The sequence below is a fragment of the Lutra lutra genome, chromosome 8, assembly GCF_902655055.1.
Source record: "Lutra lutra chromosome 8, mLutLut1.2, whole genome shotgun sequence".
NCBI lineage: Eukaryota > Metazoa > Chordata > Mammalia > Carnivora > Mustelidae > Lutra > Lutra lutra.
In genome coordinates, this window is record NC_062285.1 from 77,256,431 (window position 1) to 77,544,788 (window position 288,358).

General features: G+C 40.4%; 6 protein-coding genes across 18 annotated transcripts; 4 read left to right on the top strand and 2 right to left on the bottom strand.

Annotated features, from left to right (window-relative positions):
• The first annotated feature begins 46,476 nt into the window (after positions 1-46,476).
• On the top strand, positions 46,477-141,816 carry PPFIBP1 (PPFIA binding protein 1). 9 transcript variants are annotated; one of them, XM_047740366.1, is made up of 30 exons: positions 46,477-46,506; positions 85,032-85,130; positions 89,074-89,279; positions 98,659-98,745; positions 99,672-99,785; positions 100,725-100,856; positions 105,650-105,742; positions 106,065-106,157; positions 107,501-107,615; positions 109,460-109,492; positions 110,818-110,879; positions 114,029-114,104; positions 118,051-118,205; positions 120,583-120,698; positions 121,644-121,700; positions 123,004-123,064; positions 123,422-123,451; positions 125,317-125,488; positions 125,971-126,003; positions 128,151-128,301; positions 128,589-128,717; positions 130,219-130,369; positions 131,271-131,382; positions 131,530-131,618; positions 135,658-135,780; positions 136,449-136,625; positions 137,199-137,387; positions 138,708-138,887; positions 139,591-139,656; positions 139,943-141,816. In XM_047740366.1, exons 2-30 carry the CDS (start codon positions 85,067-85,069, stop codon positions 140,027-140,029), a joined length of 3,153 nt encoding a protein of 1,050 aa, XP_047596322.1. In that variant the 5' UTR covers positions 46,477-46,506; positions 85,032-85,066; the 3' UTR covers positions 140,030-141,816. The 9 variants fall into 9 exon arrangements, with proteins under 9 accessions (XP_047596322.1, XP_047596325.1, XP_047596323.1 ...); XM_047740369.1 differs by lacking the exon at positions 125,971-126,003 and having other exon boundaries at positions 114,029-114,113; positions 136,500-136,625; XM_047740367.1 differs by lacking the exon at positions 109,460-109,492 and having other exon boundaries at positions 114,029-114,113.
• Positions 48,202-50,879, bottom strand: C8H12orf71 (chromosome 8 C12orf71 homolog). 3 transcript variants are annotated; one of them, XM_047740383.1, is made up of 3 exons: positions 50,857-50,879; positions 49,203-49,890; positions 48,202-48,612 (listed from the first exon to the last, which is right to left on the bottom strand). In XM_047740383.1, exons 2-3 carry the CDS (start codon positions 49,845-49,847, stop codon positions 48,298-48,300), a joined length of 960 nt encoding a protein of 319 aa, XP_047596339.1. In that variant the 5' UTR covers positions 49,848-49,890; positions 50,857-50,879; the 3' UTR covers positions 48,202-48,297. The 3 variants fall into 3 exon arrangements, with proteins under 3 accessions (XP_047596339.1, XP_047596338.1, XP_047596337.1); XM_047740382.1 differs by lacking the exon at positions 50,857-50,879 and adding an exon at positions 50,351-50,847; XM_047740381.1 differs by lacking the exon at positions 50,857-50,879 and having other exon boundaries at positions 49,203-50,847.
• Positions 141,817-141,965: 149 nt separating the features above from the next.
• Positions 141,966-143,441, top strand: REP15 (RAB15 effector protein). The gene has a single exon (XM_047740384.1). It carries the CDS (start codon positions 142,517-142,519, stop codon positions 143,225-143,227), a length of 711 nt encoding a protein of 236 aa, XP_047596340.1. The 5' UTR covers positions 141,966-142,516; the 3' UTR covers positions 143,228-143,441.
• A 5,915-nt stretch (positions 143,442-149,356) lies between these two features.
• MRPS35 (mitochondrial ribosomal protein S35) lies at positions 149,357-194,469 on the top strand. 2 transcript variants are annotated; one of them, XM_047740379.1, is made up of 8 exons: positions 149,357-149,510; positions 153,411-153,457; positions 155,049-155,216; positions 157,973-158,033; positions 166,443-166,582; positions 173,147-173,256; positions 175,792-175,861; positions 194,189-194,469. In XM_047740379.1, exons 1-8 carry the CDS (start codon positions 149,399-149,401, stop codon positions 194,456-194,458), a joined length of 978 nt encoding a protein of 325 aa, XP_047596335.1. In that variant the 5' UTR covers positions 149,357-149,398; the 3' UTR covers positions 194,459-194,469. The 2 variants fall into 2 exon arrangements, with proteins under 2 accessions (XP_047596335.1, XP_047596336.1); XM_047740380.1 differs by having other exon boundaries at positions 149,495-149,619.
• Positions 194,470-204,597: 10,128 nt separating this feature from the next.
• MANSC4 (MANSC domain containing 4) lies at positions 204,598-212,594 on the bottom strand. 2 transcript variants are annotated; one of them, XM_047740377.1, is made up of 4 exons: positions 212,087-212,594; positions 209,179-209,313; positions 206,298-206,508; positions 206,010-206,148 (listed from the first exon to the last, which is right to left on the bottom strand). In XM_047740377.1, exons 1-4 carry the CDS (start codon positions 212,313-212,315, stop codon positions 206,130-206,132), a joined length of 594 nt encoding a protein of 197 aa, XP_047596333.1. In that variant the 5' UTR covers positions 212,316-212,594; the 3' UTR covers positions 206,010-206,129. The 2 variants fall into 2 exon arrangements, with proteins under 2 accessions (XP_047596332.1, XP_047596333.1); XM_047740376.1 differs by having other exon boundaries at positions 204,598-206,508.
• A 6,895-nt stretch (positions 212,595-219,489) lies between these two features.
• On the top strand, positions 219,490-239,613 carry KLHL42 (kelch like family member 42). Its single transcript, XM_047740375.1, has 3 exons — positions 219,490-220,496; positions 230,642-230,835; positions 234,163-239,613. The coding sequence occupies exons 1-3, from the start codon at positions 219,625-219,627 to the stop codon at positions 234,612-234,614; spliced, it is 1,518 nt and encodes a 505-aa protein (XP_047596331.1). The 5' UTR covers positions 219,490-219,624; the 3' UTR covers positions 234,615-239,613.
• The last annotated feature ends 48,745 nt before the right edge of the window (positions 239,614-288,358 follow it).

Sequence of the window (288,358 nt, forward strand, 5' to 3'; positions counted from 1 at the left end):
TTTCTGTGGAGGAAATCATAAATCAGCATTGAAGGCAAAAGATATTTTAATCCAGTTCTTCTCCCTTTCTCTAAGGACTAATAATGGCTTGGTTACCATATAGCACTACAAAGACAGAATTAAAGCTTTTCACCGGTTGGCAAGCTTGTATTTTCATTGATTCAGATCATTTTTAAGAAATGATATTTTGGGGGGCAAAGCCCCTGTTTTATGTTAATTGTCCTGATCTTTATCTCCTTTCCTGACCCCTCTGTATTTATTCCTTTAAGCATTTTGAGCACCATTTTGCATAAGATTGTGAATAACTTAAAAAATAGCTTTATGCAAAAAAAAAAAATAGCCTTATGCTTGAAAGAGGCTCCTCATTGGGAGAAAAAAAATTGTCCATGTTAAACTTATATTTAGTACTAGGGAGCCTGGCTGGCTCAGTCAGTGGAGCATGTGACTCCTGATCTTGAGATCATGAGTTTGAGCCTCACGTTGGGTGTAGAGATTACTGAGATAAATAACACTTAAAAATAAATAAACTTACATTTAGTGTTTAAAACTTAAATTACGAAACTTAAGTTGAATCCTAAGTAATGAATACAGCATATTTTGCAATTAGCAATTAGCCTAATAAAAACTGCTTCCTGAGTACATCTGCTGCTTTTGGGGTAAAGTATTTTTTGGCATAGTATCATGCTGGTTTTGAGTCATTTGTTGTGATTGATAGGCTAGTTTCTGTTGGAGAAATCAAAGGTCCAGTACAGGTTTTTAATTTCCTACATGCCTAACAGGTTTCTGACCTACAGATGGCTAATACGGACATTTTCACGGCCATCTGGGAGTGACAAAGAGCATTAACAATCATTTCTGTATTGTAATGAAAGACCTAAATACTGAAAGGAATATTGTACGAGACTTCAATCTTTAGCCGTATTTCCATTCTCTGCCAATGGTAACATTTGTTATCACAGAGTAAAAAACCAGTTTTGGAATATCCCCAAACAAACTTCGCTGGCAATACCTAGAACACTGGTACCAGACTAGTTGACGTGGGCTTCGCTTGCATTCCTAGTTTCACAGATTTTGTGAAAGGTTTGGATTAGGTTAGGCTTATAGGAATTAGGAATTCAAAATGAAGTCTTCTGTTGATTGTTTCTTCCTCCCAAGACCTGAATGTGTCCACATTAGAATTGTCATTTACTGAAGGAACAGGAAAATTCTATTCTGTCCAGATATGTGTTGTTTTGGAAGAGTTTTCTTCTTGCCTGCTGCTTTTAGGCAAATGCCACCCTAACACCTGGCACTGACCGGGAGAGAGCAAGTCATAGAATTACTAATAAGCCATCTAACCTCTCTGCTTTAGATTTCAAGCTGGTTACTTCTTGGACTTGTTGGATTGTTGGAGGCTAATAAATTAATCTGTGTGGGCCTGCATTTCTAAGAAAAGTGAGTATTTTACATTTCCTCTGGCATGTATATTTGGAGGGAGAGGGTAAGAGAGGGGTTAAAAGTCTTAAAATCTCAACGGCCCCTTTTAGATCACATCCCCCTTCCCCCAAAACTCAACTTTGTCCAGGTGTTTACTGATTTCACCAAGTGGCTTGGATTTTGTTTAATCTTAGTATCTGAAATTGTGTCAAGTCATGTTATTTGATAATCCTCCATGACTAATTTCATATGTATTTTTAGGAAAAAGAAAAAGGAGCCTGCTTTATATAGCTCATAGCTTAAGTTATTTTCAAATTAAGGAAGGAAAATGTTTTCTCCTCTTGCTGAGCTTTTTGTAAGTCAAACTAAAGTTTTGAGGAGTAAAATCATGGTTACAATACTTCTACAGGTAAGGGAATATAAGGAAATACAAATGGAATCATCTAAAAAATCAAAATGTGAAAATGGTTACTAAGTACCTAAAAAGTCTGCAGAACGATACTTGACATAGGTTTTTCCGTGGGTATATTTGCTACTTGCAAGAGCTCTTTCTTTTGAATACATGTTATTTTTATGATTAGGGCAGTTCACAGAAAGTTTCCAACACTGTAGGCATATTACATTTTGTCTAAGTGCTAAATGCTCCCCTATAGGTTTTATATGAAAAATGAGTAGTGAAAATTTATTGGAGAAAAACCTGGAGTTACTGGAATGTGAACTGCCTTCTTCTATTTCCAAGTGCTCAAGAAAGTTCTCTCTCCTTATAGATTTCCAAACAGGTTCTCTAATTTTGTTGGTTTTCTGATAATCTCGTGTGCCGAGAATTACTCAATTGTTTAAAAAAATCCCATTTTATATTGAAGCTCTATTCCTTTATTTCCTGGAATCAGTGTTTCACATAACATGGCCTTACCATGCTCCATATGACTTTGGGTATTTGTATACAATTTATACATTCATGGGATTTTTGTAATGCATTGGGCATATTTGAGTGAAGTCGGCTCTTGAAATACTTTGGAATAAAATTATTAGGCATTTTATATTTTACAAATGCTTGACTGGCATGTGAACATACTCTGTTTCTCATAGATTTGTCTTTTCCCTTAACACTTTCAGATGTTTCCAAGATTATTTGGTGTTTAGAACCAGTGACGGGGGTTTTTTAATGAATAGGGCTACTTCCAGTAATTAGATCATACAACCAAGTATTGGGAGTGTTTATTTTCATTTTCTCTCTATCCTTCCCAGAATGGGAGCAGTACAGAAAAGTGGGAATAAATGTAATTATGCAGAATATTTGCATGTTATGTCTTCCATACTATCCTGTGTAGGTCAAGTATGATCTTACTCACTTTTTGAGGGTGGGTGGGGAAAATCATTTGCATATATACTCTCCGCCCTGCTTCCCACCTCCACACAAAAACACCACACACAAACACAAACATGCTGCTTACACTTGAGTAAGACCTATAAAATGTGTATGTTTCATCTTTTGCAAACCCTAAGTGTAAAGGAGCCACGTATAAAGTATACTGTGTGGCCGGAGAGTTAGGAAGCTGTGTGATTGTAAAATCTTATTAGCATCCCCAGAGTTAATAAGGTTAAGCTGATTATTTTCTAAACTTGCCATTAACCTATTTTGCGGGATATAACTCATAGCCAGAATAATTTTTAAGCATCTACAGGTATGTATGAAATTCTTATTCATGCTAAATACTAATAACAGTTTGTATTAACTTAGTTTTTTTTTTAATTAAAAACACTTTTTAACTCTAAGATTTTCTCATGATTCCTAAGGTTTGAGGAATGTGATGGTTCAAGGGGGAAAAAAAAGCCAACCCAATAACACAGTACCAGAACTCTCTGTTATTTTAAATTGGATCATAGGGACACCTATGGTATTTGAAAACCTAATTATGGTTCTACCTTCCAGCATAATTATAAGCTCCTTTCCTCCCAGACATGAAAATTAAATGGTGAAATTTCTACGCACATACACAGAGCCGATGTGGAACAAACCCTGCCATTTTCCTACACGAAAAATAAGTGTAACTGGGCCAAGTTGACATTCGCTAGAGAGGACGCTTGGGCCAGAAGATGGTAAAGTTGTTTATTCCTCCTCCTCAGAAAACAAGACACAAAAATTGTTCTTTAAACTAGAATGTCGAATGAAAGTGGCTGAGGCTTCCCTTAATGATAAAGTCTGTGTAATAGTCTTCTCTGCTGAGAGAATGTATGTTGACATGGTAGGTAAATATTACACACGGAGAGTTCTAGGTATTTGAATGTTTTTAAAATACATAGTCAGAAGTTCGTTCTTGTGTAAAACATATTATTTTTTTTTAATCTTTGAAAACCAAGAGTTTCCCCTTTGTTTCACAAGCAGCTATCGGCCTATATTTTAAGTTCAAATTATTGGCTGTCTTAGATCATGACAGAAGAGGAAGAAGAGGTTTAAGGGAATAAAAAGGTTTGAGAGATGAGTTCGGTGAACCTCAGGGATGAATTAAATGCGAAGCTAGGGGGCGCCTGGGTGGCTCAGTGGTTAAGCCTCTGCCTTCCACTCAGGTCATGATCCCAGGGTCCTGGAATCGAGCCCCGCATCGGGCTCTCTGCTCAGCGGGGAGCCTGCTTCCTCCTCTCTCTCTGCCTGCTTCTCTGCCCACTTGTGATCTCTGTCTGTCAAATAAATAATAAAAAATCTTAAAAAAAAAAATGCGAAGCTAGTCTGTTTGTTTTGGTGGTTTGGATTTGGTGTTCTTTGCTGCCAAATGGATCCTTTCAGTTTGGGTTTTGGTAGTTAGACTGGTTTCTCCTTGAGAGTGACTTGCGGAGAGGAGGTAAAAAGCAAGCAGCCCAGATTACCACGTGAGCCGCACCCAATTCGTGCTACGGTGACTCGCTCATATTAGCTGTTGCTTAAAGCAGATTTGGTTGGACTGTGCTTGGAGGTAATGTGAACAGAGACCACTCTGGCTGGGGTGGGGGTCACTGTTATTAGGAGCTGAGCTGAGTACTGAGTCTTTTACTTAGATCCAACCAGCCAGATGAGGTGGGCATGAGTACCTCCCCTGAAGTGAAATATATGGAGGTTGGCAGCCATTAGGCAACTTGAATGTGCACAAAATCAAGAACTAAATCCAGCCTTCCTGATCCAGAGCCAGACAACCTAACCATTTGTCCCAAGAGAACAACCTTAGGGTCACTTTGGTGCACTTAAAAACCAACTTGATACCTAATGCAACGTACCTTTTCTTGTAAAATAATAAGTAAAACTGGGAAATGGAAATTTATAATCACCTCATCAGGAAGAAGTATTTTCCTAGATTTGGTGTTGTGAACTTTAGTTCGTTTATGGATAAACAGTGCCATTTTTCTCTTATGCAGAACTCTGATGCCTTTTCATCTCCCCCAGAGTCTTCCTGGTGACACTAAAACTCCCACATTGTCCCCTTCCACGCCCAGCTTCTCTAACTTCACTGACTTCTCCTCCTCCTCCTCTTCCCCACCTTGTTTATTTTGCTGCAGCAGCAGTGGCCTCCCTTCTGTTCCTTTAATTCTGCAACTCCACTCCTGCCCCAGGGCATTTGCACTTTAAGTACCTTCTGCTTGGACTGCTTTTCCCCAGAGAATTGCATGTCTCCTTCATTTTTTTCAGGACTGTGTTCTGACAGCACTACGTCAACAAAGCTTTCCCTGACCAGCCTATATAAAGTAACATCCCTCCTTTCTGAGCTCCCTCTTTCCTGACTCTGCTTCATTCCCTCCATGGTGTTATCACTATCTCTTATATATTCACTTGTTTGTTTATTTGCTGTTAGGCAGGGACTTTGTTTTGTTTATTGCTTTATGCCCAGCAACTAGATAAGTGTCTGCTACCTAGCAGGTGCTTCTTAAATATTTGTTTAGTAAAATAAGTGAAAGCATGTGTGTGTGAGCATGTACACACTCCTGACATACACGTATATGCACATTCTTCAACATGCCATTTTGCCGCCTGCTCAGTGTTAAGACTTGTATCCCATGATATGCCTATTTTGTAATTTTTAAATTTTTAAATTAATAAAATTAAGTTTTAAGTTAATGTTTTTTTTTTTTTAAAGATTTTATTTATTTGTCAGAGAGAGAGCGAGCAAGCACAGGCAGACAGAATGGCAGGCAGAGGGAGAAGCAGGCTCCTGCTGAGCAAGGAGCCCGATGCGGGACTCGATCCCAGGACGCTGGAATCATGACCTGAGCTGAAGGCAGCCGCTTAACCAACTGAGCCACCCAGGCGTCCCTTAAGTTAATGTTTTAAACCTCAGTTTGTCCTTGTAGTGGTGGTTGGGTTTGATTTTATGTTGTCCTTCACCTTTCATTCACAGAATCAATTAGTTGCTAAGTCCTGTTGGATTTCCTTCTCTTCTGCTTTAAGCATCATTATTCCTTAGTCCCATCTCTACCAACAAAGCCACTCTTTTTCTAAAGGCATAATTGTGCCCTGCTTTCAGAAATATCGAAAGAAATGGGCTTTTTAAGATTGTCAAAACCAGATATCCTTCTGATTCTCCTACTTCGAGCTCTTGTGGTCTCAGGCAAGTTAACTTCTGAGCCATAGTTTTGTTGATTATAAAGGTGGTTTTAATATTTATTCAGCAGAGTTCTTTGCAGGTTTGATCAAAATAACTCCCGTAATAGCAGTGTCAGTTCATTATCAGACTCTGAAAAATCCAGGGAGATTGGAATCCTTGGCTCAGTTTATTTTTCCATCTTAGAATAGAAATGGATGTGGCAGGCATCATTCTAAAGATTCCCGCCCCCCATGCCTGTCTTCTGGTTGTTCAGTCAAACATTAATCTAGGTACTGTTCTGAAGGAGCTTTGCAGATGGAATTAAGGTCAGTAATGAGCTGACCTTAAGACAGAGAGGGTATGGGCGCCTGGGTGGCTCAGTGGGTTAAGCCTCTGCCTTTAGCTCGGGTCATGATCCCAGAGTCTTGGGATTGAGCCCCATATCAGGCTCTCTGCTCAGCGGGGAGTCTGCCTCCCCCCGCCCTGCCTGCTTCTCTGCCTACTTGTGATCTCTCTCTCTGTGTCAAATAAATAAATAAAATATTTAAAAAAAAAAAAAAAGGGTTGCCTTGATTATCTAGGTGGGCCTGAGGTAAGTAACTAACGGGCCTTTAAAAGCCGAAGATTGAGTCAGAGAGATGGGGCAGAGAGGGAGGCCATGGAGGGAGGAGAGGCCCAGGGGACACAGAGAGACTAGAACATGAGGGGAACTCACTCACCATTGCTGACTTTGAAGGAGGCTGCAAGCCACGTGGTCTCTAGACCGGCCCCCAGTCCACAGCCAGCGAGGGAATGTGGACCCCAATCTTAGAGCCACTTGGGATTAATGCTGCCAGCAATCCAAATGAACTCCTCTCCAGAGGTTCCAGAAAGGAACATAGCCCTGCCACATGTTGATTGCTGTCTGTGAAGCCTGGAGCAGGGACCCAGCTGTGCCCAGACTCTTGACCCAATGAAACTGTGAGATAACAGTGGTATTTTAGGCAGCCAAGTCTGTGGTCATCTATTGTGGCAGCAACAGAAAACTAATCCAGGGAGTTTGAGAAATAAGACCAATATTGGAAGGGCGTTTGGGCTTAGCTGCTGGAAAGACATTTAACAACCTTCAGCTGATTCTGAATGATCATTGCCTTAGAGGGCATTCTCCTTTCCAGGGCTTTATCTGCTGGCAGGACTGGAAAACTTCCATGAATAAGTGAACACATCAGCACTGGAGATAGAGGGACACTTACGCAGTCTAGTAGTCTAACTACTTGGTCGACAGCATTTTCATCTCTGCACTTCCCCTTGATAAATATATAATAAGTTCTTGGATTCAAGTTTATCTTCTACACTTGATGTCTACTTTTTCAGGAAAGAAGTTCAGCTTCTGGCTGAAATCTAGAAAGTTGAGTTTAGGAATATTCCTGGAGATCTTCTGGAATCCCAGGGTTAGAAATACTTTTTTTTTTTTTTAAAGATTTTGTTTTTAAGGAATCTCTACACCCTACATGTGGCTCAAGCTTAGAGCCTTGAGAGCTAGAGTTGGATACACTGAGCCAGACGGGGCCCCAAGGAACGCCTTTATTAGATGTCTTTCTTTCCTGCCCATCACCTTTCTTTGTCCATCCCCAGTATTTTCAGTCACTTCATGGGAGTTGAGTTTGGTCTATAAGAAGAGAAACTTGCATGTTGTGGATAGCTGGGATGGTCTGGCTTCCCTCACCAGGTCAGGGGCCCTGGCAGCCCTCAGCACACACAATTTCCATTCAGCCTTCAATAGAGTAATTCATTTGTTCATGCTGGGCCTTTGGGGGCAGATCTTGAATATTCAGGTCTGTACCTATGATACCTTTGTTGTTTTTGTTGTTGTTGTTGTTTTAAAGATTTTATTTATTTATTCATGAGAGCCAGAGAGGGAGGGAGGCAGAGGGAGAAGCAGGCTGCCTGCAGAGCAGGGAGCCTAATGCAGGGCTTGATTCCAGGACCCAGGAATCTGACAGGACCCGGGAATCTGACGTAAGCTGAAGATTAACTGACTTAACCGACTGAGCCACCTGGGTGCCTCATACCTTTGGCTTTTTAATAGTCTACATGCAAAATGGTTTTTTTTTTTTTAATTTTATTTTATTTTCTATATTTTTTTATTTTTTATTTTTTATAAACATATATTTTTATCCCCAGGGGTACAGGTCTGTGAATCACCAGGTTTACACACATGCAAAATGTTTTTACAGATGCTAACTTCATCCATGTAATACTGATTTCTGTTAGCTTTATTTTTTTGAACTTAATTCTTTTTTTTTTTTTAAAAGATTTTATTTATTTATTTGACAGAGAGAGATCACAAGCAGGCAGAGAGGCAGGCAGAGAGAGAGGAGGAAGCAGGCTCCCTGCTGAACAGAGAGCACGACGCGGGGCTCGATCCCAGAACCCCGAGATCATGACCTGAGCCGAAGGCAGCGGCTTAACCCACTGAGCCACCCAGGCGCCCCTTGAACTTAATTCTTAAAAATCTTAAGTCATCAAAGCAGTCTGTGACAGCTCATCGTGACATTCACATAGTACCGTAGTATTTAAAAATGAAAATCTCAGTGCGCCTGGGTGGCTCAGTCGTTAAGGCTCTGCCTTCAGCTCAGGTCATGATCCCAGGGTCCTGGGATCGAGCCCTACATTGGGCTCCCTGCTTCTCAGGAAGTCTGCTTCTCCCCCTCGCGCTCCCCCTGCTTATGGTCCCTCTCTTGATGTGTCTCTCTCTGTCAAATAAATAAATAAATAAATAAATAAATAAAGACTTTTTAAAAAAAAATGAAAATCTCTTTTCCCTCACTCCTTTCTCATTTCTTTTTTTATTTTATTTTATTTTTTATAAACATATAATATATTTTTATCCCCAGGGGTACAGGTCTGTGAATCACCAGGTTTACACACTTCGCAGCACTCACCATAGCACATACCCTCCCCAGTGTCCATAATCCCACCCCCCTCCCAACCCCCCTACCCCCATCAACCCTCCGTTTGTTTTGTGAGATTAAGAGTCACTTATGGTTTGTCTCCCTCCCAATTCCATCTTGTTTCATTTACTCTTCTCCTACCCCCTTAACCCCCCATGTTGCATCTCCTATCCCTCATATCAGGGAGATCATATGATAGTTGTCTTTCTCCGATTGACTTATTTCGCTAAGCATGATACCCTCTAGTTCCATCCACGTCGTCGCAAATGGCAAGATTTCATTTCTTTTGATGGCTGCATAGTATTCCATTGTGTATATATACCACGTCTTCTTTAGCCATTCGTCTGTTGATGGACATCTAGGTTCTTTCCATAGTTTGGCTATTGTAGACATTGCTGCTATAAACACTCGGGTGCACGTGCCCCTTCGGGTCACTACGTTTGTATGTTTAGGGTAAATACCCAGCAGTGCAATTGCTGGGTCATAGGGTAGTTCTATTTTCAACATTTTGAGGAAACTCCATGCTGTTTTCCAGAGTGGTTGCACCAGCTTGCATTCCCACCAACAGTGTAGGAGGGTTCCCCTTTCTCCGCATCCTCGCCAGCATCTGTCATTTCCTGACTTGTTCATTTTAGCCATTCTGACTGGTGTGAGGTGATATCTCATGGTGGTTTTGATTTGTATTTCCCTGATGCCGAGGGATATGGAGCACTTTTTCATGTGTCTGTTGGCCATCTGGATGTCTTCTTTGCAAAATTGTCTGTTCATGTCTTCTGCCCATTTCTTGATTGGATTATTTGTTCTTTGGGTGTTGTTTGCTAAGTTCTTTATAGATTTTGGACACTAGCCCTTTATCTGATATGTCATTTGCAAATATCTTCTCCCATTCTGTCAGTTGTCTTTTGGTTTTGTTCACTGTTTCCTTTGCTGTGCAAAAGCTTTTGATCTTGATAAAATCCCAAAAGTTCATTTTTGCCCTTGCTTCCCTTGCTTTTGGCGATGTTCCTAGGAAGATGTTGCTGCGGCTGAGGTCGAAGAGGTTGTTGCCTGTGTTCTCCTCAAGGATTTTGATGGATTCCTTTCTCACATTGAGGTCCTTCATCCATTTTGAGTCTATTTTCGTGTGTGGTGTAAGGAAATGATCCAATTTCATTTTTCTGCATGTGGCTGTCCAATTTTCCCAACACCATTTGTTGAAGAGGCTGTCTTTTTTCCATTGGACATTCTTTCCTGCTTTGTCGAAGATTAGTTGACCATAGAGTTGAGGGTCTATTTCTGGGCTCGCTATTCTGTTCCATTGATCGATGTGTCTGTTTTTGTGCCAGTACCATACTGTCTTGATGATGACAGCTTTGTAATAGAGCTTGAAGTCCGGAATTGTGATGCCACCAACTTTGGCTTTCTTTTTCAATATTGCTTTGGCTATTTGAGGTCTTTTCTGGTTCCATATAAATTTTAGGATTATTTGTTCCATTTCTTTGAAAAAAATGGATGGTACTTTGATAGGAATTGCATTAAATGTGTAGATTGCTTTAGGTAGCATAGACATTTTCACAATATTTATTCTTCCAATCCAGGAGCATGGAACATTTTTCCATTTCTTTGTGTCTTCCTCAATTTCTTTCATGAGTACTTTATAGTTTTCTGTCTATAGATTCTTAGTCTCTTTGGTTAGGTTTATTCCTAGGTATCTTATAGTTTTGGGTGCAATTGTAAATGGGATGGACTTCTTAATTTCTCTTTCTTCTGTCTTGTTGTTGGTGTAGAGAAATGCAACTGATTTCTGTGCATTGATTTTATATCCTGACACTTGACTGAATTCCTGTACAAGTTCTAGCAGTTTTGGAGTGGAGTCTTTTGGGTTTTCCACATATAGTATCATATCATCTGCAAAGAGTGATAGTTTGACTTCTTCTTTGCCGATTTGGATGCCTTTAATTTCCTTTTGTTGTCTGATTGCTGAGGCTAGGACTTCTAGTACTATGTTGAATAGCAGTGGTGATAACGGACATCCCTGCCGTGTTCCTGACCTTAGCGGAAAAGCTTTCAGTTTTTCTCCATTGAGAATGACATTTGCGGTGTGTTTGTCATAGATGGCTTTGATAATATTGAGGTATGTGCCCTCTATCCCTACACTTTGAAGAGTTTTGATCAGGAAGGGATGCTGTACTTTGTCAAATGCTTTTTCAGCATCTATGGAGTGTATCATATGGTTCTTGTTCTTTCTTTTATTAATGTGTTGTATCACATTGATTGATTTGCGGATGTTGAACCAGCCTTGCAGCCCTGGAATAAATCCCACTTGGTCGTGGTGAATAATCCTTTTAATGTACTGTTGAATCCTATTGGCTAGTATTTTGGCGAGAATTTTTGCATCTGTGTTCATCAAGGATATTGGTCTGTAGTTCTCTTTTTTGATGGGATCCTTGTCTGGTTTTGGGATCAAGGTGATGCTGGCCTCATCAAATGAGTTTGGAAGTTTTCCTTCCATTTCTATTTTTTGGAACAGTTTCAGGAGAATAGGAATTAGTTCTTCTTTAAATGTTTGGTAGAATTCCCCTGGGAAGCCATCTGGCCCTGGGCTTTTGTTTGTTTGGAGATTTTTTTTTTTTTTAAGATTTTTTTTTAAAAATTTATTTGACAGAGAGAGATCACAAGTAGACAGAGAGGCAGGCAGAGAGAGAGAGAGAGAGGGAAGCAGGCTCCCCGCCGAGCAGAGAGCCCGATGCGGGACTCGATCCCAGGACCCCGAGATCATGACCTGAGCCGAAGGCAGCGGCTTAACCCACTGAGCCACCCAGGCGCCCCTGTTTGGAGATTTTTGATGACTCTTTCAATCTCCTTACTGCTTATGGGTCTGTTGAGGCTTTCTATTTCTTCCTGGTTCAGTTGTGGTAGTTTATATGTCTCTAGGAATGCATCCATTTCTTCCAGATTGTCAAATTTGTTGGCGTAGAGTTGCTCATAGTATGTTCTTATAATTGTCTGTATTTCTTTGGTGTTCGTTGTGATCTCTCCTCTTTCATTCATGATTTTATTTATTTGGGTCCTCTCTCTTTTCTTTTTGAGAAGTCTGGCCAGGGGTTTATCAATCTTATTAATTCTTTCAAAGAACCAGCTCCTAGTTTCGTTGATTTGTTCTATTGTTTTTTTGGTTTCTATTTCATTGATTTCTGCTCTGATCTTTATGATTTCTCTTCTCCTGCTGGGTTTAGGGTTTCTTTCCTGTTCTTTCTCCAGCTCCTTTAGGTGTAGGGTTAGGTTGTGTACCTGAGACCTTTCTTGTTTCTTGAGAAAGGCTTGTACTGCTATATATTTTCCTCTCAGGACTGCCTTTGTTGTGTCCCACAGATTTTGAACCGTTGTGTTTTTATTATCATTTGTTTCCATGAATTTTTTCAATTCTTCTTTAATTTCCTGGTTGACCCATTCATTCTTTAGAAGGATGCTGTTTAGTCTCCATGTATTTGGGTTCTTTCCAAATTTCCTCTTGTGATTGAGTTCTAGCTTCAGAGCATTGTGGTCTGAAAATATGCAGGGAATGATTCCAATCTTTTGATAACGGTTGAGACCTGATTTAGGACCAAGAATGTGATCTATTCTGGAGAATGTTCCATGTGCACTAGAGAAGAATGTGTATTCTGTTGCTTTGGGATGAAAAGTTCTGAATATATCTGTGATGTCCATCTGGTCCAGTGTGTCATTTAAGGCCTTGATTTCCTTGTTGATCTTTTGCTTGGATGATCTGTCCATTTCAGTGAGGGGAGTGTTAAAGTCCCCTACTATTATTGTATTATTGTCGATATGTTTCTTTCCTTTCTCATTTCTAATGGTCTGTAATAAACATGGATTAGAAATGGTTTGACTATCCTCCCAGACATGACAGTGGTCATACACACATAGGCATATCCAGAAATTTTTGTTGGCTTATGAAAATGCTTTCATACTGATTTTGGGGGAGGGGGCAGCTTCCTTTTTTTCCTCCCCTCTCGAATGTTTTATAAGGACAACATAGTGGTTCACTGGGTGGATGTACTCTATATTTAACTGGCTTCCAATTAACTCACTACCTCTAAAATGTTGCAGTGGGCATCTAGGTACATAGATTGTCTCTTGTAGTCTTATAGGTGGAGTTGCTAGGCAACATGGTACCTATATTTAAATGTTGATAGATGCTGAACTGTCACTCAGTGAAGTGTATCAGTTTGCACTCCCTCCTGTGATTTAGTGGATTTTCTCAATGACACCCAGGAAACTTACAAGTAACTGGTTGCAAGGAGAGGAACTGGGTGTCTGGGGCACGGGGAAGGGAAGGAGAGTTAATTTTGAGAACAGTTCCTCTGCACCTTTTCAGTTTTGTGCCCTGTGCTTGTGTTGTCTCTCCGAGAGAACAACAGCAACAACCCTTTGAGACTTCCCATTTTCCCACACCTTTGCAAATATTGTGTTGTAGGCTTTGTGGTACGTGAAATAAAGGGACTCCTTTTGATTTACATTTCTTTATTCTTAAAAGCTTGCTTTAGCTCCATTTTATTCAAGTTTAAAATTTTTAAAAAAAATTGCAAATGCATTCTTGCTGTAAAGGAAGTCACCCAAGCACTGAAGATGAAGCTTTAAGTTCCCCCTTCATCTCTCTGTCATGGGACCACCAGCCCTTACTGTTCTGAGAGCGGCCAGGCTACCAGTCTGGGTGTAACCATGTGGAATTATTCTCTGCGTTTGACATGTTGTTTTGTGTGTATGTGTGTTTCTTTTAAACACAAAGGGACTTAGGGCCTATGCAGACCCCAGAGGTTCAGGCACCGGGCAAGCAGGTCATGAATGCTGGTTTTCTTCCTTTCCTTTTTACAGGCATTTGCTGTGTGAGACACTGAGAATTTGCTAAACTTTGAACTTTTGATCTCCTTCCTTCTTTAAAACTTGAGATAATGTATACAGTCCTCTGCATATAAGAACAAAGACGGAATGTACTTTTAATCTTCCAAATCATAACTAAGGATATTTGAAGGGAAGTCAAGTGTGTAGTTTAAAAATGGCCTTCCTCAACATTTACATGGCTCATTGCACAAAAATATAATCCTCTGAACCCGCTCTGATTGATGAAGTCTGGTCATGTTTCCCTGGTTTTGTTTTTGTTTTTTTCTTTCCATTAAAAAAAAATCTTTTCCAGTTTATTTCTAGGAGTTGAATAGCAGGGAGATGAAGAAACACTAATGGTCAAATTTTTGTGGGGCTAACTTTTCCCTTTTGTACTAATTCTCCTTGCTTTTGCTTTCTCCCCAAGTCTCTCAGCTCTTACACTTAGCCTCTGACGTGTGTCTGTCCTCTAATGTTTTTATACAGGTCTCTCCCTCTTCCTCATCTGCTCTTGGCTCCTGGGATGCCTCATCTTCACTCTCCCAGGCCACCAGCACCTTCCGTCTCCTCACTGAGGCCCGCCCAGCACCCTAGAACCTCCTCTTCCTGTCTCCCGCCATGACTGCCCTGTGACCTCTGCTTCGAGGCTGTAGGGCACTGCCGGGCCAAGCAACAAATCACCCTCCATCAGACTCACAGATAACAATCCGTTGATTATTCATCTCCTGCTGACTTCCTAACCATTTCCTTCCATGACTATTACAGTATTTTTTCAGTTTCCAAGTCTCAGTCTGTAGTCCCCACTTACTCTCTAAGGATGACATCACAGCAGCATTTTATTGAAAAGATCTGGGTCAGGTCACCAACTCCACTGCCAGGAGGAGCCATTGAAGTCACCACAGTGAGTGTGGCCACAGGCGGGGACCGTGGCCGGCTGCAGGGTGCCAGGCACGCCTCAGGTGGAGGCAGCAGCCGTGGTTGGTTGTCCTCTGGAGGCTTGGGCCTGGTGTTGCCATTCTTCTGTTTCCTCCAGAAAAATCAAATCTCTGGTTTTCTAGGTGAAATCTCTACAAGCTCAAATCACGTTTTTTGAAACTCTGTGTAGGCCAATGAAACAGATCTGACAGCTAGTCATCTTTAGTTTTTAAGCTTTGCCTTCTTTTTTTACCCTAGTGTTTTCATAGGCCACCATTTCTTTGTCTCCAGGGTCACCTCTTTTCTTTCTTGCCTGGGGTGTTCACTTGTTTCTTTCCCTTTTATTTGCATAAAAATATTCAGACCTTCCTTTCCTTAAAAAAAAAAAATGGATACAGTAGGGCCCACTTATCCACCGGGCATGCATTCCAAGACCTCCTGTGGATGCCTGAAGCCACAATAGTACTGAACCCCGTGTATAGGATGTTTTCTATATGCATACATACCTATAGTTACAGTTTAACTTATAAGTTAGGCACAGTAAGAGATTAACAATCATAGCTAATAATTCAAGTTCTTGGGTGGCTCATTCGGTCAAGTGTCTGACCCATAATTTGAGCTCAGGTCAGGATCTCAGGGTCATGAGTCTGAGTTGAGCCCTGAGCCCTGGGTCTGAGTCAGGCTCTGTGCTCACAGGGGTTCTGTTGGAGATTCTCTCTGTCCCTCTCTGCCCCTCCCTGCACTGATCCTGAGCACTCTTTCTAAAAAAGAATAATAACTACTAATTAAACAGGACAATTAGGACAATATGCTGTAATAAAAGTTACATGACTGCAGTCTCAAAGTATCTTATTATACTGTGTTCACCCTTCCTGGGATGATGTGAGATGATAAAACGCCTGTGTGATGAGAGGAAGTGAACTGAATGACCCATGCTTCGTGACGTAGTGTCAGTCTGCCGTTGACTTTTTTTTTTTTTTAAGATTTTATTTATTTATTTGACCGAGAGAGATCACAAACAGGCAGAGAGGCAGGCAGAGAGACAGGAGGAAGCAGGCTCCCTGCTGAGCAGAGAGCCCGCTGTGGGACTCGATCCCAGGACTCCGAGATCATGACCTGAGCCGAAGGCAGCGGCTCAACCCACTGAGCCACCCAGGTGCCCTGCCGTTGACTTTCTGATCATATGTCAGGAGGAGGCTCGCCGCCTGCTTCTGGACCACCGCTGACCAGTGGTAACTGATACCACGGAACGTGAAATAGTGGCTAAGGGGGAACTTCTGTATGCAACTCTTTTTTCAGTGCTCCTGCCTAGATCCCCTCTTTTCTTTATTTTTTATATGGAGTTATTAAATAAGGGGTCTACATTTATCGCCTTTACTTCTTCCCTCATTTCTTTAAGCTCTGCAATCTGTCTTTTGTCTTCATGACTCCTGGGAAGCTCTTCCATACTTTGGATCCTATGATTTGTCCTGCCCTGAAGAGTCTTCTCTGAACACGACTTCTCCATCTGTCGCACTCGCTGGATCCTACACATACTACATCTCCAAGATTCTCTTCCTGGCCCTCTCTCCACACTCCTCTGTTGGTGATGGTGGCCCGCTGTGTGTGTGTGCTGCTGGGACGTCAGAGTCCACATACTCAGATGGGATTCATTGTGTCACCTCTCTTCCAACCCTAGCTTTTTGAACTGACTTACAATTTTGTTAATGGTGCCACTATTTTTTCCAGACCTTTAGGCTCCAAACTCTGGAGCTGACTTTGAGTTCTCTTTCACTTCTGTCATTTCAGTCACCAAGTCATACGCCCTCCATCCACAATATAGCTGGTATTCATAGCTTGCTTTCTTCCGGACTTGACTCAGAGGTCCTTGACTTCTGAATTAGGAAACAGGTGGTCCCCTTGTCTCCCTTCACCTCCGTGCGTCCATATTAATTTATAGGAAACCACGGCTCTGACTGTGCCACTCACTGGCTCAGAAATCCTCAAAACCTCTCAGTTAATCACAGAATCTAGTCCAGCCTCCTTATTGCTCCCTACTCATCAGGGGCCCTTAGGTTCTAGCCCCACTGAATCGTTCTAGCCTCTTTTCTCCTTGTCCCTTCATGCATCCTACACTTGAGCCAGAGCTACTGCCTTTCCCTAACTCCCCCCACACTTCAGCCCCCCTGCTCCAGTTTCCTTTGTCTGAAATTCGCTTTTTGTTTCTCTCAACCCTTTCTCTGGCATGTTGAAATCCTACACGTTGTTCAGTCTTTCATCTTAGCTCTTATCTCCTTCTTAAACAGCTCCCCTGTCGTGACACTTATCATTATGTTATATTACAGCATAGATCATTAATAAACCTCTCTTCTCTCCTAATGGACTGCAGATTTTTTTCCAGAAACTGTGCCCTGTTACTAATTTTTCACCCCCACCCCCCAGCATGTGGCGCTGTGGTGGGCAATAAATACATATTTTAAATGAAAACCCTTGGGGTAGCTGGGTGGCTCAGTTGGTTAAATATCTTAGGCTCAGGTCATGATTTTGGGGTCCTGGGATCGAGCCCCATATCTGGTTCCCCACATGGCGGGGAGTCTGCTTCTCCCTCTCCTTCTGTTCCTCCCCACTGCTTGTGCTCTCTCTTTCAAATAAAATATTTAAAAAAAAAAATCTCAGGTTATTAATAATTAAAACGTAAGAGGGGAGAAATCCAACGGTTTTAAGTTCCAGCAGATTAGAATTCATGAAGTTGCTGCTGTTAAATGCCAGGTTTGGCACATGGTTTTCCTCAGTCTAAGGAAAAAAAAATCTGTCTCTCACTTGAATGCTTTTTAAACAACCAAGAAGGTTAGATCTGTGACTATTCAAGGACAGCCGATTCTCCTGCTGTTTGCAAAATATGGATGACATATTATCACACAGCAGGGGTAGTTTTTGTTCTGAAGTGCCATGATAGACAAAAATTGTCAAGAGCACAACTAAAGCAAAAAGTCTTCAGGGTAAAAGTCAATTTAGAGTTGTCACTTAGTGGGGGAAGAGAGGAGGTGGTACCTCAATGTTGAGCTTTAGTTTTGAGAGAGAGAAAGTTTCACTTTTAATTAGGGATAACAATTTAAAAACAGTAACAATGACAACTTTTTTTTTTTTTTTAGAACACTTACTGTGTGTCAAGCCCTTTTTCTGAATTTATCCTGCTGAATTCTCATACAGTAGGTGTAGAGTATGTTATGTTCATTTTATTGTGAAGGACCCTGAAGCACAGAGAAGTTAAAGATGGTGATTGAAGACCACACAGCATGGGGCCCCTGGGTGTTTTTGTTCAGCGCACTGTGGGATATCTTTATCTATCAACAAGGGGCAGGAAAAAAAATTAGCCACCTGAATTTTAAAGGTGAACTAAAACATGTTAAATTGTACCTGCCAATGCAGCCAGACTATGGGGTACTCTGCAGGACAAATAACCCGGTTTCTTCTACCTAGTAATTTGCAGGAGAAAGAAGAGAAATGAAGGGGAAAATGTATAGATTAAAAAATTCTTTTAAAAAAAATTTTAAAAAGTATTTCATTTGAGAGAGAGAGTGAAAGAGCACAAGCGGGGGAGGGGGCAGAGATAGAGGGAGAAGCATCAGGGAGCCCGATGCGGGGCTCCATCCCAGGACTCTGGGATCACGACCTGAGCTGAAGGCAGATGTTAAAGCAACTGAGCCACCCAGGTGCCCCAGATTAAAAAATTCTTAACTACCAGCCAACCACAGTGGTAAACCCTGATGAGATCCTAATGCAAAAAAAATGGTTTTTTAAAATATGACTTTTCATAAAATATTACTTTTATAAGATCTTTGGAAATGTGATCATCAATTGGCTGCAAATGGGATGGTATTGAAATAGAAATTCCTCTTCCTAATGGTAAGAATTAGTACTAATTTTAGGATAGTCTTAGAGTTATGTTATCTTTTAGATGTACACTGAAATATTCATGGAAGAAATGGTATTGTTTTCGGGACTTGCTTCAAGGTGATACGGGGGTATCAGTGGGAGAGAATACAGATGGAACAAGATTGGCCTAAGGATTGATTATTGGAGCTGGTGATGGGTGGATGGCATTCATTGTGTTAATCCACTTATGTTTATATACCTTTAAAATTATCTGTAATTGGGGCGCCTGGGTGGCTCAGTGGGTTAAAGCCTCTGCTTTCGGCTCAGGTCATGATCCTAGGGTCCTGGGATCGAGCCCCGCATCGGGCTCTCTGCTCGGCAGGGAGCCTGCTTCCTCCTCTCTCTCTCTGCCTGCATCTCTGTCAAATAAATAAATAAAATCTTTAAAAAAAATAAATAAAATTATCTGTAATAAAAACTTCTGGGGAAAAAAGCTGGTACATTCAACTTGTGGCATTACTTTTAAGTCCGAGGGGGTTGTTTAGCCTGCTTGAGGTTTCATCCTGGCTCAGGATATAGACCAAGGAGATACGATCAGGAACTGAGCCCCAAGATCAAGTTTATATCCTTTATCATTATGGAGAAATTCCACATTATAAAAAATTTTAAGGGCATTGGAAACAGTAAAATATGCCTTCAGTCTAGCTTTTATTTCCCCTTAGAAGAAGACATTGAACAGATCCATAGTTTTGTCAAAACGTCAAAGCCTGTCTTTATATCCTGACGGAGGGCTGCTAGGGTCTGATGAGAAAGAGGAATCATCAGTGTTGGCCAGGCAGTTAAGCAAATGTAGCAAGAGTAGCATCAGAAGTTACTTCTTCATGTTTTCTGGGTCTGAGGTAGGTTTTGTTCTTAATCTCAGAAAGCACTTTTATGTTCTTTGTATTAGTTGACTCTATAAAATCAAGATCGATAGTGGAAAAGTCCTTTTTCTAGGAATGACATGATGCATTGTGTATGACCACTTAATCGTAACTTCTTCTCTCCTTTCTGTAGGATATAAGCCTGCTGATACTGTGCCTTTCTTTACCAAGATCATCTTAGATGTGTAAGGGTGAGGAATGGTAGCAGAGTGTTTTGCTTTGGAAGCAGATGTGTTGCCCAGATGTTCTGACATCACTGATGGCGTGTACACATGACTGGTCCCTTAGCCTTGTAGCCTTTGCCTTGCAGGCATCAGCATGCCACAATTCCTCAGCCTCCTCATTCCGCCCTCTCCTGGGCCTTCTCCCATCTCCAAGACTCTTCCTTCCTTCCCAGTCTTCTTTAATGGCTTTGTTCCCACAACCTGTTCTGTTAATTCTGATGCCCTTCTCATCCACCTTCAGGCATGCTTCCCCAGTGCGCTTACCAAAACTTAGCTTGTCGGTGACCACTTGTAAACAGATGAAGCTCAGCCATGAATGAGCCCGGGCTCTTCCCTGAACTTTCCAGACCTGTTTTCCCAATTACCTTTTATGCATTCACCCTGTGGTTCCAGGGCCTTGTGATCTCAATGGATCAGAGTTTAATTATCATCGCAGCCCACTCCCCTCAACCCCCACCACGCTAGCACTTTGGTTTGTGTTCTCTTCTGAATCCCCTGTCGCCGCAAGTCAGAAACTGTGGCATCATCATTGACTTCGGCTCCTCCATGACTGATAAGTGTCCTAGATGCTTTCTTCTCCCTCCCTTGTCTGCTGAGTTCAAGCCTTCAGGAACCATAGCTACACCATTGCTCCTAATTCATCCCCTGACATTGCCTCCAGGAAGAGCTTTTTGAAATGCAAATGTAATTGTTTTCTGTTCTAAAGCCTTCTGCAATATTCTAAACTCTAAACTTCTGAGCAGGGTGTCGCTAATCATTAAGTTTGTAATCATCTCCTTCAGTATACATATATGTATTATAAATAACATACACATTTATTGCACTAATGTATTACATATTGTAAACACAAAAGTAGGGATTAAAAGGACATAAAAGTAATGTTTTAAAAATAATTTTATATTCATTAATATTCAGTCCTTTAATTTTGGGAATTTTTTTCTGAGTCATTGATAATTTCAGTGCAAATAATATGATTGCATTTGCTTCCTTCTAAAAATCGATTTCCATTTTGTGATACACTAATTTTAAGCTCTGTGTTGAAGTACGGTTTTCTTACATACTTTTTTTTTTTTCGGTTGTTATCATCGAAAAAGTTAGTCTGTCTTCAGAAAATGCAGATCCAAATGGGAGACATGCAGTGTTCCCTGCTTGTTTGTTTTTATTCACCAGCTGCACAAAGGTTCCGTTGACATCAGCCAGTAAATTGTAATCTAGCATAGTATTCAGAGTGGCTAAGAACAGACCTTCCATGGTTCTGTTTCCTAGATTAGACTCTTGTCTTGTTTACTTACTAGATTGGATAATTTGCTTAATCTGTGTCTCGGTTTCTGTCTCTATGAAGTGAGATGATTATCACAGTCTCTTCATCAGGGATGGTGGTGCAGATTGAGGGATTAGCAAATAGCGCTGATCAGTGCTGATCCATAAGCAGCGCGCCCTCAATAAATGGTAGCGGTTATTTTCCTCTTTGGGAAGCTCAGTCATTTCTTTAAGAAAGAGTGGGAACACGCTGCATTTTCCTACTTTTAATAGGACTTCAAAAACGAAGACTCTTAATTTTGTAAATTTTAAGGCAGATTAGAAAATTCTGTGTCGACATTTTTAGAGAGTACAGATGGGATGGGTTTTACGGATGTGATATTATTTGGGGAAAGATGAACATAATGATGGAAGTATTTTCGAACTTCTGTTTTCAAAATGTTTCTTTTAGGAACCTTTTTCACTGTGACAGTGTCATCTGTACTTCAGAGGAATGAGGGCTGCTGTACGGTTGTGCAGTGTGGACAAGCAGAGGTGTCAGATTCACGAGTGTGTGCTCTCTCGTACTTACACAACTGCTGTTCTCATCCAGCTGTGGTTCCTGTAAACCACTTGTCCATTTCACGGGGGTCATTTGGTTCAGGTGTAATGATATCATCCATCCATCTGCTTACGAGGGCACATGTAGACTGTAATACTTCGCAGTCATTGGAAGGACACAGGAACGGAGGGTGCCTCATGGCAATGGAGCTCCCAGGCTGCCTTCAGAGACTCCTTTCATGTGACTGGCTGCCATCTGGACTGAGAGAGGGTGTCACTGGCAATCTATTCATGAAATACTAGTAAAATTTGGTTTTCCTTCCTTCTTTAGAAATAGGAAGTTTATGGTATTATTTACCATGCAATAGAAAGAGCTGGCATGGCTGACCGACCACGTCTTCTGGTCCAACTGCTGGTCCACTCTGCTTTTGAATTCACTGCTCCTCAGTCTAGAAGCCTTTCTTCCCTACTCCCACACATTTCTCCTCATCTCAGTTATTGCTGTGTGCAGGTCTGTATATTTCATATAGGGATGGGGTATAGATATTTTGAATTCTGTTGTTTTCACTTAGAAGTGTATCAGACTATTTTGTTTCTCCATGGTCTTCAGTGTGACAGTCTGGATGGTTTCCTAATTTTGTTGCTTTGACATGCCAAGATGAATTAAACCATTCCGCATTCCTCTAACAGTGGATATTCAAATATTTCCGGTTAGTTACTGTTATTTAGGATTCGTCATGAACACCTTTTTGCATATTATTTTTTGCTTTAGGCACATTATTTATTGCAGATAAATTCTTTGGAGGAATTACTCTTACTCTAATAAAGCCTAAATGCTTTCCTAAAAGATTCATACGAAATTTAGTGCTGCTAACAATGGAATACCAGCAATTTCACTACAACACGGAAACTGTATTAGGGATTTTCGTTTTGGTATGTGTGAAATGGTAATTCAGGGCTGCTAAATATGCATTTTTTGTTACCATTGCAAATACAGTTTTCCCCATGTTTTTATTTGTTTGGTTCTTCTGTGAGACTGGGGTTTGGATTTATTTTTCTTAAAAGTATAAACACTTTGGGGCACCTAGGTGGCACAGTTGGTTGAGTGTCCGACTCTTGGTTTCCACTCCAGTCATGGTGTTGTTGGGGTGGTGGGATCGAGCCCCACCTGCTTTGGGCTCCATACTCAGCAGGGAATCTTCTTGACATTCTCTCTCTCCCTCCCCTCTCCCACCACTCATGCACACATGCATGTGTACTCTCTGAAATAAATCTTTCAAAAAGTATAAATACTTAAAGTTTGTACTTTACATAGTACATAATAATCATTTCCTTTATTCAACATGGAGTTTCTATTAACGTCTCTAATAAAAAGATGGCTATAATATTATTTGGCCCATTTGCTGGATGGGCACCTTGGGTTAAGTAACTTGATCATATAGCCAAAAATTTATGGACTTGGAATATTAAAACCCAGGCTTATCTGTTCCACATTTTATACCCTTAGTCATCGTGCTCTGCTCCTTTTGGCAAAATAATCTTTACTGTAAAATTATGAAGTATAGAAAAGCAAAAAGGAAAATAAAACCACATTCATCTGGAATTCTGCCCTACAAAGAATACCACTGGGAGCATGCTGGAGTATGACTGCCTATCTCAGAGAAAGGCAGGAGACCTGGCACAGACCTGGGAGTGAGAGAGGGGTGAATGTGTGTATACCTCTTCCTTCATCCCTGATAGACTGCTCTCGGCTCAGTGATCAAGAAGAAAGTGTCCAAAACCAGAGACTTTTTACCTTATTATGTATATATTTACAAAAAGGGATCAATTAATAGATCATGAATGTCCTTCTGTGTTATTATCCATTGGTACTCACCTTGGCAACCTTGGCCTGCTTAATAATCTGTCTAAGGAATGGACTTCAGTGGTACTATTGTTAGACATTTTGATTGTTTACATTTTTTTCTTACAAGTAACATTGTGAAAATTATATACATAAATCATGTGCTTATTTGTCCAGTTATTTATTTTAGCTTAGTTAGTATGGAGTGCCAGGTCAGAGGCTATTAGATTTTTAGGGCTTTTGATGATCATTGCCAGGGCCATTCTACCCTCCAAGAAAGCGTCTTCCCATTTGGCCTGTTAAAGTAAGAAAAGAGAGGCAAGGAGGAGAGAGAGGGAATTTTTTTTTTTTTTCATAATTCCTTAAAATTCACTACCTTAATTCTTAGGAAATAAGTCAGTCAGCCCACATGTATTTCTTAAACACACATGATGGAGAGATCATGGTTCTAGTCTGACAGTGAAAATAAATTTCTTTGTGGGACAGTTTAAGGGAAAGTGTTTTTGCTGTTCTGCTGGGTCAGCAATGACAGAGTTCATCAAAAGCCAACCCACTTTCCAGAGCTATGGTGAGCTCTGTGGGGTATGTTGGTTCACAGAGTTCGTTTGCCATGATAAAGTGTTATATGCCAATGGACTGAAGTCATGGTTTGTAGTGAAACAGTTACTATACAAATTTCACATTAGTTCAGAATGCTTTTTCAGAGTGCTTGTGGGATCAGAGTGGTTTGGCTTCATATTTTTTGAGTGACATTTGCAATAACACATTAGCCAATGATATAGGTGGAAGGTCTTGGTTCTACTAGATTTCTTGGGTATGAAAGCCAGGTTTTAGGGCTGGTGCAATTGTTTCTCCTACACTTTCAATAGGGATGGAACATACTTCAGAACAATTACAGAATATTTTTCCATCTGACATAAATGAGTGTAGTCAGCCATCTCCAATTTCTACAAAACTATGCCTGTGCTCCAAGAAATGTGTAAATAACAGGAATGTCTGCTCTAAAGTTCTTGCCCCAAATTTAATTAAAAACAACTGTTTAAAATACATTCTTAGGTAAATTTTACATTGTAGCTCATAATACTTGTTATTTTCAGGATAGCCCATGAAGTATTTGCCACAAAGGAAATTGGTGTGTTAGGAAACTGAGCCATGTTCATTCCCTCCCCCCACCCCACTGTCCCATGTCGCACACAACTGTGCATGTTTATTTTTACATAAAACTTCCCAGCAAGCCTTAAACATTTCAATCAACTCAGTCAAAACTTTCAAAGAATAACAACTTTTAAATCCTCAAATTGCTTAGAATCTTTGAATTAGAATCTTTCTCTGGGAAATAATTTGCCAGCGTTGGCAAAGAAAGCTGTGCATGAAAACGTTAAAAAAAAAAAGGCAAGCCATTACTAAACACTACAAATGTGATTGTGAGGCAACATGTTAATTTAAAGCCATGTGGGCTTTATTTGATGTAATATGTCAGTAGACATTGCAAATACTAAGATTTTGGAACCTTGAGGGAAATTTGATTTTGGCTAAGAAATTGGGTTCACTGAGGACTTTGGGACATCAGAGATTATAAGATTATCCTTTCAGCTAGTATTTACCTCATGGTACTTGGTATTGTGAGAACACCATACACCCTACATTGAACCCTCTTAAAGCATAAGAGATGAATTCCAAGCCATTTGTCCAACCTCAGATTTGCAAATATACTATAACATGTAATTTCTTCAATTCTCTAATGTGTATTTTTTTGGCTGAGAGCCTTCCCTTTCTTGTACTGTTTAACTTGATCTTTACTTCTATCATTAGCCCTAGCTGTGAGCTTTTTTCTGACCATCCCAGGGAGAAACAAGTTTTAAGTCTGTTCATAGGAGTTCCTGGATGGGCAGAACACGAAGCCGTATAGGAACACCGATGTTTTTGGTTGTCTGGGCCCCATGTAACTCGCCAGACAGCCCACGCATATAATTTAAATTGTTTCTCAGCTCAGCTAGCACTACTTGTCAGGGACCTTGAACCTAAAATTTGCGAGTGCCAAGGGTCTATTTGAAAGAATCTATTCTTTGATAACAAAGTCTTATTGAGGAGGCAAAGCATACTTCTGGAATATTTTAAACAGTGAAAATCAATATGTGGTTAAATGCCCAAATGAATGAAGAGGTCGAAACACTAAATCTTGTTGGCAGTAAGAGAAGGGGAAGACTCCATAGGGACATAACACGGAAGGTTTAATTATGTGAGCAAGATATGAGGATGGGATACAAATATGGTTTGGTCATGGTCAGGCAGCAACCTAACTTACTTGATCATCACTCCTACACCAGTCAGAGGGAGCCAGGATTTTGGACTCAGGCCTATCTGGCTCTGGAATGTGTGATGTAAACCTTTATCCCATATGGTTACCCTTCCGACTTTATAAACTCAACCAGTCTGTGAGCCTCCCCCTTCCTTCAAGGTCCAACTCAGTGATAGCCTCTCTCTAAAGTCTTTTTAGATCTGTAATCTCCGTCCTGTAGTACTTTCACATCTTTAATTATACAACTTTATTTAGTCTTTTGTATACCTCTTTCCCCTGAGGGATTGTGAGGATCCAATCCTCACAGGAAGTACAAATTATATCCCATATTGAGCGCAGTGATTTGGCCTATACACTGGATGTGGTGTTGGGAGTAGAAAAAATGGAGTACAGAATGAGTATGGTTCAGAGGCAGGAGTAGAGGTGATGTGTGAAAGAGAAATAGGCTGTCCTTGTTACATGAAAGACCAAAAATAAAGGAGGTAGGAGTGGAAAAGAAGCAAAGGCATAAGATCAGGAAGGCCTTAAATGTCAAAGTCAAGAATTTGGACTTGACTCTGCAGACATTACAAGTCAATGAAAGACTAGCTTGACTGAAAAGAAGATTAAGACCATCTCTATCTAAATGGGAAGTTGGTGATGAGTAACTTAACAGTATATTTTCCCCTTATTATTATTTGGGTTGTATAAACTTGTCTTTCAGTCCAAAAGAGTACTGGGTCACATTTAGGTGACACATTTCCTCCAGACATCCTGGAGAACTTCAGGAAGTGGCGGGGATGATTCAGCAGGGGATGTCTTCCTGAACCATGCAGAGATTGGTATTTGGATAGAGTTATTCTTGCCAGGCTGTGAAGAAGTCTTTCCATAATTTATGTGGATGTTTGCTCAGCCTTTTCCCAGATGGAAACCAGGCTGAGGATAAGACTAGATGGGAACAAATTCGGAAGATTTGGGGTCCCTGGTAAGTCTTTATCCTGAAGACTTTCTGAAGATTCTGAAGTGGCCTTAGCTTACCAAGGGAAAGATAGACGGTGGTTAGTTAGTTTAGTTCTCTGATTACTTTGGTAAAAACTGGAATATTGTGGACTTTTATGTTCCTCATACCTCAGGGTAAGCTCTAATTTTAGAATCAGAGGAGTCTTGCAAGTCTGTGGAAGTCCATTTATATTCTTATTTTAGGTACTTTATCTTAAGCTATGCAGAGGTATGCTTTACTACCTCTACTTAACATTTCTAGCCTACAAACCTTTTGAGATTTCTTTTTATTATCTGTAACTTTTTAAAAATTGAAAGTATTATCAGTATAGCACAGAGATTAATAATACCAGCTCTGGACCCAGATTGCCTGAGTTCTGATCCTGATCTTCCCACTTATTAGCAGTGTGACCTTGGGCAAGTTATTTAACCACTGTGCCTCAGTTTCTTTATCGGTAATATGGGGATAATCATTTACTTTCCTTACTGCATTTTTGCCAGAATTAAATGAATGCATTGTTCATTTATTTGAAGTAGAACTATTAGAATAGTTCCTGGTACATAAGTTTCCAACAAATATTATCTATTATTGTATTACAAATGAGAAAATTAAAGCAGCCACAGGTTAAGTGATTTAGGTAGTTGTCCAACAAGATGACTAAGCCGGGATTAGTGTGTATTTCAACATTTAGTCAACTGTGAGTGTATTTAACCAGTCAGCTGTGCTATACTGACATAGAGACCAGAGGTCAGGAAACTTTTTCTTAAAGGGACAGATCGTTAATAAATATTTTTTACTTTGCAAGACTTAGACTCTCTTCTGCAGCTACTCAGTTCTCATTGTGTTCTGTAAAAGCAGCTATGGACAGTATGTAAATGAATAGGTACTGGGTTCCAATAAAACTTTGTTTATAAAAACAGGTTGCTGTTTTTTTGTGTGTGGGTGTTTTTTTTTTTTTTTTTTTTCCTCCCAGACCTCTGCTTCAGATACTTAAGCTATACCTTCATAGAGACTTTGGATTCAATTTAGGTTTATTTATTTATTTATTTATTTATTTGCGAGAGAGTGAGCCAGTGTGCATGCACAAGCATCCCAGCATATGACTGGGGAGTTGAGGGGGCAGAGGAGAAGCAGACTCCCTGCTGAGCTGGGAGCTGAATGTGAGGCTTGATTCCAGGACCCCAGGATCAAGACTTGAGCCGAAGGCAGATGCCCAACTGACTGAGCTCCTCAGGCACTCCTGGATTCCATTTAAGGTATGAAACAGGTATTATTACAATAAAAAATAACTTCACCTCTAAAGGAGTATGTCTAACATGTTATTCTGACTTGTGATGGTCATGCTTTAGAAGATCGAAGTAATTTAGAAAATAAGCAGTAGTAATGTGTTTTCCCATCTCAAAGGGATATACTGAAGTCACTTAATGGTTTGGAGGATTATTCTTAGAATTTGAAATCTGATTTGGGCAAGATGCTAAGGGTTGTTTTATTAAATAAACACACATACAGGGGCGCCTGGGTGTCTCAGTGGGTTAAGCCTCTGCCTTCTGTTCAGGTCATGATCTCAGGGTCCTGGGATTGAGCCCAGCATTGAGCTCCCTCCTCCGCGGGGAGTCTGCTTCTCCTGCTCCCTCTGCTCTTCCCGTCACTTGTGCTCTTTGGCTCTCTATCTCCCTGTCAAATAATTAAAATCTTTAAAAAAATAATAAGTAAACATAAACACAGACTTTTTTGTTGTAGTTGTTCATTTTTGTGTAGGAAAAATGTATGAGTCGAGTAACAGGCTATTTGTAATTATCCTTGCCATTGCACAACAGGTTTTTCTGCTAGGAATGTTGTTTGCATGGGTTTGAATTTTTTTGTGGCTTACTTCTCAGTTTAATAAAGTGTTCTTTTTAAATTAAACTTGTCAGCGAACCTTTTTGTGAGTGGCTGTGTTAGTTCCTATTTATAGCTTACGTCTGTTTCTGAGGAAATGACTAAAGTCGCTTGCATTCGATCAAAACTGTGTGACAAAGGACATCTTTGACTTACTTAAACAAGGCTTATGATGGAAACTCAAAAAATCTAATGGTTCATGTTTATAAGTGTTTTTATGTATTCAGTCTTGGTTGGGCCAAATAATCAGAGCTCTGTGCTAAGGGAGGGACTGAAAATACTCAGTGCTTCCCAATTGAATGGATTCCTCTAGAGCAAGTTCAGGCAACACTTTCTTACAAGTCTTTAACATTTTTTTTATTGCACATGTTTAGAATTGGGTTTTATGGAATAAAATATATGGAACATATTTTTTATTCTCTTTAAAGCACTCCACTGATTTTCTCTATCCTCGTCTGTATCCTATAGGCCCTTGTTTGTATTTAGATGTGTGACCTCTAAACCTTGCACATGTAGTTTCTAGCAAGGAGGCTGATGGGGATTGGGAAGGGGCCTGGGGATGTAACTGACTCACAGAAATGTGCTGTGTCTTGCTCTTGCGGAGGTCCCTATTTCCCCACCTCTGGAATATCCTCAGGCTCTCCCCATCTCAGTGCTGTCCCCTCACTGTTGGTCCCTTACTCCTGGCAATGTCTGTGTCCTTCCTCCTGCTGTTTGCTCCAGGGCAGGAGAAGGGGGCACAGGCCAGGCTCAGGCCTACTCAGACCCAGGTTGACCTGTGCTCTGGGACCCCAGCTAGAACTCAGATCCCCCACAAAGGCCCTGCTAGAAATGGTGGTTGGATTTTGCTGTGATTATTGTTCCAGATCAGTTATGTTACAAACTCATGGGAATTTTCTGTTAATGTAATTGTTAATTTCAACCCTTTTATGAGCACTCAAGGAAACCACTTCTCCAGCCAAATCTTGGATCTCAATGTAACACAGACAAGAGTGAAATTGTGTTGGCTGTCCCATATCACTCACTCCGGCCTCCATTCTCAGAAGCACCTACGGAGTAGGGTTCCTGCACACTCACTTTGAAAACTGTTGATGAATATAACTGTTTATTTTTGGAGCACGCATTAGTCTTAAAATTGGGCTTGCCTATGTATACATGATTAATTGCTAAAAGTTCACCTGGATTGGTGTGCCTGTATGGGTTATATATGAAGCCAGCTTTAGGGGCGACCAAATGGACAGGTGCTTACCTGAGTTGAGAGATTTAAGACAGCCTTTATCCCCCATTCATGCCTGAAATTCTATTGTCAGTAATGCATTTTATTTCTGTGTTAAGCAGCTGCCTCTTTTGAAGCTCTTTTTCAAATGAAAATATCCCCAGGAAAGCTATCCATTAAGCCTTTTGAACCTTAGTGCTGATCCTATTTCTTCCCTACTTAAACATCTGGGGTCACTGACTCCTCAGAAGGATAGATAGAAGAAGCAAGGAGCCACACTGCTCCTTCATAATTTGGTCTGGGACTGGCTCTGACTCTGTGTACATTTGATAACCCCATATGAGGTTATCTGTAGTACTTAACTGGGAGATACTTGCTTTCTTATTTAGATGGAGGTATTATGAGGTATTTGAATAGTGAGCACCTCAAAAGGAACTTCTATTCCTAAATTTTCCTTTACTTCCAAAATATATTTTATTACTGTAATGGTGAGTATGTACATGCCATACATACAGTACTGGGATTTTTTTTTTTCGTGAGTATGTTATTTACAAGAAGTAAGGAAATTAAGTCTAGTCGCAAGTCTAGAACACGGGGTGTATATGTTTCTACCATATTGTCTGCATATTGATTTTTTTTAATTGATTGACTTTCCCTTTTTTAATTTCTTTCTTTCTTTCTTTCTTTCTTTCTTTCTTTCTTTCTTTCTTTCTTTCTTTCTTTCTTTCTTTCTTTCTTTTGACCTTAACAACTAAATATAGTAAAATTGTGGTTCGTTTATGTACTTGACAAACATTCATAGAGTGTCTAACATGGTGCAGGTACTTTGTGCTATAAAAAGGAATGCTGGTGGTTTTCTCCTGAAACTCAGGCTTCAAGGAATATTTGAGGTTGCCTAGCAACTGGGAACTAAGGAAGAAAGAGAAGAAGGGAGTGCTGGGGTGGAGGGGTGGAGAAGAAAGGAGGAAGAAGGAAAGAAGGATAACTAGAAGGAAGTTAGTTAAATCTATTGGTCCTTAACACATTTTCTTGTTTTTATTTTTTTATTTTTAAATATTAAAGATTTTATTTATTCATTTGAGAGAAAAGAGGGGGGAAAAGAGAGCACAAGCAGGGGAGCAGCAGGCAGAGGGATGGGGAGAAGCAGACTCCCTGCTGAGCCCTAGGGAGGAATCAATCCCAGGACTCAGGGATCATGACCTGAGCCCAAGGCAAGTGCTTAACTGACTGAGCCATGCAGACATCCCACATTTTTTTGTTTTTGATTACACGTGTTACCTTGTTAGATGCTCTTCGTTGCTTATAGAATAATTTATCATCTGTCAGCTTTTTTTTTTTCCCCTGGTATGCTCTAATTTGAGATTAGTTTTAATTTTTTTTTTATAGTTGTTTCTTCCCAGTATAAAAGAATTTTATGGACCGGTTGGCCAATAAGTACATGGGAGGTTTGAAGAGCTGAAGGAAAAAAATCCATCTTAGACTCGCTTTTTAAAATGTGAGTAAACTCTCTACTCTCCGTGGTTTATTTCTGACATCTTTAAAGCCTGAATATAGAAAGGTAATTTCTGTATCTTCAGTGTGTAAATTTTTCCCCAGTAGAAAGTTACTTGACTATGTTGGTTGACTCATGAAGTCTATGAGAACTGATGACCCATCCCCCTCTTGAAAAGTTTTTTAATTCTTAAAGTGCTGTGACTAACATGGATGATTGTAGAATTTTGACATGGTGTGGCAGTCTGTGAGCAAATCTGTTTGGCACCAAGAATGGAAATACAGACCAGGTAGCCCAAGAACAGTACTACCCTCTTCTCAAATCCTTTGTTGCCTTTTGTCCTGCAGACCATTTTAGTGCCACATCGAAGCTAGTGAGAATTGGGTCAACCCGTTAATGACCCTATAGGCTTAGAAAAATGATATGTTTTCACATAAGCTTATTTACTCCCTTCCTCCCTGGTATTCTTGTTCAGTAATAATAATAACACCTAACTATTTCTTGAGCATCTGCTAAGTGACAAGTACTTGACTCATTCAAGTCAATCAGTATTCAACACATACTTTTTCTGCTTGCGATGTGCCAGACCCTACTCTGACACCTTGTGTTATTGTCATGGCAACCTTGCAAGGGACAAGTTAATATTTTCAGGAATATACATGAGGATATTGAAGTTCAGAGAAAGGTAGGGAGAATGCTAATGGTCACACAACTGGTAAGTGGCAAAACCTAGAGTGTGAACAAGGCGCTGACTTTTTCTGACTGGCCATATCTTAAGTGGTGTTTAAAATGCTCTTCCTGGCCCTGCTTTGGTAGGAGCCTAGAGACTTCTGGGTTTTATTCTTAATAGAAATATGATCCTAATTCTTCTAAACCTTGGCCATAGTCACAACAAGGAAGGAAATTGGAGAAACATCCTCCCACATTTGAGAGAGAGCTTTGGTGCTTGGATGGGGAATTAAAAGATGCAATGTCCAGTCCCAGCCCTTCCATGGATTTCCTGTGTGTCCTTGCGATAATTTAACATACACGGGAAACAATTACTTTTATTTATGCCAACTGAGGAGAGCAGACCAGATATTCTCTGAGGTCTCTTTCAGTCAGCTTTTTATGGAAATATGGAGGAAAGCACACAAATCATAAGTGGATAACTTGATGGAATAATTGTCACAAAGTGAGTACACCTTTGTAACAGCACGCAGGTGAATGGAAAGTTGCCAGCACCCCCAGTGTCCTTGGAAATAACTGATTAATTCATTTTGCCTGTTTAAAAAGTTCATGTGACTAGAATCATGTCCTATATATTCTTTTGTGCTTGGTGAATTTTTCTTATATTTGTGAAATTTATCTCCAATATTTATAGTTTTTCCACCATTCTCCTCGCTTTCACGATATTCAGTTATATATCTGTTTTATAGTTGCTGGACATTTCGGTGGTTATCCAGTTTGGATGAATAACAGATAATGCTTCAGTGAATATTTTCGTGCCTGTCTTCTGGTGATGACTGTATTTTGTTTGTTCGGGGACTACTCAGTAATTTAGACTCTGCTGATCTGGGGAAGGATATTGGACTAAATGAATATCTTTGAAATCAGACACGCTGATTTTAGGTGATTTGTCTGCCTCAGCCTGACAGTCTGAGTGTGCTAGTCAGGAGCAGATGAAGATGTTTTGGCAGATTGCTCTTGAGGGTGTGGCCAGGTGGGACCTTGCCTGCTCTGTGTGTGGTGTGGGAAGGCTTGCAGTGTGGGAAGGTTTGCTCCCTGACAGCAAGGGCTCTGCTTGGATTCAGGAAGGGGTTACAGAGAGGAAGAGAAACTAAATCCAGAAGTGATAGACATCTGGGCTACCCTAGAAATCCTTAGGATATCTTGTCAGCCAGATCAAGAGCTTGGAAAGCTGACAACGCAGGGGAACGATCTCTGCTGTGAGACCTAAAGAGTCTGAAGAGATGAATAAAGAAATAAATACTGATCCAGGCGGGGAGGCTGAATCTCAGAAGGAGCTCTCAAAGCATTTTCTGAACAAATTTATTCTGATTTTGTCAAATTTCTTTTTAAGTCTAATTTTCTTTTAAGGAAGCTTGGAAAAACCAGTCCCTAACGTATGAATCTTGAGCTAAGATGGACTTAATCGGTAGAATTACCAAACTGGGGGAGAAAAAAATATTTTCAAACAGATATGAGGAGTGGGCCTGGGGGCCTTGCTGTGTGACCATTCTTTGTGGACGTCACAGCTCCCTCACCTTCTTTTCCCACGATCTCTCTGGATTAGCTACTCATCTCTAAAGAAGGGATATTAACATGCTGATCTGATAGGTTTGCTGGGACAGTTTGCTGCAGAGTATCGGCCGTGTGCTTTTGGGTGTGTTGCATGGGCGCTAAAATAATAGTCCTTATTCTTACTGTTTTTCCGAATCTTATTATGGATGTTGCTGGTTTGACTCTGCATCTGATTCTTTATAGGACTTTTCAGGTAATTCTTTTTAAAATATAAGACTAGTTTCTTTTTTAAGTATGGTGAAAACTAATAAATATTTTCCTACTTGCCTCGCCTTAAACTGAAATCTGAGGGAAGATGAAGCATTTGTCCATGTGTTCTTGGCAGGTCCCTCCCCAGGGTGAGTCAGTGAAGACACTTTTGGTTGTTGAAACTGCTTTACATGGTTAGTTCAAGAAGAGGCCAGTGGAGCTGAGAGTCAGGGGGAAGTCGGGTCATTTTGCACAAAGGAAAAATCATAATTTTGTTTGGGAAGAATTGACTCTCAATTCTTGCCAGATATTTTGCAAACAAGTGTTTTTATTTACTAGAGGGCTTTGGTGGGAGGCTCTGTGGGTGATTTACTTCTTTTTTTAAAGATTTTATTTATTTTATTTGAGAGAGAGAGAGATTGAGAGAACGAGTGGGAGGAGGGGCAGAGGGAGAAACCCTCTGCTCTGATGCCTCAATGTGGGGCTCAATCCTAGGACCCCGGGATCATGACGTGAGCCTACGACAGATGCTTAACTGACTGAGCCAGTCAGAAGACCTCTGTGGGTGATTTACCACACACCACCACACCCAGGCTAGGGGACACATCCTGACTGGTTGGGGTTGGCAAATCTTTTCACCTGTTAGTGATTCTGAACTAGCAATTGGGACATATGATCTAGATTAAGCTCAGTTTTGCCCTTGGATAGATTTTTTTTTTTTTTTTAAGATTTTATTTATTTATTTGACAGACAGAGATCACAAGCAGGCAGAGAGGCAGGCAGAGAGAGAGAGAGGGAAGCAGGCTCCCTGCTGAGCAGAGAGCCCGATGTGGGACTCGATCCCAGGACCCTGAGATCATGACCTGAGCCGAAGGCAGCGGCTTAACCCACTGAGCCACCCAGGCGCCCCAACCCTTGGATAGATTTTGATCAAACAAGTCAGTAATCTAGTGTTTTGAAAAGAAAACTTTTAGAGTGACTTGAGCAAAGAGAACATTTTACCCGAGACCCTGAAATTCTAGTTCCGACTTTTCTACTAACTAGCTATTGCCTTTCCTCTGTATCGTTTACCCTGGGCCTCAGTTCCTTTGTCTGTCAAATCAGGAAGCTGATTTAGATTGGCATTTTGAGGCAGAGCGGGGTTCTGTGAATTCTCTAAACATAATACTTACTTTTGAGTGTGTTTGTGTTTTTCTAAATGCTAATAGATTCTTTCACCGATTCATCCCAAGACAGAAGTTCCTTTGACTGCAGATTTTGGTACTTAGGAAGGTGGGCGAAGGAGTGTTTTCAAAATATGACCTAGGTTCACAAACTAGTTAATGTCCAGAGCAGATAAAAAATTAAATGACTGGAGCCTTGGGGCGCCTGGGTGGCTCAGTGGGTTAAGCCGCTGCCTTCGGCTCAGGTCATGATCCCAGGTCCTGGGTTCGAGCCCCACATCGGGCTTTCTGCTCAGCGGGGAGCCTGCTTCCTCCTCTCCCTCTGCCTGCCTCTCTGCCTACTTGGAATTTCTCTCTGTCAAATAAATAAATAAAATCTTAAAAAAAAAAATGACTGGAGTCTTGTGACTGATATAAGGCTATATTGAGTGTATCTAGTTTTATTTTCACACCAACATTTGCTTTAATGGTCTTTAATACACATGCTCTGTTCATTAAAGGGTGTGTATATTTATATATAAGCTACATAAATAAATGTAGCCAATTATAAATAATTGGCCTAGCTGGATTACGAAAGCTGTACTTGGCCTTCTCTTCTATCTCTGTTTAAATTCTCAGTTCCCCCATGACACAGTTGGGAGTGTCCCACCCCCCTAAAACTGGATTTGTTTTGTTGTTCTAGACATTTACTAATTGTCATAGAAATGACATTGGATTAATAAAATGAGAATAAATACCAAATCGTGTTATTAATTATTACTTTTAAGTTCTGACCTTTGTCCTCTTATACCCAAGTATAAGAGGATGAAGGAGGACATATAGGGAAAACTTAAACTAAAAACTTCAGTACTTCCAGTCATTTAGATGTTCTGATAACTGGCAAACAGAAGAAATATCATTTGCCTCAGAGCAGAGGCAACCCCCTGGTCTCCATTGTTTTCATGGTTCTTGAGATCACAGGTGGCAATGGCAAAAGCTGTCTGGTTCTACCCCTTTGGAGGCTGAGTGGCCCCAGACACAAGAATGAGGTGGGGCTTCTGCTCTGGTTTGGGTGGGGTCTTCTCTTCTTCAGGATAAGGAAGGCCGTGGGACTGTCTGTGTCATCAGGCAGGCATGCTTCTGTAATCTCTCCACCTTGTCATATAGTGGGATTTTTTGGATTTTGTTTGTTTGTTCTAGATTTTATTTACTTATTTGAGAGAGGGAGAGCACAAGCAGGGGGAGGGATAGAAGCAGAAGGAGAAGTGGACTTCCCACTGAGCAGGGAGCTGATGTGGGACTCGATCCCAGGATCCTGGGATCATGACCTGAGCTGAAGGCAGGCACTTAACTGACTGAGCCACTTGGGTACCCTCATGTAGTGGTTTTTGAGCAGGCCGCTGAGATAATGGTGTCCCAAAGAAAAGCAACCCCCATAGCTCTGTTCCTTTGGGCCCTCTTTGTCCATACCCTGGTAGTATTTTTCACCTTAATTATCATAGGGCGGTTGAAGTTTTCTATGTCCTCACTGCCTTTTGTGGACCAAACATTCGCTATTCTAGGTAAATTCCTACTATGGATTCTCAAGGTGCTGCTGGGGGTTGGTGATCTAACTGGAATCGTGTCACATATTGTTATGTCTTGAACTTTATTGGTTCATTATAACTTGAGGCAATATGTAAATGAATTTCTTTCCATTATGAAAGTCACAAAAGATTTTTATTTCCATTTGTCCCCCTCTAGTCCTCTCTCCCTCTTCTACCGAGTATCTAGGATCTCCTTTACAATCAAAGGGAGGTGTGGTTGGGCTTTTAGAACTCTGCCTTTAAGCAGCTGCTTCCTTTGTGTGCGAGGGTGTGGATGGAGTTTGAGGGCTGCTTGAGCTCTTTGGGACAAAGCACAGCCGTCTTTTTATTCTCAGTTGCTTTGTTTTCTCCCCACCCCTTAGGAAATTGGCAGTCAGTGACTTTGATTTTTTTTTTCTCTTTGATACAGATATGCAAGGCTGCAACTGTAGACAGAAAGGAAATGTTTACACATTTAGCAAATAAATAATCAAAATATGTGGAGGGTGTGTGCGCACACAGGCCTTGGCTCTATAACGGGACAGGTGATGTGTTTTTCTTTCAAGTGCTCTGCATTTATGTATTTAATTAGAAGCACTTAGCACTTCTGATGATACTGATGCATATAGTCTCAGCAGTTTTTTTTTTTTTAAAGATTTTATTTATTTATTTGACAGAGATCACAAGTAGGCAGGCAGAGAGAGAGGAAGAAGCAGACTCCCTGCCAAGCAGGGAGCCCGACGCAGGGCTCAATCCCAGGACCCTGAGATCATGACCTGAGCTGAAGGCGCTGAGCCACCCAGGCGCCCCAAGTCTCAGCAGTTTTTTAAGAAGGAAGAGGGTCCAAGGGAACTTTGGCTCTCATGTAGTGGATCTGTGGGTTAATATGACATTTTTTGAAAAGCATGGTTCTGGCCCCAGAATTTCAATCAGCCAAGGCTCTCTATGGCTTAGGGAGCAAGGATGTGGGAGAAGGGATTTCAGTAATTCTTAAATCTATTATTTAGCAGTAGCTCAAGGCTTTGTGCATCATAATCAAAGAAATGAGGTTGTGTCCCCAGGTGTGTTTTGTGTTCCTTGAATATCAAGATGCTTCCCTCTGCTTGAGAAGGCACAGCCCAGAGCTTGTTCAATTAAGAGGAGACTTAAATTAGGAGTGCGTTCATTTACAGCCATTGTAGCAGGACCCATTAGTCTTTAGGCAAAAAGAAAAAATGCTATCTCTTGAGAAATGATGGTAGCTTTCAGAGCTCGAAATAGCCTCAGCAGCTTCCTGTGACCATTGCCTTGAACTGAGGTCAATCCCTCGCCAGTGAGGGACTTGTCAGTACCGTGCATTAATTGTATTTGTCTTCTGTGTTTTAGTTGTATTTTAAAACGCAAATTGTCACTGTACCACCAGCTTTTCCTGTTTTTCTGTTTTTTTTTACTTTGTTCCTTACCTTTGTGATAGTAGTTCTGTGCTTGATTTTAGATACATAGGCTATTTGATACTATGATATTAAGAGATTTTAGAAGAAAAGGTCATCAGCTGTCTTTCTGGGCTATTCTGGGCATTTTGTACTATATTTATTTTGGGTCCAGCTTTTCCTGCCCTTGATTTCTGATTAGCTGTTCCTCCCCCTTGCCTTGGCCTCTCATCTTGCTTGGAAGCTTTTCAATAGGTCTGAACTTGGATGACTGTTTTGTTTGACAAATAAACACGATGTCAACCTTGGGAGGGAGGGAGACCCAGGATGGAACTCTTCGTGAATGCTTCTGGTTCTAATGCATGGGATTTCTGGAGCCAGGACACCAGCTTCCAATATATCAGTGTCCAGAAGTTGTTTCCTGCTTGAGGGGGTTAGCTTTTACAGAGGGAAACATGAATCCTGGGGCATTTGCACAAGTTTTGGATGATGTATGGGATTTATATTGTCTTGCAGTTTATAAACTTTTAGAAATTAAAGAATGGATTATTTGGTTCTTCATAGTCGAAATGGGTCCTGAGTGAGGTCTGGCACATAACAGCCCTTTCTGAAGCCGCATATCCCAGAGGGAATCTCCTATGTTGTTGGGATAGTGAGAAACACAAGCATCAAGCGGGAAGCAAATGGCCTTCAAGGAGTATCAGACCTTCCAACTAAGACTAGTTGCAGCAGAAAACAGTGACCTCCAAAACACCTGTTTACGTTGACCCACAGCACCCCCTGGCCTGTTGGCCCTTTCTCTGGCCTCCCCTTTTTAGCCAGCCAATACAGCAGCGAGCACTTCCCTGGGAGTCTGAGTGACTCTGGAGGGGCAGAAAAATGCTCACTCATTCTACTGGAGGGTTGTGGGATTCAGAAAGTGTTTTCTGGTTCTTCCCTTTGTGGCCCTCCGGAATCCTCAGAAGGGGGAGCTGAGGAAAATCACGTACTACAGATGGTTGGTTGTACTCTTTACCTGATAGATATAGTCAGTTCTCATTTGTAGCAGTCACCGCAGGTGCTGAATTAGTGAATGCTGAGCCATTGGCCCCAGGGCATGTGTAAGTTTTAGGTTCCTGTCAGTCTCTGTCACAACATTTTCTCGGTTGATGAGTACATAACTTTGTTTCTTTTTTGCTGTTGTTTTAAAGATTTTATTAATTTGAGAGAGAGTCAGATCATGAACATGGAGTTGGAGTAAAGTGAGAAGCAGACTCGCCTCTGAGCAGGGAGCCCAATATGGGACTCAGTCCCAAGACCCTAGGATCATGACTAGAGCTGAAGGCAGACCCTTAACCGACTGATTCACCCTGGTGCCCTGCATGGCCTTGTTTCTGTTTTCTGTTTTAAGGCACCTTATTTAATATTGTTGATTTATTAGCATTGAACTCACAATCAATTGCACTCTAACTCATCCCTGAACAGAGCTTTTTTTAAAAAAAAAATATTTTATTTATTTACATATTTGACAGAGAGAGAGAGAGAGAGAGAGAACAAGTAGGCAGAGACATAAGCAGAGAGGTGGGGGGGAAGCAGGCTCCCCGTGGAGCAGAGAGCCAGATGCAGGGCTTGATCCCAGGACTCTGAGATCATGACCTGAGATGAAGGCAGAGGCTTTAACTCACTGAGCCACCCAGGCGCCCCCCATCCCTGAACAGAGCTTATCTAACATACCCATTTTTCTCTGCAAGGCATGTCACAGCCCTCTTGCGCTTAGCCCTGTGCCCTAGAAACACGTGTTTATAGTACGAGTGCTGATCTGAAACTAGAAGGCAGAGCATTGCCTTGTTCCCCTTCAGCTGGGACTATGCTCAGAGGCAACTCACATTTTTTGCTGTGCTATGCATGCCCATGAGTGTCCGTGAGAACACTGCTTGTATTGATTTTGGGGTTACAAATGAATTTTAGAGGGGGGGCACATCCACAGGTACCTTTTGTGTAAGATAAGCAAAGTAATCCCAATTATTGTGGCAGCAACCCTTTTCAGTTCAGTGCTGTAGTTCACGTACCAAGCCAGTCATTTAAGGTAAAAATGAATTCTGAGTTTGTATTGTGACCATTATCCAGAACACGTCTTTATTTATTTATTTATTTTTAAATATTTTATTTATTTATTTGAGAGCGAGAGAGAGACAGTGAGAGAGAGCATGAGCGAGGAGAAGGTCAGAGGGAGAAGCAGACTCCCCGTGGAGCCTGGAGCCCGATGTGGGACTCGATCCCGGGACTCCAGAATCACGACCCGAGCTGAAGGCAGTCGCCCAACCAACTGAGCCACCCAGGCGCCCCAGAACACGTCTTTAAACAGCCTTGTGTAAGATGAAGACCATTACAGACAGCTTGCCCTGTTAGTCACTCCTGTTTTTGAACGGATGACAACGCTTCTGCCAGGCTTTGAACACCTGAAGGAAAGGAGCAAGGTCTTGTGTATCCCCATGTCCTTGACATGAAATGATAATAGCCAGACATAGCGGAACAGCGACTAGAGGGAGCAGCGACTAGAATGAATGAACGAACGAATGGAAGAGCAAGAAGAAGTTACCTTGGTAATGCATGGAACCTACTTCAGGTCACCTGAGGAGTCTGATGCATCTTTTCAGCTTAGATGATTGCCTGTCTCCTACATTTATTAAATTAACTCATGTATATACTTACTAATTGTCAGAGAAAGTAGTGTAGCAGGAGGGTGTTGCGGCTGGCCTGCGAGAGGAACAGCAGGACCCCAATCATACTGAGAAAACTACATAAGGGCTAAAACTGCATTTTAGTCCTTCTCCATCTCACCACATAGCCTGGCTAGCTGTTTCTTTTTTTTTTTTTTTCTCCTCTTATTCCTGCTGCCAGCTTCCCTCTTTGGTCCCACTGCTGTGCTGCTGTGATCAGAAACCTTTCTGGATTTAATCATCTCAATAGCTTGCTTCAAAATTCCATTCTCCCTGGAAGATACAGTTCAAAACTCCTTCGTGATCTGGCTTCCATCCCGGCACTTCAGACTTCTCTGTCTCTTACCTCCCTGTGCTCAAGCAAAACTACACTTTACACTGTTTGCTATGTTTAGGACTTCTGGCTTTTGCTTAGGCTCTTCCCTTTGCCAGTGTTGTCTGTTTCTTCTCCCAGATCGTCCCCTGTGCTGTGTCTGGCAAGATGTCCGTCCCCCCCCAACAATTATGAGCCCTTCAAGGGAAGTGTCTTTCTAACTATCTTGGTGCACAGCCTCTAGGATGTTATGTTCAGTAAATGTATTTGAATGGGTGAAGGAATCTGAACATTATCTGGAGGATTTGGAAATAGGAAGACTTTAGAAAAGACATTTTCAAGTTAAAAAAAAGAGGATAGAATATCAATTTCTACTCAAATAGAAAAATGTGACTGTTCTTTTGTTGACTAGCTTTGTCTGTTGTACAAAACTGAGCTTTTCCACTCAGGAAACATCTACACTACGCCACGCTTGGTGGCCCCCAATATAAATATCCAGGGACTAGACTTAATTAAAGTAGAAGCTAGTTAAATTTTATATGAGAGGAAATGACATGCAATTTCAGATATTATCTGTTTCAATTCTTTCCTGTAGATTAACCATTCATTTCACCAAATATTTATCATGGAGCTACCATGTCCAAGAAACTGGGCCAGGGACTTTGGAGCATGAAAAGAAAAGATAAGCAGAACACAGGGACTTTTGTCTAGCGGGAGACATGGCAGCACATTTCTGTAAAACACGATAAAACATGCACTTATTACAGGGAGTGCTATGGTAGCACAAAGGAAGGTGAGATTATTTCTAGTCTGCTCGCTCCTGCAGAAGAGCTCGAGTTTAACATGAACCTTGAAAGGGTGCATTTAGGAGTAGGTAGGTAGCAGGGTAGACTAACATGGTTGGGGCAGTTGTGAAGAGAGGGGACAGTATAAGCAAAGGTACGGAGGCAGAAAAGTACAGGGGAATAAGTACCTCAAGGAACATGAGGGGCGAGTGCAGAGCATTATAAAATAAGACTGGAAAAGTACATTGGGATCTGAATTTAGAGCGATTTAATGACAGTTTGCTTGGACATAATTCTATAGGCATAAGGAGCTGTGGCAGATTTTTAACAGGAAGATTTTAAAAAGGAAATATGTGACAGCAACTAGCAGCAGCTAAAATTTGTAAGCACATATTGTGTGCCAGGCACTCTTTCTAAATCCTTACCACAACACTGTGAGGTTAGTACTACTAGGATCATATTTTGTAGATAAAATGGAAGGCCCAGAGACGTTAAGTAACTTCCCTGCATCCACAGCAAATAAGAGGTAGGCCTGGGACTTGAAGCCAGAAAGTTTTGTTGAGAACTTTGGGTTTTGAACCTGGGTTTGAACAGTAGTCTTCAAGGAGTCTCTGAACTTTCTGAATTATTTGCAAAGTGTTAATATATGTGAATGTGTAAATTTGTTTAAGAAAAAAAATGTATAACTTTAATCCTGTAAGAGGAATTTACCAAAAACAGTTAGTAAGGACTCTAGAAGCACTGTTTTGCTCTCACAAGTTCCCCAGTATATTTAGCCCCTTCTAGGTGACCGTATGCATATGCTGCTTCTTAGGGTTAAAAAGCAAAACACTCTTGGACTGCTGGAAATAAAAGGAAATGTTGAAAACAGTCTGCAAGAATTAGTACTATAAAGTGGCAGGTTGTTCCTTGATTTGGGAAAAACAGAAAATGTCCAAGAAGGTCTTTTTTGAAGGTAAACTTGAGGTCTCCAGGCTACTTGGAACTTGTGATAACTCAAATGAGAAAAGAGCCTAGCTCACCATTTGGCAAAAATTAGTCTTTTAAATTTCAACAAAAGCTCCTAATAAATAAATAAACTCCTAAAATCTGAAAGTTTCTAAAAAATTCTTATATGCTGGTCTGCTTTCAACTGGATCAACTTTTTACAGTTAGAGGGACTTGTGGGATGGATGTTTATTAACCCAGGAGACTGAAAATTCCTTGCAGCCTGTGGTGAATCCAAAGGCAGGTGCTAATATGAATGATTGAATCCAGATTAGAGAATTGCCTGGCCTATATCATTTGAGAAATCAATGCCTAAGTTCTGTTTAAAGATTGTAATGCTTTAAATATGTACATCTTTAACATACTATTTTCACACAAGTATAGCAAATGTAATGTTTTATTTTCATAACAATCTTCTAGATTCCTATCTATTGAGGTTTTTCTTAACATTTTTCCCATCTTTGTTGCTCATTTTCTATTTTATATATTTTTTCTAGTCTGTTTGAAAGTAAGTTACCAATACCGTGATGCTTCACTCTTAATTTCCTAAGAACAAAGGACATTTTTTTACATAGCCATAATATTCTTATTATAATAACGTGATTTAATATAATAGTAATATTATTATAATAACCTAAGATACAGATATAAGATATAGATATAATGACCTAAGATACAGTCCATATTCATATTTATCTATCTATTAAGAAATTTTTTTTATCATCGTTTTGAGAATTTGGTGAATGACTCAGTGAAGGATTATGAATAGCAATTGGTCATCATGTCTCTTTGGTCTCCTTTGTGAATTGTCTGTTCTCCCTGACTTTTTTGTTCTCTTCTATTTGGTATTTCATGGTGTTAAATTTTGAAAAGTCTAAGATGGTTGTCTAGAATTGTCTAGAAGAATTTCTTATATTCTGGATTCATTTGACTGTTGGATTCATCATGATCCAATTCAGGGTAAACACAACAGTGGTAGCAACAGAAGATACGTAATGTTGGTTAGGCTGAATCAAATCGTTTGGTTAAGCTGGCCTTCACCAGTTCTCTCCATTGTGAAGGTACCTAATCCCCCTGATAACTAATGCGTAGTCTGCTGGGTAGTTCCCCGAGACTATGTGCATGTCTTGTTCCCTAACAGCCATTCACACAATGGTTTTGGCATTCAATTTTTTTAAGTTGTTATTTAGATTCTAGTTAACATACAGTGGAATATGTGTTTCAGGTGTACAGTGTAGTGATTTAGCACTTCCGTATAACCCTTGAGCTCTTCACAGCAAGTGGGTTAGCATTCTTTTTGGATTCTTATGTGTGTCTGTGGTTATCGTGGTGGTTGTGATAGGGTGCTAACTGAATTTGTGGTCACTTTACTGGCGAAGAATTCTCCTTTTCATCGTCATGCCTGTTTGGGGAGAAATCTAGGCCCCAAAGACAGAGGGCTGTTGAGGTGATGAAAGGGAAACATGGAAACAACTCTCCAAGCCTGTATTGACAATGAACTTGTCTGGTGTTTACCTTTGTGAGTGGGTGCATGGGGAAGTTCTATGAGGAGAGGGAGATTTGTATTTAAAATAATAAATCTTCATCGACACAGATGAGGACAAATGAAGTTAAATCACCATTCTGATTTCTTCTAGACCAAGAGAATTCAGTAATAATGAGAGGAATTTTCATTAAACAGCCACAGTCTGAATGTGTGCCCTCCCATTTGAAAAGGCCTCAGAAATATTTCTTTGGGAAGCATATTCGACTGAAATCCAAAGGGCATCAAGACTATGGAATTCCTTTGAACGGTGGAATAGTAAACAAATTGTTTGGTAGGGGGATTTCTTGGTCTAGGTTTATAATCCTTTTGGGAGTTTATCTTAAGGCTTTTGTATCCACCCGACCCATGACTGGCTCACTCAGTGATTCCGGTGTTATCTGATGAGGATCTCATTTCACTTTTGAAAGCAGGGTGTTGTTCTCTTTGATGGGGGATGAGGGAGTGAGGGGGTAGGGGGAAAAGCTTGACTCCTGGCGATGCAGTATAAAGCCTACTCATGCATCTTGCAATTAGAGAGTACATTGCTTGCCGTAGACCTCCTTCCACTTGAAACTCATGATGCAAAGACTTATTTTTGAGGCACTTCGCTATCCTTCCTGCTGAAACAAAACCATTCTTAACTCTTGGGGTAAAAACCCTACCAGGCGTTCTTAGGAATTCATTTATAATTTGTTTCATTTTTCCTTTCATTGTTTGATAAGAGGATTTCGGAGGCTGTTTTTGTAACTAGATAGACCTAGACCTGTGTATCCTCTGGAGCCATGAAATTTCAACATTATGTTAAGTCTGAAGGAAATGATTTTGTTTTGCTGGTACGGCGCACATACTTTTTTCTCTCATTGGGATCCTACTGAGTAAGAAATTGACATGGGGTGGGCAATAAAATTTGTGTTAGTCTGTCCTGTGTGTGGAGAAAGCTGAATGCTCTCTATGTATGCTTGGTAAGTTTTCACCGCATTCTGGCTCATTATGACATTATTGATTCTAGAATATGAGTATCTAAGGTAACACTTGTCTAGTGCAACTAGCTGAGCTTTGTGGGTTTCAAGGTTGAGCAGTTCACTTGAAGGAGTTGTTTTAGTTTTGGATATTAAGATAATGGGAATCCCAAAATGTTTTGGTTAATTCGGCAATTCTTAGTTCTGGCAAGTGCAGTCATTCGAAGCTTAAGGTCACAGCAAAGGTAGGACCTTCCAGGGACCACTTCCATTTTGCTCTCAGTCCTTTTGATGTATAATGGGCCTCCTCTAACCCCAGCCCCACGTGTGTGACAAAAAGTGGAGAACCTGGTTGTAGTTTAGCATGTGGCTAATAGCCTCATAGCATATTTGACACCATAATGAATGAGGAGATATTGAAAAATTTCCTGTTCTTAAGCACTTTGACTTGCTTTCTGAGATGTAGCATGATAACCCCAATGAATATTTCAAATTCTAATTCTTACAAAGAACATTTGTTGTATAGGCTTGTAAAATACATTGAATTTTAGAGATAAACCTCATACCTGTCAAGCAGGTTTATATAACACTGAAAAGTAAGCACAAATATGTAAGCAATCTTGCTAATGAACAGGGCGTCTAATTCACCGGGGGCAGTCTTTCCAAGTAGCTCATTTCAGTTGAGTTTTTCTTAGAGCTTGACTTAATTACTAGAGAAAGAGTTAAAATAACAGAGTTCTGGTTACTAATGCCGTGAAAGTAGGAGATGTCATCTTTTAGACAGATCATCCTTTTAGCCTAAAGCAACACTAAGGCTCCTTGTATATTTGTTGATGGACATTCCAGATTAGTCCCTAACCTCCCCTGGTGTTAGGTTTCTCATTCTGTGGGTCACCACCTCTCTTGACCTTCCATGGATTTCTGTTCACTTCCTGTCTATGCCCTTTCCATCCCCATACCTGCTCTTAACTCTGTTCGCCCTAACTTTTAACTTAAAGAATAGCAACTCTAAGCTGTTGTATTTCACTTAAAAAAAAAAAACAAAAAAACTATATAGGAAAAAGTTGAAAGAAATAAGATATATTCAAATCATTTTAAAAGTTTTATAGAGACAGACTGCTCTGTACCAGACACTGTGTTAGGATCCTCTGATAAAAAGGAACTAAAAGTTAGTCCGTAGGTAAAGTAGTTATGTAAAGAGAGCTGAAAAGTACAAGTCACAGGGGGAGGTGGGGGGTGGCAGGATGGGGGCCTGGGGGGTGGCTTGGAAGGATGTGGTCAACTTAAGCCAGAAGGATCATTCTTGGCCTCATAGTAACTCGAGAGTTTGGAGTCTTTAAGGACGAATTCCCTAGGCAGTGGGCGCACTTGAAAAGGCAGTGGGGGGAATTCTTCAGGAATGGAGAAAGTAATTCCTGTGTTTTGTGTGTTGGTCCTTAGGAAAAACACGAGTCTCCTTTGCGGAATGTGGTGAGTATGGATTGAAAGAAGCTCTGGAAAGGGCAAGGCTTTGTGATTGCTACTAGATGTGGTGGCTACGGTGCAGTTGGGGAAGGAGGGGCCTGGGCTGGATCTGGAAAGAAGGGACCAAAACTCCTGAACAGTTGTGGTAATGGGACTCAAAGTCTGTGCGAAGTCAAAGAGAAGTGAAGGTGGGGGAGGGCGTTGGAGGGAGCCAGTCAAGGGGAAATGCTCTCAGAGAGTTGGATAAAGTGAGGAGTCTGCCTGTGAAGAAGCTCAGGACGTGACCATGAGTGTATTGCTAAGAAAGCCCTGTTGTTTGATGTCTTCCCTCCCATCGTACTGTCTGTCATTCTTCGGGCAATATCGTCCCCACTGTCTCTCACATGTAACCAGTCAGGACTGCACACTTAACGCCACACCAGTTTATCCAGCAGCTTCAAGTCCTCCACCTTAAACTAACTCAAGCAACCTCAGACATGAAACTTTTAACAATTCACCTCCTCATGTTGAATTATTTTTTAGTAATCAGTGTGTACCTCATACAAACTGTTATCACCTGTAAGCTGTTCTGGTTGTTATGTTTACATGGCTTTCTCTCTTGATCAATGAGCCACCTGAGCCCCAAGGATTGAGTGTCTGTTTTTGTAATTTAGAAGAGTATCTGGAACTTCTTTGTGCTAAATATTTGTGGAAGGAAGGAATAAAGAGAAGAGGAAAGGAGAAAAGGGAATTAAAGTTGAGGAAAGAGAGGAATTTGAGACCAAAGACTCTGATGCTTTAGGCACCTGAACTCTGCAGATCAAAAGCTGAAGGAAGGCTCTTGGGTAAGCCTGTGGGTGGTGGTTAAGGAGGATGGTAGTGGTCGTGGGGAGGGGAGTTGATATCAGTAAGAGGGAGAGGTCAGGGCAAAAGGGTGAGAGGTGAGTACAGTCTTCCTTAAAGAAGCTGAAATTTAGAGGGAAGTTTGCCATTTGTAAAGGAATTTCAGAAGACACAGTGGGGAATGGACTGGGAGAGGACTTGCTTGAGTCAAGATCTGCAGAAACCTGTAACTTTGGGTAAATATTGCTTCTGTGTGGGAAATACTTCAATGTGAATTACTCTTAAACTCTCCCTTTGGGATGTCCCTTGGATCTGGTTTTCTGGGGAGATCCTCTGGAGAAGCCATAGCAGCAGCAACAACGAAATTATCATTATCTCATTCGTTCTCCAGCAATCCTGTGAGGTTCGTATTATTATCTTCCCCGTCTTCTGAATGAGGAGGGTTAAACTTGGAGTGGTTAAGTAGCATTCCCAATCCTCACATTCCTCCCGAGTGAGCCACTCATTCTAGCCAATGCAGCACACACTAGAACCAGTCAAGTCTCCTGGGAACATCGGATCTACCGTCTGAACTCCTGAAACGCTGCCAAATGAAATCTGCTTCCTGAGTGACTCAGTATCTCGGCCACTTGTTCGAGCCATAGAAGTTCAACCAAAACCACACTACCATCTTGGGAATCTGTTGGGTTATACTACTGCCTTCTGAAAATGGGCATTTGGGTTAATATTAAGATAAAAATGTATAGAGTAAAATACAGTAAGAAGGGAGGAGGAGGAGAGCAAGAATGCTTTTAAATTAGGAAGGCTAATACTACTTAAAATTCGCAGAGAATGTATTTCAGACTTCCAGACAACATACAGACTTTCAGCCCGAGTCAAGATGGTGGGCTGGAAGAGGAAGACATGACTATATAAGAGTATGTGTTATATTTATTAGAAAACAATTAACTCATGGGGATTGTAGAATGGGGGCTATCAAAAGGTTAAAAAATCTGGCGATAGAGGGTGTCCTAATTCGAGGGAATCTTGAGGTTGGATTCTCTTGCTTCTGTGAGAGAGTCTTTTTTTTCGTGCCAACTTATGAGGGCTCTCAGTGGCCTTCTTGCGGTGTGGTCTCCTGAGAAGTGAGGAGAGGACTTGCTGCCTTAGCCAGCGGAAGACCCACCTGAAGTTCACACAGGAGAGGGCCCGTGTCCTGGAATGAGTGTCCTCCTTCTCCGGCTGACCTGATGAGACTGAGGAGGTCTCTGTAGTGCTTGTCATTTGGCTGGCAGTTGTCTGGCTTATCATCTGCCAAGAAAATGAAGGAGTTAAATATGCAAATCCTGGATAACAATCTGGCTAATATTTACCACTTATAGAATTCAAATCATTCTATCAAAAATAATCCAACTGTAGGGGTGCCTGGGTGGCTCAGTGGGTTAAAGCCTCTGCCTTCTGCTTAGGTCATGATCCCAGGGTCCTGGGATCAAGCCCTGCATCGGGCTCTCTGCTCAGCAGAGAGCTCTCTCAGCTCTCTCTCTCTGCCTCCTCTCTGCCTCCTCGTGATCTCTGTCAAATAAATTAAAAATCTTAAAAAAAAAAATCCAACTGTAAATGCAAAATTTTAATACTTCAACACACATGGGGCGGGTGCAGTATCATAACTTTTCTTAACTTCCCTATCCTCTCTTCTCCTTCAGTGCTCCTCAGTATTTTCCCTTCAGCTCCACCCTGACCCCTTTCCTTGCTTTCTCCCTCACTCTCCTGCCACGTCAGACACTGAGGGAGGCTGACCTTGGTTCAGAGCAGGGAATAATGCTCCATGCATCATTTCAAACTGCCCCCCCCCAGCAACCAGGTCCATCTCCTTTTTGCCTGTGAGGCATCTCTCTGCTCACCTCAGCAAGTTCATGTTCCCGAAGTCTTGGTGGAATCTGTGGAAACTGGATGATGCCTTCATGCTGGCAGGCGTGGGACAAGTGCTGACAAGTATCATGTTCTTGATGACTGACCTGAGCTATATCTAGAGGGGGGCTGCCAAACAACTGGGAATCTTCCTCCTGGGCAGATCCAGGGAATGCAGAGTCATCATCTTCGTCATCTTTCTGATTTTCTAGAAATGTCTCAAGCTTTTGTACAAGACTGTCCAGTTTACTGAGAGTCAGTTGTCTGTTCTCTTCAAGATACTTGTTGATCCACTGATTGCTTCCAGTTGGGTCCCAACTAGCTACGGAGCCTGAATTGTTAGAGCCCACATCAACATCCCAGGCCAGGGTGATGCTGAGTTTGCAGAACTGCTTTGGGTCGTCCCGAATCTGGTCTTGTCTCCTCAGGAGTCTGCCTGTACTCTCTGTCCTCCATGTCCCTTGGATCGGAGGGACAAGGATTGGAAGACCCTTGGGAGACTTGTCTTCCCAGGAGATGGTGTTTTCGTAGGAGAAGGTGTCCTCCGAGGGGAAATAACCCACAGAGAGGCTCAGGTTTGATTGCGAGCTGCAGTCTGTGCTGTCCGATCGGTCGCTGCTGCAGGTTGAGTGTGCCATGGAGTTCAGGGACTCATTCTCAGGTCTCCCTCAACTCAGGAATCTTCAAAAGAAAGAAAAAACTTGGTGGGATTGCAGAGAAGAGGGAAGTCACAGTATTTAAGCAGTAATGTTATTCATTCCTTTTTCTGCTTGTTACTATGCCATTCTGGTAGAAGTTCATCCAATTTTTGTATTCTTTGAGGAAGGACAAAAAAAGCCACCCTCCTCCCCTGAAAAAATGCCTTTCTTTGTGTGACAAGCCTCTCAGCTAATCCTCTCCACCTGCTACTGCTTGTCATCTGTCTTGCTGCAGTTGAAACAACTTGCGTTGCAAAAGGAAAAAATGATCATCGCTCAGAATTTGAAAAATACAGAAAAGTATGCAGATGAAATTAAATACGCTTATGATCCTACTGTCTAGAGATATGGATAACCATCCCTGGAAAGATTTTGGTGGATTTCTTTTTCTTTATATGTACATATGTGTGTACCCGTGTATTTGTACATATACATACACATACCTGCATATGTGTGGGTGTCACATCAGCTGTTGGAGATCACTCTCTTTTATGGCATACCCTGCAGTAAACCTGTATATGGCTATTTAGTCATTTTTAATGACTTTCTGATTGATGACCATTAAGTGGTTGTTACTGTTTTAATAAGTCTTGAGTAAACCCCCTTATCAATAAATCCTTGTGTCTCCCTCTCTCTCTATATATATATCTGTGGGTTTGATGGATCAAAGATCACGGATAAATTGGAGTTGGTATCAAATTGCTTTCCAGAAAGGTTATAGCCATTTAGATGCCCATCCTCCCACCATCTGTTGGCATTTTTTAGTGTAGCTTTTTCTGTGATGCTCCAGTAGGTGTGTGGGGGTGGAAGAAATACACACACACACACACACAGACACACAGACAAACACAGTCACGCCCTGCTCTGGTGGCTGCCCACATGAAAAAGGCACTGCCAGCTCCTGGGCCATAAACTGGGGATGTTAGAAATCCTTCAGATCCTGACTTGCAGTGACTAGAAGTCCAACTGCCAGAGGTCTGTGTTCTGGGACTGTTGGTTACTATGGCAACACAAGGACCCAAGTTGGAGTCAGAAATATGGGAAGAGAAAAAAAGGGATAGAAAGCCACAAGAGCTATCCCCTTGCTCCCCCCTATTCTGTGCTCATCCTGTCTGGGTCTGAAGAGGATCCCTCTTGAGGGCAGAAGAGTAAATGTGATGGCGGTTCCTTCCCTCCTGTCACGTGGGTGTGGAAGATGGCTCATGCCTTAAGGGAGTGTAGAGCCTATTTGGTGAGACAGACATAAATAGTCTGTTATAGGACAGAACGGTAAGTGCAACAACAGGACTTAAAAAATAATGTGGGAGAACAAAAGGAGGTTCCTCAGGCAGCCAGGGTGAGATTGGGGTGGGGATATCAGGAAAGGCCTCCTGGAGGAGATTACGTCTGATCTGAGTATTTATGAGGAAGTAGAAGTTTGTGAAGTAAAAAGGCTCAGGAGGAAGCATCTGGGTGGTTCATTTGGTTAAGCATCTGACTATCTTGATTTTTGGCTCAGGTTGTGAGATCAAGCCCTGTGTAGGGCTCTGCGCTGAGTGTGGAGCCTGCTTAAGATTCTCTCTCCCACTCCCCTCTCCCCCTGCTTGTGCTCTTTCTCTCTCTCTCTTAAAAAGGTGATAGAAGGGTTGGGGGAGAGGGCCTTTCCAACAGAGGGGACAGCTTGAGCAAGGACACCCAGGTGAAAAACAGCTGATTGTGTGGGGAGATCAAGCTTGATGAGGTAAACTGAGATCAGGGAGATCACGAAAGGGTTTCCACTCCTGTTAGGGAGCTTGGACTTTTATCTTGTAAGACGGTACTCAGGATAGTGGTATTCATTTATAAGGCAGTCTTCCAGGCAATTCAAAATATATTTAAATACTTGGCACGATTAAAACAAAACTTACAATGGGCTTGGCAGCATGGATGTTACTGGTGGACATCTATGAGAATGGAATCAGTAGGTTTGCGTGGGGTTGAGAAATGAATGAGAGGAAAGGAAGTGAGAACAGTGAATACAGACTATACTTTAGAAATATCTGAATAAGAAAGTAAGAGGAGGAAGCTGAGTTAAGGTTAGTTTCTGCACCCAATCCCCAAATAAAAAAGGGTCAAGGAATCAGTATGGAGGGAGAGTTTCAAAATATAAGAGATTGGCTGCTGCTTTTGAAGAGTGTAAGGGTGGGACTCATGGCATGGTTAGAGGGACAGGCTTGTTATACCCTGATACTGGAAGGAAGAAAGTGAAGATGGATATAGAGAAATTTGTAAGAATGCAGTGCTGAGGACCTCCCTTTTCTTCTTCGAGTTTCCCAGCTAGGCTTTTGTCTTATTGCAAGGTTAAGCTTGCATTTTACACCAATTCTGTTAACTGAATCTTTGTCCAGTTCTGTTGAATGGCTCCAGTAACATAAGGTGTCTTGGTTCTTCTAGAACCAAGCCCTCCCACTTCCCAGACTGCTCTTCCCTTAACCACTGTTGTGAACCCTTCCCTTTCTAATGGCATCATGAAATTATTTGGGAACTGGTCAGATCATAGCCCCACAGTGATCCAATCTGGTCACTCTGCCTTCACTGCTGTACTGTTCTCAGTGGGTAAACCATAGGTGAAGGTAGTAAATCTTTCATTGTTTCAAAATTCTTGTTTCCAAATGTGCAATTCTGAGGATAAATGTGGGTCATGTAGGATCAAGGGCTCTCAGCTGCATAGACTAAACCAAAAAAACTTTTCTATAACAAAATTATCCTGACAAACTAGCAACCTCCAGTGAGGCTGTACAATTCTGCTTTTTGGTCAGTTCAGTGATTTCCAGGAAGGGACTAGGGCACCTACTCAGTTTCTTAGAGATAAAGCCCATGTGTAGTTTGAACAAGTATATTCTTAAAATAACATTGTTTAGATTTGCTTTTGGTCCATTTTGTGAAAATGTCAAGTTTTAAATAGCATTAAGAGAAACCATAAGGTTTTTATATTTATCAAAAAAGAGGCATGAATTTAAACACACACACACACACACTAGAAAAAAGCCAAAAAATACAAGTCTGACTTAAAAGAACCTCAACTCATTGGAATCTATCAATTACTTAAGATCCTTTCTAAATATTTTTCTTCTTTATTTCCATTTAACAAAATTACATTTTTTAAAAAATTTTTATTTATTTATTAGAGAGTGAGAGAGAGCTTGTGTGCACGCTTAAGAGCAGGGGAAGGGTCAGAGGGAGAAGCAGACTCCCCGCAGAACAGGGAACCTGACACAGGGGCTCTGGGGGCTCAATACCAGGACCCCGAGATCACCATCTGGGTCTAAGGCAGTCGCTCAACCCACTGAGCCACCCAAGTGCCCCTAATGAGATTACATTTAAAGCCTGCTGTGCTTCAGGTTTTTTACTATGGCGCAGGTTTAAATTTTAGGTTCTGCTAAATAAGACTTTTTAGGCAACTCTGTTTCAGGCGATGGAGTTGGGGAAAAAAACCATATCTTCTACCCAACAGCTGGCAAGTGATCACAACTCTCATGAGTGACTGGGGACCTAGATTAATCCCACTGGGGCATGGAATCAGGACCTACAGTCTCCCTAGCATTTATTGAGCATTTACTACATGCCAGGTCCTGTGTGTGTGGCATAGGCACACAGGCATTTTCTGTGCGCATGTCTAATCTTCACAGCAAACCAATCGGCTGAGTATCGTTATTTGTTCGTTTTATAGTTGAAGGAACAAAGGCATGAGCAGTTATATAACTTGCTGACATTCCAAGATCATAAACCCTAGAACTTGGAATTCAACATAGGATGTCTGGGTCTAAAGCCCCTACTCCTACCCTCTCCATGCTCTTGTCTCTCAGGGGCTGACTGCCTCCCTTCTCCCTAGAAGATCCCTAGGAGAGTTGACCCAGCCCAAAAGCAAACCCATGTTCCACTGTTTCTTTGAAAGAAGCCACTTTGAGTGGAGCTGTGTGTTCTAAGAGACAGCAGAAGGTGTGTGGTACATGGGAATGGCCCAGAACAATGGTGTCCTCATTTGGGGTGGACAAAAGACTTAAAATGGGTGTCTACCTTCCTCTTTGGCATAATGAGACCTAAATCACTCTGCTCTGGCTTTTTATAAAAATCCCTGTGACTGCCTTCCAGAGCACTGGGAACCTAGAAAAGCATTTGTGAGTAGCTTTCTTTCCTTGAAGGTGAGGGAAAAGCTGTGGTACCGTTACCCATGGAAATGGAATGCTTTGAACTAAATATAAACATGTAAGTTGGAAAAAAATTATTTCCGAGCCTAAACCACCACCATTTAGAGTGGTCCTGAAGATAAAAAGTTACAAATGGGGGAAGCCTCAGAAAAGACTTGAAAGTTTATTTATTTATATACTGTTCTCTCTCTCCATATTTTTATATATATACAAGTGCAGTTGACACTTGAACGACACAGGGGTTAATGTATTGAGTGCCCCCGCCACAGTTGCAAATCTGAGCATAACTTATGACTCCTCAAAACTTAAATACTAATTGCCTTAGGAGCTATTACATTGTATTGGGAGAAGAAATCCATGTATAAGTTCAAAGCCATGTTGTTCAAGGGTCAGCTATGTGTGCATAAACATATATATTTCATTTGAACATACAACTCCAATAGTGAAGTCTTTGAAACTCACGTTCTCTCTTGTCCCAGAAAAATAGGGCATTGTTTGATATATATAGATTTCATTCCACTATCTTATTTCTAAAGAAGCAATGACCTAGAACCTCTCTAGGATGCCATACTGAGCAGTGTAGTTCATTCAAAAAGATGACTCAGCTTTCACCTGGAATAAGAGATAAGAAATAAGGGATTTTTGGTTCTTATTAGCTTGTGTTAATGTTGATCAAGCTTCTCTTTAGTCACAGTTAATCTGAATATAAGCTGGCTCATCATCACCTTTTCTCTTGAAGTAAAATCATAATAAAACCTCTGAGATTTTTTGAATTTTTTAATTTTTAAAAAAGATTTTATTTATTTGAGAGCCAAAGGGAGGTGGGGGAGAGTGAGAGCAGACTCCTCACTGAGCAGGGAATCCCAATACAGGGCTAGATCCCAGGACCGTGGGATCACGAACTGAGCCGAAGGCAGATGCTTAAGTGACTGAGCCACCCAGGCGCTCCGAAAATTTTTTTAAATGATAGTATGTCATGAATCTACAATGTTTTGGGCCTGAAGCTAGTGATAATGATAACTTTAAAAATTGGAACACTTCCTAAAATCCACTTGGCTTAATGGGATTTGGAACCTAAATATGCAGGAAGTTTTAATTTGGAAGTTAAGCTACTGTTAGGGTTAATTTTGTATATTGTCTTCACTGAACCACAGGGTACCCAGATATTTGGTTAATTATTTTTCTGGGCCTGTTTGTGGAGGTGTTTCTAAATGAGATTAACATCTGAATGGGTAGACTGGGGAAGGCAAATAGCTTTCCCCAGGGTGGGTAGTCTTCACCCTACTCTTTTAAAGTCCTGACTAGAACAAAAAACTGAGTGAGGAAGAATTTGTTGTAACTGTCTTTGAGTGATGACATTGGTCTTCCCTTGCCTTTGGACTCAGACTGGAATTGATTCTTTCAGTTCCCCTGGTGTTCTCAGGCCTCTGGCCTTGGACTGAAACTATACCACTGGCTCCCCAGCTTTCAGGTGGTAGATCTTGGGCTTTTCAGTCTCCATAAATGGATAAGCCAATTCTTGATAATAAACCTGTGTGTGTATGTGTGTGTGTGTGTGTGTGTGTGTGTGTACACATACATATATACATATATTTACTATTGGTTCTGTCTCTCTGGAGAACCCAGTCTAACATCGCTGCTTATTTTTTTATCTTTTGAATTTATGAACTATTTTAACAATACAAAAATTATCACAAACACTGTCATATGATGAACTAGGTACTCAGCATCATTTCTGTGGTAGTCTTGCCCATAGACATAATCACAGCCCGAGAATGAGACAGTGTCAGACAAACCCCTGTTGTGAACCATTCAATGAAATAACTGACAAGTGTCAAGGTCATAAAAGACAAGGAAAGGCTGCAAAACTGTCAAAGACTACAGAACACCAAGGAGAAATAACAATTATAAATGTACTGAGGGGGGCATCTGGGTGGTACAGTTGGTTAAGGGTCTGACTCCTGGTTTCAGCTCAGGTCCTGATCTCAAGTTGTGAGGTCCAGCCACCTGGAGACCTGTGGGCTCTGTACTCAGTGGGGAGTCTGCTTGAGATTCTCTCTCTCCCTCTGCCCCTCTCCACTCCAAAGTAAATACATTTTTTTTTTAAAAGTACTGAGGGATTCTGGGTAGCATCCAAGAATAGGTAAAGAACAGTAATGGAAAAAAAAAAAGAACAGTAATGGAAAAAGTAGAGTGATTTCAACATGTTCTTTATTTTAGTTAATAGTTTTACAATAGTATTATATTGAAGTTCATTTCCTGATCTCAAGATGTTGATATTAGAGGGAGTGGGTGGAGGAATGTGTGGATACTGTGTTTGCAACTTCTCTCTAAGTGTAAAATATGGTCAAAAATAAACATTTTTAAGAGAATACATAAAAATATAGTAAATAATGTAAGAAACACCTATATACTTAAAACTCATTTTGGTCAAGTCTTAACATTTTGCCATGTTTAACTTTTTAATTTATTTTATAATTTTATTTATTTGAGAGAGAGAGAGAGTACAAGCTGGGGGAGAGACAGAGAGAGAGGGAGAAGCAGGCTCCCCGCTGAGCAGGGAGCCCGACATGGGGCTCAATCCCAGGACTCTGGTATCATGACCTGAGCCGAAGGCAGATGTTTAATGGACTGAGCCACCCAGGCACCCCTAATTTTTTAAAAAGAAACAAAACGTAAAACCCTTTGTATTCCTCCCTTTTCCCTCCTATCCCACTTCTCCCATGGTCACTTGCTTGAATTTGATGTTTATTTACCTTAGACATCTTTTACTATCATCTTTACATGTTAATATGTTGCTTAATTTTTGGAGACAGAAACCAATGTAAATATGAATTTAACTTCAATACTACTGAACTGTACACTAAAACATGGTTAAGATGGTAAATTTTATGATGTGTGTATTTTAACACAGACACACACACACACATGATAAGGGGGGGACCCAGAGTAAGTAGACTATAAGAGATGTTCTTTAGAAAATGGTAAGTCCCCTTATTCCTATAGCTTGTTTTGTTTTATAAGAATTATTGTGGCATAATCAAATCAAATTCTTGGCTGAAATATTTAGTGTCAATTTTTGGGGGCGTGGGGAGAGGACACTGTACAGTTTCCTACGCTCTAGTTATAGGTTTATTCCCAAACAAACCTTATCGAAGCTCATGGACCTCATTAAAGGAGAATGGTGTTTTGGTGTAAAGCAAAGTTAAATGTTATGAAGCCTTTACCAATGCTACATACTCTGCTAGGGGCTTTCACAGGCTTGTTCATCTGCCCGAGTTGTGTATTTTTATCCCAATCTTAACTTCTGGTGCAGTTGAGATTACCCAGATCTGCCTTCAGAGTCCAGAGGCCCTCTGGAGGTGGGCTGCTGAGAACTAGCCTCAGCCGGTCATACACCGTGGGCTGATACAGCTAGTGGACAATCGCAGTAGATGAGAGCTGTAGGTCTCCCATGTGCAAGTATTTAATAGCAAGCAGGCACAAAATCTGCACCCAGCCTTCTTTCGTAAGCTCCATAACTATGCTGTCCGACAGAGTAGCTACCAGGCACAGGAGGCCATTCAAATTCAAATTAAATTAATAATTTGGTTCTTCAGTCACACCAGCCAAATTTCCAGTGCTCTGTGACTGCCTGTACCTAGTGGCTAGCTTATCACAGGGCAGACAAACATTTCCCGCATTGCAGCAGAGTTCTGTTGGACAGAGCTACCCTAAAAGGTCTTTTAACGCTGTGTCCTTTTGTGTATTTGAGTAGCACTCCAAACAAAACGTTTCCTTAAAGGCAGGTGGGACAATAGTCTAGAATCAGGATTTGGCTTTTCTGTCAGGATCAGGTGAGAATATTTCTTCCAGAGCATCTAGAAAGACGACTGGTGCTAGTCTTCGGCAAGGGCACCATTTTGAAAGGTTTGGACAGCTGGGTTGGATAGGTTCTTATTCCCACTTCAGCATAAACAGAATATATCTGTACGATACAGGCCATGGTGAACACCATTTCATTGATGAAAACTCGTTTGTGGCCGCCGTTATACTAAGCAGCAACCGTCTTGTGTTCAGTAGATAATTGACTCGATTTTCTGTTTACACGAGTTTTTTTTTTTTCTTTCTTTTCTTTACTTTTTTTTTTTTTTTTTCTTAAAGAAAGGTAGATAGGTGGAGATGTTGGGGAAGGAACAGAAGGAGAGAGATTCCTAAACAAGCTCCACACCCAGTGCAGAGCCCAACACGGGGCTCGATCTCAAGACTCTGAGATTATAACCTGAGCCAAAATCAAGAGTTGGATGCTTAACCGACTGAGCCACCCAGGCACCCCTACATGAGCTTTTGATTAGTCATTCAAATGCTAACTGCCCCAGAGTATAGGTTAAAAATAATAATCCCTTTGTGTCACAAGTGCCTAGGTTGAAGTATTTTGAAAAATAGCAGGCACAGTAACAGTCTGTGTTTCTTCTGTCATTCAGTCCTTCCAACAGCCCTTCTTAAACACATTGCTGATATTAACCTCGTTTGGGGCTGGCTTTAATTTCCCAGGGGCCTGTGGCCAGACTTTTGCATGATGGAGATAGTTGCTTCTTTATTTAAGTGAGAACTAAATGAGAATTATTTATGCAGTTACCAGACAGGCATATAGCCTGTCTTGTTTTATCTCCTAATGTCAGGAGATATTATAAAATATACTTATTTTAGGCCAAGACTGGTAGTGCCTCACACAACACCAAATGTGGGGAATCCACAGTCTTCTCCTAGCTCTCTGTTAAAATACTCCCTCTACTCTTCCGGTTTTTATCAATTTAACAACTAGGTGCCTACCAATTGAGTGCCTGTCAAATTCCAGGTCACTTCTAGCAACAGCAAATCCATTTTTAACTTGGCTCTGCATCATCTACAAAATAGAGATAATAATGCTTTTCTTGTAGAGTTTTGGTAATGATTAGAGATTATATATGTGGAATGCATGCTAAATGGTTTATTTTTATTTCACAGTTAAGGAAATTGAAACTACTTCCTGTTTCATTGGCACTGCTTCTCTGGAGAAAATGTTTTTATTTTAAAATTTCAAACATAGGGCGCACCTGGGTGGCTCAGTGGGTTAAGCCTATACCTTTTCGGCTCGGGTCATGGTCTCGGAGTCCTAGGATGGAACCCAACATCAGCAGGGAGCCTGCTTCTCCCCCGCCCCCCCCCCCCCCCCCCCCCCCCCGCCTGCCTCTCTACCTACTTATAATCTCTCTGTCAAATAAAAATCTTAAAAATTTTTTTTTTTCAAATGTAGGGGTTCCTGGGTGACGCAGTTGATTAAGCGTCCAAATCTTGGTTTTGGCTCAGGTCATAATCTTAGGATTGTGGAGACTGGGCCCCAAGTCTGGTGCCACTCGCTCAGTGAGGAGTGTGCTTGTCCCTCTCCCTCCCCTTCTGTGCCTACCCTCACTGCTCATGTGTGCTCTCTCTCTAAAATAAAATCTTTAGAAAGAAATTTAAGCATAGACTTATTTCCAGCTCTGATTGTGTATCAGAATCATGTGTGCACTTAATAATTATACTGGTGTTTGTATGATTATCTGACCATCTCCTTCCCCTGGGCTGGAGTTGCCACAAGAGAAAGGTGGATCCTTGTGGTTGTCAAGCAGTGTCTCTGTCCACCAGCTTGGTGCCTGGTCTATGAGCCTCTCCAGGATTCTGACGGTCCTAAGGGACCACCACAGTTCTCATCCTTTCTCAGTGTTTCACGTGGGCACTGCACTGGAGACTTTCCATTTCTAGTCCATTTTCCAGTCAGGGTGGAAATGCCTGGAAGGGATCCTTTTGTGGCTAAGCAGAGACCTGGCAAAATGAATCCCATCCAATCTGGACCTTTAGTTTTTGCTTTGCCATTAATCTGAATTGGCAGATGGTTCTCTTGGTGGAGAGAGTTTTTCACAAGAAATCTATGGGGTGGAGGATGGGGAGAATGTAGACTCTGCAGGTGCTTTTAGTTATCTCAGAGGAAACAAGAAACTTCAGAGCCTAGTTGGCATTTTACTACGGTTCCCTAAAAGACTCGTAATAAAATGCTCAAAATGCAAAGATTTTGTTCTGGTTCTCTGGGGTGTTGCAAAGGGAGGGGGCGGGGGACGGTCCAAATGAGGTATAGAAATCTAGGGAGATGTGCTCAAGGTTGATAATCCAGAAGGACCCCGAGAGTTCAGAGGTAGACTAGCATGCAGCTCCCAAACTTACCCGATGGGAGAAAATATGCATAGGAGGTGGCCTACACTGTTTTCCTTAAATTCTGGGAAATCAGAAAGATGGTATGTCGTAACTGGAGGATGAATAAAGAGTAAATGTGGATAGAAGCAGAAGATGCGTATACCTATTGTAAACAACGATTAACTTCATTTTAATTAGAAGGGACTTAGAAGAAAAGCAGAATGTGAATAGGTGAGCCTAGCTAGGGTGACGGCTGGGGAGATATGTAACTTGGATGTCTTGCTGCCTCTGGCCATTATCGTCAGTCATCACAGAGCTCCCACTGTAGGCATTGCCCGTGGGCCAGAGCTTCCTGTCCTCCTCCCCCTCTTACCTGTAAATGCTTTTACTTGTCTGTCCAACCTTTTCTTAGCACAGATAAAACTTTCTCTCCACTTCCCTAAAGCTAAATAAAATTAAACTACAGTAGGTTCCCCACCTCTGGCTCAGATATCCCTTGGCATCTTTGAGTAGAGCTGTTGTGTGTTTGCACAGTGGTCTCCATTCAATTATGAACCACTTGCGCGTTCCTCCTTTGGAAGGCAGTTTGTTTCCCACAATGGTGGTGGTCCTTTCAGCATTGGAACTGGTTAATGAAAATGACATTGGTTAATGAAAACTATAAGAAATGATCAGGCCAGGCATTTCCAGATCTTTTTTTTTTTTTTAAGATTTTATTTATTTATTTGACAGACAGAGATCACAAGTAGGCAGAGAGGCAGGCAGAGAGAGAGAGAGAGGAAGGGAAACAGGCTCCCTGCTGAGCAGAGAGCCCGACGTGGGGCTCCATCCCAGGGCCCTGGGACCATGACCTGAGCTGAAGGCAGAGGCCTTAACCCACTGAGCCACCCAGGCGCCTCTCCAGATCTTTTAAAGTTAAAAAAGGACTATTTTTAGAATAATACAAGATGATTATGGAAAATTAGAAGATAGAAGACAAAAAGAGGATATATTTTTTTAGAGACAACCAAAAGAAAAACTTCAGGGTTATAAATCAGATCAGTGGTTGCCAGGAGCTGGGAGTGGAGAAATGATATCTATTGCAAAGGGAGGAGAGGGTGCTCTTTGTGGGCTGGAAATTATCTCTGAAGCATGGTCTAATAAAAATGTACCTTGAGCCACAAATGCAAGTCAGTAACTTTTAATTTTCTATAGTAACTTAATTTTCTAAGAGGCACAGCAAAAAAGGAAAAAGAAACAGGTAAAATTAATTTTATTGTGTTAATATTTAACCCACTATATGTAAAGTATAATTTCACTATAAATTAATGAGATCTTTTGCTTTTTTTTTTTTTAACCAAGTCTTTGAAGTCTGGTGTGTATTTTATACCTACAGTACCTCTAATTTGGGGGGGAGCCACTCTTCAAGGGCTCAGTAGCTGCATGTGGCAACTTGGATGGGCAACACAGTTCACTGTTTTGGTGGTGGTCACACAACTGTGTACATTCATCAAAAATCATCCAATTGTATGCCTAAAAAGGGTGACTTTTCTGCATATAAGTTGTACCTCGATTAAAAAAACAGACATTTTCCTGCTAGGCAGAATGAACCATGCAAGTTCTTTTCATGAGCATCTATTAAAATTACTCTCTTAAAATGAATCTCAGAAATAGAATTTGGCAACTTTTAAAAAATAAAAGTGAAGAGCATACATCAGAACCACCCAAGGCAAGTACTTCTCATAGATTTCAGATGTGTATGTGTGTATGTGCCAGTTCTTCCATGACAAAGTTTAGAAGAGTGAAAATTTAATTAGACAGTGCTGCAGTTTTTAAAAACAGATTTGCATGTGTTTGACAAGATCAACATGAGCACAGATTGTTTTGAGAAAGACCCTGGATGCTAATTCTAGGAAAGAGCTTGTTGTTTTCCCTTCTGTTTCATAGCTACTTCTCTTGCAGTGGTATTAAAAACTGCTTGTCTCCGGACACAGTTCTGCTCCTCTTATATAACATGCTTTGTAGTAACTATTTTGATTCTGGATCTGTCTGCAGGCGTTTTTAGGGTGTGTGTGGGGGTTGGGGTGGAGCTCATGTACCCGCTTGAGAGGAGGACGTTGTGGGGCAGTGGGTTGGGCGGGGGGGAGCAAGTTTTATGTTCATAACTATAGCCAGGAAATATTTTTGGCCGTGCGACAATGTGTCAGTAGTTATAAATAATTTCATTTGCTATTTGGCAGCTATATTGGTGTTTTCTTTTTGCACCTAAAATTCCCTATTTCAATTTTGTCGAAGCTAATGTAAACATTCACAATTTAGAGTTGAGTAAGTCCAAGAGAAATACGTGAAAAGGGTATCTTCTAAATGACTGTGTAAAGCTCCGATATCTGATCTGAAAAAGATAAAAGATAAAATTCATTAGGTCTGAAAAGCAAATTCTGTACCTGTAGGCTGGGGAAGACACACTGATAGCATACAGAGAGCACCAAGTGTGATGTTGCTTTAAAACTCAAAATCTGCAGAATGCATTTAGGACGTGGACCATGGGTCAGGAACCAAATAAGCTCTTCTCATTTTGTTTCAGTTTAGTTCAGTGTCCTGTGCTCAGGAAGCTGTTCATTTAAGTCTGTAGTTCTCAAGATAGCGGTTCCTCTACAGCAGGACTGAGCAAACTTCGGTGTGTGTTGAAAATGTGTAGCATAGTATATCCTGAAACACTACATTGGAAACTAATGAGGTACTCCACGGTGATTAGCATAACATAATTAAAAAAAAAAAAAAAGAAAAGAAAATGCCTAGCCCTTGCCCAGAAATTTCTAGTTTAAGAGACTAGAAACAGAGCTCAGTGTCTGTACTCTTGCATTGTCCTTCCAGTAGACTCCACCTCGAGACACACTGATTTAGACCAGCTGCTAGACTTTCAGTAGGTTTTCTCTGTATATTAGAGACTGGCGACCCCAAATAAAAGGCAGGTCCCTGTTGGGGACGTGCTGTAGCTCCCAGCACAAGGCAGTGTTCTGGGGGTGCAGCCAGTATGGAATGAGGGAACTCGGAGCAGGAGGGCGGGGCCACCATCAGTTGACTCAATGACATTGGCAGGATTCAGATTGGAGGAGATGAAGCTGGGTGTCCAGACACCTTGAAGGAGATAGCATGGCAGTCAAATGAGGAATGTCGTCACCTGGGGAAGGAGCTTTACCTAGACAGAGACTGCAGTTTTGGAGTTGGGAGGAAATTTTAACAGGAAAAAATGGATTATGGGCATTAGGAAGCAGTCGTGAAGGAAATGTGATTGATAGTTGTCCATGGTTCCTAAACTTGGGTGTGCATTAGAATCACCCAGAGGACTTGTTAAAGCTCTGAGTGCTGGGTTCCACCTTCACAATTTCTGAATCAGTAGGTCTGGGGTAGGGCCCGATAGTTTTAATTTCTCACAGCTTTCCAAGTTCTGCTCATGCTGCTTCCTCTGGGGAACCATGCCCTGAAACTCACTGCTCTTAATGAATTTGGTAACTTAATCTATCAACAACTCATTGGTGAGAATTGGAACACATTATGGGGGCAAGATGGAGGACAGGTTGGTGGTCACAGAGTTTTGTTGACCTAGAACTTCTACCAGGTAGGCTATCTTTTCTTCTGTTTCTTTTGAGATTTATTTACTCTCAGAGCAGCTGGTCCAACCAGAAATACTCTAGACATAGGGCCAAGTATGCAGTCATGGGGAATAATTTGAGAAGTATAGTCATATTCTGAGTATGGCCAGAGTGCTTCTAAACTCTGATTAAAATTGTGTTTCTCAGATTTTATTAAAAAAAAAAAAAAAAGGAAGTATGATATATCATACTTTAGTACCAGTGTTTACTAGAAGACATAGTAGCCCTCTGTCTTATGGAAGTCTCGACTCTTAAGACTGAACTCATAAGCTTGATCCCTCAGACTTGCTTCTCCTCCAGTGCTCTTTGCTAACAGCTTCATCGTCTGCCCAGTTTTTCATGGCCCAGGCTGGAAATCATCCTGGACATCATTCCTTCTCTCTCTCTCATTTTCAGCCCTGCATCCAGTCATTCACAAAGTCCTGGTGATTCCATCTCCCAGTGTGTACACCCCATTGGGATCACTTTGTCTGTCAACCAACTCTCACCTGTACCTTGCACATTCTCTCTCGCTCCCTTCTGATTCATTGTCTACATGGGAGCCAGAGAGAACTTTGTAGAAACACAGATCACATCAGGTCACCCCTATGGCTGAGACCCTTCAATGACCTTTCTCTGTATTTAGGATAATCTTTAAATTGTCAGAATGGCCATCGTCAACATCTCTAGCCTCATTTTGAGTCACACCCTCCTTGTTCTGTAAACTCCAGTCCTACTGACTATTTCACATTCTGAACTAAACATGTTTAAAATCATTGCCCTTTGCTGAGGTGACTGTGGACCTATATCCCTAGGGTAACCACAGAGAAGAATGTGAATATGGCCCTAGTCTTGAGAGAGCTTTTGTGCAATTAGAAAATGGTGGCCCCGCAGGCAGATACAGCCTCTGGGCTCGAACAGACCAGATTTCAGCCTCCACTTACTAGGGCACGGCACCCTGTGCAGATCACAACCTGCACAGTCAGAACAGTGACCCTGACTCAAGATGTCAGTTGGTTTGCCTCCAAATTAAAATAGGTCTGTATGTCCTATTTAGGAGCCGAGTCCTGGACATCATCTGGAAATCCCTAAAAGCATTATGATATAGTAATGATTGCAAACATGAGGACGCTTTTACCAGGAAAGCTATAGAAATTATTCTTTGCATGATTAGGATAACTTATCCTAGTATGTATGCGTCTTCCCAAGCTGGTGTGGCTCTCTCTGTGCTTGTTCATAGCTGTGTCTCATCGTTGAAGATCAGGAGTGATTTACAATCTAGAATGTCTCTGTCTGCTAGCCGGAGAAGCACAGCATTCTTCCATATGGCATGTTTGCTCTTGTGAAAATGACTTGAAGTATTTGAGACCTGGCAGGAGAAGAAATGGGAGGGGACCTCGTTCTTGCTAGGCGTGAGTCACCTCATAAACATTTAAACTGAACATTTTATTAAGCAGTTCATCGTTGGCACAGAACGACTCATCAAACCTAGATCACTTTGATGTACATGTTAGATATCCACATGTCGTCTGCCAGGATCCTAGCATAAATCTCTCTTTGAGCAAACACGGAATAAATATCATTATGATAATTTTGCCTTTGATTTGAGGGCAGTTTGTTTCTTTTCTTCAAATTTGGTGTTGAATTTTTTTTTTCTTATCTTGTCGTTTTTCAGAATTATGGAAGTACCTAAGTATTATCGGGGCGGGGGAAGGCTGTAAAGGAAAGCATGAAAGACAACCACATATATTCAGTACCTTGTCATTTTCGAACATTGATGGGCTCTCGGTAGGAATAAAATTTGAATCTGGGAGCAAATAATTGCTCTGTAAATATTTGTTATGGTATTGAAATTGCAAATATGCTGTATCTAATCGAATTAGCTTATCACGTTCATTACTGGGTCATAAAGGCAGTTGATGACTGTTGTCAATTAAAAGACTAGAACATGGCCAGCCCATTGTTGCTCAGAAGACTCGTTCTTCAAGGTAGAGCTGCAGCTGGATTTTCCAGGCTGGTCGTGCTCTAAACTCCACCTCAGAGGGTGCCCTGTGCCTTTGTGATCGTGGGTCATCTCATCCCCGGCAGTTGGCCAACCTGCTGCTCCTACCACCCAGCTCCTCTTGTTAGGCCTCAGCCCCCCATAATCGTTTGCTAGGGCTGCCAAACACGGTACGATAAACGAGGTGGCTTGAACAACAGAAATCTATTCTCTCACAGTTCTGGAGGCTGAAAATCCAAAATCAAAGCGTTGGCAAACTTGGAGCCTCCTGAGGGCTGTGAGGGAAGGCGCTGTTCCAAGCTTCTCTCCTTGGCTGGTAGACAGCCGTCTTCTTATGTTTTCATATCATCTTCTGTCCCTGCATGTCTCTGTGTTCAAATATCCCCTTTTTTTTAATTGGGATACTAGACCTCTTGGAATAGGACCCGATCTAATGATCCCATTTTAACTTGATTATTTCTGTAAAGACCTTATCTCTGAATGAGGTTGCGTCCTGTGGTCCTGGGGGTTAGGGCTTCAACATAGGAGTTTTGGGCGAGACACATTTCAACCCATCACACCACCTATAGTTAAGCCTCCGTATAAATTGGCCTCAGAAATCTAGCTGTACTTACTGTGGAATCTCCTAGAAATCACCAAAAGAAACCTGTAAACAGCTGAATTTTAGTTCCTCTTTTTCCAGTCCAGCAGAGTGCCTTAATGTGGATGGCAGTGGTTCTGTAGTACATGGTGCTCTCCCTTCCATTCATTTCATGAGTCACTGGATCGAAGTGTTAGGTAAAGGAAACGACAGCAGCATTTTTAGCAAGGGGGCTTCAGCCGCTGCCTTTCTGTCAGATTCCGTGACCTATAAAATGCCCCACCCATTCCTTCTGAGGATCTAAGACAGAACACGTTGATGCGTAGTGTGTTTTTCCTTGACGCCTGTTTTAATTACACCATCTTTGCATATCCTTTAGTTTCCACATAAGCCTGGTTTGGCTGCGTAGTTTTGACACTCACAACTCTCCAGTGCTTTGGATTGACTGTTTATTCTGAGAGCTTGCAGCTGAATTTTCTGGCAAGTCGTTGTGATACTATCTAGTGATTCCTTCAGAGATGGAGGTTTTTGAGCTGAAGGATGTCTTCCTTTTCTCCTCTGGGCCTTTCCCACTTTCTGGAAGATCAAGGCATCTGCCAGGCCTCTGTCTCTGCAGGCACCCAGCCCCTGTCATGTTTGTTTACCCCATCTGTATTTTTAGGTTTTCCCCATTACCCGTTCCCAAGCGTGTCTTGTTAGTGTGACTGTTGTATACCTTCTTAGGCTTCTGGGCATGGAGTCATAACCCATACTTCATTTCTCCTGGCTTAAGAGACCAGGATGGATGGGAACTTGTCTCCCCTTTTTACTAAATGAGGTAGATCTTGTATCCCTGCAAGTCTGTTCTAAAACACCTGCAGTCTGTTGGTAAAACTCCATGTCCGGCAGCAAACAGTTTGGGGCTGGTTGGATACTGCATGGCATCATTGGTATCCATACTTCTGTAAGCCAGTAGTAGTGTGGCAGCCCCTAAGGTCAGAAGTCCTTTCTGACTATGTGAAAGGCTCTAGTAATCTTCACTATTAAGATGAAATAAAAAATTACTTTTTTTAAAGGACTAATTGATTTATTTTAGAGAGTGAGCAAGCACGGGGTGGGTGGAGTTGGGGCGGGAGAGGGAGAGGGAATCTTCAGCAGCATCCCCACTGAGTGTGGAGCCTGACATAGGGACATGGGGCTTGATCTCACTACCCTGAGATCATGACCTGAGTCAAAAGCAAGAGTCGGATGCTTAACCAGCTAAGCCACTCAGGTGCCCTAAGGTGAAGTAGAAAATTACAAAAATTTTTCTAAATCCTAATACATATATTTCCCTGAGATAAAAGGTCAGTTCTCTCTTTTTTTCCTTTCTATAGCCAGTGGTCCTTTTTTCCTTCCTGTGCTCCCACCAGAGTGAATAACTTCTGAACTGGGAGTTTCTCACAGGTGAAAGTCCTTGGTCAGCTTAGGGATTGCTGCTGTGTTTTCACAAGTCTCTCTTTTTTTTTTTTTTTTTTTTTTTTTACAAGTCTCTTTGAGAAAGGCACCTCTTCAGGGAATTCTCATGTGGAATTGGAACAAACATACACGTCTTTACTCCACCTGACCTCTTGATGTTTAAAAAAAAAAAAAAAAAGATTTAATGAATGAGAGTCATTTTCTCTGCCATCCTCATGAGGGATGGGTTTCTTGGCTGAAACTGGTTTTTTTTGCCTCTTGCTACCCAACCCCCATGCCATGAGCCACATGTTTAACTGAACAAGAAACAGTAAATACATCAACCCTCTCAGCTAGCCTTTGAAATGGTGATTTCTATTCTAGAAGTTTGTCTGTGACTGGTTTCTTTTTCTTCATGGAGCCTGGAGCCAATGTCATACCCAAGCAAAGGAAGGCCTAGAACCTCATCTTTCCAGAGGCAACCATGTACCTTGAGAAGCAGTCCTAGATTTGGATCATTCCAGTGCCAAGAACCAGAACCTCTTTGTGGCTATAGTTGGTTGCTTCCTGATCACCATGCCTGGCCTCCCATTGGAGGAAATCCTAGAGACTCCCATGAAGCCCCAGAGAGGAGCCCTAACTTCCCAGCGTCTGCCTGGTAACCTGATGGTTCTGGCGTTTGACCTCTTCAGAGAAGACAAGCCTAGGGGATCCCCCAATGAATTCCAGTTTCCCAGTGGACTAAAATACTCTCTCCAGGGACAAGGATGTTTTAAATATTTCACCTAGAGATCTGTAGTATCAGGTAGTAGTCCTTTTGGCCCTTGGCATCAGTCCTCTGGGCTACTTTTCCACTTTGGCTTATAGACTAACCTCACTCCACAAGTCTAACGCATTTCAAGCAGCCACCGAGGTTTTATTTCTCTTTCTATTCCCTCCTAAGATATTTTCACAGAGATTTATCTCTGGCATCTACTTCCTAACCTCCTTTTGCTTCTTGACTACACTCTGGGGACCCCAGCAAGTCAAGAAAAACTCAGGAAACTCTGAATGGTGACAGTCCCGTACAAATGAGAGTCTGGGGTTATGTCAGTGGTTGATTCTGCATTAGCTATTAGCGAGCTTCTCTCTTTTTCCCGTCAGAGTCCTCAGCCACTAATGTTCCAGTTGTTGCAGTTGGGCAAGCATTTAATAAAAGTTATTTTCTGCTTTCTTTTCTCTTCATTTCTTTTTTTCTTTTAAAGATTTTTATTTGTTTATTTGACAGACAGAGATCACAATTAGGCACAGGGACAGGTAGAGAGAGGGGGCGGGAAGCAAGCTCTCTGTCGAGCAGAGAGCCCAATGTGAGGCTCGATCCCAGGATCCTGGGATGATGACCTGAGCTGAAGGCAGAGGCTTAACCCACTGAGCCACCCAGGTGCCCCCATTCTTCTTTTTCTTCCCTATTTTCCTCTTTCCTCCCTCCTTTTCATTTTTCCTTCCCTTTTTACACTCTTATTTCCATGGTTTTTAAGCATAATGTGTAAGGTAGGAGATTTTCTCCTGGGGTGGGGGGTCTGTCATGAGAAAATATTTATGGAACCAGTGAAAGGTGCTAAGCTCTTCATAAAGATCAGGTCAGCAGAAGGGGCATACACAAGAGGTTCTCAGCGGATACCTGCCAGGGGCAGAAATCGTAGTTACATAGGCACTATTTATTGGATCTTTAAAATACAGGAGGCCCATGCACAAGGCACATTACACACATCTTGGCAAATCATTTTCTAAATTGTGCAAACTCGAAGAGCTCTTGCTTTACACTGAAAAGATCCCAGGCCTGTGCCCTCGTGGTGGAAATTAAGGGAGAACATGGGACTTCTGTCACCTTTGGCAGTGGTAGGATTCTTTTATTTCATGAAATAAATGAGACCACCAGGGATGGTGTTTGTTTTTTGTTTGTTTTTTTTTTAATCCCCTCAGTTTAGTTGCATTGTACCCATATTCTACGGAATCTCACTTATACTCTGATAAAAGGCGATTTTTCTGTCTTTGTTTTCAGCCTTTTTTATTTTTTACTGAGGTATAATTGACCACAACATTATATTAGTTTGAGGTATACAACATGATAGTTCAGTATTTGTATGTATTGTGAAATGATCATTTTTTAGCAACTTTCCAGTATGCAATACAGTATTATTAACTATGGTCATCATGCTGTCCATTGCATTTCCATGACTTACTTATTTTGTAACTGGAAGTTTGTACCTTTTGACCCATTTTGAGAGCGCACCCCTCAACTCCTTGCCTGTGGCAACCACCAGTCTGTTCTCTGTATCTTCGAGCTTGGTTTTTGTTTTGTTTTGTTTTGTTTTTCACTTATCCCACGTATAAGTGAGATCATATGATATTTGTCTTTCTCTGTCTGACTTATTTCACTTAGCATGATACCCTCAAGGTATAGATACACCATGCTTTCTTTAGCCATTGACCTGTTAACAGACACTTAGGTAGTTTCCTTGTCTTGGCCATTGCAAATAATGCTGCAGTGAATATGGCTATGTGTGTGTGTGTGTATTTTTGAGTTAATAGTTTCAGTTTCTTTGGATAGATACACAGAAATGGGGTTGCGGGATCATATGCAGTTGTTTTTCATTTTTTTAGGACCCTCCCTACTATTTTCCATAGTGGCAGCTCTAATTTACATTCAAAGCAAAGGCGCATGAGGGTTTCTTTTTTCTCCACATTTTTGTCAGAATTGGCTATTTCTTGTCTTTTTGACTGTAGTTATTCTGACAGGTGTAAGGTGGTATCTCTTTGTGGTTTTGATTTGCATTTCCTTGATGATCAGGGATGTTGAGCTGCTTTTCATGTACCTGTTGGCCATCTGTATGTCTTCTCTGGAAAAATTTTTGGCCATTTCTAAAATCAGATTTTTTTTTTCCTTTTTGCTATTCAGCTGTATGACTTTATGTATTTTGGATATTAACCTCTTATCAGATACATGATTTGCGAATATTTTCTCCACTTCTCTAGGTTACCTTTCCTGTGTGGGAGCTTTTTGGTTTGATGTAGTCCCACTAGTTTAATTTTGCTTTTATTGCCGGGGGGATTTTTAAAAAAATTATGAGATGAGTAGACGGCAGCCAAACTGGAATGGGGAGAGGGTGAAGCAGTAGGTAGGGACCATTCATTTCAAGGATGTAATCATGAAGAGTCAAGGCTAGGTCTGTAACTTATGAAGAGCAGAGGGAAGGATTTGGGAATTTTTCAAGTGTTGGTTTTGGTTAGGATTTTTAGGTCCAGAAGATTTTCAACATTTTATTGACTGAGCACAAGGGAATAGGTGAATGGAAGAGATTGAAGATAGGAAGGAGGCAGTAGTTGTTTAAAAGGCTGGGATAAGATCAATAAAGGTGGCAAGTTTTCTCTCTCTTTTTGTAAAGACCAAGTATATTGTTTCTTTGCCTTGTTTTTAAACTCAAGCAAGCATCGTATTCCCCCAGTCATTTAGAATGTTCAAGTTTGGGTTTGCCAGTTGAAAATAAGACAGACGCTAGAGAAAAAGGCTCTGTCTCTGGCAGGTGGGCTCACTTAACCAGGTCTGTGAGGTGGACTCTCTTGTTCATGTGTGTTCACGTAAATGACGATGCCTCGGTGGCTGTGATAGTTCCTGGCACGTGGTGGGGATGTGATAAATATTCTTTCAATAAACATCTGTCTGTATGAATGAATGTATGAGTTTATCCATCTGATTTTGAAGCAGTAGCTCTACCTGACATAGTAAAATATGAAAAATCCTGATTATATTGGTCATTTGGTAGCATTGTCCTAGTCCTTCGATGTATAGCTCTTTCTCTCTTGATGGGTATGCGTTGCCAGAACTTTTAATAAAGTGAAAAGAAAATCTGCGTTGATGATCTAGGACACAGAAGTGCCGAGCAAGTCCATTACTGTACCCTTCTTTCCCAGTGCGGTTCCCTACAGCATGTGTGGTGGTGACTCATGAATAATTTTGTGTTGATGGGTATAAATGGTTGTTCACTTATTTATCAAATCTTTACTTGAGCACTGTGTCCTGAGCTAAGTTTGGTAGAAATGATTAAGAGTGGTAGCTTAGTTCTTGAAAAGCACAGTCAAGTAGTGATAACATTCCATGGACTTAAGTGAGCCCGCCTGCCAAATATAGCATCTAGTAAGATAACCCTGTGGTTCCATATGGTAGTTGGTAGTCAAGGTTTAAAAAAAACAAAAACAAAAAAGTGCTGTGGGAGTGTTTGATGCCATGATCGTGGATTTTGCTTGGGTAATCCGCCGTGACCTACAGCTTTCATGTACAAGATCCAGGTGTTTTATTAGGCTTTAGTGTAAAGGACAGCGGGTGATGACTCTCCGTGGGTGATGATTTTGTAGTTCTTGCTTCCTTCTCCTTTGGCGATAGTGGAACTACTTGTCATGTTCAGGGTTGGGAGTGGGCAGGTTAGACACCTCTAAATAGGCACTCCATCCTTCTACAGAGTAGGCCACAGCGCTTGAGTCTGTCCTTTTTCCCGAACACCGTTATTAAATTGTGGTAGTTTTCTAAAGATTTTATTTATTTATTTGACAGAGATCACAAGTAGACAGAGAGGTAAGCAGAGAGAGAGAGGAGGAAGCAGGCTCCCTGCCAAGCAGAGAGCCCTATGCGGGACTCGATCCCAGGACCCTGAGATCATGACCTGAGCCGAAGGCAGAGGCTTTAACCCACTGAGCCACCCAGGCGTCCCCAAGACTTGTGCATTTTATTCTGCGTAAATTCAACCCCCTCTTCCCCCTCCTTCCCTCTCTCAAATACAGACTAAATGAAGCTCTCCCTCCTCCTGGCCTTTGTACATTTCTACACCTTGTTTGTTTCTACGTGGAAGCTCTTCCCTGTACTGTACATTCATGTGACTTTTCCCCTCACCTGTACCAGGCTTTGACCAGTATCACTTTTATCATCGGGGTCTTCCCTGATTATTACATTTTAAAATTGTGACTCCCTGCCATTCGCTTTCTGCACAAAGAGCCATCACAGTGTATGATTACGAGCATGGGCTCTGGAATCAGGCTCTCTGGCTCCAAATCCTTTTTCTAGCTCTATGACTTGGGTGCTCTTTCTATGGCTCAGTTTTATCACTTATAAAATGGTAAGTATTGTGTCGATAGGGTTATTGAGAGGATTTGATAGATTAGTGCATGAAGAGCACTTAAAACAGTGCCTGGTACATAGTAAGTTAATGTTAACTTAATTCTCTTTCCTTGCTTTGTTTTTCCCATATGTCATGTACTATACATTTAAACTGTGTTTAACTGTGTTTAAACTGGTTTCTTGCCGTCAGAGGAACAACTTTTCTTCTACTCGTTTTTCTTTTTCTTTACTACTATATCCTCATCACTTAATTATGCCTGATATATAATAGGTACTTAAATATTCAATCGGTGGGTGAATGAGCAAATGGGAGAGGGTTCTGTGGACTTCCAGGAGGCCATGGGGTGGATTGGGCAGCGGTTGGCGCACTTTTTCTGCATAGGGTCAGATGGGAGATACTTTAGGTTTTGTGAGTTACAACTACTCAGATCTGCTGCTAGTCAAGAAAGCAGCACAGATGATACATAAACGAAGGAGTGTGACTCTAATGAGACTTTATTGACAAAAACAGGTAGGGGGCCAGAGTTGGCTTATGGGCTGCCATTTCCCAGCTCTTGGGTTGGGAAATAATTCTTCATCTTGCTTTCCTGACTCTCTTTACACTGCCTCTAAGACATCTCCCACTGCAGCAATTAGTGCTGCAGTGGGTCTTACAGAACTGAAATCGAAGTAGTTTGCAAAGCACTGTATTACCCATTAATACTCAGTCTTCATTAACTGTACAAAATTTCCATAGGTCTTTTTAATATTTTCATAGTGAATAATGATATTAAGAATATATTTTGTACTTTCAACGGTGTCATTTCAGGTCTCTGGTTTTAATTTTTTTTTTCCTCCAGCAGCCGAGGACATATATCTGTACCGTTGATAATGGCCAGAAGCATATATGCTATTAGTCAACAAGTGGACATTCCACTTACTAAACAGCCAGTGCTATGACTAACTCCTCATCGAAACAGAAACCAACAGAAATTATCCACTACACAGTTTAGTTTTTAAAATTATGCTAGAGTCTTATTTTTCCACAAAACTGTTGCCTGGCCCATAATTTTTTTACCACTCTTCCCAATCAATTTGGTATGCTGGCAGGATCCTTCCATTTTTAAGTACAGTACAATGTTAGCCATGTTGTATGAGTGACAGACTATGACATGTTAGCATGAACCGCATAGACTTTATTGCTATAATGAAAACACAGTGGATCGGAAATTATGTGTTTTGCTGCTGTGATCCATTGTAACTAGACATTTAAGTTGAAATATATGACTGCCATTGATAGAAACTTTATGTAAGCAAATGTTTCTTATTTCACTTCTTCTGACTTTAATCATATGTCATTGTCAGCGCTAACGGTTTTCCACTTGCTGTTTAACTATTTTCACCATGGGACATGTGTGCAGAGAGAACCTGAACCATACTCCCCAGGTGTTAGGGTTCTCCTGCCTCCTGTGTTGTCTCCTCTCTGTCTGTGATCCACGGCTGCAGCCTCCAGTCAAAGTGCCGTGTTCACACTCCCAAGACACCTGCTCCCAGTATCCTCCAGATTGGTGCTTTCTCCAGCCACCTCTGGTAAAGGACGAGGTTTTTTTTTCCTGCCTTGTTTCCAGTTCATCATGGATTGATTCTTTCTGTAAAATCCAATTTTTAAAAATTGGGCAGGCCAGCAACATGATCATTAATTGGATATCATGATAAGACCAAGATACTATCAAATTTTCTGAATAATTTCTATACTTCACTCATAGTAGACCAGTAATAGTGAACCAGTTCACAGACCATATTTTATTTATTTTGTTTTTTTTAAATTGTTTTTATTTTTAAAGTTTTTGTTTATTTGAGAGAGACAGAGGGAGAGAAAGAGCGGTGGGGAGGGTCAGAGGGAGAGAGAGAAAACTATAGAGAGAGATGAGACTCCCCACTGAACAGGAAGCCCGACCTGGGACCTGGGGCTCTATCCCAGAACCCAGAGACCACCACCTGAGCTGAAGGCAGATGCTCAGCTGACTGAGCCACCTAGGCATCCCCACAGACCACATTTTAAGCCACACTACTTTAGAGCAATGTTTCTCAAATGGATTGACCTAGTGTGGGAACACTTTCTTGGGGTGCCTGGGTGGCTCAGTTGGTTAACGTCTACCTTTGGCTCAGGTCATGATCCCAGGGTCCTGGGATCGACTCCCAGGTCAGGTTCCTTGCTCAGCATGGAGGCTGCTTCTCCCTCTGCCCCTCTCCAGCTTGTGCGCTCCCTCTCTCTCTCTCTCCCTCTCCCCTTCTCTCAGATAAATAAAAAATCTTTTAAAAAATATACTTTCTCACATCATGATGCAATACATATGCATGCTCCCCCCACCTCCCCACCACATTGAAACCTCAGGAATGTCAGCTACCTAAGGGCAGAGGTATTTTTCTTCTTTTTCCTTGTCTTTTTCAATGTTCTGTCTCCCATACCTGGCACGTGGTAGGCCTTCAGTCACTATTTATTGCATGTAGATGTGTGTGTATATGTACCTGAATTAAAAGTTTCACAAAACAGTTCTTAACCTTCTCGTCCGCGAGACTCTTTGATATTTTTGTTTTGTTCAAATACACGTTGCCTTGCAGTCTGCTAAATTTATTTCACTGCCTCCTGATAGTGGGGTCATGACCCCCAGCTGATCAAATACTCCTTTAGAGGGTGCGTATAGAAGACGACTTGTCCTTTCCCTTCCTTTTCCCTTCCTTTTAGAGCTTTGAGTAGCTGGGACCCACCCCGCCCTCTGTAGGCCACAGTCTGGGTGTTAGAGATTACAGAACTGCTGACCTCTTACCAGCTCGAGCTAGGTTGGTAGACCTGGCAGGAAATTAGGAGATGCAGGAGTCCCCAGGTTTCTAAGAGCTAAAAAGAAGAGATGGGTGGGAGTTAGGGTTAGAGTACATGGAAAAATCAGAAGTTAAAACCTGCTCAAGACCCCCAATACTCCTCCATTCTATTGGGAACTAAGTTTGCAAACTCCTATAAATAACATCATCACAATGGATTTGCTTCACCTGCATTTTGAAGAGTGTGAAAATTTATTTTGTAAGATTGTAGGTGATAGCAACAGTCTCTTTCATCCCAAGTTATCTTAAAAGTCAGGGTGAAGAGACCAGTTTTTGACATAGGCAGCTGAGAAGAAGGTCACAATATTCTATATGAATATGTTTATATATTCTATATATAAAGAATATATATAGGAATCTGGGAGCTAGAATCCTTCTGACAAAGGTGTGCCTGTTTGAGGAGCCCCTGAAACACAGCCGTGCTGCGAGCATGCTGCTACCCCATGAGATAACGGAGAATGCGGACGTCACAAGTCTCCATTGTCATGGAGCTCACAGCTTAGTCAAGGAGACACATACTACAAAATTAGGGCTCTCCTGGACTCAGGCCCAGGGCACTCTAAGAGAGGGGCAAGAAGGCTGGGCAGCAAGGATGCCTGAGCTGAGTCTTGAAAGTAAGTGTCCCGGCTAGGGGATGAGGTCACTGGGTGATGGGCATTAAGGAGGGCACTTGATGGAATGAGCTCTGGGTGTTATTTGCAACTGTTGAACATGTTCTGCCTCTGAAACTAATAATATACTATATGTTAATTAAATTTAGATAAAATTATTTTTGTAAAAAAGGAAGTGTCCCAGGGCATCTGAGGGTGGTCCAGACAGAGAAGGAGCAGCTCTCATGACCACACAGAGGAAAGAGAGCAGGTGCATGCTCAGGGAAGGATTTGTCGTACGGCAAGACAGGCAGGGATGGGTCCCTTGGAGGTAGTAGTTAAGTTGGGTAGAAGCTCATGAGAAGGGGCAAGGTTGGTGATGCTGGTCAGGGCTGACTGGCTGTCTGATAAATCCCTATTGAGAACAACATGGGTTTGGGGCTCAAATCTTACTTCTTGAGTGACCTTGGACAAATTCGTAACTTTTTGCAGTCATAATACCTAATAATAATAGATAAGGAGAAATGGGACATTCTTTCACTTTCTTACAAGATCTTCAGATTGACTGATACTTAATACAGTCCGTTTTTCAAATAGAAGCAGCATTCTTTTATTCAAGAAGTAAAGGATCTTGGCTTATTGTAGGCACATTTTTATCAATTCCGTTAAGGTTATCATTCCTAAATACTAATAGCATTGAGCTGAGAAACTCATTTCCTTTTATCCTGTCCTGTTTTCCCTGGCTGTTTCATTTATCTGAGTACTTGCCAACTTTGCCCCACCATCTTTTGTGGGGCCTCATTTTAGTGAGCAAGATAAGTAACTTTCACTAAGGTGCAGTCATTAATACTTCCTCTTTTATGCTCTGCCTTACAAATTCTCTCTCCGTGAGAGGCTGTTTCTGACTGTGTGTTTTTGGTTTTGCAGGTGGTTAAAATAAGTATTTTCTTATTGGCTTTGTAAATATTTGGTGAGCCTTCGTTGTGCTTGAGGTCATGATAGAAAAATAGAATATCTAAGACAACATACCAGGTTCAAGGGTGTTTGAAAATCCTACTGTCTAAAGATACGGATGAAGGAATTTAAATATTTGATTATGGAAAATCTCAAATATATAAAAGTGTACAAAGAATAGTCTAATGTTACCACACATACTTATCACCCACCTTCAACAATGATCAAATCGTGGCTAATCTTGTTTCATCTATATCGTTACTCTTATTCCCTTCCCCTTTATTGTCTTAAAGCAAATTACAGATGTATCATCTTATCAGGGAATATTTTGCTAACAATCTCTAAAAAAAAAAAAGAACTCTTAAAAATAACTATTATAACTTAAAAATTAAAATAATTCCCTAATATCATCAAATAGACAGTGTTCAAACTTTCAATTATATCATCAATATTGCACCTACTTTATAGTTTGACAGATTTTAAAATGTATGTTGTAACATCAGGTATCACCCCTGCTGCCAATAGCCTGGTCTCTCCTGTTTTCACCCACTTCCCGTGCACCTTGACCTCCCACTTCTTACCATGTTGCCTTTTCAAGTGATTCTGAATTAATTTTCTAGGGATGTTAGAGCGGATTGGAGATGAAAAGGATTTGAACTAATAGAGTAGAGAGGAGAAAGTATGTGATGACAGATACATAGCAGAGAACCAGAAAGCAGGGAGCATTGCGTCAGAATCAGAAAATGTTGTGGACATACGGACTTAGTAGTTGAAGTTTAAAGGGAAAGAGTTTTCCGGTTGAAACCTGAATTGCTTTTTCAGAGCTGTTATTTTGGGACCAAAAGAAGCAGTGACTGGGGGAGAGGAGTCCTTGTTTACCTTGGTAACCAGTTCCAACCTCATCTTGGGTGGGGCTTGTTGTCCTAAAAGGAAAGATGGCCTCTTATGCTCTAGCACAGTGATTGAGTGCACAGCACGATCATCTGGACAGCTTGTAAAAACCCAGATTGCTGGGCCCTGCCCTAGAGTTTCTCATTCAGTAAGTTTTGGGTGGAGCCCAGGGATTTGCCTGCTAACTTGCTTCCAGGTAATGCTGCTTCTGATCCAGGAGCCACACCTTGAGAACCACTGATAGTTCCAACTCCTCTCCTTTGGTCTTTACATTTTTAAAGTCATGTTATCTTTGCTAAGACTTTATTGCTGCATGCATTGGGAATCAATGAATGTCTTGTGGGGGAGGTTGGGGGGTTGGGTTGATGAGAAGTCTGTGGGTAATTTATGTGAAAATACATTGTTTTCATAATGACCACATAATAATATGGCACTACCAGTCTGGTGGAATGTTTGTAAACATTCTCTCAGATAGAGATATTTCTTCTTTTAAGTGAGTTGTATCTGTCTCTGGGTATGAAATTAGAAGTTCTCTTTCAAACCTAAACATTTTAGTTAAGGAAAGCTGAGAAAGCTAGGACAGATGTCGTTTTTGCCCAGGTTTAGAACAAACTTACTAGTTTTCTTAGTCTTTTTTTTTTTTTCCTTCACAGAGAGACTGGGCAGCTAGCCTGCCCTAAAACATCACTCAGTTAGCAACCCAGGAAAAAACTGTGGTTTTCTGCCAACCATTTAGCTACCACGCCCATTGTTGGAACTTTCCTTAATATTTTATCCTGTTCACATCTACTCTAAATGGGTCCTGACCAAGCTTGAAATGTACCCAAAACATACTTCTATTGGGTCTTTCTTTTTGTCCTTTAATATATAATATATGAATGTTATCCCTAGGAGATTGCTTTTCTAAGACTTCTCTAAACTTAGTTTTACTGAGCCATTGGAATAGGAAACCGCCAGACTGAGGACTCCTGCAAACAGAGCTGATCTCTGTTTAAATTACCCAACAAATAGGGCTTTCTCGAGTTTGAGCTATGACCTTAAACCCAAACCCCACTCGTTTGTTGTGGTAGTTGTATTTTCTGGTACTTTTTCCCTTCAGCAAGTCATTCAAAGAAGTAAATTATTAACCATTTAGAATTCGGAAATGAATTTGCTATTGTATGAGAATTATTGGCTGTTGAAGGTTTAATTTTCTAAATGATTTTGTGTACCCAGAAGACCGAGTTATAATCAGGAGGTTTCTGGGTAAGCAAAAATTAGAACAAAGGGACTTGGATATTCTGAGTCTTTTATTTTGGACCTCAAGTCTATAATTGGTAGTTATTCATTATCCTTGATTTGTAACATCGTTATAAGTCCACACATTTCCTACTTATATTAATCCATTTATGTAGTTTATCTTAAAACTATAATTTCAGTTTTAATTAATAATCTTCATCCCTAATTTTTAAAAAATTTCAGATGAAATATATACATAGTGAAATGCACACATCTGAAGTGTATATAGCTTGATGAGTTTGACAAATGTATAAACTTGTGTAACCAACTACTCAATCAGCATATGGAACAGGAGGTCCCCCAGGATCATTTGCCACTTCCTGCAAGTAACCGTTTCCTATTTTCTATAACTATAGATTGCCTGTTCTTGATTCAGACGAAAGGAATCATATAGTACATCGTTGTTTAAGTCTGGCTTCTTTTGCTCAGCATAATGTTGCATGTGTCAGTAGTTCAGTCTTTTTTAATGTGGAGTAACATTCCTCTCGGTGTATTTGGAGTAATATTGTATTGAGTATGTAAGGATTCCAGGGGAATCTTCCTCTCAGAAATGGTTTTGGGATATAGGAAAATCTTTTTAGAGCATAGGACTTTCTGAAGCCTTTCCATTTTGCCTTTCTATTTTTAAAAATACTTCGATCCAGCCATGAAAGTTGACACAGTTTTATCAACACAGATGCTCGTTAAATTAAGCTGCCTCTGAAGTAACTCAAGCCAATGGGCAAGTCAGAATTTTAGCAAACATGGAAATTCTATTTTAACATTAGTACTTTACCACTTCAGTTTGCTGTTTTTACTCTTCTGTGTAGTCCTTTGAAGTCCATTTGGAATTTATTGAGACTTTGTTACCTTTCGGATGTGGAATATCTTGAGGAATATAACATGTGGACTTGAAAAGTATGTATGTCCTGCATTTGGGTGTTTCCTTATATAAATCAAATTAGATCAGGATGATTGATGCTATTGTTCAAATCTTCTGTGTTATTGCTGATTTTTTTTTCCTACCTTGTATCTGCCTTTGCTCTCCCGAAAGAGGGTTGAAAATGATTGGTGGGACAAAACAAAACTGGAAAAAGGACAGGACCATACACTTAAATCTAACCATATCAAAAATTACATCAAATATAAATGACTTATGTGATTCTCCTTTAATTGTGTTGGATTTTGCCTTGTATATTTGGAAGCTCTGTTATTAGTTGCAAAAACATGTGCAGTTGTTATGACTTCCTGATGAGTTGATCATTGTTATAAACTCTATCTCTTTCTGGTAATACTTCTCAATTGAAAGCCATTTTTCTTATATTGATAAAGCCATGCCTTGGGCTTACTGTGTATATGATATTTCATTTTGCATCCTTTCATTTTCTATTTCTTTATATTTAAATTATAGCTCTATTAACAGCATATTGTTAGTGGGGTTTTTGTTTGTTTGTTTGTTTGTTTTAGCCAGTCTGACAATCTCTGGCTTTTAATAGTGTTCATTCTGTTTATATTTAATATAATTATTTATATGAATTTAAATCTACCATCATGCCATTTGATTTCTGTTTCTCCCATCTCCTCATTGTTCCATTATTGCCTTCTTTTGGATTGAGGATTTTATTAGTATTCCATTTCATTAACCTAATTGGTTTTTTACTAATATCTCTCTGTTTTGTAATCTTAATAGATTGCATTGTATATTCTTAACTTATCACTGTCTACCATGAATTAGTATTAAACATCTTTGTGTATAATGTAAGAGGTTTACCCCTTTCTTCCCTTTGAGCCAATAAGATTTTGATATTCTTCATGATCCTAGCTACTCTCCCTCCCATGGACTGGGAAGTGTCCACAGATAAAAGAGGTATAAAAATGAATCTCACTCATTATAGTTCCCTTTACTCAAGAGCTGAATTCCCTCCAATTTCTACCAGCTTTTGCTCACTCTCTAGTTTCTTCAAAACCGTTTTTTTTTTTTTATCCAGTGCTTTGTATTGCTATTTGTGGGGTAGTTTGTCCAATTAATCTACTTCACCATTATCAGAAGTGGAATTCTCATTTTGTCATGTTTAATAAACTAAGCACTCTTCTGAACCCATTACCTAACTCAAAAACTTGAACAGTAACCTTTATTTAACTATGTAACTCTTCCTCTCAGTCTATCCCCCCCATATCCCTGACTTGAGGTAGACATATCCTGAATTTCATGTTACTATTTCCTCTTTTTTGTTTGTATTTATAGTTTTGTTGAATCTTACATGTATTTCTAAAATATATTTAAATTTATATTGTTTTAACTTCTAAAAGTCTCACTGAATTTATTGGAGACTTATTTTTATTTGCTATTATACTGCATAGATTTATTCACACAACACATATATTGCTTTAGTTAGCTTTGACAACTGTATGTAATTCTGTTGTGTAAATACACCAGTTTATTCATCTCTTGTGTTGGACATTTGGTTTGTATCCACGTTTTTGGCCTTGCAAAGAGTCCTACTATGAACATTTGTGTGTGTTCATGATTACGTACCTTGGAGTAAATATTGTTAGCGTGAAAATGAATATGTTGAAGTTTAGATGACAATGCAAAACTGTTATTCCAAGTGGTTAAGCCATTTTACATTCCCACCGTCATTCTGTAAGAGATTCTGTGAATCCACATCCTCTGTAATACTTGGTAATGTCAGTTTTTTTTCCCCCAGTTGACTAAGTATAAAATGGTATCACATTGTTGTCTAAAATTTCTTGTATTTTTTAAAGATTTTATTTATTTATTAGACAGAGATCACAAGTGGGCAGAGAGGCAGGCAGAGAGAGAGGTGGAAGCAGGCTCCTTGTTGAGCAGAGAGCTCCATGCGGGGCTCGATCCTGGGACCCTGGGATCATGACCTGAGCTGAAGGCAGAGGCTTTAACCTACTGAGCCACCCAGGCGCCCCTAAAATTTTTTGTATTAATGACATTAAGCCTCTAAGTGTTTATTGGCTGGAGATAATTTCTATTATATATCTGTTCATGTCCTCCACCTCTCCCTTTTTAAAATCAGTTTGTAGGAATTCTATCCTTTGACTGCTTCTGAAGCAGACCACCTATACTATTTCTAATTTATTAGAGATCGTAGGCCTTTGAACCCATCATTCTCCCAGACTACCCCATTTAGTTTGCAAACCCTTCTAAACTCTTAACCCCTTTTTCCTGCTCCATTTTTCCCCTTTAGCACCTACCTCGTTTACAGTATTAAATACATTTTTATGGACTGTTTAACTATTATATGCAGGCTGTTACATGATAAGTATAGAGATTGAGATAAGCATCCATAAACATTTATTGCAATTTATTTATTTATTTTCATTTTTCTTTTTTAGAAAGATTTTACTTGTTTATTTATTTGAGAGAGAGAATGAGAGGGCATAACAGCGGGGAGGGTCAATGAGAGAAGCAGACTCCTTGCAGAGCAGGGAGCCGGATGCGGGACTTGATCCTGGGACTCCAGGATCATGACCTGAGCTAAGGGCAGTCGCTTAACCAACTGAGCCACCAGGTGCCCCTACTTATTGCAATTTAATATTGTCATTTATTAAACAAGTGATTGGAAATTTAAAAAAACCACTGGTTCTTCACCACTCTGAAAACCACGGTCTAGGTTTTCAGATCTCTGTGTCAGAGCATTTGAAAGGCTCGTTGAATGGAACAGAGAAGAAATACATAACTATCTGTTGTCTGTGAAAAGTGTTCATGCTGCACACAAATATTGCTAACAAAGATGAATATATGTTTTTTCTAATTCAGTGAGGTGGTGAGAGTTTTTCTAATATGAGCATTACTTTGTTTTATTAGCCATCATTATAGCTGAGCCTGGCTTGAATTTCTTTGTGTTATTTTTATGTTTATCGTAGTATCTGGAGCTCTTGGAAGTGCTACTTTTAAAATGAAAGGGAATGCAAGCCACTTGCTTACATGAAATTCAGGGACTGCATGGTCTTCCGCTTAAATCTCTATGTTCTCAGTTGTCACTGAGTTTTGAGTTTTCATCCTGAACTGTGACTATTAAATTTGCTCCCCACCTCTCTGGACTGTGCAAGTAAATATTTGAGAACTAGCTAAGTTCATAACCTTGCTTTGTTAACTCCTAATTGCTGGGTGACTGCAAACACCTGCCTTGAGTGCTTTTGTGCCATCGTTTTTCCACAAAAACGGTAGTGATACTTTACAACTTCAGAAGTTGAGTAAAGTTCTGAGAAATCTGCAACGAAATCTCTAAAAACTATGAAATCAAAGCAGTGCTTCACGATGATAGGGCATTTTATCAGAATGAATGCAGAGTAGAAAATTGATCCAAGAAGCTGTTTATCAGAACTATAAATATGTTCATAAAAGTAAAGAGGTGAGATCTGGCTGTTTGGAAACAGTGAGCAAAGTTTTCTTTTAAACAGCGTATCCTTTATTTCCCAGACATTTGCTATCCCATAGTATCTGCAAAGTAGCTAGGGCCCTATTTAGGCCTTTTGGGAGAATTCACATGGGTGCTTAGTCTGGTATTTGAAGTGCATTAATTAATATTGGAAATCACATAGTCTTGACTTGCTCATAATTAAATTTTTTGCAAGAATAATTCCAATATATTTAACAGGTGAAAGAGTGAGTAGATTATGCCATAATTTCAGCATATGCCTATTTTTCAGATAAGATGAGATAAACAAAAATTTAATATGTATCGTAGTGGAAGTCAGACAGACCTAGGTTAAAACCTGGTCTTTACTATATGTTTATTTGCTGTGTTTCTATACAAAAATCAACAAACATCGTTGATATCACCTATCTAATGGAGACAAATGTATCCATTTTATTGGGTTGTTGTCATGATTAGGGCTTATGAATAATTTGTGTCTATGTATAAGGACCACTATAGACACTTGTACATGGTAGTTGTTGTCGTATTACAAAATACCAGTGGTTGTATGTGTGTGTTCAGTGTGTTTGCTAGTAAACCCTTTTGACAAGTCCTGTGGTAAATCCATCTACAGAAAACAAAACAAAACAGAAACAGAAACAAAGGCAAACTGAAAGAGCAGAAATTGGGTGGGGCTGGTGCAGGAAGAAAGAAATCTCCTCTACTGAGCATTCCTCATGGCCCTCAGGAAGTTTCCACAGCCATCCCACAGAGGCCTCCAGTTCTGGAGAGGGCATCATGGAAACCGTTCTACTGGACTTTCAACACCTTGCATGCAAGAACTGAAACTCATTTTATTAACTAGTGGAGTGTGTGGTCTTGCAGTACGGTAGACGGTCTGCCACAGCGTGTTAAGTGACTGAGGTAATTCAGCTCCGCCAGTTCAGAAAATTTCTCTCCCTAGCTGACGTCTAAGTGGGGTTGTAATTTGGCCTTGAGCTGTCACACCTGCTGGGAAGCATGTGTCATTTAAAAGGATATAATGGTAACATCATTGTTTTTTCAGATCTAGGTTGGAATTTGCCCTTGACAAATAACAAAATGATGAGTGACGCAAGTGACATGTTGGCTGCAGCGTTGGAGCAGATGGATGGGATTATAGCAGGTAATCTGCGTCCTCTGAAAGATGGAATCATGACATTTACTCTGCGCTTTTGGCTTTTTCATTGCAACTCTTTTATTACCTTTTCCACTTTATTTTCATTTATTGGTTGCCTTTAGATTCCCTGTGGTTTTACCTTGGCCCCTCTTCTCCATTTTATACCAGTATTATTCTCAAACTTTGTTTGAAAATGTCGAATTCCATTTCCATCCTGTGGTTCTGACTCAAGGAGAAAGAAAGTACATCTCGGGCAACCCTCTCGCGTTCCCTTCCTCCTCGGGAGCTTTGTACTATCTGTACTTTACTGTACTCCCAATAAACCTTGCTTTGCTGCCCACCAAAAAAAAAAAAAGAAAGAAAGAAAGTACATCTCATGGGATTTCGGTGCAGGTAGTAGCTGCAGGTCACACTTTGAGAGATACTGCTCTACCTAGGATCCATGGATATTCTGATCTATTCCCTTGAATTCGACATTTATTTTGCCACCAGTAACTCTCATTTCTTTTTTTTTTTTTTTAAGATTTTTATTTATTTATTTGACAGAGAGAGATCACAGGTAGGCGGAGAGGCAGGCAGAGAGAGAGAGGGAAGCAGGCTTCTCGCTGAGCAGAGAGCCCGATGTGGGACTCGATCCCAGGACCCTGAGATCATGACCTGAGCCGAAGGCAGCGGCTTAACCCACTGAGCCATCCAGGTGCCCCAGTAACTCTCATTTCTATTTGCTTTCTCAATTCTCTGCTCAGCTTTGGGTATCTAACTGCCAATCAGATACCTCCTTTGAAATAGCCTATATGCATATCCGTGTCATCACAGAAAGCTTTGAGCTCATTTTCTTTTCTCAGAAGCCTCTCGAGTAGTCTTTATCTTATCTAGTTTCATAATCGTCCATCCACACAGTTTTCTACATAGAAATTTAAGTCACACTAGACCTTTGTCCCTCATAGCCCCTGCTTAGTCAAGTTCTGTCACTTCTATCTCCCTTCAAATTCAGCTATTCCAGGCGCCTGGCTGGAATATTCCAGGCTCAGTGGGTTAAGCCTCTGCCTTCGGCTCAGGTCATGATCTCAGGGTCCTGGGATCAAGTCCCGCATCAGGCTCTCTGCTCCGAGAGGAGCCTGCTTCCTCCTCTCTCTCTCTCTGCCTGCCTCTCTGCCTACTTGTGATCTCTGTCTGTCAAATAAATAAGTAAAATTTTAAATTCAGCTATTCCTTTTTTTTTTTTTTTTTTTTTTTTTAAATTGAGAGAAGGAACACAAGCAGGGGAGTGGGAGAGGGAGAAACAGGCTTCCCGCTCAGCAGGGAGCCCGATGTGGGGCTTGATCCCAGGACTCTGGGATCATGACCTGAGCCAAAGGCAAACGCTTAATGACTGAGCCACCCACGTGCCCTTAGCCATTCCTTTTTTTCTCCTCTGAAATCTGTCCTGTCTGTGCTCTGCCTTGCTTTGTCCTGGCAACCCTCTCCCTTGATGTTCTTGACACTCTTGCTTTCCTGCTCTGGTTCCTCATTCCCTAGACCACCAGAATTTTCTTTTTGAAACACAAATCTGGTCGTATTCCTCCCTTGTTATGAATCTTGAGTGATTCTCTGTTATGGGAGTAGAGCAAAAACAGTGTAGATCATGACCTGCTTGTTTTCTCATCATGACCAGAGGGACCGACCAGGAGGTAAATCCTTTCAGGTCCTTGTGCTCTCCTAGGGGTAGTGGCTCCTTAAGGTCTCATGTCACATTCTGTGTTTTGTCACGGGAGAAGTACCTTTATGTATTTAGGAGCCCATGGTCATGAAGAAAGGGTTGAAGGGGCCAGTGGGTGGGGTTGTCATCCATCTGATGGTCAGGGTCGAGATGCGGGTGGCCTCTACTGCTCCTCCATTCTAGCTACCCAGCCCCTGTTGCTTATCTTTTCTGGTCATAAATTTGACCCTACTCTGTTTCAGTGGTTTGAAGAAACCACAGGTGTTCTTCCCCTGAGGGCCATGGCAAGTCAAAGTTTGGCCTCCTTTGTTCTACTTGTATATCCCGAGACCAGATTTTAATTTGACCTCCTTTGTAGATTAGAACACATCTTGTGTACTGTGTTTAGTTCTTGGAATATCCGTTTCAAAGAGGTTATTGGTAAAACTTAAAAGAGGAGGTAACCGTGAAGGCGAAGAATTTAACAACTTCATCTGGTAAGGAAGGAACTGGTTAAGTGTAACCTGGGAAAGTATATTCTTGCTCAGGGCATGATAGATACTTTCACACAGTTGAAGGACTATTACGTGGAAAAGAGATTGGACTTACTGTATCACAGTTTCGGAAAATATAACCAGAGCCAGATCCTAGGCTGTTATCAGAGGTTATAACTTCAAACTCTTAGTGGAACTCCGTAGTCAAGACAAGTGGTGTTTCTGGACAGTAGTTGAGGACTGACGTTTTACATACTCTACTAGATGAGTATATTTGTTCCTTAGCCCTGCCAGGGCTTCAGGACCAACATTAGAGTTATTCAGAAAATCAAGACTTCCTGGGTCCCAGCTCACACTGACGCAGTCAGTAGCTTTGTGGGTAGGACCTGGCTTTATGTTCTCAGATTACTTTCAGTAGCTCTCCACCTAAGGTAGACGGAGATGTGACTGCAAATATTTGAGGAGTTTTTCTAAATACGCATTTCTCCCCTATCCCTCACCTTGTTTTGTGATGGAGACTTAGGAGTGGAAGGTTATTGTGGGTACATCTGTTGTGAATAGTATTATCAAGTGATTGTAGTGCTTAAAACTACTGGAATAGGACAATGGCCTGTTTTGTTTTTAAAATGCTCTACTATTCCTCCCTTTCCCTGACATACTCTCCTCAATTTCTATTTTTCTGGATTTTCCTCTCAGCCTTACATGGTTCCTGAGAGGAAGGTCATGGGAAGCATTTACCATTGGGCCTGGCATATCAGTGGTTACCATTATTACAGTTTGGCAGATTTTGGTCCTCATCATTTGGTCCAGTTCTAAGGAAGGTCAGTGGAACGGACTAACCAAAAGAAAATGCCTCTCCCTATGGTTGGAATTGAACAAGCTCTGTGGCAACTGGAGAGAGAATTTACACATGTGTTTGCACTTTTCTTCCCTTTATAAGACTCTCAGATTAATGAGGTGGTAGTCAAAATATCATAATTATTGACACTTAAAGTTAGTACATATAATTAATATGTATATTTGATAGACCAGAAAATAAAAATCAAAGAGATGAAGAGGTATATATGAGTGGTTTCTGAGCAGGTAATGGGTTAGTTATGTACATTCAAGTCATAAAACGCTTTCCCTTATAAGTAATAGGGAAAGAAGGGCTTAAAACTATTTTTTAAAGCTGATATTAGCAAGAGTGTTTGATGCGAGGCTGCAAACAAAATCATGGGAGAAAATGTTAACACAGACACACACTAGTGTACATACACAAATGTATACATGTAATTCATTGAAATTCTCCAAAGATTAAATTCTGGTAAATTAACCGGGAGCCGGTCCTGTTACTCTTGACATTATACTATGCAGTTTCCACCAAATTGTCCAACTTCTTTGCAGGGAATTTCTCAAAATCTTATGGTACCTAAATTTATATTTTTGGGAGTACTTGGCTCTATCCACACTGATCTGCTACCTTCTTGGCCCTTATTTCCATGAGGTCAGCACATCTTTCACCAAAGTCCATTCATTATATTCTTACCGTAATACACAGTTGACGTCCCTGTTAGGTATTTGGTGATTGATATTTGCCATCAATTATATGGATTTTATTTTTACACCGAATCACTATGACTTGGAGAGATTCGCATGACTGCTTTATTTTCTTTTCCTTTTTGCTTGTTTTGATTATTCCTTGCTGTGACTGGACTTGCTTGCCACCTCAGCTTTTGGACATTATGTAATATAAACCCTGTTGCTCTCTCTGTGATTTTTTGTTTTTTTAACCTAGGTTCTAAGGCCCTGGAATATTCCAATGGGATTTTTGATTGCCAGTCTCCCACTTCCCCGTTCATGGGAAGCCTGCGAGCTCTGCACCTTGTGGAAGACCTGCGTGGATTGTTGGAGATGATGGACACAGATGAGAAGGAAGGTTTGAGATGCCAGATCCCAGATTCAACAGCAGAAACACTCGTCGAATGGCTTCAGAGTCAAATGGTAGATAATCCTGCACTCTGAATCTCTTGTGGCTTATTCCAAAATTGAGAACATAGAGTAACTGATTAGAGCAACAACAACAAAAAAGTACAGGGCAGCAGGTTCACTGTGATTTTTATCCCTTAATGCATCCCAGTTCCCTTTAAGGATAATGTTAGTGTACATTTCATGGGCTCCCGCCCATCACCTGATTTTGCCTCTAAAGGTGGACTAGCTTTCTTGGATGACCTGCTGTGGCCTAGAACAAATAGTCCTGTAAAGGAAAGAACCTTGTACGTAATAGATGCTTTCTTAGTACTATTGGAAAATTTACTGTAAAAGGACCAAGAGCAATTCAGATAGGAAGCAGAGTGAATAGAACCTCCAAAGGCAGCGAGGCGGAGGTCTGCAGTATCTGATAGGAAGTGCCATCTAGTGATCTGCGGGGGTCATGTCAGTTCTAGGGTGTGAGGGAAGCTGTAGAATTGGGCTTCCAATGGCGTTCTTCTTCCTGGAACAGCGAAGCCCCTTTCTAGGCATCCTGTCTCAAAAATGGATGGTGTGGCGGATCTGCCCTTTCCCTGAACACATTGGTAAATACCATGGTTTTAATACATTTGGAACAAATAAAATCTAAAGAATGCCACCAAAAATATTGAGAGAAGGAGACAGAAAAAGTGTTCTTTCTGTAATACGAGTAATGCCACTGAACTATATGCTTAAGAAAGGTAAAAGTGACAAATTTTCTGTGTGTATTTTACCACCACCAAAAATGAGAACATTAATACTGTGATAAAATTGATGGTTGGATTGTATCTTGGCATTTCCCAATGCAGGTGCTGGAGACAGCAGACCTGAATTTTGATTTTGGGGCTGTTTCTTAGAAGCTTGCATGATTTGGGGGAAATTTTTTAAGCTGTTTGTCTCATTTCCTCGTTTGTGAAATGGGGACAACAGCTTCTGCCGCACAGGATTGTGAGTCCCGGGAGCTAATTTATGAGTGCTTGTCAGTGAGCCTGGTAGAAGAGTCAAAAATATAATACTGAAGAGATTGTAGAGAATGGAGGGAATACTACGGGATCCATTTGCAAAGAGGGAAAGAAAGTGTTGGCTCCAATTCCGTGTTACTCCTACCTGATTCACTTTTTTACAAGAGTACATTTTTCAGACTATGGAGAAGCTTTTACAATATTTTAGAAACTTATTACCAGTTACATAATTAAGATTTCATTTATGTTTAATGATAGCCATCTTGGGAGTCCATGTCCTTAAGACTGATACCAATCTTCTCGTTAATGCCACTGGGCATTTACAGTTCTAATTACTTTGTCTGGGCCAGGAGACCCCCTGGTTTCCTGTCGGGTGTCGCGTCTTCCTACTGATTTCTGCTGCCTGTGTCATTCTTTCATATGATCAGAAGCTGGTTGAGAAGAAAGAAAATAGTCACATTAATAGTTTGTTACTTGTGAGGGGATATTAAATCACTAAGAATGAATTTGTTTGAATAAAGTAGCTCTAGCTGTAGCCTTCTAAACACTGACAAGTTTAAGACTCCGAAGTTCCTCTCCTGTGGTTAAAACAAACAAACAAACAAACAAACAAAAACCCAAATCTGTTGAGTATGCCGTATTTGGTCAAGTACTGAGATAGAAGTATTATCCTGTTAATAGAGATATTAATGATGGAGAATTACATGCTTTATCAAGCTCTAAGTTCAAGAGGGCAAACAGAAAATATGTCAAATTATTTGAGCCAAGCAAGCAGTTTCTGTTTGCTTTAGGTCTAACTCCATGAGTTGCTTAGAACATTCATACTATGCTTTTCCCAATAGATGACGTTGAGGATCATGACCTTGATCAGGGCATAAAATCCCACAAGTGTCCAGTTACTTAGCAACTTTAATATGAGGCATTCGCAAAATCAGCAGAAATGACAAAAGTGCAGTTTTCAGCAAAGTGAGTGGAACTGTGATGATAGAAATCCAAATCGGCATCGTGGCCGATAAAGTGAAGTGTGCCTCACTGGCTTCTGACCTGATAAGTCACAATACATTTCCATCTTATTCCTACATTTAAAAAATAGGCCCTATTAATTGCAAATGTGTCTTTTAAAAAAGTTTTTAGAACAAGTTTCATAAAAATAAAAATACTCATAACTTCAGACTTGGGGCACATTCTCTCTAGTCCCTGACTCTCCGCCACATGACCCATTCCAGGCCCACCGTCCCCAGAACCCCCCCGCTGCTCTCTGCCCAGCTTCCCTTTTCATGTGTGTCTCCAGGGAATGTTTGTTCCAGCTTTGGCAAACAAGGCCCATCTTAAGATTGGGTCACAGGGTCACAGATCATCTGAGTTCGGCAGTCTCTCACTGAGACATCCTAGCTCACTTGAAAGCTGCCTTCCCCCTTCTGGTACCAGGCTTCTGGTAAACTCCCATGAAAAGTGTCCACAGATGCAGGGCAACAAATGGAGCGAGTCAGCAGAATTCTTGGGAGAAGCCAGCACAGTGTGATAAGTGAGAGATGAGCTTTATCATGAAATCCCCAGCAACTAATGTTTGTGAGGACTGAATGGAAAGAGATGTGTCTGTTCTTTCATGAAAGTGAGTCAGGAAGGGCCAAGGGGCAGGAAAAATAAGGATAGCATTTTTTTCTTGATCTCGTGTTCCCCTTCTCTTGCTATATGTCCATCCTGTCACATTGCTGGCTTTCAGGAAATATTGCATAAGTGAATGAATAGTGGATGGGCACATGAATATCGGAAGCTACTCAAATAGGAGCTGGGTCTTAGCTTCTAGGGCTCTTTTAGTTCATCCTTCTGGATCTCAGAGGGCTTTGGAGTATCCCTGCAACCAGGATAGTGTAGTCTCAACATGTCCCCTTCTCCCCCCTGCAGAAGCTTCAGGGAACATGGTGGTGGGCATGAAAATGAGGTGAGGAAGGGCCAGAACGTGTCTCCCCTGCTCAAGTAAGGTGTCTGAAAGAACCTTTTAGGGGACACTAAAGACATCTGTCAAACTCTGCCCTGGCCACGGAGGCATGGACAAGGAGCTGTGCCTGCATCAACTGTGTCACGGGCTAGCCACTAGAGCTTGGCCACAAAGACCCAGATCCCTCCAGGGACGCTCCCTCAAGATATTTCTAATGAGACCGGCAGATGAAAGCACTTGGCACCTGCTGCTCTTACAGGCATTTGAGATGGAGTTCCATTTTTGCAGTAGGGCATCCTAGAAGTCGGCCTGCTACTGGGGTCCTTCTCACCCCCCGACCAAACACTTGTTTCTTGCTCCCGTTGGCTATTGAGTGAAGGAGATGTGTTCTGTTTCTGGAAAACAAGCACCAAGAAAAATTACAACCCAGAAATAAAAGCCATATTTCTGATTTTGACCACCTGCTCTCTTGACTTGGAAAGTACAGGAGGTACTCAGGCTTATCCTGAGCTTCGGGCTTCGATGCACTTTCTGGCGACACTGAATAAACAGGCATCTTTTCTAGGAGAGGGTCACCAGTGGGCTTTTTGGGTGTGACGCTGTGTATGTGAGATGGATTTCTCCCTTTGGATTTCTTTTTGAGCAGACCTGATGAGATTTTGGAAGAAATAGACAGCTTCCTGAAAGGGTTGTCCGTATTGCCTTGGTATCGTATTTATTTTTTAGAGTCATAACAGAAATTTCGGAGGAGACAATAAATGGGGTGTTTCAAGATTGATGGAGGCAGACCTGCTAGTACATAGCGTCATCAGCCAATCAGTGGGGACACTCCAGTGGGGACGCTCCAGTGGCTCCCAGTGGCAGTGGTGTTGCCCTGAGATCATTATGCACGGCACAAGGTGAGAGCCTCACCGCCCTGATTCCATCACATTTAGTGAGAGGACAGGGGAGCGGAGTATTGCCGCCTGGTGGCCTGACTTCCAGTGCTCTTGACCATCACGTTCATTTATTCTTTGGACAATAGCGTATGAGATTCCTTCTTGTGCTGTTAGGCCCCGGTGAAATGTGACTGTGGTGTTCGTGGCCTTCCTGTCTTTCTCCGTTTCTCCTCCTACTCCAGTGTCTGGTAGAGAGCAGGCAAACGAATGTCTGCACACAGCGGTAGAGAGGTAGTGCTGGTTAGGGTGCACAAGGCCCTGGTGTGAGAAGGTTCTTTGAGTGGCTGGAGATAAATTTAACCAAAGGAGGTTTAGAGGGCCACGCCTTCCTTTTTTTACCTTGATACAGAATTTTGAAAAATGTCATCATGAAATAAAATACTGGATGGCAGTTTTTAAAACTAATTTAAAAAATAAGTGTATTGAGGGGCGCCTGAGTGGCTCAGTGGGTTAAGCCTCTGCCTTCGGCTCAGGTCAAGATCTCAGGGTCCTGGGATCAAGCCCCACATCGGGCTCTCTGCACAGCGGGGAGCCTGCTTCCTCCTCTCTCTCTGCCCGCCTCTCTGCCTACTTGTGATCTCTCTCTCTCTGTCAAATAAATAAAATCTTTTAAAAAAAATAAGTGTATTGACTTTGGTGGAGACTATGTGTATCTGTGTATGTGTGTGTGTGCGTGTTTGTGTGTGTGTTATAGCAGCAGTCCAACTGTTTCTTAACGTTTGTTGTCCTTATAAAATGGAACTGATTTTCTTTTCCACGTTGTCATTTAACTACTCAGCACTCTGATTTGGGAATGTTCTATTCAAACTGAGTTCTGTGTTACAACAGAAGTTAAGTGTAATTGTGGCAAATCGCTGCTTGCTTGTTGGTTTGGGATTTAGACAGGACAGCAGAGCTCTGGAAAGAAGAACAAAGCAAAATGAAGCTGGGGAGAGAGGGGAGTCAACTGGAGACCAATGCAAACCAACAGAACTAAGAAAATTAAAGGAAAATATAGCACGATGCTTTAAGTAAAAATAACGGGCGAAACGTTCCTGCCTACCCTGAAGTAGTAACCATTGATACTGTTGTGTGATGGGTACTTAAGGTCTCTACTTTCAGATACAAATGAAATTTTGTATAATAAAACAGTTTTTGAAAGGGAGGCATGGGAGGCAAGATGCTAACATTTATTACATCTTTATACTTGATCATTAAAAGGAAAATAATATAAATAGCTTCTATCTAGATGACTGTGGGTGAGGTATATTGTGCCTTTAACATTATATGGAGCATCTGCCACGTGAATTCAGGCAACTCATATTCCCAGGGGTGGTTGCTGGCTAACTTTTGGATTCTATAATTCTGTAAGGAATAGAGCCGTTTAGACATTTTACCCGTATTGTGCCAGGAAAATCTGGCAAACACCATGAGTTCCTTAATTAAAGTATCACTGTTGCATTCGAGCTGGATCCCTTGCCTTGCTTTTCCCTCCCGAGTGTCCCATACCCTCCTCCACACACACTGTTAGTTGGCTACTATACTATTGAAATTCCCAAGCCGATGCTGATTTTGACTTAAACTTTCAGTTGCATCGAATGTGGTCAGTATGGGGTTGCATCATGAGTGAAAGTGTGAAGAGTTATTTTGAAGGCATCTCTGGGATTTTGAGTAAAGTAATTTGAGCTGGTGTTCAGTGCTTTGGATGTCACATCGACTCGAGAGTTGATACTCAATGTGTTTTTAATTCTATGCTCATGATTTTATAAGAATCTTGGGAGAATCAAAAGAAATGTAAGATAGTTTTGCCTTGAGGGACCGTTAAGGAGAATAAGTGACCAACTCTCGTAAGGTCACGAGGAAGCCATCCATGGCAGAATATGGTGAAAAGCTAAGTGGTGAAGGACAAGACAAGACAGAGAAGGGAAACCAGTGTAGGGGGAGAAGAGAGTATGGCATAAGGTAAGAAGGAGGAGGTGAGAACTGGCTAAGAAAAATGAATCTGTAGAGGCAGAAAGGAATGATGGGTGAGTATAGTGGTAGACACACAGCCTTGGAGTAGATGTTGGAGTGGCCAGTGGAAGAAAGTTCACTAGGAGGAAGAAATTGAGAATGGTATGGGTAGAGGTGGTAATTGTAAGTCTCAGGGAAGCAGGACATTAAGGATCCAAAGGTTATGTGGAATAATGAGCTTTGAGCAGGAAGTAAGACTCACTTCCCCCAAGATGGCAGAAGAAAGGGAAGATGTCGGAGGCCATATATACTCTGCTTTGGAGAAGATAGTATATAAGGGAGTTCATGCAAGATAGTCTCGAGTATAGTCCATTAAAAAGGCTCTGAAAACACCTCCTAAACATGGTAGCAAGAGGGAGTACAGGCTTCGGGTCAACCACGGAGTGAGAAGTGAGAGGGCCAACTTGCAACCAAGTGTTCATTCATCCTGTATTCATCTGATGGTTATTGAACACCTATCACTTGTTATTCATTCCACAGTCATTTGGTTCAAACTCACTGTGTGCCAGATGTAAAGGCAAACCTACTCACAAAGAAGGCAGTTTGTTGGAAGAGGGGAACATATATGTAGCCAAGTCTAACCTCATCTGTTCAGTGTGATGCCTGCCACGATGAGGGTTCATCTGGAATCTCTAACTGGCATATGAGTGAACAGGTAACTCAAGGAACACTTAACAGGCCAAGCCTGGGTTGAGCTGGACTTTACAGAGTGAGGAAAGATGAGGAAAGGGTGGGAAATACGGCCCATGCCAAAGGAATAGAATTCGAGAGTGCATGCCACATCTGGGGAGGTTTTGAGTGGTCTGGTTGGTAAAGCTTGGGAGTTGGAGGAAAAATAGAGGTGGTAAGGAATTTGCCTAATGGAATTTACCTCTTGCTAGCATTCTTAAGTCAAAGGTAACAGAATTGGCAGAAATATAAATAAATGTGTGAAGAGACTAGACTTTTACCTGCTTGACTAGGTCAATGCACTCCTTTAAAAGTATTTAACTACTCCATTGGTGATTCTTAACTTTGGCTTTGTTTTGCTGTGGTGACCTGTGGTCTTTTAAAAAAAGAACTCCTCAAGCATTATGAGCTCTCGTAAATATCACTAGTCTTGAGAAGTGTGAGTATCCTCATTGTGAGTTAATTTTTAGTATTTTGATTTTAAGATCGTTTTGTGATACTGATTTTGGAACATCTGATTTCCATTTCAAATGCAGTAGCTTCGTGAAACCCTTCTAGAACTTGCTATAGCAACATTTCTAATCTTTTCATCAGAAGAAATAACTTTTGCTTTTTATCCTCAGTGAACAGAAACCTTTTTTTTTCTACCTCATGAAATGTATCTGTTTATAAAAGTACATGGGGTTTTAAAAGCAGATGCCTGCTAACATTCATCATCAGAATGAGGAATTCAAAGCTGTAGAAAGCCAGTCTGAGTGCTGCTTCAGATTGAGAACGTGTATCATACATCGTGGCTCTGTTCCAAAAAACTGTCCTTAAGAAATTATATAAATTTCATTTTCATGGTAGTCCCGGGGGTTGGAAGTCTTTCAGGCCACAACTTGTAATTGTATTTGGATACTTCAGTTTACAATATAAACAGAATTATGCAATGGTTATAGGGCAGGTATGTGGTCAAGCTGATGTTAAAAAACTTTATCCACTCTAAATACATGTTGCAGCCTTCCTCAATTAGCTTCTGATTCTTTTGTGGCCTCATGGGAAATGTATCCAGTGCATCTAAGTTTTTAGAAGCAACATCCTGCAATTTCTTTTTTTGTTAGCATGTGCATGCACGTGTGTGTGTGCGCGTGCACGCGCGCTCAACACATGCCTTTTATTACTCCCAGAATTTATATGGGAAACTGCATTATTTGGAAAGGTAGTATGAATACCAGTTAATTCTGGAAAATAATAGATGTCACATCTGCTGTGTCCTTGGGCGATAAGGTTGAGTTTGTGTTTCTCTGGTTTAAACCTGAAGTTATTTGCTTTTTTTTTTTTTTTTTTTTGATGATTTTATTTATTTCAGAGAGAGAAAACATGAGAGAGAGCATGCACAGGGAGGAGAGGGAGAAGCAGACTCCCTGCTGAGCAGGGAGCCTGATGTAGGACTCCATCCCAGGACCCTGGGATCATGACCTGAGCCGAAGGCAGATGCTTAACCGACTGAGCCAGCCAGGCGCCCCTGAAGTTACTTGCTTTCTTGATTGACCTCTGGATGGCCCTGTCTAACCAATTTGAGCTCCAGTGGCTTTTATTTCTGTTGGAGTTGAATGAGGAATCAGGAAATTCTATTGGGATTACCTGTCATATGATTATGAGCTATATACATGAGATAACAAGGGACATATCAGATACACTGCTGTATTTCAAAATGATGTTTTTATGTTGTCTGCTCTCCGTGAGCCTTTTTGTGTGTCTCCTTAATGACTTTTATATATGAGACAGCCGAGAAACAAATGTGACTCGCTTTCCCAATCGGTGTTTCCTTCGGCATTTACATATGCACGGACTTGTCCGAATCTGATAAAAAACGTGCGGGGCTGGAGGGAGGTGAAGAGAGCAAGCACGAGTCTAAGCAGAGCCCCAGGCCAGTGCTGTGCTTGCAGGATGATACATGTTTCCAGGCTCAGCAGGAGCTCGGCATAACGTAACAGACTTGGGCAAAGTCACGAAGAATGAAGTCAGGATGGGAGCTAATAAAGTTCCTGGTAAAGTGTGGATGGCGACGGCTGGGAGAAGTCGTTGTGGACTGCTTTTCCTAAGCTTTCAGGGGAAGGAAGAAAGGCTTCAAAGCTAAAGGGAAGGCTTGTCCTGAGATTTGGTCCTGAGTAGCAGGGAGGAAGCTGATGTGAGCCGCCCCCATAGCCTCGTCTGTAAAGACAGGCATTTGCAGTTCTGGGTTTGCAACTTGGGAGGAGAGGGGAGGCACGTAAGGGCAGCCCAGGACATTCTCAGTGCCCCCACCCAGAATTAGTAGCACAGATCCTTCAGGTGGCATAAGGAATTTCTGCCTGACCACACACTTGCGAAACTTTGCATGACCCAGCTATGCGTCCCTGCGAGCGACTGTTAGTAACCCCTGTTCCTTTTAGGTCATGATTTTTCTGCTTGATGGGAACTTGTCTGGTTTGGTGATAACATGCCTACCATGCCCATTTTACCTATTTTGAGGCAAATGGACCAAGTTTAAGTCTTGTGTTTTCTGCCAATGGCTGTAGCAGCTAGCTGAATTCTATTCAGGTTCCTTGGATTAAGAATGTATGCCATTTTATTTGCCCACAGTCGTTTCAGTTTTTTTTTTTTTTTTTAAAGATTTTGTTTATTTAGTTGACAGAGAGAGATCACAAGCAGGCAGAGAGGCAGGCAGAGAGAGAGGAGGAAGCAGGCCCCCTGCTGAGCAGAGAGCCCGATGTGGGGCTCGATCCCAGGACCCTGAGATCATGACTTGAGCTGAAGGCAGAGGCTTAACCCACTGAGCCACCCAGGCGCCCCAGTCGTTTCAGTTTTAAAGAGAGTCAAGCCTTACACATACTCCTTCATCTTTTCAGACAAACGGACACCTGCCCGGAAATGGAGAGGTGTATCAAGAAAGGCTAGCACGTTTAGAAAATGATAAAGAATCTCTCGTTCTTCAGGCAAGTGATTTTTAACAATGCTATTCTTCCTCCACAACATATTTACAAAGACCATTTTAAATTGGGATGGCATATTCAGATGTTTGGGAGCCGGATTGCTGATAGAAATAAGTATGTACACACAATAGGGAGTGGTGAGGACTGTGGCAGCACAAAGGTGTGCCTCCCCAGTCTAGAGTGAGCAGCCTCGGCTCCTCTGACAGCCACAGTGTCATCTAAGCTGACTTTCTGATCTGATCTGTCATCTTAGTTGATCTGGTGTTTTTAATTTATAGCATAAATTGTAATTTTATACTACAGATTTTCATAAATCTGAATGTTTTTGAATCTGAATCTATTTAATTTTCAATTTTAAAAATGATCCCGTGAGCTGAACAGAACAGAAGTGAGTAGTGGAGTCTGGTTTAGTGGCTAAATTGGAGTTTTCTTCTTCTTAATGTTTTAAATGCATGACAAACATTTTTATTTTGGTATTTTGAGCTAAGTAAATTGCAGTGTATTTACGGGATTGGTGATAGTGGGGAAAAACTCATGTGTAGTCCTTGACAGCTTCTCTTTGAAACATAACTCCATTTCCTCTCTTAATCTCTAATACTACCTCCCACTCCCATTCCAACCTCCCCAAAAATGATGATCTATGCACATACCCTCTCGCATAAAATGGTTGAAATGATGTTAACCTATAACTACAAGGTATTGCATATCCCCAATCAGCCCTAACCTCCTTAAAAATTGGGAGTCCGCAGGTCAAGAAGCATCACTTAAATAGGATTGTAAAGGACTGCTGTCTTATTGACAGTTTTTTTTTTTCCTTACAACAAATGGGTAGTGACATCATTCCAGTTTTTGTTCTATTTAGAGAAATAAAGTTTGCAATGGGACCCAAATCCTTCCTAATCTATTGAAGTATTTTGCTCTAAATACAGGTAAGTGTGTTAACAGACCAGGTGGAGGCTCAGGGGGAGAAGATTCGAGATTTGGAATTTTGTCTTGAGGAGCACCGGGAGAAGCTAAACGCCACAGAGGAAATGCTGCAGCAGGTATGTTCAGAAGCCTTCACTGAGGTGGGGTTTTCTTGCTCACCTATTTGAAGTTCTGCACTTGTATGTTGTGTCCCCTTGGATGCAGCATTGAAGTTCATGATTCACCGAGACTGGCATATTTTAAGCAAAAACCTAGGGTAACAGGGTCTCAAAACACATGCATACAATAGAAAGTGTTCATGTAATTAGAATCTGGAGTAAAATATTGATAGGCTTATAGGTAGTTTTAATGTTCTTCTTTAAATTTGCATATGGTTTCCTAATCCCCAGATATGAGCATATATTTTATGATTAAGAAAAAAGATACGTACCGTATGTGACTTTTACTGGGGAAAAAAAAAACAAACCCAAACTTGTAATACACACACACACACACACACACACACACACACACACACACAAACACACACACAGTGCTTGTAGACGAGAGCACCTATAATATAGCAGGTAGGGTACGTACTGGAAGGAGACTGTTTCAGTTTGAGTCATTGCTCTGCCACATCCTTGCTGTATGACCTTTGGCAGGTTTTCAGCCTCTCTGTTCCTCACCTTCCTCATTTGTTGAACAAGGATAATTCATGAGTTATCTTTAGTAGGAGTTTCTACTTTAGAAGGTTGTTTTGAGGATCGAACCATATCAGAACAGTGCCTGACACAGAGCGACCCTGTCAGCATCAGTGTTCTCATCAGGCTTTGACACATTTAAGATTTCTGCGTATCTAGAGCATGTACGTCTCCCCAGGAAGCAAGTGCACACTTAGTTCTGCTCAATGAAGTTTCACAGAAGCAGATAATTTTTTCAAATTTTATCTGTTCAGTGACTAATCTTTACCACATTCCCGACTTGATAGTTACTGCTTTGCAGGGGTAAGACACAATCATATGTGGTGATTTGTAATAAAACAAGTTTTAAGTGTATCTCTTAAATTCCAATAGGAGCTTCTGAGTAGGACATCCTTAGAAACTCAGAAGTTGGATCTGATGGCTGAAATATCTAACTTGAAGCTTAAACTGACCGCTGTGGAGAAGGATAGATTGGATTATGAAGATAGGTTCAGAGACACGGAGGTAAGTGATACCCTCCTCTTTACATACATATGTGTGTGCATGTGTATATGTCATACACATATTTCCAGAGCAAGTTGAAATTGCTTGTAGGCATGAGGGGGAGGTAGTTAATTACTACATGTTCTCGTTCATCCGTGCTCCTTCTTAGGAATAATCTTTAATTACATTGGCTTTTTTTACATTGACTTTTTAATCACTAAATGCTCATGGCAATATTTGTTGTGAGACTTTTTGTTGTTGTTCATAACCTTTTTTTTTTTTTTAAAGATTTTATATATTTATTTGACAGACAGAGATCACAAGTAGGCAGAGAGGCAGGCAGAGAGAGAGAGGAGAGAAGCAGGCTCCCCGCTGAGCAGAGAGCCCGATGCGGGGCTCGATCCCAGGACGCCGGGATCATGACCCAAGCCGAAGGCAGAGGCTTTAACCCACTGAGCCACCCAGGCGCCCCTTCATAACCTTTTTTTAAATTGTGAGACTTTTGATATGAAATTTTAACCTTTCATTAGTCTTTAGAAAGAACTTTTCACTTTGTGACATTTGGAGCTTCTCTCTGTTCATCTGCCTCTCTGTCCTCCTGTCCATCCATAGTGGTTTTCTTCATTATGGAAATAATGGGTTTAAGTGTATCACTTTACTAATAGCCATTTTTAAGTTGTACTGATTATTTTCTATATAATAAGTAAGTTTGAAAATACGTACAGAGAACATGCTTTTATTATATAATCATAAAAATCAGATTTTTAGAGTTTATTTAGTTTGGCCTTCTACTTTTGGTCTCTTCCACACATAAATCATACCAATTAAATAAAGCTTGCTATACTTTTGTGAAATTTGGGATAGGTTCTACAACTTGAAGTACCCATTTTTGTGGTTAAACATGTTTTGTTCTTTGGACTGTTTTATTGTTAATCTGGGTCTTTTATTTGCTTATTATTTGTTGCTGGGAAAAGAGATAATATCCGTTTGAAATCTGTTTATTTGGAAAAAATTTGAAGATCCGCAGGACTCCCTTATCTCCCAGGGACATCTCTTCCTTTCTCTCTCTCTCGTTTCCTCGGTTGGAGTATGGAAAGTTGTCATACTGCATTAGAAACTGGGTCCCAAGAAGCGGAGAGGAGAAGAACTCATTTAAGTATTCTTCCCCCTCTGTTTTCTTTGCACACATTTCTTTGAAGCCAACTCTATACCATCATGATAATGGGGTACCTTAGGTATGTTACCCACTGTGGGCAAGTCCCGTATAGACTGGCTTTAGTGAGATGTACTCCATTGCTATTTTCCAAATTAAATTTTCTGCCAAAATGGAACTGTAATGGAAAGTCTTGGCGTTATGTGTTACTTCCTCAACAGCAAAAGGAAATCCCCAACTTAGTTCATGTTTAATCTTCTAAAGTTCTTTGTCAGTCACCTATATGAGCATGTTCCTCACTTGATTGAGGCTGGGGCTCTTAGAACAGAACTGAGAAAGTCACCCAGTTTCTCTAAAATTGTCCCTTTTGTGCTTTCTTGAAAAAATCCGTTTGGATATTTTCCTCTATTTCCTCTCTGTCGTTCCCTGACTCCACGCTTGCTGCATAACATGACAGAGTTCAGTCAACAGATGGACGGTGTGCCATAGAGGTTACTCTGGTGCAGGGAAAGAAGTTGCAGTGTTCTGGTCAGGAGTTGGCCCTTTCCCTTGTGTCCATAAAGTTGAGGGGGAGTCAACCTGCACGACTGGTTAATTTGGATCTGGGATATTAACCAAGCATTGGGACTAAATAGAAGTGGATGTGTTAGGATTTTTTTGTAAGACTCCAGAGCAATAGTCACATCTCTTGAGTTTGTCTGCATTTAAAAAAAAAAGATTTTATTTAGTTGAGAGAAAAAGAGCATGTGAGCAGGAGGAGGGGCAGAGGGAGAAGGTGAGGGAGAATCTCAAGAGACACTGTGCTGAGCGAGGAGCCTGTCGTGGGGCTCGATTCCATAACCCTGAGCCAAAGATCAAGTCAGAGATGTAAGCGACTGAGCCCCCCAGGTGCCCTGTCTGCATTTTTTTAATAAAACTTTTTCCCCTGGTGCTTCCTTCCTTCATTCATGCATTTTCAATCATAAGCAAAGTGATCCTGTCATCAAACTTTCTGTAAACTCAATCCTTGATAATTTTCTAATATATTCAACACTATTGGTAAAATACCACATGCATATCTAGAGATTATAAGCTATAATCTGATCAACCTCATTACATATGACAATAAATAAAATAGTCCTCAAAATTAAAACCGAATTGAATGTGCTCTTTCCTATTATTGTTCCCTTAATAAAATGTTTGGGGGGTGCCTGGCTGGCTCAGTCAGTAGAGCGTGCAACTCTTGTTTTCAGGGTCATGAGTTTAAGCCCCATATTGGGTCTGGAGCCTCCTTTAAAAACAAACAAAAGTTTCCCTGGCTGTTTCATGAATCCAAAATTCCTTAACTTTGTCTTAGAATTTTAGATTATTTGGAGATTAATTTCTAAGAAAATATTGGAGTGGGGAAGAAATATAGGCACTTCTGAAAGATTAAGGGTAAAAGTCTTGAAATCCTGTAATTTTGAAGACTTGCCTGGAATGGCTGATAGGAGATGCTTAACACTATTCAACAGTGCCCCCTTCTGGTAAGAGTACAGATGCCAGAAATTGCGTTTCTGTGGAGCCTGAAGAGTTACTCGGAGAGGGAAAAGGGACTAGTAACTGGGATTTTCTTTTCATAAAGAACTGAATTGGAAATAATTTGAATTCCATTATTTTAAAGTCTTATATTAAGGAGCTATTTCCAGATTTTCCAGCTTGAGTGACTATGGAAAAACAGGACTTCTTTCAGGTTGGAGATTTACATTCATACTTACAGTGTTGCCAGAAGGGAAATTTGGGTAGGGTTTGTTTGTTTGTTTGTTTGTTTGTTTGTTTGTTTGTTTGTTTTTTAATAGAAAAATTATCTCAATTTATAATTCTGTTTTCTTCAGTTACTTCTTTTTGCAAGTTGTCACTGTTTCTAAAAGAAGTGGTAAAATAAGACAATACCAAATAGGAATTCAAAGCGGCTAACCATGAAAAAGTGGCAAGATATATATTAAAAAGACCAGGAGATGAAGGAAGGTCACTAAGAATTCTAGTATGCAAGAATGATTAATAAATGGGAGATAAATAAATGGTAGAAACTGACTTTTTCCTAAGACTTGAATTCTGAACCTGTAGATAAAGAATCACAACTAAAATGTTATTAAATGATGTCAAACAGTTCCTGACCTCATTCGTGAAAGGAGAAAATAGCTGATCCCTTACTGAGGTACTGTATTAATAAACAATTGTCCTATGGGCACCTGGGTGGTCCTGTCAGTTAAGCCTCTGACTCGGATTTTGGCTCAGGTCAGAATCTCATTGAGCCTTGCCTAGGACTCCATGCTCAGTGGGAGTCTGCTTGTAACGTCTCTCCTTCTTGCCCTCTCTCTTTAGAAAAAAAAGAAAAAGAAAAAATAATTATAATAATAACTAATGAGTAATTATTATATAGTACTGTTAAGTAATTTAGGAAAGGCATCCCTTTCTCCATATGTGAATCATTACTCATAGAAGTTTAGTAAGAAAGTTTTATTTCTTATGGTATTGTTTCTTTTTTATGGCATTTTTGTATAATTCTGTTATCTGTTTATTTGTGGCTCAAGAGTAGAGGACTTGTAAAATGAGGAATAAAAACATGTTAACCATTGGTGGGGTCTTGATGGTTTGTAATAAAAAAAGAAATCCTTTCCACAGTATTTGAAGTTGTTATTGTGTGGCATTCTGATTCCCTTTTCCTACCGTCTGGGCTCTAGACAAAAATATGTTACTGTTTCTTAGAACACTTAGACAAGTTTTACAAGCAAATTAGTTTTTGTTTTTTTGTTTTGTTTTGTTTTTTAATGTGAAAGAGAAAAGCATCTGGCTATATTTGTATTATGAAAACCTTAGGATTATTTTCTTTTTCCTGTTCCGATTGTAACATTCATGTTATGACAATGTATTTGTAAATTACAGGGCCCTCACCCACCCTCAAGTTGAGAATCCTTGGTTTAAAAGGTTTACATTTCAAAAAAACAATAAAAGGATTTAAATTCCATTCCATTCTCCCAGACTGGGTTGATGAACAATCTATATTTTTGTTAGACAAAGGAAGAAATTGTAAAAATGTTTTTATAAATAAAAAGGCCCTAAAAGTAATGGCTTTACTAAAGAAAATTTTTCTAGTTAATTTTTAAAGTCGGAATCTATATGGTGATTTTTAGTCCAGAAATAGCTGATGATTGATGTATGCGATTAGCTACCTTTGTTAATCAAAATTGAAAGTCACCTTTTAACTCTTAAGCATAGGAGACAAACTGAGGGCTGCTGGAGGGGTGGTGGGTGGGGGGAGGGGGTAACAGGGGGATGGGCGTTAAGGAGAGCTCCTGATGTGATGAGCCTGGATGTTATATAAGACTAATGAATCACTGACCTCTACCTCTGAAACTAATGATACATTATATGTTAATTATTGGAATTTAAATTTTAAAGAATTACCTTTGATTTCCATAATCTCATGATTGTAGGCCAGATGCATGGAGAATTTAAAATAGTGTTTTAACTAGAAAGATGCTTTGGGTCTCAGGGAGATACATTTATTTCCATTTGTCTGATCCAATTCATACAACCCGAACCCAGGGGCTTGTTGACTTTAGGTTTCCAAGCTGCTATTTTGGCCTACATAGGTGTGTTGCTGCTTTCCTAATGTGTTTCATTGTTCCTTCTTTGACAGGGGCTAATGCAAGAGATCAATGATTTGAGGTTAAGAGTCAGTGAAATGGACAATGAAAGACTTCAGTATGAAAAAAAGCTGAAATCAACCAAGGTAAGTTTTCTCAAGGGTAAAAATTTGTAAACAGCCTGACTCACTTATCTATGATCCGTAATACAAGTTCTCAACTCAATAGATGATAAAGAAGGTATCTTACAAGTGAATGAAATTTCCCCCCAAGCTGGAGACTTTCTTGAATTTGAACACCACTATTCTGAATTTTTAAAAATTGGGGCTTTAACTAATCTAGTGAAACATAACCTGTTATTTCTGTTAGTTAACCTAACCTCCTTTATAAACCGATACTATTTTCTTGGATATTTAGGCTTGTCTTTTTCTATCTGTGGTTTCTTTCACACCTCTGTCTCTCTACCAGTCTTTAATGGCCAAACTTTCTAGCATGAAAATCAAGGTGGGTCAGATGCAGTATGAAAAGCAGCGGATGGAACAAAAATGGGAGTCACTGAAGGTGTAGTAGACTTTGGGTAATGGGGTCCTGGGCCTGTTTGCTTTCTGGCTTGCGCTGTTTTGCCTTGATAGTGTTTTTAGTAGCATGTGCATTCATCGTGTGTGTGTTATCTGTTTTTTTAAAAATACATTTAAAAAAGCTGATGGAAGGGACAGTGAGATCCCTGATGTTGTTTTCAGAAACATATGAAATAATTAATGAAAAATAATTAATGGGCAAAATAAAAATATTCATTTAGAAATTTGATCTCACCCTCTTAGAGTACCTGAGATCCAAGCTTGGTAAAATAGTTGTAAAAATGCACCTGGAAAAAGATATCCATTTTGCATCAGACTGCTTCTTCCTTTGGGACTTTCTTACAGGTTAACTATATCGTGACTGTGAGTTGAAATTACTGCTGTAAAGAAGCTTTTTGCCAGTGCTACTGAAAATTCCTTGTACTTGGGATCCGTGCCTATCATAAGTAAAAAGTATAGGGCCAGCTTTCTTGCTTCTTTGGAGATCTTCTCATAGTACTAAACACAATACCTACATTAAGAGACTGAAAATAAAATGTTTTTATCAGTTATAAAAATACACTTATTACCACTGCATAGCTTTATTTTCTGTGCTAAAATACAGCCAGCAAAATTTCAGTTTGCTAAAGCTAATTCTTCACCAAAATTAAACTGAAAATTTAACATTAGTAAATAGAATATTGGACTTGGAATCTTTAATAGCTACATAGTAAAAAAGAAGGGGGGGGATTTAAAATCTGTTAAATCTTTTTTCCATTGTTTTGGGAGACTCTTTCCTTTTATTTTGGTGATGAAGATGAATTAGTCCCATGATTTGGCTAACATTGTTCATCACTTGCTACCTTACCCATCAATTAAGCTCTGGCTTGTTCATGTTCAGGGAACATGAATGCCATCTTGAAATACTAAATAAATCTCAGTCAAGTCTTGATGTATATTTTCCAATTTGCATTTTATTTTGCTTTTATGACACTCGGGGTCTAATTTGATTATCATCCTTGATTAACTGGGGGAGATTTTTTTTGTTGTTTAACATAAGCTTTAAAACTTAGGGCTACTCAGGTCCTAATTACACTTTAAAGCATTTTGTTTTAATTTGGTCACACAGAAACTTGAAACACTTATACCAGAATTATTAGACATTGACCTTCATTAATTGTCTTGCTTCCTGCTTCCACTGTCTGGTTTCTGAAGTCTGCATCTAGATTCCTATCGTTTTTTTGTTTCATTCCCAAAAACTCATTATTGACTTAAGAGTTAACATGCTCCCTGAATATTCTCCTTTAGTCATAATCCACTGTTGTAAAATGAGCTTATCATTTGTAGGACGAACTGGCATCTTTAAAAGAACAGCTGGAAGAGAAGGAATCTGAAGTAAAAAGGCTACAGGAAAAATTGGTGTGCAAGATGAAAGGAGAAGGGGTGGAAATTCTCGATCGAGGTGGGTACATACATTTGACAATTGTTCTCTTACTTTGTTAGAAACCTCCCTGTGCAGCCCTCCCTTACTCCCCACGCCTGCAAAAGAACCCTGTGTCAGTGGTGAGTCCTTTCAGGGAAAGGAGAAGGGTAGCGGAAACCAGCTGAGGCCAGGACAGCAGGGCCTCCTCCGAAACTCTTCCCTGTGCCTGGGGATCTAGTAGCTTCCTCTTCAGCAGCTGGAGGAGGGCAACTCTGTACTTCATGCGGTGTTTATTTTAGATTACTAAGTTGTAAATTCTGCCGAGACAGTTCTTGTTCAGGTGGCAGTACAAGGAAGTGACAGAAAGCATTAAAAGGGAACATTATCATGTCCCAGGATTATCTCCCTCTGAACTGAACTTGAAACAGCACAAACTAAGAGATTTAGAAACCATTCCTACCCTTTTGAGAGAAGAGAGGAAAGGACTTTGCATCTTTGGAAGATCAATGAAAATTTCTTATCATGGATTGAGCCCTCGACCTGCTAGAAAGCAAAAATAATCCTCTTTTTTGAAAACGTGTGTGAATTTATCAAAAATTTTTCTCATAACTGAGGAAGTTTGTCTTGAATATTGTATGGACTGTCATTTTTAATACACGTTATATGTGATAGAAAATAACTTGAATGAAATGTGTTTTTTATGTTATATTTGGAAATATAAATGCACAGAACACCTGACAACACTGGGTTTGATTTAACCTTTCTTTGCTATTATAAATCACTGTGGCATGCAAGCTACCAAATCAACTTCTGACTCTTGAAACTAAAAATTCCATTGAGTGTAGCTTTAGTACATTTTTATGTGAGCATTAGTAACCTCACTGTCTGAATAATGAAGGGCTTCAGTTAGGTTACCTATAATGTCTTTCTTGGTTCTGGAATACCCTGGCTTTATATCCCTGTAGTTGCAGTTCCCTATGGATCAGAAAGCTCAACTCATCAACCATTGAAGGATTTTTCCCCCCTTGTATATTTTGGCATATAATAGAATTCTGGCATTGTCTTTTTTTGTTTTTTAAGGAAGCTCTCCACTCAACATGGGGTTGGAACTCATCACCCCGAGATCAAAAATTACATACTATACTGACCGAACCAGCCAGGCATCCCTAGAATTATGTAGTCTTTAAAGGACGTTCACAGATAGGTCATGCCTTTAGGGTTTTAAGAATAAAATGGAATCATGTTGTGGGCTAGAGGACGTGTTGGAGTAGTGGTGCCCAAAGACGGACACTGATCTATGAACTGCTTATCGCCGACGTACAGCCCGATGAATACAAGGGTCGGGAGCAATGTTTAGAAACTTCATAGCAATCTGATGTTGGCATAAGATCTCACTGCGTGATCAGTGGATTCATCTCATTGAACGGGAGATAGACTATGTCAGAGTCATGGAATTTGAGTGGTGAGGTCCATGTGTCATAAGCCAAGTGCTGGGCACATTCAGGAAAGCCATGTGCTGACCTGTAATGGAAATGTTACAACCAAACATCACTAATGGTGTTTTCACCCCGTAGAGTATAAGGACTGCTTGTATTCCACAGACCTAACTTTAATATACCAGGAAATCAGGGTTCACAGAGAAGAAGTGACAGAGGTAGGATCTCAAATCTAGGTCTTTGGATGAATTATATTTTCTTTCTAACCTTACACAGAGCATCATGCATTGCAGTACCATTCCTAAAGCCACAAAATAGTGTTTAATATTCAGTTTTTATAGGGTTAGTTTCTTTATCTTAGGCAAAAGACTAAATAATAGTACTTTTAAAATATTTATTGTTGTAATGTATATACTAACTTCCAATTCGATGGGTTTTCCTGCACAGATGAAAATTTTAAAAAGAAGCTCAAAGACAAAAGTAAGGTTTTTGGTGTATTCCCATCAGCCTTTACATTCACCAAAAGTACTACTTGGACTGTTCTTTGCATGTGTTTTAAAAACATTTCTCTCACCAAAGATGTGAAGTTGCTTCATCGATAAGCTCTCCATTTCTTCAGAGTGCACAAAATAGAGGGTAAATAAACAGTAAAAACAAGGAGTAAAAGGTCATTTTGCTGATTTTTTTTTTTTTTTTCCCTGACTCAACCCTTTTGCTCCACAGGGTACAGCAGAACACCCAGAGTAGCAGAGGTGAGGAAGAATTTTCTTTGTAGTTCAGGAGACAGAGTGTCAGAGGAGAAAATTACTTTTCAATGTTTTGTAGCCCACTTCTTCCCTGAGATCTACATTAGGAACTAAACATACCCTGTTGGTGTTAGGCAAGAGATTGTACCCAGGCTGATTAACAGAACCCAGATTATCTAATGCATCATCGAGATAAATCATTAATTAATAGGCTCTTTCCTCCAGATGTTGAATTCTTATGTCCAGAGAATTGGGCATCCAAAAAAAAAAAAAAATTTCTACAGAATATACCTTCATATTGAAAATGTTGCATCAGCGATGAATGATGCATTTTAAAACTTACCTTAAGTAGTAGTTTGTGTTTTTTTCTCAGAAGCAGGTAACCTTAGCTTAGTTTTTTTTCTGCTTGAATTTTTTAAATTTGTGATTTTGTTTTAGGTTGACATTTCATCTTAAAATATTGGTTCTTTTATTATTAAAGTAATGTGCTTTTGTATTTGACTGTCAAATTTTAAGGAAAATCACATTTACCTTTTAAAATAGTGTCGGAAATGATGTTTATAGATGAAGCAAAGTACTTATCCTTCTGTATGGAACCTACAACCAACTTCATAGCATGACTGCTATAGATGCCACATTCCATCAGGCTCTTGCCATTCATGTCTCCATCTTGGTTAAAACTGAGTATCCTGTCCTCTGTTTATGTCATCATGTACACCGTCCATCGCTTTCACCCACTGCTTTCTAGGTTTCCTTTTTTTTTTTAATTGAAAAACTGTGTTTTCGTGGTTGTAGCACTGAAATTTCACCTTCCGTGTTCTCGTGAGGATTTTGTTGTTGCTTCGAGAGAGGGTAGTTAGCTCTCACCCTTATTGTTTGCTTTCTGGAGTGATGACTATTCAGGCTACATGGAAGGTGTTCATTTTTCAGATTTTCCCCAAAAGAGGTTATAGACGGTAAACATTTCATTAAAACATTTCAGTCTGAAGAGTCAGCCCCTTGTTATTGTCACACACGTTAACAAAACTGACTTCTGACATGTTCTTGTGATATTTTCAGATATTGAAGTGCAAAAAATGAAAAAGGCTGTGGAATCTTTGATGGCAGCAAATGAAGAAAAGGTATCTAGATGAAATTAAAGTATTTATATGGGTGTGTACCATTTTGATCATTCCATGTGTTTTCTTGAGATATGTCAGGTTGGAAGAACCCTACACACTACTGACATTGAGGGACAACCGTTCTCCCTTTCTACCCTCATGTGCCTGCTGTCGGTGATGGCAGTTGTCATTGTGACTGTGTGGGTAGAGCGGTGACTGGCAGCACTGGGTCCACTGAGATCTCTCTCCCCCACCTCCCTGTGAATCTGGAAAAATGTTCAAGCCCTCAGATCATTTCTTTATATTCAGGTGGGAAATGAGAGAAAGGATACAGTCCACAGTGCATCCTTTCTGGGCTAGCATGAACTCTAAAAGGGGTGGCCCATGACCGCTGTTAGCTTCCTGATGAGGTTAATTTTCTTCATATCATTTTCTTCACACTCCTGGATTCTTTCACATGAGGGATTGTCTCTGTTCTCCTGAGAGGTGAGATACGAGAACAGAGGCATCAGCACCATGAAATAAAAAATGGCCCTAGGCTGTCTTTTAGCTTTGTTGGCCAAATTCCAGGGACTCCAGAGTCTTCTTTCCTATTGCTTCCCTGATTTCATTCTGCTTAGAGCAGGGAAACAGTGTCCTCTAAAGCAAGGTGTTTCTTCATTTCTTCATGGCCTACCTGATCAGCCATATATCCAGCGGACAGCAACAGTCGGGCTCAGCTCCCATCATCAGAACTACTCTTACCTCATGTTACTCAATGAATAGAACAAGGAGGCATTTTCTCAAGAAAAGAGTCATTTCAAGGAAGTAAAAAAAACAAGCAACTGCCAAAGAATTTTGCCTTGATCTTTTTGTCTCATCTTGTTTCTTTCTCTAATTCTTGTGTTCTCTGTTTTACTCTATATTTTTGCCTTTCATTCTCTTTATTTGCTCTTTATTAGGAAATAAACTCATTGCCCTCCCCACCCACCTATATATAGGTTTCTTTTTGCTAGTCTTTCCCACTATGGAATAAAAAGGAAAGAAAGTCATTAGCAAGGGGCCCATGTAGTTTTAACTTTTTTTTTTTTTTTTTAAGATTTTATTTATTTGAGAGAAAAACAGTGAACAGGGAGCTTGATATGGGGCTTGATCCCAGGACTCTGGGATCACTACCTGAGCCAAAGGTAGATGCATAACTGACTGAGTCCCCTAGGTGCCCCCATAGCTTTTACTTTTAAAAAAGTAATCACAAATTCATTTAGTCTTAATTTCTCTCTCTCAAAAAGCATCAATAACAAACAAATCTCCCAGTGTTGACTGAGGGCTTACTAGCATTCAAACTGCTTTAGGAGTACCAACGCTGACATAAGTTTTTAGTAGTTCCAGAAGGCTTCAAAGAGGTCGCATTTGAGCAAAATCTGAGGAAAGGCAACAGTTGTTCATCAGGAAAATGAAAGCTTCTAAGGAGAGTATTTACAAACCAAACATGTCTCAAAAGCCCAGGCTTGGAACAGCCCAGTGCATGTTGGGAAAGTTCAGAATGAGATAAGGGAGAGGGGTATATGAAGCTGACATTTACACAGGTTGACAGGATTTTTTAAAAAAATTTTTTGGATTTGAGGGCTCCTGGGTGGCTCAGTTGGTTAATGACCTGCCTTCGGTCAGGTCATGATCACAGGGTCCTGGGATTGAGCCCCACATCAGGCTCCCTGTGGGAGCCTGCTCCCTCTCCCTCTGCCCCTTCCTCCTGCTTGTTCTCTCTCACTCTCACCCTCTTTTTGTCTCGAATAAGTAAAATCTTTGAAGTTTTTTTTTTTTTTTTTTTTTTTTTTTTTTGGATTTTCTAGTTTCTAGTTTGAGTAATGAGGTGAATGATAGTGCCCTCAAAGAGTTAAGGGAATCTAAGCTCAAGTACCAGGGGCAAATAATGAGCTTAATTTTAGAGACATTCACTTTGATGTGCTCATGGGACTTTTAAAAGGAGATTTCTCATAGAAAGTTGGAAAATGAATCTAAATTTGGGGGTTAATGTATAATTATAGATTGGGTAGGGAATGAACCCAATCAATTTTTGGAAAAGTACAGAATTGTAGATTTTCGGGGACTAAGCTGTAGTTGATATGTAAGTTAGCTTTTGCTCCATGACAAATCACATTTATTATTTCTCATACTTCTGATGGTTGGTTAGGGGGTTCTCCTGGTCTGGGCTGGCTTTGTTGATCTCTGCAGTTAGCTGGTGGGTGGGATGGGGCTGGATGGTCTAGGCTGGTGTGACTCACATGTCTAGTGATTAACACCCTTGCATAGGCTGGGCCCATCTTGGATATCTCTTTTCCAAATGATCTCTCGTCTTCCATTAGACTAGTCTGTGCTAATTCACATAGTGAAGGTTCCCTGGAGCAGAGAGAGAGGGCAAACCCTAACCACATTTGTTGATATCTCTTTGGCCAAAGCAAGTCACATGGCCAGGCCCAAAACCAGTGAGGGAAGAGCTAGGGAACCCATTTTTTTAGAATCCACCAGAGTGGGGGTAAAGGACAAAATCTTAAAGCACTAACATTTTATAGACTGGGCTGGGTAGATAGTGGGGATAGTGGAAGTAGAATATCTATCTGGTCGAGGAATTAAGAAATCAAAATAGAAGAAAGAGTGGAAAGAAAAGTGAAGGAGAAAGAAGGAGGAAAGAATGGGGTCAGTCAAGTATCAGAGGTCAAATTAGAAAAAGGATGAAAAGTTCTCTTATTTTTAGTAAATATGAAGTCTCTGATGACTAATTGGTACAACTTTGGCTGAGTGTTTTGAGAAGAGAAAGGCCAGATTGTAATTGATGACCTCAGGTAAAGACGACAAGTGTAGATCTTTCTTTCAAGACATGCCCATAAGTTGGAGAGGAGAATAATTAAAGTTGATTTTTTTTCTTGTTTTGTTTTTGTTTTGTATCTTATTACCTTGTTTTGTTTTTGTTTTTTAAAGATGGCAGCTGAAGGATAGGATCTCTAAATTTAGAGGTACTTTTTCTCTATCTCTGATGTACGTAGGAAAACTATTTTAGATATTACCAGTTTTACTAAAGTTTAGAAATATTCCTTGAATAATGTAAATAATTCATGTCTCCCTATTCTTTGTGTTGCAATTGCTTTTACTGTTTAAAGTCATAGTTTAAAGATGACAATTTATTTTATTAATAGGATCGGAAAATAGAAGATCTTCGACAGTGCCTGAACAGGTACAAGAAAATGCAAGATACAGTGATACTGACCCAAGGTAAAAAAGGTAGTGTAGCTCTATAGATTTTTCTACTTTACTTGATTTTAAGTGGCTATGAACTTTAACATTTGGTTTCATTTTTCTGGAATATCCATTATTGCAAAATAGTTCATTTGTTCATTCATTCAACAGTATCATTAGGAAACAATATCACACACTTTCTTGGTCAGTAGGCCAAAGAGAATACTGTGGACTGGTTGGTCAAGGAGAACCTCTGTGTGGAGTTCATCAGATAGCATTCTAGACAGAACAGTGTGTTCTAGAGCCTGTGGGGAGGGGCATCTGGGTGGCTCAGTGGGTTAAGCGTCTGCCTTCAGCACAGGTCATGATCCCAGGGTCCTAGGATCGAGTTCTGCATTGGGCTCCCTGATCAGCAAACAGTCTGCTTCTCCCTCTACCCTTCCCTCCTGCTTATGCTTTCTATCTCTCTCTCTCTCAAAAATAAATAAGTAAAATCTTTTTTTTTTTTTTTAAGAGCCTATGGGGGAAATGGGCTTGGTGTATTTAAGAAGTAAAAAGACCATTGTGACTGACTGGAAGGTAGTGATCAGGTAGAGAATGAGAGGAGATGAGCCGAGCGGATAGAAGTTAGCGTTGGCCAGGTCAGGCAATGTGAGGCATTCAGCTCTGTGAGCCCAGAGGGATCCACTGAAGGGTTTTTACAAGTCTGGGGCATCTTCGTAACAAATGGTCCATACTGGGAGGAGGGAGCAGTATCGGAAGGAAGGGACGCCAGTCAAGAGGCTCTCGCAGGATTCCAAATGGAATGTTAATAATGGTACTGATTAGAAACATATTTTGGTGTTCGAACTAACACAGTGGTGTGATGAATTAGATGAGAGTGAAGAAGAGGAAAGAATCAAGAAAGATTGACATTTTTGACTAAAGCGACCAGGTGGGTGATTTTACCAAGGTAGCGAAGCCTGGTGAGGGCGCACTGAAATGATTAAGGGGGATTGTGTTCAGCTTTGAATGTGTTAAGTTAAAACATAAAATAAAATAAAACCAAAACCGTAAGACATCTAAGTAAAAATAGTCACGCTTTGATGGGGATTAAGGAGTGCACTTGTTGGGATGAGCACAGGGTGATGTTTGGAAGTGCTGAATTACTATATTGTATGCCTGAAAGTAGTATTACACTGTATGTTAATTAGAACTAAAAGCTTAATAAAATAGTTATGCCTTTTGATGTGGTATTATTTTATCTGTGCATGGTCTAGTTGGCCATCCTCAAATGTGGAAAATCTCTGGGGGTCATTTAAAACAAAACTGTTAAGAACTTTGAAAGTTTTCTTGTTCATTAGCAATGTAAGGTGGGCTATTTGCTTTAAAAGTAAACATGAGTAATAAATTTTTTCAGAGATACTTGTGAAATACTCAGATTTTGGAATTTCAATTTCGAGGAGTTCAAAAAGAAAGAAAATCCTACTTCAGACGAGGATTTCTGAGGGGGAAAAATGGATCTTCATCTTATTTTTCACAGGACTTAGTGTATGTTAAAATTTTGTAAATACCCAAATGAGCAAGCAAATGAACCTCTGTCAGTGTTCTTACAGCGATTCTCATCACTCGCCTTTTCTCTGCCTTCAAGAGAGTGTCTCTTTTTAGACAATATTGCAAATTAACAAGTGATTGATTTTTACGTAGTCATAACATTTAAAACAGTATTTGATTTTATAGAATCTCAATACTGTAGTTTTTATATTTAAAAATCAAGGGAAAACATTAATTTCTATAATTATGAAACAAAATCAAGAAAAGGGGTAAATATTCTTCATAATTGCACTGACGTGATCATTTTTGTCAGTTTCATGTTTTGTTTTTTTGTTTTTGTTTTGTTTAATCTGGTTTTGTTTTAAAATAGACTCCATGACCAGCATGGAGCCCAACATAGGGCTTAAACTCACGACCTGGAGATCAAGACGTGAGCGGAGATTGAGTCTGACGTTTGGGGCGCCTGGGTGGCTCAGTTTGTTAAGTGTCCAACTCTTGGTTTCAGCTCAGCTCATGATTTTATGGGTCGTGATATCAGGCCTTACCTCGGCTCTGCACTCAGCTGGAGGCTACTTGAAGATTCTTTCCCTCTGTCCCTCCCCTGGCCTGTGTGTTCATGTGCATGCTCTCTCTCTCTCTCTCTCTCAAATAAATAAATAAAGCTTAAAAAAAAAAAAAAAAGAGACACTTAACCAACTGAGATACCCAGGCGCCCCTCGTGTATTTTTTTTTTTCATCTTTTTTAATGCATATAAAATGTGTAGCAAGGGCGCCTGGGTGGCTCAGTGGGTTGAGCCACTGCCTTCGGCTCAGGTCATGATCTCGGGGTCCTGGGATCGAGTCCCGCATTGGGCTCTCTGCTCCGCAGGGAGCCTGCTTCTTCCTCTCTCTCTGCCTACTTGTGATCTCTGTCTGTCAAATAAATAAATAAAATTTAAAAAAAAAATGTGTAGCAAAAAGAGGTTGTTTTTCGTTTTCTTTTCCAAAGTTAGTTGTATTATTTTACATTGCCAACAGCAATGTATCAGAGTTATAATTGGTGAACACACTTGCCAACACTTGGTGTGGTATTTGAAACTTAACAATCCTGTACATTTGATATGATTTTGATTTAATTGGTTTAATGTTTAAGTATTCTCATCACAGTCCCTCAGATGAAAACTATTGGACATCTTATCATGTACTTACTGACATTTGTATATTAAAAAGAGGTAGTTTTTAACCACCATTGAAAATTATGTCCTGTTCTTGGGGCGCCTGGGTGGCTCAGTGGGTTAAGCCGCTGCCTTCGGCTCAGGTCATGATCTCGGGGTCCTGGGATCGAGTCCCGTGTCGGGCTCTCTGCTCAGCAGGGAGACTGCTTCCCTCTCTCTCTCTCTCTCTCTCTGCCTGCCTCTCTATTTGTGATTTCTCTCTGTCAAATAAATAAACTCTTTAAAAAAAAAAAAGAAAAGAAAATTATGTCCTGTTCTAATGAAGAGTTTATAAACAGTGATTTCTAACTAGTATTTGTATTTACTTAGTCCTTAGAGAATGCCAATAATACCTACATTTTAATGAAATTAGAATAAATGCCTAATAAAAATCTAAGAAGGTAAGTCTAGTTAACAGCTTTAAATGAGTTTATGATTTGCCATTTTGTACTATTCAGAGAATAGTGTTTTAAGCATCATTTTTTGGTTTTAAAAAAGAATATCTGACACAGTTGTTCAGCACCTAATCCTTTTCATCGCTGGCGATGGAGGTGTAGTTCTCAAAGTTGGCTGCTTTGCTGGGTGTGTAGTTGCATTTGTCCGTAAGGCTATTCTTTCTTCTTTAAAATAAATGGCACAGAAGGATCATCTTAAGGAATCAGAAGATTGCCTATTTTTTTTTTCTTTATATGTGTGTGGTTTTTGTTTTGTTTTGTTTTAAGAACACAGAAATGATGTGGTGAGTGCTGTGAAATGTGTAAACCTGGCGATTCACAGACCTGTACCTCTGGGGATAAAAATACATTATTTGTTTATAAAAAAAATTAAAAAATTAAAAAAATAAGAACACAGAAATGATGAATGATGAATATTGATTTTCTCATGGTGACTGTGTTACTGTTCAGAATTAGTTTGTTGTACCACTGATATTCTCCCGCTTGGTTGTTTCTGAACTGAAATTTGCAAAGCCCCAAATTCTGAAACAAAATTAGGGAAGGTTGTTGGACTAAATTAACTTCTGATTTCAAGGCTGTGAGTCCGTGGTAGTAGCTATTGTAGTAGCTATTAATACCACCCTCGGGCTTCAGGTGCTCATAGTTTAACATGTCTCCTAGAGGCCCTCTTGTTATTTTTCTAAGGATTTCAGAGGAAACTCGCTTTTGATTTTTGAGGATGAGAAAAATTTTTATATTCAGTTGGTATTCCTCCAAAAATGAAATGTAAATGAAAAGCTGCTATTCTCCTCCTTTTCCTAGACCAAGATGGCGACTTTGACGGTCTGCTCACTTCTGGTTCCATCTCCACTTTGCTGGATGCACAGGGTTTTAGTGACCTGGAGAAAAGTCTATCATCTACACCAGTCATGGGCTCTCCCAGTCGTGACCCATTTAACACAAGTGTTCCAGAAGAGGTATTTACAGACTCTCAACATTATCTTTGTAGTGAAGAGACTGTGTCATTGAAGGTTAAAATGCTGTTGACAGCATGAAAGATATGGGATCTTTTCTCAGTGTGGCTACTGACAGAGTCTTAGCAATTTTCATGTCAAAACTCAGTCTCGTAGGACTTTATTTGAAAGATTAGTTTTCCCCCCCTCTTTAATAAATAAATACCTTGGGCAATGTCAAAATTGCTTAAATAATTCAGGAAGAACATGGGAGAAAGATGCCATCCTAAATAGATTACAATCTACACAATAATAATCTTTATTAGTAAAGAACAAATAGGGAATAAATGAAGAGGGATAAAGTGAGATTATATAAAGAGGTTGGTTTTAGTCACTTTCAGTGGTGCCTCTGAAAAATTCTGGACTAAAATCTTCCCTGACTTCTTTAGACTTGGAAAAAAGCAGCTGGACAGGAATACTTAGTCTCTTTTTTTTTTTTTTTTTTTTTTTTTTTTTTAATTTTTTTTTTTTGGAATACTTAGTCTTGAACTCATTTACTTTTCTTTCACATCAGACTGGTGCCAAAATCTGTTTCCATTATCTATTGCAAACCACCCCAAAAATTTGTGGCTTGAATGACAGCACTTGTTTTGCTAACAAATGTGTGATGTGGGTAAAGCTCCGCAGGAACATTTCTTCTTCACTCCATTGGGCAATAGTTGGAATGGCGTGAAGGCTGGAGGCTTGAGTCATCTGAAGGCTACGCATTTGTATATCTCATGGTTGGTGCTACTGTTGGCCAGGACCTCAGCTGAGGCACTAGCTGGAAATACCTGTGACTGCCTGGCTTTCTCCTAGCATAGCGTTTAGATCCTAAGGATGAGCATCCCGATAAGAGGACTGGGCATATTTATATCATCTTTTATGCTATGACTCAGAAATCCTGTGGCATCTCTTCTCCTGTAGTCACAGGCCCACACACATTCACAGAGAGGAAACAAAGACCCTACCTCTTGATGGACAGGTAATAATATCACATTTGAGAAGAACACATGGGATGGCATATACCCCTACAACCATATTCGACTAGTACAACTGCCCTCCACTCTCTGGTTACAATCATTTATATCCCTCCCTCATGCAAAATGTCCTCATCCCCTCGTCAAAGACCTCTTGGTCTTATTCCAGTCAGGCTTCCGCATCCCAAGACCTTGTCATCCAGACCTGGTCAAGATGTAGGTGCAGCTGCTCAGGTTTGGCTTCTTGAGTAGCGCTCCATTCCATTTAAAGAACCAGGAAATTCAAGGTCAAGCCATTTGTCCCCTACACACCTGACATACGGTGGTGGAATGGGCATAGTAACTACTAGGCATTCCCATTCAAGAAGAGGGAACGTGGACATGGAAGACCATGTATCATTAGTCGGTAGCAGTTCCCAAATCCAGCCAGGCTCGTGTGGCCAGTTCCTTGACAGGGCCCAGACCTTTGGGCTCTTGGTTGTTCCTTGGGAGTCATCTTTCCATTTCCAGGAGAAAGAACCTGTAATTGCAGATGAGTTGTTTTCTGCAAAAGTATCTATACGGGTCCAGGGCCTTCTGCCTTCTACTATCTCTGTCCCTCTTGGTCTAATTTGGTATAATATTTTATTCATTTGGGATTTCTTATATATCAGTTTATAATCCACTCCATCAGGTAAAGGATATCCACAGTTATCTTCACCATAAGACTTTCTCTATCTTAAGTTTTCTGTATGGCTGCCATGGAATATCCCTCTATTTTTAGAGTTGTCGAACTTTTTGAAGGTTTCAATGAGACAGCGGTACCTTAAGTCTTCCTGAGGTCTTAACCTAGGCACACCTGTGGCTTCCTGACAGCACCTCCCTCTTTGCCATAGAACTTTTAATTTTAGTGCAGTGTACTGTCTAGAGAAACTGGGAATGGGAAAAATTGTTTTTGTTGTTGTTGTTTTTGTTTTTTTTGTTTTTTTTTTTAAGATTTTTATTTATTTATCTGAGAGAGATCACAAGTAGGCAGAGAGGCAGGCAGAGAGAGAGGGAAGCAGGCTCCTCGCAGAGCAGAGAGCCCGACGTGGGGCTCGATCCCAGGACCCCGAGATCATGACCCAAGCCGAAGGCAGAGGCCTTAACCCACTGAGCCACCCAGGCGCCCCTGTTGTTTTTGTTTTTTAACTAAACAGCCTTGGCTACCTTTTCCAATTCCCCTTTTGGTCGTCTTTCCTTTAACATTTTACTGTTTGCAGTGAGAAAAAAAACCAAGTGGCATCTTTTCTTATATGATAATATAATATAATATAATATAATATAATCTTATAATCATATGATAATTGACTCTCTGCTTGACTTATTTCGTGGATTTTTGACTTTCTCTAATTACATTACAGTTCCACACCAGCATCTTGCAAGTTTCAATCCCTTCATTACTGCCAACATCTAAGGGCTTGGAAACGTCTGAAAGAGCAAAATTGCCTCCTCAACCAGAGACTTCATTCGAAGAAAGGTATGTCATTTATGACCCAACATTGCTATATAAATGTTCAGCAGAGTAGATCAAGCAAACACAAGAGTGCATTGCAATTTATTTACAGACACAGGTTTTACTGTGAGAGGCAAGAAACTGTAAGGCATGTGCCAGGGAACCAGTGTAAATCAATCACTACAGTCAGTTCTGGATTATTGAAATAAAGGGTGTGAAGCAAGAAGTCCTAGGACAAGAGTCCAGGGACGTGTGGTGTTCAGGTTAGAGAGAGATTTTAGGGGACTCGTTTTATGTCCTAAGTCATGGGGGTTCACCAGTGGGTATGGTCATGTGGCCCAGGCTGTTCGGAAGAAGGATTTGGGACAGGGATACAGTAGTTTCTCCATTAACAAGTAGAATTTTGAGGGAGCATGTTCTCAATTACTTAACCTATAATGAGACCAAATAAAAGAAAATATAATAGAATATTTTAGGGGCACCTGGGTGGCTCAGTGGGTTAAGCCTCTGCCTTTGGCTCAGGTCATGATCCCAGGGTCCTGGGATCGAGCCCTACATCAGACTCTCTGCTCGGCCGGGAGGCTGCTTCCTCCTCTCTCTCTGCCTGCTTCTCTGCCTACTTGTGATCTCTCTGTCAGATAAATAAATAAAATATTTTTTAACAAAAGAAAATATAGTAGAATATTTTAAAAGAGAGGGGCAGCTGGGAGTCCTCAGTAAGTTCAGCAGCTGACTCTTGATCTCAGCTGAGGTCTTGATCTCAGGGTTGTGGGTTCAAGCCCCATGCTGGGCATGGAGCCTGTGTTTAAAAAACAAAAAACAAAAAGCAAGACTATTTTAAAAGAGAAATAGCTTCCCTAGCACAATTTTTTGTTTTTTTGACAGTTCTGCTTACTTAGAATATATATGGTCTTTTACTTGTGAAGCACACAGATTCCTTTTTTTTTTTCCTTTTCTTTCTTCTTTTAGTGATGGAAAAATAATCCTTGGTGCTTCTGTTGAAACCCAGCCGTGCGATAGTCTTTCGTAAGTCACGTTCTTGAATGTGGAAAATGTCATTGATACCTGGGAGAGAGGAAGCTTCTGACACACTCACAGTGACCACTGTGAGAAGCAGATGACTGAGGCCTGAATACATTAATGCAGGTGTGGTGGTTGGATGTCGGGGGAAGGGGAGGTTGTGAGTTAACAAAGAGATACTTGCTCATTGACCATTATCCGTTATCTCGTGCCAAGTGTTTGCACGGCTTTAGCCTTCCTTCATCAGTTTTCATGTGAAGTGCAGTGCTTTGAATTTCAGGTTTGCACTGGCTTGCATTTTGACCCTAGCAGAAAAGAGTCACAGAGAATGATGTAATGGCTGGAAAGGCTACAGTAGTTTTTTGCATTCTCCATGTAGTAAACTGGTCCATCATCTATGTTTATCCAAGTTCAAGTCTGAATTAGGAAAATCTATTTCCAGAGCAGTATTCAAAGATGAGATCTTCTCTTTTCTCACCATTATCTTTTACTTTATTTGGTACTGGACATGTCTAGTAACTTATGTACACATGAGTACATGAGAATTGCCTTTTAAAAGTTTGTGTATATATGTTATTCTGCTTCTTAGAGCTTTTTCTCTCTCTAAACTGGTTACCTATTCCTGCCTTCCATTTTTGAAAAGACCAGCCCTGTACACTTGAATGCTAGTTATGTGAAAGGGAAAAAAATCTCTGGATGTTTACAGTGTCACTTCGCCTTTGCAAGGATAGCAAACAAATTATTATGGGCAGCCAGAGGGATTTTTCTTGTATGCCTCAATCAGAACTGTAAAATGAACTACTTGGCCAGATTCAGAAAATAGATTCCTTTGTGAATTGAAAAGTAACACTTCTGTCCTTTATTTTAATTACAAAGATTATATGTAAATAGTATGTGAGTATTTTAGAAGTTCCCTGGTATATTAACTAAAATTTAAATAAAAATAAAAAATAAAAAAGTTCCTGGTCTATATGTATACATAAAAGGATACACCACTGGTCCATGGAAAAATGCTGGTTTATTTTCAAGTGTTGACATCACAAGGACAGTCTAAGTGTTTTTCCAGCTATTCTGACATGTGTGGGACATTTAGAGTTATTGGCAGGACAGTTAACCACCTCTGCTTTTAAAAGAACTCAATGTTATAATTTAGTAAAGCACATAAGTGACTGCCTGAATCCGGGTTTTCTTTTATGACCAGGATTCAACCCACACACAGTTTTAGTTTCTTTCCAAGATATTCTCCTAAGAAACAGTGGCACCAGAGCCACTTATTATTAATCCTAATTACTATTATTGTTATTTTTAGAACTTCAAGTCTGCAAAAGTCCAGCAGCCTGGGCAATCTGAAGAAAGAGTCATCAGATGGGGTTGGTTCTGTGTTGTTTCTCTGTCTGTTACCCTGAGACGCAAATATTTAGGGATCCTCACATTTTCCCATTTTGCAAATAAAACTCTCAAGAAGAGCTTGAGGTTTCTCTAATGCAGATTTATTAGATACCACAATTAATGGTAAATGTTAAGAAGGATGAATATGAACGTTTGAAACTAGTGTATACAATCAAAACTGAAGACTTTAATTAGCCATTTTTGGAAATAAATGGAACTGAGATTGTGTAGCTTAGAAGTAGATGTAAGTTTATTTTAATTTCTAGAATTGTATGTAACAGATTGTGAATATATGAAGCCATTCCTGTAACAATCTAAAATATTGTTGTTTTGAACAGGAAAAGGAGTCTGTTCAGAAGCCTCCAGAGGTAATTTTTATGGCCAGATTACAATGGAAAAATGTTTGTGATGTCTGATACATGTGATTGCTTAAATGTCTCCAAAAAACCCAAACTCAGAACCTCCAAACCATGTTATATGAAAGAAGCCAGACACGAAAGATCAGATAGTACACGATTCCATTTATGTGAAGTATGCAGAATAGGTAAATCCATAGAGACAGAACACAGCTTGGCGGTTGCCAGAGATGAAGAGGGAGGAGTGGAGAGAAACTGCTTCCTGGATGAGGGATTTTATTTAGAATGATGGAAATGTTTGGGAGCTAGGTGGAGGTGGCAGTTGCATAACACCGTGAGTTTACTAAATGTCCCCGAATTGTTCAATTTAAGATAGTTACTTTTTACGTTTCACCTCAATAAACTGTTGGGGGGGACAAAAACCAGACAGACAAAACCCCAGACTCTCAGGCTATTGATGTTCTTAATGATCATATTTGGGCTTCCTATGACCTCATAAAAAGTCCTTAGGTCACCCGTCTGAGAACAGCTGTTTATTTAATATAACCACTGTGTATACAGCAAACATTTTGGTGTTCTGTTTTTTTGTCTTTTTTTTTTTTTCTTTTTTAAAGACCTCATCAACAAGGGCTCTGGTTCTTCTTTCCTCTAATTTTCAATCATTAACTCTGTAAAGGCTACATTCTGGTAGACAGGCCACTCCCAGATGTACTCCCTTGACTGTTGGCTCTGAATGCCTTGAGTTGTAATGTAGGTGTCCCTGATCAGGCACAGACTGTGCACACAGCTGTAATTACAGGCATCCTTTGTCCTTTTTTGTCTTGCCAATTCAGTAAATGATTAAATGATTTTGACATCTGTGGTGAGACATAGGTAATAGTTGCACTAAACTGTGGCATCTATAAACTTGTAGTTACGATGAGCAATAAATTTGGAGGATAAAATAACCACCTTCAAAGCTTGTGTCCCCTCTCCCCTTTCTCCACCTCTGCAAAAACAGAAACAGAGGGCAGGAGATGTTAGAGGAATGAGAGCATGCAAATCAAAGCATCTTTGGATCCTACTAAAATAATATGATAGATCACGTTACTGTAACTGCTAATTCAAATAACGAGAAAGCTAAAAAATCAACAGTACTTAGATGTATAACTTACAGTTAAGGTTCGTGATAAAGACCTTGACATGTTAGAGACAGCCAAAGAGTCTTCTGAATTGATGAAGAAAAATTTAATTATAACAAGTTTAGTTTTGGTGTTAAGTGTATCTGAGCATGTCATAGTGTTTGAAAATTGGTGATCCGTGTCAGGTAACTGGCAGGCAAGATAATGAATATGTCTCAGAACACCCTTTCAAAAACAAAATGTTTAACGGTCACTGGTTGTGTCCTCATTTGACTAGTAATTCCTTGAGAAGAATATTTAAAATAACTGGAGTAGAATCACTTTCTGCTGCTGGTATAGAAGCTTGGGGATAACGCCTACTTTGCACGGTGATTATATTACGCTGGGCTTCTGAAGCAGTTACGGTACAAAGACTGCGAACAGCATTGTAGCCCAGTCCATGTCATTGGGGGGAATGAGGCAAATAAAATTAAAATAAAGCTTGAGAATTTCTATATCCTAAATATTTTATATCCGAAGCATGCAGGTTATAGGTCAGTGACGAACATATTTTTGTTGCTGCTCTTGCTTCCTAAGTAGCTTTCAGAACTGACTTTCTAAATTGTAATATGGTGCTTGGTGTTCATAATCAACTTGTCAGTTCCGTGATTCTTTTAAATAAAATCACATGTGTAACAGATCAGGCGTTGTGCCTGGCATGTACTCCTAATTGTGCACAGCCATGCCGTGTTCCATTTATTATTACTTGTCTTTTAGGATAAGGCTCCGGTAGAAAGCAGCCCGTTCAGGAGCCTCCCTCCGAAAGCTCCGGGGCATGACGCATCTGTGGACGACAACCCCTTTGGGACTCGGAAAGCCAGATCGTCCTTTGGGCGTGGCTTTTTTAAAATAAAAAGTAACAAGAGGACAGCAAGTGCACCAAACTTGGGTGCGTATGGCCAGCGTGCCTTTGCTTTAATTCACTCAGAACGAGGACAAGGTCAATCTCCTCCCTTCCCCGGTTCATCGATCTGTGCGTTTCTCTTTCCCAGAAATGAAGGTGAATGAGCTGGGGGAAAAGTTTGCAAGAAACTGCCCCCATGGGTTTAATTTGGTGGTAAAGAAAGCTCTATGCAGGCTGTCACCCTGCTCTCCTTGTTGGAGCATAAATGTAGAGGAAAGACCAAAACCCTTGACATTCTCTGACTTCATTGTAAACAGCTTCTCATCTGTTTCAAAAGTGGACCAATTAACCCCATATTGTTCCTGCTAATGGAGTCTGCGATGTTGGAAGCACAGCGCGGTGCTTGCCTTTCCTCCCCCTGTGTGTATTTTGTGAGTAGGACTTTGAGCTGTGTTTCATTTTGTCATTCTCCTGTGTTCTCTCCATTGGGCTGCGTGTGATTGTGTGCGTTGTTGGGATATCTGAAGATCGTAAACGAAGTGCCAGTGCACCCACCCTAGGTATCGTACCCCTGCATGCCAGCCTTCGCCAGTGCTGTCCTCCAGGCTGAGCTAATCCTTGCTCTTGGCATCTGCGATCTCTAGGAGCAAGATGGCAATGATCAGAAAATGTTGTCCTCGACTCCAGAGAGTTCCTTCCGCCTGCTGCTAAAGTGGACTCTCTGGAGAGCCTTTGCTTCCCAACCTACGTGCTGTTTTAACCCCTGCTAATGACACCTTGCAAGGAGCTCTGGGAGGACCCAGAAGCGCACGGCACCCTCAGAATCCAGGGCAGGACTCTCCTGCCTCGTACCTTCCAGCTTTCTCACCCTTCCAGTGCATCCTGTCTCACACTAACTCCCAGGTCCTGGCAGTCCCTTCTCCATTTCTCCATTATCCCCAGAGAGCAAAGTTTTCAGCCAAATCGAGAAGTCTGTAGAAGACATTGCAAATGATTGCTTTAGACTGAGTTTTCTTAAGGGAACTTTCTTCTGACATTCATTGCTTTGAAGATGGAGGTGGTGTTTAGTGACACAGGAGGAAGCTTTCTGGGATATCCAAGGAGCCTCCCCCAAAGTGATTTTAGGAGAGGGGAAACTCTGTTCTCCTTTTTAAAAGTGTGGGGCACAGGAGGGAGGAAACATCCTCAAAACAAAACATGAAAACAGGATGCTTTTAGAATGAGGGTGAGTTAGGCAACATTTTCTGGTACACCCATACCCATGATGACTTTGGGGTTTGGATGGAAAGGTTCCTTTGGATTTTCCCTGAGATACCCATACACCAACTCATGTGGGTCAGCACAGGTGACTTCTCTCCCTTTGCGGTCTTACATTTCTAGAAGACACATGGGATAAATAAAATCCAGACAACATTTTCAAATGTTTTTGCATCTTTCTTAGAAGAAATACATTGTTAATGCTAAGAGCCCAGTGCTGCTTATTATAACCTATAATCACAGCTGTGCTTCGTAGAAAAGTCAACCTCTGCGACTTTTATATCTTGCTGAAACACCATTTCTGTGATTTTTGTACAACTTTTTCTTTCCCGAAAAAGTGTGGTCTCACACTGAGGAAACAGTACCGCTTGTGTTTGTTAGTGGGGGATCATGCCTTAAGGGACAGGTAAAAGAATTAAGAAATAGAGAATGCTGGGAGATCTGGGCGCAGCAAATTTGGATGTTACTCTTCAAGGCAGAATCAACAGACACTGATTTTTATATCAAAAGAAAAATTTGTGCATATCCAGTACATTCTTTTCTCAGTAGGACATAGCAAATTATAAATAGGAATAACTCTCTTGAAAAAAAACTGCCAGCGCTTGGTGACTAGGATCTGATGTAAATGCCAAAGGAGAGGAGGGAGTGAAAAGAAAATGCCAAAGAGTGTGAACGGGAGTAACAGGAAGAATATTAATTAGTATCAAGGGAATATTAAATAAGAAAATCTAAGAGAATTCTTCTGAGAATTGGATGGATTTGTTGAGTCTAAGATGTTCCTGGCACAGCAAATTGGGAATATCCATAAACATTCAGATCCTGAGTCTGGGGGGAGAGATTAGGACCAGAGATTGTGATACTGGCTGCTTATGAATGAGGGAAGCCGTCATTTAGTGCCAGGCACGGAGTGGGTGAACTTGTTCAGAGATCCTGCTGGCAGGAGCCTAGAACAGAATCTCGGAGTGGAAGAAGAAGAGAAAACAGGTCCTATAGCAGAGAAGAAACGATCAGATGACAGATCTGGGAGATTGTCCTAACAAGATGAAGGAGATGATGATTTTGAAGAATGTGGGAAGAATGTCAACAGTACCAAGTGCTACGGAAAAATCGAGATTAATTTCATTATGTACTCAGATCACTTAAAGAAAGAATGTGGCAATCCTATCCCACCTTTGAACTTCAAAGAGGTAGTAATTTGTGAGTTAATGAATTTAGGCATATCATACATGATATTATACACATCGTTCACTGATACACAGCAGACTGTAGAGCAGGACATACATTTGTGTTCCATCTGTAATATTTGTAGGGTGCTCTTTGTAAATGACTGCTTTACAGACCAACAGAAGAAGAATTTGTTAACAGTTGCTAAAGTCAAGAAGGGTAGCATCTAGTCATGTTCATTCCATACTTTAAAACTCACCAAGTATGTATTCTGTTCTTGGAATAGCTGAAACAGAGAAGGAGACAGCTGAGCACCTAGATCTGGCTGGTGTATCTTCCCAGCCGAAAGATTCGCAGGGAGGCAGTCCCTTCCAGATATCTCCACCATCGCCGGATTCCAAAAAGAAATCCAGAGGTATCATGAAACTCTTTGGAAAGTAAGTAACACAGCAGACAAATGGAGGGGGCTTTGTGTTGTGTGTTGCTCAAATGTAGGAATAAATGGAAGATTGCCTAGAAACAAGTATGCAGTTGTAAGGCTTTGCTGTTCCTTTTATGGAAGGAAGATTGTGATCTGGGATTCGCTAACTCACTGGGTCTCAGTTAAAGTGTAAATCCAGACGTCTCTTCTGACCATTCATAAACAATGTTTCTTATTAATTTTAAAGTCCTAAGGTCTCCTTAGGTCTCTACAAGGCAATGTGATGTTGTTTCTTCTGTTCAGACTTAGGAGAAGTCAGTCAACTACATTCAACCCAGACGACATGTCTGAGCCTGAATTTAAAAGAGGAGGGACAAGGGCAACTGCAGGGCCACGACTGGGTTGGTCTCGAGATTTGGGACAATCTAACAGGTGAGAAAAACTGAACGAATGGACTTTGACATCTCTACCCACATGTCCAGGCTGTGAGCACTTGCAGTGTTAGGATTGTCCCTGGGCTGAGCAGTAGAATCCGTTGCTTACCCTTTTGCCTGGCAGAAGGGTCCGTCATCTTTAGAGCAGTGCAGGTTGGCAGTGTTTGGTGAAAATCATTGCAGAAGATGAGGGCTGCGTGAGCCAGGGGAGGAATCGAAGCTTAAAGTGTCAGCAACATCTATGCAAGAATGATTCTTTGACTTCAGTCTGACTGAGAAAATAGTTACTCCCAAGTACTCTAAAGCATAGCTCTAGAGAGATGGGCTAACATAGCGGTTAAGAGTAGGTTCTAGAGACAGACTGCTTGGATCTGATTGCTGGCTTTGCTGCTTCCTGTAATCTGGGTGAACTTTGAGCAACTACATCCATGCTCTGCGCCGCCATTTCCCATGGTATGAATTAGTCTAATCGTGAAGATTAAATGAGTTAATATGTGTTGAGTATCTGGTAAATAGTAACTGTTCGATGAACGTTATTGACTAATGGATTCTGTGAAAGCACCTACATAAATTCATAAGACACAAATTCTAACAGAATTCCTGAATTTATCAGGACTGTGTAATGCTTTATCTGTTAAGACTCTAGGAACTTTTCCTACATCCTTGCCACAATTGAGGGCTGTTTTGAAATTACTGTACTGACCTACTCAGCATGAGAAGGGTGGCAAACATCTAGCACAAATCATTGACACTAAATCTTTGGAACATGGTCCCTCCTACCCTCACAGAAGACTGAGCACAGGTTTCAACAAGGAGGAAACCCTGGCTTTCTCCAAACACATGAAGGTCTCATTTGCCGTGTGTTTTCTTTATACACAGTAGAGGATCTCCTTGTGCTGTTTTAAAAAAAAAATTTTTTTAAAAAAAGTCTTGTTTATCTACATTTTTTTCCCCCAAAAAGGAACATGATTTCCTTTTCTACTCTGACATGACTTACATGTCAGAGTAGAAAATTTGACACAGAAATTGCTGTGATTACGTTTCCCTGTACTCCGTGATGGCGTGTTGGCTCTCCTCACTGATAACCATTTGGAGAGAAACCATACTTCTGCTACAGTTAGTTCAAGTTAGACTTGATTTCTCTCCATCTAACCTAGTGTTTTCTGTTTGGAGATTCAGTCTTCAAACCATGTTGATTGAAACTAGTACAGTGACTTGACTTGTTGGTTCAACTTGCTTTTCTTCCATATGATATCTTAGTTGCTCAATCATATTGAATCTTCTGTGGTTTCATTTGAAATGAAAGCTGTGGTCCTTTTGAAGTAATTTTCAATGCCAGTACCACCTCCCCCAAACATGGACTGAAAAGTAAGCTTTTCGCGGTCAAATAGGGCATTACTAGGGAATTTCTACATTAATTCAGTATACGTTGGTCAACCTCCAGAAGCCACAGGGCTGGCTTGGAATTGTTCTTCACACAGTTGTTCATTTTCTTATAGCGACTTGGATATGCCATTTGCCAAATGGACCAAGGAGCAGGTTTGCAATTGGCTTGTGGAACAGGGCTTGGGGTCCTACCTGAATTCGGGCAAGCACTGGATTGCATCTGGCCAAACACTTCTGCAGGCTTCTCAGCAAGATCTGGAGAAGGTGACTGCTTCTCTGTTTTGTTTAGACAATGGCTACTGAGAAAGAGAATAAAATGTAGAATTGTTTTATACTCCAGAAAGGGGAGTGGGGGGAGCTAATCAGTACTCTTGAAAAACTTTGTGTTTTCTGCTTCACACTTTTTTTTTTTTTTTTAATTTAATCGCATGGATTTAACAAGAAGGACCTGATCTTAATGATTCCTTATGAAACATGTAAGCCACTGGGCATTTTTTTTTAAGATTTTATTTATTTATTTATTTGACAGACAGAGATCACAAGTAGGCAGAGAGGCAGGCAGAGAGAGAGGAGGAAGCAGGCTCCCTGATGAGCAGAGAGCCCGATTCGGGGCTTGATCCCAGAACCCTGGGATCATGACCTGAGCCGAAGGCAGAGGCTTTAACCCACTGAGCCACCCAGGCGCGCCCCCCACTGGGCATTTTTAATGAGAAATAATTGTATAGACATAATAATAAACCTTAAGCTCGTATTTCTCAGAATCTTTGTGAGGCTTTAGCATTGGCCCAACTTCTCAGTGTAAAGTATGCAATTCAGCTTTACTTTGCAAAAAGGAAAAGGAAAGAGCCCTACATCTTACATCAAATTGTTTAACATATTTCCTAATTGTTTAACCTTTTGTACAGAAAGAGTAGAATTCCAGTCTTGCCGAGGAAGGAGCCTACTTAGGGAATGGAGCATCCCACTAAACTAGTTGCTGTGGTCTTGGCTTTTTAGGGGCCTTTTGTTCAGCAACATTTCACCAACCCGACTTGGTATGCTGACTGAACGGGATTGTCGGGTCTTTAACACTGGCTTCGTTTGGGGAGAACTGGCATCTTTTGCCAGTGGCATCTAGCCCATAGTGACAGGATGGTAAAACCAGTGTTTCTGCTTATTATTTCAGGAACTTGGGATTAAGCATTCACTTCATCGAAAGAAGCTCCAGCTGGCACTGCAAGCCCTGGGGTCTGAAGAAGAAACCAACCATGGAAAGCTGGATTTCAACTGGGTCACTAGTAAGAGGTTTTAAATTCACTCATTCATGAATGAGTAAATGAATGAATGACTGAATGAATGAATAAATGAATGAAGCTGCTTTTTCTTTTGAATCACAAGTACAGGTGTTGCATGGCTTACTAACAACACTGATTTCTCTCCTGTAGGGTGGTTGGATGACATTGGTCTCCCCCAGTACAAGACCCAGTTTGACGAAGGTCGGGTAGATGGTCGAATGCTCCATTACATGACTGTTGTAAGTGATTGGCTCCTGGGAGTTGGGGAAGGGGAGTGTCAAATTGCTTTTCTCTGGAAAGACACAGTGAGCAAAATACATTGTTTTCACAATGATTCCACTAGAGTTTCAGGGTGTTGCCTTAACTTAAGAAGAGCCAGAAGAGTTTCTGTTAAGTTGAAGTCAGAGGATTTGATGATTGCAGTACCGTTGGGAAATTTAAAACTTTGATTTAAGCTGTGTGAAGGCTAATCTAAAGTCAGCTCTCCAGGAAGATGGTTTTATGTATATTCAACAATGTAGACACTGAAGTGCACACTTTGAAGGGGTAAATTTTCGCATAATTTCATATGCGAGTTATATGTCATAAAGATGCTTTGTTTTATTTTAGATTTTATTCATTTATTTGAGAGAGAGAGTGAGATAGAGCACGAGCAGGGAGAGGGTCAGAGAGAGGAGGAGACTCTCACTAAGAAGGGAGCCTGATGTGAGATGGTCCCGGGACTCTGGGATCTTGACCTGAGCCGAAGGCGGCCACTTAACTCACTGAGCCACCAAGGTGCCCCTCTCCTAAAGATGTTTAAAAAATAGAGTGTAGAGTGTCGAAGCCCTGGGAATTTCTGAGTTACACATTCCTATATGCAGTGACTGCTCAGAAGAGACCACCCTTTTGACCTGACATCTAGAGACTCGTCTCCTCTCCTCCCTTCCGCTTTGGAGAATGTTACCCAAAACTTGCCTCCTTTCTCTCTTTAGCCCCGTTCCACTAGGGGAGGAATCGCAGAGGCAAGAAGTAGGGTGAGGTGGACTCTCTCTGATTCCTGCATTACTGTTCTGTATTTTTATCCTTCCATCTAAGAGGTAGAAGGACTTTACAACAGTGAGAGAGATGGTTTCCAGGAGAACTTGTTCTAGATTCCACAGTCCTGTTAGTGCACTGCTGCTTTACATTCTTTTCTTTAAAAGGCCTTTTGTGAGCTACGCTCTGGAACCAACTCCCAGAAGTATCTTCTTTAAGTTTGTTGAAAATTCGGGGCACCTGGGTGGCTCAGTGGGTTAAAGCCTCTGCCTTTAGCCCAGGCCATGATCTCTGGGTCCTGGGATGAGCCCTGCATCAGGCTTTCTGCTTGGCAGGGAGCCTGCTTCCTCCTCTTTCTCTCTGCCTGCCTCCTCCTCTCTCTCTCTGGCTGCCTACTTGTGATCTCTGTCTGTCAAATAAATAAATAAAATCTTTAAAAAAATTTGTCGAAAATTTCAAACAGCTAATTTTTCAATGTCAAATAATTGTGGGGTTCCTTTCATGGGATTCGTTTTCTTCTCTGTCATTGAACCAAAGTCCGTACCTTGGTGGGCACATGGCATAAACCTGCTTGTAATAACACTAGTGTGTGGCACATTGCATGTATACTATGTGCCAGACATTCCTTCAAGCTCCGTACTCCTATGAATACTCCAGTTTCAGCAAGCCTTGAGGTGACATTCTTGTTATCCCCCAGTGTTTAGATGAGGGAATGAGAAACTTGAGAAACGGGGTAGCTCAACCAAGTTTCCACAGCCAGAAAGTAGTCGAAAGTCACAGGGTATTTGAACCTAAGATGTTTCCAGATTCCTCCTCTTAATAGCTCAGCCTGGAACAAATTCAGTAAATACTTGCCTGCCTATCTAGGTAGGTATGCTTCTGCAGGAACGTGAGCAGATTCAGGCTTAAAACCACAAGAAATGTGCATATAAATTTTGTGACTATAGGGCGCCTGGGTGGCTCAGTGGGTTAAGCCACTGCCTTCGGCTCAGGTCATGATCTCAGGGTCCTGAGATCGAGTCCCACATCGGGCTCTCTGATCAGCAGGGAGCCTGCTTCCCTCTCTCTCTCTCTGCCTGCCTCTCTGTCTACTTGTGATCTCTCTCTGTCAAATAAATAAATAAAATCTTTAAAAAAAAAAAATTTTGTGACTATAAAAGAGTAAATCATCTTAGAAAATTTGACCCCAGAAGTTCTGAGTCACAAAAATACCTATTTGAACACAGTATCTTGGGCTGGATCCTGGAATAGAGAAAGGACCTAGTGGGAAAACTGGTGAAATCTGAGTAAAGTCTGTAGTTTTAATTACCATTTTTTATGTTAATTCCTCAGTTTTGATGACTATATCATGGTTATAGAAGGTGTTAACCATTAGGGGAAGCTGAGTGAAGGATATATGGAACTATTATCTCTCTTTGGCAGCTCTTTGGTAAATTAAAACTACCTAAAAGATTTTTTTAGGGGCACCTGGGTGGGTCAGTGGGTTAAGCCCCTGCCTTCGGTTCAGGTCATGATCTCAGGGTCCTGGGATTGAGTCCCGCATCGGGCGCTCTGCTCAGCAGGGAGCTTGCTTCTCCCTCTCTCTCTGTGCCTGCCTCTCTCCTACTTGTGATCTCTTTCTCTGTCAAATAAATAAATAAAATCTTTAAAAAAAAAAAAAAAAAGGCGCCTGGGTGGCTCAGTGGGCTAAGCCTCTGCCTTCGGCTCAGGTCATGATCTCAGGGTCCTGGGATCGAGTCCTGCATCGGGCTCTCTGCTTGGCGGGGAGCCTGCTTCCTCCTCTCTCTCTCTCTCTCTCTGCCTGCCTCTCTGCCTACTTGTGATCTCGCTCTGTCAAATAAATAAATAAAAACCTTAAAAAAAATCTAAAAAAAGTATCTTTTGATTTAAAACAGCCCCTGCTTTTAAAAAAAAATCTCAAGCTGAAATAATTTGCATTGTATTTACATTGTAATCATTATGTATTTAGATTTTTTTTTTTCACGATTTTATTTATTTATTTTTCAGAGTGAGCATAGGCACACAGAGTGGCAGGCAGAGGCAGATGGAGAAGCAGGCTCCCACTGAGCAAGGAGCCTGATGTGGGACTCGATCCCAGGATGCTGGGATCATGAACTGAGCCGAAGGCAGCGGCTTAACCAACTGAGCCACCCAGGCGTCCCTGTATTTAGATTTTTTTAAATCTGAAAAACTTTAATTAGTTGAAACTGACCCACGTGGAAACGTTTTGAATGGGTGTCTCAATCTTAGATTAAAATGTGTTGAATGCCTTCCAACTTACTATAAGGAAGTACCTATAAGAAATTGATCCAGAAAAAAATTCAGGAAATAATTTTGCTCAGTAGCTTTAAGAATTTAAGCTGATTGTCCAATATTTTTATTTAAAAACTATTTCTACAATAGATTATCACCTCCCCCCGCCCCCACCAACTAATGTGTTTATCAGTAAGGTGTGTCTAAAATGGGTATTTTTCTTATTTTATTTTCTGGGTGTGTTTGGAAATAGATTGGTGCTTATCTTGACACTGCCCTCCACATCACCTTCTGAAATAATTTGTTTTGGTGTGTTTGGTATGTTTGAAATGTTCCCAATAACCACACACTGAGGAAAGTTACACCTGGAAGGAATTGATGGTGATACATGTTGCTACTAATAACTTCTTCATGTCTCCTTTCTCTTGAACTCACCAAAACCTTTGCATCGATCAACACAATTTTCCCAAAATTATTCACAGTCTCTGCCGGATAGAGCATAATAATCAAGAACTAGAGATTCCTTGAGGCTTGGGGAATACTATAACAGAGATACTTTTCTGATTTTCCCCCAAATGGTGATGTGCCTTAGTTCAGTAAACCCAGCTCTGCTGTCCTCACTGAGCATCATGTGCTCTTAGCTCTTTGCTTTATCACACCAAATCAAAGTGTGCCCCAGCCGATTCCTTTCAAACTGTGTTCTACGGAGCTGTGGGGTCTCACAATCCTGTTTCAAAGTGTCTGGAAGAGAAACAGGTGAAACTTGGCTTCTGTTGATACAACATTAATTTTGTTGTTGTTGTTTTTAATTTGGGGTCCTGGAGAACAGGAAAAAAATGTTCTGTCACCAAATAAAGGGTTTGAAAATACAAGCGCTGGAGGCCTGTTGGTAGAGGGCTTTCCTAGTTTTACTTGTGTTTTCTGAAATTTCCCTGAGAATGTCCTTCTGCTCTAGGCCAGCTCAGTGACCTCCTCTTTTTGTTCTTTTTTTTTTTTTTTTTTTTCCAGGATGACTTACTGTCTTTGAAGGTCGTGAGTGTGCTACACCATCTCAGTATCAAAAGGGCTATCCAGGTCCTGAGGATCAATAACTTTGAACCGAACTGTCTCCGGAGGCGGCCGTCTGATGAGGTAGCACCTGAGGTTGAGATTCCCGCTGCATGCGCTCCCCGTGCACGGGACAGCTGTGCGGGCAAAACAGACACACGAGGCTTCATGGGGCCGGCAGGGAAGGCTTCTGTCATCCTCAGAGCCTCAAGTCCAGCCTCATTACCTTCTCGGGCCTTATTTTCCTATATCCGCCTCCATTGTGATGGCTCTACCTGTGATTGTGTTTTAATTTCCCTCCCTCCTTTTCTCGGGTATCTTTTATTTTCCTGTCCCCTTAAGACACAGAGTTAAATATCACTCTAGAGACTTGCTTTCCTAAAGCACTGCTTCATGAGTTTGTGAAAAAAGCTTGGAACACTGGCACGGATGCCTCAAAACAAAATTGAGCTTAGCAAACCCCTTTTCACCTTTTCTGTAAACACTTAGCGGGATGTCGAGTGAATTGTGCTCTAGAAGGCAGACTTTGTAGAAGGTGCAGTTTGAGTGTTTGGGATCCCACAGTCAATAGGCTGAAGCTCCTTTTATTTTGTTTTATTTTACTTTTTTCACAAAAAATAAAATGTTCCAGATTTCATTGTTTATGTATCACACCCAGGGCTCCATGCAATACGTGCCCTCCTTAATACCCACCACCAGGCTCACCCAATCCCCCTCCCCCTCCCCTCCAAAACCCTCCGTTTGTTTCTCAGAGCCCACAGTTTCTCATGACTGAAGCTCCTGGTGGTTGTTTGTTCTCACAGAATAGCGTCACCCCATCCGAAGTTCAGCAGTGGACCAATCACCGGGTGATGGAGTGGCTGCGCTCTGTGGACTTGGCAGAATATGCCCCCAATCTCAGAGGCAGTGGTGTCCATGGTGGGCTCATGGTAAAACTCTCTTTTAATTGAAAAACGGACTTCTTCTCATTTTGTTTCCATCAGTCGAATAAGTTAGGACGTTATCAATTTGCTTGTCATAATCCTAGCATCATCAAACTGAACCCTCCTGTAACCATTTCTAGGGAGTCTTTACTTTCCGAGTATTTTTCCCCATATTTTTATTTGTATCATATAGGGCTAGATCAGATTTCAATCCATTTCTTATTCATTGTCTCTTATGTGACATCTGGCCACTGGTTCTCATGGGATCCTGTTTTGAAACACCTGCCACATCCAGATTTTATTTCTGCACAGTGATGTAAGGAGTTGCCTTCCAAAGGCTCCACTTCGGGGAGCTACAAGCCCTAACTTTGGAATGCATGGATGTCGGGAACGGCTCTACTTCTCACTAGCTTAGGCAAAATAAAGATATATAGCTCAAAGATCTAAGTCCACGCTCTGTCTCTCTGGGCTGTTGCGGGATCATTGGTGATGACTAAATGAAGGAGCTTTGACAATTACAAAGAGCAGGGCAGACATGTATGATACACAGTGCCTTAAACGACTGTAATTTTTTTATAGGTTCTAGAACCTCGTTTTAATGTAGAAACAATGGCTCAGTTATTGAACATCCCACCAAGTAAGACCCTCTTGCGAAGACATTTGGCCACTCATTTCAACCTTCTGATCGGGGCTGAGGCCCAGCACCAAAAGCGTGATGCCATGGAGTTACCAGATTATGTACTCCTGACAGCCACGGCCAAAGTGAAGGTTGGTTCAGGCTTCTGTCTTCTAATAACTGGTTAAAGCAAAAACTAAAGCTGGGGCTTGGTTTTGACCCGACTGTCCCATTTTCTGGAGTTTACTGAGTCTTGTGGATGTGTTAATGGTCTGTGCATCTTTAAGAGTAATTAAGAAAATGCATCTTTGCAAGTGTCTTTCTGGGGGATCCTTTGCTCACGTTGTTTATTAAGAGTCAACAGTGATGAAGAGGATGACGTTGGCGTGCAGTCAATGTATTGCTAATGCAGAGTCCATGACTTGGGCTCAAACACTGATTGCAGTTGTTCTATGGATAAATCCAGCAGAAGAGGAAGATTTCTCACACAGATTCAACTTGTCTGGCTTGCAATGAACCAATCTTGCAAGTTAGAAAAAGATACTTAAGAAATGATTCAAGGTAGACCAACAGAGAATGGCTGTTTCCAGGTATACCCAGATTCATGGGTCATATCAAATTCAGATTACATTTCTTCTTTTCAATCATTTCTCTGTGAACTCTTCTGAGTCTGTTATCTCAGCCAACTTAATGTGGAGATAGGGTTTATCAGCTGTTCTGCAAATTTGTACCAAGTTCTTTATATACATAGATATTTCTTTCTCTCTCTCTCTCTCTCTCTCTCTCTCTCTTTTACCTCCTCTACCTGCCTGACACTTTCTCATTAGCTCCCTTTCTCTCTTAAAAGATCTGCCAGATTTGAAACTTCTGAAAGACTCTGTTCTATTTAAATTCTCAACATCAGCCTGATCACCATCTGCTGAACAGATAGTCTCAGGGACTATGCAGTGACTAAGATGGAGTTTCTCTTCCAAGTATTATTAGAAATTCTCTCTCCAAACAAGCGAGGATTCCTTTAGCAACCTCAGTTCTATTATGGAAGCATAGCGGGCATACAGGATAATCATAGCTTCCCCCGAAAAGAAAACACAGTTAGGACCATTCTCTTTTCCTGATCTGAGATGGGAAAACCTTGCAAAACTGGATTCATCCCTGAGAAATATCATTGCAGTAAGTCCTGTTTAATCAAAACTAAGGCTCTTGGCATTTTTTTGCTTATCACAGTGACTGCGCAGCTAATTGGGGTGAATAAGGAGAACAAGCTTAATCTTCTGAGATTCATAATCTGGATCATTTATTATATTTGGGCACATCAATCATACACACACAGGGTGCTTTTATTTTTGTCACACCAATTTAATCATCCAGTTGCTTTTCTCTGTAAATGGAGTGAATAATTGAATCATGCATATTCTCAATTCTCTGCCATATGAGTTTTATTAAATCCCTGGATGTTTGCTTTTCTTTTAAAGCCAAGGAAACTTACCTTCAGCAATTTTGGGAATCTGAGAAAGAAGAGACAGGAAGATGGGGAAGAATATGTTTGTCCAATGGAATTGGGACATACATCAGGAAGTACCTCTAAGAAGGGATTTAAACCTGGATTGGACATGCGCCTGTATGACGAAGATGATTTGGACCGGTTGGAGCAGGTAAAGGCAATAGGACATGCCTGTTTTCTTTCAAGTTCCTCCAGCCGTGAAACACTAAATGGAAACTTGATGCACTGTGTCTACTAATCAGTTTTTTTCTCTAATATCTGAAAATAAAGATAATAAGAAAATAGTCAATAGCTTCCCAGTTGCTTGCTATGTCCCAGGCACTATCCTTAGCACTTAACATGTATCAGCTTTCACGGTGACAGTAAAACATACAGAGCCTTGTCATCCTCAGTGTAGGGGGAAGGACACCGAGGCACGGAGAGGCTGAGTAATTCTTACTGAGATAGAAGAGCGGCTCGAAGACCTGGGCTTCCAAGCTGCCAGGCTGGGCTGTTTACTGATGTTATACTGTCTCTGGGTTATGGAAATCTGTGAATTAAGTCAAGTGGAAATACACAGCTCATGTAGTCTTTTCAATGCGAAGTCCTGGATTTGAGTATTGCCCCCTAGTCACCAATCCTTTGATGTCGTCAATATCAGAGCATTAGGCTAGATGTGCCAGTAAAGGGTCGTTTGGGCTCATTCTTAGCTTCTGGTTGCTGTAACGAAAGGAGGTATCCTCAGAAGTGTTCTGTTGCTCCCAGCCTGTTTTGTATCACTTGCATTATTTCTTCTTTGACTTCTGCTCATTTTGCTGTCCTTTCTTTGAAATGATGCAACCGAGTAGGTCACGTGATGGGTGTGTTCTTTACAGATGGAGGATTCAGAAGGTACGGTGAGACAGATAGGGGCGTTCTCCGAAGGCATCAACAATCTAACAGTAAGTCTGTAAAATGAAGTTAAAATGTTTTTCTAAAGGGGCACCTGGCTGGCTCTGTTGGTGGAACGTGCGATTCTTGATCCCTGGGGTTGTGACTTCGAGCCCCGCGTTGGGGGTAGAGATTACTTAAAAATAAAATCTTTAAAAATGAGAAGAAGTTTAAAAAAAAAATGTTATTCTAAAAAGATGTTTAAAATAACCCCAAAGGACTGCATGTTTTAGTGGAGTGTGTGTCGTGCTGAGCTCCTGGCTTCCTGTTTCATGACCCCATCTCCTTGTTTTCCAGCACATGTTAAAGGAGGACGACATGTTTCGGGATTTTGCCGCCCGTTCCCCCAGTGCCAGCATCACTGACGAGGACTCCAATGTTTAATCTGAGCACTTGGACGAGCATGAGGAGCCCCTCGGCTTTCCTCCACCTGATTTCTCAAACAACTCAAAGAATCTAGAACAAGCAGCAGATTATATATGATTGATCATTCCACCTTCTCAGAAGTGGACACAGAGGGCTGGGTTGGGGGGGGGCAGCGTGTGCCTATTCCGAAGACGCCATGAAAAATGAGACACTGGTGAATGAGAGTGTAGTGGTCTGTCCTCTATTTAATGTAAAAATCTGTGATATATTATATTTAAAGTGTTGCATTTAATATGAGTGTTTTACTGTAGCATTTCACGTTCCCATTCAACAGTACACGGGATTTGGGGATCAGGAAGCAGTGCGTGGATGATCTCATCATGTCTGTGTGACAGCACTGTAGCTGTCAGCACAGGACATTACATGCTTTCAAAATCCGTATGTGGAATTTCCTCAAGTGTTCCACGTGCCTGCTAAATGCCAGCGGCCACCTCCACTTGCCTCTTCTTGTCCTATTTTATATATTTTTCTAAATACGTGTATATATTTAGTACATAGAAAACAGAACTTTTATTTTGTGACATACGGGAGACGATGAAAAGCGAATACAGTGCTCCAAACGGTCATATACCAGCTGGTCCTCGAAAGGTTGGGATGATCTCTCCTTTTCCACAACTGAATTTTAATGATATTAAAAATGATGTTAATATTGATCATCCCAACTAAATTAGGATATATGAAATACCCCTTCTCTGATGACACATCACCCAATTAACTGTTGAAGAGTTATAAAAAAGTTTCAGCCTTCATCTTGGATCCTTTAGCCTCAAAAGGAAGAACACCAGGGACATTTGAATACTATTAACTCAAATGCATTCAGAAGTTTCCCCCCAAATTTGTAGAAATTTCTAAAGAAACCAGACCAAAACAAAAACCTTCACAGTATTAAGCTGCTTATTTTCCTTCTTGCTGAGTATCTCATGACATCAAAATACTAAGAATCTACCTATTGTTATTAATTGTATATTTCTCAGGTTATCAGTGGATGGGATTTTGTTAAGCTGAATATGCATCTGAGCATTTCGTCTCAGAGTTCAGTAATGCTGAGGCTGCACAATGAGTTTTAGAATGGCTATATTGTGATGAGAAAATGTAATTCATGTTTTTAGCACAGGGCCCAGATGACATTTATTTTTAAAGGAAACAGCTGTGGCAAAAACTTACTGTGTTTATCATTTTTTTTAGGGGTAGTCGAAAAAATATCCTATTTTTTATTCACTACTACATCACTTCCCATGATAGCCAACATGGTAAAGACACGTTGTCACAAATTGGTGTGGGGAGAGGCAGTTCAGTATGTGCTCGTGGATTTGCTTATAAATTCTATTTGAGTATCAGTGATGTGATCTTGCAAGTTCTTAGCAGGTTACCAAGCTTCTCAACAAGGGCCTGTAATACCAAATTACTGTTTATTTGTGACTAAAATGATCTGATGCTAATAATAATCCTTTACTCTCTACTATTCATTGTCTGGTAACTGTATTGGACTCTTACATATTAGTATTTTTTTTATTGTGAACATATGTCACCATTTGAAAAACAATTTCTTTTTCAAACCTGGTTAAAAAAAAATGTGCCAGAAGACTGTTAGAGATGCCAAATATTCTTTATTCAGGGCAGTGTAACATAACTGATGATACGTGATAAAGTTAAGATTTTTTTTGATGAGATATATTTTATTTACAAAACATTGTGCACTGCTGGTTTTACCATATGAAAAGAAATAAAGTCAGTTGATAATTGTCTCCTGTTTTTATGCTCTGTGACTTTATTTTCCTTTGTGAAGAATACCCAGTAGGCTTTATTTCTGACCTATTAGAACAGTGACACAGATGCTTTATCATTTGCAAACTCCCATAAATTTCATGGGGGAGGATTATAGCATATATTGACAGGTGGAAATTTGAGGGCTCTGAGGAATTTCTGTACAAAAGGAAATAGGCAGCTGGACTGGGTGGGGCATAAGGAATCCTAGCAGAGGGGTTACTAGAAAAGCAAAGGAAAATGACTCACCATCAAAATTGAAGAAGTTCGTTTTAGAAGGAGATGTAGGTTTCTTTAAAGAACTAAATACTGTCTTTAAGTAAAATTTGAAAAGCAGAAACCTATCTTGGAAGAGATTGCCCAATATTAGAAGTGGAGTGAACATCGCTAGAGAAGAACAGATGTTTTGGTGAGAGTTAATCATCTCTAACTTAATAAACCAGTAGGAATGTGTGAATACAACACACCTCGTTGGCAAACAGAGAGACTGGGCATGTTTGTTTAGCTGTGTGTCTATGTGCTCAGCTACGCCACGTCAATGCTGAGTCGGAAAACTGGGACTGCATTACCAGACATGACTTCACTGTAAACACTGTAAAACTTCTACTCTGAAGAAGTCATTCTGCATGAGCTTCATACGTTCGATCTCTGGAGGCAGTATTGATCAGGTGCAGAGGAAATATGGGGCAAAACTCCTCGCAACAGTTGCCTCCGAAGGACAGCAAAGAGGTTTCCAGCGTCTGTGAGGTTGTCAGCGAGGCTATAGTCCATGCAGCTCGGAAAGTGAGGGAGTATCTTGGATTCGAAGATCCTCTGAGCAATCTGTGCCCAGCTTCCAACACTCTGAACGAGATCTTCTTAATCCACTTCATCACTTTCTGCCAAGACAAGGGAGTGGACGAATGGCTCACCACCACCAAGATGACCAAGCACCAAGCTGTACTATTCGGGGCAGACTGGATTTGGACCTTCTGGGGAGCCGACAAACAGATCAGGCTTCAGCTGGCAGTGCAAACTCTGCAGATGTCTTCCCTCCCTCCTGTGGCATCTCAGCCCTGTGACATGTCCCCTCCAGAATCCAGGGCAGAGGGGTCTTCCAGGAAGAGAAGTCGATTTGATAAGCTGGAAGAATTCTGTCACTTGATAGGAGATGATTGTCTAGGCCTGTTTATCATCTTTGGGGTGCCAGGTAAGCCCAAAGACATCAGAGGAGTGGTCCTGGACAGTGTCAATAGTGAGACTGTGCGGGGCCAGCTGCCAGGACGGAAGGCCGTGGCACAGTTTGTCCTGGAAACGGAAGAGTGTGTCTCCATCAGAAACCTGCTGGGGAACTGTCTGAGTAAGAAAGATGGGCTGAGAGAGGTGGGCAAGGTTTATATTAGCATCCTCTGAACTGGATGTGGGCAAAGAGACTGTAAGGCAAAAAGGAAAAAGTATTTTAGCGAGCTCATCCACATGCATCATCCCACCATGGGATTTTTTTTTTTTTCTACCCACCCTCCATTGCAAGAAAATAATCACCTGGATCAAAGCATATAATGTCATGACAACAGAGAGGGAAAAACCCTGCTCATATTGCAGGGAAAATTAATTTATTCAATAATAAAAATGAAAGGAGAGAGGGCGCCTGGGTGGCTCAATTGGTTAAGCGACTGCCTTCAGCTCAGGTCATGATCCTGGAGTCCCGGGATCGAGTCCCACATCAGGCTCCCAGCTCCACGGGGAGTCTGCTTCTCCCTCTGACCTTCTCGCTCATGCTCTCTCTCACTGTCTCTCTCTTCTCTCAAATAAATAAATAAAATGTTTAAAAAAAATGAAAGGAGAGAATAAAGTCAGCCTTGAAGTTTGATTTGCTAAGAAAAAGTCTTTGTTTAATTGTTTAATAAGTCTAGAACTGTAAAGTGTAAAATGTATTTTTACTGCTTGGGTGGAAGGTGGCAGAGTGGGGGATAAGCTGGTCCGTGAGACTACAGAATGGGTTTAATTACATTGACAACACCAGTTTCGATTCAGGACTCCTAAACAGAACCTCATTCCCCTCTCTTCCTATAAGCTCTGCCCTTGATCCCATCTCCTCCCTAGCTGCTTTCTCTGTGCACAGAGACTCTTGGTAGGATTCACTTTGGGACTTGCTTGGAGTGTCCACTTTCCCTATGCGTTAAACACAGTGACCCCTGAGGTGCCTGGGTGGCTCAGATGATTAAGAATCAGCCATCAGCTCAGGTCATGATCTCAGGGTCCTGGAATTGAGACCCACATCAGGCTCCCCGCTTCTGCCTCTCCCTCTACTACTCTGTCTGCTTGTGCTCTCTCACCCGCTCTGTCAAATAAATAAATAAAATATTTAAAATAAACAAACACAGTGACCCCTATAGCAATGCCTCGTAATGATGATTAACATGTATCCACTTATAAAAAGCATCTTTGCTTAAAAGCCTGGGTGGAATTGTAATAGTACTATAAGGGAGGAAAACTAAGTGAAGCAAAAAGTGCTTAAGAATGTAAATGAAAGATTCATTCACATGATTGGTAAATGCCTAGTTTTATGTCAGGAGCTATCCTACACCCTTCCAATCCAGTAGTAAGAAGAACAAAGTCCCTATTCTTGGCGATTTCTCTTTTAATGATGGAATACTGACAATTGACAAATATATGATTATATAAAATGCATCTTAAAAATATATCTGGTGTTATGTGAAAATAAAGCACGGATAAAGGGATAGAGAGTGAAGGAGGTACTACTTTATATGGGATTTAGGTTAAGGAAGACCTCTGAGAAGGGATAATTGACCAGAGATCTGAATGAAAAGGGAGAGCATTAGTACAGATAGATCTGGGAAAGAATGTTCTAGGCTTAGAGTGCTGCAAAGGCAGAGCCTGAAACAGGAGCGGAGTCAATGTGTGTAAAGCAGAGGCGGCCTGTGTGAATGGAGTCCAGGGGGCCCGGGAGAGAGTGATAGGAGTCGAAATTGAAGTACCCAGCAAATAAAACAAGCAAATCACACTTGTGAGGACCCAATTTTATTGTGAGTGATAAAGGGACAGACAGACATGCCTTGATCAGACTTACACTTTAAAAAAAAATCTCACTTGGGCGCCTGGGTGGCTCAGTTGGTTAAGCCACTGCCTTTGGCTCAGGTCATGATCCTGGAGTCCCCGGGTGGAGTCCCGGGTTGGGTTCTCAGCTCTGCAGGGAGTCTGCTTCTCCCTCTGACCTCTTCCCCTCTCATGCTCTCTCTCACTCTCTCTCTCTCTCAGATAAATAAATAAAATCTTAAAAAAAAAAAACAAAAAAACACCGCACTTGATTACTGGGTGGTGACTAGGTTGTAAGGAGGAAAGAGTGAAATCAGAGCCCATGGGAGCAGCTGGGAAGCTGTTACAAGAGTTGAAGGTAAAGCATACAGTGTTTGCTGATGACTGGATGTAGGGATGAAATCTACCACAATTAATGCTGTATTTCCAAACATCTTAAATATTAAGGATGCAAGGGAAGAAATAAAGGCACACACTTTGAATGAGCCTGGAAGCTACCCTGACACCCAATTAATGTTTCCTTGGCATATGCGGACTGTATATCTGTAGTAATGTTGTGTCGAGGAAATTATCAAGAAGGTGGTTAGGGTAGTAAAAACAACATTCAGTTTGAAATCAGATGTGGGTTTGAGTTGAATTACCTTAAGAGCAGAGTCTGGCAACTTAACTCTTCGTTTTCTTATCTGTAAATGGGGATGAGTTCAATTAATTCGAAGGAGATCATGCTTGTGATAACATTTTTTTTTCCAAGATTTTATTTATTTATTTGACAGAGAGAGATCACAAGTAGACAGAGAGGCAGGCAGAGAGAGGGAGAAGCAGACTCCCCAAAGAGCAGGGAGCCTGACACGGGACTTGATCCCAGGACCCTGAGATCATGACCTGAGCCGAAGGCAGAGGCTTAACCCACTGAGCCACCCAGGCGCCCCAGTGATAACATTTTTCCATACTAAATTATAAGCTAACAATAATTTTGGGAACTCTAGTACAAATTGTAAATATTCATGTTCTAAACAACTGGAAGATATAAATCAAAGAGTTACCATGTCTTCTTTTTTTTAGTGAAAATAAAAATGCGAAGCTTTTGCTGATTTAAAAAATACTGTACTTTTTAAAAATCTGCATTCTGCTGTAAAAAAGTATGGAAATACAGGAAGTTAAGCCTTCGGGAGTCTCACCCTCTCTCCATACCCACTCTCTCCAGTTTGCTGGAGAGTTAACATTAAGAATATTGCTTAATTAACAATTCTGCTTAATTAAGAATTTGCTTAATTAAGAAATTTGCATAATTAAGAATTAAGAATTTTGCTATTAACTAAGAAGACGTTTTGAAGAAGTTTTAACTAAAAGTAGCTCTCTGACAGAAAGTCACTGGATTAATCTGGGTTTTAGATATAATAAAACCCCATTATAAAAATACTTAATATTTAAAAATTATTCCACACAGCACTGGCTACATAATTTGCGGGGCCATAATTTGGTAAGAAAGCTGAACAAAAAGTGTTTATTGTAAGTGAGCAACTGCACTTTTAAGAATTCTTCCAACTGAAAAATTATGTAATTCTTAGTGACTCCTAGGTACATGTGTTACTGTTTACACTGACTGAAACATATTATTGCCTGCTGACAGGATTGCAAATGAGTTCTTTTAATTCAGGATGAACCTTATTGTACTTGATGTCTGGGAAAACAGTAAGTATTTTTCCAGCTCCTCTAACTCAGGTCATGTCTGTCCACTAATGTCTTAAGGAGATAGTAAAACAAAAAGAAAACACAGGAAGGCAGGGTGAGGACATGAGTCTCAACTTCCCGCTCAGAAACTGAGAGATCCCTGAATATAAAGTAATTCTGTAAAGACTCATACTTCTTTTGTCCCAAATTTGTATGGTATAGGTCTTGTAATTCACTGTACTAGAACATACAAACTGGAGAGAGCAAAAATCACAGCTCTATTGACCATGAGCTTAATTCAAATGACCACCATTTCTTTCTCTCTTTCTTTCTTCATTTATTTTAAGATTTTATTTATTTATTTAAGAGAGAGAGAGATCACAAGTAGGCAGAGAGGCAGGCAGAGAGAGGTGGGGCGGGGGGGGGGAGCAGGCTCCCTGCTGAGCAGAGAACCCGATGCGGGGACTCAATCCCAGGACCCTGGGATCATGACCTGAGCCAAAGGCAGGTCAACTGAGCCACCCAGGTGCCCCATGACCACCATTTATATTCTGCCTTCTGCAACATAACTACTTAATCACAACAGCCCTGAGGAAGATCTTACGGTTCCATTTTCCATGAAACTGAAGCTCAGAGATGTTAGGCAGATTTTCCCCAGAACACAAAAAAACAGAGCCTGGATTCAAACCCCATACCCATCTGACCAAAAGGCTGTACTTTTAATCTTAAAAACAGAGGAGAGGGTAGCTCACCATGTGAAGACAGAAGCAGGGATTGGAGCCATGTATCTACAAGCTACTGCAAACCATCAGAAGTGCAGAGAGAGGCATAAACAGATTCTCAGAACTTCCAGAAGGAACTGTTAATCTTAAAACCGTCAATTATTTTACCAGCAAAAATGGGTTTACTAGGGATTAGCAGAGACTTGCAGTTCAGGACATGAATGCTACAGCAAAACCATTGCCATTATGGAGAACATAGCAGACGACTGCTTTGTTATAAAGAAGGGAGTTGGGAGGGGCTGTTATGGATGAAAAGTCCTAGGGAGTAAACTGGGAGTTTGAGGCATGCTGCCTTTTCGTTAGCCGAATCGTGACAGTCTCTGACTGGGCTGTGGCTGGGGTAGGAGAACAACTGTCTTCTCCTGCTGGGTTTAGTAAACTGGTATCCACTGGCAAGACTTGCAAGGTACTCTCTGTTCCTGCTGGGGTCTGTACTTGCTGGCTAGTGGTAGGATGCGAGAGCTCCCTCATCTGGCCTCTAGACTTGATTTTAAATGATATTTCTTTTTATTAATTTTCCTTTTATTAATTTTCCCTGCTAACACCTGGATTTGGGGTTTTTCGCATCTAGAACTGGTGAGAGAATAAATGTTACTTTAAGTCACTCAATTTGTGGTACTTTCTTAGGGCAGCCCTAGGAAACTAGTACATTTAACACACTGTACTTCTGCTTTGGAACAATTATGGGATGGTAAAAGGCCAGAAAAGATGAGAATGGTGATTATCACAAATACTTGTCCCTATCTGCCAATTACCCTTCCCCACACCCCAACAATAATGATTGATGTCCATAGCACACAGAATGCGTGCACACACACTACTCTGGGACACCTGCAGCCCCCTGCTCTACTTGGTATGCTTACCAAGAGTCAGTCATGTTAGTTCCCAGTTATTCCTGTTACTGTAATTTTGTACTTTGGTTAAATATTATAGTACCTATTAAAAACAATAGAGAATAATTTTATTAATGGTTGTACATTAATCCATCCTAGGATTGTCAAAATAGGTTTCAATCCAAGATGCCTTGAGGCAGGAAGACCTTGAACTGACCTCCTTTACAGACACACAAATCTATTTATTGAAATAGAGGAGGGTAGGGAAAAAAATCTTATTTTAAAAATGACCATTATTGGGGCGCCTGGGTGGCTCAGTCATTAAGTGTCTGTCTTTCTCTCAGATCATGATCCCAGGGTTTTGGGATTGAGCCTCCAGCCCCGCATGGGGCTCCCTGCTCAGCGGGGAGCCTGATTCTTCTGCTCCCCCTGCTCATGCTCCCCTTGCTCATGCTCCCTCGTGCGCTCTCTCTGTCAAATAAACTTTTTTAAAAAATCTTAAAAAAAAGAAAGAATGACCATTATTTTTGAGGTCCTGATGAGGTCTTTTTGTAATTCTAACCTGATCTACAAAGGAGCTAACGAAATCATTAATAACAGTCACAGCCTATACACACAGGGCGCTCACTGTAGGCTAACAGTTCACCCAGAGCTTTCCCTATATTTACTTGATTAGGATCAACTCAGCCAGAAAAAATGAATGTCAAGTTTTAAACAGAAGTAGTTTGGCTACAGGCCATCCTTTTAACTACTCTCAGATACTGTCTCGCTCTTAGAGTATATCACTTGCACCAGCTCAAGACTTCTTTAAACCATGAAAGTGTGGAAAGGCAGCAATGGCAAAGGAGCAGGGCCCTAAGGTGAACTGCCAGACTCTTGTGTCATCTGAAATCCCAGCCAGATCACATTTGCCCTCTGTAAGCCACATTTTTCCCCATCCCTTACGGTCCTCTTTGGACTCACTGCTTCTTTTTTTTTTTTATTTATCTATCTATTTATCTATTTATTTATTTATTTATTTAAGATTTTGTTACCTTTTTGTTTTCTTTTATTAGTTTTTCCTGTTTGGGGGCTATCTTCTTGCACATTTGACTCCAAGCGGACTTTGCACGCCCGCCTATTTCCTGTTTCTCCACCATAGGGGCGAGGCAAGGCGGGGCGAACCTGCGCAGTAGCGGCCTCCGAGCCGCCTCTTGACTCCCGACTGCGCTTGTCCCATCCGGCTTGCCGTCCTCGCGACCATGGCGGCTGCCGCGCTCTCCGCGTGGCTGACCCTGCAGCCGGGGACCAGGACCCTGCGTGCTTTCTGTACCTCCGTGTCTCCGGCCACCCGCTCCGCGATACCAAGCCCGCGTGAGTGTCTGTCGCATCCCCTCCGGGCTTTGCGGGAGGTGAGAGGGCGGAACACCGAATTCATGCTAGCCGCCGCGGTGGCGGAGTCCGCACCGCCTAGGGGAAGCCGGTACGTCCTTTGCTCCCGGTAGCAAAGCCGCAGGTGTGGGTCTCTTTTCTGTACCCCCGTCATCGGATTTTTAGTCGCCGATTTCTGCTTCTGGATGGGCTAGACGTTGCGAGCTTTCTGCCCCTAGCCCCTTACAGTGACCCGCGCTTTCTGGTCCTCCCTTTGCGCGGCCACTGGCACAGGGTCACGCTAGTTACTGGTGCCGGGTGATGTTTGTTGGGCAGTGTTGAACCATGGGTTTCCTCGAACGTTAAGAGAAGCATACAGCTCTCGTGGGACAAATTGCAGCTCTGAATTCCAGCCCTAGCTAGGCCACCAAATGGGATGACCTTCATTCAACAGACATCATTGAGATGACCTTCATTCAAGACACTTGTTCTTACTTGGAAGAATCTGTGGAAAAGACAGATCTGTTAACGGAGTCACACTATATGCAGTGTGAGGCGCTGTAATGGAAACGTGAATAGAGAGTAACGGGCATTGAGGAAGAGCCCTCCGGAGGGAGTCGGGGAAAGCTATGTCAAAGAGGGGGCGTGTCCAGTCATTTACCAGGTGCTGTCCAAGCTACCTTCTGTACAATCGCTAATCTTTGTATTACCAAGAGTTCAGTCTAGGCCACCATCTCTCACTTCTACAGTAGTTTCTTTACCGGCCCCTGTTTCTGCTCATGCTGTCCTACCTTGAATTCTCACAACTAGAGTGAAGTATTCACACTTGATCTTAGCCAAAAGGCTGAGAAGCGATAGAGTGAAGTATTCAAAAAGCGAATCTTACCTTGCCACTCCCTTGTTCAAAATCATTGCTTTAAGATAGGATAGATTCCTTACCTTGTCAGAGTGGCCCTTTATCGTCTTAATGATTGTGTCTTGTTAGTTTTTTATTCATTCTGTAAATACTTAACTCCTACTGTGTGCTGGGTAGTGTTCTAGATAATGGGATATAGCAAGGTCTCTCACCTCATGAAGTTTATATTGTTTTGGGTAAGTCAGACTATAAACAAAACAATGTCAGTACAGTGTCAGATGGTGATTAGGGCTTTGAAGGAAAATAAGGCAGAGTATTGAAAATGATAGATTGGAGGAGTACTGGCTATAGGGTAGATAAAATTTGGGTAGTCAGGAAAGACCTCCTTGAGGAAGTGACATTTGAGCAGAGCCCATGGTATATACCATGCCAAGATCCGGAGGGAATAGCATTGTTGACATAGGGATCTGCAAATGCAAAGGCCAGGAATTGAGAACAAGCTTAGAGGTGTGATCAAGGAACAGAAAGAAAGTCAATGAGGTAAATGAACATAGGTAAGTGGTAGTCTTAAGATGTCAGAAAGAGGGTGCCTGGGTGGCTCAGTGGGTTGAGCCTCTGCCTTCGGCTTGGGTCATGATCTCAGGGTCCTGGGATTGAGTCCTGCATTGGGCTCTCTGCTGGGCAGGGAGCCTGCTTCCTCTTCTCTCTCTCTGCCTACTTGTGATCTCTGTCTGTCAAATAAATAAATAAAATCTTTAAAAAAAAAAGATGTCAGAAAGATAAGTAATGATCTGATGTAATGATCTGCACGACTTTTAGGATTTTATTATAAGTTTGGGATTATACTGGAGGGTTTGAACATGGAAGTGATATAATTATTTATTTCAGGAGAGGAGGAGCAGAGGGAGAAGGACAAGCCGACTGCTAAGTGTGGAGCCTGACACAGGGATTGATCCCATGACCCTGAGATCATGACCTGAGCCAAAATCAAGAGTCAGATGCTTAACCAGCTGAGCCACGCAGGCGCCCCTGATTTATACTTTTAGAAGATCACTGACCCCTGGGGCACCTGGGTGGTTCAGTCAGTTAAGCATCTGCCTTCTTTGGTTTGTGTCATGATCCTGGGGTCCTGGGATCAAGCCCCGCATCAGGCTCCCTGCTTGGTGGGGAGCCTACTTCTCCCTCTGCCCACTGCTCCCTCTGCTTGGCCGCGCTCTCTCTCTCTGTGTCAGGTAAATAAATAAAATATTTTTAAAAAATCACTGTGAAGAACCAACTTTAGTGGGCTAAAAGTGGAACAGCTAGGAGGACTTACTGATGGATTTGATATGGGGTATAAGAATAAGTCTAGGGAATCAGGTTAGATTCTTATCCTGAGTAATCGGATTATTGGCAGTATCATTTACAGGGATCAGGAAGTCTAGAAGAAGAAAATCAAGAGCTCTCTTAATGATGTATTGTAGTTGAGGTGCTTATTAAATATTTCCAACTTCTTTTCTTAATGTCCTTTCTGTTCTAGTCTTAAATTTCAGCTATCTTGAACTATTTCCATTGATTTTACATTTCCTTTTCTGTGTAGAAACTTTCTCACTTACCTGTTCCCAGAGCTACCTCTTGCTTATCCTTAAGGTTTAGGCTTAAAATCCAGCTCTTCAGGGCAATTCTCTCCAATTAACTGACTAAGTTTTGTCCTCTGCTATATGTTGCCATTAATAGTATGACTATTTATTGAAATCACTTGTTAAATATCTTATTTGACAGACTACATTCTGTGAAAGCAAGGTCTGTGTTTCTTTTGCTCATTGCTGCCTTCTCTGTTTCTGGTATACAGTATCACTCAAATGATTGAGTGAATAAATGAATTACTATCAAGGGATGAATAAAAATTTGTCAGATAAAGAAATGAGATGGGGAGGCAGAAGGGGACAGAAGCCAGACAGGTGGAAGGGATGCACATTCCAGGCAGAGGGGCCAGTAAGTTTGGAGAAAGTCCAAAGGCTCTGGTACTGGAAGTTTAGTTTAGCTGTGGACCTTTTGAAGGGAGATGAAGCTAGAGATAGAAGTGGTTCAGAGTGTGGAGAGTCCTATATGCAATCCTATTGTCACCCTAACTCTTTTCTCGGCTCTAAATGACCTCTAAGGATAATAATAGTACTTACAGTTATTGTGAACAATAAGATTAAGTGAGATAATGAAAAGCATGTAGCACAGTGTCTGGCATGTGAAAGTGCTGAATAATTACAGCACTGTATGCTGTAATGAAGCAGAACATTTAGAGAGACATAAGGTAATATTTTGAAAGGTATATACTGTATGTAAATAATTTACTGCCTTCTATAGTTATATGATTTATTAGGAATGGCCATGATTTTTGTTATTACTGGTATTACTGTAACATTGGCAGTTCTAATATGCAATACAGAAGGAAAACAAAGGGTTTTTTTTTTTTTTTGTGGAACCAGATAATGCCAAATATGAGCAAGTATATTTATAGTTAAAACATTTCCATTCAAATATCTTTAAAGATGTAAAAGTTCTTGTTTCTAACTAGATATTTTAACTTGGGAAAGTGAGTTTGATTATGAACCTTAACATTTATTAAAAATATTTCTTTAGGTGATTAATTCACTATATTATCAGTCACAATACATTTTATATTTAAATAGCTGGACTTTGGGGCACCTGGGTGGCTCAGTGGGTTATGCCTCTGCCTTCGGTTCAGGTCATGATCTCAGGGTCCTGGGATTGAGCCCCACATTGGGCTCTCTGCTCAGCAGGGAGCCTGCTTCCTCCCTCTCTCTCTGCCTGCCTCTCTGCCTACTTGTGATCTTGTCAAATAAATAAATAAAATCTTAAAAAAAAATAATTGGACTTTTCTTAACTATTTCTGACTTTTCATTAAGATGATTTAGTCCCAGCGCTTACAGAAGATGGATTATTGTTTCATTTTCATGAATACCTGAAATAATCTCAGAGTTTTGGGATCATGATCAGTGTTGAACAACTGTACATATTCAGTTCTCTGTAACTACTGTGTTGTCTTTTAGGTACAGCAGACAGAAGACCCAGATATGAAAGACCACTGAGAAGAAAGGTAAAGAACTAATGTACGCTACTGTATATCATCTTCATGATCTCTGAAGTTCTGAAGTGAGGCACATGTTGATGATCAGGCAGAAGAATGCTGCCCGAGAAGGCTTCACAAGGGGATGCATACTTGGTGACTGCCAGAGCCTTGGCTCTAGTCTTTGACTGGTTTTTGTCAGTACCCCAAGAAATGGATCATCTTTGAGAAATAGACTCACATATTCCTGGGAAATAGGGATGTAAACTAGAATATAGAATTATTTTTGATGGTGCTTTTAATAATTATGAAGCCTGGGATGTGTGTATTAATCTCACCAGTTTGGTCTTACCCTGTAGGCAAGTCTATAAAAGAATCCGAATCCTAAGGTCACTTGTTGAGGATGGAGTCAGAACAGAGACAAATTATTAGATGGAAGTTAAATGGTACCAAATTATAATTATCTAGAGTAGTTATTTTCACAGGAATATTACCTTCTTCCAAGGCGTACACTACCCTAGTTTTGGTATTGCATTGTTGGGCATTGCCAGATTTTGCTTCTTTAAACCCTACTTTTATATGCTGGCCATCCCCTTCTAATGAATACAGTTTTTAAAAAAATATGTGTATGTTAATGTGATTGACTAAACTGTCACATAGCTATTCTCTGAAACTAGGAGACATATAATCTCTCATTATATATGTATTCAGTTAGTTTAACGTACTTACTTATTTCCAGGTTCATATTATTTATTTCTCATTTCCTCTATTCCTCAGTTTTCAGTGTCTTCTCCTTTACTGACTTCCATCAATAAAGTTCTGAAAACTATAAACAGTCACCACCTTACACTGGTTCAGCTTATAATTTTTCAACTTTATGGTGGTGAGAAAGCAGTACACATTCAGTAGAAACTGTACTAGGAATTTTGAATTTTGATCATTTCCTAGGCTAGCATTATGCGGTATGAGCTTGCGCGATGCTGGGCAGTGGCAGTTAGGCATAGCCACAGAGTCATGAGGATAAATAACCAATATACTTAACAACCAGTCTGTACCATATAACCATTCTTTTTTTTTTTTTGTAACTTTCAGTACAGTATTCAATAAATTATATGACATATTCAACACTTTATTATAAAATAGGATTTGTTTTAGAAGATTTTGCCCAAATGTAAGCTAATGTAAGTGTTCTGAGCACATTTAAGGCAGGCTAGGCTAAGGTATGCTGTTTGGTAGGTTAGGTGTATTAAAAGCGTTTTTATGGTGTTTTCAATTTAAACAGTGTTCAATAAACCCATTGTAAGTTGAGGAAGATCTGTATTTCAAAATACATTGTTACTCTTCAACAAGATGTAAAAAATTTGCTAACAGTCTAAATCCACAGAAATTTTTAGTGAAGGAAGTGTGCTGTTAAAGGAGATCCTTACCAGAAGCATTGCAGAAACAGTGCAAAAATATTAAGTAGATTTGGTGTTTTTCGTTGGAATAGCAGCAGCTTTATAAGAGGTCAGATTTTACATCAGTTGCAATTCTGCTTGTGTTTCTTTTTTTGTAGCTTTTTTGCTTTAAAATTAAAGATCATATTCATATTTAAAATACTAAACCATTTTGTGTTCTGTAGGCACTACCTCCTAGGACAGAGAAAATGACCGTTGACCAAGATTGGCCTAGTGTTTATCCTGTTGCAGCACCATTTAAACCCTCTGCTGTGCCTCTTCCCATTCGAATGGGCTATCCAGTAAAAAGGGGGGTGCCCCTGGCAAAGGAGGGAAATCTAGAACTATTAAAGGTAAGAGAAATCGCTGATTCATTGGCTAAGACTTATTTCTAAATAAATGCTGGTCCTCTTCCCACTCCTACCCTGCCTTGTACTTGAGGGTTCAGTATGTAGCAGCAGGTATTGTATTTTAGTTTAAAAACTTTTTTTCAGGTAATAATGGATGATATATTCTGATTGTCCATGGTAGAGAAGACTCAAAGAGTCCTGAGCATTTAAGAATATAACCAGTTGGCGGGACGCCTGGGTGGCTCAGTTGGTTGAGGGACTACCTTCGGCTGGGGTCATGATTCCAGCGTCCTGGGATTGAGTCCCACATTGGGCTCCTTGCTCAGCGGGGAGCCTGCTTCTCCCTCTGCCACTCTGTCTGCCTGTGCACTCACTCTCTCTCTCTGAAAAATAAACAAAATCTTAAAAAAAAAAAAAAGATTATAACCAGTTGGTCCCATGGCTTCCTTTCTGGCTTTTTCTTTTCTATTGTATTTTTTCTACCTATATCTTTCGAGTGGAACTCAGAAAAATGAAATAACCTAATTTGAGATTGAGAATTATGACTGAAATTTACTTTTTTTTTTTTGGTAAGATTTTATTTATTTATTTGAGAGAGAGAGGGAGAGGAACCATGCACACAAGAGAACACCAACGGGGAGAGGCAGAGGGTACAGGGCTTGATCCTAAGACCCTGGGATCATGGGGATCATGACCTGAGCCGAACACAGGGGCCTAAACAACTGAGCCACCGAGCTGCCCCTGAAATATACTTTTAAAGATTTTTATTTATTTTTGACACAGAGAGAGAGAGCACAAGTAGGCAGAGAGGCAGGCAGAGACAGAGGGGGAAGCAGGCTCTCTGCTGAGCAGAGAGCCCCCGTTGCAGGGCTTGATCCCAGGACCCTGAGATCATGACCTGAGCCGACGGCAGCAGCTTAACCCACTGAGCCACCCAGGCACCCTTGAAATCTACTTTTAAAAAAGAGATTCTAAAACTTTCTGCCCAGAAAAGTAGAATATCATTTAATATTGTTATAGTCCTTCAACTTCTTTATTTCGTGAAGCAAAATATGTCATATTAAATGCTTCAGTTGGTAGCATCTATAATGATTTATGGACTATAAGCTTTTTAAAAAAGATTTTATTTATTTTTGCGAGAGAGAGAGAGTGAACACGTGGGAGCATGAGCAGGGGGAGGGGAAGAGCAGAAGGAAAAGAAGACTCCCCACTGAGCAGGGAGCCCAATGCAGGGCTCAATCCCAGGATGACCTGAGCCGAACACACACACTTAACCAACTGAGCCACCCAGGTGCCATGAACTATAAGCTTTTTAAAGAAAATATGAATATGTTTTGCCTGAGAAGGCATATCTTAGATGGTTCATGTTATATACAGTAAAATTATCATAAACTGTGTTTTCCACTATATGAGAATCTTTTTCTTCTTTTTTTATTGGAAGTATAGTTAACACACGATTTTACATTAGTTTCAGGTATACAACGTAGTGGTTTCACAAGTCTCTGTGCTATACGGTGCTCACTACAAATGTAGCTACCATCTGTCACCATACAGCACTATTACAATATCATTGACTATATTTTCTATGCTCTACCTTTTGTCCCTATGATTTACTTACTCCATAACTGGAAGCCATTATCTCCCACTCCCCTTCACCCATTTCTCCCGTCCGTCCATGTCCCTTCCCCTCTAGCAATCAGCCACCAGTTTGTTCTCTGAATTTATGGGTCTGTTTCTGCTTTTTGTTTATTTTGTTTTTAGATTCCACATATAAGTGAAATCATATGGTATTATTTGTCTTTTTCTGACTTACTTCACTTAGCATATGTATGCTACTTTTATATGCTACTTTTATATACATAGCATATATATATGTTCAGTATTGAAAAACCGAAAAACAAAAAAAAATTGCTAAAAGATGATGGTTAAAAAATGAGATGGTAACATGGAAAAGGAGTTGACCACTGCTAGAGAGGGTAAATGAAATTTGGAAATCTGAATGTTTCAAGGGATAAAAGAAAACAAACATTGAAGAAACTTATCATTTCTTTAAATGAAAGAAGGGAACTTAGTTTAGGGGTGTCTGGGTAGGACAGTGGTTGAGTGTCTGAATCCTGGTTTTGGGTGAGGTCATGATTTCAAGGTCATGAGATCGAGCCCCACATTGGGCTCCACACTCAATGCGGAGTCTGCTTGAGATTCTCTCTCCCTCTCCCTCTGCCCTTCCCAGCTGTGTGCACACATGTGCACGTTCTCTCTGTCTCAAATAAGTAAATCTTTAAAAAGCAGTTTCTAGAACAGTATGAATCCATTTATGTAAAGTCATACACATGTATCTATTTTTTAAAGAGATGTCTAGAGGGATGTTAACCAAAGTGTTAAGACTGTAGAACCTTGAATAATTTTTATTTCTTTTTGTATTCCAGGGAAATTAGGATGATTAAACAATAATCTGTGTCCTTGAGTGCTTTTAGTTTTATAACTAAAATATGTGTACCTGTAGATTTTTGGCAGGAAGAGTACTATAAAAGCAGCATTTTTTTTTCCCACAGTGGTCCTCGTAAGATACATCATGAATCTATATTTCACAGAATTCATTTATTGAATTCATAACACATGTGACATAGAATTAATATTGTAAAAACTAGATTTTATTTATTACAAGGTTTGTTGTGCTTAGGATTTAGTTTTATGAAAAATTGTTTTTTTATGTTTTTGAGGTAGTAGACGAATTTATCCTTTAAATTTCTCTATTTTAGATCCCCAATTTTCTGCATTTAACTCCTGTAGCAATTAAAAAGCACTGTGAAGCTCTTAAAGGTAAGTGACTATTTCAGTATATGAACTTAACAATAACATTGAACATAAGAATTTCATTTCTAATGATAAAGGGGTCAGTTCATCAAGAAAATATAACATTTGTTTATGCACCTAAATTTATGCATCTTAGTTTATGCACCTAAGATAGGAATACCTAAGTATATAAAGCACATATTAACAGAAGTGAAGGGAGAAACAGATGGCAGTACAGCAATAGGAGACTTCAATATACCATTTCCAACAATAGATGGATCAGTCAGAAAATCATTTAGGAAACACTGGATATAAACTATATGTTAGACCGGATGGGTTTAGCAATGTTTACTGAACGTTGCATCCAAAAGAAGCAGAATACAGATTCTTCTCAAGCACATATGAAACATTCTCCAGAACAGATCATATGTTAGGCCAAAAGACAAGTCTTAACAAATTTTAAAATACTGAAGTTGTATCAGGCACCCATTCTGATCACAGTGGTATAAAACTAGAACTCTATTACAAGAAAAAAACCAGAAAATTCACAGATATATGGGGATTGAACAACATGTCCCCTAAACAACCATTGGTTCAAGGAAAAAATCAAAAGAAAAGTTTAAAAAAATCTTGAAACAAATAAAAATGGAAGCAACATACCAAAACTTACGGGGTACAACAAAAATAGTTCTAAGAGGGGAGTTGATAGCGTACCTTAAGAAAAAAAAATGAGGGGCGCCTGGGTGGCTCAGTGGGTTAAGCCGCTGCCTTCGGCTCAGGTCATGATCTCAGGGTCCTGGGATCGAGTCCCACATCGGGCTCTCTGCTCAGCAAGAAGCCTGCTTCCCTCTCTCTCTCTCTCTGCCTGCCTCTCCATCTACTTGTGATCTCTCTCTGTCAAATAAATAAAAAATCTTTAAAGAAAAAAAAATGATCTCAAATAAACATCTCAGTGTACACCTCAAGGAGCTAGAAAAAGAAGAATTAAGCTCAAAGTTAGTAGAAGGAAGGAAATAACAAAGATTAGAGTGGAAGTGCAGACTAAAAAGGCAAGAGAAAAGATGAATGAAATTAAAACCTGGTTTTTTGGTGAGATAAACAATGTATACAAACCTTTAACTAGGCACATTAGGAAAAAAGAGAGGACTCAAAACTGTAAATGAAAGAGGAGACATTACAGTTGATTCCTCAGAAATATAAAGGATCATAAGGGACTACTATGAACAATTATATGCCAACTAATTTGACAACCTAGACGACATGGATAAATTTCTAGAAATATGCAGCCTACCAGGTTCAAGGGTTCCATGAAGAAATGGGAAATCTGGGGTGCCTGGGTGGCTCAGTTGGTTAAGCATCTGCCTTCCACTCGGGTCATGATCCTGGAGTCCCAGGATCAAGTCCTCTGTCGGGCTCCTGGCTCAGCGGGGAGACTGCTTTGCTCTCCCCCCTCACCCTGCTCTTGTGCTCTCTCACTCTTTCTCAAATAAATAAAGGAAATCTTAAAAAAAAAAAAATCTTAAAAATCTTTACTCTTAAAAAAAAAAGGATATTAATCAATAATCAAGAACCTCCCAACAACCAACAACAAAGAAATCCAAGCTCAGATGGCTTAATAGGCAAATTCTAATCATTTAAAGAGATAGTACCAATATTTCTCAAATTCTTCCAAAAAAGAGGCGCCAAGGTAGCTCAGTCAGTTAAGTATCTGCCTTCCACTCTGATCATGATCCTGGGATCCTGGGATCAAGCTCTGCATTGGGCTCCCTGCTCAGTGGGGAGTCTGCTTATTCCTCTCCCTCTGTTTCTCTTCCTCCCCCACTCGTGCTCTCTCTCTCTCAAATCAATAAATAAAATCTTGTTTAAAAAATAATTCTTCCCAAAAAAGAAGAGGAGAGAGCACTTCCAAACTCATTTTATGATGACAGCATTACCTTGATGACCAAAACCAGACAAGGGTACTACAAGAAAAGTATTACAGCCCAAATTCCTTGATTAACATTGATACAAAAATCTTCAACAAAATATTACTTAATCAAATTCAGCAGTACATTAAAAGGATCATGTCAGATCAAATGGGATTTATTTCAGGGATGCAAGGATGGTCCAACATAAAAATCAGTCAGAGTGATGTATCACATTAACAAAACAAAATTAGAAGAAAACATAGGCAGTAAGCTCCTTGACGTGAGTTTTGGCATTGATTTTTGGATTTGATACCAATAGCAAAGGCAACAAAAGCAAAAATAAACAGGTGGGACTATACCAAACTATAAAGCTATAGCGCAGCAAAGAAAACCATTGACAAAAGGAAAGGGCAATCTACAGAATGGGAGAAAATATTTGCAAACCTCGGGTCAGAGGTTAATATCCAAAATATATAAAGAATTCATACAACTCAATAACAAAAAATCCCAGACAATTCAATTTAAAAATAAATAGAGGATCGGAAGAATTAATATTGTTAAAGTGTTCATACCACCCAAAACAAAGTACAGATTGAATATAATCCCTATCAAATACCAACAGCATTTTTCACAGAACTAGAAGGAAGCATCCTAAAATTTGTATGGACCCACAAAAGTCCCGGAATAACCAAAACAGTTTTGAGAAAGACCAAAGCTGAAGATCTCACAGTCTCAGATTTCAAGATATACTATAAGGTATAGTAATCAAAACAGTATGATATCAGGACAAAAATAGACACATAGATCAATGGAACAGGATAGAGAGCCCAGAAGTAAGCCCAAGCTTATATGGTCAATTCAGCTATGACAAAGGAGGCAAGAATATGCAATGGGGAAAAGACAGTCTCTAATAAATGATGCTGGGAAAATGGGACAGCTGCATGCAAAAGAATGAAACTGGACCACTGGCCTAAGTCACACACAAAAATAAACTCAGAATGGATTAAAGTCATAAATGTGGACCTGAAATCATAAAACTGCTTAAAGAAAACATAGGCATTTCATCGACATTAATCTTAGCACTATTTTTCTTGATATGTCTCCTTGGGAAGGGAAATAAAAGTAAAAATAAACTTGAGACCACCAGAATAAAAAGCTTTTGCACAATGAAGGAAACCATCAACAAAATGAAAAGGCAACCTACTGAATGGGAGAAGGCATTTGCAAGTGATATATCTAATAAGGGGTATATAAAATATATAAGGAACTTAACTCAACACCAAAATATCCCAAATAATTTGATAAAAAAATGGGCAGAGGACCTGAATAGATATCTTTCCAAGGAAGACATACAGATCATCAGTGGACAAGTGAAAAGATGCTCAGTATAACTAATTGTGGAAAGATGAGTGCAAATCGAAACCACAAGGAGCTGTTACCTCTTGCCTGCTAGAAATAGTTATCATCCAGAAGGCAAGGGATACCAAATGTTGGTGAAGATGTAGAAAAAAGGGAAACCCTATTGTACTGATGGCTAGGGATGTAAATTGATATAGCCAGTATGGAATGTAGTAGGGAGGTTCCTTAAAAAATTAGAACTCCCATGTGATCCAGCAATCACACTTCTGGATATATATATATATATTCAAAAGAAAAGGAAACATGGTATTGAAGAGATATCTGTACTCTTCTGTTCACTGCAGCATTATTTACCACAACCAAAAAATGGAAACAACCTAAGTGGGGGGCGCCTGGGTAGCTCAGTCATTAAGCGTCTGCCTTCAGCTCAGGTTATGGTCTTAGGGTCCTGGGACTGAGCACTGCATTGGGCTTCCTGCTCAGTGGGAAGCCTGCTTCTCCCTCTCCCACTTCCTCTGCTTGTGTTCACTGTCTCTCTTTCTGTCAAATAAATAAATTAAAATCTTAAAAAAAAAAGTTGTGTGTGTGTTTGATATTATTTAGTTATGAATAACTAAATCTGTGATATCCTGCCATCTGTGACAACACAGATGGGCCTTGAGGGCATTGTACTAAATGAAATAAGACAGAGAAAGGCAATTGGATTATTATTTCACTTACATGTGAAATTTAAAAAGGCTGAATTCAGAATAGTAGGGGCTGGGTGGGGGAGGGAGATGTTGGTCAAAGAATACAAACTTCCAGTTTTATGATAAGTTCTGGGAATCTAACATACAGAATAGTGATTATAGTTATTAATACTGTGTTCTCTAACTGGAATTTGCTAAGAGAGCAGATCATAAATATTCTTAACACAAAAAGAAATGGTAATTACGTGACACTGTGTTAGTGTTGTGATTGTAATCATGTTGCAACATATATATAAGTGCATCTAGTCAATATATCGTGTACCTTAAACTTACACAATGTTTTAGGTCAACTATATCAATAAAAATGGAAGAACAAAACCTCATTTTTAATGTATTAAATTGCCTTATATTCATTGCTAGTATCTCCTTTTTTTAGAAAAATTTTCAAGTTTTCAGTGAATTGTTAAGATATCAGATCTGCAAGTTCCTTTTTTTTTTTTTTCCCAGACTACTCTGCAAGTGGCTATGAATAATAAATAGAACCAGAAATTATAGTCCTTGTTCAGGTAGGCTAGGGACTTAATTGTTGCATTATAGATAGCACATACATAAAGTGATGGAAGAAAATATTGCGAGTGTTGCCAATAGATAGAAATCAGTCTAATCCAAACTGAAGATAATGTAGAAAGATGCCAAGTCAATAGTTAGTAGAGTCAGTAATGGTATACTTTGCAGAGAGTTATCTTGAAGAAATTGTTTAAAATAAGAATTTCATAGTGATACATAGATGTGGTAACATCAAGTAGCAGAAAAACTGATGATGAAAAGCAGTAGTCTTATTTCTCCTTTCCCCTCAGCCCCTCATTTTAGAAGTGTTTTCTTTTAGTCATTGTTTAGGTCTGATAATTACTTGCTGAGAGTATATTTGCTTATTTTTCCACATAGTCTCTTTTATTTATTTATTTATTTGACAGAGAGAGAGAGATCATAGGTAGGCAAAGAGGCAGGCAGAGAGAGAGGAGAAAGCAGGCTCCCTGCTGAGCAGAGAGCCCGATGTGGGGCTCGACCCCAGGACCCTGAGATCATGACCCGAGCCGAAGGCAGAGGCTTAACCCACTGAGCCACCCAGGTGCCCCACATAGTCTCTTTCTATATAGTATTTATTATATATTCTTTCTCTATATATTTTATATATGTATAGTTATGTTAGTATATATTTTTCGTTATACATATGTAAAATGGAAGTAATCACCAGACCATGATTATATTTCCAGTTCTAAATTTATTGAATTTGAACAATATTTACTGATTCCTAGATATAAACAGAGAGAGCATGCAGAGGGGAGGGAGAGAGGAAGAGGGAAAGAGAATCTGAAGTAGAGGGGCACCTGGGTGGCTCAGTAGGTTAAAGCCTCTGCCTTCCGCTCAGGTCATGATCCCAGGGTTCTGGGATCGAGCCCCACATCAGGCTCTCTGCTCAGCAGGGAGCCTGCTTCCTCCTCTCTCTCTGCCTGCTTCTCTGCCTACTTGTGATCTCTGTCTGTCAAATAAATAAGTTTAAAAAAAAAAAAAAGAATCTGAAGCAGACTCCTTGCTGAGTACAGACCCTCATGGGACTCAGTCTCATGACTCTGAGATCGTGACCTGAGCCAAAACCAAGAGTCGGCTTAACTGACTGCCCCACCCAGATACCCCTCACTCACTTATTCTTTTTCCTTCCTATGTGCACTGAGGTAAAGGCAAAGAATTTTTTTTTCATAGTTTTATGCATGTTTTCATATGTATACATAGACTCATTTTCTCATCTAATTTGCATTGGATTACATACAGAAGGACATTGGAATTGTTTTAGGTTCATAGCTGTTAGCGATTGGTTGTGTAGTTTAATTCAAGAGTTAGTACCTTTGAATGAATTCTTCATGCTAATTAAAAAGGAGATATATAAATGCTCAATACACTTGTTAAGGCTTTTCAGAAAAGAAAATGAACTAAAAACTCTTCACAGGCAGCCTGATAATGCTGGAAGGAGAAATAGTATAGTGATCATGATTATGATAAAATTTGAGCTTTTGGAAGGGCCTTTTATTGAGAAATGTAAGGAAGAAATGTCTTAAAAAGTAGGAAGAATGATTTTACTCTTACATGAGGGAAGAACAGTCTCTCCTATCTTCTTTCATGTATGTGGTCTTTTTGGGATAGTAGAATGCATTTCTATCCTTTTAGTATGTGTCTGTTTTCATTGGTGCCTAGTGATAGACTGTCGCTGATCATTATTCCAGATTTGTTCCTTGTTTGGCACAAACCATGTAGCACTTTTTGATCCTTTGTGAAGCCAGTTAAGGAATGTACTACACTGTGATACATCTCATTTTTTTCCTTTTTTAAACATTATTTTGGAACGTGCATTTATAATCTAGAAATGGGTTTTTAAATGAGGTGCTTCTAAAATACTTCATAATTCTTAAATGAATGGTTTTCATATAGCACATTCAGAAGAGTAGCATTATATTTTAAGTGTTTAAGTGTTTAATCTTTCTTTGATTTTGTCTTTACACTTTTGCCAACTTCTAGATTTAGCTTGTATCTTCCAAATAACTCAAAAGCTTTTAAAATATTTCTTCTCAATTTTCTTTTAAAGTAGGTCAGTTCAGATTTTATATCTGACTTGCAAGTGGAAAATCTGAAGCACAGGAAAGTTAGGTAATTTACCCAAACTTTAATAATCAGTGGTAGAAGTTAAGTAAAAACCAAGGTCTTCCGAAGTCTAGTCTATTGCTCTACCTATCAGATGAATAGGGGTCTATTATGTACTTTCCAGTTGGCTGTATTTTTTAGACATATAATCCAGTAATTTAAAAGTTGTAATTATCATCTGGTTATTGAAATGACTTATTCAAAGTTATAAAAAATAAAAGACTCAGTACAAACCCAAGAACTCATAAAATTCTCCAAACTAGTCTCTTATAAAGTGCTTGGCAGTGTGGCATCTTATAGTGCAGGATATTGGAATTATTCCATGATGGGAATAAAATTTAACTTCAGTAATCATGCTCTTTTCATTTTATTTAAATGTCAGAAATGCGGAGCTACTTCTTTCCCCTCAATGAGAGTGTGAGTATTGCTCTCTTAAGCAGGGTGTTCAGGGAATGGTGTGAGCTATACTTAATTTGTTACCATATATTTAGTTACAGATATTGGAGTCTTTGTGGCATTTTGCTGACTGGTATTAAAGCCTATAAAGGGAGCTAAATATAGTACCTACTATAAGAAAATTGTTAACTATAGGAAATGTTACTGACAAAGTACCTTTCACTGTCCCTTAAATCATCACGTGGAAGAGTTCCCACATATGCCTGTGCTTGTGACCAGCCTCTCCTGCAGTCATGCTTTTTGGAGAAATCACAGACCCCCTGAGGTTTAATAGGTTTGACCTAAGAAACCGATTACTTTTAGGTATTCTTAGAATTAATGAAGATTCTTAGAATGCAGTGAAATTTCCATGGAGGGGAGGCTGATAGTGCCAGAAGTTTTCATCTCAAGCTGAGAGCCCTCTACCACACTAACTTGATAGGAATAGGGCAAAATGAAATCAGCTACCGTCTTACAGAGTCCCTCAGTACAGATAGCTATAGGACATGCCGGGAGCTCTTTTTCTTTTCAGCCCCCTCTCACCTGTGCCCCACCCTTCCACTGGAGGCCTGAGTTTATATCTCTGTGCTGTGGAGATAGATGGTGCACCACATTTTTGTCACAGTGCTTGAAACTTCCCGTTGTGGCCCACTTCTCACAGCCAGTCCCACCTCCCCTCTAGGCTAGTTGTGTTGCCTGAATCTGAGGATAAGTCTGTTCCTCTTTCCATTTAGCTTCATTGGCACAGAAGTCACCTAGAGGAAACATGAGTTACTGTAAGGATCTATTTTAATAATGCCCTAGACTGTACCTGTTCAGTTTGAGGCCCTATTCAGCTCAGTTTCTGAGAGAATGGAGACCATATCTCTCTTCTAAGAGCTCTTTCAGAGCCTCTTTTAGTTCCCCTCAGACCTTTAGTAACTTTCATTTGGGAATGAATTACTATTAACTGTTGCTTTTCTCAAAAATGATTAATACTCTGAGCACTATGAACTGTTTGCTTTTAGTTGGTGAGTGAGGGGGGGATTAAACTGTCCCATAACTAGGTATGTGCAAAGCTATAATAAGCTTCCATCAAGTCATAGCTTCCTTTTAAGCAAGCTTACTGCTCCTCACCAAACCCAAGTTATCTGAGTCATTCATTTAATAACATTCCCTAACTAGGATTCATCTGAGAGGAAAAGGGGTGAAGGATGATGATGTGTTTGTGGTGCAGAAGAAGAGTCTGTTCTTTCATTCCATGTAGCTCGAGAGTCATCTCCCTCAGTAATTTGATTTTGTCTGGTAGCGCACATTGCAACGAGAATGTACTTGGCAAAGCTATACTTGAGATTATTTTTCTTAATTCTCAGATTTCTGCACTGAGTGGCCAGCTGCTCTGGACAGTGATGAAAAATGTGAGAAGCATTTTCCCATTGAAGTGGACACAACTGATTATGTTTCAGCAGGACCATCTATCCGAAACCCCAAAGCACGAGTAGTAACCTTAAGGGTAAGGAATATTTTTTTTAAAATTAAGAATTATTATAAGGGGCACCTGGGTGGCTCAGTGGGTTAAAGCCTCTGCCTTCAGTTCAGGTTATGATCTTAGAGCCCTGGGATTGAGCCCCGCATCAGGCTCTCTGCTCAGCGGGAAGCCTGCTTCCCTTCCTCTCTCTCTGCCTGCCTCTCTGCCTACTTGTGATCTCTGTCTGTCAAATAAATAAATAAAAATCTTAAAAAAAATTATTATAATACATTAATTCAAAATAACATTTTGTATATATAAAACTGATACTGTAGAAAATTTGGAAAACAGTGAAAATTTTAAAGTATTAAATAAAATTGCCTCTAATTCTACCACTTATAAATAACCTTGACTACTAGAGTTCATTTTAGTATATATATAGTCAACCTTTGTGTATGTTAATAGGATGATACTATATTTGATTAGTTATCTGCTCTTTTTTATTTAACAATGTGAATTAAAATTTTTCCAAGGTTATTAAACATTCTTTAATTTTTTTATTGAAGTATAGTTGACATACATTATTATATTAATATCAGGTGTACAACCTAGTGACGATTATATACGTTACAAAATACTCACTATGATAAGTGCAGTTACCATCTGTTAGCATACAAAGTTATCACTCTTTAATATTATTATTTTTTATTTTTAAGTTATCTCCATACCCAATGTGGGGCTTGAACTCAAAACCCCAAGATCAAGAGTCACATGCTCTACTGACTGAGCCAGCCAAGTGCCCCTCTTTAATATATTATTAATGGCTACATAGAATAACATAAATCAGGGTCTTTTCTGTGCTAAGAGAGTGTTTGAGGCTGAACATTGATAAGAGACCAAAATCTGAATATTCGGGCTTTTTGTTTACTCTTTCAGAGATTTCCTAGGAAATAAGTGATAAATAATAGTGGTTTTAATTCCCCTTTTTAAATATCTATACCTTGTTTTTATCTTTTCTTTTTGTCTTTTTCATTAGGTGAAACTTCTAAAATAATGTTTATGTAGTCCTTTATGCTGTTCTATACAATGGATGTGCCTCTGGCTTTTAGCTTCTAAGTATACATTGGTATTCAGTTTGAGATAGTAGCCTCTATTATGTTAACAATGTGTCCTAGTCCTATAACATTTTCTAAATGATCTCCTTTGAATTAATGTAGTAATGAATTATATTGTTATATTTACACTTACTGAAGTGTTCTGAACCCTGATTATTTCATAGTACATCATTCTTTTACTTTACTATGGATCTGCTCTGTTAGCATTTTATTTAGGATCGTTTGTCCTCATCTCATGTTGCTTTGGAGAAACATTAAATCCCTGCCTCTACCCATCAGAGCATGTCACATACTATTGCAGTGTCTTGCTGTAGTAACTTCCAAGTTAGTATTTGAAACCACTGTTTCCTCCCGTAAGAGTCTTGATCCACATGGCATAGCTTTCTCACACAGCAGTCACAGAGCAGTTACCTGATGGGTTTTTGTTTTTTGGTTTTTTTATTTTTTTAACTAAAAAAATTTTAGATTTATGAAAAAGTTTCAAGGATAGTTCACAGAATCCCCCTATATTTCACACCAAATTTCTTATGTTGTTAACATTTTTACTATTGTGGTACATTTATTACAACTGAGCCAATATTGATACATTATTAATTAAAGTTCATACTTTATTCAGATTTTCTTTTTAAAGATTTTATTTCTTTATTTGAGAAACAGCACTCATGAGACAGAACATGAGTTGGGGGGCATGGGAGAGGGAGAGGCAGGCTTGCCGCTGAGCAGGGAGCCCTGTTGACACCAGGCTCTGTCCCAGGACCCTGGGATCTTGCTCTGAGCCAAAAGCAAATGCTTAACAGACTGAGCCACCCAGGTGCCCCTATTCAGATTTCTTTAGGCACCTCTTGACTGTGGTGATTTCTCAGAATTTACTTGTTTTTAGTGACCTTGACAGTTTTGAGAAGTACTAGTTATGTATTTTGTGGAATGTACTTCATTTTAGATTTGTTTGATGTTCTTCTCATGCTTAGACTGGTATGTATTTTGGGGAGGAAAACCTCACCAGTAAAGTGCCATTTCATCACATCATAGCAAGGGTAGAGACTCCTTTTTTTTTTTTTTACACTCAAAAAATTAGTTTTTGTACTCCATGTAGTCTGTATTTTAAATCAGAACAGTCCATGTGTGGGGTGCCTAAGTGACTCAGTCAGGTAAGCGGCTGCCTTTGGCCAGGGTCATGATCACGGGATTCTGGGAGCCTGCTTCTCTCTCTACCCCTCCCTCTGCTCATGTGTGCTCTCTCTCTTCCTCCCTCCCCTTCTCTCTTTCTCTCTTTGTCAAATAAATAAAATCTTTTTTAAAAATGAAAAAGAAAGAGCTCCTGGGTGGCTCAGTGGGTTAAAGCCTCTGCCTTCGGCTCAGGTCATGATCCCAGGGTCCTGGGTTCGAGCCCCATATCGGGCTCTCTGCTCAGCGGGGAGCCTGCTTCCCCCTCTCTGTCTGCCTGTTTCTCTGCCTACTTGTGATCTCTGTCTGTCAAATAAAATATTTTTAAAAAAATGAAAAAGAATATTCCATGTAGACTGCAAAAATATGTTGACAGTCTTGTAACCATTTTTACACTATAAGGTAACAAATAGATAAACTTTAATTTCTAGAAATTTTATCAGAGGTACATCCATGTTTGATTTGTAATTTTCTTTCTTTGATAGATTTTGGTATCAGGATTGTGCCTTCTTTATGAAATAAATTTACAAAGCTTGTCAGTCTTTTTTTTTCCCCTAGAATAGTTTAAATTTCATAGCATTATATTTATATGTTTGGAGAAATTGAAAATATTAAAATCACAAAAGACAATACATGTTTACTGTATAAGTTTTAGAAAATCTAGATAAAAGGGGGAAAAAAGCCTTAAAATTATGGTTGGCCAACATTCCACAGGTTAATATAAATTACCTAGGGAGTAAGGCACCTGACTGGTTCAGTCAGAGGAGCATGTGACTCTTGATCTCAGGGATGTGAGTTTGAGCTCACATTGGGTATAGAGATTACCTAAAAATGTTTTTTAAAATTTTTTTTAAAAGGTACCTAGGGGTAATTAATACCTGATACATTTTTAATAATTTAGTAAATGTTTCCTCTTTTTAATAATAATGATGATCATAACAACCAACTGTTGTCAAGGTCTATGTTAAGTGATTTAAAAAATCTCTGAACTCAGAATCAGGAAATCTAGAATTTTGCCTTACTTTTTGTGGGCCTTAATCTTCAGTACCAGAATAGACATCCGGTTCCCTACTTGTTCTGTTTGTTTATTTTATTTTACATAAATATAATCCGACTGCATTATTTGAAGTATCCCACAAGATACCACTTACCTATCAGGCTACCATCCTCTTTTGTCTCTTTTTTTTAAAAAAAAATTTTTTTTAAAGATTTTATTTATTTATTTATTAGAGAGAGAGAGAGAGATCACAAGTAGGCAGAGAGGCAGGCAGAGAGAGAAGGGGAAGCAGGCTCCCCGCTGAGCAGAGAGCCCGATGTGGGGCTTGATCCCAGGACCCTGAGATCATGACCTGAGCCAAAGGCAGAGGCCCAATCCACTGAGCCACCCAGGCGCCTCCTGTCTCCTTTTTGTCTTATGCCACCATGTGATACCTTCATCACTTCTTTGTGTTCTTTTCCTAACTCACATCTGCCCTTCTTGGGCTCTTTTCACTCTACCCACTGACGGTTGAAGCTCAGTGGTGGTGTCCTGAATGGTGTCATGTAGTTCAAGGGTAAAAGTAGGTAAAACAGTAGGACTAAAGCATGTGCATTCCTGTATGACTTATTTTTTGTTGTTATTTATTTTTTGTGGGGAGAACATGAGAGAGAACCTGAGTTCTCTTCGGGTGTATAGGGAGGGAGGGAGAGAGAATCCCACGCAGTCTTCTTGCCCAGTGCAGAGCCCAGTGTGGGGCTTGATCTCACAACCCCAAGATCATGACCAAAATCAAGAGTCAGATGTTTAACCAGGTGTCGCATGGCATGATTTAAAGTAATATTGTGAAGCCAGTCAAATATTATAAAGTAGTATATTAAGAAATACTCATGGTCCTGGGATCGGGCCCTGCATCGGGCTCTCTGCTCAGTGGGGAGCTTGCTTCCCCCTCTCTCTCTGCCTGCCTGCCTACTTGTGATGTCTCTCACTCTGTCAAATAAATAAATCTTAAAAAAAAAAATACTCAAATTTTTAAATTCAGAGAAAGAAAGATGGTATCATATTTTTCTTGGTAGTCATAAAGGTAGTGCTGAATTAAAAACAATATTTGTGTAGGACTTTTCTTTAAAAATGGCTTTCTTCTATTTATTCTTTTATTCCTGACAAAAATCCTGTGAGTACTTTGTTTTGTAAATGAGGAAACAGTAAGATCCAATGATTTAAGGTCACTTAGCAAATAAAGTAGCAAATCTAGAAATCAAACCCAGGTCTTGTCTTTTGTATATAACTATAGTTCTTTAACTGGCGTACTGTGCTTCTAAATAGAGAAGATATTTCACCCAATTAGATTTATTTCTCAATTTATGCAACTCTTAAATATGGGCATTTGAAAGTACATACATAAAACCATGATCTCCTATGATTTGAAATGTCAGTGTTGTTTTTGGGGATAATGTTAATAGTACAGTATTGATGCTTTAAAATGTAGCAAAAGAAAAGTCCAAGCATTCTTTAGAATTTTGGAAAAAGAATGGTAATGATTGCTGCTCAACTTCAGAGTCAGACTATTAATCTAGGTTAACGACTACAATTTTGCAGTGCCTTTGAGTGCTAGCAGGTGGCGTGAGTGTACCACATAGCTCTAAAATATTTTGAGTTTCCTGGCATAAATGCTGTATAATTTTTGAACATTCAAAGTGTTAATGTGAATGTAAGTTTTAAAGCAGTTACAATAATCAGCATTGGTGCCTTTTTTTTTTTTTACTACTTATATAAAAAGCTAGAACACTTAAATTTTTTAAATTGTAAATTTTTAAATTTATTGTTGAAAATGATTACATTGAAGGGAGTTTTAAAAGGAAAAAAATCATTCCATTCTCTTATTCTAACATAAAAACTATTCTTTGTACTGTTTCTGTATGCATGCATATGTACAAATATGTTAATAATTAGGGGTACATTCATTTCACTATTTCCTTATAAGTAATTCTTATTGTTAATAATCAGAATTATATTCTTTTATCCTTCAAGCTGATAACCTGGTTGTTTTTCCTGCATTTGTTCTTTAAAAGTGTATATTTATTTATTTATTTATTTCCTATATTTTCTTAGTTCAAATAAAAATTCACAGTGCTTAAAAAAAATAATGTATCCTTTCTTTTTTTCATTTATGTGTTCATTCAACAAATACATGTAATATGTTCTTTAAGTGCTAGGCCATCACCAAAAATAGGACTGATACCATTCCTACCCTGGAGAGTTTGCAGTCTAGTGGGAAAAACGGAAAAATAAATAAGCTCTTCTGCTATAATGTCTTGAGGGAAGTGCAGGGTTATTGAAGCTAGAGAGAAGTGGATGGGATTGTAAAATCTTATTGAACCTTTTTTCTCTTCATATAGTTATGGATTTTTCTTATTCTTAATGCCGTCCATGGAAAAACAGTGTGTGGTTTACCTTACTTTATTCTAATATCTAACCTATTTTTCTATGTCAAGTCTAGTCTTCTTTTAGATACCTTCAATTCATGCCATAATTCTCTCCAAATTAAAAACTGTTCATGTAGTCCAGTGTTTCCCAAAATATGTTTTAAGGAAGACTAATTCCGTGAACTGTCCCTTGAAAAATAGAATATGAGGTCAGATAAATTTGGAAATTGATACATAAGAACCCTGCGTCTTGAAATTTCAGAATGCTCATTAGCATATTACCTCTTCTAAGAAATCCTTCTATAAAGAACCCAGCTTAACTCTGTATTATCTGAATGTATTCAACAAAAATAGCCTTTTTAGAGAAATAATTCTTCTTAACAGCCTCTGGGACTAGTATTAACATTTTGAGAAATGTTGAGCTGAATTTCAAATATTTTAATCCTTCTTGAATGCTCTATACCATCTTCCATGAGATACCTGTATCTTTTAAAATAAATACCCCTAAGCAAGTTGCAATGATAAAAGTCTCATAATTGCATGGTGGAAATATCTTAAAGCATTTTTGTTTTATCCAAGTATTCTTATATTCCAGCTTTACTAATACTAATTGAGTTTAATTCTTAGTGCTACTCATAAGCTGTAATATCATTTATTTAAGAGACTTAACAGGAAAGGTGCTAATGCCCAGAACTTTCAACTCAAAACAGTTTGCTCCTCGTCTTTTTTTTTTTCCCCATGAGTAAGATCAGGCTTCATAATGCTTGCTGTTTGCTAAGTCTATATAGACAACGGTACAGGTTGCAAAAGTTTCTTTTTGGTTAGTTTAACGTTAAATAATATTGTTACTGGGTTTTTGGGTTTTCTTTTCACTAAACAAAGTATCTGAAATAATTCTTTTCAAATAACTTTTTCTTGTATTTTTAAGGTTAAACTTTCCAGTTTGAATTTAGATGATCATGCAAAGAAGAAACTCATTAAACTTGTGGGAGAGCGATACTGCAAGACTACAGATGTACTTACCATCAAAACAGACAGGTAAAGAAAAGTTCAGCGGATTGGTCATTGTGTTGCTTTTATTGGTCACTGTGTTGTTTTATTATCTTCCAGTCCTCTGGCAGTCCTTTCCTTAAGAAATGACATTGAAAATCGGGGTATACATAAACAATGAATTCTGATACACTGAAAAGAAATTAAAACAATAAAAAAAAATCGGGGTAGCCTTTTACATCAACATACATTAACGTATTAGGTCAGTGAAGTTGTCCTATTCATGTGTTTATTTATTTATTATTTTTTAAAGATTTTATTTATTTATTTGACAGAGACACAGTGAGAGAGGGAACACAAGCAGGGGGAGTGGAAGAGGGAGAAGCAGGCTTCCCACCAAGCAGGGAGCCCGATGCAGGGCTCCATCCCACGACCCTGGGATCATGACCTGAGCTGAAGGCAGACACTTAACAACTGAGCCACCCAGCCACCTGCAATTCATGTGTTTAATATCTTCATACTAGTCTACTGTTGCTGTCCTCTTTATGGACATGGAGAGGCTTGCCTAACTGCCTAGTTAAATTATTATTGTTATTTTTCAGTCTTGATTCTAATATATCCATGTGTAGAAGACTCAGGGAAGATGTTAGAAGAGAACAAAAGTGTGATTTGCTAGTGATTAAGGTTTAAACCGATTTTTACAAAGTCAAAGATCTTTTAGTTCAAAATTTAAATGATTAAATACGGAAATTTAATTTACCCAGGCAATTTTGTAAATAAGAATTTTAGTGAATTTGCTTCATAAAAACAGTATTGAATTTACCTCATATGAATTTATAAATTATGTTATTTGAGGTGTAGAAGGGTTATTGGTATGTTTTTACAAAAGGGTTATTTTATTTCTGTTTCTGGAAGGCAGGGAAGGGTAGAAGGAAAGGGAGAGAGAGAATCTTAAAGCAGGCTCCATGCCCACCATGGAGCCTACCACGGGGCATGATCTTGTGACCCCAAGATCATGACCTGAGCAAAATCAAGAGTCAGACACTTAACTGAGTGAGCCCCCAGGTGCCCCAGGATTATTTTATTTTTATCTTACCATATTTGGCTGTTTTTGCTTTAGAGAAAAGCAGGTGGGCAGATATCTTCTCTCCCTTCCCATTCTAGTTTCAAAGCTCTTGGAGGAGTCAATATCAATTAAGTTTTATGTCCTCCTTCTTAATGGTGAGAAGAAGTACTATGGCATATATAAATGAAGGCAGTAATGTGGGGGTGGAAAAAACTTGGGAACCCTGGTTTTAGAGTATTATTGTATGGGGGAAAATAGATTTGAAATATATTAGTAATATTCTTTTTTTCTGTCTTTAGAAAATGTAAAATAAGGTTGAGTTTTTAGTTTGTGCAACTTAAAAAATTACTTTTAAAGTAATTTTTAAATATAACTTTTAAAGTTGCTTTTAAAATAACTTTTAAAGTTGCTCTTTGAAATTCTGTAAGTATTTGACAAAGTTTTTCCCTAAGTTTTCAAGTGTTGGGGGGTGTGTGTGTGTGTTTATGGTAGCAATTATTTAGAGAACTATTAAACCTAAATATATAGAATAAGCAGAGTACCGTTAAAGTCACTTGTCATGTGATTTTTTTTTTTAAGATTTTATTTATTTAATTGACAGAAAGAGGAAGAGAGCGAGCACAAGCAGGGGGAGCAGCAGGCAGAGGGAGAAGCAGGTTCCCCGCTGAGCAGAGTCCAACGTGGGGCTCCATCCCAGGACCCTGGGATCATGACCTGCGCCAAAGGCAGATGCTTAACTTACTGAGCCACCCATGGGCTCCTGTCAAATGATGATTTTTATATTTAAAGAAATTGGAATTAATGATTTCTAAAAGCTTAATTTGTTATCTCATATTTATATAGAAGTTTTATCTAATATTAGGTCATTAGTTCCATTTTATTTTATTTTTTTTTTATTTTTTTTTTTTTTTTAAGATTTTATTTATTTATTTGACAGAGAGATCACAAGCAGGCAGAGAGACAGGCAGAGAGAGAGGAGGAAGCAGGCTCCCCGCCGAGCAGAGAGCCCGATGCGGGGCTCGATCCCAGGACCCTGAGATCATGACCCGAGCTGAAGGCAGAGGCTTCAAGCCACTGAGCCACCCAGGCGCCCCATTAGTTCCATTTTAAATACAACAACTTCAATATAGCATTGAATAGTATAGCTCATTTTTTAAAAACTTGGCTCTGGAGAAATCAAGATGAACATTTTGATTAGCCTCTGTCTTTAGTCTATCTCTATTTTTAAAATGAACTCAGTAGATACACTCACACTGTCCAGCAGACTCTTAGCCCCAAGATTGTGAAGGGTACTTGGATTGGACACAGTCATATTAAAAATAGTGTAAAACTATTATCAGATACAAATAACTCCATTAGTGATGAAAACAAAGAGAAATAAAAGGTAGGATATTCCCTGAATATAGAGAATACCTGAATATAAGTTATCCTTTGTATTTAGTGTTTGTATATTTTGCAAATTATTTTATGTACTGAATTTTTAAAATTTTGACTTCTTCTCTCTCTTTCTCTTACAGGTGCCCTTTAAAGAGACAGAATTATGATTATGCACTATATCTGCTAACAGTTTTATACCATGAGTCTTGGGTAAGTGATTGTGTGTGAATGTTTAATAATTTTGTCAGTATAATTTAGATGGTGTTAACATTTCAAAACAGTCCGTGACAAGTACTCAGTTGAGGATTTAATGAACCACTAAACTACAGATGAAATGTTATAAATAACTTCTACTGACATTGAAATTGAGGACCTTGAAATAGATTATGCAGTCCATCTCAGTTCCATCTTATAGAAATCAGATGACCAAGTACTAAATGCCTTTAAAATTCAGAGTTTATGTCTTTGGTTAGAAGATTTGAATTTTTTTTTTCTTTTGTTTGACTTTGGCTGAAAGTTATCAAAGTTATAGAAGGGAGTTCATCTGTATAACTCGAGAATTTAGAATGCATCCTACTGTTCAAATAAACTTCATTACAAAGCCCCAAAACTTTATAGAAATGTATTTTAAATATTTATTAAAATTTTTAGTTAATACATAGCCTTTTGTGTGAACATTTCACTAGTTTACATTGGGGACAATTAAGGGCAATTATTTATTTAATTTTAGTATTAAAAATAGTCTTGTGTCTGGGTTTATTGAGGTTTAATACAGGCATACACATTTATTTATAAGGAAGTTTTTGCTTGAGCATCAGCTTACTAATTTAAAGTTGGTATCTAATATGTTTGGGTAACTCAAAGTTTTAAATATTATTTTTAAAAATTAAAATAATTTTAAATATGCATAAATTAATTTTTTTGCGGCTTGCCTAACAGACATGGGACTCGGTAGTATTTTCTATTAGGAACATTTGAAGGAATGGAGATAGGAGAGTGTTACCCTCTTTAGATGTTTGAAGGACTTCATATTAAAGAAAGGTTAGATTTGTTTTTCATGACTTTTAGGTATACAACAAGGTAAAAGCAATAGAGAAACAGACTTTGTCACTGAGTACAAACTTTCTAAGAGAGTCCTCTAAAGATGGAGTGTGCTACTTTTAATTGGTAGAGAACGTTCCATCCGTTGGCTACTTAATGGGGATATGGTGGTGAAAGGATCACTCTCTTTGGAGAGATAGTTGGATTAGATGCCCTTGGGAATCTTCTGCCATCCCTGAGATGTTGTAATTGAATAAACTCATGGAACCATTCTCCAGACTGCTCACAGCATTCTCTTCATAATAACAGTAAAACTGTAGCACAAGAGCTTAAGTGGAAAATAAAAGAAAAGGAAATTTTGTTGCCAGGTTAGTAAAGAACAAAAAGTAGCTGGTAGCTTTTCTCTTCTTCTGAGGTGTTCTAATTATCATAATTCATCCGGATTTTCTAGTTCCTGGCTTCAGGAGCAACATCATAATAGCAGTTAATCTCTCTTTCCTGTCAGTTGATTTTATAAATGCCTTTGGCTTAATGTAATTAAGTTCTCTTTTGAACCAGCAACATGGCTGAATTAGCTACAGCTCTATGGCTGATCCTGAAAGAGTTAATACCAAACAATAAAAACTGACCAGTTTTGAGTCTCTTTTGCCAGCAGCCTGTAAAATGAATTTGCCCCAAAGGAAATGACAGGCATAAATAAATTCAGTGAAAGTTGACTTACTGGATTCTTTCTGTGGTTCCATGACATAGAATCCAAACAAGTTTGTATTCTGGATTCACACAAGTAGCCTTTGATCTTTAATGCTAATTACTTTGATGCCAGAATAAGTAGCCACATACATCTGTCCTAAACAGATACAATTAAAGAATTTCTGTATTAAACTTGGCTCTTAACCCTTTCTAAATAAGTACCATCAGTGAAGAAGCTTTAAGAGAATGCAGATGAGTCGTGAAATTTTGCAGAGTTGGTGGAACAGAATTTTTATTGAATCGAAGTTCTTTTTTCCTTCACTTTCCTTCCTTTCTGGAAGTCAGACTTGAAATTGATGTTACCAAACTGGTATTTAATCAAATATTTAGAGAACCCCCTTTTAATCCATTTCTTTATTTTTTAACTAGTTTCGGAGTATTTAATACCTAAAAGTAAGCTGCTCTTAATTTTCTGGCTTTTTAACCTTTTTGTGGAGGTTACCTCTAAGTGTTGAGGGGAAAGTAGTTGATTTTATGTAGCACACAGTTCGGAAACTTCTATGAAAACATGTTCATCTAGACTTGAGGATAAAGAAATTACTACTGTATGCTATTCAAACAGTTTAACTTGGGATCAAAGTAGATGTCGAAAAGCATAGATTTCACATACCATAGACTTCAAGCAGTGAGTTAAAGAATGGTTATGGCAGTGCTAGGAGGTGATAAGAGACATGCTTTAGACCATTTATCCTTCCGCAGTTCAAAGAAGGAAAGAGAGTTGTAGAAATTTGTTTCAGTCTTTCAGTATGACAAGTTGTTAGCATAGGAGTGAATTAAGTTTTATCCTTTGGAACCTGATAGACCTGGATTTGAATTCCATTACTTCTTATGTAGCTTTGGCCAGCTAGATGGCCTCCTAGGTTCACTTTTCTTCTAAGCGTTTTTGGGTAGAATTTGCATGAAATGTCTGGCAGGTAGCAGGCTCTCAGTAAATGGTGGCTATTAATATTATTGTTAATACTAAAAAGAAGAAAGATTTATCTTTGGATTTCAAATTCATTTATTCCCATTTAACTTGACAGAGACTTTATATAGGTAATCAGATTTGTGCCCTGTTGTATTTGAATTTTTAGAACAGGTATCCTACTCGGCATTCTGACATGCAGATAATAACAAAACTTCCTAAATTTTAACTTTGTGCCATGATATTCTTTAAAGCTTCCACAAGTAATTTGGTTAAGAAATGATCAGATGAAACATTTTGTAAAATGATTTGCACAAGAGATAGTCACTGGGGGAAGAAAAAAACCCTTACTTTATAGAGATCTGAAATCAAATTCCAAGGATTCTTGAATGATTTTGATATTTAATTACTAATAGTTCCTTTTTTAAATTTGAATTTTCAACTGTCTTATGTGGATTCCATGATAGTCTTATTGCCAGTCAAAAATACATCTAGCTTTGTACTAAATTGGTTCTGGAAAGTCACGTAACAGACTTCTGAGTCGGGTAATTTCACACTCAGTTCATTTTTAAAGAGTTCATTTTTGAAGTAAAGAGTTCATGTTAAAGTAAGAAGTTCAGGGGCAGTGGGGTGGCTCAGTTGGTTAAGTGTCTGTTTTCAGCTCAGGTCATGATCCCAGGATCCTGGGATTGAGCCCTATGTTAGGCTCCCTGCTCTGTGGGGATCCTGCTCCTCCCTTTCTCTCTATCTCAAATAATAAAATTAAAAAAAAAAAGTTCATTTTTAAAGTAGATCTTATCGCAGATATATCTGATGAAAATGGAGAGTCCTTTTGCAGCTCCATCATCACCATTTAATCTCTTTGGTCTGTGAGTTCCTTATGATGCTTGGAATACATGGAATGCATGTACATTTCCAGGTGATAGTAAAGAACTCTTGAATGATGTTTGTAATGTTGTGTACTCTTTCCTGTGTTCAGCAGTGATTTTGTCTTGTGTACCAGGTACAGTGCTAGGTATTGCTCAGACTATGAAAGTGAAAGAGCTCTGCCTTTAGGTACCTTTATTTCTGGAGAGAACCAGTAGTTATAATGTAGTCTGTTTCACTCAGTAATGGAGGTAGGAACACGGTGATGTGAGAGCCACTGATGAGTATTAATTCTCCCTGGAGCCTTCATAAGAACTGGTGACTGCTTCTGGAAGATAAATAGGAAGATGCAGTAAAGCAGTGGGTGAAGGACTCTGCCTTGTGGATGTAGAGGGCCCACAGAAGTTGGGTGTGGCCGGGGTGTAAGGCTGATAGGGTAAGGAGTTGAGACGAGGAAAACAAGTCAGAGCCAGGTTGTGAATATGTTGTATGGCTTATTTACGAGTGTAAAATTGTATCCAGAGGGCAAAATTGAGCCGAGGTAGCATTTTACTAGTTGTTTGAAAAGGTACCCCTTTCACTTTTTTTTTTTTTTAAATATTTTATTTATTTATTTGACAGAGAGAGATCACAAGTAGGCAGAGAGGCAGACAGAGAGAGAGAGAGGAGAAAGCAGGCTCCCTGCCAAGCAGAGAGCCCGATGCGGGACTCGATCCCAGGACCCTGAGATCATGACCTGAGCCGAAGGCAGAGGCTTATTAACCCACTGAGCCACCCAGGCGCCCCTCACTTTTTTAATGTTTATGAAATAGTAAACCATCCGTATAGCAAATGTCAGGTGTGCTTTCATTAAAATGAACTGTTTATTGATTGATGGGTGCATGTTTACTGGTTGCCTATTACTTGCTTGGTGTTGTTGCATATGGGGATTAATATATAAGGAGGAAGACTTTGTCTTTTCCATTGAGGAACACTAGTAGAAACAAGGTTTAGTAGTAAATATTACAAAAGTTTTGTTGTATAGTTTACTATTTAATTTTTAATTTTTTCTACTTATAGTATATCTTTCAAGACTTCAGTTGATACCTGCTTTGAGCCTATTTTTTATGATATAATTGATGTATAATATTATATTTGTTTCAGGTGGTAAAGAGTAATGCTTCCATAACGTATATGTTATGAAATGATCACATTATGTCTAGTTAACATTCATCCACTCATCACTGCATATAGTTACGAATTTTTTTTCTTGTGATGAGAACTTTTGAAATTTACTCTTAGTAACTTTCAAATATACAGTACAGTATTATTAACTATAGTCACCATGGTGTACATGACATCCCCATGATTTGCTTTCTAACTGGAAGTTTGTACCTTTTAACCATCTTCACTCACTTTGCTCAACCCTAGCCTCTGGCAGCCACCAATTTGTTCTGTTTCTGTGCGTTGAGGTTTTTTAGATTCCACACATAAATGAGATCATATGTTATATATCTTTCTCTGACTTTTTTTTTACTTAGCTTAATGCTTCAGGGGCCATTCATGTTGTCACAGATGGCAGGAGTTTCTTTTTTATGGCTGAATAATAGTCCATAGTGTATATGTATATATGCTTGCATACATACACACTTAACTCTTTATCCATTTATCCATCAGTGGACGTGTTGATTGTTTCCATGTCTTGGCTATTGTAAATAATGTTGCAGTGAACTTGAGGGTGCAGGTATTTTTTCAGGTTAATGTTCCTTTTCTTTGGATGTATACCCAGAAGTGGAATTGCTTGATCTTATGATAGTTATATTTTTAATTTCTTGAGGAACTTCTGTACTGTTTTCCACAGTGGCTGTACCAATTTACATTCTCACCAACAGTGCACAGAGTTCTGTTTTCTCCATATCCTTATCAATACTTGTTATTTCTTGTCTTTTTGAGAATAACCATTGTAACAGGTGTGAAGTGTTCTTTCATTGTCTTTCATTGTCCTTTTGATTTGCATTTCACTGATGACTGATGTGGAACATCTTTTCATGTGTCTTTTAGGCCATCTGTATGTCTTTAGAAAAGTGGGTATTCAGATCTTCTCATTTTCAAATTGTTTTTCTGCTTGAGTTGTTATGAGTTCTTCATATATTTTGGATATTAATTCAACAGATGAATTTGAGCCTCTTATTCTTTGCGTAACTCCTACTTCACATAAATAGCAAGTTATATTGTCTCATCTATCTTGGTTAATAGGACCCTTGACCACAGACAGTTGTGCCATGTATGACTGGAAACAGTTGACTGTTTCCCATGTGTGTTTTTGTTATTCCATGTATGTTTTGTCTTTCTGACTAATCATAAGGTCCTCATTAGCATATATCCAACCTTACTGTATTTTGTTCTTCATAGCATCTAGGTCAGTGCTATATAAGAACACTGAATGTTTAATAACAGTTGTCCATTCTTTTAGATTTCCATAGAGTTTTTTTAAGATTTTATTGATTTATTTGACAGGCAGAGATCACAAGTAGGCAGAGAGGCAGGCAGAGAGAGAGAGGAGGAAGCAGGCTCCTTGCGGAGCAGAGAGCCCAATGCAGGGCTTGATCCCAGGACCCTGGGATCATGACCTGAGCCGAAGGCAGAGGCTTTAACCCACTGAGCCACCCAGGTGCCCAATTTCTATAGCCTTTTGAAGTAGAAGTCTTCAAAAGTAAGGTGACAAAGTATCAGACACTCTTTTTAGTAAAAATGTAGCATACTTATTAGATGTTAGCAGTAATTAGCTTACTGGTATAGATTAATGATCTATTAATAAAATTATTAATAATCAGCAATCATAATTGTGCCCAGTTTATAAGAAATATCTTTGCAACAGTTTGAGATACTTAATTTTCACGGATGTATGATTTATGTATAGATTAGGTTTGCTTTTCATTTGATTATGTTTTCTCAAATACTTACAAAGTATTCTTAATTCTTTATTGTTTTGGAAGTTTTCCACAAATGTTTGCTTCTATGAGTTTATTTCCTGATGCTAATTTATATTTGACAATGTTAGTATCCTCTGTATTCTAGAAAAATAATGGCTGCTCTAACAGGGTACATCTCTTCAATGTGAAATGTATTTATGCATAAACTTGTATGTAATCTAATTATGCATAAACTAATATTACAGTGTTTATTAAAGAAAAAAATAACTAAATACATTAATTGGATTCCCATGATGAGTCTGAGCATTTGTAGTAGACCAGAACAATAAAGAGTGCTTACTTGCTACCTTTTCCTTGATTCCAGGCTAATAGCACATCTGGCCTTTATTTAATTTATTTTTATTTTTATTATTGTTATTATTATTTTTAGAGAGGGAGCAGAGAGGAGAGAAAGAATCTTAAGCAGGCTCCAAATCCAGCACCAAGCCACGTGTGGGGCTTGGTATCACAGTCCTGAGATCATGACCTCAGCCAAAATCAAGAATCCGACACTTAACTGACTGAGCCACCTAGGCACCCCTTGGCTTTCGTTTTAAAAGTAATTTTTAGTCTTACTCCAAGAGTCACCTGTGTCTCTTTCTTTTTTACCTCTGCTTTCCAAATGATCACCCTGGATAAAAATAAAAAGGAAACCAAAAAGGGGATGAGGAGTGAGAGAGGAGCTCCATTTTTTTTTTTTTAAGATTTTATTTATTTATTTGACAGAGAGAGATAGTGAGAGATAGAGCATGATGAGCAGGGGAGAGAGGGAGAAGCAGTCTCCCACTGAGCAGGGAGCCCCATGCCGGGCTCCATACCAGGACCCTGGGATCATGACTTGAGCCGAAGGCAGATGCTTATCTGATTGAGCTGCCCAGGTGCTCTGAGGAGCTCCATTTTTAAAAAGTGCTTTAAAATGGTGTCTTTTTTCTGAACACAATAGTGTTTAGTCTGTCCATCCATTTTAAATTAGTACTGACTTTGAAGATCAGGAATCAGATTTATCTGTTACAACCTCTTCGTGATATAAATTGAGAAATCAAGAATTAGAGAGATACATACTTTTTCTCAAGGTTACAGTGTTTGTTAGCTGAGGGACTCGAGACTTGAACTGCAGCTTCAAAGTTCATATTCTTCCCATGGTATCATATTTAGTGTTATTCAACTTTGACTTCCATTGAAACAGATTATGAAATAAGAGATGAAATCAAATCTGCACTTTAGCTGCTAGCTTACTGTGTTCTCAAACTGAACAATTGACACTTGAAAATTTACTTCCAGGGCGCCTGGGTGGCTCAGTTGGTTAAGCTCCTGGATTCAGCTCAGGTTCTGATCCCAGTGTCCTGGGATGGAAAGCCCTCTATTAGGCTCCCTGCTCAGGGGGCAGCCTGCTTTTCCCTCTCCCTCGGCCTCTCCCCCTGCTTGTGCTCTCTCTCTCAAATAAATAATATCTTTTTAAAAAAAGAAAAAAGAAAGAAAATTTATCCCCCTAACCTGTTTTCAGCTAGGGGTTGCATTAGACTCACCTGGGAAGCTTTTTTTAAACTACAGATCCATGAACTCTACATAATTAAAATATCTAGTGGTGAAACTCAGGAAGGTTCCATTTTAAAGTCTCCACAAGGGAGTCTGATGTAAGTTCTGATTGTGAATAATTTCCCCAATCTTTGAGTCTTCTTAATAAAGAAACTAACAGAAGGCTAGTATATCTTTTTTAAGATGATTTTTGTATATGTATCTAGTAGCGGTTGAGTGACTGCCTTCAGCTCAGGTCATGATCCTGGGGGTCCCAGGATTGAGTCCCACATTGGGCTCCCAGCTCCACAGGGAGACTGCTTCTCCCTCTGACTGTCTACCCTCTCATGCTCTCTCTTACTTGCTCTCTCTCTCAAATAAATAAATAAGATCGTTAAAAAAAAAAAAAAAAGAATAAGGGCAAAAAAATTTGTCCGTGATACAGACTTTTTTGACTTGATGTGTTATTAGGCAGTAGGCAGCTGTTCTATATTCTTGGATGATGGTACAATGAAGGTGACACTTCTCTTTGCTGTCAGGGAAAACATCATATTACATCCTTTAAAACTATTTTCTCTTCTTGTTCCCTACCGCTACCACCCTGAGTCTTCATCATCTTTTAACTATAATAGCCTTATTGATTTTCCCATCCCAGTTATCTTCTGGATTTCTGTTAAAGTAATTGTTTCTAAAAAGCAAATTATTGTATCATATTCCTTTATAAAGTCCTTCAGTGAGTGGTTCCCTATTACCCAGGATAAAATCTGAACTACTTAGCCTGTCTGTTCACAACAGTTTGCCACCTCATTACCAGTTCTCAGGAAATATAAGCTATGTATTCTGCATCTCAGCCGTAATGAACATAATGTATTCTTTTATAACTTTACACATGCTGTTCTTTCTGCTTATGATCCCTTTTTCAAATTGATCAGCCTTGCCAATTCATATGAATCTTTTAATATACTTCAGATGTAGCCTGTCCTAGAAGTTATCTGTGCATCCTTTCCCCCTCCTCCTGTTAGCATTCTTCTTATTGCTTCTATGGTAATTGTCCTTATTCATGTCTGACTGACCCTGTTAGACTGTGAGATTCCTGAGGGGAAGGACGTATCTTTCATTTATTGTTGTATTCCCAACCCCGAGTACAATGTCTGGCAAAACAGCATTCAGTAAATTTTTAAAAAACCAATCTGAATTAAATTGAGTTCCTTGACATATTCAGTTAAACATTTGGCCATGGTAACTGAAAGAATTGGCAGTAGTCTTTCTTTTTTTTAGAAAATCTATTATGGATATTTACCTCTTCTTATTTTTTATGATTTTCAAATAACTTGAATTTTTTTCTAATGGTTAAACTGTTTTTTCCTCATGTAGCTCAATGCCTTACTTATAATCATGAGAAGTGGAATATTACTGTGATTCATGTTCTAAGCAAAGGGAGCTGTAAATAAGATGGTAGAAGGTGACAACTTTGTGTGTTCAGTGGAACAGCTATTTCTTTGCCTTCTGTTACATCAGAATACACTGACCAATGCATGGAATGCAGTGTTTTTCTTTGTATTAAATTTATGTTTACAAGAGGACAAAAAGGTGATCGATTCAATTAAATTATTCTTTTGTTCTTTATATTCTTTTTTACAGTGTCTCTGTGTTCCTTGGAATATGTTGTTCTACCACTAAAAACCAGTATGATTTGGCAAATTATTTAATGGGTCTGGGCTTCAGTTTTTGGTCTGTAAAGCAGATAGTAATAGTACTATCTCATAGGGTTGTTGTGGAAGTTAAGTGAATGATTGTATGTATGGTGCTGAGATATGTAGTATGTATTCTAAAGTAAGTATTCTAATAGCTATACTCATCCCATGCTGCTTTCCTCACCTTGGCCTCCATTCAGTTCCGTGAATATACTGAGCTCTTTGCTATCTCCAGGTCTTTGTGGATGCTCTCTGCTGGAATCGCAGTCTTCCATTTGATTGGCTCCTATTCAACTCCAGGTTTCCTACTAGACTGGCAATTGCAGGACAGCACAGTGTGTGCCTGGCAGGGTAGTTGTGCAATAAATATTTATTGAGTTAATGAATAATTGAGGCATTTGTAGAAAGGAGAACAGATCGTGTGGAATGGAAGGTTGCTTCCTCTAGGGTTGTAGTCAGTGCAGGTTCTCTCGTTGTAGGCAGGGAAGAAAAAAGAGAGCCCAGATATATGTATATGTATTATATACACACTCATACAAATTAAATGCTAAAATTATAAATGTTTAGTGGTTGAAGTATTAAAATAGGAGTCTATAGGTTAATCAAACTCTGCCTAAATGGTGATCAATTTAAGCTTAGTGGTATTTTTAATTGCCACCCAGTAATTTGAAGATGACATTATTTATACTTTAAAATTAATACATTGCAGCTACACTTCAAAAGAAGAAACTTTTGGGGCGCCTGGGTGGCTCAGCTGGTTAAGCATCTCCCTTCAGCTCAGGTCATGATCCCGGAGTCCTGGGATCAAGCCCTGCATTGGGTTCCCTGCTCAGCCAGGATTCTGCTTCTCCCCCTGCCCCTTACCCCACACATGCTCTCTATCTCTTTTGCTCTCTCTCTTGCTGTCTTTCAAATAAATAAATAAAATCTTTGGGGGTGCCGTGGAGAGAGACTGGTTGATGGGTACATGAGAGTTTACATAGTGCTATTCTCTTTTGTATGTGTTTGAAATTTTTTGTAATAGACTCCTTTAAATTACAAAAACAAAGTGTATTTAGCCTCATAGAAAATGATTAACTTAGGGGTGCCTGGGTGGTTCAGTCGATTGTTTGTTGGACTCTTGATTTTTGGCTCAGGTCATGATCTCAGGGTCATAGGATTGAGCCCCCAGTTGGGCTCCATGCACAGCACTAAGTTGGCTTGTCCCTCTTCCTCTGCTCCTCCCCCTGCTAGCACGTGCCCTCTCTCTCTCAAAAAAGAAAGAAAGAATTAGAAAAAAAAGAAAAGAAAATAATTAGCTTATAAATTGGATTTTGGTGGCTCAGTGGGTTAAAGCCTCTGCCTTCAGCTTAGGTCATGATCTCAGGGTCCTGGGATTGAGTCCTGCATCAGGCTCCTTGCTTGGCGGGGCGCCTACTTCTCTCTCTGCCTGCCTCTCTGCCTACTTATGATCTCTGTCTGTCAAATAAATAAATAAAATCTTTTTTTAAAATTGGATTTTGTTCCACTACATTATTATTGTATTTGAATAATGAGGAATTTTTTTTTCTGTTTTTTTTTTTTTTTTTTTTTTTTCATCAGCAGATGCCTAATACAAACAAGCATAGGTACCCTTTTTCTAAAATACTTGGATATGAAAACATTCATTTTTAGCCAGGGTACCTAGAGACATCCTGCTTCTCCCAGTACTGCCTAGCACATGGTAGGTTCTCAGGAAATGTTTTTTGAAAGAGTATGCAGGAGCAGTCACAGACCGAAAGGGAGCTTTGTCTGTTGAGCTCTTTCCTTGCGATTTATTTGTTGACGAAATCTTGGGCTCTTGTTTGCTGTGGGCTTTCCCATCATTTGAATTCTGCTGATCGTATCACCATTCTGTAATTTTTTCAGTTGATAGCTGGATCTAGAGCTTCATCGGATTCTATTTTGACTTTTTTAAAACTACTGTGTAATTAGTATTGTGCTCTCCCATCAGGAAGTCTATGGTATCGGATTATTTTTGTGAAATTTAACACTATTAGTTCTTTAAGTTTGAAGTTATAGAAAAATTATGTTTTAGATGGTGAAAATCATTTAAGAAAATTGATCCAGACTAAATTTCCCAAGAGTTGTTATTGCAAACTTAAAAAATAAGTTTTGATTTTTATTTGTATAAGTCATTGTCTTACTTCATTTAGGTTGCTATAACACAATACCACAGACTGGTCTGTTTATAAACAAAAGAAATTTGTTTCTTGTTTTTCTGAATGCTGAGATATCTAAGATCAAAGTATTGGCAGATTGGGTGTCTAGTGAGGGCTCACTTCCTGTTTCATAAACAGCTGTCATCTTGCTGTGTCCTCACATGGCAGAAGGGGCAAGGGCTTTCTCTGGAAGCTCTTTCATAAGGGTGTTAATCTCATTCATGAGGGCTCCACCTCATGACCTACGCATCTCCCAAAGACCCCACTTCCAATGCCACCACTTTGGGAATTCCATTCCAACAAGAATTGAGGGTGGGCAGTGGGGGGCGGGGAGACCCAAGCATTCAGTCTATAAGAAATATGTTAAGAGTTATCCTCCAAAGATTTGTTGGAACTTGTTAAGTAGAATCATTGGGAATCTTGGAGTTATGTCATAAAATATAAAAAGATTTCAGAATCTCATAGTTATAATCCCATAGTACAGATCTGATATATATAACAATGTAGTTTTGTGTTGGTCTGTTTTTGCATTCATTAATACTGACTTCTGCTCTATCTAGACTGTTATTAATCCCATCCAGTAATTTATTAATTTTAGATATTGTGTTTTTCAATTCCAGGTGTTCATTTAATTGCTTTTTCTTTATGGATACCAATTCTGTGTTGAAACTTTTCATTATTCAAGTCATATTGGTTATCTTTTCCTCTTTTTTCTTTAACATATTTTTTCTTAGTTACTATCCTCTGCTAACTTCATTATCTGGATCATCTGGAGTTCTGCTATTGTTTGTTTCCCCTTGGTTATTAATTACATTTTTCTTCTTTTCTTTTTTTTTTTTTAAGATTTTATTTATTTATTTGATAGAGAGAAATCACAAGTAGGCAGAGAGGCAGGCAGAGAGAGAGGAGGAAGCAGGCTCCCTGCTGAGCAGGAAGCCCGATGTGGGGCTTGAACCCAGGACCTGGGATCATGACCTGAGCTGAAGGCAGCGGCTTAACCCACTGAGCCACCCAGGCGCCCCCATTTTTCTTCTTTTCAAATGTTTCAAATGCCTAGGAATTTTCTTGCATGCTAGACATTATGTATAAAAGACTCATAGATGCTCCAGCTGCTGTCATCCATCAGAATGAATTTCCTCTTTTTTTCTCTTAGGCAGAGAGGTTCAGGGATTTATCCTTTTAGTCCAGTCATGATTTAGCTACACCAGGGCTGGGCTGCAGTTTTTTTAAGATTTAGTCCAGCTCTTCCTTAGGCATAGCCTTCAAGGCTTTTGATTGGGAACTTGGTTAATCAACTTCTATATCTGCTGTAGAGTCATTTGTACTCTTCAGAAGTTTTGAGCTTAGCTTTGTAACCTCTGACCTTGAAGCAGAATCTGGCAGATGTTTTAAAAGGGTGATTGGGGTGGGGGACGCCTGAGTGGCTCAGTGGGTTAAAGCCTCTGCCTTCAGCTCAGATCATGATCCCAGGGTCCTAGGATCAAGCCCCAATTCAGGCTCTCTGCTCAGCAGGGAGTCTGCTTCCCCTTCTCTCTCTCTGTCTGCCTCTCTGCCTACTTGTGATCTCTCTCTGTCAAATAAATAAGTAAAATCTTAAAAAAAAAAAAAAGAGTGGTTGTGCATTTAAAACACACTTCCTCCTTCTAGTGGGACTTTGTCTCCTAAACACTCTGAGATTATGGGGGATTTTACTGTGCTTTTTAGAGGTGTGATTCTGATTCCCCAACTTCTCCATAAGTAACCCCAAAACTAAAACCAGTCATGTTTGGGATTCTTCAGTTCCAGTCTGTTTTATAGAGCCCTGTGTAACAGCTCAAATTTCACGTATTTCTCTTTACCTAAGTAGAATCCTGCATGTACCAAGTGCCAGTCTTGTACAGAATTGGAAAATGCCCTCAGGAAAGAAAATGGTTAAGGATTTTCAGAAGGATCCTCCTCACATCCTTGCAGCCTGGAATTCACATTCATCTAGTCATTACTGATTCTGTAACTCTCTGATACCTTTTTTTTTTTTTTTAAGATTGTAAAATTTATTTTAGAGAAAGAGTGAGAGCGGGGGAGGGGCAGAAGGAGAGGGATTCCCAAGTAGACTCCCTGCTGAGGAGGAAGCCCTACTGGGGGCTCCATCCCAGGACCCTAAGATCATGACCTGAGTTGAAATCAAGAGTTGGGTGTTTAACTGACTGAGTCACCCAGGTGCCCCAAGGATTTTATATTTATACCTCTCAGAAATGAAAAATATTCTAACGTGACAAGTATTATGGACAGTATTACTGCTTTTATATCATTGACAAAGATTAAGATGTTTTAGAATAGCTTCCTAATATATCATTTATAGAACAGCATCTCTTTTAGTTAGTTATGTTCTCTCTTCACTGACAAGCTCTATTTGGTTAATACTCATCTGTGAAAACTTATACATTAATGACTAGAAAAGATTTCCCTCAAAAAGTAAATCTATTGATAATAATTAGCTTTTACTTTTCCTGCATGAAAAACAGAGACATTCTAAAGATGTTGTAAAGATATTTTCTTACATTTAACACAGGACTTCAAAAGAATAAATTTTTTTTTCTTGACAAGAATGCTATTTTGTATGCATGTGTGTGTGTCTGTGTTTTCTAATCTACATCTGATTAGACATAAAATGCCTATATCCAAAGGAGACTGCAGGAAAACTGGAGATAACTTAGTAAGAATAGGCAATTAACTGGGAAAATTTAATCAGCAATAGCATTTATCAAGAAGACATGAAGTTACAAGAATCACGAAAAACATTACCTTTATATCAGGGATAAGAAAGTTTCTTTAACTATTTTATCTAAACATTATAAAAATAATGATAGAATTTTGTGAGTGGGAATAATTGCAGAACATTCAAACAATTTGGTATGTGTTTATATTTACACTGAAAGTTTCTATTTATTGTTTGATGGGGGTAGTGATGCCCTTGACATAGAAACACATTTTGTAGGTAGGCTAACAAGGATTTGAATCCCACTCTCTTTCATTCATCTTAATAAGCTATGTTGTTTTTAGTAGCAACATTTATTTGGTGTTTACTCTGAGCCAGTTGCTCTAAGTACATGGATATTCCTTACCTATTTTATTTTATTTTATTTTTATTCCTTACCTCTTTTAATTCACAGAACAGCCCTTGGAATCACTTCTTCTGTAACACAAGTCTGTCACAGTAGTAAGTGATGAAGCTAGGATGTAAACTGAGTTCCGTAACACACCAAAGCCCATATTAAATATTGTGTCATACCACCTCCCTGTGCTATCCTGAGCAAATCACACACATACACACCCTCACTCTTGAAGCCCCGAAGCTTTGGAAATTGCTAGTTTTTTCATAACTTATTTGGTGGCGAAATGAGACTTGAATGGATGAAAAGCATTTATAGCCTTTGTTTATCCCATTTATTGTGACTGCATACACGTTGCTGCAAAAATGGTGATGTATTTGATTTAGGGTGTCCTGTGGTCGATCTCTGGAAATGTTAACAAAATATATGGTGTATGCACTGTATTAATTTCTAAAATGTAAAAAATTGTGAAATCTGAAACATTCCCAGGTGACTGTGGTCCCTATTTAACTTCCATAATACTTAATTTTCTTTCTGTAGAGATGTTAACATCAAACCCAGTAGGTTTTAATAAGAATTATATGAAATAATTAATGTATGTAGGCATTTAAGGTCCGTGGCATATAAGTATTTAATTTACTGGTATTGTTACTATCATTATCTTGGAATTTATATTCAACTGTGCAGAGTTTGGATCCTAAAGTTATTAGAATTGTTGAAAACCTGAGTTTTGTTTAGCTTGCAGCTGAAGCCTAACACTGCTTTGTGTCTGTGTAGTATTAGTAGGAAACTATGCCTTCTACACATTGTAGTCACTTTCACTTACCACTGGCTATTTAACACAGTATGATTTTCTTCTGTAAATGTTTGTTATACCTTAGTGCAGTATTTCCTAACCTTTTTTGTGTCGCTGCACACAGAGTAAAGTCTTTACTGAGATCAGTGAAGGAAGAGGGTGCTTGTGCTCCGCTGCTCCAGGCTCACCTGGCCTCCTGAGGGCCGAGGGAATCAATAGCATGGCACACCTGTAATGCTTTGACAAAGCAGCCTAGAATTGTGTACACCAAACGTAAGCGGAAGATAAATGAAATGATGGAGATTACAATGAATTTACTTTTGTTACCTCTTTAAGTATCTATTTCAGAGTAGGTGAAAAAATCCACATAAACCTAGGTGAAAGTTATAATTTTTTAAATTGTTCATCTCTTAATTGCTTCTCTTAATTGTCTTCTAGCAGTCAAGAATGAAGTAGATTAGGATTTTTTTTTTAAAGTATGAGGTCGATTGACTGTTTTACATAGCGCTTTATATGATTTATTTGTTGGAATCTTAAGGATACTCATTTATAAGTTAGAATTATGTAGAAACTATGACACTGTTTCAGCATTTAAAGCACTTCTAAAAGTAGATAGGAGCAAAGGTACATTTAATTTAGGGCATTTGTTTTTTTTAAGGGGCTGACATTTATTTCTTCCCCAAATATTACAGTAAAAAGTAGGTAGGGTAGGATGATTTTGTCAGTTTTCTTTTTAATGTAAAATTCAGAGTTTGGCTGTTAGAACTTATTTGCAACAGGCTTGTATGCACAGGATACAAGAAGTTGTTTCACATTATTCACCCACCCCGCCCCTTTGCCAAGCCTATGGGGTGAATCACAGCCACATTAAAAAAGGAGTATAGGGTTAATTCTCAACCAGATAGTATGTTTCTAGAACGTTAGTTGATATGTTTTCCTCAGCCATAAATTCAGGATAGGGGAGGTGGGGCAAACAGTATATAGGGAGTTGTGGGTATAGCCCCTCTGGCTAAGGAATTTGAGGGTCAGGGAAACACTCCACATCCTTTTGGTTTATCTTGAAGGAAAGGTTATTTAGTTTGAAGGATTTAAACAGGATTTCTTTTTCTTGTGGTTCTTTGTGGTGGAGGAGACTCTTTCCTGGCCTTCAGTTAACCCAAATGGGGTTAGCTGAGTCCATGGCATATCCAGGGGCCTATTTGCAGTTGGTGGGGCTCCTCTTTACCCTTTGAGGGACGCATTTCCTGTGCTTTTTCTCTTTTCTTTTATTTTTTTGTTTTTTTAAAGATTTTTTAAAAATTGTATTTATTTTACAGAGATCACAGGCAGAGAGGCAGACAGAGAGAGAGAGAGAGGAGGAAGCAGGCTCCCTGCTGAGCAGAGAGCCTGATGCCCCAGGACCCTGAGATCACGACCTGAGCCGAAGGCAGAGGCATTAACCCACTGAGCCACCCAGGCGCCCCTCTTGTCCTTTTTCTCTTTTCATGGACTCTAATAGTGAGGTTGGGGACAGGAGGGAGGCAGAAGTGGAATCCATCTCCTTGGTACTCTCTTAATTCTGAACAGACTTGGAGCTCTGTCTGCTCAAGTTGGGGTCTTTTTCAAGAGGAGTTTTCAGAGATAAAATATTTTTGACAGCCTTACAAATCTGTCTTTCTTTTAATACTTCAGAAATGTTATAATTTGTGGGGTTTACCACCTTCAAAAGTTTTAAGAATATTGGATGATTCTATAATAGCATATAGCTCAGAATATGTTCTGTGTTAGTTTGGAAAGAATGTGGCTGGCATTCAGCACTTCATTGAACCAGGGCTTATTATTTATCAGCTGCGTTCCTTGATTTTTCACAGAATGTTACATCTTCATCTAAATCATAAATCTGAATTATATTGCTATAAAACCTAACAGTGTTCCCTAAGATAGCATAGTAGTAACTTTTGTAAGAAAAAAACATGTTAGTGGGGAGCCTGGGTGGCTCAGTTGTTAAGCGTCTGCCTTCAGCTCAGTTCATGATCCCAGAGTCCTGGGATTGAGCCCCCGTATCGGGCTCCCTGCTCTGAGGGAAGCCTGCTTTTCCCTCTCCCGCTCCCCCCTGCTTCTGTTCCCTCTCTCACTGTGTCTCTCTCTGTCAAATAAATAAATAAAATCTTAAAAAAAAAAAAAAAAGAAAGAAAAGAGAAAACAAGTAGTAACAAAAATTATTTCCCTTAGAGGAACAGAAAATAAAGAAATAACAAAATAAAATTCCAGAATATATGAAGTCATTAGGACTAAAAATCATGTATTACACATGTATTTTATATTTTTTATTTTATTGTAATGATTGGTATTCCTTGTCATCCCCACAGGCATGTTACAAAGATAAATACAGTCTTTTCTCAACTCGTTATTATTAACCTCAGAAATGTGAAGTGTTGATGTGTTAAGAGTTTAGGGATTAGAAAGCTGCAAAAAAATGAGTTTTCTATATCTTTTGGGAAATAGTGTTGCTTTGTGAGTGGAATTTGCAAGCCAGATAAATTCTGTAGAATTAGTGAGTGGTAATGGAGTAGTCACATCATAGACTGTGGGGTCCTGAAACAGTTGGTGCAGGTGGATAGCAGTGCTGTAAGGGAGGGAAATCAAAGTTCACATACAAAGTATCCACAGGGACTCTCCACATTTTGCAGATTCTCTTTCCCTAAAAGAAAAACAAAACTTTGTTTTTAGATCGTATTTCTCAGATTTCAGAACTCATTTTTTCCTTTCAGAAAACTGAAGAATGGGAGAAAGATAAGACTGAAGCAGACATGGAAGAGTATGTATGGAACAATAGCTCCTCTGAAAAAAATATTCTGGAAACACTTCTCCAAATGAAAGCTGCTGAGAAAAATCTGGAAGTAAATAAAGAAGAGCTCCTTGCTACGAAAGAAGTTGAAGAGTACAAAAAGTCTGTTGTTAATCTTAAGAATGAAGGGGACAGTGAAAATACCCTTTCTCAGTACAAAGAATCAGTGAAGAAACTATTAAATCTAATGTGATTTATTTAGAAAAATCTCCTTGATTTAATTTTATGATAGATCTGTAATCATTCTCACTTTATATAAATTTGAAAATGCTAAAAAAAAACCATTGTTACACATTTCAGATTTTTTTTATTAGTTTCAGAGGTAGAGTTTAGTGATTCATCAGTTGCATATAACATACCCAGTGCTCATTCCATCAGTTTCCCTCCTTAATACCCATCCCCCAGTTACCTCATCCCCCCACCCACCTCCCCTTCAGCAACCCTCAGTGTGTTTCCTAGAGTTCAGTGTCTCTTACAGTTTGCCTTCCTGTCAATTTTCATCTTATTTTATTTTTCCTTACCTGCTCCTGTGTTCATCTCTTTTATTTCTTAAATTTCACATATGAATGAAATCATATGGTATTTGTCTTTCTCTGACTTATTTTGCTTAGCATAATATTCTAATTCTATCCACATTGTTGAAAATGATAAGATTTAATTATTTTTGAATAAAAATACTACTGTGTATATGTACCTCATCTTTATCCATTCATTTATCAGTGGACATCTGGATGCTTTCCATATTTTGGCTGTGGTGGACGTTGCTGCTATAAACATTGGGGTGAGATGCCCTTTTGGATCACTGCGTTTATATCTTTGGGGTAAATACCCAGTAATGCAGTTGCTGGTTCATAGGGTTGCTCTGTTTTCAACTTTCTGAGGAACCTCCAAACTGTTTTCCAGAGCGGCTGCACCAGTTTGCATTCCTACTAACAGTGTAAAAGGGTTCCCCTTTCTCCACATCGTCACCAACATCTGTTGTTCCTGACTTGTTAATTTTAGCCATTTTGACTGGTGTGAGGTGGTATCTCATTATGGTTTTGATTTGTATTTCCCTGATGCTGTGTCTGCTAGCCATTTGTATGTCTTCTTTGGGGTAATGTCTGTTGGCATCTTCTGCCCATTTCTTGACTGGATTTTTTGCTTTTGGGGTGTTGAGTTTAATAAGTTTCTTTATAGATTTTGGATACTGGCCCTTTATCTGATAAGCCGTTTGCAAATATATTCTCCCATTCCATAGGTTGCCTTTTAGTTTTGTCAGCTGTTTGCTGTGCAAAAGCTTTTTATCTTGATGAAGTCTCAATAGTACATTTTTGCTTTTGTTTCCCTTGTCTTTGGAGACCTATCTAGCAAGAAGTTGTTGCAGCTGAGGTCAGGTTGCTGCCTATATTTTCTTCTAGGATTTTGACAGGTGTCTATCTCATGTTTAGGTCTTTCATCCATTTTGAGTCCATTTTTGTGATGGTGTAAGGAAATGGTCCAGTTTCATTCTTCTGCATGTGGCTGTCTAATTTTCTCAGCACCATTTGTTGAAGAGACTGTCTTCTTTCCATTGGACATTCTTTCCTACTTTGTTGAAGATTAGTTGACCATAGAGTTGAGGGTCCATATCTGCTCTCTATTCTGTTCCATTGATCTATGTGTCTGTTTTTGTGCCAGTACCATGCTGTCTTGCTGATTACAGCTTTGTAATAGAGCTTGAAGTCCAGAATTGTGATGCCTCCAGCTTTGGTTTAATTTTTTCAGAATTACTTGGGTATTCGGGGTCTTTTCTGGCTTCACACAAATTTTAGAATTATTTGTTCCAGCTTTGTGAAATATCTTGATGGTATTTTGATAGGGATTACATTGAATGTGTAGATTGCTGTAGGTAGCATCGACATTTTAACAATATGTGTTCTTCCAATCCATGAGCATGGAATGTTTTTCCATTTCTTTGTGTCTTCCTCAATTTCTTTCTTAAGTGCTCTATCGTTTTCAGAGTAGAGATCTTTTACCTCTTTGGTTAGGCTTTTTCCTAGGTATCTTCCAGGTTTTGGTGCAATTATAAATGGGATCAATTCCTTGATTTATCTTTCCTTAGCTTCATTGTTAGTATATAGAAATGTAACTACCTTCTGTGCATTTATTTCATATCCTGCAACTTTGCTGGATTCCTCTATCAGTTCTAGTAGTTTTGGGGTAGAGTCTTTTGGGTTTTCTACATAGAATATTATGCCTGTGAAGAGTGAGAGTTCAACTTCTTCCTTGCTTGTTCAGATGCCTTTTTTTCTTTATGTTGTCTGGTTGCTGAAGCTAGGACTTCTAGTGCGGTGTTGAACAATAGTGGTGAGAGTGGACATCCCTGCCGTGTTCCTGACCTTAGGGGAAAAGCTCTCAGTTTTTCCACGTTGAGGATGATACTCGCTGTCGGTTTTTCATATATGGCCTTTGTGATACTGGGGTATGTTTCCTCTATCCATGCACTGCAGAGAGTTTTTATCAAAAAAGGATGCTATACTTTGTCAAATGCTTTTTCTGAATCTATGGAGACGATCAAGGTCCTTGTCCTTTTATTAAAGTGATTTATGACGTTTATTGATTTGTGGATATTGAACCACCCTTGCAGCCCAGGAATAAATCCCACGTGGCTGTAGTGAATAATCCTTTTAATGTACTGTTGGATTCTCTTGGCTAGTATTTTGGTGAGAATTTTTGCATCCATTTTTATCAGGGATGTAGGTCTATAGTTCTCCTTTTTGGTGGGGTCTTTGTCTAATTTGGGGTTTGAGGTGCTGCTGGCCTTATAGAATGAGTTGGGAAGTTTCCCTTCCATTTCTATTTTTTGAAACAGTTTCAGAAGAATGGGTATTAATTCTTCTTTAAATGTTTGGTAGAATTCCCCTGGAAGCCATCCAGCCTTGTGCTCTTGTGTTTTGGGAGATTTTTGATTACTGATTGAATTTCTGTGCTGGTTATGGGTCTATTCAGGTTTTCTGTTCTTCCTGTTCCAGTTTTGGTAGTTTACATGTTCCTAGCACCCATTTTTTTTCCAGATTGCTTGATTTGTTGGCAAACAATTGCTCATAATATTCTCTTATAATTGTTTGTATTTTTTCAGTGTTGGTTGTGTTCTCTCCGTTTTCATTCATGATTCTATTTATTTGGGTCCTTTTCTTTTCTTTTTGATTAGTCTGGCTAGAGGTTTATCGATCTTTTTTTATTTTTCTTAAAAGATTTTATATATTTATTTGACAGAGAGAGACAGCGAGAGAGGGAATACAAGCAGGGGACATGAGAGAGGGAGAAGCAGGCTCTCCGCTTAGCAGGAAACCCAATGCCGGGTTCAGTCCCACGACCCTGGGATCATGACCTTAGCCAAAGGCAGATGGCTAACGACTGAGCCACCCAGGCACTGAGGTTTATCAATCTTACTAATTCAAAGTACCAGCTCCTAGTTTCGTTGATCTGTTCTACTGTTGTTGTGTTTTTTTGTTTTTTTGTTTTTTAATGTCTATTTCATTGATTTCTGCTCTACTCTATTTCTCTTTTCCTGCTAGATTTAGGCTTTATTTGCTGGTCTTTTCCCAGCTCCTTTAGGTCTAAGGTTAGATTGTGTATTTGGGACTTCTCTTGCTTCTTTCTTTCTTTTTCTTTTTTTTTTTAAAGATTTTATTTATTTATTTGACAGAGAGAGAGAGAGAGAGATCACAAGTAGGCAGAGAGGCAGGCAGAGAGAGGGGGAAGCAGACTCCCCACTGAGCAGACAGCCTGATGTGGGGCTCGATCCCAGGACCCTGGGATCATGACCCAAGCCGAAGGCAGAGGCTTTAACCCACTGAGCCACCCAGGCACCCTACTTCTCTTGTTTCTTGAGAAAGGCTTGTATTGCTATATACTTCCCTCTTAGGACCACCTTTGCTGTATCCCAAAGGTTCTGAACTATCCTGTTTTCACATTTGTTTCCATGTATATTTTGAGTTCTTCTCTAATTTCCTGATTGATTCTTTAGTAAGGTGCTCTTTAACCAACATGTATTTGTGTTCCTTCCAATTTTTCTCTTGTGATTGAGTTCAGGTTTTAAAGCACGGTGGTCTAAATATATGCATGGTATGATCTCAGTCTTTCTGTACCAGTTGAGACCTGATTTTTGATGCAGTATGTGATCTATTCTGGAGAATGTTCCATGTACTCTTAAGAAGAATGTGTATTCTGTTACTTTAGATGAAATGCTCTAAATATATCTCTTAAGTCCATCTGGTCTGGTGTGTCATTCAAAGCCCTTGTTTCCTTTTTCATCTGCTTAGATGATCTGTCCATTGCAGTGAGTGGGGTGTTGAAGTCCCCGACTATTATTGTATTATTATCAGTGCGTTTCTTTAATTTTATTAATTGGTTTGTATAATTGGCTGCTCCCAAGTTAAGGGTGTAAATATTTACAGTTGTTAGATCTTCTTGTTGGGTAGACCCTTTGATTATGATATTGTGTCCTTTTTCATCTCTTATTACAGTCTTTGATTTAAAAAGTCTAGTTTAATATGAGGATGGCTACTCCAGCTTTCTTTTGATGTTCATTAGCATGATAAATGGTTCTTCACCCCCTCATGCTCAATCTGGAGGTATCTTTGGGTCTAAAATGAGTCTCTTATAGATAGCATATCAATGGGTCTTGTTTTTTATAAACTCTGATATCCTGTGTCTTTTGATTGGAACATTTAGTCCATTTACATTCAAAGTAATTACATAGGAAGTTGTACCATTGTATTTTCAGTAAAGTCACTGTTTCTGTAGATTGTCACTGTTCCTTTTTGCTGTTTGTTACTTTTGGGTTCTCTTCCCTCAAAGGATCTCCTTTAATATTTCTTACAGGGCTAGTGTAGTAATCAAAAATTCCTTTAGTTTTTGTCTAACCTGGAAACTCTTTATCTCTCCTTCTATTCTGAATGACAGCCTTGCTGGATAAAGTATTCTTGGTTGCATATTTTTCTCATTTGGTACCCTGAATATATCATGCCAGTCCTTACTGGCCTTCCAGGTCTCTGTGGGCAAGTCTGCTGTCAGCTTTATGTTTCTACCGTTGTAGGTTATGGACCTCTTGTCCTAAGCTGCTTTCAGGTTTTTCTCTTTATCTGAAATTTGCAAGCTTCATTATTGTATGTCCAAACACAACTCCAAACTGAGAATAAGGGGCTAGAGAATGATTTATCATTACCTTAATCTTTTTATTGATTTTGAGGGGGTGTCTCTGTCCCTCCTGGATTGAATGCCTATTTCCTTCTCCAGATTAGGGAAGTTCCCAGCTGTAATTTGTTCAAATAAACATTCTGCCCCCCTCCTTCCCTTTCATCTTCTGGGACCCCTATTATATGGATATTATTTTGCTTTATGGAATCACTGATTTCTAGAAGTCTTCCTTCATGATTAGGTAGTTGTCTCTCTTCAGCTTACTTATTTTCCATTATTTTGTCTTCTATATTACTGACTCTTCTCTGCCTCATTTATTGTCACTTTTAGAGCCTCCATTTTTTACCACATCTCAGTAATAGCATTTTTAATTTTGGCATGATTGTATTTTAGTTCTTTTATTTCTACAGTAAGGGATTCTCTAGTATCTTGAATGCTTTTTTCAAGCCCAGCTTGTATCTTTATAATCATTGTTTTAAGTTCTAGTTCAGACATCTTACTTATATCCATATTGATTAACTCCTGTTCTTTCTTTTGTGATTAAGTTTCTCCATCTTGTTATTACGTCCAGAAGAGAAGAAAGAGAGAGTAAAGACGACAATATTTCTAAAAAGTGGCCACTTTTCTCTTTGCAGCATTGCAGCATTTCTTTTATCAGATCTCTGGTTGAAAATGCAAGTGTTCAGAATGATTTGATAACTATCTAGCTGAATTCCAAGGATAAGACAAACATAGGGTCCTTACTACTCCACCATGTTAACTCTAGAAGCCACATCACATTTAAAATATTTTCTCATACTAATGCATCATGGCAATGATTATTCAGCAATTTTCTTTTTTTTAATCATTTTTTTAATCATTTTTTAAAATTTATTTTCAGCATAACAGTATTCATTGTTTTTTTACCACACCCAGTGCTCCATGCAGTCCGTGCCCCCTCTAATACCCACCACCTGGTTCCCCTAACCTCCCACCCCCCTACCTCTTCAAACCCTTCAGATTGTTTTTCAGAGTCCATAGTCTCTCATTGTTCACCTCCCCTTCTAATTTCCCCCAACTGCCTTCTCCTAACTCCCCATGTCCTCCATGCTATTTGTTATGCTCCACAAATAAGTGAAACCATATGATAATTGACTCTCTCTGCTTGACTTATTTCACTCAGCATAATCTCTTCCAGTCCCGTCCATGTTGCTACAAAAGTTGGGTATTCATCCTTTCTGATGGAGGCATACTACTCCATAGTGTATATGGACCACATCTTCCTTATCCATTCGTCCATTGAAGGGCATCTTGGTTCTTTCCACAGTTTGGCAACCGTGGCCATTTATTCAGCAATTTTCTTATTTGTATGGTGTGGCAGTAGAACTGATTAGAAGATCTGTGTGATTCCTTCTGGTTTGAAAGTATTTTAATTTTATTTCTGCCATCACTTTAAATATTCATGTATATACATATGTTGTTCTTTTATCTCCTATTTCTTTCCATACAAATTAGCACTTATTGGTTGCTTTTGAATCCAGATCTTCCTCAACTTATGATGGGGTTATGTCCCAATAAATCCATCTTAAGATGAAAATATTGTAAGTTGAAAATGTATTTAATACACCTAACCTACCAAGCATCATAGCTTAGTTCAGCCTATCTTAAACATGCTCAGAACACTTAACGGTAGCTTACAGTTGGCCAGAATCATCTATCACAGAGCCTACTTTATAATTGTTAAATATCTCATGCAGTTTATTGAATACTGTACTGAAAGTGAAAGAATGGTTTTATGGGTACAAAGTGGTTGTCAGTATATGGGTTGTTTACCCTTATGATCACATGGCTGGATAGGAGCTTTGGCTGCTGCTGCCCACTATCATGAAAATGTATCATCACATATCACTAGTCTGGGAAAAGATCAAAATTCAAAATCTGAAGTATGGTTTCCTCAGTATGTTACTGCTTTCACACCATTGTAAATTCAAAAAATCGTGGGTCATAATAAGTCAGGACCAGCTGTAATGACTTTGGTTATTTAGGAAGCTAAGTCCAGAATCTACTCCCCTAAATATAGTTCAGTGCTTTTTTTTACATAACTACTGTCCACCCAATGCCTTTTCTACAGATGCCAATTCTGATTAGAAACAGGTTCTTGGGGGCACCTGGGTGGCTCAGTGGGTTAAAGCCTCTGCCTTCGGCTCAGGTCATGATCCCAGGGTCCTGGGATCGAGCCCCACATCAGGCTCTCTGCTCCAGCGGGGAGCCTGCTTCCCCCTCTCTCTCTGTCTGCCTCTCTGCCTACTTGTGATCTCTGTCTGTCAAATAAATTAAAAAAAAAAAAGAAAAGAAAAGAAACAGGTTCTTGGAAGTATTTTTCTAATCTGAAAAGGTTGCTCCATTCCTCTCTTCTGGGCTCACTTTATGTTAATTCAACTCTGTTTAGCATCCTCCTTTCTGTTTTCTGGGGCTCACTTCTCCAAGCCAATGCTTGCAGAAAAGTGGAAATGGAGATTAACTGGTATTCATCTCTTTAGATTCCCCAGTTAGAGTTTCTGCAGCTCAGAAAAGAGATGAGGTGTAAGACCTTGAAATTAATTGGAATAAATGACAAAATAAGAACTGTCCTATGAAACATTCCATTCAATTTAACTGTCAATTCAGTATTTTTATCTATTATGTCTTACCACTTCCAAAGTTGTAAGTGGTTAAGTTAATTAAAATAGAGGAATTATTGAGTTTGTTACTTGTCCAAAACTTATTTTGCCTAACAGAATTAGAGAACATAAATGAAAGCCAAAAAGAATGTGAAAACAGTTACCCAAAGGATTTATATGAAATGAAGGTATGATTTAGTATAAGCAAGGCCAAGAATCTGTATGTTATTAAGTATGATAATATGACCTTGATTGCAAAAAGAGAGATACATTGTAATCCACAGCATAGAAATAGAAAATTAGGGCGCCTGGGTGGCTCAGTGTGTTAAGCCGCTGCCTTTGGCTCAGGTCATGATCTCAGGGTCCTGGGATTGAGTCCCGAATCGGGCTCTCTCTTTGTCGGGGGCCTGCTTCCTCCCCCTCCCCACCCCGCCCCCGCCTGCGTCTCTGCCTGCTTGTGATCTCTCTCTCTCTGTCAAATAAATAAATAAAATCTTTTTAAAAAAAATTAAAAATTAAAAAATAGTAAATTAAAAGCACACTTTAAGTGTATTGAAATGTTATATTTCTTAGAGATTCATGGAGTTTAAGGAATTTCAGATGCAGAAACAGTATTGAAGAAGGGAACATTTTGAAAATAGAGGTTGAGGAGAAATCCTTTGGGAACATATAAAGAGATGGTAGGTTAGGGCCATCCATCTTGTAGAAATAATACTATAATAATAGATAAAACAGAGGAGGTAATGTTGTGTAATGAAGAATCTGACCTAGCCCAAAGAGAGGTCTGGCCTTTGCTTGCAGCTTCTAGGAGGAATCTATGTCATACCTCATAGGAGTATCTTTGTTTAGGGTGAGAGCCAGTCACAATGGATTTTAGGGTGGGGATGGCCACACCTGACAGTCTTAGCCATGCCGGCAAAACCACCTGATTTAGAGGAAGGGGCATTAAGTCACCTGGGATCAGTCCACCTGGCAGCTGAGATCAACCACCCAGGTAATCACTCAGTCATACCCCTGCAATAGAGCCTCTATAAAATCTTTGAACTGCTAAAGTTTGGGCAGGTTTCCCTGGCTGGCAGTACTCTGGGCATATTACCATACACTGGTACAGGAAAAGTAACATATCTTGCATCTAGGGGGAGACACCAGAAACTATAACTTTGGAACGCTCTGTGACTTCATTCTATGTGCTTCTTCCCTTGGCTGACTTTAATCCATATCCTTTCCCTGTGATAAACCATAACCATGAGTATAACAGCTTTCCTTGAGTTCTGTGAATTATTCTAGTGAATTACCAAACCTGAGGGTGGTTTTCAGACAGACCTCCCCGCTCCAAATTTATACTTGGTGTCTCACAGAGCACTGTACCCTCTAGCCTTTGCAGTTTGGGTATCTCCAGGCAACTGACCTGAAGATAGGCTGTAGCACTGACACCTAATGGCAAAATCTTAGAGCTGTGAGATTAATACAGAACTGCCTCAGATGGAAAGCAGTTACGATCATTGTAATTTTAGCAATAATTAAACTACTGTTTTTCATTAATTGGATCTTTATCCGTTAATACTATTAATTGAGCCAATATATACAATGAACATCATATTTATCCTTTAACGAGTCTAAGGGATATTTGCTACATTGATAACACATTGACTGCTGACATCAAACTTAAAATTACATAACTCAGAAGTTGCTTAAACACATAGGCAACTAAGAAGTAGGATAAATCTGTTCCCTTAATTGTGACATGCTTTAGTTCTTTCTTTGCATATATCCTTCTCAACAGTGGTAAGTATTTCATAATCCTGGACAGTTACAGACTTTTTAAAAGAGGTCTGGCTAGTTACAATGTTGGGAGGATTTCAGTATCATGGTTACTTTGCAATTGAGTTTAACAATCTTGGCCTTGGTTGTTGACTGGTTGTTGGCCTTGAGAATCTTTTATTGTTTCTTAAGAAAGTTTTAAATTCCATTCAGAAGTTCTCTTTTGGTCCTTGTGGGTTCCAGGAAGGACATGGTTTCTAGGCTTGGCGATTTTTGCTTCCTGGCTGACACTGGTCTGGTTGCATCTACAGTCTAATAAATGTCTTCAATTTATCTGATGGGTCACAGATAGTGGCTGAAGAAGAGGAGTATGAGTTTGGTTTCTTACAAACGTAAATATGTTTTCTCAAATTATGGTCATTTTTATAAAACTACCAATTTTAGGAAATGAGCAAATGCTAAGAAACCCCATGGAAGAAAAACGTTTTTCTAGCAGCCCTGGTTTTTGGGAAACATTTAAAAGCTTGTATATAAAAAATAAAATAAAAACTTGCATATATTTTAAAGAAAAATAATCTTTTAAAAGATTGTACAAATAATTTTTAAAGACTGCTTCCTGAATTATTTATTGAAATGTAACTTTAGGGTAATTTAAGTCTTTATATCCTCCCTATGTAATATGAATAATTTTTTTTCTTAATGCATTGGGAAAGAAATTGATAAAATTTAATATTTAATATTATAACTAGTAAATAAGGGTAAGTTGATGACATTTTTAAAATCAGATTTTTATTTGTGGCTAATATTCCACTGATACAGATTTTTTTATATTTCTTCCTTATATTAAAAAAAGAAACAGACATTTTCCCCCCACAGAGTATCAACACTAGGGAAAGAAACAGAAACACCTCTTAAACCACTGGACAGTTTGTTATTTAACATAAGAGAGAACAGTACTATTTTATTAATCCTATAATAGGGTTTTCTTTTATCTATTCTTCTTGCTTATTGGCTGTCTTTTAGTATCTCTCCTCACATGTAAAAAGAGTTTCAAGGGTTAGATTAAGGGCCTAAAGCTTAAAATCATTGGAGACTTGATTGAATTAAAGTGTCTGCACTTCAGGGTGGGGGTGGGGGTAGATCTCGTGTAAGATTTGGACAGAGCTCAAATACCTACAGCTAATGTTTGCACCTGGGGAAACACTACATACACGTGAGGGCTGTAAACTAAAACTCCCAAGCTTTATTCAAAAGAGATCCACACAAACTCAAAGATTCCAGTACCAGAGTTAAAGGCATGTCATCTTTAAAAAATGAAGATGGTTTAGGATTGAGAAGAATTAATCAATTGAACATCAAAACTAAGTTTTTTTAAAAGGCAGCTTTTGCACATGTGTTAGTAACTGTAATAATAGCGCTTTTCTGTCCAATCCACTAAAAGATTTTATTAACATACATGACAATTATTTGACCTTGACAGGAAACATATGATGTTACGGTGTTTTCCTCTCTGTATCTTTTTTTTCCATGTTTTTTGGAGGCTTTTAATCTAACAGTGATTTCCAGCATAAACTTTTGAATCAGATATCTATTAAATCCTGCCTTCACTAATATTAAGCTATGTGGCTTTAGGGAAGATAGCCTCTCTCTTCTCATTTTCCTCATCTGTAAAATGTGATAATAATACTATAGTCATTTAAAAAAGTATATCTAATTCATAAAATTATATCCATGAGGGAATACATGTATAGCACTTAGAAGCATATCTCTCACACTGCTAAACAAGTGCAGGGGTCAGAATTTTGGAACTTTGGCAAAGGGTAGACAGTTCACAAAATAGAAATGATCAAAGCAGTTAAGTTTATGAAGATTTGGGCCTTTTTTAGAGGTTGGTAAGGGGGGCATCCTGTGCAATTATTCATTTTTTTTAAACAAACAGCCCTTGTCTTACAGAAAACTAAAAAACGATACCCTTGAAAGCTTACAATCTCCTTGTAACTTTTACTCTTAAGAGTTCTTCTTTAGAGTGTTACCTTTTCGACATGCCTGGATCCTGACTTTCTCTGCCCTGGCTTATACTGGCCCTGCTGCTTTCTCCAGCATCCAGACGCCAGGATGATCACACAACAGCAAAGAAAGATGACAGAGGTACAGAGGGCCACCGGAGCCAGCCACATCTTTGAAGTCACAGATGCCCCATCAGGTGTCATGTCTTCATTCTCAGCTGTGTGGTTTCTGCTGTTGGACCCCTTGGTTTTATTTAGTAATTGCTTGCTACTGTTGAGTCGGGATGGAATAGGCCTATGAAAAACTTTTGTGTCTATGGGAACAAAGAAAGGAGAAATAGTCTTGTTATCTGGATTATTGATGAAATCAGTGCTGTGTGACCCCATATTTACCTCTGTGGTAATGGAGTTATTCAGGAAAATGAGTTTTGCCCAAGAATCTGTGGTTAATTCCTTGGAATACCTATTACTGTTTGTGTTGACAACCAAATCTTGATGTGTGGTTGATGACGGCATCTCTGGTGATGGTAGCATTTGGTTTATCACTGTGGTTTGTTGTTCATCTAAATGCGTAGCTTTTAAAATCCTTAGTCTATCCTGTGTATTAGATGAGGAACGGGTATTTAGATATGTGGGACGTGATTGTTCAAAAACCAGCAAATCTGGATCTATACCTGAAAGATAAATAAGGCATCATTCATTTTATTTTTTATTTCAAGGAGAGAATATCAAAGCACAGCTTGGAGAAGTCTTGGGTTTGCCACCAAGTTAGTGAACTAAGCTTAAGTTCAAGTTCTACTATTGCATATTTCTGGAAGTCTTAGAAACATACTGGCTACATTTGAGTTTATCTTAACTTTCAAGAACACTTTTTGTTATAAACAGCTGGCTACATCATGGAGGATTCTTTGTGTCTGCCAGGGCTTCTGGGTAACAATAGCCAATGTCAGTGCAAGAATTGCAAAAAAAACAGTAACCATTTGATATATGTAGCATCTTAACGTTTTTAAAAAGTAAATAATACAGAAGTATATTCAAAATCATGAGCAAAGCCCTCTGTCTCCTCCCTTCCCAGTTCCTGAAGGTATTGACTTTGTCTTCAGTATTTTCTCTCTTGTAAAGGAACTCCTTTCCCTCTGACTTCAGACACAAGCAAATATTGCTCTTCCGTAAAGGGGAGGGGAAAAACTTCTCAACAGCTTTTCAGTTGTCTCTCCTATCAGTTTCTGTCTGTCTCCCTCTCTCCCTCTCAATATAACGATATCCATTTCTTTGTTGTTTGCCTTCTGCCATCTTGTTCCATCCACACTATTCTGTCAGAATTATGCTTCTGAGATAATCAGTAGTTTCCATAATTCCTGGCCACCTCATTGTTTTGACTTCTCTTTTACCCTCAATCCTGCTGGCCATCCTTTCCCTAAAGTTCTCCTCTTGTGACTCCCTGGAACACAGACTCTCTTGGCACTTTATCTCAGATTGCCTGTTTCTCATTTTTTCTTTCTTTAGCTGGTTCTCTCCTTGGCCCAAACTGGTTGTGTGCTTTCCACAATCTTTAGTCTGTTGTCTTCTGCTGAATTTTCCCTTCATCTCAGCCCTTCACCACATACACACACACACACACACACGCACACACACACGCACACACACGAGTATCCTCATCGGCTGTCACCATTATGTCAGTGGCACTGAAATCCACATCACCTGTTATTTCCTCTTTCTCGGTCCCTGGTCTCATTGCTCCTGTGGTCTACTGAAGGTTCCCACCTAGACATCTCATGTCATCACTGAACAGTCCCAAAGCCAAAATCATTTTGTCTGGCTCTCTATCCCTTTCGGTGACCTCACCAATCTTCCATCACCCAAGCTGGAATCTATGTACTGCAGAGCAATCTTTGACTCCTCTCTCTTCTTTTCCTTCATCCAAAAAGTCAGTCCTATGTGGTTCCATCCCAATGTGCCGGTAATCATCCCTCCTCTTCATTGCAGTTATGGTCACCTTCTCCAGATCTAATGCTTCCCTGACTAGATATTCTTATTTGCATCCTGCATATTATTTTCCCAGACTAAAGACAATCACACTCATCACTTTAATGACGACCTTTTCTCACTAAATGCCTTTGCTGGTTCTCTGTTGCTGACAAAGTCAAGCCCAAACACTGCTTTGTCCAAAACACTTTTGTAACCTGGCCTACCCTGTCCTTACCCAGATTTTCATTGCAACCCCGAAAGTGCCCCTCCCCCTTTTTTAAGATTTTATTTATTTATTTGTCAGAGAGAGAGAGAGAGCGAGAGTGAGCACAGGCAGATAGAGTGGCAGGCAGAGGCAGAGGGAGAAGCAGGCTCCCTGCTGAGCAAGGAGCCCGATGTGGGACTCGATCCCAGGACTCTGGGATCATGACCTGAGCCGAAGACAGCTGCTTAACCAACTGAGCCACCCAGGCATCCCCGAAAGTGCCCCTTTTGTAGCCAGATCTGTTTTCTACTCTCCCATCGTGTGATACAGAACTCCTTGTCTTGCCTCTCCCTGGCCTCTTCCATGAAGCTGCCTCTGAATGTAGGTTTCTTTAGTCTCCTCTTCTTTTGAGTGCTTGTACTTGAGGCAGTATCACACATTTTTGTATTCAATTAGGTTCTACACTAATTGTGAGCCTTGTCATATCAACTAGATTGTAAGAAACTCGAGGGCAGAGATACGGCTGCCATCTTCTGCAATTCTGCTCCCGGCCTGAATTAGGTGTTCAGTAAGTAAAATCGATGACGAAATTTATTGCCTTTGTATCTGGATGGCAAAAATCTATTCTTTCACATTTACCAATTTGTACCGTGTATTTGTATACATGGGCAAGGTATGCTTAAATGTGTATTTATCTAAAATAATGATTATCTTGGTTATCTTGGGACCATTGGTAGGCTAATGTATATTAGTAAGTGCATTTCCTTGTCCTTGACATCAATCTTTGTAGAATCCTTGTATACAGTGTCTGTCCATAGACCTCAAAACTACCACTAAGCATTTTCTTTGTTCCTAGTAGTACTCTTAGCCCCTCCAGTAGGAATGCCTTTTTTGGCTTTTGCTGGGGGCTCCTGGAATATAGGTAATGCTTAAGCTCTTCTTCAATCACATACAATTTGTTATCATCTGGAATGAATTCATCATTGCTGAGCATGCCAAACTAAAGCAAATTTATTTGTAGTTTTCTGCCCTGGATGCACAAAACTTTTCCAGATAGAGATCACGGGAAAATAGTGGTTCAGGTTGTTGCCAGCCAGTTTCTAGGTTATACATCTCTATTAGAGCATTACCAACATTCTTCAACATAAATACAAAATGCACAAATCATTACCTTCTGTTACGTTGTATAAAATGGCACTGGTTCCGGGCTCTAATATGCAACTCTCCAGTGTGGGGCAGTGAATATGGAGGCAGTTGACATTGTCATGCATGGGATCATGGTAGAAGACAGCCACGTTACAGGAAACTGAAAGGAAAAGTGCATCTGCAGATGGTTTTGGTTTCTCCCAGCTGGAAGAGCTCTGAGTAGCTTCTATTTCTTCCAAGAACATGGCATTCACACCAGTATATTGCAGGGCTATGTTCAGACATCTCACAGAACATGGTGAACTACAGTAACTGTTTCTATGAATGTGGAAAATGCCCTTTTAAAAGAAACCATCCACTGATTTTCTCTAATCTTTCACACATTCCACTCCACACAGGATTACCTGGAATCATTTTCCAATCCCAGGATTTTATGTTCATGAAAAGTTCAGTTGGCTACAGAAGCCCCGGGGTTATCAGATTTCTAGTTGCAGTGCCCTCTCAGAATGCTAATGCACCGGAGTTCACCAGAAAAAGAAATACGAAAATCAAGTGACAGATGTTGTAACAAAAGAGGGAGTCATGGGAAGGCAAAAATTGCAATTACTGGGAGAGGCCCAGATGGTAGCAAGTCAGCAGGCCAGGTGAACGCTACCCTGACCCTGATTATAGGGGAGCACTAGCCCCATTTGCAAATCACACATCCAACGGAAAGCCTATTCAATGTCTTTTAAAGAGGGAGAGAGTCCACTGACAAGGATGTGGGCATTTGGAATTCTAGTGGGTGGGGGTACATCACTGATGCTATCCCCCTTCTCCTAAATAACTTTGCTCCATAAAATGCATCATGTTATTTCTGGAAACCCTTAAGTCTGATTTGCTGAGTGCCAGTATCCAGTCTGTCCTCCCTAACGTGCAAAACAGACTTTCCTCCTGCTGCAGTGTAGTAGGAACCATGTGCTGGGAAATATCCATTGACCAAAGGTATCAACTTCTTTAATAAAATAAGATTACAGAGGGTTAGCATACAATTACCAGACCTCAGAGTATCCCTAAAGCTGTTGTGGAATTGTGGTTGGCCAAACCTTTGCTGCTTCTGTGTAAGGTTAACTGTGGGGAGCTCTATCCCACCCCTCCCCCATTACCTCTGGACCAGCCAGGAGGATAAAGAAGAGGGCAGAATTCAATGAATAATACATTGCTAATACATTTTAGATTACAAATGCATTCCTTGAAGACTGGACTGTCAAGTTTAAGGGAAAGGATTAAAAAATATTCAAATTTAAACATTTAAATTTTTGATAAGAAAGTAGTTGATGCTGTAAAGAGAACAATTTTAAAAGAAGTTTTATATTCCTCTTCGTGTACGTTTTAGAGTTCCAGCTCTGAACAGGTTAGCTATTGCAGAACTGTGCCTTTTTAAAGTTCTGGCTTCCAGCTAAAACAGACGTGTGTTCGTGCCCTTTCTTCTGGAGGAAGAAAACCACAACTTGGAAGCTACAGAGGCTCTAAAATCATGGAATTCTACTGGATGCTTTCAGTATCCCTGGAAGTCTAGAGGACACAGTTTCCCTGCGATGGACAGTCAGATAAATTGATAACATGGGAAAATGCTGAAAGGTACACCCCCCTGCCGCCCACCTTCCCTTGAGGCTTATGGGAATTATAAGCATCTTTAAGGTGAGAATCTAGATTGGCAACCTTTTCAAAAAAATTTCCCTTTGGGGCTCCTGGGTGCCTCAGTCAGTTAAGCGTCTGCCTTTGGCTCAGCTCATGATCCCAGGGTCTGGGATCAAGCCCTGCATTGGGCCCCCTGCTAAACGGGAAGTCTGTTTCTCCTTTCCTTCTGCTGTTGCCCCTGCTTGTACTCTCTCTCTCTCTCTCTCTCTCTCACACACACACACACACACACACACACTCTCTCTCTCTCTCTCAAACAAATAAATTCTGTAAAAAAAAAAAAAAATTCCCTTTAAAAAATTAATTGCTCTCTTGTGTGCCTGATTAACTTTCTAGGGCTTAGCCTGGGACAGCTTCTCACACTGTGGTCAGTTTACACCCTTGGATAGCCTCAGTCCACATCCCAGAAATCTGCCATGTGTACTTGGATAGGAGGCACTGGCCATTAATAAGTCGGTATCAAACCATGGAAAGAAAGTGTGGAAGAACCAAGAGAATTATTTTAACGTATTGTGTTGCTTTTGCTATTTCTTTCCAAGTAGCTTTAAAAGCTTGGAAAAATGAAAAACAAATGAAAGTAGTCTTTAGACAATTGTAACTGAAATTCTGCAATAATGAAATGTTTTCCTCATTATAAACCTTGATCATATTACAGGGGTGATGCTTAACTCTGATTCTGGATTTCAGACAAAAAAAAATCGGAATATTTAAAATATATATTTCTTTTCTTCCTTTTTGCTGGTTGACATATATCTACCTATGTCCTTCAAAACATCTAAACAATCTAAATTCCTGCTCAATGCAACCCACATTTGCTCAACATAAGCAAGCACATTTCAAAAATTAAAATATTGAGATCACCAAAAGAAGTTTGAAAGGGAAATTATTATTTTTTTGGAAATTATTATATTTTTGAAACCAAATATGCCATTTTTGGGGGGTGTGGAAATATTGGTAGTTAACCCTCGAGGAAATAGTTTCATTTAGCACTTTAGTGAAGAAAAGAAGATTGTGTCACCTGTGGGTTCCATGGCACTCTGGATCATCACCAGATTTGTAAACTGAGCCAGCACTGATCCAAATGGCAAAGTCAGTCTCAATCTCTCTCCTGCCCTCCCCCATCCCCTTGTCTCTCCCTCATCTTCCTAGTCCTGATCATCTGTTCCCTGGAACCTCTGCCTAGAGCTCCTTACTTAGGTCTTCATTTTATAAGTTTCTCCTGATTTTTGCTCAGGCATATCATTGATACTTACCATCCTTCCTAAGGCAGCAGCTCCTGCTGCATTTCTGGCCGGTACTTTCAGAATAATACTTCAGGAACTGAGCTCCCAGCTTCTGAGACTCCTCCAGGTCAATCAGAAGACCTGGAAAGCGACGGATCCAACAGTCTCTGTAAAAAATGGTGGGTGAGCAGAGAGAGTCTGAGGTCCGCCCCATGCTCAGCAGCAGCACCAAGGCTATTTCCACCACTGCCAGGTGCATTTCTGTGGTAGGAAGATCAGACAAGAAGTCTGAGTTCCGGACAGAAGCCGAAGCTGACCATCGGGGTTGAGGACAGGTTCTGGAACTTCGAAGCTGTTGCTAAGGGACTCTCCTAGAGAGTCACCTTCTAGAAAAGTGAAGCCATTCTTTGACTGCATATTGATTTTTCTTTTGTTTCTTCCCAGCTGAGCTTTAGGTGAACATTTGACTTTCTGATGTTAATTCTGAACATTTTCCAGGCCATTTTGATACTCTGTCCCTTACCCTTTTGAAGATGTGGATCCTGTGAATAGTCACAGACACCTCTTACTAAGTAAATATAAAGACAAGTGGAAATCCTAGCCCAGAGTCTTTCTGAGGAAAACAATAATTTAGTCACTTGACGTCAGATAAAGGAAGGATCCATTACACCAGAAACAAGACATTGTTTGTAAGAGGACTGTTGTATGGTTTTAAAGAAACCTGTGACTGCAGACTTTTTATTTATTTATTTATTTTTTTAAAGATTTTATTTATTTATTTGGCAGAGAGAGAGAGAAATCACAAGTAGGCAGAGAGCCAGGCAGAGAGAGAGGAGGAAGCAGGCTCCCCGCCGAGCAGAGAGTCTGATGCGGGGCTCCATCCCAGGATTCTGGGATCATGATCCGAGCGGAAGGCAGAGGCTAACCCACTGAGCCACCCAGGTGCCCCGACTGCAGACTTCTTAAAAAAAATTTTCCCCCTATGGATTTAAGTTCTGGTATTTACATTCACCAGAAAACCAGTTTGTGCCCTGTTTCAAATTTTTTGTTTTTACTAACAAAATAAGAACAACAAAACCTTGAAAGTAAATGAAAACTGAAAATGAAAAAAAAATTAATTTTGCAGTGATTTTGAAAACATTGAATGTGGATATGTGGATCCTGGTCACTTCTTGGAGCTAGGCATTCCCCACCCCCACAAAGGTCAACCACAGGCTTTCTTTAAAAAGAGAAAATGAAACATTACAGTGAAAATTGTGAAGAAGTTCAAAAAGCGGTGGGGGTGGTGGCACCTGGGTGGCTCAATCATTAAGCATATGTCTTCCTCTTGGTTCATGATCCCGATGTCCTGGGATTGAGCCCCCATTGGGCTCCCTGCTCAGCGGGAAGCCTGCTTCTCGATCTCCCACTCCCCCTGCTTGTGTTCCCTCCCTCGCTCTCGCTCTGTCAAATAAATAAATAAAACCTTTAAAAAAAGTTCAAAATGGGGGCTATCTAATCTGTTTTCTGAGATTCTTGTTTGCAAGTTATAAAGGATACTTCTTTGTGAAGCATATACAAAAACGCATAGTATCTCTGATGAAAGCAGTGACAGTTGCTAAGAAATGTGTATTAGGGAAATGAAATGGTTTTAAATTTCTAAATATTAATAAAAATCACTTCAATTGCAATGCCAAAACATTTGAAAAGATACTAAAGGAGGCAAAAATGGGCTCTCACTTTTGTGAAGGTTGTAGTTTCCATATCCCGTGATGATGTCCACATTGACAAAGTAGTTCAAAGCATGAAACTGTAGGGTTTTTATACCCATTTTTATACCAAGCATAAGTGAAAATCAGCTTTTGGCATAAAGTATGGCTGAACTGCTCTTTAAAAACAAAACAAAAAAAAGACGAAGCTTTTTCTATCCTGTGATCTGGGTTTCTTTTGTACCTTTTGCACAATGACTCATTCACTTACTTGACACAAAAATGTTAACATTCTTTGAATTTTCATTTCTCTACCTGTTTTGTAATAATAGCCTATCACATATCCTTTAATTTTTAGAAATACATGATTTAATCATCAATAATAAGCAAATAATCAAAGGGCTGAATAACTTTAAAAACAAAACATTTTACTTTCTCCTAAGCAAAAATTATAACATGGATTAACTCCTAACCTTGCATAAGCCGCCTAAAATATACTAAAAATGATTAATATGTTATTCTATTGAACTCATAGAAAACAAGATTCAGTTGTTTACCTGCAAATAATCAGACCATCCTGTCCCAAGGAGAAAGGGAAGAGAGGTTTCCTGATGGGAAAGTAAGCGACAGGTGAGGAACAAAAAGATTACTCCCTTTTTCTCCATGAGGTTCCATAGATACAGCAATTAGTTCATGCCCCGGGGACATAAACCAGAAAGTCTGCTCTCTAACATTCTACCCTCAGTGTCTTTCAATCACAGTAAATGCAGTTTCTTTTGTGTGATGTAGAATTCCTTGAAGTTCTCATGTATCCTACAGGGATAATGGAATAACCCATAATTGCTTAATCCTTTTGTTGTGATATGGTGTTCAGGTAAAGATCAAAGTTGCATTTTTAAAGAATCTCCAAATTCCAATGTAAAAGCATGCTTTAAAATTTTTAAAACAATTTTTTTTTAGTGATTGCATAAACATTCAGTTGGAAACCAGGAACTTCTTGGAACCAAGTATTTTGAAAAGGAGAGATAGAAACTAGACTGCAGGGGTAGAGGGAGGAATCCACAATGGGCTGAGATATGTGGCCCAGAAACATCTAGTCTTAAAATTGTCCATGTGAGATGAAATTACAGAAACCAGAAAGCAATTCCAATTCTGAATAAAAAATTGCTATATAGGCTTTTATAGACTTTATCAAATATTGAGAACTGTTACACTATTGCAATGTAGTGATATATTGTATTTATTTCCAACTGGGTGCTCTTAAGAGGGGTTCAAAGATTGTATTCTTACCTTAAAAACCACACTTTTCTTCCAAGAGCCTGATTCAGTTGCTCTAGTCTGGGAACCAGAATTTTTATAAGCGTCCCAGGTGATTTACTAAGATGTTTGGAAAACACTGACATAACACTGACTGCAAAAAAAATGGAAGTTTTACTTACATTAAGATGCTCAATCTGAATTAAATATGAACGATTTTTATTTTTTTTAAATATTTATTTGAGAGAGAGAGAGTGCACACATGGGGGGGGCGTCAAGGTGGGGTAGAGAGTGAGGGGGAGGAAAAATAGACTCCCTGCTGAGCAGGGAGCCTGACCTGGTGGGGGTGGTGTAAAGATGAAAGGGGTTGGATCTCGGTCCCTTCCCAGAGGTCATGACCGGAGCCAAAGCCAAAAGTTGGATGGCCAACACATTGAGAATCACCCAAGAGACCCTGAGCCATTTTTAAAGAACTGTACTACTTTAAAGTTATTTAAATTGTCCCACATGCTTGCATGAAAGGAAAATATTTCAGTTTTGCTTGTTAAAAAAGAAAAGGAAATAATCGTTATTAAAATGTTTTGCTTTTTATTAAATTGATATATGTTTCACTTTAAATACCCAAACTTTTGGGGCACCTGGGTGGCTCAGTTGTTAAACATCTGCCTTTGGCTCAGGTCATGATCCCAGGGTCCTGAGATTGAGCCCCACATCAGGCTCCCTGCTCCGTGGGAAGCCTGCTTCTCCCTCTCCCACTCCCCCTGCTTGTGTTCCCTTTCGCGCTGTGTCTCTCTCTGTCAAATAAATAAATAAAAATCTCTAAAAAAATAAAAAAATAAAAATAAAAATCCAAACTGTACAGAAAAGCACAAAAAGGAATAAAAACTACAGTCCTATAGTCTTAACACTTTCATTAACATCCTTCTAGACATCTCTATAGAAAATAGATACATATATGCCACTGTACGTAATGGATTCATGCTGTTCCAGAAACTGTTTTTTAAAGATTTATTTATTTATTTTAGAGACAGACATGAGTTGGAGGAGCAGAGGAGTAGGGAGAGAGAATCTTAAGCACACTGCACACTGAGCACGGACCCCACTCAGGGCTCAGTCCCATGACCCCGAGGTCACGACCTGACTTGAAGCCAAGAACCTGATGCTTAACTGACTCTGCCACCAAGTTGTCCCTCCAGAAACGGTTTTCTAAAAACCCAGGGTAAAATTATATTTTTCAGGGTTTCTAAAGAAGGATCTACATGTTTATCCAAAGTTGTAATGGCTCTCCAGTATTTCATTCTACAAATGTACCAAAATTTACTCTGTACTTCAGCTTCCTCAGCTATGAAGCAAAATAAAAAATTGTATTGTAATCCACAAAATCACTGACAATAGTGCTTGGCATATAATAAACACTCAATAAATGCTGGCTACTATTACTATTATACATTGTTTTCCAATTTTTTATTATTAAAAGCAACACTGTAATAAACATCTTGTACTTAAATTTTTTTTTCCTTCTCAGTCATTAAGGTTGTATTTTCCAGAAATTCTTTTATTTTATATTTTATTTTATTTTATTTTATTTTATTTATTTGTCAGAGAGAGAGAGGGAGAGAGAGCAAGCACAGGCAGACAGAATGGCAGGCAGAGGCAGAGGGAGAAGCAGGCTCCCTGATGAGCAAGGAGCCCGATGTGGGACTAGATCCCAGGACACTGGGATCATGACCTGAGCCGAAGGCAGCTGCTTAACCAACTGAGCCACCCAGGCGTCCCTATTTTCCAGAAATTCTTAAAGAAACAGCCTGTGTCTGACTCTTACTGTAGTCTTTTGTAAAAAGATCATAATATATAAAGTGTCTGAAGTGAGTCATAGTACCACAAAGGCCAGTCTTTATTATTCATTGTTCAGTCAATAACAGATCTATAAAATTATACCACCAGCTGTATATGAGCAATATTTTCATAAGGCTTAGAAATAATATTTTAGATCTTTTGTAAATGAGTTTATATTGCTTTGACTTTGCATTTCTAACTCAACAGAAAGCATACTGTGTAAATTATAAAAATGATTAGATCTTTTAAGATACTTCCAATCCTAAATGACATTATTATCATTATCGGGGTCAAAAAGCTTACAGGTTCAGGGCCTGGTTTTGTCAGACTCACACCCCAGATTCCCTGCCCAAGCTAATCTTACTCTGATAATATCACTGTGCGTGAATTGCCTTTCTGATGTGCATCATTCTTTGAGTGTGATTTTTTTGGTCTCTTTTTAGAAGGCAAGAAAATACCAGTCTGAGGCATATCCATGATGTTTGGAAACAAAAGCATCCATTGGTGAAAGATTCTAAAAGGACAGGGAAGAGACTAAGAGCCTGTTCTTCTTGGCTGACCCACTGAATCTGGCATTGTTGCCGATGGAGGCACAAATAAATCCCAAGCCCAAGCCTCTTTAATAGAGGGTGTGCCTCCCAGCAAAATTTGCCAGTTTAAGGCCTAATACTAGAGATGGCACTTTACTTTCCCAAAGAGGTTGCTAAATTCATGGTTGCCTCCCCCCAAGAAACTTAGAATGTCTTGACTGCACCCTTATTGAGAACAGAAGTGTGAGAAGTTGCTTGAGAATGGAGTTTTATCAGTAATGATTTAAAGTCCAAGAAACAAGGCGAAAAGATAAAGTTCACAGATTTAAAAAAAAAAAAAAAGGACGAATAAGGCAAGTCATAGATCCATCCTTGTCTCCTTCACTTTTCCCGGGGAGGCCAGAATCTACTAGAATTTTTTTCTATGTCTTTAATATGTTAGTTTCTTATCCATGGTGTTTTATAAAGAAAATAATGGAGGACAACTTACCATGAGGCAGTTAAATTACATAGTGAGAAGCACAAAATAACCAAAAAGGTGCTGAAATGATTTCATGCTTTACCAATCTGACTTTCTTCTCTGGTTTTTAACCCTTCCCCTCCCCCCTTGCTAAGGTAAAATGTTAATCCGGTTGTAGGAGGTAACTTGTTTCAAAAAGCGGAAATGTATGTATGAAGAAGGTGTCATTTAACAACTTGTCATTCAAGAAGACAGATGAAGCTTGTCATAATAAAAACAAAGCCCAAATACATCTCCTCCCCAAGTTGAGGACTATTACGGAAGAATCTTGGTCTGGGAAAAATTTCAAGGTTTTTTGTTTGTTTCTTTGTTTTGTTTGTTTTGTTTTGTTTGTAGGATAGGGTGCCAGTTCCTTCCCAGTCCTTATCCCTCCATCTACCCAAAGCTAACCTAACAGTATGCCCCTCACTCCCTTCTAAGATTAATTCTTATCTCATGGACAACACGAATCCTCATTATTTGGCCTGAGCTTTTTATTCATCTCTTTGCAACGTCCAGCGAGAGAAGACCGGGAAGAAGTCGACCCTCCTTAAGTAGTCCTCAGACGGGCATGGGCCGAGGAACATAGGGTGGCAAGAAAAGCCACTCGGTAGGTCAGTATGACTAAAGGCGGCCAGACCTTCTGCCCAAAGGATCACGTTCTGTCGTGGCTAGCCCAATCAAATTGAAATAGGAAAAGCAATGACTTTTAGACGAGGTTTTAAAAGAAGTCACGTGTCCTCACTTAAATTGTCTTTCTTTTAATAGCATAAAAAGGATTAACGGGCCCCAGCAGCAAATACAAGCTCCTCTGCTTCCCGACCCGTTTCATCTGCCGTACTGTGCACCCCAGCGAGCCCTGCAGAACCTGCTGCCATCTGCCTGGACCTTCTTTCTGCAAGATGGCTCCTACACGATGACCATGGCGAAGAATCAGCTCTAGGTGTCACCTGCGTGTGTAGGGAAGGCCTGTGTGCCTCAGGCCCCGGGACACTATACCGGATTGGGCTAGATGGGCGATCCCAGATGTGATGTCATTTTGACTCCCAGGACCCCCGACTCCCATCATCCCGGTCCCCCCAGGCCTGTTTCTTCTTCTTTTCTCTCTCTCCCCGCTTGTAAAGCAGCGCGGAAGAAACAGCGGACTGGCTTCACCTCGCCTCCAGTCCCCCTCCCAACCCGCGCATCGCTGCGGAGCCCGCAGGCCGCAGAGCCGCTGCGCCCGGCGTGCGGAGGAGGCTGAGGGGACGTGGCCGCAGCCTGAGCAACAGGGCCCGCAGCCCTCCAGCCCTCCCCGAAAGCCGGATCCGCTCGCAGGTCTGGCGGGCGGCAGGGGTCCTGCGGGCGGAAGTGAGAAGCGAGGCGTGGGAGGAGGCTGCAGACTGGGGGCTGGGATCCCCTCCGCGGCTGACGCGGCCCGGACAACCCGAGCGAGGACGGCGGCCGCCTCCCGACGCCCGGTGCGCGGCAGCCGGGCCTTTTTTGGCGTTGAGGCAGAGCAGACGGGCAGGGCGGCCGCTCCGGGGGAGCGAGGCTGAACCGCCGCCCCCGGGACCAGGAGGAGGGGCTGCCTCGGGGGCGCCGCCGCGACCCAGATAGGCTGGGCGGACGCGGGAGCGGGCGGCGGCCCGTCGCCTCCCTCCTCTTCCGCGGCGCCATCCCTCGGCGCGCCCAACCCGGAACCCGGCGAGCGCGTGGGGGCGGGGAGGCGAGCGCGCAGAGCTGGCGGGCACCCCCGCGGCCCCCGGCCCCCCAGCCATGTCGGCCGAGGAGATGGTGCAGATCCGCCTGGAGGACCGCTGCTACCCGGTGAGCAAGAGGAAGCTTATCGAGCAGAGCGACTATTTCCGCGCCCTCTACCGCTCCGGCATGCGCGAGGCCCTGAGCCAGGAGGCCGGCGGCCCAGAGGTGCAGCAGCTGCGCGGCCTCAGCGCCCCGGGCCTGCGCCTGGTGCTGGACTTCATCAACGCCGGCGGGGCCCGCGAAGGCTGGCTCCTGGGCCCGCAGGCGGAGAAGGGCGGCGGGATGGAGGAGGAAGAGGAGATGGACGAGGTGAGCCTGCTGGCGGAGCTGGTGGAAGCGGCCTCCTTCCTTCAGGTCACGTCTCTGCTGCAGCTGCTGCTGTCCCAGGTGCGGCTCACCAACTGCCTGGAGCTGTACCGCCTGGCGCAGGTGTACGGGCTGCCCGACCTGCAGGAGGCCTGCCTGCGCTTCATGGTCGTCCACTTCCACGAGGTGCTGTGCAAGCCCCAGTTCCACCTCCTGGGGGCTCCTCCTCAGGCCCCCGGGGATGTCAGCCTGAAGCAGAGGCTGAGAGAGGCCCGGATGACGGGGACTCCGGTTCTTGTAGCCCTGGGGGATTTCCTGGGGGGACCCTTGGCCCCTCACCCATACCAGGGGGAGCCCCCGTCCATGCTCAGGTATGAGGAGATGACCGAACGTTGGTTCCCGCTGGCCAACAACCTTCCTCCCGACCTGGTGAACGTCAGGGGTTACGGGTCAGCCATCCTGGACAACTACCTCTTCATAGTGGGCGGGTATAGGATCACTAGCCAGGAAATCTCGGCTGCGCACTCCTACAACCCCAGCACCAATGAGTGGCTCCAGGTGGCCTCCATGAACCAGAAGAGGTAAGCGCCCAGCGGGGCTGCTTCTGCTTCTTTTCCCGTTCCATTCATTCACTTGCTCACTAGTTCGTTCATTCCCCTGATGTTTCCTGGGCAATCGCAGGAGATTTTGCTGAGGTGGGAATGACATCTTCAGGAGTGTCGCTGGCCTGGACTCTGGCAGAGTTCCCAAGGAACTGAGAACTTGGGAGGAAGAAGTGGTCCCAGCCAGGTCAACTAACCGAGTACTTTCCTTGCAGGTCTTGCTTTTTCAGGCAAACTGCCTTTTTGTCTCTTTCCCAGTTGGGGAGGGGGGGGTATGTCTGTGGTTTCCTGGGAGGATACTGTAAAGGAAAACTTTAAGTTTGCTTTCATTTTTACCTTTTTTAAATTTTTTTATTTTTTAGGCTCTAATCCTGATTACAGTGACAGTCCGGGCAGTGACCTGTAATGCTGTCTTGGGAGGATTTTTGTTGTTGTTATTGACTTTGAAGCTTTCCACACTGGGGCCCCAGTCTGTGATCAGGAGATTACCGTTAGAATTGTACCTTGGATTGTCTTTTTTATTTTGTATCCTCTCTTTTGCATCTCCCTTCCTTCCCAGACAGTTTTGCCTTTGTTCTAAAATTTGAGCCTGGCAGTGGTCACCTACAGAATTAGAACATTTCAGTCCACCCAACCTTCTCCCCTCCCATCCTCAAATCCCTCCCAACATGCCCTTGGGTGACATGTAAACAAGTAAAGGAGGAGGGGAGGGGAGGGAGAGTAGGAAATAGAGGTGGGAAGGGAAAGGGAAGAAGAGGAAAAAAAAAAAAAAAAAGAGCAGAGCAGATACAGGAAGAGATGGTAGGAAAGAAAGATGGTAGGACTCAAGATGGCCCAGAGCCATTCACACACAAGTGGGGAGAAGAATCAGTGTGACCCACGAAGGGACAGGAATACTCTTTCTTCCGCTACACTTGTATCCATCTCAATCCCCACATTGGCCCTACCCTGAAGTGTGGAACAAGTAGTTGGGGGACTCACCACCAGGCAAAGAAAGTTGTAACTGGAATGGGAAGACCATTATACATACATACTTGACTTAAGGGTACCCCAGCCTGGGGGGTTGGGGGGGACAGTGGCTTTATTTCTACTATAACATAAAATTCATTTTGGAAAGTGCTCTTTTTTTTCTGGTGATAAAAATAATACATAATTATTCTAGAAAAGTGGAAAATGGAAAAGAATCAAGAAACAGAAAGACTATCACTCCCGCTCCCTCCCTCACAGAGGCAATACTGTGTAGAGATTGGCATGTTTTCTTCCAAGCCCTTTTTAGTGTATTATTTATACCACTGAGATGATACTGTATTTAAGATTTGGTATCAGAAGTGTTATTTTTAAGCAAATTCTACAAGCTTTAATTGAAGTAACAAAGGGACATTCAGTGGTTACGGATGGTGCTCAGATTTGGGGTGGAAGGCCCATCCGGTTGTCTGTCACCTCTACACACGTGTGTCCAGCTATATCAACTGCTACTCAACAGAACCCCTCCACCCCCAAATCCAGCTTGAGCTCTAACATAACACCTCACAGAATTCTTATTTTTCTTTCTTTCTTCTTTTTTTTTTTTAGAGAAGCGGGGAGGGCCACAGGGGGAGAGTGAATCCTAAGCAGGCTCCCTGTCCAGCACAGAGCCTGACGTAGGGTTTGATCTCATGACGCTGGCATCATGACCTGAGCCAAAATCAAGTCAGATGCTTAACCAACTGAGCCACTCCAGTGCCCCCTTTTCTTTCTTTACAAATCCTTGATAGTCTTTTTTCTTTTTTCTTTTTCTTTTTAGGAATATTCTTTATGTCCTCCAGGGGAAAAAAAAGGTATTCAAGTAATTCGTAAATACACGCTTAGAAAAATTACAAATGACACGAAAAACCACAGAGTAAAAGATATGTGTATCTACTGATATATATTTATATATTATACATTTGTAAATATATGTTATAAATGTGCATTTATATAAACATAAGTATGTTGATAATTGTTAGGGGAAAATGTATGTATGCGTGTACATGCAGGGGTGTGTGTGCATCTTATATATATTTTTACCATAGGTTGATTAGGCTGTGCTGATTATTATGACCATTCCACCTGGAGAGTTTTTTCTGTATCAACAAATATCAACAAATATAGTAGAGCTGTCTCACTCACTAATAAGAGCTGTATTCTAGCCTATGGCTGTACCGTAATATAATCAGCCCATCCCTTACTCATGAGCATTTAAGTTGCTTCTATTTGCCATTAAAACAATGCTATAATGGGATGCCTGGGTGGCTCAGTCAGTTAAGCATCTGCCTTTGGCTCAGGTCATGATCCCAGGGTCCTGGAATGGGTCCCATGTTGGGCTCCCTGCTCCTCAGGGAGTCTGCTTCTCTCTCTCCCTTTGCCCCTCCCCACACTTGTGCTCTCTCACTCCCTCGCTCTTTCGAATACATAAGATCTTAAAAAAAAATGCTATGTTGAACATCTTGGTATATATGTGCCTCTCTTAGCAGGCATTTTTCAGTAGTCCTAAATGACAAATTCCTGGAATCCCTGGATAGGTGAGCCAAAGTATATATAAGTTTTAAATTTTGGTAGCTCCTGCCAAATTGCCCATCAGAAAATTGTTCAGATCTCTCCTATCAACAGTGTCTGAGCTTGCCAGTTCCTATACTCCTGCCAAGACAAGATATTATCATCATTTTTTATTTTTACCAATTCAGTGGGCAAACACTGATGTGAATCTTTCTGCTTGGGAGAGAAATTTTTCCTCTCAGATGTTTATTGGCCCTTTGTATATATTTTATAAGTGGCCTTTGCCAATGAAAAAGAAAATTGGTTTATCTTTTTCATATTCAGTTTAGAAATTCTGTTTACATATGTAGAATCAATCTCTTGTCTCAGGTAATGTTGCACTGTTTTCCCCCTGCCTTTATTTTACTGGAAGGCCTCAAAAATAAAATCCGCAAAGTGATCAGGCTGGTGAAGTCAATGAGTAGAGGGATGGGTTGGAGTGATGATGAACTGGAGAGCTGTCACTCCACCGCAAGAGGGCCCCACCCCTCTCACCCACAGCTTGTTGCTATCTCCAAGTATGGAAAGCATTGCCAGACAGCCAGATGCCCTGATATTTAAAGGCTGGCAACTTGAGTGCTGTGAAGTGTGTAAACCTGGCGATTCACAGACCTGTACCCCTGGGGATAAAAATATATGTTTATTAAAAATTAAAAATTAAAAAAAAACAAAAAACCAACATCAACAATAACAGAAACCTTGCAGACCAAACAAACTGTGGGACAACACCGGCATTGTGAGCTTCCAATTTTGGACGTCAGGTTTATCATGTATTCTTACATGAGGAAATTTAAGTTTTTTTGGAGTCAAATTTGTCATGTATATCCTATTAGCTTTTAATCTTGCACAGGAAAGGTGTCTACAAGTTAAGAATATACAAATATTCATCTGTCTTATAATCTATTTTATGGTTTTGCCTTTTTACATTTATATTCGAATGTGTTTGGGATTTATTTTTATGTAAGGTATAATGTAAGGTTATAGCATGTTTCCTAAATGTCTCAGTGGCCTCAGTCCTCACTGTGATTTGCACAATCAATTATCAGATGCTAATTTTCCTGTTTCCATATTGACATATTGGCTATTCCTTTACCGATAGCATACTTTTAAATTATTGCAGCTTGGTAAACTATTCTGTTGTCTCGTGGAATGGAGACCCATTTTTTTTTAATTTTTTTTATTTTAAAAAAAAATTTTTTTTTAAAGATTTTATTTATTTGACAGAGAGAGAGAGATCACAAGTAGGCAGAGAGGCAGGCAGAGAGAGAGGGGGGAGGAAGCAGGCTCCCTGCTGAGCAGAGAGCCCGATGCGGGGCTCGATCCCAGGACCTGGGATCATGACCTGAGCTGAAGGCAGAGGCCTCAACCCACTGAGCCACCCAGGTGCCCTGGAGACCCATTTTTTTCTGTTTTGTTTCTTTTTTTTTTTTTTTTTAAGATTTTATTTATTTATTTGACAGAGAGAGAGAGAGGGATCACAAGTAGGCAGAGCAGCAGACAGAAGGGGAAGCAGGCTCCCTGCTGAGCAGAGAGCCCGATGCTGGACTCGATCTCAGGACCCCGAGATCATGACCTGAGCCCAAGGCAGAGGCTTAACCCACTGAGCCACCCAGGTGCCCCTTTTCTGTTTTATTTTGATTCTCTTAGCTATTTCCCCTTCAGAGAAACTTTAGAATCTGATTGTCAAGTCCTGTTGGAGTTTTGATTGGGCTGACATTGTATTTATCAGTTAAGTTGGAGGAGGATTAATAGTTTCATACTTTGCAGATAGAAAAATGGTTTATTTTTCCATGTATTTAGGTCTTTTGGTCTTTCAGGAAAGGTTTATGATCTTTGTATAGTCTGTATATTTTTTGCAGTTATTCTCAGGAATTTTCTAGGTTTTTTTTTTTTTTTTTTAACTTTTGTTTATTTATTTATTTTTTAAGTAGGTTCTGGGCAAAGGTTGGGCTTGAACTCAAAACCCTGAGATTAAGAGTTTCGTGTTCCACTGACTGAGCGAGCCAGGCAACCCCGAGCTACTGTTTTTTTTCTACACAGATACTTTTTTTCACCAAATTTTAAAATTGGGGGCCATGTCAGAATTTGTAACCTTCTTTATCTCTCTCATACTTTGACTCAGATTTGACGGTCAACTCAACTGGATGTCTCTTTCTGAACTCTCAGTTAGGCTAAATATTCAAATTCTTTGTTTCTCTAGAACACTCTCCACCTCGAATTGAAGTTTTCTGCTTATGTTTGTTTCTCTCCCTTCCAGTCAGGTCCAGTTCATTGCTTCTGTGTGCTCCTACTGCTAATGTGGTATCCAATAATTCATAGATGCTCAAAATGCACCATTGTTTTTGAATTATGGACTATATCATATATTATTGTAATAAAAGTGACTATATTATTTTTTAAAATGTAATATTGTGAATATTTTTATCTTGTAACAGTCACTATAGTTATTTAGAATAGCGGAAAAATAATAATAGGTAACATTTAACTGAACATTTACTCTGTGCTAGGTACTGTTTTTATTGCTCTCACTTATTCTTCACAAAGACTGTATCAGGCAGGTTCCCATTTTACAGAGTCAGAAACCAAGGCATAGAAAGTTAAGTAAATTGCTAAGGTGTGTAGTAAGTAGAGTAACCAAAATGTAAATATCCATTGAATAGATATAACCATTTAGAGTATTTGCAGTTTGGCTTATAGACTGGCAGTGACCATCTTCATTCATGTGCATTTTTTAATTTTCTTAAAAATTATTTTCTTCAGGGACGCCTGGGTGGCTCAGTTGGTTAAGCAGCTGCCTTCGGCTCAGGTCATGATCCCAGCATCCTGGGATCGAGTCCCACATCGGGCTCCTTGCTTGGCGGGGAGCCTGCTTCTCCCTCTGCCTCTGCCTGCCATTCTGTCTGCCTGTGCTCGCTTGCTCTCCTCTCTCTCTGACAAATAAATAAAATCTAAAAAAAAAAAAAAAAAAAAAATTATTTTCTTCAGAGAAGTGGAGCACAGATGCTTTGTGCTGCTTTTAAAAATTTCATTACGTGTGTTTGAGCTTCACCACAGCCTTCATGTCTAGCATCTTTCTAGTCACTATTGGGCAAACAACAAAGACGACATGGTTCCTGTCCTCAAGGAGTTTAGATGATGAAACAAGTAAAAATGAAACTTAGAATGGGGTTGTTTCTGGATAATGTATCCAATACAGTTTCTGGAAACACCAGAGGAAACTTAGAACCTTGAGGAAAAGCAGATTTCAGCCTCTGTGATTACACAGCATTTCACATCTGGCTTGATTCACTGCCTCTGTGATGTACCTTTACTGTTTTACTTTGACAAAGTGGTCAAATGCAATGCAACTCACATTCCTCAGCGACTGAATAGGGTGGTGATCTCAGAATCTTAAATAGTATGGGACAGGCAGGAACCCTAGCTTTGAGAGATTCTGTAAAGTCCTTTGCACCCTGGAGAAAATGGTGCATGTGACCAGAAGTGCTTCCCCCCCCCAAAAAAAAGGAAAGAAAGAGATGTTAGTGTTGTGCCCGCACACTTGAAAATGGCAGTGTGAGTACACAGCAGAGCAGAGAGGCTGCTTTGAAGTCCAGGGATGCCACACTGCCCAGTGGTCTGCATGTGGGTTTGATCTCAGGAGTTGTCAGGACATCCATGTGAAAGCCTGTATACCCACACCATTGCTTGCCCTCCCTCCGCGCTTACATTGTGATAACTTGCAGGAACTGGCCACTGTTGCAGCAATCCTGGTCATTCATTTCTCCGTCTCTAACGTCTCTAGTCTCTCTGATTGCCCTGTACTTTTGCTCTGCAGTTGTTCTGTGTGTGAATACAAAGCCGGGAGAGAGTTAAACAAGTTTCCTGGCTGAGATGGAATTACTGTCGTCAGCCTTAGCTGTTCCCTTTTTCTCTGGGCCAAAGTTTAGTATTTTAGGGCATTTCTGGTCTCCTTTCTGGTTAAGGTTGCAGCGGAGCCCGAGAATAGTGGGAAGGAAAGAAAACTATGTGTCTGTTCATCCCCCACTCATTGTGATTTTGTCCAGTAGATGCTTTGTGTGCTCCAGTCTCTCAGACACCTAGTAGGTAGTGACCTGCTGGTCCCCAGGGGAGGTTAATCCATAGGGAAGTGGCAGAAGGTAGGCATGAGGAGGAGGATGAGGGGACATAAGGACCCGAGTGCTCCACAAACTATATAAGTCTTTTCTGAGTGGTTGAGAAAAGATCTTGCCATTTCTCTCTGATGTTTACTCCAATGGCAACAAACTTTTCTATGTAGCAAACCCTAACAAAGGTTCCTATTTCTTGAGCTCTTAACTCAGGGCTACATGTTATAGACACTGTTTTAGATGTCACTTCCTATTTCAGGCTCACAGCATCTCTTTGGGAGTAGTAGTAGTATTGGCTCCATCTCCCCAAGGGGAAACCGAGGATGAGTTTCATAAGTTTGCATGGTTACAGGGCCAGCACTCGAAGCGCTCACATCTCTGTGTCACCCGCCGCCCTACAACTGTATACAACTACTGCTGATCTGTGTAGCAGGTTTCAACGTGTTTCATGTTACTTAGTTTTTAAGGATTTGCTGAGTTCTTTATTTCCTTGAGATGAAGTAGCAATTAAATCAGCATTTTTTTTAACCTTTATTTCTATTTACTGTAAGTCAGTCAAGGATGTAGCTACAACACATCATTATTTGGTTTAAAAATTATTCTTTTTACCCCCTGAAGGTAGTATGTCAGGGATCAATATTGAGAAAACACTAGAGATGACCATTTAAAAAAAAAAAAAATCCATAGCTTGGATTCATACTTTCACCCTTCAGGAGGTGAAGAGTGAAAGAGTTACTTTCAGAGAGTAGGAAATGAGGTGCTTCATGGTGAGAATTTATGGATGAGAGAGCACTTTGTATATAATTCCAGAATACATTCTAGCCGGTGACTGTTGCAGTTAACAAATGACAAAGAGACCCTCTCGGAGTTAAGAAATTTAGCCTTATGACACCCAGAAAAAGCATTCCCTCTTATAACCCCTTTCTGCAGGTGTTCCCTTTTTCAGTTCTTCCTATGTGTTATATGTTCCTTTCTCCACTTCACAGGTGGGGAAACTGAGGATGAGATGAACTGAGGATGAGATGAGATTCAGTGACTTGTCCAAGGTCACACAGCCGTTGGGTGGTGGAGCTGAGATCTCCCCGTGTGAGCCTGGGCTTACAATCCTCAGCAGGACACGTCTTCACTAAGTGGTCTGCGTTGGGGTGGCAGTTTCATCTCCAACTCAATATTTTTTTTTTTAAGATTTTATTTATTTATTTGACAGAGAGAGATCACAAGTAGGCAGAGAGGCAGGCAGAGAGAGAGAGAGAGAGGGAAGCAGGCTCCCTGCCGAGCAGAGAGCCCGACACGGGACTCGATCCCAGGACCCTGAGATCATGACCCGAGCCGAAGGCAGCGGCCCAACCCACTGAGCCACCCAGGCGCCCCTCCAACTCAATATTGAAAAGTGTCTTCTCTTCAAGTGAATTTGAGCATGCTGGGTCTGGAGAGATGGAATTGTTTACTTTTAACTGCTTACTCATTCAGCCCTTACATGTTTACTTAGGACAAATGATTATGCTGGATGAATATTAAAAACCGTTTTGATCTTAGAAAATTTACTATCTGTGTACCTTTGGGGAGCAAAAACAAATTGCAGGCTGGTAAAATTTAGTCCTTATTTGCAAGCTTTACTTCCTTTGGTTCCCCAAATTTGCACACACACAGAGGGCATCATGGTCAGATTTTAAGGACCATTGGCAGCAGGAAAAGTAAGCAACATGAAGTAGAGACCCCCCCGCCCAGGGGCTGCCACCCAGTGAAGTCTGTTGGCATGAAATGTGATTGGCTGGCTAGGTGTAATGGACAATGTGAGGTTCTTGCTGAAGAGTACTCTGTTCACTTTCTGATTTGAAAAACAAAACAAGGACTCATTTAAACGGACACATTGCAGGCACCTTTGAAAACATCTTACTGTTTTAGTAGGTGTAGGTGGCTATTACCCACATGTCCTTTGTCATGGTGCATCAGTGTTGATTAGACTCCTGCTCGAAGATCACACATGGACGACTTGTTCCCTGTTTCTTCCTCATCTCCCCTCTTACCTGCGTTTTTCATATGTGGCCTCTACCCCCATTCTTTCTTAGGATATTGTTAATTTTGAAGACGTTGTATTGGTGGTAGATGTGGTCTCTAAATTTACATGGTCTGCTTTCTTTATTTCAAACACTAGAAAACTAAGAAATTATAATGATAGTATCTTATCTCAGTGTGGTACTTCTTGAGAAACTGTTGCCTGTAATGTCTTGACCATCCTGTGATGAGTATTATCCCATTACCAGCAATAGTGAATTGGGGTGTTTGGGCTAGGGTCAGAGAGCTGCTTCAGGTCTTTCTGTTGCATTGTGCTCTGCTCACACTCCTGTAAACTTGAGACTGCTGCGGCAATCTGGGAGACTGGCCCAAATGTGTATCCCATCTGGCCTTCAAGGAGTCATTAATTTCTGTGCGCTACACTGGAACAAATTAGTTTTTTCTTTTCAATTCAGAAGTTAAAAGTTACAAGACTTTTATGTAGCATCTGAAGCTGATGAGCAGTATTTGATTGTATTACTGAATATGGGGCTTAAAACCAGTGTCTTCTCCTTTTAAAATTATTTTATTTATTTGAGAGAGACAGAGATAGTGAGAGAGCGCATGAGCAGAAAGGAGAAAGAGAAGCAGACTCCCTGCTGAGCATGGAGCCTGACACAGGGCTCCATCCCAGAACCCTGGAATCATGACCTGAGCCAAAGGCTGATGCTCAACCAGCTGAGCCACCCGGGTGCCCCTAAAATTATTTTCTATTATGATAAGTGAACATTTATTGATTTAAGTATTTGTTAACATATGAAAGCCCCCGTAAGGGTGCTGTATCAAAATATGTTTAGTTTGGTGCTTAGGTAGCCCTATGTATTGTGTTGTGAAGCAGTATATAAGATGTCCTTGGATGGAGTGGTGGGATGGGGGGGCGAGAGATCTGCCAGGAGCACTTGTGGTAAAGGGGTCTTTGAACCACCCTCTAGCACCCACCCTTAGCATACGCACCATAGAAGGTGCTAGTGTGTACCTAACATGGAGCCTCCTCATTGGGGAGGAAGAATGGGAAACATGCTGAGTAGGGAGACAAGGGAGGGAGGTGGTTATACGTTCCTCCCTTAACACTTGCTCCCGCTGTTGAAAGAAATATTAGGCCTACTGTATACAAAATATCTTTGGTTCTTGGCATAAGGCTAAGCAAGACTACTCTTGGTTATATTGAGTTGCTTATCTCTAATTGCTAAAATTTGAAAAATGCTTCATTCTTGTGAATTCTGAGATAGGAGTGAAATTTGAGGTGTCATTTGGCCATTCCTTTGTCCCCAAGCAGAATGGCACCCAACTTGGAGAGCTAATTTTCTTTAGATATCCAGCACATTCCTCAGTCTGCTTTAGCAGTTCATGCCATTGCCTTCTTAATGGTCAAGAAAACTGACTCTCTGGGCCTTTGTATCTCTCTTTCAGGTCTAACTTCAAACTTGTGGCTGTTAATTCAAAACTCTATGCCATTGGTGGGCAGGCCGTTTCTAATGTTGAGTGTTACAATCCCGAGCAGGATGCCTGGAATTTTGTGGCACCCTTACCAAATCCTCTGGCTGAGTTCTCTGCGTGTGAGTGTAAGGGAAAAATTTATGTCATTGGAGGATATACGACCAGAGGTAAGTGAAGGGGCCAAGTAAGTGATCCTCTTCCACGTGAGCTTGGGCAGCGTGGGGAAACGCTCTGATATTGTAATTTCATACATTATATACTGGATATTTGCATATCTGGGAGGAAGAGAGTTGAGTATTATAAGAGTACTTTGGACAGAAAGGACCTTTGATCCCTTTGTGTGAGCATGAAAATTGAATGGGGTAGAGGATGTGATGAAGAGAATATGTATTTTCTTTCTGCTCTGGAAACCCAGCCTTGTGACCAGCTGCCTTGTGACTGGACTGGGTAAGTGCCATCCTTCTCCCAAACACATTTAACACTATGGAATTTAGGGCCAGAACATCCTTGTGGATCTGTGTTTTCACTTTCTTTGTTCTTGAGCACAAACATATCAGACAGTTTCCAGAAGCTCAGCTCAAGGCTGTTGTTCACATAGTGTAAGAGGATTACAAGACACACAAATATAAGAGAATTTTTTCCTGACCAGAGGTGGGAGGTGGTTGTGCTATTTATTGAGCTGTACTGTTTTTGGTGGGCATTTGGCATTAATAATTTGGAAATAAGTTTCTCCAGTAGGTTTTATACTGCTGTTCTCGGTAGATAGCATCTCACATGATCGTGACAAACTTGGTTGTGTTAGGAGGCGGTGGTGGTCCATCAGGTAGAAGTGTGTCTTGCCTTTTATCTCTCTCCCCCACTTGTGTCCGAGTTACCTCTTGGCCAAAGAAATTTATTTTTTATTTTTTTAAAAAGATTTTATTTATTTATTTGACAGCAATAGAAAGCGCATATCTTTTAGGGGGCCACTGTTGAACTCAGTACAGGTGCTGTGTTTATGCATCTAAGGAGAGGCAGTGACCAAGAGAAATGCATGGGAAGCAGTGAGCTTTTTTTTTTTTTTTTTTTAATGCCCTCAAGTTTTTATCCCCGTGGAGCTAGTCCCAGTGCCTCTCCCTCATGACTTTCCACTAAAGATAAGAAAATTGCCAGCTTTTTTGGGTAACAAATAATTGAAGAAAAAAAAGAGAGAGAGAGAGACCTAGCAGCCATTTCTTTTATCTTCCACATTGATGTTTGGGTACAGTGGTCAACTTCATGTGCTTAATGAAACCATAGCCCCCAGAGAATTCCTGTGTGTGCATATGTACCTCTGGGTATCTGTGTGTCTCTTCTCTTAGGAAAGTAAATACAGTTATTTACTTTTGAACATTTCTAAGAATTCTGATTCCTCCCTAGATTTTGTAACCCAGAATGCACCCTGTGGGCTGACATAATGCACACATATCCCTTGGCTTTTCTTGCGACCAGGAGCTGGGAAGCACTGACAGGTAGCACTGTAACCCAAGAGTGCTCTGCTGGTAGATTTCCTAGTTTTTCCATGACCCTGGCTGAGCAAATGTTCTTTAGATTTGACCTGGAAAACCCTTGTTTGTGTGTTTTCTAGTTTCTCAAGCCACTACTAATGTACCTTCTTCACTCAGGCCACCCATGGTGATTCCTGCCCTGGATTCCCCGAGCCAAATACCTGTGATGGGATGGTTGGGTGATGTGGATGGATGAGTGTTTGTGTAAGGGTTGAAAATGGGTTTTCTGAGATGAGAGGGCGGGACAGTTCCTTGTACTCTGAAACACCCCTCCTCTTCTGTGTGGGATCTTCCCAGCACTACCTAATAGTTACCTTTAAAATAAGGAATCATAATTGTCATAAAACAGAATGCAGGGCTCAAAGTTGGGCTCTTGGCTGGCTGACTTCTTAAGTTAGGTAGACTTTTAAAATTTAGGAAGTAATAGTTCACGATTTTTATGACAGCTGTTTGATTATATTGATTCTGTAGCAGGCATTGAGGAAATTAAAGGAAACCCCATAGAGAGCAATAGTAACCACTCAAGGGAAGAAGGGTGATTTGCTGAAGTTCAGAATCACCTTTCAATATAAAAGCAAAAAGGTTATTCCACCAACTCAAACCACCTCATCATGGTCTGAGCCCTGGTTGGGTGAGGAGAGAAAACATTTACAGAAGACCTGGGAAGACCTTCAGACCTGGAACGAAGAAATAAGTCCTTTATTCATGCGGTGGGAAGCCAGGTTACTCAGGAGCACTTTTGATACATTGGAACCAAACTCCCTTGGACTGTCTCTGGAATGAGTTTCTTCACAATACCTACAATAAAAAGAAATACAAGGAGGTATTAGTGTGGGTGGAAAAGAGAGGGACCATTTCCTAAAGCTGTAGCAATTCTGAAGTTTCTACAGGTGGGGGGACACGTGCACACACAGGGCTCAGTCTCCTTTCCGTTCTTTCTGTGCCCTCTAAGAGGCCCTTGACTTGATACCAGAGGTGGGGGTGGAGTTCCTTCATCTTTGCTAACTGGGGGGTGGGTCCCTCTGTGTCAGGAGGAAGTGTTGTACCCTTTAGTTCCACATCTCTTCCCAAGCTGAGTTGTCTCTTACACTGATGGATTTTGTTGTTTGTTTAAACAACAACAACAACAAAGAGAAAGTTCATTCTTTCTGATAACTCAGAGCATTTTTTCTGCTGAGGCTAAAATATGCCACTTATTCTTTCCTAGAGGAGAAAAGGATAAAAAAGAACAATTAAAAAAAGAAAAATGAAACTAGTTATTTTAAATTTCACAAGCATTTTTCAAAAAGAGAGTAGGCAGTATTTTTCCTTAAAGCAGCTGAGAATTCAAGATAATGTTAGAGTAGCCTTTGATCTACTTTCTGATTTTATCCACACAAGAACCAGCCATCTCTGGGGAAGCAGGCTTCAGGGAGAGGGAAGAGCCTTTGTGAGTATGTCTCTGCTGTTATAGTTGGGACATCGAATTGCCAAGTGATTCTATGGCTTGAAGGCCACAGTGAGAATTTCTGGGGTTTCTCCTGACTTGTGTGTTGTTTCCTTTAGACTAACCCCTGAAGATCTTGCTTGGCTCACTTGTCTTGTTTAGTAGAGTCGCTTGTCAAGAGTAGATCCCTTGGGGCTCCGCCTGTCACCTGTATTAAGACGTCAGTAATTTGTAGCGATTGAGGAGAGTTCCAAGGCTCTGATTCTTTTTACATTGGACTGGTGGTTATAAAATGCTCCAATCACAGCAGTCCGTGTCCTGGCCCTCTTGATTCTGAGAGCCTCCCAGGGAGGGGACATCCCCAGGGGGTTGGTTCTAAGCAGATGATCTCCCAGCCATTACTGTTGTCCCAACCTCTGCTTCTCTGGAGTCGTTTTGCCTCTGACCAGATGGTCCAGGAGGGGGCAGATGTTATCACAGTGTGCGCGGGCAGTGGTGCTCCTCACGGCCATGTCCTCACTTGGCTTCTTTCTTCCTTTCAGACCGCAACATGAACATTTTGCAGTATTGCCCCTCGGCCGACATCTGGACACTGTTTGAAACCTGTGATGTCCACATTCGCAAGCAGCAGATGGTATCTGTTGAGGAGACCATCTACATCGTGGGTGGCTGTCTGCACGAGCTGGGGCCCAACCGGAGGAGCAGCCAGAGCGAGGACATGCTCACGGTGCAGTCCTACAATACCGTCACGCGGCAGTGGCTCTACCTCAAGGAGAACACATCCAAATCGGGGCTTAACTTGACTTGCGCACTCCACAACGACGGCATCTACATCATGAGCAGAGACGTGACCCTGTCCACCAGCTTGGAACATCGAGTTTTTCTCAAGTACAACATCTTCTCAGATAGTTGGGAAGCATTCAGGCGTTTCCCGGCCTTTGGACACAACTTGCTGGTTTCCTCTCTTTATCTGCCCAATAAAGCAGAAACATGACTGAACCAACTTAGGATTTAAAAGAAACCTGGTTCAAGGCAGAAAAAAAAGTAGTGTCCCATTTCCAGGGAGGCTAATTTCTAAAGGGAAAAAGTGGGTTAAAGTAGGTCACATGTACAATAGCTGTAAATAAGCTTACTTGAACTAATTACTTGAAAACTTGTGGAGAAAAGAGACCAACTTTGTTATTTTTTTAATTATTGATTTTTAAATGATGGGATCAAATCCATGATACTATTTTCATCAAATATGGTACCCTTGGGCCAGTGACTGAAACTGATCAACGAAAAGAAGATTCATTGTGTCTGCTTTAGTAAAGGACCAAAGTCAATAGTTGATGTGAATGGTAAAGATCATTTTAAAATCCGTTTTATTTAGGTCACTTGAAATATCATTAATACCTTAAATGAGAGATTTTTCATTTACTTGAGATACATTTATATTAACACTGTCATTCACCGCTTTTCTCCCCTTTTCATACCCACATATACTTCCAGTGGTTTAAAAATAGGGTTCTGTGTTTATTTTATTTGCACACTACTTTCCAGGAAACTTACCATGATGGAGCCCTAGAGTGAGTCCTTACAAGCTTCCAGTCCTCCCAGAACCTTTCTTAAAAACCTTCTCAGCTATTTTCCCAAACTTTTTTGCAATTATGTGTACTGAATAGACAGACAGGTGTAACCTCTTACTTCATTTAGGTGGCAGATTGCAAATTTATGTGGTCAGATAAGTTGCATTGCTAGGCATTCTGTATTGTTTAAAAGAGAGGATATATTGTTTAGAAGGGTGGATATATATATATATATATATATATATATATATATTTTTTTTTTTTTTTTTGAAATCAAGTCTTAAATTTAAATGGGAAGGGAAGACCAAATAAGAAAAAAAAAAAATTGCCTTTAAGAGTTACTTTTGATGAATGTCTTTGACTTAGTTCTGTTTATAAGATAAGAAAGATAAGTTCATCATTTTTAGATCAGACATCTTTCTAATTTAACCTTAGCCTTTAAATTCATACTTTGCTTTTATGAGGGAAGGTGAGGATAGCTGTAGGACTTTGCTGCTGGAGAGGGAAGAAACTCTTGTGGAAGAGGAATGGCCTCTGGTGGTATCTCTGAAATTCGGGAAGTTTCTCCGCTTGCCTTGGTGGTTGAGTCAGATGGAGCCCAGCTCCAGCAGTTGTCAGTAAGTCAGCTAACATGAATATAAAGTTTCTGCCAGTCATAGCTCCATCCCTTTAAAAAATATATATACTTATAGAAATGTTATTCTTTCTGAGCGTCTCTGATCTTTTGTAATAGGATGGTGAAGCTGGGAGCTGGAGTCCATCCTTCTGCTCTAACATTCCAGTTACAGCGCACCTCACTTTAAGAACATCCCGCAGAAAAACAAAAAACTGTCATGGCAAATCCATGTGTTCTGCGAGGTTACCCAGCGCCTCGGGTAGGCATTCATCCTGCGGACATGGTGTAGAGGGCTGGTCACTTTGGCAGAGCTCGCCAGGTTCTCACAAGGTCACTACAGGGTTTCTTGACAACCATGGCCTGCAAGCAGAGTGAAAATCAGGGTCTGGTTGTAAAAATTCTATTTGCACAACTTTTTAGGAATATTTCTATTAAGTAAATTGAGGCAAGCCTTTATTGTGGACCTAGGAACAGTTCTTGGATCTTGTCACCAAATATAATCATATCGGTACTCTACTTACATTACTTAAGGGTTTCTAAGCCATACCCATTTATTCTCAAATACTCAGCCTTTTTTTTTTTTTTTAAATCTGAACTGAAATCTTGGGGATGATACTTTAATAATAGATTTATATTAATTTATATTCATTATGGAATTGAATTTCCAGTGACCTATAATTTCATTGCATATATTTAAAAATCTAATTTATTTTAGATAGTGTTAACTTTTGTTGCTACAGATCTTAACTTTTTTAAAGCTTCACGTTGTATATTCTGAAGAGTCTAGCCAGTTGAATTAGTTCTGGACAATTAGACCTTAGCTTGTAAATAACCATATCATTTAAATGTAATATTATTGCTGCCATCCAGTTCTCTTCCTGGTTACATTCTTAGGATCTGTTTCCCTCATGCCAACAATTAGATTCTTGGACCAAGTGAAGGCATACTCTGATCCACAAAGCTCTTTTTATAAACCAGGTTTAATATGTATGTGCATATTTGTGTGTGTGTGTGTGTGTGTGTGTGTGTGCGCGTGTGCATGCACGTCCTGGCATATTGCTTTAAGATACCCAGACGTCTAACAATGTTTTTGTCACTCTGGACTGCCAGCTGTACTTGGGCGAGGAGGAATGTGTAATAGGAACTGATCTGTGGATTTGGGTCATCATTCTTCCTGCTGTGCACATCAGCTATGTTGGCATTTTGAGGATAATTTTAATTTAGCTCTATTCTCACATTGGTGCCAATGTTGTAGTGAAGACTCTACCTATGATGAGGGAATGTTGTTTTGAAAAGTCCCTGTCATCCCCCAGGACTTTGCTTTTTTTTTTTTTAATTAAGTGTTTATTTTAATTCTAGTATAGTTAACGTACAGTGTTATATTAGTTTCAGGTGTACATTGTAGTACTCTTTGATAATACTCTTCTGTTTTCTTCCTTTCTCTAAATGCTTCTTCCTTCTTTTCTGACATGCTTCTGAGGGGTGCCAACCTCCCACGGTGGGGAGGAGAGTTAGTGGGAGGACCCCTGCTAGTGGGAGCCACCTCGCCAGAAGAAACCCGTTTTATGAAGAATGGTCTGGGTGGCAGAGGGAGGTTGGTTCTCCCTGTCATTCTTTCTGGCTTTCTTCTTAACATTCTTGGTTTCAGAGACCTCTCCCCTTAGCATCCTTGGAAGTTTTTCTGATGAAAGAGTAGGAGTTGATTATTTCAACAGTGTGGGTTAAGTCATAACAATGAAGTACTGAGAAGGTTTTGGATTCTATTAAGAAACAAATAGATTAAGATTAAGCATGAATACCAAAGAGAATTGAGCTCGGCCATGTTTTCTTGAACCAAAATCCCAAGTAATTCCAAAAGCCTTAGATGTCAGTTAAAGTTGTGCTGAGATGGACAAAGCTCTTTCTCTCCAAAGGGAATTAGAAGGAAATACTTGTTTTCTTTCAGTAAAGAATTACTTAATGAGCATTGTGGATGCCATGTTTTCAGATTTCCAGGTAAAGTCATGACCCTACTTGTTTGGCTGCACAGGTAAATCGAGTGGAAAGGCCTTGGCCTTCTTGATCAACCAGCGTCTAATGAGCAGTGGCTTAATGCAGAGCACTCGTGAGGCAGCGTAGTGACAGAAAGGGAACATGGGTGAGTTGTTGGATGCCTTTTCCTTGACCAGGGCTGGGGAATATATAACGTCTGTGCCACCGTTCTCTGATGGTGGCATCATGAATCAGTAGCACTCCCTTCCTCTGTGCCAGGAATTGGTCTCACAGTCCATGTCATCAGAGCTGCCTGGCATCCATTGCCCAGCCATCAGAGTGAGATGAATGAAGTCTCTTTCTCATCCTGCCTTAGAGGAGTGAATGAAATAGTGAGTAGATACCATCCAGATTGGCTTTTTTAAAATTTTATTTTATTTATTTATTTGACAGAGAGGGATCACAAGTAGGCAGTGAAGCAGGCAGAAAGCAGGCTCTCTGCTGAGCAGAGAGCCTAATGTGGGGCTCGATCCCAGGACCCTGAGATCATGACCTGAGCTGAAGGCAGAGGCTTAACCCACTGAGCCACCCAGGCGCCCCCCAAGAAAGGCTTTGAAAGCACTGAGCTGATTCAGCTCCATTCCCTGGTTCCCAGAAATACTGAAAGTCTGTTGTGTGCAGGACAATATTAAGAACTAGGGATAAAGACGTAAATGAGTCCTGTCCCCTGACCTGGAGAGCTTACAGCCTTGTGAAAATGTTTGCCATATCATTGTAACCCATGTGTCCTCTAAGATGCCCACCTTTGTCGGGCATACTGGGGCTCTGTGGCCTGGCTGCCTCTCGTCTATCCACTGCTTCATGATCTAACAATTCTTATGAACCAGATTTTCTCTAAATTTGAACATCACAACCTAAGTTCTAAGGGTTTGCTTTTTTTCCTCACTACCTTTCATAGTCTTCTCTGTACTTCATTTTTCAAAAAAAAAAAAAAATGTGATCTGCTTTAAAGATAATTACTAGGCACACAGCTTATGTGGCTAAGGGCTCAACAGCTCAATCCCTTGAGCAGGGGGAGCAAAGTCAGGGAAGTGAGTATTGGGGGAGAGGGGAGCTCTTCACATGTGTGCTTGTACCTATGCCTTTAAAACACTTCCATAAAAAGCATTACTAAATGGTCATTAAGACACTGGTCCTGACGGAAAGTCGGTTGATGCTACCTGTGTGATCACTTATCAAAGGGTGGTTTTCTGTCCTTATGTTTCATTCATGTAAGAATATTTGCTGTTTTTCATTCTCTTATGTTAATTTAGGAACACGGTATAAAATACATACCAATGGACATAATGCTAACTTTTGCACTTGACATAACCATTTTTATCATTCCTCTAGAACACATTAAATGTAAAAGATGGTCAATTTTGAGGAGCAAAAGGCCGCTGAGAGGATTTTGGTAGGGTTGGCTGCTGCTTTCTCAAATGGATGTCACAGTTTGTTCCTAGTAAAGAAAAGGAAAATGTAATTTGCATTATTGTGTCATTTTTCTAAGAAAAATCTTAATGGGGTTCTTTAGATGTCTCTACAATGTTTTCATATGTAGTAGTTATTTTAGAAGAGTGGATAATCTGTAGAATGAACAATTATGTTTTGTTATGACTGACACTTTGTTAAAAAGGTTGTATTGTGTCTTCAAGTATGGCTTAAAATGTAAACACTATGATATGATTCGTTCAAATACAATGATGCCTCTGATGCCCTCACTCAAATAGCATCTGTTCTGTGTTTGTAACTAGAACCGTAGAAGAAAATCTCTTCAAATAAAATAGTTCAAAATCTTAGCAATCTAAAGTGTTGTCCATTAGGTACTGTGTACCAGCCGTGTGGTTGGGGCTGTGTGGAGCAGAGAGGACACAGGTCCCTCAGGTGGGGGCTCTTGACCCACAGGGAAGGCTAGACTAGCACAGAGAGACCAGCTAGAGAGGCAGTAGTCCTATAGGAAGATGGGTCAAATGGGGTAGCAAATGTTGCCAGAGCCTTTAGTGTTTGGAGAAGAGGGATCTGGGAGGGGGATGTCTGAAGCCTTAGAATTCTGACGTCTCAATCCCACCGTTCATCAATTACAGTACGCCACAATCTGTTCCACCATTTTCTAATGTTTCCCATTTCCTTTAAACACCCCTCACTCCAGGAAAACTGAAACACACAACTCTTTGCTTTTTTTTTTTTTTTTAAGATTTATTTATTTGAGAAAGCAGGGGAAGGGGAGGAGAGGGACAGAGGAGAGAGAATCCCAAGACGGCTCCCCGCTGAGCGCAGAGCCTAATGCAGGGCCCGATCTCATGACTCTGAGATCACAACCTGAGCCGACCCTGAGTAGGAGGCTTAACCAATTGAGCCACCCAAATGCCCTACAATCCTTTGCTTTTGAGGTTTGCGGGGTTCCTGGAGGGGGCATCATCACAAAATGGGGTTCAGTTACTATATGACATCCATGGATGTCCATTCCCTTCCATCCTTTGATTGCCCCATGTGCAGGAACTCACCTGCCCATACATTCCCCCTTATACGTACAATTTTAAGAATGATCCAACTTAAAATAGCACTGCTACCTCATAAGAAACCTGACATACCCGACTTTACAGTCAAAAATCAGACCTAGCCACTGCACCCAGGGACATCACAGCTTATTGCATTCCAGTCCAGGGTTGTCAGGGGATGTCCATTGTGAATGTCCCTGGGTGACCACTCAGTTCTGACAATCTATCATAAATAATTAAGATTATTTCCTACATACCCAAGACACACGAGAACAACCACACCCAACACAAATTGGGCTCCTATTCTGTGTAAGGAACTGTAAGCATTTAAAAAAAATTTTTTTTAAAGATTTTATTTATTTATTTGACAGGCAAAGATCACAAGTAGGCAGAGAGGCAGGCATGGAGAGAGGAGGAAGCAGGCTCCCTGCTGAGCAGAGAGCCCGATGTGGGGCTTGATCCCAGGACCCTGGGACCATGACCTGAGCTGAAGGCAGAGGCTTTAACCTACTGAGCCACCCAGGTGCCCCAGAACTCTAAGAATTTTTGAAATTGAATTGATTTCATCCTCACAACAATCCCATGTGGTAAATACAAATATTATCCCACATTACAATTAAGGAACCTGAGACATACAGGTCACACTTTGCTATTTGGGAAAAGGGAGAAGGAAAAACTGTAGTCACTGGTCCAAATTGCATACTTATTCCTGCAGGTAAGGTCTAGCAAGGGCTCCCTGCTCCAAAGTTGGTATGGATTCCTGGTCAGCTAATCTGGGAACCACTTCTCCTGCCTTGCAGCTGGATGTTCCATGGTCCTGCCTGGGTGCTGTGCCCATGCGGTAGCTCTCTTCCCATTGAAATGGGTATTGGATGGACGGTGTGTGGAGAGAACATGGGAATTTCTGTAGAGTCTGGGGGATCATCTGTTTACAGGCCAGTAACATTTCCTTGGTGAAAAAACTCCTTTAAGAACTTGGCTAGAGCATGATGGATCTGATCTCTGGTGACCCTGTATGCTAAAGGCCCAGATCTAGTAGGGCCTGGGTTTTTAGACTTGAAGCCCATCTTTGTGATATCTGTATTCCTGCCTATACTCTTTGTCCCTCGCTTAATGGCTCCAATATCTTCCTCAGCTTTGGGAAAACCTACAACAATAGGGGTTTGCCCTTGCTGAGGTATATCCCAGGGAATGCTGCTTTCGTAGAAATGCTTGCTTCTGTGTGGCAGAAGGTGTTTGGGAGGGATTCTGGGCATGAATTCCTATTCTATTTCTTTGCCCGTTCTGAAGGCCCAGTCCTGCTATGTTTTCCTGTTTGTTCATGCACCTTTGATGGAAACAGAAGTTCTGGCTCTTCTGCAAGGCACACATTATCTGACCTTCTGCTGTTGCCTGGCTGCAGGCAGAAAGGGGAAAAGCCTGGGCTCCAGAGCAAGGTTGGCTGAGTCTGCTTCCTAGTTCTGCCACTTTCTAGCTGTAGAGCCTTGGTCAGATAACTGCATCTCCCTGGGCCTCAGGGTTTTTTAACTGTAAAGTAGGGATAACCACTGTCTCCACTCTGTGGAATTATTATGACCATTGAATGAGGAATCCAGGTGAAGCACTCAGTGGACATGAGCTGTTATGACTATCAGAGCTGTTGGATGTTTTCTTTATACCTTCAAATGGGCTAGCACGGCCAACATCTTCTGCCCTTCTTAAAACCTTATTGAAGTCGTTAAGAGGTAGCTAACAAATTCCAAGATCCTGATATGTTTCTGTCATGTCTCCCAAAGAACTGGCTTGAAGGGTTTGAATCCCAAGATAGAGCAATATCATCAGTTACCTTGCTTCTCTCATAAGGATAATGACGGGGAATCCTGCCTATTCCAACCCTCGTCTTTATTTAGATGGTCCTGTATTTCAGTGTTAGATAGTTGGAACATCCCATCCCAAGGACCAAACACTTTTTTTTTTTTAAGATTTTTATTTATTTATTTTGAGAGAGAGAGAGACAGAGAGAGAGAGAGCATGAGAGGGGAGGTCAGAGGGAGAAGCAGACTCCCCATAGAGCTGGGAGCCTGATGTGGGACTCGATCCCAGGACTCCAGGATCAAGACCTGAGCCGAAGGCAGAGGCTTTAACCCACTGAGCCACCCAGGTGCCCCTCCTGTGCTTTTTCTCTTTTCATTCCCCACTGAGCAGAGAGCCCAATGCAGGGCTCGATCCCAGGAATCCGGGACCATGACTTGAGCCGAAGACAGTTGCTTAACCAACTGAGCCACCCAGGAGCCCCTAAGGACCAAAATCTTAATCAAGACTTTGATGGGACCAGCTCAGGTCATGTGTCCATCCCTAGGGTAACTTCTGTGGCTGGGGAGGTTGGAGGGAAAGCTCTAGGCTCAACCACAGGGAATGAATGAATACCAGATAAGAGGGATTCCTTTTGCCAGAAGAAAGGGATGTTGACTGTTGTATCCTGAAAAGACCATATGAACAATCTGTTGCTCGAGCTAATTGCAGTGAGGAAGGGACATCACCTTGAGTCTGAGCCATGTCTCAGAAGGAGGACGTCAGGTTTCCAGGCCTGGGCTGGATGATCTTAAAGCAGACTTTGAGACTGTGTAGTTTATGATATGACAGCTTTAGGCACAACACTTTGTGGCCATATTGCAGTGAGACCTTGCAGCTGGCCTTGATGAGTAAGCTATGAGTCTAAGCTGTGAGTCTTAGTGAAGTGAGCTAAGTACTAGCTTCATGGTGTTATGAAAGATAATTCCTTATGACAGTTACATAATAGTTCTTATGTGTGTTTCTTATTCTTGTTCTAGATTGCGGTTTCCTTGATGATACAGTGTTGTATTCGTTCTTTATAATCCTAAATCAGGGAATACAGCAAAGTCTTGTATATAGCAGATGCTTAACATCTTTGTTGAATTTGGAAGGTCTTGAAGCCTAGTTGGGTTTTCTAAAAAGAAATGTTGGTTTTGGTATATCCAGCCATACAATTTCCTTAAAGGAATTAATTTAGTATTTTTTTTGATCAATAACTTTTATTAGAAATACCTTGCAGTAAGCTGGTACAGCCACTCTGGAAAACAGTATGGAGGCTCCTCAAAAAGTTGAAAATAGAGCTACCCTACAACCCAGCAATTGCACTACTGAGTATTTACCCCAAAGATACCAATGCAGTGATCTGAAGGGGCACATGCTCCCCAATGTTTATAGAAGCAATGTCCACAACAGCCAAACTATGGAAAGTGCCTAGATGTCCTTCGACAGATGAATGGATAAAGAATATGTGGTTTATATATGCAATGGAATACTATGCAGCCATAAAAATATTGCCATTTGCAATGACATGGATGGAACTAGAGGGTATTATGCTAAGCAAAATAAGTCAATCAGAGAAAGACAATTATCATATGATCTCACTGATAGGTGAATTTGAGAAACAAGGCAGAGGATCATAGGGAAAGAGAGGAAAAAATGAAATAAGATGAAACCAGAGAGGGAGACAAACCATAAGAGACTCTAAATCTCAGGAAACAAACTGAGGGTTGCTGGAGTGGAGGGGGGTGGGGGGGGTGGGAGGGACGGGGTAGCTGGTGATGGACATTGGGGAGGGTATGTGCTATGGTGAGCACTGTGAATTGTGTAAGACTGATGAATCACAGACCTGCACCCCTGAAACAAATAATATATGTTAATTAAAAAAAGACACTATCACTTTATATATATATACATATATATATATGTATATATATATATGAAATACCTTGCAGTATACTTTTCTCTTCTACCATAGTACATAACTCATCAAAAAGGTGGGAGAAGTTTCAGCTTCTGGTAGGTGCTGGAAGGGAAATTTGCCCTCAAATAGTAGTGATGCTGGTGCTTAGGAACCCTAGAGCACTGCAGGAAAATGGGAATCCAGCCCTATCACTTTGTTATCTTCTTGTGAATGGAATCAATATCAGGGCTTGAGTGATAGTATTGTCACTTAGAGAAGTGACTTTGTAAAATCTGAATTGAATGCCACAAATTTGAATTGAATACTAGATGGAAAGAGAAGTAGAACACTAGACAGATATTGTTGCTGGAAAGTGTTTGACTCAGTGACAGAAGGCCAGTTTCCTGCCTGTGGTGTGATTCCCGCCACCCCCCGGGGAGGGGGCGGGCTTGAAAAGGGCTTCCTGAAGGATGAGGAAGCCCATGGAACAGAGAGTGCACTGCTCACATCACTTTCAGCCCTGGTAGATGTCACCAGTGGTGCTGGATGAAAGGACAAGGGATCTAAGGAGAGACACTATGATACAAGTGGTGTGTGGCTCAAGGTTTTCTCATGGTCTAGTGTGTATGTGTATGTTTGCCTGCTCACCTTATTTTAACAAAGTTTCTGCCATTAAAGCAATGTCTTCTTGAAAGTCTGGAGAGGAGGGTATTGTATTAGTTTCCTAGGCTTCTGTAACAAAATAATCACAAAGTGGATGGCTTAAAACAACCAAAGCTTACTGTCTGACAGTTTGAGCCTAGAAGTACAAAATCAAAGTTTCAATAGGGCCACGCTCCCTCTGAAACCTGTAAAGGATTCCTTCCTTGCCTCTTCTAAGTTGAATGGGTTTGCTGGCAACATGGGGCTCCTTGGTGTGTAGCTGTACTAACCCAGTCTCTACCATTATCCTCATGTGATATTCTCCTTGTATTTTTCATGGCTGTCTCAGGAAGTCACTCTAGACTAGGAGCCCACCCTACTCAAGTGTGATCATACTGTAATAGTTACAGCTGCAACAACTCTACTTGCCAGAAAAGCTCCATTCCTTGGTACCTGGGGCTAGGATCTCAATATCTTTTTCTGGGGGGAACACAATTCAACCAATAACAAATACTGAGTCTTCTTCTAAAACTTTTAAATTGTTACTATTTTTTACATAATGTGATTCATGGAGAGGGCTCAGTTCATGAAAGGAGGTCTGTTTTGAGTTGCATCCTTCCCCAGCTCCCCACCTCCTCATCAGGGAACATCTTTTAATAATTATAAATCTAAAAGAACAGAATAGATTTGTCCCCTTCTGTTAATTGTGCTTTGATTTCTATTTAATGAATTAACTTTGATTTCTATTTTTAATGACAAACAAGGTATGTTTCTTAGCTAAGTGCATGAGTTAGCAGGTTTACATGATGTTTGTGAATTTAGTGCCATCAATGCTCCGTGTCCCACATAGAATAATTTCTGCCACCCTTGAATACCTGGAAGGTACCCACCAATCAAAATTCTTTTTAAAGCACCAGGTACAGGTTCTAGCTAATTAAGAGGGAGAAGGAGAAGAAGAAGTAGTGGGGGGAGGAGGAAGAAGAGGAGGAGGAAGAAGAAAGAAGGAGGAAAAAGAAGAAGAAAGAAGGAAGAAGAAGAGGAGGAGGGGGAAGTGTTGGAGGAGGAGAAGGAGGGAGGGGAAGGGGGAAGAGGAAAAAAAGAACAGAAGGAGGAAAAGTAGAAGGAAGAAGATGAGAAGGAGGAAGAAGAAAAAGAAGGAGGAAGAGGAGAAGAGGTAGAAGAAGGAAAAAATACTAAAAAGTTATGGGTCAGTTCAATATTAAAAATTTTTTTTTAGATTTTAGTCATTTATTTGACAGAATGTGCATGAATAGGGGGAGCAGTAAAGGGAGAAGCAGGCTCCCCAATTAAGCCCAATGTGGGGCTTGATCCCAGGACCCTGGGATCATGACCGAGCTGAAGGCAGACATTTAACTGACTGAGCCACTCAGGTGCCCTCAGCTCACTATTTAAAAGGGAATCAAAGAAGCTGTGGAACTACAGCAGCTCTGGGAATTGGGAACTCAAACACAATCTCATCAGGGCTCCACCCAGGAGATAGAGGAACTCTAATTAACTTCAGGACCCACGTCATCAGATCAACATGGAAATTCAAGGAGTGAACATCCTGACTATCCAGCTGGAGTCCCGTGCCCACGCCAGGACAGGGCAGGGCACCTTGATGGACAGTCTCAGGAAGACTGTGCCCAGGGTGGGAGGGTGATTCTCCAGAACAAAACCAACAATTAAGCTATGGAGTCAGGGCAGCCCTGTTCCATCCTAGGAACCATCTGACATGGTTATCTTATGTTTCAGAGTACCAGACATGGTAAATCTCTAGTTCTGTGGAGGCACTCATGGGAGAAGAGAGGTCACCAGAGGCCTGTTCCATAACTACCTTAAGAATATTGAAAAAAAAAACAAAAACAAAAACAAAACAAAACAAAACAAAACAAAAAAACAGATCCAATGCCAGGGCTCTAGCATAGTTGATAACATAACAATGGCTGCTGATTTATTCAGTTTTCTTATCTGAATAGCCAATTGGGATAAAGAACAGATAAGGAGTATTTTTAACCCTATTTATTTTTATCTTACTGGGATATTCTATAGCCCAAACTCTGACAATCTTCTGAGAGACTTTGGCTGCGAACATACTCTCTTGAACCAACAACACCCAGGTGTGCGGGAACATTCTGACATTTTTTCCATCTGGTTGGTGCCCACAGCAATGCCATCTACTTCTACTATCTTAATCTGGGTCACTTTATGACTTTTTTTTTTTTTGAAGATTTTATTTATCTATTTGACAGACAGATCACAAGTAGGCAGAGAGGCAGGCAGAGAGAGAGGGGGAAGCAGGCTCCCTGTTGAGTAGAGAGCCTGATGTGGGACTTGATCCCAGGACCCTGAGATCATGACCTGAGCTGAAGGCAGAGGCTTAACCCATTGGGCCACCCAGGCACCCCATTTTATGACTTTCATAGGTCCTTGGCACTTTTGCCTTCGTGTGCCTCCTTTTCTATAGAAGATATTAAAAATTACATCTTTTGATTATGTTGGTGTACAGACAAATATAATCCAGGATGGAATCATTATTATGTAGGTCTCTCTTTTGATATTAAAAGACATTACAAGTAAAACATTTTTATTGGGCTCAAAAAGCCCAGGGACACTGAGCCCAGGGTGCCTCCTGGGAACGTCAGCCTTGTGCTCACAGTCTGAGTGAGACATCCTCTCTCTACCTCAGCACCGCTCTGGGAAGGATCGGGAACCCACAGCCAAAGGCCCCCTTCTGAGAAGTCTGTGCTCTGTGCTTGGGCAGCCTGAATGCAAACAGCTGGCCACCTGGCCTCAGCCCCACCTTCACGCACATCCTCAGTTGTGGAGTGCAGGTAAGGAGACCAGGTACCTCACTGATTTCCTAGCAAGATCCCCCGAGAAAATGCACACGCTTCCCACAGGCTCTCACATATGGTGGATACTCCGCATACGACAGGGACACGTACTTCTTATGACCACTCTTCCTAGGCTGTGAGTGCGATAAGCCCCCAGAGGGAGCTCCTGGAGGAAATTTGGCTGATTCTTGGATGATCAGACCCCTTCCATGACCTGACACACCTGCAGAAGGGGTCTGACGAGGAAGTCCAGGTGGATCATAGGTCGTCAATGCTGTTCCTCCAAGACAGCTCTTACACAAAGAGATGGAGGAGGGCCTTGAACTCTACGTTATGTATATATATATTTTTAAAAGATTTTAATTATTTATTTGACCGAGAGAGCGAGAGAGGGAATATAAGCAGGGGAAGTGGGAGAGGCAGAGGGAGAAGCAGGCTTCCTGCCCAGCAGGGGCCCCAATGCGGGGCTGGATCCCAGGACTCTGGGACTACTACCTGAGCCGAAGGCAGACGCTTAACGACTGAGCCACCCAGGCGTCCCTGTACGTTACATTTTGGGGAGACCCGGGAAGGCAGGGAGCGGAAGCCGCGGATGAGACCGTGTTTGTTGGGAGCGCCGGCGCCATTGCTGGGTTCCAGGTTCAGGTAAGGACATCAAGCCGTCCTCTCAGAGGGCCGTCGGCGCAGGGCTGGTGGGTGTTACAGAAGTAACAGAAGGGGGTGCCGCTCTCCGGATTGCTCCAGGCGCCGGGCTGGTGGGTGAAGGTCCAGCCCCTTCGCTGTGGCAGATTCATGCTCAGGGGTCCCGCGCTACTCAAGTCTGAGGGGAAAGCCTTGGCCTCTGGTGTTTTCCCGCTCCATCTTCAGAGAGGTGCGTGGGTGTTTTCTGGTCGCGCTGAGGCTTTTTTGGTCTGAAGTCTCTTCCGCTCTCGAACGGGGTCTCGAACTTCCCTGGTCTTGGAGGCGGCTTTGTGAGGAGGGACGTCCATGTCACATACTCCCGGTGTTGTCGCCTGGCTTCAAATGTTTCCCACCGCGGGGCCGACCGGAAGTCCCTGTCCGCATGGCGATTGCTGTTTCTCTGGAAGTCACTATTCCGCGTCCTTCTGCGGCTTGTAAGGTGGGTCCGGCTCTGCTGTCTGAAGTGCTGGGGTGGATCTTCCAAAGACGCGGCTCTGACGAAGCGGCGCCGCTGGGGACGCGCGCAAGGTAAATCCTGTCGCCGCGGAACCCACTCTTCTGTTTCGGTCTGGACCCAACCCACACAGAGAAAAACCCGCGCGGAAAAAAATTCAGTGCTTGAGAGAGAAAACCGGAGAAAATTAGCCTCGGGTCAGGTTTGTCTGCATTCAACAGAAACCCTAAAATAACTGTCCCTCGAAGAAGGTGGAGGTTCTTTTTCTCGAAACTGAAGCCTGGAGGTGGGCCGTCCAGAGTAGCTCCAGCCAGGGGTGGCCTGGGGGTGGCTTGTTCCAGCTTTTGAGAACCGATTGCTAGTATCTCTGCCCAACTCCAAGTTCAGGGGTGTCATAGTGGCAACTTGAAACTGGCCAGGGTGGAGTATTTATATCACAGAAACTGGCAAATATTACAAATCAGGGTTTCGCTTTTCTGAGAGCCTGTGGTTTAACGTTTAACAGCCCGCCACTGGATAGAGTTCTGTAGAAGACTGGAGACACCCAGGTTATTTCGATCCTCCTGCTCCACTGCCTTTGCATGTGGCTCCTATTCTTATGGTCCAAGTTGCTGCGAAAGTTCCGGACATTAAATCACACGTTCCAGCTGGCAAGAAGGAATCAAAACAAGAGGGGACAGATAGCTATTGGGCAAAAGTAGTATTTTTTAAAAGATTTTTATTTATTTATTTGACAGAGATCACAAGTAGGCAGAGAGGCAGGCAGAGAGAGAGAAAGAGAGGAGGAAGCAGGGTCCCGCAGAGCAGAGAGCCTGACGCGGGGCTCGATCTCAGGACTCTGGGATCATGACCCGAGCCAAAGGCAGAGGCTTTAGCCCACTGAGCCACCCAGGCGCCCCCAAAAGTAGTATTTTAAAGAGGTTTCTGGGAAGCTGCTCTCCAGCACTTCTTTGGTCAGCACTTAACTACATGGCTGTACCTAGCTGTAAGGGAGGCTGGGAAGTGTAGTCTTTATTTGGGGATCCACCTGTGAAGCTTAAAGGTAGGGGTCTCTGGTGGACAGAGATCTAAGATACTCCAGGGCTCTCCACCCTGTATAATCTCCTCTGCTGGAGTATGGGTGGATCTTGCAAATATGTTACCACTCCTGTGATTATGTTGTGTTCGAAATTAATCAGCTTTAAGATAGGAAGATTATCCAGGTAGGCCTGACCTCTAAATCGGGTGTAGAGGTTAGAGATGGAGGAAGTTAGAGATTAGCAGCAGGAGAAAGTTTCAACCTGTCATTGTTGGCTTGAAGATTGGGGGCGGGGGCAGGCTCTGAGGCAAGGAATCCAGGCAGATCTAGGAGCTAAAATCAAGACATCAGCTGGGTTGAGCAGCCTCTGTGAGTGAGTTAGTGGGGGCTCTTTTAAGCCGCTAAATTTGTGGTAAATTGTTATACAACAAATGAAAACAAATACAGGATCTATTACTATGGAAGAAAAGAAAAATAGGTTTTGGAATACGCAACTTGCAGTCTTTGACTCAATACATGAAAACCCCCAAATGTGTTGAATGTGTTGGAAGCAGAGGTTGGTGAGACCTAACTCCCTGCAGGCATCTGTGGCCAAGATTAGGTTCTTGCAAAACTTTAATGTGGAGAACACTAGTGTATCTCGTGATTGGGGTCCTTGGACAGAACATATACCTTGAGCCCCTATTTCCTTTCCTGCTCTGGAAATCTTTGTCCCATCAGCTGGAGGTCTGTCGTCAAGTAGCTTTTCAAGCTGTCTTTCTGCTAGTCCAAGTTATTTTAGTGTGGAGGGAGCCACCCAAGGAGAAGCCCTGCCCTGCCCCTCACCGAGTTGTGCAAGAGAGGAGGATGGAGTGTGTCCAGGGGTGGGGAGAGAGGTTTGGCCCCTTTGCTCCCCTACTAAGAGCTCCCCTCTCAGTCTGTCTTTGCTCTGCATCCCTCTTTCTTTTGGAGTGAAGAAAAGCTAGGGTGTGGTCAAAAGAGGACTCTGTATTTCCATTACTTAAAGCTTAGGACTTGGGCTTTCATTAGTTACCGGCCCCCCCACCCCCGGTCTTCTTTGTGTGACAAAAATCTTCTTTAACTGGAACTATTACTTTTTATACTTTCCCCCTCACCCTCAGAATTCCACAATGGCTCTGAGGATGTCCAGCTTTTTGAAGATTTGGGGGGAAAATTATAGAGGTGATGCTGAGATACTTTGTCACCTTATTAGTCATAAGGAGCACCGAAAGAATAGCTGTCACACACTGAGCTCTAATTGTGTGCCAAGCATGGTGCTAAACACGCTGTATTATCACAATACACTCCAGATGGTGAATATTACTAAATAACTTGTCCAGTTCTACCCACTACTAATTGACAGAGTTGGGACTTGAACCCCTGTCTGTTTCCAAAGTTCCAAAGAAGCCTCAATTATTGTGTGATTCCCAGAGGAACTGCTCAGTCTGAGACAATGGAGAGGTCTGGGATGTATTTTCCTGATAATGACAAAGGATTGATGCTCAGGCAGCAGAAAGAGAGGTGTGAGCAGAAGGACAGTAAATTGGAATAGGGATGATTTTTAAAGCAGTTGGATTAATCTGGGATTTTTTGTATAGGTGGTAGCCTTTCCAGAGGAATCGCAAATATGACACAAAAATTCTTGATGAATAAGAATAATAATGAAGGGGCACCCTGGGTGGCTCAGTGGGTTGGGGCCTCTGCCTTCGGCTCAGGTCATGATCTCGGGGTCCTGGGATCGGGGCCCCGCATCGGGCTCTCTGCTCAGTAGGGAGCCTGCTTCCTCCTTTCTCTCTCTCTGCCTGCCTCTCTGCCTACTTGTGATCTCTGTCTGTCAAATAAATAAATAAAATCTTTAAAAAAATAATAATGAAAAGCTTTAATATAGATATTCTTGGAAGTGGAGTGAGAAAGGAAGGAGCATACCATACAGCGCACTGTGAAATATTGACCATTGTCTTCACCATCACCTCTTCCAGGGTACCACATGGCAGTCCTGTGTCCTGATCTCACCTATCCTCTTATAATCTCCCTAATTTCTCAGTCTCCCTTCTCTTTCCCACCTTTTTACCTCTTCAGTGGGTAGCTCCATACCCTTACTAACATGACTCATTTAGCCTCTCCCTCAGATGTATCCAATAACTCCACACACTGCCCTTCTCAGAACCAGAGTGACCCAAGAACTCCCTTGAAATGTTGGGAAAGCAAGAAGCTGTGAAAGATTTGCTGCAGTATATTTGTGCCCATCATATTAGGAACTACAGCCATTGTCAGTGCATAGAGTATGTGGATACCTGGGCCCCTGACATTGGGCATATATCTCAGGATCTTGGACTCAATGATGTGGTGTCCTAGTATGTGCCAGGTGCTCCGCTGGGTGTCAGACATTCAGTAGTGTCCCCAAAAGACATGGCACCAGCCCTTGGGGGTACATTTTTGGGGGAGTGAGGATACAAATTGTGATGATTCTCTAAGGTGAAAGAAAACCATGTTATTAAAGTGAATAATAGGAGGGAAATCAACCTTTTTAGGAAGGGACATTGAAGCTGAGGGATGAGAAGGAGCCAGCCAGGAGAAGAGACTCTGTTACCCAACAGATGGAATAGCATATTGAAGGCCTGGAGGAAGGTAGGGCCTTGGTGAATTAGGGGAGTGGAAAGGACAGAGAAGGCTCTGGCTTAAGAAGCAGGTGTGGGGAACAGGCAGCACATGCAAGGCTTTAGGTCACACTGAGATAGAGTAAGCTTTTTATAATTGGTGTTTAGATATGATTTTTAAAAATCTGCATATTCCTGCGGTTGCTATAACAAAGTACCACAAACCATATGGCTTAAAACAACAGAAACTTATTTTGCCTTGGTTCTGTAGGCTAACAGTCTCAAATCAAGATCTCAGCATGGCCATGCTCTCTCTGCAACTCTGGATAGAATCCATCTTTGCCCTTTCGAACTTGTGGTTGTGGCCTGCAATCCTTGGCATTCCTTAGCTTGTGGCTGTGATGCTCCAACTACAGTCATCCTTGTACGGCATTCTCTCTCATCCTGACAACAGGAATGTTGGACTCAGGGCCATACTACTCTAGTATGACCTTATTTTAAGTGATAACATCTGCAATGACCCCATTTCTGTAGACGACTGTAGTCTGAGGTACTGGTGGTTCGGTCTTCAACATATATTTTTGGGGGACATAATTCAACCCATAAGAACTAGTGAGGAAATAATATATTCTATCATGTAATGCAGAAATTGGCTTTTTTCCTTAGATACTTAATTGTTCCAAAGCTGTCAGTATGTTAATTTGTAGCGTATTTTGTGCTAACTTGACTATGGTAAATTCCTAATCAACATGTGGAATATGTTGCAACTACAGTTGACCCTTGAACAACACGGGTTGAACTGTGTGGGTCCACTTATACACAGACTTTTTTACAGCACAGCACTGTAAATGTATTTTTGTCATTATTTTCTTAATAACCCTTTCTTTTCTCTAGCTTACTGTACTATAAGAATATCATATGTAATGTGTATAACATACAAAACATGTATTTGACTGCTTATATTACTGGTAAGGCTTCCAGTCCACAGTAGGCTGTTAGTAGTTGAGTTTTTGGGGGCGTTGAAAGTTATGCATACATTTTGACCACATGAAGTTAGAGGAGGGTCAGTGCCATCAACCCCCACATTAGCGAAAGGTCAACTGTATATTATAATGACTGCCATTGGAATACAAACCAAATAGGAATCTATATCTTAGGAGAAGCTTCCAACCTAGTTCAGGGGCAGACATGGAATTAATGCACTTAGAGAAAAGAGAATGTCCATATATTTGCCTTATGTTCGGATCCAGAAATGAATGCAGTAGAGCCTAGAAATAGATGTTAATTGTGGGATGTGGACTGCATTTGCCAGGAAGTTTTTGACTGTCAGAGAAAACTCAAAATTAAATGGCATAAACAATAAAGGGGATTTTGAGATAGAAGATAAATGAAAGCTCTGAGCATGTGATATATAATTAATTGAAGTAGGAAGATCAATGAGCAAGCTTTGAGATAATTCCAACAGGAGGTTCTGAAGTCCTGAAACAGGAAGGTAGTGGAGGAAATGGATGTTTTTGGAGACATTATGAGGAAGATCTCCAGCATTTGATGATGGGTGATGGGAATCAATGATTATTTCAAGATGTTGATTCTGAAAGATGAAAAGTACTGCAATGCTACTAACAGAGAAGGAGGGCTGGGGAGGAAGGCTGGATTATGGGACATAGAGAGAAGGAATAGTGGGTTTCAACTGCTTTGACTTTAGATAACTGTAGACTATCAACAGGGAGCTGGATAAATGTAGCTAGAGAGAAGAGTGTCAGGTCAAGAAGTGAACCTCAGTGACACCCATGGAGGAGAGGTTGAAAGAAACAAGGGCAGTGCAGCGTCAGAGTCAAGAAAGGTATTTCCAAGGGGAGTGGTGTCAAAGCAGATGGGAGTCATGATCTCTGTAGATTTAAGATTCAGGCCTAGAGATTAGAATAAGGAAGATAATGAAACATGGATGAAGGTATATATAGAAAAGAAAAGAAATGAAATCAAACATGACTGGTATGGTGGAAGCTGTTGGTTGCCTCCACAATAAATATCCCTCAATTCTCCCTTGATGTATTTGTTATCTATTGCCAAAAACTTTGTGACTTAAAGCAACATACACTGATCATCCCACAGTTTCCATGGATCAGAAGTCTGGGTATGACTTAGCTGGATCCTTTCTTTAGGGTCTCACAGAGCTGGAGTCAATGTGTTATCTGGCTGCATTAATATCTGGAGACTTGACAGGTGAAGAATCTACTTCTAAGGTCAGTCAGGTTGTTAGCAGAATTTACTTCCTGTGATTCTAGGACTGAGAATCCTGGCTTGTTGCTGGCTCAGCTCCTAGAGAGCAGCCTCAGTGCCTTGCCATGTGATCCTCCTAACATGGCCGCTTATTTCTTCAAAGCCAATTTGGAGGAGAGAGTCTCTAGAATGAGTCTTAGCAAGACAGAATCATATATAATGTAACATAATCACTAAGCTAACATTCCATCACTTTTTTCATATTCTCTTGACTGAAAGCAAGTCACAGGTCCCGCCCACACTCAAGGAGAAGGAATTACACACGAATGTAAGTGCCAGAAAGTGGGGATCTTTGGCGGTTACCTCAGTCTGTCTGCCATACTTAATGACCTCAATTTTGTTTGGGATCTTCATGTATCTAGTTGTAGATCATGGTTGATTTAAGCTAACTGTGATACTGTTTCCTGCTTTCTCAGTCTCTCTTGGAGTGAGAAGGGTTCATGTGAACCATGTATGGCAATGACAACTAAGTACAAGTTTCTTCAGAGGTTCTGGGAAATCTTTTGGGCTCTCCTCATAAATGGCAAGGGATACAGTTGGCATCACTCTTTCTCCTTTTTAGGTCTCAAATGTGTATATAACTAACTGGAACTACAGCAGCACAGGACCAAGAGCAAGAAGTCAAGGGAATCACAGGAATTATGGCCTTATGACTGATGAGCTGCTGAACTCATACTAGTAATACCTATAGCTGGACTTCTCAGTATGTCAGAATAATTCATTTTCATTTGTTTAAGCCACTGTAGCATGTTCTCTGTTACTTGCAGCCCAAAGCATTCCTAACTGATACAATTGGCCATGATTTTTCTGCCCTCAGCTCTGAGTAATTATGTGTCTGACTAAAGCAGACAGTTTTGAGGATCTCTGCTGAGTCTGGGATCTCTGTTCTCTGAGCATCTTGGTGTATGAAAATGACCAATGAGGCTCTGGTCATAGCTGTTGAACTAGGAATGCACTCTTGACCCAAACTGGACCAATCTGATTCTCTTTTGTATTTAAACTGAGAGACATAAGAATAGGCTGTTGAGAGTTGAGTCACATTAATTCCAGAGCTTTGAAGTAAAGGTTGGTGCATTTCTGCAACTCAGTTCCTGGAGGTAAGTTCCAGTCCTTATGGAGGCCTGGCTGTTCAGCTTTTCATTGGATTCCCTGAAAGGCATCTGTATCCTCATAGGCTATTCTCTGCCTGAGCAAGATAAATTCTCTACTTATAAGAAGTATCAGCTGGGAAATGTGGTATACTGAGCCCTTCATAATCTGGTGTTTGATTCTTTCTTGAGCCACATTTCCTTCACTCATTCTCAGATCCAGCCTTCTTGTCTTAGCAAATCCTTCCTTGGAAACAGATAGACTAGATAGACTAGGGCCATATTATGGAAAGCTTTGCATACAAGGCTTGTAATTTATTTTATATGCAACAAAGAAATGTAAAAGAATTTTATGCACCGATGTAATTGGAGCGAGGGGTACACAGACTAATTTATAAGCTTCTAAATAGCTCAGAAAATAATACATGACAAGTGACCGAACTAGGGTGGCAACAGTAGAAATAGAAAGGGGCACTGGCTCTCAAGAGCTTATTGTGAAATTTTCAGGAATTTTATGAGCCAGATGTTAAACTTTTGGTAGTTTTAAATTGGCCATAGTGGGAATATTTGATCACAGAAATTGGCAAGCAATACAAATTAGGTCTTTAAAAAAAATCTTATTTTTTGGGAAGTCATTTTACTAGCACACCACTGAAAAAGATTTCAGAGAGACGTTTGGGTAGAAGGGACAGACCTTGATAATTGGTTAAGGTGCATGTGGGGTTGAAAGTTGTTAAAGATCACTCTGAATTTCTTATCTGAAGTTGTAATGCTAAGTGACTGGGAGGATAAGGAAGTTGTTAGCTAATAGTGGGAACACCAATGGGAAACCAAGTTTTGGGGGAAGATGATGAATATAATTTGCTGCATATATTTGGGGTGTAATACAATATAGATGTGTCTCATCCAAAAAAGAAATTGAAGGATCTCTCAGACCTGGAGGGTAGACTTGGAATCATGTGCATAGAAATGGTGGTTGAAGCTTTATGAATGGCTACATCTTCCAAAGATGAGGATTAGAATGAGAGAGCGGAAGAACGAAGGGACAGGCAGGAGAAGAGAGCATTGAAGGAGACTGAGCAGTCAGGGGCTACCTGTGTACAGAACAGAGGCTCATCCTTTTCAAGTCTTCATTCTCATTTTTCTGCTGGACATTTTTTGGTCTTTTACTCTTCTTTAGATCCTAGGTTCTGGAGAAATTGCCTATACCAAGTGGCCTCAACTCTATTAGACTCAACACTTCTTTTGCATTGTATTTTACAATGTTTCCTTTACTACTTTGAGATAGCAAAGAATGTAGAATATGAAGAATATAGCCACCCTGCACACTTCATTAAGAATCAATATGATTTCACTTATTTGTGGAACATAACAAATAGCATGGAGGACATGGGGAGTTAGGAGAAGGGAGTTGGGGGAAATTGGAAAGGGAGGTGAACAATGAGAGACTATGGACTCTGAAAAACAATCTGAAGGGTTTGAAGAAGTGGGGGGGTGGGAAGCTGGGGTAACCAGGTGGTGGGTATTAGAGAGGGCACTGATTGTATGGAGCACTGGGTGTGGTACAAAAACAATGAATACTGTTGTGCTGAAAATAAATTAAAAAAATGATTATTAAAAAAAAGATGAAAAAAAATCAATATGATGCCCTGTTGGTAAGAGAAAGAAAAAAGGAAATGATTTATAATCAAATATAATGTTTATCAATCTGTAAATGTTGGGGGCACACTTCTCCTAAAGAGACAGTAAAGCTGCCAGAGAATTTGATCTACCAACAATCCTTGCCTGTGACAGCTGCAGAAGCAGCTTGATAAAGGTGTGTTGTTACCTGTGACTCAGACACCGGTGATGGCCTTGCCATTGGGGACATGGATTTCCATAACTGTAAACAACCTTAAGCAAAATTTTGAGTGGAAAAAGAGGACAGTCTTCTCTTGATTTATACAGTAGATGTATTCCTGGAAAGTTCACGGTACTACTGAATTACTTTGCAAAAAAACAGTGAACCCTATCTGTAAAATAAACTTATATTCTAGGTAAGAAAATTATACACAGAATGTTTCATCTGTGCATGTCTTTGGACAACACAAAGTTTCTAGGATGCTGGACAATTCATTGTCTCAGACTGTTCTGTTTACTGCAAAATATCTAATGTTGGAACTAGTGTGCACTAAGTGTAGGAAAGAGAATGACTAAAAACACCCTGCCAGTTTCCAGAATGCCCTCTGTGGGGCGATACTGTCTCCATTGAGAATCCCAGGTCCTGCTCAGCAGTTTTGGTGATAAAAAGGCAGAGATCAGGTGGCACTAACCATAGTGTATAGACACCTCGCATTTCTGGGGAACGTGGGGCAGATGGATCTGAGAATCTGCCTGCCATGAGGAATAGGCAAAGGCTCATTAGTTGGAAGGCAGGTTGCTCCTTCAAAAGTGAAGAGCCTTTGATAGAGACCTTGAGTACTGGAGTTTAAAAACATTCTTAAAATGAAAATAATAACAATGTAAGCTTATTGTAAAACCCACCTCCTCTCCCTCACAGAGTCAAGAAGGCAGCAGAGGCATTTACTGCAGATGCCTCTCATCCTCTTAAGTTCTTCTCCTGCCTTTAACAAGATTTAAGAACATAAAAAAAAAACCCCTCTATTAACTCTAATTCCTGTCATTAACTTTTTAAGATGAATATCAAACAGGTTCCAGAGAGATGTTCTCTCTATCTGAGATCCCCCTGCCACCCCCACCCCCCGCCTCCGGCTTCGGACCATAGTGTAAAGATAGGCCTGGGAATAGTTGCCCACTTTTCTTACACTTCACCCCTTCTTTCTCACTGTCTTACAACCAATGGATTCTCTTCTGTCTGGTACGGTTCAGAACTGTCAGCCCCTACTCAGCAGCCATTCCCGAGAGAGGGCAGCAGGAGCAAGGGTGGCAGCAGCTGGACCCGCTTGCAAATCACCTCCTTCTCCAAGTCTAAATTTCACAAACACATACTTTAACAGCTGCTAAAAACACACATTGCTTCTTGGCGTCTAAAAAATGCATTTTCGGACTCCTTGGCTTTAATTAAGTATCTCAAATAGTAGAGCAGTTAGTTTGCTGACGTTGGGGGTGAGCCAGTGCCCACGTGGTCAAGGAGCTCTGCTGTTCCCACCCTCACCCTTCACGTTTCCAAAATTAAAGCATTTGAGTCCAAACGGGAGATGTTCATTGGAATAAATGCCATTCACGATATGTGACCACTTGTGAGTAGTTCCTGCTTCATTTAGCTATGGATTAATCTGAAAAGGGAAGACAAAAGAATAACTTTGAATAGCTATCTTTGGAAAAGAGGTAAATCGCTGATGTGTACTATTTTGTCCATAGGATCAGATGTTTGAGGAAAATACTTCTTGTTTTCTGTTATTAGCATTATGCTTTCTTTTGCATTGGGACAAGAAGATTTACTTTACCCCTAAGACCAAAGCAAAACAAAACAAAAGGTCCTACCTCTACTACTTACTACTCACTCTAGAGAAGTATGATTCCTCTTAATGTACTAGCAATATTGCATCGGTGGCCCAATTTGACTGCTAAATTGGCACTCCATTTTCACTCACCAACTTCTCTGTTTTTGGAAACGCAGTCACTCCTAATACCTTAACTCCTTAATCAAGTGATCATCTTCTTCAACAGATGTATTGCCAAAGGTAGCCCTTCTCAGACATGAATGTGCATCTAATTCACGTGGGCATCTTGTTAAAATGCAGATTTTGATTCAGTAGGTTGAGATGGAACTTGGATTCTGCCTTTCTAATAAGATCTCAGTTGATTCAGATGCTGCAGGTCACAGACCAATGCTCTGGAGTGGAAAGGTATAGTAGAGGAATGACAGATGGAGCTAAGGGGAGCTAACTTTCACAGAGCCATAAGCCACCTGGGAAAAATAAGATAGCCAGGAAGAGGTGAGTAAGGGTGTGTATATGTGATGAAATATTTATGTATATGAATATAAGATATGCATGAATTTATAAGCTAGCTCTGTTTAAAAATGGCATCATTCATAGATGTTTGCAAAAACATTTAAAAAGGTGGTATGAAGCTATTTAGGGACGTTTTATAGCTAGTCTTTAATACTTAAAGTGTCATAGCTTAAAATGAATTAAGATCTATAAAATGCTTTGCATAGTGCCCGACATCTTTAAGCCTGATGTCAGCATTACTTATGTTTATTACTGTCTTTCTTATAGTTTTATGCTGGTTCTAGATTTCAAAGGTCTTGGAATTAGAATGGAAAGGAGTTTCTTGGAGAAAGAAATTCTTCATGATTGATAAAGGACAGTCATGGGGATAGTCACAGAGAAACAATCAAAAAGTCACCACTGTCTTCCTAAGGCAGCCCTCTGCCTCACAGTGACCATCTAAGACTGAGGAAGGACTGGGAAGTAAGATCTTTCCGGAGTTGGCAGGATGTGGATGAGCCTCAGCGTGAGAGGCTGAAGTGGCTTCTAATCTCAGTCACATTTATAGTCTGAGACTCTCCTGACAGCTGAAACTTCATGTATAAAAAAATGGGGGGGACGACGGCCAGTTGGTTGGTTAGAGTTTCCCTCTTAAAAATTGAAAAAGTAGGGACGCCTGGGTGGCTCAGTTGGTTGGGCAGCTGCCTTCGGCTCAGGTCATGGTCCCGGCGTCCTGGGATCGAGTCCCACATCGGGCTCCTTGCTCATCGGGGAGCCTGCTTCTCCTCTGCCTCTGCCTGCCATTCTGTCTGCCTGTGCTCGCTCTCTCTCTCTCTCTGACAAATAATAAATAAAATCTTAAAAAAATTGAAAAAGTAAAGACATGATTAGATTCAGCAATAATCAGCAGTAATTGAATTTTAGTGAGAAAGCTACCAAATTACAGCAATTTGCAAAAGGTTTCTCCTTGTCCCAAATCAGATTAGTTCTAATGCTTACTTAAGAAAGAGGTTGCTTGTATCAGATAGCATAATTAAATGGGATTTGGTGTTATAAATGAGACTTTTAAATTCCATATGGTTTTATTGTTCTCACACCCCTTTTAAATTCTGAAGTCTTGTTTTCCAGTGGAGCTTGTAGTCTCTATTTAAAGCTGGTATAACTGACTTTATAAATTTAAATATTTGTAAGTTCCTAGGGAAAGCTTACCCGTTACTCACAAAACCATTAGTATACAAAGCACTACCATCCACCTAGTGGTAAAAATCTGGATTGCAAGCATCACGCTGACGTTGAGAGGCTGCAAACCGCTGTTGACGGGTTAGCCAGACACATCCCGGCAGGGGCCATGTGTGGTCATTCCTCTGTGGGGTCAGTGGACCCAAAGAAATGTGGGCTATTCACGCACTGCCTTTGAGACTGGAGTTAATACATCTCCTGGAAAAGTACGTTGCTTATTCCCTTAAGAATTCACTAATATGTGTCAGACCTCTCTGTGTATGGGAGAAAAATAGATAATACTCTAATTATCATGACTGTGCTCCAAATAATGTAGTACCTTCCCAAGTTTGCAAATAGAACAGAAGAAATGAAAGATGTATTTAAAAGCTATTACTATTGATAGAGCTTATCTAAATTGCAGTGACAGATCATAGTAAAAATTAGAAGTAGGTAGCCCATAGGATATTTTATACCATTTAAATTCTTCCTTATTGCTTCATATTGGGAGGCAGTGTAATATGATAGAAAGAGCACTGGTAATGCATCAACTTGGTTGGAGGGCTTTGGCAAGCTCTCTGAGCCACAGTTTCTTCATTTTTAAAATGGGATAATGATATGGAACATAAACTGTTAATGAGATTCACATATGTAAAGCAATTAGTACAGTGTGATCACAGAGCCTCATTCAGGGAGCAATGACAAAGGTTCTAAGTTTTTACTTAGTTTTTGTCTATTTGCGAGGAGCTCAGCACCTCCAGGGACACTATTCCTGATGCCACCTAGGTTCATGAGCTCAGCACTGAGTCAGAGGAAAGGAGGTCGCTTTCTGATTCACGGTTCCACTTCCTGAGGTTCCTTAGTCATCTGAATTGGTCCAGACAAGCCTGCCCTTACTGAGCAATGTTCGTATTCCATTTTGAGTCAAGTTACATTATTTACTGATAGTCTTGCCTGGATGTAAATGGTGTTTGTGTATTGGTGCACAATGTGGCCAAGGTAACACATATGTTCTTCCAAAGCTGGCTTGTATTTTTTTGGAGAAAGTTATGACTAGCCGCAGAGAACTGGAAACTGTCTTTCAGCTTGGAGGAGCAGCGGAAGCTGGTGATAGGTGGAGCAGAAGCTGACTAACTTGCCGCGTAACCTCAGGGGAGGTGTTCCCTAACCTCTGGGTTTGCCACCTGCACAGTCGAAACCAGGGTTGCTGCCCTGCTGCTGGGGAGGGGGATTTACACAGTGGTTTCCAAGCACTTTGATTCAACATCACATTTCAATAACGATGGCCACATTTATGGCTGTCAGCACTCGAGAGGATTCCAGGGTGATTAATTGGAATTATGTGAATTTTGATTTATGATTCAAATGAAAAGAACATATGGCCACAAGAGTTCTAACTAAAAGTGTCTTTGTCTAAAAAAAAAAAAAAAAGGTGCACAACGCTGTCCTTCTTATTAAAATGGTACATGCTCAAGGCAGAGCATTTGGTGTCTGCGCAGCATAATAAAACCAGTCACCCACAGTTAGGTGCAGTTAGTGCATCCTAGTGCACCCAGGACCGTCCCAGTCCAATCAGCACCTCCTTCACTCTCAGAAGTGTTCCTTTAGGACAATAGCGGATGTGGCAATTTTCCTCTTTCCCAGAGGTAACTACACGCTCATGTCAGCCGATGTCTCTAGATTCCTTTCTCCAACAAAAGGTCAGAGCAACAAGATGAGTCTGTGTGCGGGGGAGCCCAGTAAACCAGTTCCGGAGTTTGTCTGGGCCACTTGCAGCCCTGTGAGTTTAAGCAAAGACTTTACAAAAAGTGAATTACCTTCTTGTTACTTAAAATGCATCAAATAGTAAACTGTGGTGTATCATTTCTAATAGTGTAAAAGAGTACACGATGCATCCTGCGGCACCTCTACCTCTCCAGAGGTAGTCATCTTAGGTTGGACTGGTTACTTCACCTTTTTTGCACCTCTGTCTCTCATCTGTAAAATGCACATTGTAAGCTCATCTCACATGGACTCATCTATATAGACCTCTGGGCCCAGCACAGGTTCTGACGTATAGTAAATGCTAACAAATTGTTATTAATTCTGTGATGACTGGCGTACTCTTTTGTAGTCTGCTTATTTTCACTTAGCAAGTATAGAGAATGGTTTCTTAACCTCATTTGTAATAAACAAATCCCCCAGTAAATATGGAAATGTGAATTTTCTGAGGGGCCTCTATTCAAATGTTGTCCTTAAGCAAATAGTACCAGGCTCAATAAGCATCGGAATGGAACTGTCATCTCCCTGCTAGAAGCTGGTCCTTCCAGGTGGGGTTTGGGGTAGTCTGGGTGTGTGGGAGGCAGTGGGGTGGGACATTTACACTGCTGTTTGTGGTGTACCTGTGCAGTCATAAACAGAGAGCTTCAGTTTCCATCTGGCTCCTCTTACTGGCACTCAACTCACATTAAAAAGAGAGAGAGAAAGAAAGCAATGAAAAAGAAAGACCTCTAAACTGCTCCGTGGATAGGATCAAAACCAAATTTGGTCCCACAATCCCAGGTTCTAATGTGGTCAGCATGAGGCAGGAGATGAAGTTTTCTAAAATAAAAGAACCCAAGCGAGACATATTTTTGACTGGAAAGAAGATCAGTTCTTGTCAATTCTCAGTGATGAGAGCTACTCACTCTCTAGTCAAAACATCCCACTGAAACTGGGGATTGCTGTCCTCCCTTTCCTGTTGCTTTATTTAGTTACAGTCAGTTACAACTTGTTTTGTCACATCAAGCACTAGGGAGATGCCTCCGTTATCCTCAACAGAATGGAAACTTTGGTTCAGAGAATTTACTCTTTTTAGGCTCTTCCAGCCCCCTGTCTCTCCTCTCCCAGGCCCCACCCTGACTGTCTGTCACATTGGGTTTGAAAACCTTTTCCTAAAGCTGGGGATCCAGAGTTGAGCTATGGCAATTAGAACACCCACCTCCCATCTTTACTCACTCCTGTATTTTTTCCCTTAGGCTCTTTTAAGTGGATTAAAATCCAGTCTCCCCTTTACTCCCAGGTTGGGAGCATGCAAAATAATAAACACTAGCATGTTTTCCAAGTGTATACCAAATGTATATCAAGAGGAGTTTATTCGTTAGACATTTTGGCACACCAGTAAGAGCAAAGGATTTTTACCTACCTGAAGACTAATGGGGTGTGGGCCTGTGTTCCTTTCTCCAGAGGTAGCATCTTGACTCTAGATATTTATGACTCTGTATGTTCATGTCCTTTATGTGCAGAGAGTGACATGTAGCAATTGAGTCTTAACGATTACATTCCATGTCTTTTAGTAAAATGCATCTGTAGATAATAAACCCTTTGACCCCACAGACATTTGTTTTTAACCACATGAATGCGACACTTCAAAGAAGTTCTTCTGTATTGGCTATCTTTATTTGTTATCTATTGCTGCATAACAAATTACTCCAAAGCTTAGCAACTTAAAACAACAAACACTTATTATTCACACACTTTTTGAGGTTCAGGAATCCAGGAGCAACTTAGCTGGGTAATATTGACTCAGAGCCTCTTGTGAGGTTTCCGTCATGATGTCAGTTGGGGCTACAGTTGTCTAAAAACTTGACTGGGCTGAAGGATCTGCTTCTAAGCTCAGTCACATGACTATTGGTTGGAGGCTTCAGTTTTTTTACCACATGGGCCCTTCCATGGTACTGTTCACAACATGGCAGTTGGTGATCTCCAGAGTGAGTGATCCAAGAGAAACAGAATAAGACAGAAGCCACGGTATCCTTTATAACCTAATCCCAGAAGTGATATAACACCACCTCTATAGTCTGTTGGTCACACAAATTCTGGTACAGGATAGAAGGAGATTGTACTTGACTGTGAATGATACAGTGCCATCTTGGAATCTGGCCACCATGGCCCACCCTCTGGGTCCTAATGATTTACATCCTTTCCACATGCAAAATACACTCATCCTGCACTTAAGGTTCCCCGAAGTCTCATCCTATCATAACATTCATTCAAAGTCTAGAATCCTGTCATCTAAATGAGGTTTGGGAGTAGACGAAGCTTGTCAGGTGTAGTTTCCTATGTACAGCTCCTCCAGTGCTGTTCCTCTCTTTGCAGACCTGTGAACTCTTATGACAAGTTATCCACCACCTCTCAATATGCAATGTTTAGATAGGTGTAGGATAACCACCGTAGATATTTCTGTTAAAAAATGGGGAAGTGGGAGGCATGCAGGAGTCCCTAGCAGTTCTGAAGTCCAACCAGACAAATATGGAAGTCCCTTGATTAGAATTCAGTCATGCTCCTGGTTAGGAGTTACTCTACATTACTCTTGGCTCTGTCTTCTGGGCCCTTGGCTTTGTACCCTCGGTACTCCTTTTTTTTTTTTTTTTTTTTTTTCTTCCCCATGAGAATTAGCATGTGTTTGCATCTGAGTGTTTTTCTCAACTGCTTCTTGTCAGTTGAGATTTTGGGGTCCAATTACCATTTTTTTACTTCGTCCTCTTCCCTTTTTAGTTTGTTCTCTTTTTAGTCCAGGCTGAAATCACTCTTTAAAAACTTTAATGGGCCTTCTATGAATGCTATTGGGGTTTACTTCATTAAATAAAAACTCATACATCTCTCTGAGAGACACCTTTCATTTCTTTAAACTTCTAGTGAAGGACAATGTCCCTAAGCACTGTAAAAGTCTTGAAGTTTGAATGAATCTGTGAGTAAAACTCTTAATATCTTTATGGAGCCTTTAGTCAGAATGAACAGGACTCTGAGGCACAATGTCTTCCTGGAATTATTCTGCATTGGATTTTGGCTTGAAAGCCCTTTCTCAAATTTATCATTATTTGTCATTTGGAATGTTCAAATCCATTGTTTTTAATAGTTTCCCAGTATGTTCAATTTAATAGTCTTTCGTAGAACAGCCTTACCTCCTATAAGCAGCAAGAGGAAACCAGGTATCACTTTAACACTGTGGCTAGGAGTATCATCAGCTAGAATCCCCGGTTCACTGTGTATATTTTCTACTTCCCGTATAGCTACACATGACAGTTTCGCTAAACTTCCTGCCACTATCCTAACAAAGATCTCCTGTCATTGCATTTTTTTTTTTTTTTTTGCTTGTCCAGAGTTTTAATGAGATGTGTGGGGAAAGCACGTAGCCAATGACTCTCACAGGCAAATGTTCAAAGCATATTAGCTCTTACCAGCGCCATTGCCATCAGAATTTTCATTACCTGCTTTGTTCTTTTTAGTTAAGATCCTTTTTTTTTTTAAATTTTCAGCATTACAGTATTCCTTGTTTTTGCACCACACCCAGTGCTCCATGCAATCCGTGCCCTCTCTAATACCCACCACCTGGTTCCCCCAACCTCCCACCCCCCGCCGCTTCAAACCCCGCAGATTGTTTTTCAGAGTCCATAGTCTCTCATGGTTCACTTCCCCTTCCAATTTCCCCCAACTCCCTTCTCCTCTCTAACTCCCCATGTCTTCCATGCTATTTGTTATGCTCCACAAATAAGTGAAACCATATGATAATTGACTCTCTCTGCTTGACTTATTTCACTCAGCATAATCTCTTCCAGTCCCATCCATGTTGCTACAAAAGTTGGGTATTCATCCTTTCTGATGGATATACTCCATAGTGTATATGGACCACATCTTCCTTATCCATTCGTCCATTGAAGGGCGTCTTGGTTCTTTCCACAGTTTGGTGACCGTGGCCATTGCTGCTATAAACATTGGGGTACAGATGGCCCTTCTTTTCACTACATTTGTATCTTTGGGGTAAATACCCAGTAGGGCAATTGCAGGGTCATAGGGAAGCTCTATTTTTAATTTCTTGAGGAATCTCCACACTGTTCTCCAAAGTGGCTGCACCAACTTGCATTCCCACCAACAGTGCAAGAGGGTTCCCCTTTCTCCACATCCCCTCCAACACATGTTGTTTCCTGTCTTGCTAATTTTGGCCATTCTAACTGGTGTAAGGTGATATCTCAATGTGGTTTTAATTTGAATCTCCCTGATGGCTAGTGATGATGAACATTTTTTCATGTGTCTGATAGCCATTTGTATGTCTTCATTGGAGAAGTGTCTGTTCATATCTTCTGCCCATTTTTTGATATGATTATCTGTTTTGTGTGTGTTGAGTTTGAGGAGTTCTTTATAGATCCTGGATATTAACCTTTTGTCTGTACTGTCATTTGCAAATATCTTCTCCCATTCTGCGGGTTGCCTCTTTGTTTTGTTGACTGTTTCCTTTGCTATGCAGAAAAACTGGGGGCATCACGTTACCTGATTTCAAGCTTTACTACAAAGCTGTGATCACCAAGACAGCATGGTACTGGCATAAAAACAGACACATAGACCAGTGGAACAGAGTAGAGAGCCCAGATATGGACCCTCAACTCTACGGTCAAATAATCTTCGACAAAACAGGAAAAAATATACAGTGGAAAAAAGACAGTCTCTTCAATAAATGGTGCTGGGAAAACTGGACAGCTATATGTAGAAGAATGAAACTCGACTATTCTCTTACACCGTACACAAAGATAAACTCAAAATGGATAAAAGACCTCAATGTGAGACAGGAATCCATCAGATTCCTAGAGGAGAACATAGGCAGTAACCTCTTCGATATCAGCCCCAGCAACTTCTTTCAAGATATGTCTCCAAAGGCAAAGGAAACAAAAGCGAAAATAAACTTTTGGGACTTCATCAAAATCAAAAGCTTCTGTCATTGCATTTCTAATAATATTTTCTTTTATTTCCTTTAAGTCCTCAGTGACACTATGTGTCACAGTGACACTCAAAACCCAAAATGATGTGAATAGTATAGTCAAGGAACTTAAATTTTTACTAACACTTTCTTCAAAATCCTTACAGCTTTTCTAGTTTTCACTCACTGCTCTATTCCAAAGCCATTCTTACATTTTGGAATTTGCTTTGGTATTCCACTTCCACACAACAAAATCTTTGTAATAATTATCCAGAAGAATATTTTTATTCCCAGTTCCCAACATGTTTGGGGAATGAAGACTCAGAAGGTCATGACTTGCTCAAGGTCACACAGCCAGGTTGTGGAAGAACTGTGACTCAAACCTAAGAATAATCAACTCCAAAGCGCATCTTTTCATAGTACCATGCTCTCTCTGGAAGAAAAAAGGCAAACAATTTATTTATTTATTTATTTATTTATTTATTTATTTATTTATAAAGGCAAACAATTTATAAACAATTTGTAATTGCTGAAGTCTTGAGAGGGCCATAAAATGACACAATTCTAGGTGGTAGCATTAAAAAGTTGTAATCCACTTTTTATTTTTCAGTGCAGAGGCCCTGGTCTATAAATGACCCTATTTTAGAAATGAAGAAACTCTGATTTCTCAGGATCACACAGCTAAGAATTGGTAGAGTCAAGATTTATACAAGGTTCAACTGATTTCAAAATAATTCTTCTTCCAAGTGTCCAACCAAGCCCATCACACCTTATTCATTCACACTTTTTTTTTAAATAGTTTTTTATTATTCATTCACATTTGAATGAATGTCAAAAGCATTATGTTTACTAAGGAGGGACAAAATGAGACTAAATATATGACCTTAATAAATTTTTTGTTTTGGGGGTTCCTCATCTCTATAAAAGGGAGAAAATGGTGGATTTCCCATAGGGTATCGTCATGAGTCAATGAGGCAATGCCTATAAAGCTTAGCATTGCTCAGCCTGTTGTAAGCTTTCTATAAATGTCCTCATATAGTCAGTACTCAGGAGATTTGCACTGTAGCCCCAGGACTGGTTGGTAACCTCAAATTGTTAAGGCCCTGCTTAGATATGCTTCAAAACAAAGAGGAAATGATCCATTCTGGACATCATGGTGGTTTGACAAGGGAAAATGAAACGAGTTACATGATGAGTATTGAGCTCTTCAGCAGAAAGCTATTCCAGAAGTCTGGCCTTCTGTATCACCATCTCAGAGGGTATGAAAGAACCTCATTCTGAGTTTGTAAGGCCCCTTTGGCTCCAGCCAGGAGCCCGCGCTTCATTAAAAACTGTGAGCTATGCCAATTTGTCTGGGGCTTTATGAGGTAGATGAAAGGGGGCCTGGGAAAAGACTATCAGTTGCACCCTGGCTTAGGCTGAGTGTTTGCCCCCCAGACCCGGGTGGTGAGATGAAGGCACCAGCTCACCCACTTCGCTTCAGGCTGGGTTGCCCTCAAGGTCCAGGGCATTGATCCTGCCCCTAAGACTTGGCATGTGGCTCCAGCCTTGTCCCCAGGCCTCTTGAGGCTCTGCAGTCAGCCTCACACTTTCACGGGTTTATTCCTGGTGGCAACTGGTCTTACAAGGTAGGAAAGTATGAATTTGGAGCTTTGCAGTCATTTTTATGTAACAATGTTTTAATACATAAGATGTTAGAGTCAAGCTTTCTATGCTTTCCAAATGGTGTCTGTATTTTGATTTTTAATGTGCTCCTGAACAAGGCTGTCTGCCAGCACAGGCCAAATCTGGTTAAGAAGGGCTCCTGTACCTGGAAAGGGTCCCTTGAGAAAGCACTTCAAGTCATTTATCCAGTGCTGGCTGGCTTTGCTCTTGGCTTGGAGACTGTCAACTTTCCACCAGACCTGCCGCATAGTAGAGCACATCCTCTCCGAGAGGGCAGGAGAGCCAAGGAGAGGGCAGGTTGCAGGAACGTCGGCTATAAAGCAGATGTTATTAGTGGGCCTTGGGTGAGGTTGGGAGGCTGAGTACAGTAAGTTTATTTCAGCCTCCAAGGTGGGCCGCAAGACTGTGGTTGAGAAGGAAAGCTGCTCCCATTTGGCCAAGCTTGGCATCCTGAGAATCCCCAGACGAAGAAACACTTCTGCCCGGTTTTTAAATTCAGAGCTTGGGTCTGGAAGGAGTGATGTTGATGAAATGCAACATTTGGGCCACAGCCTTGAAAGCTGTCAAAAAGACAACAGTGGAGAACTAGGAACAAGCCTTTCAAATGTCTGATGACCACCCAGTTTTCATTTTGCTTTGATGATTATTAAAGTAAGAAGGCTGATTTGCAACAATAACAAGAAAGAAAAAAAAGAAAGAAAGAAAGAGAAAAAAAGAAGGAGAAAGAAAGGAAGGAAGAAAAGAAACCAGAACTGGTGGAAACTGGTTTTCTATCATACAGTGAGGGGGCCTTACCACATGAGTTACAACCATGTTGCTGGGACTGTAATTGAGGTTAGGATATATGCCCCACATTTGATATGCGGAACTCAAGGTCTTTCTCCTGTAACTCTGATAATTCTGATGTCTTTACTCTGAAAGGGAATGTGGGTAATTCAGTGTTTTCCCCTGCCCTTACCCATGGGGTCTAAAGAGACTCTTTGGTATATGGTAACATATACCCACTGGTACCCATGGGATAACCAAACAGTTGCCTAATACTTTGTGTTTGGATTCTCTTTCCTCCCAGAGAATTAAAATCCAGGGCAATTCTTTGGCCGGGAATTTGACTTAGCTTTAGATAAGATCATTCTACATCATCAGGGGTCTGCAGTTCTTCTGAGTACTTCCTGACCAACCCCCTGGTTAAACATCTTCCTTGATTCTTCACCTTGCCAAGGGTCTCCCTTCCACCCCTTTTATTCATGTATCCCCTTCAGAAGATTCTATTAAAATGCACCAATGATCATTTCTAGAATTGGAACCACATGATGAAACAATGAAATTACCTCATTGAGCTGTGTTTATCGAAGACACAAGTCCTGTGACTGTATGTGTAATGGACGACAAACTTGAGGACACCCGGAGAGATTTATGCAGAGCAAGGCAGAGAATATACCAGGTGGAGTATATTCTCATGTGGAGATGTTTCTTAGCGATTTGTCTGTTGTGCAAAATTTCCTTTTCAAAGTGAATAATAATGTTTTGCCACCCTTTTAAAATTCATTTTTAAAAGAAATATAATTAACATACAGTGTTATATTAGTTTCAGATGTACAACATGGGTCAACAGTTCTGTACATTACTCAGTGCTCTTTAGAATGAGTGTACTCCGCAGTCCCCATGACCTATTTCATCCATCCTCCACCTACCCCTCCTCTGGCAACCACAAGTTTGTTCTTTATATGTAGGATTCTGTTTTTTGTGTCTTTCATGTTGTTGTTCATTTGTTTTCTTAAATTCTACATCTGAGTGAAGTCATATGGTTTTTGTCTTTTCTTTGGCTGACTTCACTTAGCATTTTATCTTCTGGGTCCATCCATGTTGTTGCAGATTTTTCTTTTGACCTTCTGGAAATCAGGACTGGTTTGTGAGGCTCCATTTTGTCTTTCAGGCCAGTCACCAGAAGTGAGCTCTGTGCAGTACAGCTTCTTAGGCTGGATGGGGTGTTTAACCGAGAGAGGGTTGAAAGGACCCATCTCCCACTTTCCGTACCTCCTTGACAAGAAGTCCAACTGTGGCGCTCCAAAGCCTACATGTATAAAACAGGAAAGACTGAGACAGACTGGAAGCCAGGACACATCCATAAGAAGTATTTTTAACCCTCAGACTTAAAGTATGTGGCTGTTGAACCCTGAACTCACCGCTCTGCACGTTCGTTCATTTTGTGGTCCTTTCCTTCTGTACTTGCGTTGTCAGTGCTAGTATTCAGAGTGGTTTCTCTTTCCTCTTGTGATCTGTGATCATTAACTGCAGGGCTTTGTTGGTTCAAAGTTAGGAGTGGGTAGTTAACCCTTTCAGATATAACCAGAGTGGAGATTAACCTAGAATAAATAAGGCTGGGATTTAATGTGAGAGCAGCATGGAACTAGGAAGTTAGGGATAAAGCTGGGCCCTGGGGAAAAATCTGAAAGCCAGATCTTTGGTCTGTTTTCTCCACCTTTCTGCATTGTTCCTCTCACACAGAATACAGTTCTGTGTGCTGTCTTTGTCTTGCCATCATTTGAAACACAAGTCCACACTAAACTAACAGTGATGGAATGTGTCTTCCTTCCCAGGGGCTTCAGAGGTAGGAAGAGTACTGAGTGCAGAGGATATACTGCTTAACTCCAGCAGAAATTGTTGAATGATGGACTTTGATTCTTGTGGCATTTGGTTAACAAAGGTAGTTTGAAGGGCAGGTTTTTACAGTGAGCTCCAAAACCTAAAGTATTGTCCACTCAGATCATGTATACCATCCTACTCAGAGCTTCATATATTTTCTCTCAGTGTGACATAAAGGTGAACAATAAAGGAGCAACTTCCCCACTAATTCACACATAGGAAATTGAGGGAATTGAATTTAGAGACTAGAAACCATGACTGACTTTTCTTTGTTTGCTTTGAGGGTGGAGATCTAAAACAACAGATATGTAAAAAACAAAACAAAACAAAACAAAACAGAAAAACAAAACAAAACCAAAACCATATATGTATTCTCTCATGGTTTTGGAGGCTGTAAGTCCACTGGTGGGGTCATATTCTCTCTGAAGGCTTTAGGGGAGGACCCTTCCTTGCTTCTTCAAGTTTCTCATGGAAACAATCACTGTTCTGTTGTTGTTGTTTTTTTTTTTTTTTTTTTTTTTTAACTGAAGTGTAGTTGACACACCATGCAACTTTAGTTTCCGGTGTGCAACATAGTGATTCGACAAGTCTGTACAGCTATGCTTACCCCAAGTGTGACTACTGTCTATCGCCATACGATGCTATTACAGTACCATTGACTCTCTTCCCTATGCTGTACCTTTCACCCCCATGACTTATTCATTCCATAACCAGAAGCCTGTATCTCCCACCCTTTCATCGTTTCTCCCATCCCCCACCCCATTCCCTCTAGCAAACATCAGTTTCTCTGTATTTATGGGTCTGTTTCTGCTTATTTATTAATTTGCTTTACTTTTTAGATTCTATGTATAAGTGAAACCATATGGCATTTGTCTTTCTCTGTGTGAATTATTTCACTTAGCATAAACATAACACCTCTAGGTCAATCCATGTTCCTGAAAATGGCAAGATTTCATTCTTTTTTAATGGTTGAGTAATATTCCATTCTCTCTATATACTCAATCTTTTTTATCCTTTCATCTATTGATGAACACTTTGGTTCCTTCCATATCTTGGCTATTGTAAATAATGCTGCAATAAACATAGGGGTACATATAACTTCAAATTAGTGTTTTTGTTTTCTTTGGATAAATACCCAGTAGTGGAATTAATGGACCATGTGGTAGTTCTATTTTTAATTTTTTGAGGAAACTCCATACTATTTTCCACAGTGGTTGCACCAATTTGTGTTCCCATCAACAGTGTAGGAGTGTTCCTTTATCTCCACATCCTTGTTATTTTCTTTTTTTTTTTTTTAATTTTATTTTAGCCATTCTGACAGGTGACATCTCATTGTGGTTTTGATTTATATTTCTCTGATGATTAGTGATGTTGAGCATATTTTCATGTGTCTGTTTGCCACCATCACAGGTTTTCAAGCTATTTTCTTTCTGCTGTGTGACATTAATACCTACTTGGTGATTTCCAGAAAGTAGATCTCAGACTGTCTTAAATTAAAGCTTTTAGTGAGGTGTTGGCAAATTAATATTGAGTGATCACCATCAAAATCATCTCCCTGCACTTCCACTATGGTTACAAGAATTTGGAATTACTGCTTTCTCTAATTATGATCAGGTATTAAGCATACATTTTCCCCCTAATTTGTATATTCTGAGAATTGCTAACTATATTGGATATTTATATTGGATATAAACTGACATTTATAAGTTCGCTGTTGAAAATTATTGTATTGACTCTTTTTAAAAAAATATTTATTTATTTATTTGACAGACAGAGATCACAGTAGACAGAGAGACAGGCAGAGAGCGAGGAGGAAGCAGGCTCCACACTGAGCAGAGAGCCTGAAGCGGGGTTCGACCCCAGGACCCTGGGATAATGACCTGAGCCAAAGGCAGAGGCTTTAACCCACTGAGCCACCCAGGTGCCCCAAAAATTGTTGTATTATAAATGAAGATAAATGGCTCAAATATTGTTTTGATAAACTGAAAACCAATGTATAGAATTATTTGAACTTTCTACTAGGTATTGCATATCAGTTTTCAGTATTTAGTAGTCTGTTGTGCTGTATGATTTTAAAGTACCAAATCATCATATTTTACTTGGAGTAGTATGTTATTATTTAAAATAGTTGAAATCTGAATCAATTCTGTCTCAAGATCAAGAGCAATGACTCACTTTTTCAATTGAAAGGAAAAGACCATCTGATGCACAGTCTACAAGTCTAGACAGATCTTTTTGGGCAAGATGCAATAAAGCAACTGTATTGTGTTGAAAAGTTCTGTTGCAAGAGTATTTCTCATTCTTGTTGAAAGGTTTTCCAAACCAGTGGAATATGAACACAGCAGTACTGATTTCTAAACATGATGAAACAAAGAATTTGAAACAAGTCATAAATTCATTCTTTGAAACAAAAGCTATAGGTTGGTGTCAACTAAACAATTTTTACAAAAAAAAGTTCAAAAAAGAACTTGGAATTATTAAATAGGAGATAGTGTTTGAAGATGGAAAGGAAAATATTTGAAGCTAGCTCATAATTACCTCTTCTCTTATCTTCAGACTATTAGAGCCAGAAAAAGCTTTTTGCAGAAGCTGGAAAATTTTGCATGAAAATGGTTGTGTGATTTAAAGATGACAAGCTGCTTTTTTAAAAAATTGTATTTAAAAATATTAAATAATAGCAATTTCTTAACTTTGTTCATTACATGTTTTCATTTTCATGTTAGTGACATTGTTTTTGAACATGAATTTATTTGGAAGTACTTTATTTTAGAATGATAATGTGTACTTAATGTTTACATTTATATAAATAAATTTTTATAGGAGATGATTTTAGCAACACTTAATAGGAGATAATTGAAGTACAATTTATGTTATTTTGTCCCAATACTGATTTCTGCTCAGAAATATGCTAATTTTGATTTTTAAAATAGTTTTGACTTCAAAAATTATTTCAGGCACAGCCACTATTCAAATAATTTGCATTCAGAGTTAAAAATATATCTGTTAGGGGTGCCTGGGTGGCTCAGTTGGGTAAGCATTCAACTTTTTTTTTTTTTTTTTTAAGAGAGATTGACAAGGGGTGGTGAGAAGAGGTAGAGGGAAAGAAAGAATTTTTTAAAGATTTTATTATTTATTTGGGAGAGAGGCAAGAGAGAGAGAGAGCACAAGCGGCAGCATGGGAACAAAGGGAGAAATAGGTTTCCTGTAGAGCAGGGAGCCCCATGTGGGGGTCAATTCCAGGGCCCTGAGACCATGACCTGAGCCTACGTCAGATGCTTAACCAGCTGAGCCACCCAGGTACCCCATGTGTGAGTTTTGTTTTTGGCTCAGGTCATGATCTCAGTGTCATGAGATCCAGTTTCCCAAATGGTTCCATGATGGCCATTGGTTGGAGCCTAATTAAGATCCTTTCTCCCTCTACCTCTCCCCTACTCATGTGTGCTCTCTCTCTCTCTGTCTCTCTTAAAAAGAAAAAAAAAAGTTATCTGTCATTACAATATGTGTTCAAAGAATTTTATCATCATCATCATATTACCAAGATGGAAACTGGGAACTGTGAGATACATCTGGGATACTAATGTCATGTTTATGTAGCTATTGGTATAATTAAATGATGTATAGTTGCTGTTTCATAAAAAATCTAGTGCGCATGACCCTATTAATGTTCCAACTAATTCTAGTGGATTGAAAATTTTTTTTCTTTTTAAAGATTTTTTATTTATTTATTTGACAGAGAGAGATCACAAGTAGACAGAGAGGCAGGCAGAGAGAGAGAGAGAGAGGGAAGCAGGCTCCCTGCTGAGCAGAGAGCCCGACGTGGGACTCGATCCCAGGACCCTGAGATCATGACCTGAGCCGAAGGCAGCGGCTTAACCCACTGAGCCACCCAGGCGCCCCATTCTTTTTTTTTTTTAATATTTTATTCATCTATTTGACAGACAGAGATCACAAGCAGGCAGAGGGACAGGTAGAGAGAGAGAGGAGGAAGCAGGCCCCCCGCTGAGCAGGGAGCTCAATGTGGGGCTTAATCCCAGGACCTTGGAAACATGACCCAAGCCGAAGGCAGAGGCTTTAACCCACTGAGCCACCCAGGCACCCCTGGATTGAAAATTTTTTGTCAAAATATTACCTGCAGGTAGTTTTGAGAAGTCAAATAATGTTAACTGGCTTATTATGGGAAACAGTAGTTGCCTGCTTTTCCACCCTTACCCCTGTACTGATCCCCAGAAGCAATAATTTTGAACTCTTTTATATGTATTTTTTGGCATTATCTTAAATTTCAATGTCTTCTCAATTTTATTTATTATTTGACTTTCTTCAGTATACTCCTCAGTTTCTGCTCAAATATAACAGTCTTCCCATTGTTGTGACCAAGTTAATATTTGCCCACTAAGCCTAATAGTATGCTATGGTTATTTTGCTTTGGAACAACTTTTCCTTCTACCTGGAGGTAATATTACCAGGATGATGTCATTTCATCTGTTTAGTTTTATAAAAACACCTGACGAAGTCACCCTCTACCTCCCAATAGCTTCATAGAAAGCTTATCAGTACTTTTCCTGCCCAGCAACTTTGCCAGATACTTTTTAAACTGATTTTACTTATTTGAGAGAGAAAGAGAGAGAGAGCAAGTGCACAAGCAGGGGGAGGGGCAGAGGGAGAGAGAGAAGCAGACTCCCTGCTAAGCAAGGAGCCCAATGGGGGACTCCATCCCAGGACCCTGGGATCCTGACCTGAGCCCAAGGCAGACACTTAATCGACTGAGCCACCCAGATGCCCCTGCCAGATACTTTCTTACTTCCATTCCTCTCCACTGAAGGGGGAGGGTTCTGAAGGCAGCATCTGTTTACTGTGTACATTACCCTCTGCTTCTCTGCACCTCTTATCTGGAGTCTCCCTGGTTTGGTTTCTTCTGGGGAAAACATTGCCAGAGTACAATCCGCATCTTCTATGGCAGGGATTGGAGGGGAAGAGCGCCCTGGCAGGGTGGGGTGGGAGGGGGAGCACCAAGGCCTAAGTGTTCCTTATGTAGACTTTTAGAGAGACCCTCTCTTTTCAGTCACTGGCCTCATCTCTAACAGGCGCCTTGAATTCTGAAGTTTTCTGGAGATTTTTCTTAAAGCTGTATCTCCCCTTCATGCCACCTGCCTCACCATTTCAGGTTCTGAGTTTGATATTTCCCTTCTGTGAAGTCATTTGCAGTTCTCCTATTCACTATTGCTGTTTTAATTCAGGACTATAGGTGATTTTTGTTTCATCAAAAATACATAGTGATTTGCTTTTTATTTGCTTTGTTTTGAGATTATTTTTGAGAAAGGATTGGAGTTTTATTCTTCCAACTTGGAACTGGATGCCTTTTATAGATTTTTTTTTAAAGGCTTTTTTTTTTTTAAGATTTTATTTATTTATTTGACAGAGAGATCACAAGTAGGCAGAGAGGCAGGCAGAGAGAGAGGGGGATGCAGGCTCCCTGCTGAGCAGAGAGCCTGATGTGGGGATCCATTTCAGGACCCTGAGATCATGACCTGAGCCGAAGGTAGTGACTTAACCTACTGAGCCACCCAGGCGCCCCAGAAGGCTTTTTTTTTTTTTAAAGTATAGTTGACACACAATGTTACATTAGTTTCAGATGCATAATGTAGTCATTCACCTTTCTATGTTATGCTAGGTTCACTACAAGTGTAGCTACCATCTGTCATCTAACAACACTAGTACAGTACCATTGACTATATGCCTTTAAAGACTTGTTTTCTATTTTCTGGCCTGCAGCCTAGGGTGTGATGGTCCCAAGTGGTCCTTCACCCACAGGATTCATAGGATTTCTTTATATTCAGGACATGTTCTGGTTCAGGCTCTTAGGTTCAGTTCTCTTTTGGCAGAGAACAGGAAAGTCAAGTTCACAAAATCTAAGTATGAGCTGAGCGCTGGGTCTTGGTTGTGGCTAAGACTAGGAAGCTCTAAACATCTAGTACCAGGAGCTCCTGGGCAGCTTTGAGAGGACTGCACCACAACCACCCCTGTTCTGTTGTCATTTCACTCAAGAGTCAGATTCTAAGCAGAAAAAATTCTGATTGTCTAAACCAGGATCACAGGCCTGTTGCTTGAGCATTCTTAGCCAAAAGAAGAGGAAGGGTTGTTGGCAGGCAAAACAAAGCAAATAAATAAATAGATGTCCACCCAGGCGATAATTTTATAGGGTTGGAAAGGTTATTGGAAGCTGGCTTTGCTTTTTGAGATCTTTCAGGCAAAATTCTCCTTGGCATGTCTTAGGGCAGGTCACTTTTATTACAATGTGCCCGCTTGTTACAAGCTGTGCCCTTGGAGACACTGCATTTGCCACCAAAAACTCATCTGAATTCACAGAGGAAGACTTCTTGAAATGGTTTCCATAGGCTGTTTTGGGCTAGAATTCTTTGGAGCAGAATTAAGAAATCCTTCTAAGAAGAACAGGATTTATTGATTTATTTGAATTAATTAGTTAATGATTTTTTTCACTGAAGTTTGAACAGTTCCTTTCTAGGAAGAGTCCCTGACATAATCTTACACTTTTAAGTGGGGACAAAGCACAGCTCTCTACTCCAGGGTCCTGTGAGGGCTCAGGGTCATGCATTTCAAGTTTGCAGGCAGTCAACAGAGCAATTTATGACCCAAAGCTTCAGAAGTCAGCTTGACTCAGGCCTTTGAGAGAAGGAAGAAGAACAATCAAGTGTGTTTTCCTAAGTCCTTCACTTTGCAGATGAAATGGTAATCTTTGTAGCCAGGCACCCATCTAAAATAACATCAATATTTCGGTCTCGAGGGGCAAACCAGTCTCAAACGTTTGTGAATTGTCAGCATAATTAAACCAAGAGTTTGGCATAGCCCAAAGACATTTCCCAGAAACTTTAGGCCCCAGAGAAGAGTTATGTCAAACAGATAGAACAGTTTCAGATTTCTTGAGAAAAGGAAAATTAGAGTAATATTTATAAGGGGAATCTGTACAAATCCAGTGTTTTCCTAAAGTCATCAGTTCTCAGACTTCAGCATGAGAGCGCTTTTGAATAAATAATCTGGAGTTGGTGTGAATTTTTGGTGTTGGAAAATTATTAACAAAGTTAACCTCAGGAACATTGCCCTCTTCTGGAAGTACTATTAAATATCTTTTTAGCAAAAAGGCAGAATAATACAATATGAACTTACAGATACCAGTTCTTTTCTCTAAATGTCCCTAATCAAATGAACATGTTTCAGCCAACCAGCAGCTAAGACACAAATAGAAATATCGCATTTGAAATGCTGCCAGTCTTAGGGCTTGAGAGCAGTGATACACACTGACCAGTTTAGCTGTTTTCAAAAGACTTGGTTGTTGGCAGACTGCTGTAAAACACTGTTTATCTTAGATAGCCCAAGCAATCCATAGTATAATTCTCACTTTCTAAAAGAGGAAGCTGAGCAAGCAAAGGAAAATATGAGAGACAAATATCAAATCTAAGAAAGGAATGAGGCAGGCCCCAAAATGATTTCAGTTTGTTATTGCCATTGGATGTGACATGGCTCCTGAGCCCCACGTGTAAGATAATGTGACCTGAATGAAATAGACTGAATTCAGCAAAAAAGAAACGTAGATTAATGGTTGGGGAGTTTCCCAGTCAGTACAACTATACTGAAGATAGGAAGAGATTTTTTTTCTTGTTTTTTTTTTTTTTTTTTTTTTTTTTTTTTTTAAAGGACAGTGGCACTGAGATGGGGTTTGATCAGTCTTGTCAGCTAAGTGGCCTGAAAGAGGTGGGATAATTACCCTGGGTTGCAACTGCCTGGAAGGAAGCACCTTGCTTTGCTGAGCCACAAGAAGTCCTGAGCAAGGAATTTGTCCTTTTCTGATGTTAGCATCAACAATTCCATGATGATAGGGTGATGTCTGGTAATTTCTGGATAAAAACAAATTTAAATGAATTGTCATCTCAACAACATCATGTTGTTATGTTTTATGTGTCCCAACTCAGATCAGTGAATATTTTGAGCACCTCCATTTTTTTTTTTTTTACTAACCCTAGTGTTAATATCAATGCTTCTAAAGTATTTATAATAATGAATTTCTTGTGAAATTTAGCATGCAGGTCATTAATCCCTTTAAAGTACAATTTAGTGCAATGTTTCATGACAGGAAGTGAGCAGGATAATAAAAACCTTTACCACTTAAAACCACACTTAATATTTTTATGGCCTAGTTGGCCTGACAAAATATTCTCTGTGAGTCATCACTTCAAAGTGGGTCCTGGGGACTTATTTTAAATACATAACAGCAGGCCTCATGTCCATTGTATATGGTCTTGACAAACTTGAACTGCTCAGGCAAGATCTTTTAAGAGGAACGCTGTAGAATGTCCTCATGTGTCCCATGGTCTAGGAAACCATGTGACGAGGTGCCTATATTTCAAGACTTTCAATCACATTTTTGACAGCTCACCCTGCATGGTTTTACATTTACTCATAACTGACCACATTCTACTGACTAAAGAAGTCATAAAGCCTTACATGATCCTATATAGCTTGTTACAGTTGAAATAATTCTGTGAAGTTCATTAACATAATGATTTAACTTGGGGCCCCTTGCAAAATACTGATTGAGAGAAGAACCAGTTTGCAATGAACCAGTCATTGCCCCAGTATTTGGACAATAGCCAAGACAGCCCTAGCACAACTTTTTTTTTTTTTTTAAGATTTTATTTATTTATTTGAGAGAGAGAGAGAGAGAATGAGAGGAGAGAGGTCAGCAGGAGAAGCAGACTCCGTGCCAAGCAGGGAGCCTGATGTGGGACTCTATTCCAGGACTCCAGGATCTGAGCTGAAAGCAGTCACTTAACCAACTGAGCCACCCAGGTACACCCCCCCTTTTTAAAAAAAGATTTTATTTATCTAGCACCACTTTTAAGTCAAAATAAGCACGGACAGGAATATAGAAGACTCTTTGGTTTGTGCATAGGACTTCTAACCTTACTGCCACTATTGTTAATAGTAATATCTTAGGCTCTTTTCTTATAAGCTCTAGGGATTAGAAATTTCATAGCTTACACTGATACTCTTGATAATGTAGCAAAGTGATCATAGTCAGAAATATGTTCTATTGACCTTATCTATTGACCTTATCTAAATCTTACAACTTGAAAGCTGTTTCCTCCTCTTTTTAGATTTCAAAGGAATGCATTCACTCATAATTTAAATATTATTGATTGTGTATGCTCCATGCACTAGACACTATTCTAGGCACAGGAGATTGAATGGGGACAAATGGAGTTCCTGTCTGATAGAACTTACATTCTGGTGAATGTTAACTTATGTAGTATATTCCTTTTTACCTGGGAATGTGACCAGTTTGACCAACCAGAAACCACTGTCACCCATCTACAACCTTCCAAGCTCCTTAAAGGAAGCCATTTATTAAAACTAAATGATTATCTTCTGGCTTTCTTCTCTCTTCACAACTTTTCAACCTTTCCCTGCCCCCCCCAACTTTGAGCTATCCGAAGTGTGTATGTTGCCTCTTGTTTTTTATTCTTCTAATATCCTTAAAAAGAGAAGAAAGTAGAAGGCAAACAAACACAAAAGCCCATAGAAACAATGCTCAGGATGTTATCCATCCTATATCTTTAAGGAATAGAAGCATTTTGAGAGCAGAAGCTAGGCCCATTTTTAAGTAGACCTATGTGGGTTGGTTCATTCATTCATTCATACAGTAAGCATTCAAAATTATTTATAGGGAGTGATGCTAACTGTAGAAATGCACAAGGAGAAGTAACAGAGCCCCACTGCATAGAATTAGCTCCATTTAACATCTTGGCATAATTGCTTCCGGTCCTGTAAACATTTAACATGGGGGATAAGAGCAAACATCATCCTAATAATAAATGCTAACCCTGTTCAACAGTATTTAACTCAGTCCATGGTACCCATTAGATGCTTAATTATATTAATTACTAAGAAGCAGAATTTTCACAGAAGTTTCTAAAAACATTGTTTCTCTGAGATGCATCTGAATGACTTGCTGGAGCTCTTACTACAAAGGCCTCACATCCTGAGCCCACTTCAGGGTCCTCACCACTCTGCCACAGAGCTTGTCTGTATACATACGAGAATTACCCGCAATGGCTCTTCTGTTATCTACAAAATATTTGGGTTGTGGGTTGGGCGGTTGGAACCTACTGAATTCAAAGACTCTTGTGAACGCAGACTTAACCACAAATGATTAAATACACATACACTCTCTCTCCTCTCTCTGTGTGTACATACACACGCACACACACACACACACACACACACACACAACCCCACTGGCTAAAATAATTACAAAATGTTTAAAATAAATCATTTTGACAGTGATTGCCCCTGGGGAGGGGTAGTAAGTTACAATTGGGATCTGCCCCAATTTCTTCTCAAGGTCATGTATCCACTGGCTGGGAGGAATTTCCCAGCAAGCCTCTCCTACACATTGATTCCCCTGGCAGTCTTATTTTAGGGATGAGTGTGTCTGAGTTCAGCCCTGATAAGTGACACAGAGGGAGAGGATTTCAGTGCTGCTGATGTCTCTTGCAGGGAAAGGGATATTTTTCTGTCTGGGTTGGGGTTTGTGGTGGGGTGTTAAGTAGGGCAGATTATCTCCAGGTGCAGCTTGTTTCATTTCTTGCCTCTCTCCTCCGTTCTGAACCAAGTATAGGACCAGACATGTTTGGTATGTCTTCCCCCTTGCCCAAGTGGCAGACCGGGCCAGTGGAGCTGATTGGGCTGAAGCAGTGAGATCCTGATCTGGAAGCCCTTGTTTGACTGCAGGCCAAGCGTTCAAACAGCAGGCCTTTCATAGTCTGGAAAAACCCCTGCTAAGACCTGCTGGACATGCCACACAACCACATATGGCCTCAGCTCGTGTCAACAAACTGATAACCAATTGGTTTTTTGGCTTCCTGTCCCAAGTAGCCTTGCCAACCACTACCCTCTGAGTCCCCAATTAACACGCGGCTATGCTAAACCATGAGGGGGAGCTGAGTGTGTTGTTACCACATAGTTAACAGCAAATATAACTTAATCACAAGGAAACAGCTTTTATGAGAATCATCTTGAAGTTCTTCTACAGCCCTAGTAAACCCTCCAGGAAGCCAAAATCTAAAATTCCTCTCAGTTTTGTTGCTGTTGGAGGGAGGCCAGTAGGGATAGGTGGAGAAGTCAAGGGTCTTGCTTTTTGACCGTCTACAGCCACCAGGTTAAGCGATCGTCTCTCCTCATTCTGGAGCCTAAGAGATCACCTTTTAGGAGCCTTCTGTGGTGACCTACAGATGACTTTGGAAAGAAAACACAAGTTATGGAGAAAAAAAAATTCTCTTTTAATCAGACCCCACTGAGCACCAGAAGTTTTCACATACTCTCTCTGTCCTTATTCTGTACATCTTGTTTATTCTTCTTTTAAAAAGGAGAAAAGCCTTGGTGAGGTGAGTCACTTCTGAAGATTGTACAGTTTAGTGCAAACCTGGATTTTGAACCCAGGTCAGGTAAACTCCATTTATTTCCATTCCACTTCTTGTTCTATCAGAAGATCTGGTTTCAAGTTTGGGCCAAGAGTTACTAGTCATGGGACTATATCCCCTATAGCTTAACATCAATTCTTTATGAGTAAAGTGTGGTTGTGGGACATCAGATTTGCCGATATAAGTTGTCAAGCATTATGCCAAGCCCAGGGGTATTCCTCATATTAAAGAAAGGAGTACTCCAGGGCTGGGCAGTGGCCTCTCAGAGTCACAATTTATCATTGCAAGACTTGTGGGTTAAAAACAAGAATGGATGTTTTATTTGAAATTCTGATTTTTAAATTAGTAGACATTTTATTAAACTTAAGAATAAGTTTTAAGACCTGGGGTACTTATCTGTCTTTTGGGTTTATAATATAATCCTTGGGAACTCAAACTTAAGTGTTCAAAAAGTTGATCATGGTGAGAGGTGGTGGACTATAGACATTCTTAATTACTTGCCCAACACCATTTCCTTTCTCTTTCCTAATAAGACCTTAATTTTGTTCATTTATCCTCTCACTGCATACTCACCCCATCCTAGTTCAGAGAGGACCAAACCTCAGGGGAGGTTTGCTGGGCTTTCTGGGAGAGTTGGAATTTCAGCCCATGTTGGAAGAAATGATCATTTTTCAGACTGTGTAAGCTATGCCTACTGAAGTTTTGCACATGGGTTTAAATCATCTTCCCACGTAAAGAATTATTTTCTTTCCTCTTCAGGTATACAAATAAAATTGTATCAATACCATCACTTATTAAAGCTAATTTTTAGGCTTATCAAAACATGAGAATATACAGAAAGTCACAATCTTACAGTTAGATTTTCTGGTCTTAATGCAGTGGTGACATGCAAGCTGAATAACTTTACAGTGCTGAGGGTCTACGAGATTCAGTGCAAAAGGGGTGGCACTAGAGATTACTACTACAATTCTAAATGGGATGTGGTTGAAGGAGTTGAGGGACAAAGAGAATCTTAACTGGGGTCTGGAAAGATGATTCAAATTTGTGTAGTATGAAGAGCAACAAGGTGCTTTTTAGAATGGGAAAATAGGCTTAACAAAAATCACAGAGATAGAAACAAGAAAGGCATTTCTGAAAAAGGAAGTTGACTCCCATTTTGGAAGATTAATGTGGTACTCAAGGCCTACCTATCCAGTTAAAGAATACTGATTTTAATCTCTGCCAGTGGGGGCTGTTGAAAGTTTCTGAGTGAGGAGTAACATGAGGAAACCATTGGTTTAGGGAAACTCAATTGAAGATATTGGGCAAAAAAAGTCCTCCAAAGTATGTAGGTGCTATGGGCTGTTATTAATTCTTACATAATAATTTCTTTTAAGGTTGGGTACCCGTTGTTCCAGGTCACTTGGGTTTTGGAGCTATGTTAATACATAGCATCATGGGTGAGTCTAGGGCTCATTTGCTTTTTCCAGTTCTTGCTTTCTCTTTGTCTTTGCGTCTCTCCATCTCTAACACACTCATCTGATGATACCTACATACACACACACAGACACTTATCCCGTTCCCCTTTTTCCCCCGATCTCCATCAAACAGACTTGCTTTTCCTTATTACTGTCCACACCCTCCATCCTTGATTCCTTTTTCCCCAGTCAGTTCTTTTTCAAAAAGATCAAAAGAAAATCCGGAATTAATTTCCCTTTAAAATATTTCATTTATTGAGAGCCTATTGTGTGCCAGATACTGTGGTTGCTTCTGGAGACACCAAGTTAAGACATGGTACCTATCTTTGCAGACGATGAACAGATATAGTACAATGGGATAAGAACTGCATTTACAAGTATGACCAATAAGTATGAATCTATTCACTGCATTGATTCAAAGAAGCCAACTCCTTTCTTGTTTTTTTTCTTCCAGGAAACTGGGACACAGTAATGTCCTGATTTGGTTAGTCAAATGTCTCTCCTCAGGACTTGGGATCTTGATTTAGTGAAGCAAAGAAACTAGGAAAGAAAGAATTCATTTTAGGTAGAATTATTGTGGTTCTAAGAATATCAGCGGCAGCATAGACCAGCGCTGGTGCTGACTGCTGTACCATTATCTTTATTATCAGACTGGTCCTCTGGGGGTAACTGTAGCTGTGACTCTGGCTGCTTTGGCGCTCTTTGTTCTTACTAGTTTACTGAGTTTGTTCTCAAGCCTCTTCAGCCATTCTGGGGGCAACCTCTTATCTCTTCATACATTTTTATTTTTGGCAGAGCTCAGAAGTGCTTTCTGTGACTTACAACCAAGCACCCCAGCTATTAGTACACAAGGAGTAGCTACAAACTGTCAAGGAGATTAGTGCAGGGAATTTGAATCTTGTTGGACTAAAGCAGTGAAAAATCCAGCAAAATTTAAGGGATGGCAAACTGTAGCACATGAAATACAACGAAGAATAACTAAGTTATGGTTTATATTAATGGGCAATAAAGTGTGCATTAAGGCCATAGACCAGGATGATGGGCATGAGAAATTCAATAGCCAAAAGGTTACTTTAGTGGCCCTGAATGGCTTCAAGAAAGAGAACATGAAATTCAAGCATCCTAAATTACTAGCTTAGAAGAGAGGAAAAAAATAAGCAAGATGAAATCAGAGAGGGAGACAAACCATAGGAACTTTTAATCTCAGGAAACAAACAGGGTTGCTGGAGTGGAGGGGTGTGGGAGGGACAGGGTAGCTGGGTGATGGACATTGGGAGGGTATGTGCTATGGTGAGGGTTGTGAATTGTGTGAGACTGATGAATCACAGACCTGGACCCCTAAAACAAATAATACATTATGTGTTAATAAAAAATAATTAAAAAAAAGAATACCCTTTAAGGTGATGATATGGTAATTAGCTTGATAGTGGTGATTATTTCACAGTATATACATATACCAAAACATTGAGTTGTATACCTTAAATATGTAGAGGTCTCACATGGGCTATTTTGATAGGAAAGATCAGACAAATTTCAAATGAAAAATAAAATAGCAGTAGTAAATAGTAAGTCAAAGTAAAACTGTATCCTGGGGGAAATTTAACATGAACATATCCCTTCACTTTGCCTATCTGGCCTGCATAGAATATGGATGGGTTTTAAAGAAAAGCAGAGGGCATAGTGCAAGCTTATGTAGGTGTTGGCTTCAATTACGATTGCTGTTACTGGTGATGCCTCTTTTCTGGATAATGTAGTCCTTCACACCTGTTACACAGTTATTAAGCCATCTAATGCCTACCCCTGGATTCCAGCAAGCTGACAACGTCAGAAAGCATCAGCTTTCCTCTGGTTGCCTCAAGATTATAACTACTCTGACTCTGTGGCACAATTTAGTCCCCAGGGATCTTTGTAGTCTCTCCATCCTTCAACATCTACTGGTCTGCTACATCAGTTATAACATCTGACTATCCCAGAGGGAAGGAGGAAACAAGGTATAATCTTATTGCAGGGTGAGAGAAAGCACAAAGACTGACATTCAGTGTCCTTTCTAAAGTCCAGTGGTCACTGGGCATGTTAGACTAGCTCTTCCAGTGAAGCCCAAGGAGATACCCATTAAATCAGAGGCACAATACTTGGTGGGGCCTCTTTGGGTTGGGAGAGAATATGCACCACATTTGGATGTGTGGCTTAAAACTATTTACCAAGAGACCCAAAAGCTAACACCTTTGAGAGGAACCCAGAGCAGGAAGGCTCTAGCTAGCCTGTGGTGTAATATAAGCAGCTGTCACTTGGCCCTCCTTTCAGTGGATATGTGAATACCAGGATGCTGGAATGGAACCTATGGGAAAACTTGACCTTTTGTCACCACAGCAGGAACCCAAGAGACCTGGAATAAGTTATACTTCTTTAGCAGGTAACTTTTTCCTTTTGAGAAATAGCTTTAAGTTAGCTATAAAGGTACTCTTGTCCTTGAAACTAATGGTTTTGCTGCTGTAGAACTTTTTGTCACTCAAGGAAAGATGTTTCCATCAGGTTGTGTAGGTTGAACACTGCACACTCCATGGACCGTGTACTTTGGAGCTTGCTTTATCTAATATTAGGTTCGGTGTTACTGTGGTCTTGGATTATCTCCCTTTGCAGAGTGCCTGAGTATATTTGTGGATATATGTAGGAACAGCTGAATTCTGTTAAAGAGAAAAATTATTTTTGTTCTTTGTAGTTTATAAATGGAAAGATCTATTTTCTTTTTTTTTTTTATTAACATGTAATGTATTATTTGCCCCAGGGGCACAGGTCTGTGAATCATCAGGCTTACACACTTCACAGCACTCACCATAGCACATACCCTCCCCAGTGTCCAAAACCCAACCACCCTCTCCATACCCCGCTCCCCCCCGCAGCCCTCAGTTTGTTTTGTGAGATTAAGAGTCTCTTGTGATTTGCCTCCCTCCCAAACCCATCTTGTTTCATTTTTTTCCTTCCCTACCCTCTGAACCCCCCGACTTTGCCTCTCAAATTCCTCATCAGGGAAAGATCTATTGTCATCGACAGTTGTCATTTTTTAACAGCTGCCTATCACATAAACTCATTTTTTGTTTTCTCATGAAGCTTGATGGGAAGCTGAGTCCGCCTCCCATTTCAAGGTTGAGGAAAACCCCTACTTGTTCTCTGGCTTCTCTGGAAGTCATGGTCCTGTGATGGACCTCACATGGCAGCTAATCAATCACATTCACAGGATATTGAATTTGGACCAAGTGATGCGAATGAGAAATGTGGTGGATATTTTATTCTGCAGGGGAGTAGCAATGGCAGCAATATCTAGCTTGTGGGAGAGACAGTGACAGAGGAACCAGCAGCAGTCCCTAGGCCCAAAGCTGTCTTGGGGGCCAGTACGGTGTCTAGAATTTGCTGAAAGAGGCAGCTATTCTCCAGGGACTGTCTTGGTAGAATGCTTTTGGCTGTGATTTTGGCTGCATGGTCTCCCTTTGTTCTTCTCTATCTTCTGAGCCTGGTTTTCCAGCCTTCCCAGAGATCCCGTGGGCTTCCCAATAATCACTCAGTTAGTTATTTTACTTCTTAAGTCATCTAGAGTTGGTTTATGTTACTTGCAACTGAGAA

What these genes read in the sequence shown, in the direction of transcription:
- C8H12orf71 (XM_047740383.1), bottom strand. Translation starts at nt 49,847, where the DNA reads ATGGCACACTCAACCTGCAGCAGCGACCGATCGGACAGCACAGACTGC. An exon ending in GGGAACATGAACTTGCTGAG is followed by an intron (nt 48,613 to 49,202) that starts GTGAGCAGAGAG and finishes TTTTCTTGGCAG; the next exon opens with ATGATAAGCCAGACAACTGC.
- PPFIBP1 (XM_047740366.1), top strand. Translation starts at nt 85,067, where the DNA reads ATGATGAGTGACGCAAGTGACATGTTGGCTGCAGCGTTGGAGCAGATG. An exon ending in TACAGTGATACTGACCCAAG is followed by an intron (nt 114,105 to 118,050) that starts GTAAAAAAGGTA and finishes TCCTTTTCCTAG; the next exon opens with ACCAAGATGGCGACTTTGAC. An exon ending in CTCAGCAAGATCTGGAGAAG is followed by an intron (nt 130,370 to 131,270) that starts GTGACTGCTTCT and finishes TTATTATTTCAG; the next exon opens with GAACTTGGGATTAAGCATTC.
- REP15 (XM_047740384.1), top strand. Translation starts at nt 142,517, where the DNA reads ATGGGGCAAAACTCCTCGCAACAGTTGCCTCCGAAGGACAGCAAAGAG.
- MRPS35 (XM_047740379.1), top strand. Translation starts at nt 149,399, where the DNA reads ATGGCGGCTGCCGCGCTCTCCGCGTGGCTGACCCTGCAGCCGGGGACC. An exon ending in CTCCGCGATACCAAGCCCGC is followed by an intron (nt 149,511 to 153,410) that starts GTGAGTGTCTGT and finishes GTTGTCTTTTAG; the next exon opens with GTACAGCAGACAGAAGACCC. An exon ending in CTTACCATCAAAACAGACAG is followed by an intron (nt 173,257 to 175,791) that starts GTAAAGAAAAGT and finishes TTTCTCTTACAG; the next exon opens with GTGCCCTTTAAAGAGACAGA.
- MANSC4 (XM_047740376.1), bottom strand. Translation starts at nt 212,315, where the DNA reads ATGCACCTGGCAGTGGTGGAAATAGCCTTGGTGCTGCTGCTGAGCATG. An exon ending in CTGCTGCCTTAGGAAGGATG is followed by an intron (nt 209,314 to 212,086) that starts GTAAGTATCAAT and finishes TTTTCCTTTCAG; the next exon opens with TTTCCTGTAACGTGGCTGTC. An exon ending in TTTATACAACGTAACAGAAG is followed by an intron (nt 206,509 to 209,178) that starts GTAATGATTTGT and finishes TTTATCTTTCAG; the next exon opens with GTATAGATCCAGATTTGCTG.
- KLHL42 (XM_047740375.1), top strand. Translation starts at nt 219,625, where the DNA reads ATGTCGGCCGAGGAGATGGTGCAGATCCGCCTGGAGGACCGCTGCTAC. An exon ending in GCCTCCATGAACCAGAAGAG is followed by an intron (nt 220,497 to 230,641) that starts GTAAGCGCCCAG and finishes TCTCTCTTTCAG; the next exon opens with GTCTAACTTCAAACTTGTGG. An exon ending in TGGAGGATATACGACCAGAG is followed by an intron (nt 230,836 to 234,162) that starts GTAAGTGAAGGG and finishes TCTTCCTTTCAG; the next exon opens with ACCGCAACATGAACATTTTG.